The sequence below is a fragment of the Panthera tigris genome, chromosome B2, assembly GCF_018350195.1.
Source record: "Panthera tigris isolate Pti1 chromosome B2, P.tigris_Pti1_mat1.1, whole genome shotgun sequence".
Lineage (NCBI taxonomy): Eukaryota > Metazoa > Chordata > Mammalia > Carnivora > Felidae > Panthera > Panthera tigris.
In genome coordinates, this window is record NC_056664.1 from 30,779,486 (window position 1) to 31,008,584 (window position 229,099).

General features: G+C 50.6%; 14 protein-coding genes and 2 long non-coding RNA genes across 37 annotated transcripts; 7 read left to right on the forward strand and 9 right to left on the reverse strand.

Annotated features, from left to right (window-relative positions):
• The first annotated feature begins 2,071 nt into the window (after positions 1-2,071).
• On the forward strand, positions 2,072-5,207 carry LOC102966729 (steroid 21-hydroxylase). Of its 2 annotated transcripts, none has more exons than XM_007098743.3 (10): positions 2,072-2,356; positions 2,441-2,530; positions 2,634-2,788; positions 2,878-2,973; positions 3,090-3,191; positions 3,290-3,376; positions 3,533-3,733; positions 3,949-4,127; positions 4,205-4,308; positions 4,399-5,207. In XM_007098743.3, exons 1-10 carry the CDS (start codon positions 2,158-2,160, stop codon positions 4,662-4,664), a joined length of 1,479 nt encoding a protein of 492 aa, XP_007098805.2. In that variant the 5' UTR covers positions 2,072-2,157; the 3' UTR covers positions 4,665-5,207. The 2 variants fall into 2 exon arrangements, with proteins under 2 accessions (XP_007098805.2, XP_042841978.1); XM_042986044.1 differs by having other exon boundaries at positions 2,265-2,356; positions 2,611-2,788.
• Positions 4,883-65,448, reverse strand: TNXB (tenascin XB). The gene is made up of 44 exons (XM_042986035.1): positions 63,233-65,448; positions 62,305-62,504; positions 52,150-52,560; positions 49,942-51,780; positions 49,340-49,455; positions 44,682-44,838; positions 44,240-44,500; positions 42,646-43,272; positions 41,107-41,475; positions 39,729-40,022; positions 37,661-37,951; positions 37,001-37,306; positions 34,808-35,167; positions 31,478-31,780; positions 29,698-29,997; positions 27,960-28,247; positions 27,393-27,701; positions 26,552-26,860; positions 26,131-26,433; positions 25,386-25,736; positions 23,533-23,856; positions 22,788-23,138; positions 20,883-21,179; positions 18,763-19,113; positions 18,019-18,369; positions 15,651-15,983; positions 13,798-14,121; positions 13,053-13,403; positions 12,170-12,457; positions 11,507-11,782; positions 9,723-10,010; positions 8,601-8,924; positions 7,965-8,300; positions 7,554-7,676; positions 7,292-7,435; positions 7,032-7,151; positions 6,785-6,928; positions 6,557-6,687; positions 6,292-6,424; positions 6,044-6,195; positions 5,847-5,943; positions 5,595-5,756; positions 5,352-5,515; positions 4,883-4,987 (listed from the first exon to the last, which is right to left on the reverse strand). The coding sequence occupies exons 3-44, from the start codon at positions 52,547-52,549 to the stop codon at positions 4,883-4,885; spliced, it is 12,852 nt and encodes a 4,283-aa protein (XP_042841969.1). The 5' UTR covers positions 52,550-52,560; positions 62,305-62,504; positions 63,233-65,448.
• A 2,485-nt stretch (positions 65,449-67,933) lies between these two features.
• Positions 67,934-77,177, reverse strand: ATF6B (activating transcription factor 6 beta). Of its 8 annotated transcripts, none has more exons than XM_042986037.1 (19): positions 77,063-77,177; positions 76,615-76,694; positions 76,403-76,481; positions 76,061-76,152; positions 75,396-75,531; positions 73,704-73,796; positions 72,942-73,027; positions 72,664-72,799; positions 72,444-72,575; positions 72,165-72,298; positions 71,309-71,494; positions 71,127-71,218; positions 70,529-70,708; positions 70,251-70,361; positions 69,987-70,068; positions 69,709-69,778; positions 69,374-69,485; positions 69,149-69,233; positions 68,532-68,620 (listed from the first exon to the last, which is right to left on the reverse strand). In XM_042986037.1, the coding sequence occupies exons 1-18, from the start codon at positions 77,175-77,177 to the stop codon at positions 69,170-69,172; spliced, it is 1,980 nt and encodes a 659-aa protein (XP_042841971.1). In that variant the 3' UTR covers positions 68,532-68,620; positions 69,149-69,169. The 8 variants fall into 8 exon arrangements, with proteins under 8 accessions (XP_042841977.1, XP_042841976.1, XP_042841971.1 ...); XM_042986038.1 differs by having other exon boundaries at positions 75,396-75,561; positions 77,072-77,154; XM_042986036.1 differs by having other exon boundaries at positions 75,396-75,561; positions 77,063-77,153.
• On the forward strand, positions 70,783-76,065 carry LOC122238592. The gene is made up of 3 exons (XR_006217570.1): positions 70,783-71,028; positions 72,227-72,324; positions 75,894-76,065. It is a non-coding gene; the product is annotated as an uncharacterized LOC122238592 (long non-coding RNA).
• Positions 77,178-77,686: 509 nt separating the features above from the next.
• On the reverse strand, positions 77,687-79,296 carry FKBPL (FKBP prolyl isomerase like). Its single transcript, XM_007093279.3, has 2 exons — positions 79,108-79,296; positions 77,687-78,849 (listed from the first exon to the last, which is right to left on the reverse strand). Exon 2 carries the CDS (start codon positions 78,758-78,760, stop codon positions 77,711-77,713), a length of 1,050 nt encoding a protein of 349 aa, XP_007093341.2. The 5' UTR covers positions 78,761-78,849; positions 79,108-79,296; the 3' UTR covers positions 77,687-77,710.
• A 13,874-nt stretch (positions 79,297-93,170) lies between these two features.
• Positions 93,171-96,749, reverse strand: PRRT1 (proline rich transmembrane protein 1). Its single transcript, XM_042985271.1, has 4 exons — positions 96,640-96,749; positions 95,199-95,737; positions 94,388-94,573; positions 93,171-94,245 (listed from the first exon to the last, which is right to left on the reverse strand). Exons 1-4 carry the CDS (start codon positions 96,656-96,658, stop codon positions 94,069-94,071), a joined length of 921 nt encoding a protein of 306 aa, XP_042841205.1. The 5' UTR covers positions 96,659-96,749; the 3' UTR covers positions 93,171-94,068.
• A 1,539-nt stretch (positions 96,750-98,288) lies between these two features.
• Positions 98,289-105,782, forward strand: PPT2 (palmitoyl-protein thioesterase 2). Its single transcript, XM_042986052.1, has 9 exons — positions 98,289-98,357; positions 99,288-99,481; positions 99,734-99,887; positions 100,349-100,444; positions 100,533-100,640; positions 101,400-101,483; positions 101,603-101,687; positions 104,753-104,807; positions 104,981-105,782. The coding sequence occupies exons 1-9, from the start codon at positions 98,348-98,350 to the stop codon at positions 105,122-105,124; spliced, it is 930 nt and encodes a 309-aa protein (XP_042841986.1). The 5' UTR covers positions 98,289-98,347; the 3' UTR covers positions 105,125-105,782.
• Positions 101,671-109,480, forward strand: EGFL8 (EGF like domain multiple 8). Of its 4 annotated transcripts, XM_042986053.1 has the most exons (10): positions 101,671-101,687; positions 104,753-104,807; positions 107,287-107,413; positions 107,625-107,747; positions 107,850-107,959; positions 108,058-108,153; positions 108,261-108,431; positions 108,505-108,584; positions 108,667-108,820; positions 109,088-109,480. In XM_042986053.1, exons 3-10 carry the CDS (start codon positions 107,313-107,315, stop codon positions 109,171-109,173), a joined length of 921 nt encoding a protein of 306 aa, XP_042841987.1. In that variant the 5' UTR covers positions 101,671-101,687; positions 104,753-104,807; positions 107,287-107,312; the 3' UTR covers positions 109,174-109,480. The 4 variants fall into 4 exon arrangements, with proteins under 4 accessions (XP_042841987.1, XP_007093337.1, XP_015398004.1 ...); XM_007093275.3 differs by lacking the exons at positions 101,671-101,687; positions 104,753-104,807 and adding an exon at positions 105,872-106,838; XM_015542518.2 differs by lacking the exons at positions 101,671-101,687; positions 104,753-104,807 and adding an exon at positions 105,872-106,832.
• AGPAT1 (1-acylglycerol-3-phosphate O-acyltransferase 1) lies at positions 109,402-118,603 on the reverse strand. Of its 2 annotated transcripts, none has more exons than XM_042986054.1 (7): positions 118,274-118,603; positions 112,407-112,615; positions 112,056-112,189; positions 111,587-111,762; positions 111,355-111,450; positions 111,157-111,229; positions 109,402-110,642 (listed from the first exon to the last, which is right to left on the reverse strand). In XM_042986054.1, exons 2-7 carry the CDS (start codon positions 112,604-112,606, stop codon positions 110,458-110,460), a joined length of 864 nt encoding a protein of 287 aa, XP_042841988.1. In that variant the 5' UTR covers positions 112,607-112,615; positions 118,274-118,603; the 3' UTR covers positions 109,402-110,457. The 2 variants fall into 2 exon arrangements, with proteins under 2 accessions (XP_042841988.1, XP_007093338.1); XM_007093276.2 differs by lacking the exon at positions 118,274-118,603 and adding an exon at positions 116,457-116,759.
• Positions 118,604-119,128: 525 nt separating this feature from the next.
• On the forward strand, positions 119,129-121,552 carry RNF5 (ring finger protein 5). Its single transcript, XM_007093273.3, has 6 exons — positions 119,129-119,376; positions 120,319-120,337; positions 120,433-120,545; positions 120,653-120,707; positions 120,783-120,900; positions 121,007-121,552. The coding sequence occupies exons 1-6, from the start codon at positions 119,237-119,239 to the stop codon at positions 121,102-121,104; spliced, it is 543 nt and encodes a 180-aa protein (XP_007093335.1). The 5' UTR covers positions 119,129-119,236; the 3' UTR covers positions 121,105-121,552.
• Positions 121,553-121,732: 180 nt separating this feature from the next.
• On the reverse strand, positions 121,733-125,207 carry AGER (advanced glycosylation end-product specific receptor). Of its 4 annotated transcripts, XM_042986049.1 has the most exons (11): positions 124,614-124,897; positions 124,332-124,438; positions 124,008-124,200; positions 123,762-123,826; positions 123,531-123,618; positions 123,248-123,430; positions 123,005-123,132; positions 122,666-122,807; positions 122,372-122,395; positions 122,132-122,258; positions 121,733-122,008 (listed from the first exon to the last, which is right to left on the reverse strand). In XM_042986049.1, exons 1-11 carry the CDS (start codon positions 124,663-124,665, stop codon positions 121,909-121,911), a joined length of 1,209 nt encoding a protein of 402 aa, XP_042841983.1. In that variant the 5' UTR covers positions 124,666-124,897; the 3' UTR covers positions 121,733-121,908. The 4 variants fall into 4 exon arrangements, with proteins under 4 accessions (XP_042841983.1, XP_007093333.2, XP_042841984.1 ...); XM_007093271.3 differs by lacking the exon at positions 124,614-124,897 and adding an exon at positions 124,905-125,207 and having other exon boundaries at positions 124,008-124,438; XM_042986050.1 differs by lacking the exons at positions 124,008-124,200; positions 124,614-124,897 and adding an exon at positions 124,905-125,200.
• Positions 125,208-126,296: 1,089 nt separating this feature from the next.
• Positions 126,297-130,360, reverse strand: PBX2 (PBX homeobox 2). The gene is made up of 9 exons (XM_007093270.2): positions 130,125-130,360; positions 129,114-129,187; positions 128,629-128,876; positions 128,340-128,530; positions 128,022-128,157; positions 127,753-127,906; positions 127,258-127,346; positions 127,065-127,151; positions 126,297-126,938 (listed from the first exon to the last, which is right to left on the reverse strand). Exons 1-9 carry the CDS (start codon positions 130,343-130,345, stop codon positions 126,846-126,848), a joined length of 1,293 nt encoding a protein of 430 aa, XP_007093332.2. The 5' UTR covers positions 130,346-130,360; the 3' UTR covers positions 126,297-126,845.
• An 891-nt stretch (positions 130,361-131,251) lies between these two features.
• On the reverse strand, positions 131,252-133,031 carry GPSM3 (G protein signaling modulator 3). The gene is made up of 4 exons (XM_015542514.2): positions 132,946-133,031; positions 132,628-132,730; positions 132,232-132,431; positions 131,252-132,006 (listed from the first exon to the last, which is right to left on the reverse strand). The coding sequence occupies exons 1-4, from the start codon at positions 132,985-132,987 to the stop codon at positions 131,869-131,871; spliced, it is 483 nt and encodes a 160-aa protein (XP_015398000.1). The 5' UTR covers positions 132,988-133,031; the 3' UTR covers positions 131,252-131,868.
• Positions 133,032-134,628: 1,597 nt separating this feature from the next.
• On the reverse strand, positions 134,629-156,971 carry NOTCH4 (notch receptor 4). Of its 2 annotated transcripts, none has more exons than XM_042986046.1 (30): positions 156,910-156,971; positions 156,029-156,110; positions 155,544-155,836; positions 153,681-154,028; positions 153,481-153,603; positions 153,126-153,362; positions 152,856-153,011; positions 152,351-152,545; positions 150,838-150,951; positions 149,490-149,603; positions 149,280-149,402; positions 148,369-148,528; positions 146,960-147,105; positions 146,526-146,678; positions 146,193-146,310; positions 145,888-145,975; positions 145,384-145,537; positions 144,400-144,584; positions 142,194-142,446; positions 141,853-141,965; positions 140,497-141,020; positions 139,555-139,938; positions 139,274-139,449; positions 138,516-138,735; positions 138,290-138,362; positions 138,048-138,186; positions 137,223-137,518; positions 136,846-136,993; positions 136,222-136,319; positions 134,629-135,869 (listed from the first exon to the last, which is right to left on the reverse strand). In XM_042986046.1, exons 1-30 carry the CDS (start codon positions 156,965-156,967, stop codon positions 135,165-135,167), a joined length of 5,976 nt encoding a protein of 1,991 aa, XP_042841980.1. In that variant the 5' UTR covers positions 156,968-156,971; the 3' UTR covers positions 134,629-135,164. The 2 variants fall into 2 exon arrangements, with proteins under 2 accessions (XP_042841980.1, XP_042841979.1); XM_042986045.1 differs by having other exon boundaries at positions 138,281-138,362.
• Positions 138,131-194,957, forward strand: LOC102962187 (butyrophilin-like protein 1). 6 transcript variants are annotated; one of them, XM_042986047.1, is made up of 14 exons: positions 138,131-138,693; positions 142,989-143,181; positions 149,965-150,061; positions 158,706-158,897; positions 180,238-180,396; positions 181,249-181,377; positions 183,763-184,110; positions 188,466-188,747; positions 188,863-189,063; positions 189,304-189,324; positions 189,417-189,443; positions 190,463-190,489; positions 192,995-193,021; positions 193,442-194,957. In XM_042986047.1, exons 6-14 carry the CDS (start codon positions 181,293-181,295, stop codon positions 194,101-194,103), a joined length of 1,680 nt encoding a protein of 559 aa, XP_042841981.1. In that variant the 5' UTR covers positions 138,131-138,693; positions 142,989-143,181; positions 149,965-150,061; positions 158,706-158,897; positions 180,238-180,396; positions 181,249-181,292; the 3' UTR covers positions 194,104-194,957. The 6 variants fall into 6 exon arrangements, 3 of the variants coding, with proteins under 3 accessions (XP_042841981.1, XP_007093329.2, XP_042841982.1); XM_007093267.3 differs by lacking the exons at positions 142,989-143,181; positions 149,965-150,061; XM_042986048.1 differs by lacking the exons at positions 138,131-138,693; positions 142,989-143,181; positions 149,965-150,061; positions 158,706-158,897 and having other exon boundaries at positions 180,385-180,396; positions 181,212-181,377.
• Positions 194,958-200,374: 5,417 nt separating this feature from the next.
• Positions 200,375-209,685, forward strand: LOC102962001. The gene is made up of 8 exons (XR_446417.3): positions 200,375-200,564; positions 202,963-203,276; positions 204,964-205,085; positions 205,964-206,079; positions 207,030-207,232; positions 207,838-207,898; positions 208,811-209,004; positions 209,261-209,685. It is a non-coding gene; the product is annotated as an uncharacterized LOC102962001 (long non-coding RNA).
• Positions 209,686-229,099: the final 19,414 nt, after the last annotated feature.

Below are 229,099 nucleotides of genomic sequence, written 5' to 3' on the forward strand. Positions count from 1 at the left end.
TTGTGCCAGGTCCCCATCCCCTGTGAAGTGTGTGATACCCAGGAGCTGAATGGTCCCAAGTGGCACACAGTTGGGGCATCTGACCCTATCTGGGAGAAGTGAAGAGGGACAGGCTTCCCAGAGGAAGTGACATGTAAGTTGGGTTCCGAAGGCTGAGGAGTCAGGCAGAGAGACTGGGGTGCACGAGGGGCATTTGAGGCAGACGGAGGAGAATATAAAAGGCCCAGAGGCCAGGGGCAGGACTGGGCACATCTGGGGGCACTGCATGTAATCCATTATGTCTGAAGCTTGGATTTGGAGGTGGGGGCTGGTGGAGGGATGGGGCTGGCAACAATGCCATTGGTAACAAGATCAAGCATCAACAGGCTTTCAAGATACCAGATCTCAAGTCAGTTTATGAAGGTTTGTTCACAATCATGCCAGCTTTCCAGGTCACTGTTCTTTTGAATGGAGTCCCCTCCTATTCCATGCAACTTTGAGATGTTCCGGCCTTCCTTAGGATTTCAGAGGCTTCCTAGGGCTCATCTCCATGGCCCTGTACTTGCCCATCAGATCTTTCTTCCCAAACTAGTCAGCATGGGTGGCATAAACCCACTTATGAGAGCCAGGGATTCAGCTGCAGTTGTGGCAAGATGCAGCCTGGGTCCAGGAGGTCGACTAGGAGGAAGGGAGCAGCTATTACTGCCTGCCCAACCCTAGGAATCCCACCCCTGCCTTCTGCCTCCCGGTCCTGCGCATGGGTCCAGGCTGAGCCTGAGCCTCTTCCACCAGGACTTCCTGCAGTTATCTCTTTAAGCTGGCGGGTGGCACAGCCAGTGTCTCTACTCAGGGTCTCCAGCCACATAGCCTGTGCTCTGAGTAAAGCTCGAGGGGAGAAGGTCTAATGAGTCCTGGGTGCTGGGATCAGTTTACAGAGCCAGGGATGGGGAGTTGTGGATGGTCTGGGCCTTAGGTCACCTCCCACCCCCCAGGCAGCCCTGACGTCTCGGCACTGTCACCCCTTCGATATGCTCTCTCCCCCAAGCCCCTCCTTTGAGCTCCTCAACTGCCTCCTCACTCAAAGAAAGTGGTTCCTGATTGCTCTGCCAGGTCCCCACCCCCTATGGCAACAGCTTCCAGGAGAGGGCTGGACCCACGATCCCAGCTGTGGCTATCTGGTTCCTTCCTGGGGACTTTGGCATCTATGGGGGGCACGTTCAGTCATACCGGGAACCCTCCCTTGCCCTGGGGCTGGACCTATAACCTGTGGCCTCTGACCCTGAAGGCAGCCCCATTCTGCCTGTACCTGGGGTCACACGCAGCTGGACCACAGAGAGAGACCAGAGGGTGGGCGGCAGACAAGGAGGAGGGAGGAGCGACAAGTGAGGAGCTGGCCCCTCTCTTCAGCTTTTCCTTCCCCTGTCCCTGTCCTTCCAAGGCCAGTGAGGTCCCCTCTCCTGCTCTTCATTCAGTTCTCTGAGATACCACTGTGTTTGGAGAATAATTCTTATTTTTGGCTCAAGCCAGCTCTAGTTGGTCTCTTTTCCTTGCGACCAAAGAGTATATCAAGTACATAGCAAGAGCTCCAAATTGGGAGACCACATAATTCTTCATCTTCTTCAACTTTTGAGGCTGAAATACGGCACAGTGAATAATTACACTGGGACGACCCAGGCAAAGCAGGCCGCGTGGCCACCCCATCTGTAAGTTAAAAACACGCAGACCACTTTCAACTCATTTTGTTCCTCAGGCGATCCTGGACAGCATATAGGTAGGGACGGCCATTGTCTCCCCGAGACAAAGTCCGTGGCAGTAACATGGTCCAGGGTGGGGTGGTGGTGGGCTCAGGCCAGACGAGAGGGCTCAGGCCAGAGAGTGACTACGTGTTTCTGCCTGGTTGACCTGCAGCCAGAAAACTGATTCCAGCTGTGGGAGAAAAGGTCAGGTTTGCATTTCCCTTCCTTTCTTCTTGATGGATGAGAAGCTTGCTCTTTAAAATGTGGACTCTCCAAGGCCAGGTGGACTGGTGTCTTGCCAAGACTGTGTGGGCGGGACAGTGGGCAGGGACCTGAGGGAAGGAGACCAAGGAGGCCCCAGAAGAGCCCGAGCAGCGAGGTGGATGAAGGGCCTCAAAAGCTATAAGTGGCCGCACCAGGGCCTGTGCCTGGGTCTCTGGCCATGCTACTCCTTGGGCTGCTACTGCTGACCGCACTGGCCGGCGCCCGCCTGCTGTGGAACAAGTGGAAGTACAGGAGCCTCCACCTCCCACCTCTTGCCCCCGGCTTCCTACACCTGCTGCAGCCCGACCTTCCCATCTATCTGCTTGGTCTGACTCAGAAACTGGGCCCTGTCTATAGGCTCCGCCTCGGGCTGCAAGGTGAGTCTGCTTCCTCCCTGGCCCCACCACGGTGGGGAGGTAGGGGCCTCTCCCTGCTGACATCTTGCTTTGGCTGTCCCCCAGATGTGGTGGTGCTGAACTCTAAGAGGACCATTGAGGAGGCCCTGATCAGGAGATGGGTGGACTTTGCTGGCAGACCTCAGATGCCCTCCTGTAAGCATCGGGGCATTTCTTGAGGGAAGTACCAGGCTGGGGGAGGCAGGAAAGGTCAGGCCTGTGGCTTCCTTGGTCAGTTCGACCCCTCCCCTACTCGCAGATAAGCTGGTATCTCAGCCCTACCAGGACCTCTCACTAGGGGACTATTCCCTGCTCTGGAAGGCTCACAAGAAACTCACCCGCTCGGCCCTGCTGCTGGGCATCCGCAACTCCATGGAGCCACTGGTGGAGCAGCTGACCCAGGAGTTCTGTGAGGTGAGGCTGGACTCCTACAGGCACCCCGGGTCAGCTTCACTTCTCCCTGCAGCTCCGTGGCCCGTTTAGTTCCCGCTCCTTCTCCACAGCGCATGAGAGCCCAGGCCGGCACCCCTGTGGCCATCCAGAAGGAGTTCTCTTTCCTCACCTGCAGCATCATCTGTTGCCTCACCTTTGGAGACAAGGTAAAGGCTCTCTTGCTCTCACCTATGTGCCTGGGCCCTTCCTTAGCCCCTCCCTGGTCCTCTCTGGTCCTGAACTGAAAGGATTGCCCCCGCCCCCCCCCCTTTTTTTTTGGCAGGAGGACACCTTAGTACATGCCTTTCATGACTGTGTCCAAGATTTGATGAAAAGCTGGGAGCACTGGTTCATCCAAGTTTTGGACATAGTTCCCTTTCTCAGGGTGAGGAGGTGGAGCCCAGACTCCCTGGGTCCTGGGAGGAAGGGGTGGGAGAGCAGGCTTCCTTGCCAGCAGCTCCACTCTCTTGCTCCCTGCCCCAGTTCTTCCCCAACCCGGGCCTCCGGAGGCTGAAGCAGGCCTTGGAGAACAGGGACCGCATTGTAGAGAAGCAGCTGAGGCAGCACAAGGTGGGAACGCTGTGTGGACCCGGCTGCCCCCTAGCCCGCAGCCAGGGATACCACTGCCCCAGAGCGAGGCGTCCCACCAGTCCTGGACCCGTTGCCCCCCCTGAGACTCCTCTCCCCAAGCCAGGCACTCAGGCTGGTTTGCCTTCCCCCCCACAGGACAGCATGGTGGCAGGCCAGTGGAGGGACATGACTGACTACATGCTCCAAGGGATGGGGAAGCCAAGAGCGGAAAAGGGCCATGGACGGCTCCTTGAAGGACACGTGCATATGTCTGTGGTGGACCTTTTCATTGGTGGCACCGAGACCACGGCGACCACCCTCTCCTGGGCTGTGGCGTTCTTGCTTCACCACCCTGAGGTGCACCCTGGGGGCAGCCTGGCCGGGGCCACAGGAACTCAGCCCCCGGGGCGCCCACGCAGACTCTGTTCACCCAGGGGGCGGTTTCTCCTAGCTGGCAGGAAGGTTCCGCTGGGTTGCTTCAGGGAGCGGCCGGAGCCTGGGAGGCTGGGCGGCTATGGGTCAGCTAGCACAGGGTTCTGGCCCCAGACACCAGGCTTGCTCCCATTTCCCAGATTCAGCAGCGACTGCAGGAGGAGCTGGACTGTGAACTGGGCCCTGGGGCTTCAGGCTCCCGAGTCCCGCTCAAAGACCCTGCACGGTTGCCCTTGCTCACCGCCACCATCGCTGAAGTGCTGCGCCTGCGGCCTGTTGTGCCCCTGGCCCTGCCTCACCGCACCACGCGGCATAGCAGGTGACTTCCGAGAGCTGAGGATGCATGGGATGGAAAGGGGGAATCGTGGCGGGTCTCTAACTCCACCCTCTCCTCAGCATCTTAGGCTACGACATCCCTGAGGGCACGGTTGTCATCCCCAACCTGCAAGGCGCCCACTTGGACGACACAGTCTGGGAGCAGCCACATGAGTTCCGGCCGGGTGTGTGGCAGGGAGGTCACCCATGGCGTGGGGGTGGCAGAGGCTAGTCCCGGCGGCTACCGAACCCTGGGTCTGTCTTTCTGCCCACAGATCGTTTCCTGGTCCCAGGCACCAGACCGAGAGTGCTGGCCTTTGGCTGCGGAGCGCGAGTGTGCCTGGGCGAGCCGCTGGCACGCCTTGAGCTCTTTGTGGTGCTGGCGCGGCTGCTCCACGCCTTCACGCTGCTGCCCCCCACGGGCCCGCTGCCCTCTCTGCGACCCAGGTCCCACTGTGGCATCAACCTCACAATGCAGCCTTTCCAGGTGCGGCTGCAGCCCCGGGGAGCAGTGGCCCCGGGGCTGAGCCAGCACCAGTGACAGGGCAGGATGCACGCCGGACACATGCCTCAGTTTCTCCTTTTATTACTCCCGTACAAACCCCTTCCCTCCCCCCCTGTAAACATGGTGCTGTGAGATCGCTGACGGAGAAGGCTCCCTCCGGTGGCTGGAGAGTGAAGGTGGCCCCTGGCTCTTCTCTCAGCGCGACCCCTCAGTGCTCGGCAGTCATACTGGGGCGCCGGAGAGGTGAGCAGTGGTCAGCCTTCCCGGGCCGCTGGGGGCCGGTAGCTTCTTGGTCTCAGCTTCATTTCCGTGAAGGGTACAGAGAACTCGAAGCCTTTCCAGTAGTACCAGCTCACCCCCTGGGCGAGGAGTTGTTGAGACGGAGTCAAAGGCAGACATCCCATTGGCTGCCACCACCCCCTTCTCCCCCCCCCCCCGCCCCTCCGGGGAGATGGTTCCCAGAAGTCAATCGCCCTTCCTCTCCCCCACCCGCTTCAATGATCCTCAACCGCAAAGACTGAGGCTTAATCTGGGCTGGCCCTTCACACCCAATAAAGCGTGCTCATTTCCCCCTTCAGATAACTTGGTGAGATTGGCATCATTCTTCCATTTCACAGATGAGGGCCCTGAGGCGCCAAGCGGCTCGGTAACTTGTCCTGCCACACCCCAGCAGGTTGGGCCCCAACCCACTCCCCGCTCTGGGCTGCCTCCCAGGCCCCTCACCTGGTGGTCCACTGTGCTCCCATAGAGCCCGTTGAGGTTGGCATAGTGGCAGTTCCTGTACCACCAGGCGCCGCGGTACGAGACGGCGCAGGAGATGAGCAAGTTGTTGGGGTCTCGATCACGGGCAGAAAAGACACTGCCGCTGTGGTAGCTCATGGAGTCCCCTGCACAGGTGTAGAAGGAGCAGTGAGGGCCTCCCCTCCCCCTGCCCCACCTTCCGCGGCCCCCAGGCCCACCCCTCACCTGCTGTGCCATGGTAGCCCTCCAGATGGAGGCGGTAGTACTCGGGAGCAGAGTCTACTCGGAAAGAGTCGTACTGCGCAAACACGGCCTCGTCCCCAGCCCGCAGGTCCACGCGCATGGAGTAGTCGCCGGCTTTTGTCAGGCTGTGCAGGGCCTCGTTGCCTGGGGGTAGGGAGAGTGCTCTCATCAGGGTTCTGGTGCCCACAGGGCCTCCACCCCTTCCCCGGTCCCCAATCCCTGTGAGGCACTGACCCAGCCAGAACTCCCCAGAGATGTTCCCAAAGCCATGGGCATAGTCCTCCCAGTCCCTCCAGAAGTCGGTCTGTCCGTCCATGCGGCGCTGGAACACCTGGGAAGCAGGGAAGCAGGTGGAGGCACCGTCAGCTGAAGGCTCCTGACTCAGCAGCCCCCGCCCCATGCAGAGCCTCAGGGGCCCGTCTGCCACCCACCAGCCAGCCGCCCCCGTCGGTCTCCATGTCACAAAACACATTCAGGGGCCGCTCGCGGTTGCCATTGAGGAAGATGGTGGTGGCCCTTGAGGTGCTGGCTCCGTTCTGCATCTCTTCCCCACAGTCCCGAGGGAAGGGAATCCGGAGTCCACCTGAGAAGAGGAGAATGAGGGGCCGAGTCCTCTTCCCAAACCCTAGACCCCTGCTGCCTGCTCAGCCCCTGACCTTAGGTCCCAGTGCCCAAATACCGGTGGTGAAGGAGGTGGACACAGGCGGTGTGAGGCTCTCGCCCCACATAGCTCGGAGCCACACGCTGTACGGGGTGGAGGGAAAGAGGCCCAGGAGCTGGTGAGAGGTGACCCCTCCTGGGAGCAGGATCTCCTGTGGGACACACAGGGAGCAGGTCAGGGGAGAGGGAGGTGGAGCCCCACTGGGAGAAGCAGAGGAGGGGGCAGTACCTCCTGGAGGGGGGCCCGGGAGGGGAGTCGGCCAGTGAGGGGCGGATGGGGGCACCTGGGTCTGTCCACCAGGGGTGTTGAAACTGAGCAGGTAGCTAGTCGGCGGGACTTGGGGCTCAGTCCAAGTGAGCAGGGCCGTGCGGGGGGTCACTTCCTTGGCCTCCAAGTCTTGGGGGGCCTCCAACCCTGGGAGGGGAAGGTGGGAACAGAAGATGGAGACAAGGCCCATCCTAGCTCCCCTGGACCTTCCCTCCCCCTGTCGCGCACACCTCACAGGCCGTACCTGTGGTGAAGGTGATGCTGGCCGGGGAGGTGAAGTTGGGGCCCCGAAGACCCCGTACCGTCGCCGTGTAGTTGGTGTGGAGCACAAGGCCACCCAGAGGGTAGTCCACAGCACTGCCAGGGGTTGAGCCCTGCAGTGGGGGGGCTGGGAGTGGGGGTGAGCATCAGCATCTGTCCCCTTCGTGCCCTGCCAGAGCCCCTCTCCCCACCCTCAGCGAGTCTTCTCCAGAGGCCTCAGCCTCGCTCACCCCCTGGGGCTGTGACACGGACGTCATATGTGTCCACAGGGGTCTGGGGGGGCTGCCAGTGCAGCAGAGCAGATCCCTCCGTCAAGTTCAGCGCACGAAGCTGGGTGGGGCCGTCAGGAACTGGGAGAAGGGAGGGGGCTCAGAGCTGTCCCCTGCTCCTCTCCCCACCCCTCACCTTCCCAAGCCCTGCTGGCCTCACCCCCTTTTCCCTCCCCCTTCATTCTCCCCCTACCTCCCGCCCGGGTCCCAGTCCATCCTACCTGTGGTGAGGAAGCCTGTGAGTGGCTCGCTCTCCTCAAAGCCACGGACGGAGACCACCGTCACCTCGTAGTGAGAGCCTGGGATCAGCCCCTTGAGTTTCTGGGTCCGGGCTCGGCCATCCACCTGCACGCTCTGTGGCTCCCCTGCAAACATGTCGGGCTTGGGAGTTTGCCCAGGGAATCAAGGAAGGGCTGCAGGGTTGTTAGAGTGCAGGGAGCAGGAGAAATGAGGGCAGGTGAGGACATGGCAAAAGGGTGTCACCTCCGTCTGCCAGCTGGTAGGAAACTTTGAAACTGTCCACTCTGGATGGTGGAGGCGTCCAGCTGACCAGGGCCGAAGTTTCCCTGATTTCGCTGAATTGAAGGTCACGGGGGCTTTCCAGAACTGAGGGGGGTGGGTGCCAAGGAGTGGCGGTGAGGGCACGGGGCAGGGGGCCTCTGGCCCCAGGATCCGCACCCCTTCTTCCAAGGCCCCAGTGGCTCCAGACTTGCTCACCACCACCCCTTTCCTCTCGATCTAGAAGAGGAAGTCTCTGTAGATTCCTCCAAGCCTTCCACCACTCACTGACCTTCCCTCTGGCTGAGGCACTAGGTCCCACCCTACAAAGTACAAAGACCCCCCCACCCCACACTTTGGGGCAGCACGCGAACGTGCCCAACGTGGGGGCCTTACCTGGGCTGAGGGTGCGGGCCGTGCCCTGGATGCTGTCGGCCTTGTGGGGCCCACGCAGCCCATACAACGTAAGGGTGTATAGGGTCCCTGGACGCAGGTCCCGTAGCACCGCTGAGCGCCGTGTCCCTGGTACCATCAGCTCCCTCTGCAGCAGGGGACGCAGGTGGGGCTCCAGAGTGCTTGGTGATGGGACCCCAAAGCGGAGCAGGAAGGAGTCAAAGGCCCCAGATGGGGCCTCCCAGTTGAGCCGCAGCGAACTGGTGGTCACATCAGTCACCGACAGCTGGGACAGGCGGGGCCCTGGCTCCCCTGGGGTCTGGCCGGCAGGAGCAGACCCTGCACAGAGTGGGTGGGAGACAGAAGCACACCACCTCGGTGGCCTGGGGCAGGTCTCTTCTACCACCCCACCACAGCCTCCCACTTCCCATCTGCGAAATGGAGCTAATGCGGGGCTGGCACTGACAGGTGGGACCCACAGTGAGCACGCGTGTATAGAGCCAAGGACTGCTAGTGCACGCCTTCCTCCCTCTATAGTACCCTGCTTACGTGTCACCACCTCTGGGCACCCCCTTTAGCCCTTTCAGTCCCAGACTAGAGGTGGGGAGGCCTAGATACAGGGCCCTCAACCTCCAGTACCTGTGGTGCCCTCAGCTGAGATGGGCCCCAGGCGCTTCCCTTCATGGAGGCCATAGAGGAAGAACCTGTAGGAGGTGCTGGGCTCCAGGCCCGACACTAGGACCTTGTTCTGGTTGCCATCCACGAGCAAGGCCTGGGGCTGCCCATCCGTGTCCTGATACTGGACCACGAAGGAGTCAAAGGGGCCCTGAGCCACACTCCACGAGAGGTGCAGGGAGTCTGGGGTTATGTCGCTCACTGCCAGTGTCCTTAGCTGGGGCCCTTCAGGGTGCTCGGGGGCCTCTGTGGCTGGGCGCCAGGGGGCTGGCGTGTCCTCTTCTGGGGCTGTGTGGAAGAAGGCGAGGGGAGATGCTGAGCAGGGGTGACTGAGGCTCTTCTGGCATCTTCCTTCTCTTGACTCTGTCATTTCCCTGCCACCCCTGGGCCTCTCTGAGTCAGCACTGTGGCCCCATTGCCCTCTGTTGGCTCCCTTGCTGTGTCTGAATCAGGGGCTTGCTTCCCCTTTTCTACCTTTGTGTCTTCTTATGCCTCAAGATATCTGCACAGCCTGCTCCCTCCCCACCCTCCCTGGGTGCCTAGGCTGATGGTCTGCGGTGGGAATAGCTGCTCACTCCCCGAGCTCGGGGCACATGGTCCTCCTGAGAAAAGCTGAGGAAGGAGCTGGCTGGTGAGCCAGAAAGGCAAATCACGCCCTCCAGGTTGGGCCCAAGCGCCCGTCCCGCTGACCTGAGCTGGGTGTTAGTAACTCCCGAGGAGGAGCCTGCTCCATCATGGCAGCCGCTTCTACGGGTTGCTATGCCCCTTGCCTACTTTCCGTTCCAGTTATTTTCCATTTGACAAAAAGTGCTCCTGACTCACCCACAGGAGGGGTCTGCCCCTATCTGGCAAGGCCACCCTGTGGGGAGGAAAGAGCTGCCTCAATAGAGTGATGGGGCACAGCTGGCGGCGCTGAGCAGGGTGGGGGCCTGGACGCTGGGGACCGCTGCCAGGGCCTTTCCTCACGCCTGCCCTGGTTCCAGCTTTTGATGGGCTCCTTGGTTACCATCAGAGCTGGCCCCACTGCATTTCCGTTCCTCCAGAACCCTTGGCAGGCCTCCTTATGCCCCAGGTCCTCCTGCTCACCTGTCACTCCCAGGACGGAGATGGGGCCCAGGCGCTGTCCTCCGTGGATCCCATAGAGCAGAAACTTGTATTTCCTGCCAGGCTCCAGGCCCTCTATGGTGACTTCCCGCTGGTCTTCGGCCACAGGCACTGCCCGGGGCTGCCCAGCTGTGTCCCTGTACTGGACCACAAAGGAATCAAAGAGGCCCTGGGCCACTGTCCATGAGAGGCGCAGGGAGTCTGGGGTCTCATCTGTCACTGTCAGCTCCCCCAGGCGGGGCGGGCGCTGCTGCTCCTTCTGCAGGGGAGCTGTGGAGAGTGGGAGGAGAAACTCTTGGTCAAGAGCTGCCTTTACCCCAGCCCTGGAAACTTCGGGGGCGCATGAGGGTCTAGGAAAGGGTCCCTGCAGTGTGGCTGCAGTCTGCCCAAAGGAAGGAGAGCGAGCAGCTCGATCTCTCCTCTGGAGGCCACTGAGCAAACTCCTTCCTGCGCCCACTCCCTCCTCGGCGTGATCAGGGTGCTGTAAATGCATAAAAGATCACCTTGTGAGGTAGCGTGCCTGGGGGTGTAGAGAAGGGCCTCAGTTTCCCCCTGGCTCCTAACCCCTTCAGCAGGGATGTGGCTGGAGCTGACAAAGGCTCCCAGAGGGTATCTGGGTTGTCAGGGAGACACCCCTAAATACTAAGGGCTGGGCTGGGCTGGGCAGCCAGAGCTTGGCCAGGACGTCCCCCTCTCTTGCAAGCAGCCTGGGCCGTCCTTCTACCCACTTCCCCAGCCCTGCACTAACACCACTGGACCAGGGCAGCCGGGTGGGGCAACACTGGGAGAACAAAGGGCAGAGCAGAACACAGAAGAGACCTGCCCAGGTGGGGATGGGTATTGGATGACGGGGTCAGAGGAGAAGACTGTAGTCACTCCCCATAGTGAGGGTTTGGGGAAGAGAATTATGCAGTCTGATTGTCCCAGGCCCCAAGTGACCATGTGCCCCATCCCTGTCTGGCCAGGGTGACTCATGGTCCTGGGAGTGGGGTAAGGGTCAGTGACCCACCTCCACCCTTCCTCAGGGGGCTGAGTAATGGGCACAATGACAGCAGATTTTTTCCATAGTCTTTTTGCAGCCAAATCCTTCCATATTTTCCACTTCTTGCTTCCGTTGGGACACAGGGAGGAGGATGTGATCATTTATTAAGTGTCAATAGGTATTATTATTCATAAGTATTATGCAGGTGCAGAAACTCAGGTTCAAGGGAAAGGAGTGGCTTGCCAATGACCACAAAGCTGGCAGTTGGAATTTGAACACAGGTCTGCTTGGCTCCAAAGACTGGATTTTCTTTATTACATCAGCGGTCGGTGAATGAAGGAAATAATGCATATAAAATACTCAGAATAGTGTTGGGGCGCCTGGGTGGCGCAGTCGGTTAAGCGTCCGACTTCAGCCAGGTCACGATCTCGCGGTCCGTGAGTTCGAGCCCCGCGTCAGGCTCTGGGCTGATGGCTCGGAGCCTGGAGCCTGTTTCCGATTCTGTGTCTCCCTCTCTCTCTGCCCCTCCCCCGTTCATGCTCTGTCTCTCTCTGTCCCAAAAATAAATTAAAAACGTTGAAAAAAAAATAAAAAAAAAAAATAAATAAAATACTCAGAATAGTGTCTAGCATGTGACAGGGACTCAGTAAATGTTTGCTTTTGGTGTTATAAAGGCTGAAGGCAGGAGAATTAAACTGCATGGAGAGGCAGGGGTTCGGGGCAGCTCTGGGGGCTTGGATAGGAGGCAGCTCTAGAAAAGGTGGGGTACAGGGCTGGGACTCACCTGTGGTGCCATCAGCAGAGATGGGGCCCAGCCGCTTCCTACCGGCCAGCCCATAGAGCAGGAACTTGTATTTCCTACTGGGCTCCAGGCCCGAGATGGTGACCTCGCGCTGGTCTGAGGCCACAGGCACCACCTGGGGCTGCCCGTCCCTGTCCTTGTACTGGACCACGAAGGAGTCAAATTCACCCTCAGGGACTGTCCATGAGAGGCTCACAGAGTCCGGGGTCAGGTCTGTCACTGTCAGCTCCCCCAGGCGGGGAGGTTTTGTGTCTGGGGCTGGAAAAGAGAGAGAGGTGTATGGGAGAGTGACAGAAATGGTGACAGAGCAGACAGAGCTTCCTCAGGGTGCTAGGGCTGTGGGAGCTGGTTCCAGGAGCTAGAGGGAATGGCTAGGCCACATGTTAGGAAGTGGGGCGGCAGAGGAGTAGGAATAAAAGATGAGCCGAGGAAGAAAGCAGTGTCCCTCGGGATGTAGGAAAAGTAGGGAGAAGGATGAGAATGAAGGCTAAGCGGGGAGCCCTGGACCTGGATTTCACTGGACTCAGTAAATAAATAGGTCTGGAGCGCGGAGCACGGAAACAAGGAACTCTAACGGTCGCCACAAGGGGGCGAAGGACACTGGGAAGGCTCCAGTGCTGAAGGTGGCCTCCAGCCTTCACTTACGGGTCTTTGCATCTGCAGCTATCGGGCCACGCCGCTTCTCATCCTGGAGTCCAAAGAGTAGGAACTTGTACTTCCGGCCGGGGGCCAGACCCGGAATGGTGATCTCACGCAGGTGTCCACCCACAGGCACTGCCTGGGGCCGCCCCTGCACATCCTTGTACTGGACCAGGAAGGAGTCGAAGATGCCCTGGGCCACGGTCCATGAGAGGTGCACTGTGTCAGAGGTCACGGCTACCACGGCCAGCTCCCCTAGGCGGGGTGCCACAGGGGGCTCTGTGGGCTGGGAGGCTGGAACAGAGCAGAGGAGGCTGAGGGGTCACTGGCAGGACCCTTCAAAAGAGAGAGAGGGACTGCCTTGCTCAGGCTATGAAATGAATGTTTTGTAGCGGGTACTTCTAGAGTGCTTAATGTGTCCCAGGCATTGCTATTAGCAGCTCACAGAGTAGCCTCACACAACGTGGGTGCCAATATCATTATCATGCCAATTTTGTGTGGCTCTGCAGCACAGAGGAGTTAAGAAATGTTTGTGAATTCACACAATTAATACGTTCAGAGTGGGATTCAAACCCAGAGACCCTGGTTCTGCAGCCACATTCTGAGTCACTAAAACACGCAGCCAGGGAGCTTGAGGAAGCCATACAGGAAAAACTAAGCAAGTCTGAGGTTCCCTATCAGGGAACTTAGAGGTAAAACTTATAAGGCACAGGGTACATGCCTACTGACTCTAAACACAGTCTCTATCATCCTCATTCAATGAAAGCATGAGGCAGGATCACCAGCACCATATGAGGAAAGAGAGGGGCCTAAAGGACCATTTGTGAGGCGTGCTGATCTCTAAAGGGAGAAATCAAGAGAGCAAAGAAAGGCCCCAGCTCTCACTCACCAGTCACACCCACGGTGGACACGGGGCCCCAGCGCTGCCCCCTGTGCAGGCCATACAGGTGCATCTTGTACTTGCGCCCCGGCTCCAGGCCCCCGACGGTGACCTCACTCTCCTCACCCCCGACACGCACCACCTGGGGCCGCCCGTCCCCGTCCTTGTACTGGACAGTGAAGGAGTCGAAGTGGCCCTGGGGGACGGTCCACGAGAGGCTCAGCGAGTCTGGGGACGATCCTGTCACTGTCAGCTCCCCCAGCAGGGGCTCCTCGGGGGACTCTGGGGCCTCCGTGCTGGGCTCTGTGGGGCTGGGGGTCTCCTCCACCTCAGTAGACGTTGGGGTCTCTTCCTCTGCAGCTGAAAAGGAGACACACAGAAAGGATGAGGCAGGATCCCCAGGATATGTCCTTGGATCTTAGGAGAATGGAGAGCTGTGACCATGTCTGGGGGCCCCAAATTCAGTTCAGAGAAGCCCATGCTTGGGGCTGGCTGGGCTTGCTCAGCTGACATCTCAAAAACATGCTTGGGGGCTTCCAGGGTCAGTAGTGGGGAACTCTGAACAGACACCAGCATAGCTCATGGAGGCCCTTCTCTGCCCAGGAGGACCCCTTGGTCCCCAAGGGGAGGCACAAAGGGCACCATGGCTCAGCCTCCAGCTAAGGGACCTCCTGCACCCCACTCACCCATCACCTGAGAGAGGTGACCCCCCTCTCTGGCTGACCCCACCCTGGGGCTTCCACCGTCCACTCACCCGTCACCCCAAACGCAGAGACGGGGCCCGTGCGCTGGCCACCGTGGAAGCCATACAGGTTCATCTTGTACTTGTGGTCTGGCTCCAGGCCTGAGATGGTGACCTGGTCCTCATTCCCTGGCACCCTCACCGCCTTGGGCTGCCCATCCCCGTTCTTGTACTGGACCAGGAAGTGGTCAAACTGGCCCTCGGGGACAGTCCAGGAGAGGTGCAGGGAGTCGGGGGTGGCGTCTGTCACTGCCAGCTGCCCCAGCCGTGGCTTCGTGGGAGGCTCAAGGGCCATGGTGGACGGGGCTTGGGTGGTCATGGCTTCATATTCTGGAGCTGCACAGAGACACACAGGGACAGGTGAGGACAGGCAGGCAGGTCAGAGTATAAGCAGGTGTATTACAAACATAAGATAATGAGGAACACAGCATCGCTGGCCACAGTGGCTCTAACTCATCTACTCTTCCCAGTCCCTCAATGTTGGCCTTCTCTGCCCCTTACTCTCATCTCGCCCTGCCCTCACCCACCCCTACCCACACCCCGCCACCTCTCCCAGTTTTTCCTGCACCCACCTCCCTTGCACACTGTGCCCTGGGCCTCCCTCCACTGGGGTCTCCTTGGCACCTCACTCCCTTTAGCTCATGTTGAGTGCTCCCAAACAGCTCAGAACCCCCTTCCTCAACTGGAAGCCTGGAATCTTCCTGGATCTGTTCCTGTCCCCAGCTGCCATGAGACTCAACAGTGTGCAACTCACTCTCAAGTTCCTCCTGGGTCTCCTCACTCCCCACACCTGCAGCCCCACCAGCCTGGCTTGCCTCACCTGCACTCCCCCAACACCGTTGCCTCTCACCTGAATCTCCACGTCCCTACTGGGCTCCCTGCCTCCCTGTCCCACCCGTTCCTCACAGGGGGCCAGGATGAGCCTTTCAGTGCACATTTGATGGTGTCAGCCTTAGCTTAACTATGCAACAACACTCTCTATCCCCGGGAGAAATCCCTGGCTTCTGAGCTGTCCCTACAGCCCACCCCTACTCAAGACTCTCTCCCCAACTCAGAGGATCTCACACAAAACCCTCTTGGTCTCTCTCATGGGCCACTAGTTTCCAGTCCTTGGCACCAGTTGTGACGTGGATCTGACTCCAACACTGTCACCAAGCTAACTTCTGCCCAACTTCGGTTCTCAGCTGTCCCGTGGACACCCGCAGGCAGGCTGGCTTAGGCATGCTCCCCAGTCTGGCCTGGCCCTGGGGCTTCCTGTCATACAAATATCCCCTGTTACCTGACTGCTGGCTCACAGCCTGTCTCCCTGTGCTTGGGAGCCCCATCACCATAAGAACTTGTCTCTCTGCCATGATCAGGCTTACCCCAGGGAACTCCCACAGTGCTTGGCTCAGGGCATCCAGTCTTGTTGGCCCTTGGGAATCCTAAGTCTGGTAATACCCCAACCATGGGGCCCGGAGGTGCTTCCATCAGCATGCTGCATCCTGAACACCCTCTGTCTCCCCCTCCCCCCAGCCGCCAGTGAACTACAGAGAGGCTGAGCCTCTGGGAGAAATCAGGGATGCAAGTACAATTCTGTCCAAAAAATTCTAGGAAAGCATCCAATTGCTTTGTTGTGAGTGAGGAGTTTTGCTACTCAAAGTGTGGTCCTGCGACCAGCAGCATCCTCATCACATTAGAATGAGAATCTCTGGCCCCAGCCCAAACCTGCGCCATCTGAGCGTGCCCTTTACCAAGATCCTCGGGCCATCTGATGTGCAGAAGAAGATGTGTTGTGTCGAGTATTTGTTTTCACGCAGGTGGTAATAATGGGAAAGTGTTGTAGGGCCTTCTTCCCCACCAGCCCAGCTCTCACCCTCACTCACCAGTCACGCCCACAGTGGACACGGGGCCCCAGCGCTGCCCCCTGTGCAGGCCATACAGGTGCATCTTGTACTTGCGCCCCGGCTCCAGGCCCCCGACGGTGACCTCACTCTCCTCACCCCCGACACGCACCACCTGGGGCCGCCCGTCCCTGTCCTTGTACTGGACAGTGAAGGAGTCGAAGTGGCCCTGGGGGACGGTCCACGAGAGGCTCAGCGAGTCTGGAGACGATCCTGTCACTGTCAGCTCCCCCAGCAAGGGTTCCTCGGGGGACTCTGGGGCCTCCGTGCTGGGCTCTGTGGGGCTGGGGGTCTCCTCCACAACCTCCTGGGGGGCTGAGAGAAGACAGGGGAATGGGGCTTAGTTGTCAGCTTCTCTGCTGCTGATGCCAATTAGGACAACAAAATGCATCCAGTGATAACTCCTCCAGCCGTGGAGTAGAGGCTGGAGAGCCTTTGGATTAGCCAGCTAGTAACTCGTTGATGGAGAGTGCTGAGAAGGGCTCCCAATTCCCGTCACACACGGACTGGCAGGCACCATAAACATTCAGAAGGTCATTCAGACATGTGCCAGGAACCAAAATAATTCTCATTTACTTTGACCCAATAATCCCATTTCTGGGCAGCGATCCTAAGAAAATTATGAAAAAGCAGGAAAAAGTTGTGTCATGGGGGTCCATTACGGGATTATTCATAACAACAAGATGTGTCAGGTACCCAAATGGCCCACAGATGATTAACTTTGTTGTGGCGCTTTTACCATGAAGCATCAAATAACCATTAAAATGATGATTAATTCAGGTTGTGCAGCCGCAAAATAATGCTCACGATATAACCGATGTACAAAAACAAAGGATGAGCCAAGAATCTTATGACCACTCTGTAATGTGAAAACATGCGCTGTATGGGAAATGCAGAGAGAGGACGTGTTATTGATATTGTTATTAATGGCAATTATTGGGTCAAAAGCTGTTCTCATGAGAGAGTTTTTTCCCTATTTTTCCCTATTCCATACCAACATATTCTATAATGTTGATATTATTTCACCAGAATAATGTAGACTTAGAAAGAAACCCTGGACTATAAAAATTCATCATCGGATAGTGGGTGTGGGGGGTGGGCCGTGGGTCCCTTACACTGTCCTCCTTACTTTGTGTATGCTTGTGATTTTCTGTGACAGAGGGCAACCTAATTGACCAGTGGATCAAAAGTAACACATTCCTTCAGGGCGGGAGCTGTTATCATGTCCACTTTCTGATCATTCCCGTTCTCCCCGTCCTGCTACACTCCTAAGAAGGCACATAGAGAAAGAGGCCTATCCCCCAGGAGTCAGAGAGGCTGTGTGAAATCGCTCCTTTGTCTGGAGTATGTTCAGGAGAGGATAGTGAACCTCCCAGAGCCGCTCACTGGGTGTCATAAAGGTGGTGAGCCCCACGCCCACGGAGAGGCCTTCACATGACGGCCTCTGGCGCAGGCAGATGATCTCTGTGAAGGGCTCTCACCAGGCATCAGCATTGGGCTAACACTGATTTAGAAAAGCCACCCTGACTGCCCTTTTAGAATTTAATTCACCTTGTGATTTGCCCCCCAAGTTTCTTACATTAGAAATAACTTTTTCAAAATTAGGAATGAAAGAACTGTGAGAGTGATGGGGAAGAGACGGAAAGAGCACAAGGAAGGAGAAGATATTATGTTTAAAGGAAATATTCTCTGACTATAAAAGAAATACTCATTATTTAACAAAATTGGGCAACACAGAATAGAATAAAGCAAGAAAAGGGCTGGAACATTCTATCCTGCCCCACAAAACATGCATCTTGTGAGACGTGTTTCTTTCCAGTTTTCTTGCCATGCCATGTTATTTTCCAGTGGCTGTGATTAGCATCCTTACAAAACCTGGGGGCTCCTTTTTCAATGTAATATTATCAAGTAACTGTCTTATGTCAAAACATTTCAGTGATGGCATAAAAGCTCATCTTCTAGATGTTGCCTAATTACTTAATTGTCCCAATGTGATTGGATGCTGTCGTGTTTCTTTCTTTCTTGTGTGTGTGTGCATGCTTGCGTGTGTGCATGTGCAAATGCACCTGTACACGCATGTGTGTACGCGTGCTTGGCCTGTGCCTGACACACTTCTTAGCAGCCCAGGGGCTGACCATCAGAAGGAGGTCATGCTGGTGTGTACGATGAAGCTTCATGTCAGCAAATGCCACGCTACTAACCACAGGCCACAGACCATGGAGGAAAGGCATGAATGGGGGCCAAGGCCTGGATCCTTAAGGACTAGCAAAAGAGCAGAAGACTCATCCAGGTTACTGATGAGAAAAGGTAGCTCTCCCTGAAAACCTCTGATCCCTGCCCCATCACTCACCGGTCAGGCCCACAGTGGACACGGGGCCCCAGCGCTGCCCCCTGTGTAGGCCATACAGGTGCATCTTGTACTTGCGCCCCGGCTCCAGGCCCCCGACGGTGACCTCACTCTCCTCACCCCCGACACGCACCACCTGGGGCCGCCCGTCCCCGTCCTTGTACTGGACAGTGAAGGAGTCGAAGTGGCCCTGGGGGACGGTCCACGAGAGGATCAGCGAGTCTGGGGATGATCCTGTCACTGTCAGCTCCCCCAGCAGGGGCTCCTCGGGGGACTCTGGGGTCTCCGTGCTGGGCTCTGTGGGGCTGGGGGTCTCCTCCACCTCAGCAGAGGTTGGGGTCTCTTCCTCTGCAGCTGAAAAGGAGACACACAGAGAGGATGAGGCAGGATCCCCAAGAGATGTCCTTGGATCTTAGGAGAATGGAGAGCTGTGACCATGTCTGGGGGCCCCAAATTCAGTTCAGAGAAGCCCATGCTTGGGGCTGGCTGGGCTTGCTCAGCTGACATCTTACAAACATGCCAGGGAGTCTCCAGGATCAGCTGTGGGGAAACCTGGAGAGCCACCAGCACAGCTCATGGAGGCCCTTTCTGCCCAGGAGGACCCCTTGGTCCCCAAGGGGAGGCACAAAGGGCACCATGGCTCAGCCTCCAGCTAAGGGACCTCCTGCACCCCACTCACCCATCATCTGAGAGAGGTGACCCCCCTCTCTGGCTGACCCCACCCTGGGGCTTCCACCGTCCACTCACCCGTCACCCCAAACGCAGAGACGGGGCCCGTGCGCTGGCCACCGTGGAAGCCATACAGGTTCATCTTGTACTTGTGGTCTGGCTCCAGGCCTGAGATGGTGACCTGGTCCTCATTCCCTGGCACCCTCACCGCCTTGGGCTGCCCATCCCCGTTCTTGTACTGGACCAGGAAGTGGTCAAACTGGCCCTCGGGGACAGTCCAGGAGAGGTGCAGGGAGTCGGGGGTGGCGTCTGTCACTGCCAGCTGCCCCAGCCGTGGCTTGATGGGAGGCTTGGGAGTCATGGTGGGTGAGTCTGTTGGCGCTGGCATTTCTTGGTCCTTTCCTGGGGCTGGATCAGGAGATAAAGAGACTGTGTGGAAATACCTTGTGGGTTCCCTTCTCATAAAAGATATTGGATTTCTCCCAGGCACACCAAGGCCCTGTAGCCTAGATGCTATCTCCCCAGAGTTAAGACATCATTTCCCTGGTTTGAATGTTCAGTAACCAACAGACAGAGCATACTCTTGTGGTGACACCATGGTGGTAGGCTGGGACTGCCATGATACTCAACACGTGCATGCATTGAACCCTTGGGAGCTGCAGAGCAAATCTGTGCATAGGGACAGAACTAAGGCTTTATAATACCACCAAGCATAGCAGATAAGTCACATCAGAAGGTACATCTACTCAGGTTTGGAAATTCTACTTTGTGAGTATTTTCCTTTAATACCTCCTTTGATTTAGAAGGCTTCTGAGCATTTTAATTTTTTTTAACATTTACTCATTTTTGAGAGAGAGAGAGAGAGACAGAGCATGAGTGGGGGAGGGGCAGAGAGAGAGAGGGAGACACAGAATCCGAAGCAGGCTCCAGGCTCTGAGCTGTCAGCACAGAGCCTGACACGGGGCTTGAACCCATGGACCGAGAGATCATGACCTCAGCTGAAGCCGGATGCTTAATTGACTGAGCCACCCAGGTGCCCCTACTGAGCATTTTTAGAGATGAATTTAGATTTCACAGTTGAGGCCAAAGAGATGAGACCACATGTGATCATCTTTGCAATTGGGTTGTTTTGGACCTTGTATTAGCTCTCTCAGTAATTTATGGTACAGATGACCCATCACGCCTTCAGATTTTTCGTCTTTTCTGTTCTGCATAGGGTTTCATTCTTCCTCTTTTTAAAAATTTTTTTTTAATGTTTATTTATTTTTGAGAGAGAGAGAGAGACAGAGACAGAGACAGAGCACGAGCAGGGGAGGAGCAGAGAGAGAGGGAGACACAGAATCTGAAACAGGCTCCAGGCTCTGAGCTATCAGCACAGAGCCCGACGCAGGGCTCGAACTCAAAAACTATGAGATCATGACCTGAGCCAAAGCTGGACGCTCAACCGACTGAGCCACCCAGGTGCCCCTTCATTCTTCCTTAATCGTTGAATTGCAAAAGCATCTTGTTTCCTATCTGTTCTGTTTGGAAACTGGGTCTTAAGCATTGAAGGGTAATAGCTCCAAAGGACCTTAACAAAAGCAACGCACAGCCCTGTTAGTGAGTAATGAAGGAAGCGAAGTGCCTTGTGAAGTTGCACATTTGACTAATACTCACCATTGAAGTAATAGCATCCATGCTGGCAGGATTCTCATAATTATGAGAGTTCATTCTAAGAATTTTCAGAGACTAATTTTCTTCCTCTTCTTTCATTACAGATGAAGAAAAGGAGGCACTGAGACATTCAGTGACTCTCTTGGGATCACACAGCTCAAATAGGCTGAGGCTTCAAACCCAGGTCTGCCTGAGTCTATGTTATTTCCCTGATGTCTTGCCTCTTCAAGGACCAAAAAGCCTGTACGTAGGGGTGCCTGGCTGGCTCAGTCAGTAGAGTGAGCAGCTTGTGATCGTGGGGCTATGAGTTTGAGTCACATGTTGAGTATAGAGTTCACTTAAAAAAAAAAAAAAAAAGCCTGTGTGTAAAGGCTGAGATGTTTGGGTAACACCAAAGACTTGGAGTAGAGACACTAGCAGAACCACTCTCAGGAGCTTGGGAGGCTCGGTCTCAGGGACAGTGGGACAAAAATACCTGAATACTAACAGTGAAAGAGAAACTGAGTCCAGCTAGGGCAGGGCCCAGTGTCCTGTTGCACACTCACCAGTTAAGCCGACAGTGGAGACGGGGCCCACACGCTGGCCACCATGGAAGCCATACAGGTTCATCTTGTACTTGTGGTCTGGCTCCAGGCCTGAGATGGTGACCTGGTCCTCATTCCCTGGCACCCTCACTGCCTTGGGCTGCCCATCCCCGTTCTTGTACTGGACCAGGAAGTGGTCAAACTGGCCCTCGGGGACAGTCCAGGAGAGGTGCAGGGAGTCGGGGGTGGCGTCCGTCACTGCTAGCTCTCCCAAGTGTGGCTTCAGAAGGGTGTTGGCAGGGGGCTCCCCTTCAGGATCTGGGAATAGATGCAAACAGAAGCTTTCCTATTGCTAGAAGAAGTAGTTGAGGCCCCGGCTCTCCTGGATTCAGACCAGAAGGTGGGCCAGCTCTGTAAGCCTAACTTGAGACCCATTTCTGCTTATCATCAAACTTCTTGTGGTCTCCTTATGGTCTGTCAAACTTGGTAGGCAGCCTCTTAGCTCAGGGCCTTTGTAGTGACTATCCCCTTTGCATGAATGTTCTGACCCCAGATGCTTGCGTGGTTCATGTCCACACTTCCTTTAACTCTTTGTTCAAATGTCACCTCTTCAGGGACAATCCTGATCACCCTATATAAAATTCCAATTCTCCCAATTGCAATGTATCCTCCCGTTTTTGGACCTGATCCCAGCAACAAATTGCAAAACAACACTTATGAGACAATCAGGAAACTAACACTACCTACATACATAATGATATTAACGAATGTTCATTTTTAAAGAAAAAATAATAGTGTGGCTATTTTTAGTCTTTAAGCATTTTTTTAAATTTTAGTCTTTAAAAAAATTTTTAATGTTTATTTATTTTTGAGAGAGAGAGAGCATGAGCAGGGGAGGGGCAGAGAGAGAGGGAAACACAGAATCCAAAGCAGGCTCCAGGCTCTGAGATGTCAGCATAGAGCCTCACACGGGGCTCAAACCCACAGACTGCGAGATCATGAGCTGAGCCGAGGTTGGAGGCTCAACCAACTGAACCACCCAGGTGCCTCTATTTTTAGTCTTTTTGAAAAGAGTAATACACTTAAATATGAAGCAATGAAGTATAGAGTGTCTGGGATGAGCTTACAACAGTATATCCATACACTGGAATACTATTTGGACAAAAGGAATGATGTACACCTACAGGTTACAACATGGAACCTCAAAAACACGTTCAGTGAAAGAGGCCGGACACAGAAGAACACATATTGGGTGATACCACGTGTCTAAGTTCAGAAAAGGCAAATCTACAGAGATAGAAAGTAAATTAATGGTGGCCTGGATCTGCACATCTGCACACCAGTTTTCTTCATGGGCCGATGGAAAGTTCTAAAATTAGATAGGGCTGATGGTTGCACAACTCTGTAAATATACTAGAAATCATGAAACTGTATACTTAAAACAGGCGAATTTTATGGCATGTAAATTATATCTCAATTAAGCTGTTAATAAAGAACATATTCTGGTGGGAGGAGGGCAGAAAGAGAGTGGGATGAGCCAGGCTGGCCAGGAGGTAACATTAGGATGGCAATGGACACATAGGATTTCGTTTGCTATTTTTTTCTCTTTTGTGTGTAAATTCGAGTCGTGTATAGTAAATATTTGCTGAATGAATTAGTATTTCATGGAATTTGTTTCAACCACACACGCAAAAAAGATCTTTCCAGTGTACCCAGGCAGAGCAGAAAGCCACAAATGGGTCAAGGTGTCACTGCCTCAAAGGCTTCCACTCCAGACACCACATCACACTTTCCTGAGATGTTACTAGACAAAGGGTGGGTTACATGGGGTTTGAGGATCCTGGCTCTCCAGTGTAGGACACCCCGGAGCTCTACCAATGTAACCTTACCTGACGCAACCCAGGAGGCTCTTTAACCCTCACTCACCAGTCACGCCCACAGTGGACACAGGGCCCCAGCGCTGCCCCCTGTGCAGGCCATACAGGTGCATCTTGTACTTGCGCCCCGGCTCCAGGCCCCTGACGGTGACCTCACTCTCCTCACCCCCGACACGCACCACCTGGGGCCGCCCGTCCCCGTCCTTGTACTGGACAGTGAAGGAGTCGAAGTGGCCCTGGGGGACGGTCCACGAGAGGCTCAGCGAGTCTGGGGACGATCCTGTCACTGTCAGCTCCCCCAGCAGGGGCTCCTCGGGGGACTCTGGGGCCTCCGTGCTGGGCTCTGTGGGGCTGGGGGTCTCCTCCACCTCAGTAGACGTTGGGGTCTCTTCCTCTGCAGCTGAAAAGGAGACACACAGAAAGGATGAGGCAGGATCCCCAGGATATGTCCTTGGATCTTAGGAGAATGGAGAGCTGTGACCATGTCTGGGGGCCCCAAATTCAGTTCAGAGAAGCCCATGCTTGGGGCTGGCTGGGCTTGCTCAGCTGACATCTCAAAAACATGCAGGAGAGTCTCCAGGATCAGCTGTGGGGAACCCTAGAGAGCCACCAGCACAGCTCATGGAGGCCCTTCTCTGCCCGGGAGGACCCCTTGGTCCCCAAGGGGAGGCACAAAGGGCACCATGGCTCAGCCTCCAGCTAAGGGACCTCCTGCACCCCACTCACCCATCACCCGAGAGAGGTGACCCCCCTCTCTGGCTGACCCCACCCTGGGGCTTCCACCGTCCACTCACCCGTCACCCCAAAGGCAGAGACGGGGCCCGTGCGCTGGCCACCGTGGAAGCCATACAGGTTCATCTTGTACTTGTGGTCTGGCTCCAGGCCTGAGATGGTGACCTGGTCCTCATTCCCTGGCACCCTCACCGCCTTGGGCTGCCCATCCCCGTTCTTGTACTGGACCAGGAAGTGGTCAAACTGGCCCTCGGGGACAGTCCAGGAGAGGTGCAGGGAGTCGGGGGTGGCGTCTGTCACTGCCAGCTGCCCCAGCCGTGGCTTCGTGGGAGGCTCAAGGGCCATGGTGGACGGGGCTTGGGTGGTCATGGCTTCATATTCTGGAGCTGCACAGAGACACACAGGGACAGGTGAGGACAGGCAGGCAGGTCAGAGTATAAGCAGGTGTATTACAAACATAAGATAATGAGGAACACAGCATCGCTGGCCACAGTGGCTCTAACTCATCTACTCTTCCCAGTCCCTCAATGTTGGCCTTCTCTGCCCCTTACTCTCATCTCGCCCTGCCCTCACCCACCCCTACCCACACCCCGCCACCTCTCCCAGTTTTTCCTGCACCCACCTCCCTTGCACACTGTGCCCTGGGCCTCCCTCCACTGGGGTCTCCTTGGCACCTCACTCCCTTTAGCTCATGTTGAGTGCTCCCAAACAGCTCAGAACCCCCTTCCTCAACTGGAAGCCTGGAATCTTCCTGGATCTGTTCCTGTCCCCAGCTGCCATGAGACTCAACAGTGTGCAACTCACTCTCAAGTTCCTCCTGGGTCTCCTCACTCCCCACACCTGCAGCCCCACCAGCCTGGCTTGCCTCACCTGCACTCCCCCAACACCGTTGCCTCTCACCTGAATCTCCACGTCCCTACTGGGCTCCCTGCCTCCCTGTCCCACCCGTTCCTCACAGGGGGCCAGGATGAGCCTTTCAGTGCACATTTGATGGTGTCAGCCTTAGCTTAACTATGCAACAACACTCTCTATCCCCGGGAGAAATCCCTGGCTTCTGAGCTGTCCCTACAGCCCACCCCTACTCAAGACTCTCTCCCCAACTCAGAGGATCTCACACAAAACCCTCTTGGTCTCTCTCATGGGCCACTAGTTTCCAGTCCTTGGCACCAGTTGTGACGTGGATCTGACTCCAACACTGTCACCAAGCTAACTTCTGCCCAACTTCGGTTCTCAGCTGTCCCGTGGACACCCGCAGGCAGGCTGGCTTAGGCATGCTCCCCAGTCTGGCCTGGCCCTGGGGCTTCCTGTCATACAAATATCCCCTGTTACCTGACTGCTGGCTCACAGCCTGTCTCCCTGTGCTTGGGAGCCCCATCACCATAAGAACTTGTCTCTCTGCCATGATCAGGCTTACCCCAGGGAACTCCCACAGTGCTTGGCTCAGGGCATCCAGTCTTGTTGGCCCTTGGGAATCCTAAGTCTGGTAATACCCCAACCATGGGGCCCGGAGGTGCTTCCATCAGCATGCTGCATCCTGAACACCCTCTGTCTCCCCCTCCCCCCAGCCGCCAGTGAACTACAGAGAGGCTGAGCCTCTGGGAGAAATCAGGGATGCAAGTACAATTCTGTCCAAAAAATTCTAGGAAAGCATCCAATTGCTTTGTTGTGAGTGAGGAGTTTTGCTACTCAAAGTGTGGTCCTGCGACCAGCAGCATCCTCATCACATTAGAATGAGAATCTCTGGCCCCAGCCCAAACCTGCGCCATCTGAGCGTGCCCTTTACCAAGATCCTCGGGCCATCTGATGTGCAGAAGAAGATGTGTTGTGTCGAGTATTTGTTTTCACGCAGGTGGTAATAATGGGAAAGTGTTGTAGGGCCTTCTTCCCCACCAGCCCAGCTCTCACCCTCACTCACCAGTCACGCCCACAGTGGACACGGGGCCCCAGCGCTGCCCCCTGTGCAGGCCATACAGGTGCATCTTGTACTTGCGCCCCGGCTCCAGGCCCCCGACGGTGACCTCACTCTCCTCACCCCCGACACGCACCACCTGGGGCCGCCCGTCCCTGTCCTTGTACTGGACAGTGAAGGAGTCGAAGTGGCCCTGGGGGACGGTCCACGAGAGGCTCAGCGAGTCTGGAGACGATCCTGTCACTGTCAGCTCCCCCAGCAGGGGCTCCTCGGGGGACTCTGGGGCCTCCGTGCTGGGCTCTGTGGGGCTGGGGGTCTCCTCCACCTCAGTAGACGTTGGGGTCTCTTCCTCTGCAGCTGAAAAGGAGACACACAGAAAGGATGAGGCAGGATCCCCAAGAGATGTCCTTGGATCTTAGGAGAATGGAGAGCTGTGACCATGTCTGGGGGCCCCAAATTCAGTTCAGAGAAGCCCATGCTTGGGGCTGGCTGGGCTTGCTCAGCTGACATCTCAAAAACATGCAGGAGAGTCTCCAGGATCAGCTGTGGGGAACCCTAGAGAGCCACCAGCACAGCTCATGGAGGCCCTTCTCTGCCCAGGAGGACCCCTTGGTCCCCAAGGGGAGGCACAAAGGGCACCATGGCTCAGCCTCCAGCTAAGGGACCTCCTGCACCCCACTCACCCATCACCCGAGAGAGGTGACCCCCCTCCCTGGCTGACCCCACCCTGGGGCTTCCACCGTCCACTCACCCGTCACCCCAAAGGCAGAGATGGGGCCCATGCGCTGGCCACCGTGGAAGCCATACAGGTTCATCTTGTACTTGTGGTCTGGCTCCAGGCCTGAGATGGTGACCTGGTCCTCATTCCCTGGCACCCTCACCGCCTTGGGCTGCCCATCCCCGTTCTTGTACTGGACCAGGAAGTGGTCAAACTGGCCCTCGGGGACAGTCCAGGAGAGGTGCAGGGAGTCGGGGGTGGCGTCTGTCACTGCCAGCTGCCCCAGCTGTGGCTTGATGGGAGGTTCTGAAGGTTCATCCTCCTCTTCCCTTGGGACTGAACAGAGACAGGAGAGAGAGAGACAGAGAAGGGGGGGGCAGGATGACCATGGGGACACTGCTCTCCACTGTGCTCTCACAGCCATTTGGAAGGTAGCAGAGCTCTCCTTGCTCACCTGTGAGGGCCTCAATGTGGGCAGGACCCACACGCTGCTGGCCATGAAAACCATACAGGGTCACCAGGTATCTGTGGTCAGATTCCAGGCCAGTAAGGATGATGTCATTCCGGTCACCATCTACTTTGACTACTTGGAGTTGCCCATCTTTGTCTGTGTACTGGACCTCAAAGGAGTCAAAATCTCCCTCCATCACTGTCCAGGAGAGATGCAAGGTGTCTGGCGTGGCTTCCTCCACAGTCACCTCCCCTAGGTGGGGCTCAGGCCCTGGAGGACCTAGGGCCTCGGTTTCGATATCTTCTCTGGAGGCTGGTTCAGAGAGACAGGGAGAGATGGGTGACCGGTCTGTCATTGCAAGACTCTCCAAGAAGAGAGAACGAGGGAAAGAGTGAAGGACGTGATGGCAAGAGTTCAGCAATAAAAAGGACCAACTATGATACAGGGGGATGAATTTCCAAGGGATTGGAAACCAAGCACAAAATATGTATTGTACGTTCTGTTAAAAGAGATGCTTACAAAGGCAAAACTGTAAGGAGAGAAAACAGTTAGTGGCTGCCAGAGGCTGGGTTCGGGAAAACTGATTGCAAAGGGGCATGGGGAAATGGGTTTCTTGGGTCAATGGAAATGTTTTATATCTCAGTTGTTGCAATGGTTTCATGATTTAGACATTTACCAACACTCATTGTTCACACAGAATTGTATGTAAATTATGCCTCGATAAACCTCATCCCTTCCCCTAAAAGAAGGGAAATGGGAAGCTCAGAAATCCCCTGGCTGGGTCAGGCCAGGCGAGCTGAAGCCAGAAGGAGGGATGGCATACTCTGGCCACAGCCTCACTCACCAGTCATGGCGATGGCAGAGATGGGACCCACACGTTTGCCCTGGTGCAGTCCGTACAGCAGGAGCTTATACCTGCGGTTTGGGTCCAGGCCCGGGATGCGGACCTCCCTGAGGCTGCCCTCCACAGGCACCACCTGCGGCTGCCCATCTCTGTCCTTGTACTGGACCACAAAGGAGTCAAACTGGCCCTCAGGGACTGTCCACGAGAGGCTCACAGAGTCTGGGGTCACGCTGGTCACCTGTAGCTCCTCCCCAAGATGGGGCTTTAGGGGATGCTTTGCTTTAGCATCATCCACAGCACTCCGGATCTCTGAGATGGAGAAAGGAAAGAGCTGCGTGTTTCTGGTGGCCTGGGTGAACTCAAAGGGCAGGACTGAGAGGTCTGCAGACAGGGCTTTGCCACAGCTGAGTCCTATAGGGCCAGTGCTATGGGATTGTGCAAGGAGAATAACAACTGTGATGGCAGCCACCACAAGTGGCCACCTGCTTCCCTGGCCTGGCAGGTTGCTGATGCCTTCCCTGGGGGAGTCCCAGGAGCAGAGCCTGGCCCTGCAGGGCATGTTCTCACCTGTGGTGCCTTCGGCAGTGAGGGGGCCATGGCGCCTCTTGCCCAGGAGCCCATAAAGGAGGAATCTGTACTTGCGGCCAGTGTCCAGAGGGGTGATGGTGACTGAGCGCTCATAGCCCTCCACAGGCACCACTTGGGGCCCGTCCCTGTTCTTGAACTGGACAACAAAGGAGTCAAAGTGGCCCTCGGGGACTGTCCAGGAGAGGCGCAGTGAGTCCAGGGTGGGATCTGTCACCCACAGCTCCCCAAGGCGGGGCGGGGCCCCAAGGCTGGCGTCACCTTGGGCAGCTAAAAGAGAGGAAAGATTCTTATGTTTATTTTTTTCCAGGATGACTCTTTGACTACTTCCCGCTAGAGCTGGAAAAACCCAGGACTGCCCAAATGATCAGTGCTTCCCCAAAATATTTCCATCACCCTCCCATCTCTGCTACCGTCCCCAACTGGCTCATGCCTCCCTCCACTTAGCCAGTGTGACATCTCCGGGAAAAAAGAATCCCTAGCTTCCTGCTTATCTTATTCCTCCAACTTTCCAGACTCTTCCCGCCTACTAAAGACTATTTTCCTAGTAGGGTGCATCTTGGTTTACTTATTTTCTTTTACCAAGAAGTCTACCCTTTGTGATTTGACTGGCCCCTGGGGAAATTCTGAGGGTCCTGGGGACATCAGAGGGGGCACAGAATCCCCAATGAGTGCAGACAGCAGGTGGGAAAGCAGGATGTTATGATGGAGGTGGCCCTCACAGGACCTGGGAAAGTAGTGGGGGCTGCCAACTTGGGGTCAGGGGAGGAGAAGGGGAGCTCACATGGAGAAAGGATCTGGTGTCTGTCCCAAAGCCATCCTGAGGCCTGAGAAGGAGCTGGCCCACTGCCTTCTTGGCCAGAGAGGACGCTGACAGCATTGTTATTGCTAGAGTTTTCTGGCATCAGGGAGCCCCCAGGGGCAGGGGAGGGCCTGGACTGAAACCCAGGAAAGGGGCACAGCTGGGCTGGAATTGACTGAGACTGGCTGGGCAGCCAGCCCTGGGCTCCTCTGGTTCCCAGTTTCTGAGGCTCCAGGAAGAGGCCACAGGAGGGAAAGGGTCCTCTGGGGGCTGCAGATAGGGGATGCAATGAGCATAAGCCAGTAGCATAAGAAAACTGGGTGATGGCAAAACTCTCAGGAGGTGACAGCTGCACAAGGTTGATGGCGGCAAGACCCAGGCAGGCAGAAAGGGCTCCTGGCTCCCTTCACCCCTCCCCCAGCACCCCCAGTCTGTCCTACCTTCCAGGAAGTGTTCTGAAGGGGCTTCCCCCATTCAACAGAAATGGAAATTATGAAAAGAGAGAAAAAATCAACCGGCAGAGCAGACCCAGGAACTGGGCTCGTTTTCCTTGAACTGGGGCAGGCAGTGTGGCTTTTCTTTTCTTTTCTTTTTTAAGTATTTATTTATTATTTTGAGAGAGAGACAGAGCGTGAGGAGGGGAGAAGCAGAGAGAGAGGGAGACACAGAATCTGAAGCAGGCTGCAGGCTCTGAGCTGTCAGTCAGCACTGAGCCCGATACGGGGCTCGAACTCACAGACTTCGAGATCATGACCTGAGCCAAAGTCAGACTCTCAACCGACTGAGTCACCCAGGGGTCCCACTGTGGCTTTTCAAATGAATCAAAAGAGATGGACAGAGGGCAGACCAGCAGAAGGAAAGAGATAAGGCAGTGTGAAAAATGGTGGGAAGGCCGCTGGGGGGCTGGAGGGCTCTCACCTGTCTTTGCCTCCACAGAGACTGGGCTGCGTCTTTTCCCATCCTGAATCCCAAAGAGCAGGAACTTATATTTCCTACTGGGCTCCAGGCCAGGGATGGTGACCTTGCGCTGGTCTGCGGCCACAGGCACCACCTGGGGCTGCCCATCCCTGTCTTTGTACTGGACCACAAAGGAGTCGAATTCACCCTCAGGGACCGTCCACGAGAGGCTCACAGAGTCCTGGGTCAGGTCTGTCACTGTCAGCTCCCCAAGGCGTGGCTCCTGGGGGGACTCTGTGGTTGGGGCTGGAGGGAGGGGAGCTAGGATCCAGGAAAACAAAGAACATGGCTGAGGTCTTGGGCAGGAGAACTTCCCCCTTGAACTTCTGGCCTCCCAGGGCCTCAAGGGATCCTTAAACTAAGATGAGAAACAGTTACATCCATATTTTCCCTGACCTGTAACTGAAATGTAGCATTTCCTTCAATGATGAATATAGGTGACAAACCACTGAGGTACCAGCAGTACCTGTGACTTTGTTCTATTAGGAATCAACAGATGTTTTCCCATCACCTTAGAATTACTACAGAAATTTCAAAATACCATTTACTCTCATGACCAACTACTTCTAAACATGGGTATGTTATTATACAATCCTCTAACTCTTATTATTTAATGAATAAAGAAGTTCCTGTATTACTAAATCATAAATTTGAATTTAAAATATTTTGATAATTGAATATCAATTGGCTTCCTCTGTAATCCTATGCCTTTATTTTATAGATTTTAAAACACTGCTCTGAGGGGTGCCTGGGTGGCTCAGTCAGTTGAGAGTCTGACTTCAGCTCAGGTCATGACCTTGAGATTACGGGTTCGAGCCTCATGTCAGGCTCTCCGCTGTCTACATGGAGCCTGCTTTGGATCGTCTGTCCCCCCTCTCTCTCTGCCCCACGCCCCACTCACTCTCTCTGTCTCTCTCAAATAAACTTAAGAAAATAAACTTGGGGCGCCTGGGTGGCTTGGTCGGTTAAGCGTCCGACTTCGGCTCAGGTCATGATCTCACGGTCCGTGGGTTCGAGCCCCACGTCGGGCTCTGTGCTGACAGCTCAGAGCCTGGAGCCTGTTTCAGATTCTGTGTCTCCCTCTCTCTCTGCCCCTCCCCTGTTCATGCTCTGTCTCTCTCTGTCTCAAAAATAAACAAACGTTAAAAAAATTTTTTTTAAATAAAAAAAAATAATAAACTTAATTTTAAAAAGATAATAAAACACTGCTCTGAGAGGGGTCCATGGGTTTCACCAGACACTGGCAGAAGAAACGGCGGCAACCTGTGCCCAGGAAGCTAAGAGCAAGGGCCACTTCTGGGAGGAAGGCAGGCTATAGCACCCAGGGTGCTAAGGGCCTCTGAGGAGAGATTCAAGGGATGCGTGCCATTTAAGCTCAACTAGAAAAAAAGGGCATCAGGGGAAGGTGGCAGCTGTGTCCAGGTCACAGCAGGGTTGTAAAGAGAAAGGAAGGAAACAGCTGTGGGCAATCAGGGGAGACAAACAGTCTGCAACTGGATTTAGATCAAATGGAAGCAAGACATTCCTGCCTGGGGGAAAGGGCAGAATGGAGATGGGGACTGGGAGGGCAGGGAAGATTCTAGCTGGGGAAGACGCCAAGGGGCCAGGGAACAGAGTAAGGTGCCTGTGACCTCAGGAAGGACCTGTGGAAGCCACTGAGGCAGGATCTCAGAGAGAGTTGTGGGGTGGGGAGGATTCTGGGTAACCAGGGATGGGGACTGCCTCATCCCTGCTCACTCACCGGTCACAGCTACCACAGAGAGGGGGCCCACACGCTGGCCACCATGTAGCCCATAGAAGTTCATCTTGTATTTGCGTGCAGGCTCCAGGCCGGGGATGGTGACCTCACGCTGGTCTGAGGCCACAGGCACCACCTGGGGCTGCCCGTCCCTGTCCTTGTACTGGACCATGAAGGAGTCAAACTGGCCCTCTGGGACTGTCCATGCGAGGCCCACGGAGTTGGGGGCCACATCTGTCACTGTCAGCTCTCCCAGGTGTGGCTCCAGGGGGGGCTCCGTGGCTGGAGTCTCTTCCGGTTGTGGAGCTGATAGAGACGGTGGGAGACCGTTAGGAAAAGCCCCTCTTTCCCTTGTTAGTAGTTATGTCTGTTGTTTTTGTGGTGCCCACGAGGTGGTTCTGATTAAAACTACACTAATTTGGCAACATCTGTCCGGCCACAACCCCTCACTCAGTCCCTGCCAGGATCTGGGGCTGTGCTGGGGCTGGGGAGGGGTGTGCACCGTCACTGAGACCCTGGTAAAGTGGTTGAACTTCCCTTGTGCGTCAGTGCTCCAAGTCCCCTCTCCCGGGACCCGCAGACTCAGTGTTTGCCTGGCATCTTCGTTGGGTGCCTGGTCTGTGTCTCAAACTCATTAAGTCCAAAACCGGGCTCAGAGACTCCCCACCCGCCACACCTGCTCAGTCCACAGCCTCCCCACATTGGCAAAGCCACAACTTCATTCTGGGCATTGTCCGAGTCCTCTCACACCCCACATCTAGCCTGTGAGGAAATTCTGTTGTCCCCTTCAGCAGCTGATGCCCCCTCACTAACTCTGCCCCGCTGCCTCCATCCCCAAGCACCAAGTGCCACCGGCTCTTACTGGGCTACCAGGGTCTCCTAAATCACCTCCCTCCTCCACCCTCATCCTGCCTCCGATCAATGTTAGTCAGAGCCTGTTCCCAAAATGACTTCCATGTCACTCAGGGCAAAAGCCTCTGAGGTCCCAAGTGATTGATCATCTCTCACATATCCCCCTCCCCCCATTCCAAACATTCCTGGCTTGCCCACAAATGGTCAGGGCACTTTCCCTCTGCCCTGGATCTTCTTCCCAAAGGCCTGCGTGCCTTGTCCTCTCCCTCCTTCCCTTAGAGAGGCCATTTCCTACCCCCTTTCTACCGATTCACCATCTCGCCTGCTAGACTTGGCTTTTCTCTCCAGGGCTAATCACTGTCACGTTCAGTAGCGCTGACAGATTTGTGCAGTTTGGTGTCTGTTTCCCTCTGCTAGAATGTGACCTCCATGGACAGGGGCTTAGCCTTGCTCACGGCTGTGTCCCCAGCACCTGGCACACTGTGGGTGCTCCACAAATGCTTGTTAAATTACTGAGTGGTCTGCACGACTCTGCTGGGAAAGGCTGAGCTCAGAACCTGTTGGTCCCCACTGCCCCAGAATCAGCTGAGTGTGGGTGGCATTCCTCAATAGTGACCAAATCTGGAAGGTGGTCCCAAGAAGTAAAACAGTGGAGGAGGCTGCTGGGTGTGGTTCCCAAGAGCTGTTTTCTCTGGCGTCTGCAGGAGGATAAGACTAAGCTCCAGACAGATAAAACCTGCTTTAAAAATGGGTCGTTGGTGAGGCCTCAGAAAGAAATGATTCTGAGCGGGGAGGGCAGGGCTGAAGGCAGCTTAAGGTGGGTGGGAGTGGCTGCATCTACTCAGTACCAGGTATGAGAGCTGGTATTGTATTTCATGTTCCTTCTACCTCTGATAGGTCCTGTAGCATCCATTGCCTGCTCATTTGTGCCCTGTCTGTACTTCTTTCTGTAAGGAAGAGAAACTGTCCCTCACTGTCAAATAAGCCTTACTGTTGTGGCTTGGCTTACCTGGAAAAGGTAGAACTACAACTACCCATGGGCATGCCAGTACCATGTTGCATTTGACATAATCTTTTTCTAATTTAGAAATGTTTCTTTTCTTCCTTCCTTTCTTCCTTCCTTCTTTCTCTTTTCTTCCTTCCTTCCTCCTTCCCTCTCTCTCTGTCTCTCCTTTCTGTCCTTCCTTCCTTCTTTCCTTCCTTCCTTCCTCCCTCCCTTCCTCCCTCCCTTCCTCTTTCTTTCCTTTCTTTTTCTTTCTTCCTCCCTCCCTCCCTTTTTCTTTTTTCTTTCTCTTTCTTTCCTTCCTTCCTTCCTTCCTTCCTTCCTTCCTTCCTTTCAGTAGGCCTCATGCCCAGCACAGAGCTCAATGCAGGGCTCAAATTCATGACCCTGAGATCAAGACCTGAGCTGAGATCAAGAGTCACACACTTAACTGACTGAGCCACCCAGAGGCCCCTAGAAATGTTTCTAATAGGCTATGTACATATTTTCTCCTGGCAGTGGTACAGCATGTGCTTTATGTCAGGCACAGCCCCTTGGTCAGCTCAGCAGGCTCCAGCTACCCATCACTTTTCCTACTCTGATAATGGAGCTAACTGAAGAACAAAAAGAAATTAGGAGTAGAAGGTTCTGTAAACTAAGCCAGCCAAGTCACTGTAAGGTTGGGCTTTGTGGGAGTACAGAAACCATGCTCTGAAAACTTGTTTTTCTGCTTTTAAGTGTTTAATCTTCCTCCTTATACTAAAAGTTGTTTTGAAAAAGGTGTGTCTGTTTCAGTGAGCAAAGGGAAAAGAGAGGCCCCTTCCTGTGACCGAGGTGGGCAAGTCAGCAGGAGAATAGCCAAGTCCCAGAGGTCTGCCTTGGTTCTGGTCCCCAGCTGCTGAGACCCTGGAGGGATTCCCCAGGCTGCTTCCTCTGTGGTGCCCAGGTGGCCCCAACCTGGGCCCGAGGCAGGGAGTGGAACGGATGTCCCTCTTTGCTTCAAAGTCACTCACTGGATGAGTGGTAAAGAAAGTTTCCAGCTACTGATGGAGAGGCCCAATGCCTCATGCACATCCGACCACCTAAGCAGCTAAACCAGCCAAAGAGGACAGAGCAAACCCCAGACTCAGGATAATTATAATCATCTTTGTGGCAACACTGGCAGCATGTGTACTCTGTGCCTGCCCTTTCTTAGTGCTTCATGTCTGTTAACTCATTTAATCCTCACTACAATTCTGTGGGCGGCTGTTACTGTCCTCATTTTACACATGAGGAAACAGGCACAGAAAATTTAAAATTGTTAAAGGTCACAAAGCTGGTTATATCCCAGTCCCTGGCAAACTGCTCTTTTTAGGTCCTCCCTCGGTAAGGGGCAGGGTAGGAGGAGGTGGTGGGGGCAAGGGGTCATACTACCACTGCAGCAAGGGAGAGCAAGGGCCACAGGAAGGCTGGGGGCCACTGGTGGGAGGAAAAGGAAGCAGGCCCTAGCTCTCACTCACCAGTCACGCCCACGGTGGACACGGGGCCCCAGCGCTGCCCCCTGTGCAGGCCATACAGGTGCATCTTGTACTTGCGCCCCGGCTCCAGGCCCCCGACGGTGACCTCACTCTCCTCACCCCCGACACGCACCACCTGGGGCCGCCCGTCCCTGTCCTTGTACTGGACAGTGAAGGAGTCGAAGTGGCCCTGGGGGACGGTCCACGAGAGGCTCAGCGAGTCTGGGGACGATCCTGTCACTGTCAGCTCCCCCAGCAGGGGCTCCTCGGGGGACTCTGGGGCCTCCGTGCTGGACTCTGTGGGGCCGGGGGTCTCCTCCACCTCGGTGGGGCTGGGTGTCTCCTCCACAACCTCCTGGGGGGCTGAGAGAAGAGATGAGGATACAGACTTACAGCCTAACTTGCTTTGTTGGCGAATTATGACAATCAAGTATATCCAGCAAATAAAGTCCTCAAGCCATAGGCTTTGGGGTTCGGGTAGCATTTGTATCAGCCATTCAGTAACTCATTGGAGAGAGTTGAGACAGGCCCCTGAACCCTGTAGATACTGTTGGCAGGAATTGTACTGGTGGATTCTGTGGGGGTGACCGCAGTCTGAGAAAAGAGCTGAGATGGGAAGAAAGGAAATTCTGGGGAACTTTCTCCCATGTCCTCTGACAGTGCTGAAATCGAGGGGGCAGTAAGGAGTCTTCGCATTTGCCTTCTTCCCTTTCAGCTCCACACCTCCCTAGGGCTTTCCAGCTGCCCCACCCCACTTACCAAGACACCAGACAGAATCTACCTTGGCTAGGGCCTCCCTGGACAGTCCTGTCCCTCCTTCTACTTCAGACAAGAGTGGGAGAAAGATTTGGGGTAGAAGGCTAGGGAGGGCCATGCTCTTCCCTAGTGGGGTCTAGAATCACAGCCCTGAGGGTACCTATCCACTGTCTGGCAACTAGGTCTCTGCTGAGGCTCCATGGAGACGGGAGACTGGCTTCTGTAACCCACTCCCTGGTCCACAGGGTATTACTCAGGGGACAGGAGATTGAAGAGGGAGGAGGCAACAATGGGGAAGTTAGGGAGATAAAGGAGACAAAAAAGGATACTGGGAAGGGAGAGAATCAGGGAGAAATAGCAGCTCATTCTTTTTTTTTTTTAATTTTTAAATGTTTATTTATTTTGAGAGAGAGAGAGAGAGAGCGAGAGCGGGAGAGGAGCAGAGAGAGAGGGGAAGACAGAATCTGAAGCAGGCTGCAAGCTCTGAGCTGTCAGCACAGAGCCTGACACAGGGCTCGAACCCACAGACCATGAGATGATGACCCAAGCCGAAGTTGGATGTTTGACTGAGCCACCCAGGCACGCCCCTAGCAGCTCATTCTTATAAGTTTCGATGTGCCAGGCACTGTTCTAAGTATGTATGTTTGTACGTTAACTGATTTAATTCTAATGACTCTGTGAAGCAGTAGTGACCGTTATTATCCTCATTTGACAGATGAGAAAGCTGAGGTACAGAGAGATTTAGTAATTTGTGCAAGGTCCATAGGGAATAAACTGTAGAGCTAGGATTAAAATCCAGGCAGTTGGATCCAGAGCCCATGCTCCCACCCATGATGCTGCAAAACCACAGAAATGGTGCTGACCCAGGGCGGTGGGCGGGGGGGCTGGACAGGTGGGAGAATGAGGGGAAGTAGGGGGACTGAGAGGGAGCCCTTTGCCCTGCTCCCAGGTGGCTGGGAACCAGGGATGTGGGGGCCTGGGAAGAGGCCTTTTCATGCCAGAAACATGGGAAACACGGGACTCTTGTTCCTTGGATCTGCCAGCTCTGAACAGGGCAAGCAATGGCGGGAAGGTGCAGGGAGCCCGCAACAGAAGCTCAGAAATGACAGCACCCCAAGCCAGGCCATGATAGGGGAAGCAACACAGTGGCTGAGGATATCTGTGGAGAGGACAGCCTGGGGCGGAGGGATGATTCCGGGCATTCGGAATGGGAAAAATGAGGCCGGTTCTTGGAGATGGAGGAGCACAGCTGAGGAGAAGGTCAGGGGCTGCTGGCTGGGTGAGAAGTCCTGGGATGTGGGGAAGTCCAGGGTAGAGGCTTGGCAGAACTGGAGCCCAGAAAGAGAAGGTGGAGAGAAGTACGAAGGAGTCCCGGGGCCAGGTCCTGCCCAGAGGACCGGGGGCTGGCAGTGGAGGGAGGCCTGTGTGGCCCTGACTCACCTGTGACAGCCACCACAGACACAGGCCCCACACGCTGCCTGCCATGAAGCCCATAGAGGTTCATCTTATACTTCCGGTGCGACTCCAGGCCAGGAATGGTGACCTCGTTCTCATCACCCCTGACGGGCACTGCCTGGGACTGCCCCTGCGCGTCCTTGTACTGGACCATGAAGGAGTCGAAGGAACCCTGGGTCACTGTCCAGGACAGGTGCAGGGAGTCTGGGGTCACACGAGTCACCATCAGTTCCCCCAGCAGGGGCCGCTCTGGGGACTCTGGGTGGAGGAGCTCCTCTCTCTTCTCTGAGGCTGTAAATAAGAGGATCCACTGAGGGCTATACTGGCAGCCCCAGATTGGTGTTTGGGGTTCGGAGGGGTTGTCATACCTGGCGGGTGGGTCACTAATCAATCAGCATGAGTGCTGAACTCCTGGGAAGTCTGGCAGAGCCAGGGTATGATACATCTTCTGGGCCTCGGGGAACAGCTGAATGGGATGGAAGGGACCCAGCAGTACAGGGGAGGCTGGCTATCCCTCAGCCTGGGAGTGGGGCCAGGATTCAGAGTCCGCCATCTCACTGGGAGGCTCCAGCTGGTTCCTGGCTGAGGGCAAGGGTGTGGAAGGCTGGGAGGGGTCATGGGGGAGCTTAGGTAGTTGCCCCTCACCTGTGGTGCCATCAGCTGTGAGGGGGCCGTGCCGCTTCTTGTTGGCAATCCCAAACAGAGTGAATCTGTACTTGTGGTCAGGGTCCAGGGAGGAGACAATGACCGAGCGCTCAGGCCCTTCCACGGGCACCAGCTGGGGCTGTCCGTTCCTGTCCCTGTATTGGACTACGAAGGAGTCAAACTGGCCCTCAGGGACAGTCCAAGAGAGGTGCAGTGAATCTGGGGTGGGATCTGTCACCCACAGCTTTCCCAGGCGGGGTGGAGTCACTGAGCTGGGATCACTCTGAGGCACTGAGAGGAAGGGTAGAGAAAAGGAGGAACACAGGTCAAAGGAGAAGGGAGATCCATCTCCCACATTGGGATGCTGGATGAGGTTGTGCAGGCTGTTCCCTGCACAAAGGCGCATGGCTGAGGGAGGACCAAGAGACTAAAATTCAGCCAGCCTCTCCTTGCCAAGCTGTGTGCCCTGGCATGGGGCTACGCTCACCTAGAGAAGGGGTGCCTTCTTCTAAATGGCACAGAAGCACCTTATGGACTAGTGCGGCCCTGAATCTATCCGCAGCCTAGTGACGGACTTCAGAGAGAAGGGAGCCCAGCCATCCCTTTCTGTGTCTCCGTAGCCAGGGAAGCCTTCCAGGACAATCTCTACTGCTTCCAGGCTTAACTACTAGCTGCTCTCTCCTCCAAGAGAGCGAAGTGTGATCTTTGGAGCGTTTTACTATGGGAGAGTCTTCCACACCTGTGCTCTGGGCCCCACTTCCTCCTTTCTCACACCGCACCACCAACCCCTCACTCCCTGCCACTGTGCCCTCAGCATTGATAGGAGCTCCTCCTCTCAGTTGCTAGCTCTCTCCAGCTTCCACCCTCCTTCCTTGCTCTCTCTTCCTTGCCCAGATTCCAGAAAGAGACGTCTATACTGGTTGTAGCCATGTCCGCACCTCCATCACCCTCTCAATCCGGCTCCACCTTCCACTGGCAGCTCTCCCGGGGTCAGTGGTGGCCTCGCCATTGCTAAGTCCTGCGGACGCTCTGTAGCCCTGAATCACTCTTATGGAATCTGACATGTCTGGCCACACCCTTAATTTTGGCATCCAGGACACCACTCTCTCTGGCCGTGCCCCTCTCCCCAGATCACCTCCTTGGGCTACCTTGCACCTCCTCTTTCTCTGCTCGGGCCCTGAGTGCTGTCCATCTCCAGGGTTCCAGCCGCCCCGTCTCTTCTCCCCCTACAACCTCACTCTGGCTCCTGCCCATTGGCACCGAGGACACCCAAGCACCCTCTTCAGGCCTTCTCTCTGCCCTCCAGACCTGTGAGGGCAGCAGAGATAACCCCTCAGCCCACCACTTTCTGCTTGAGTGCCCTCTCCCTCTCAGTGCCTTGACTCTCCTCATCCATAAATGGGTATGTCTCATGGGGCTGCTGTAGGCAGTAAGTGTGATGACGCACTTAGAACATCTTAAACACATTTGACAGTTAAATGCTCACGCTGTGCTGTTCCTCACCTCTGCTGTCCCTTGCCTCAGGGAATGGAACTGTTTGATCTAGAACATGGGAGTTCCTGGGCCTCCTCATCATCCTTCACCTCCCACACCCAGCCTCACTGCCACCCTTCCAGCCAGGCCAGCATCATTTCCTGCTGGCTCTTAACTCACTTCTCCAGCTATTCTCTGCAGCAGCCTCAGTGTTATTTGTAAGATAAGCATGAAATCATGTCACTCCCACTTAAAACCCTTCAGAGGCCCCCTGGGGCCCTCAAATAAGTGCCAAGCTCCTCAGTCAGACACACAAGACCAGTCCCTTCAGCTCTCCAGGTACCCTGCTCTCCATCCAGAGGAAACAGATTGTACAGGGCCACACTCACTGTCACCTCATTCTCCATGGCTCCCTCTGTGTGCACTGCCCTCCTCAACCTCTCTGCCTGACCTGCCACTATTTTCCCTTCGGGATTCACCTCAGGCACCACTGCCTCCAGGAAGCCTTCCTGGAGTTCCCAAAGCACTGGGAAGACCTCCTTCAAGACTTTGCACGGGGGCAGAGATAGGAGTGTGTGTGAAGGCTCTCACTCACAGATCTTGGCTTCAGCCACCAGGGGGCCATGCCTCTTCTTGCCCAGGAGCCCATATAGCACAAATTTGTACTTGCGGCCAAGGTCCAGGTTGGTGATGAGGGCCGAGCGCTGGGACCCCTCCACAGGGACAACCTGGGGCCCGTCCCTGTCCTTGTACTGGATCACGAAGGAGTCGAACTCGCCCTCAGGGACCGTCCATTGCAGGAGCAGGGAGTTGGAGGCCATGCCAGTCACTGTCAGCTCACCCAGATGTGGCGGGGCCAAGGGCTTCCCAGGCTTTGCCCCATCCCTGTCTGGAATGTGGGGAACAAAAGTAAAGCAGTTGGATTCAACCCCTGCCTTGTCCCTGGTCTCCTTCCCTTTCCTCAGCCCATTAGGTCCCTCCTTCCTGGACAGCTCCCTCCCTCAAAGCTTCCGTTTTCCTACCCTCAGCCCTCTGTGAGTAGCCAGCCATCTCTGTCTGGAATGAGAACTTTAGCCCTTCCCTTGTGCTAGCCTCCCCGCCCCTCACAAAGGTCCCAGTCTCTCTCCATACCAAGACCTTTGAGGGAGTTTCAGGTCCCCCCTGGTTCTTCCTGAGTCAAAACCTCCTCATTGCTGTTTTGGAGCAGCTGAAGACTCCTCCACCCACTTGGACTTTTCTCTCCCTCACCACCCTCTCTCCTAGTGCTGAGCTTGATCTGGAGTGGCAGAGAGCGACTTACCCTAGTCCCGTAAAGAGGGACCAGGAGGGAACACGAGAGTCGGGAAGCCCAGGCCCTATCCCTCACTGTTTCCACAAACCTCACCCATCTCTGATGCCCTGCTGGCTGTGGAGTCCCCCACGCTAAAGAACTTCCATCCCCGGGAGAAACTGGCTGATGGGACCATGGAGCACTGCCCACTGCAGGCCAGGCTCCCAGGGTGGTGGGCTACCATCCCAGTGAAGGGATGGCGGGGGCTGTGGGGAAGAGAAGGGGAAGAGGGGGCTAAGGGTCAGTATCCTCAGGGCTAGAAGCCTTCCCACACCTACCCACAGAGATCTGTGGGGTGGGAGGGACAGAGGGGTGACCAGGAATTGGGGAGGACACAGGCAAAGAAAGCTGCAGGTGGAGAGCCAGAAGCCTACAGCCTCTCTCCTTGACTCCCTGTCGTACCCTCTGACCTTCCTCCCATCTGCTATTCCCCTTCCCTACCCACCTTGCCATTGTTCTAAGACCCCCTCCATTCCTCTTTCCTCTGAACCCTCAACTGCAACCTTTTCTCTTCTTGTTTGCTTTTACCACTCCAACCCAAACACCAGCACTGCCCTTCAATCCTCTCCCACCTCAGAAGCCCTGATGGCCCAGCCCCTCCCCCGCCCTCAGGACACTAATCTGAACAGAGTTTAGGATATACCCATAATGCCTTGGTAGATAAGAGGGGCAGAGGACTCGCCCTCCGGGGGGACCCCACGAAGCGACAGCTCATAGGGGACGCCGGGAGGTGGTGAGGGCACCAGAGCCTGGCGGACGTCCCCTGGCAGTAGTTCCTCATGTGCCCCTGGCCCCTCGGGCACCCGGAGGCGCAGCTGGAAGTGGGCAAACGTGTCAGGCTGAGCAGTCCAAGCGACGCGGAGGTGCCCCGTCTTGTCTTTGCCCAGCACCCTCAACTCTCCTAGTTCCTGGGGGCGCTGCTGTAGTTCAGGGGCCCGGGCCCCTTGAGTGGTTGAAGGGCCTGAGGGAGGAGGCTCATCCGTGGCCGCCAAGAGGCCTGAGGGAGAGGACCCTGGGAAGGGGCAGGGAGAGAAAACAAGAGAGTCGAGAATGAGAGCCAGAAGGGAAATCCCAGCCCCCAGGTTCTGCCTTCTAGCCTCTCAGAGCCTATAGACCCTCCCTCTTCTGCTTCTGAGTCCACTCGCTGGACCACCTCATCCTTCCAAGGGTCTGCCCCATCCTCCCAACACCCCTGTCCACCCCATTCTTAAACAGACAAACCTGCAGGCAATAAATAAAAGAACTAAATCTGGCCATCCCTCCCCTCACAAGGCTCCTATGACCCCCAGCCCCACAGATTTCCATGTCCTTCCCTAAGTACATCCCCTTCCCTACTGGGTGGTGGTCGTGGCTTCCATTAGTGCTGCAGTGAGAAGCCTGTAAGTAAGGAGGAGATGTGGTGTTAGGGAAGGCGGATGCAAGTAGAGAGTGGGTAGTGAGGAGAGAGGGAAAAGAGGGTGTGTATGGGGGGTACATCCAGCTCAGGTGGCATCTGGGCCCTAGGGGGGAAGAACAGGTCCACAACCCTCCCCAGGGCAGCCAGAGAGCACCCCTCCCCTGAGCCCGGCATCGTTCCTGTGGAAGAGACAAGCATGAAGTGAGCCAGGAGGTCTGGAAAGACAGCTCAAGAAGCAGTGGTTTCACCTCTCACAGACACAAGCTGCCTGTTGTTTTCAAGACCATCCCCACGCCGCAGTCCCCATGTGTCCCTTTGAGGTCAAGGCCAAATTGTGGAAAATAGTAACCGCTGACCACAGCCTTCTGCCACCCTCACTACAGTGAGTCAGAGTTGAGGAGTGCTGGTTTCACTCCGGTGACCACCCCAACTGCTCCAGTGAGTTTTTGCAGACCCTCCCATCCCCCTAAATGCCCCTTCCCTTGCCCAGGATGGCAATCCTGACAAAGTGTCTGGGGAACCTTAAAGACCAGGTCTCCCTGGCCCCGGGTATGCCCGAGGGCCCTGGGGTGGAGATGGCTTTCTAGGAACACAGAAGGGCATGCTTTGTTGTGGAGTCCCCTGGAGCCTGGACCGGAAAGGGCTTGAAGGCCGAGGAGTGTGGTGGGTGGGGGTGGGGTGGCAGTCTGAGCAGTGAGGCAGTGGGAGGAACTCTTGGATGCAGACTCCAAAGGCAGGTGAGGCTGGGCAGGGAATGGGTGGTCCCGCGGCCCCAGCCCATGCTACCTGTGGTGGTGATGAAGGCGTAGGACTTGGAGGTCTGCCCTGCCCGCACCCCGTGGACCTCCACGTGGTAGGTGGTGCCGGGCCTGAGGTCGGGTAGGCTGACGGTGCGCGTGGTGCCCGGCACGGTCAGCTCCCCGCCGGGGCCCTCTGCCGGCGGCTGGGGCCGCCAACGCAGCACCACGCGCTCGAAGTGGCCGCGAAGCCCGTCAAGGGATACGAGTAGTGCGCCGTCCGCGGAACTGCCCAGGACCTCGGGCTTGGGGTGGCGGGGCGCAGCCACCCGATCGACGCCTTCGGGCGAGAGGCCGTAGATGCCCTGGTTGGAGTCCCGCTTCCAGGTGCCGGGGTCGGGGCTGGCGGTGGGGCGGGGGCGACGGGGATGGGGGGCCGGGGAGCCGACGGGGGCGGCAGCCGCCCGACGCCGCTGCAAGTATTCGTGGATGTGGCGCGCCACCGACGCGTAGGTCTGGTTGGCCCGCAGTGGGTAGCCATGAGCCCGCAGGTGGCGCTCCAGGTCTTGCACGGTGCCGCGGAAGCGGCCCAGCTCGGCGGTCAGGTTGCCCCACGCCCGCCGGGGGGGCTGCGGCAGGCTAGGCCCAGGCCGAGGCTCCTCCTCCCCATCCTCCGCGGGCCGCGAGGGCCTAGCGGGACGTGAGGGCCGAGGGGGCCGCGGGGCCGGAGCAGGCCGGGGGCGGGGCTTGGGGGGCGGGGCTGGGGGGCGAACCTCCGGGTAACTGTAGTGGCCGGGTGCTGCCGGGGGCAAAAAAGGGGGAAGGGGAGAGCAGGTCAGTGGCAGCCCCCCCTCCCCACCGCCCCTGCGCTCCTCCCCACGGCAGCCCCGCACTCCCTCCCCCCCGCCCCGCCCCCAACCGGAGCCAGAGGCCTCTTGCTCGTGCCCCAGCCCCACCTGGAAAGAGAACCAGAGAAAGGAGTCAGTGTCCCAGGAGCCCCTCCCCGCTCGCCCTCCAAGCCCGCCATTGTTGGTGCCCTAGAAAGAAGAGAGAAGCCAGCAGGTGGGGCCCTGTGTCTGAAGGAGAGAAAGGGGAGTGGGAGGAGAGAATGTGAGCTACAGCGAGGTGGGCGTCCCTCTGTCACAGGAAAAGAAATTAAATATCCATCTGTTAAGAGACCTTGAGGATTAGTGGAAAATTACTGCTCTGAGACCAAATTCCCCCCAGCCCCAATCCTAAAGTCAACAGGAATGCGGGTCTCTGATCTGCCCAATTCCAATCCCTACAAGGTCTGACCACCAACTGTGAGCACAGGCCTGCGTCTAAATTTCAAGCAAAATCTACCCCATCTGCGTGAGTCAGACATCATCTTCTATTTACTGCTTCTCTCCATGGGGCAGGTTCCTCCCCTCCCTCCCCCCATACTCCAACCTGCAGCCTTCCTACAGGCCTCCAAGCACCCTAGGGCTTTGTCTTCCCGTGGCCCAGTTACAGAGCAAGTCCCCAGCAGGTGATTTGTGACTACCCCTGCCCTGCCCAGGTGCATTCAGAGGAGCCTGTGAACCCTAGATATGGGCTCCCAAAGAAGGGGCTGCTCCACAAAGAAACTGGGTCCTTCCTTAACCCCTGGCCAGGCATACCTGTGTTGGCCCTGACAGAAGCCGGGTAGCTTACTGCCCGGCCCCGCTCTGCAGTGACAGTCACTACATATTCCACGCCTGGCATCAGGTCGGTCAGCAGTGTTCCATCTGCCTCAGGGGGTACCTCCAGCCGCACCCTCTGGTTGCCGGCACTGACATAGGACACCACGAATCGGTCCACCTCAGCCTGGGGTCGCAGCCAGCTGAGCTCCAGTGTGGTTGGTGTCACAGCCACCACTCGGAGGTCCTGGGGGCCGTCGATCACTAGCCAGGTTAGAGAGAAGAGGGATCAGGTGGGAGTCTAGTTCTTCAGTCACCAGCTTTCACTCTAAGAGCTCTGTCACCATCCAGTTCCTCCCTTCTGCTTTCCTGGGGGCAGATTCCCAGCCACCCCTCTCAAATCCAAATCTCCAACCAGGACCCTTCCCTCAGCCCCAGCTCTCACTGGTGGTGATGGTCTTGGAAGCAGGAGGGCCCCAGTTAGTCCCTCGAAGGGCACGGACAGTGACCTGGTACTCCTGGCCAGGAGCCAGTCCTCTCTGGTCATAGGCTGAGGCAGAGCTGGGTACTCGTGCTGTGAATGGGGGGCTCACCCCCTCTGTCTGCAAGAAAGAGAGCACCAGGTGGTTTAAGGCTGATGGTCTCACCCCTGCTGCCCAATCTTCCTTATCTCTTCTTTCTCCAAACTCCAGTTGCTGTCAACACGGAATTGTGTAGAACTTGGTCCTGTGCAGCTGGGGAGCGTGGTGGTAGCAGCAAACACATCTAAAATGCTTAGTCCCAGGGCACCTGGTGGCTCAGTCATTAAGTATCTGACTTCAGCTCAGGTCATGATCTCAGGTTCATGAGATGGAGCCCCGCGTTGGGTGAGCTCAAGCCCTGCTTCTCTCTCTCTTTTTCTCTCTAACCCTCGCTCACTTGCACCCTTTCTCTCTCTCTCAAAAAATGAAATGAAATGAAATGAAATAAAATGAAATAAAATAAAATAAAATAAAATAAAATAAAATAAAATAATATATAAAATGCTTAGCCCGTACCAGGTGCTATTCAAGGCAACTTGTGTATATCAACTCACTTAATCCTCATAAGAACCGTATGAGGTAGATCATGTTATTCCCATTGGACAGATGAAGAAACCAAGGTACAAAAGGATTAAGTATCTTGCCCAACATTTGCCCCAGCCTCAGCCTCCCCACAGACACCCACCCCTGGCTGGGTATTGTGGGTGTGACCCTTGTCATGACGCATTAGGCACTTCTCTGGTCTCCTGAGCAGGGTTGGAGGCCACTCAAAAACAAAGTCCACCTGCCCTAAATTCTTTACAAACGTTTCCCAATTTTGTGCCTGGCATCGTGCTGGGCATGATGAAAGACATGTCCCCCGTCCTCAGCTCATGTTAAAGCTGATTAGATCTCTACCCAGATCTCTGTGGCATACAGGCCTGTGAGTGAACCACTGCTCCAAGTGCACACATAAGGTATTATGATTACCTGTGGTGACCCCACAGGAGATATACCAGCTCCAGAAGGGTCTCCTGGAGTGCCAGCCACTGGGGAAACAGGAGGAATGGACATCTGTGAGCAGTCTAACTGCCCCGAATTTCACTGGGCTGTCTAGCTAGGACAGCTAATAAGGACGCTCTGTTCTGCTTAGCTATGTTGGCCATGATGAGGGCACCTCCATCCAGCCAAGTAGGATTGGAAATTTCAAAAGGTACTCTCCTAAACCAAGAAAATTGTGGGGAAACCAACACAGTAAATAGCAAAGTACAAAACCAGATGAGAGGCCACGTAGAGATTTCTGGGTTGAGGATGAAAGAAAGCTTTGTCAGAGTTTTGTTGGTTGAAAATTTTTCCGGGCACACAGGACCCCTGCTCCTCTCCTACTCACCCTGCCCTAGGATACCCCAGTCTGGGAGGCCTTTGGATGGGCTTCACCTAAAGACCCATGAAGTCCTCATCCTTCCTAGAACTCTCTCTCTCTCTTTCTTTCTCCCCTTATTCCCCCAACCCAACAACACACACACACACACACACACACACGGCCCTTGGGTGCTCCCTGATGATGTCTGGTCCTTCCAGCAAGACAAGCCATCTTGTTCTTCAGACCACCTTCTCCCTTCAGACTGCCTACGTGAACCTTTTAGACACCTCTTAGTCCCTGCTAAGATCAATTTGGGAATCGTCCCCTGAAAGTGCCACTGTCAGTCTAATCGACCTCTCTCATTTGCCTGGTCTGAGACAGGCTCTCTACCAGATGCTGGCGTCCCTTGCTGCTTCACTGTCCTTGGTGAGTTTCTAACCTTATTTCTGATACCAACTTCATGGTTCCAGGTGGGGATGCCACCCTGCTTGGGCGCTGGAGTTTCCCCCACCATCTTCCACCTTTCAGACCAGACCTCAAACACAAACTTTTCTAAGGCCATGAGGTCTTGTGTCCCAATGAAAGCGTGGCGTAGTCCAGTTTCTAGGCTGCAGAATACAGCCAAATCAAGAATGCTGGACCCTCCTCTTCAAGGGCTCACCGTCCTGAGTTTCCTCATGCTTCCTCTCACATTCAGAGAGGAACCAGCCTTTTGCAAAATAGCAACATTCCTTGAGTTAGTGGTCCTCCCTCAGGCTTGGGGTGTATCAGAATCCCCCGGAGGGCTTGTTACAGTGCAGGTTACTGGGCTCCAGGCCCAGAGCTCCTAATTCAGTAGCTCTGGAGCTGGAGTCTGCCCATTGGCATGTGTAACAAGCTCCCTCCTGGGTGATGCTAATGCTTCAGGTCCCGGGAATATGCCTTGAGAACCACTGAGTCAGAGTAGCAATGCCACGTATGCATGGAGAAGGAGAAATGTTTCTTCTTCCGCGTTCTGAAAACCATTCCAGTGACTAGGAGTGTCCCTTTGCCAGCAACAGCAGAGGCTGGGCTTTGCGATGGAGTGCTTCTGGAAAAGGGAGTGGATAAGGTAGAGATAGGCTTCTAAGAAGATAGCAGTGCCTGAGGACAGCCAGCTACCAATACTCTGTGCCAACAGAAATGGGCAGAGAGCGCTGGCCAAGGCAAGAGGCAGGATTCCAGAGGCCAGCCACAGAAAGCTTAGAAAGCAGTCTGAAGGACAGTAGCACAGGCTAATGTGGAGTCCAAGAGAGGTGTTGGGGACCAACTTTACAGGAGCATTTTCCACACCCGGGCTCAAAGGGAACCCAGAATGTGACAGAGGTTCATACCCAGAGATGGGTTGAGCCGGACCCAGGCCAGCTCGACCTCACCTGGCCCCATGGTGAGGGAGGAAGCCTAGAGCTTTGGCTGGGAAACTTCTTGGAAACACTTCTTGAAAACACCCGAGGATGGGTTTGTATTTACTAAGAGCAGAGGACAAAGCTTTCCTGCAAGTCCCTTCTATCTCAAGTGTTTAATTCTTTCCCTGCAGTTGCTTAAGAAAGTTGTTCCTTTTAAAAGTCCTATCCTCTCAAGATCAGAGCTATGTAAATAATATGCACACAGAAGAGAGTGGGAGCAACACTTAAAAATGTTAACAGTGCTTGTTTTAGTGTGAAGCAGCCAAGAATTATTTGCTTTTTCCTCTAGTTGCCAAATTCTTGTCTTGTGATTATATTATTTTTATAACCAAAAACAACAACAAAAACACTTCACAGAAGAAAAAATCTAAGCTTTACTGGTTGCACTGCAAAGCTGGGATTTCTGCCTCTGTTTCTACCAGACAGTAAGGAGAGACAGAGCATGGCAGGGGTCTGGTCTTGTGGCTATAACAAAAGGACTTAGAATGAACAGCCTCTCCCCCTCCCCTGCCAAAAAAAAAAAAAAAAAAAAAAGAATGATCAGGTCAATTAGGGTGGGGTTGACAGCCAGCACCTCTGAACTGTCCCTTCTGTCCTTGACCCTTCCTAGGGTTTAGGCCCTGGGAGTTATTCATTCTTCCAGAGTTCTGGCCAGGCAGAGATTAGGAAAATGGCCTACTCACCCATGGCATTTGTGGGAAGATGCAGGAAAACATGAGCTAGACAGTAGAGATGTCAAATGATTTGGAGCTGGGAGGCCAAACATATCATAAAAGCCCAATCTGCATAAAAGGAGGTCTCTAATGAGAGGCCATGAGGCTTTGACCTTAGGGTGCCCCCAAATATTTTAAGAGCGAGTTGGAAGGAGACAGAGAAAGAATGCTTTGCAGTGCACTGATGACACGGAGGCGGGAGAAGCAGTTCACAGACTCAAATTATTGCAACAGCCTAGACAGCTTGGCCCAAACCAGAAAAGATAACACTGAACAGAGCCACATGCAGAGGCCTATATTTAGGCTGAGAAAGTGTATATAGTTGAATGTCATCTTTTTATCTTTTTTTTCTTTTCTTCTTTCTTTTTTTCCATGTTTATCTACATTTTCTAAAGTTTCTACACTGAGCCTACATGACCTTTATAATAAAAGTCACTTAAAAACGGTTTTGATTGAAAACAGCTGACAGTTTTTGTGACCACAAGTTAATACACACCGACTCTGAAAAAAAGTGCCCGTGTCTCCAGAGTTAGCCAGGAGGACTACTGGACTCCTCCTTGCCCCCACATTTTGGGGGCAAATGCAAAAAGTACGAGGCACTAGAGGAGGGAACCCAGGAATTGTGGGATTCGGGAAACAAAGCCTTAGGGAAAAGGGGTGAAGAGACCAGTGGGTCTGGCCTGGAGAGAATGAAGAGTGTGGTGATCACTGATGTTTCCAAATACCTGAAAGCCTGTGGTAGAGGACGTGGGGAAAGCAATGGCAACATTCTGATGCTGGTGGAGGCCCAACTAGGGCCAATGGATGGATGTCAGAATGGGGCAGATTTAGATTCAGCAACAACAGAAAGAACTACCAGTAATGACCAACAACGGACTGGACAGCCTCTGGAAGTACTGAGCTCACTGTCACCAGAGGTATTCCAGCAGCAGTGAACTGATGCTGCAGAGGCCTTCTGGACCCAGTGTGGGGTAGGACGAGAAGGCCTTCCATAGGAGCTTCAGGAACCTATCCACCTGACTACCTAGAACTTCCTGCTTGAGGTGAGAACTCCCTCCCCCGAGGCCTGCCCACTCAACCTCCTCCTGCAGCTGGGCTCTCACCGTGGGAATGAACTGAATTTCATAGGCATCCACAGTGCCAGGAGCCCGGGTCCACTCTGTCCGAACCGTCGTCTCCTCCAAGAGGTGCATCCTCATGCCCTCGATGGCTGGCACCTCTGCCCAGGAAAATGAGATACGGGAAGGTGGTTAGCCTAAGGCAGCCCCTCACCCCCTACCCCTATCCCCCCCCCTCCCCCCCACTCAGGGTCACACCAAAAGATGGATCCCAGTTCCTGCTCCTCTCTGGAGGTGGGGCAAAGCTGGCAGAGGCCTCAACAGGCCCTGGGGTCTCCTTCACCTCCCCCCCCCCCCATCTCCCGGAACACAGAATCTCTCTAAAAGCAACTAAAGGAGCTCCAACCTGCCCATTAGAGATTTGAAAGCAGGTCCTGCCTGCAGGACCCCCCCCCCCCATGGTTCTGCTGCTCCTGGTGGACACTGGCTCTCTGTCTTCTATGACTGCCCCCCACCCCAAACCCCAATAACTGACCTCCTTCACACTTTCTCCAGTCCCTGGGTTCCTAGGCCTCAGGCTCAGGCCTTCCCACGGGCTCTGGATCCCAGTTCCTGACCCATCCTATTGGGGAAGGCTACCTGCTCACCTTCCCCGCAGTCCTCCCCTGCATAGCCATCTTGACAGATGCAGCTGCCCTCACGACACTCTCCCCTGCCGCGGCAGTCCCCGGGGCACGTCTGAATGGCACAGTCCGGTCCTCGGAAGCCCTCGACGCATACACACTGGCCCGCACGGCACAGTTCCCGGGGCCCACAGCCCCCAGGGCAGGCGCTGGCGGGAGGCTCCTCCTGCCCACAGTCCTCCCCGCTATAGCCCACGTGGCACACGCACGCTCCCTGCACACAGCGCCCACGGCCCCGGCAGTCTGCCGGGCAGGTGCGGGTGGCACAGGAGGGCCCAGTGTAGCCCGAGTCGCACACGCAGCGCCCGTCCTCACAGCGGCCGCGCTGGTGGCAGTTGGAAGGGCAGGTACGAAGGCCACAGTCCTCGCCTGCGTAGCCCTCCCAACAGGTGCACACACCGTCCTGGCACAGGCCGTGCTGGCTGCAGTCGCGCGGGCACCGCCTTACGCTGCAGTCCTCGCCTGAGTAGCCATCGTCGCACACGCAGCGCCCGTCCAGGCACTGGCCGCGACCGTGGCAACCTCCTGGGCAGCTGCGCACGCCACAGTCCTCTCCCTCGTAGCCCGCGTTGCACACACACACGCCGTCCTCACAGCGGCCGCGACCGCGGCAGTCCCCAGGGCACCGACGGCTCCCGCAGTCCTCGCCCGCGAAGCCCGGGTTGCACACGCAGCGGCCGTCCACGCAGCGGCCGCGCCCACGACAGTCGCCGGGGCAGGCGCGCGTGCCGCAGTCTCGGCCTGTATACCCGGGCCAACACACGCAGCGGCCACTCTCGCAACGGCCCCGGCCGCGACAGTCCCCGGGACAGCTGCGCACCCCGCAGTCCTCGCCGCTGAAGCCCGCGTTGCACACGCACACGCCGTTCTCGCAGCGCCCGCGGCCCCGACAGTCGCGGGGGCAGGCGCGTGAGCCACAGTCAGGCCCCGTGTACCCCGGCCAGCACACGCAGCGGCCGTCCTCGCAGCGGCCCCTTTGGTTGCAGTCGGCCGGGCAGCTGCGCACTCCGCAGTCGTCCCCGCTGTAGCCTACGTCGCAGATGCATTCGCCGTCCTCGCAGCGCCCGCGGCCCCGGCAGTCTCGCGGGCACGTCCGGGTGCCGCAGTCCTCGCCCGCGTACCCAGGCCAGCACACACAGCGGCCGTCCACGCAGCGCCCGCCCTCGCCACAGTCCCACGGGCAGCTCCGCGAGCCGCAGTCGTCGCCGGTGTAGCCGGGGTCGCACACGCAGCGCCCGTCCTCGCAGCGACCTCTCTGGCTGCAGCCCCGGGGGCAGCTCCTCACCGCACAGTCCTCGCCGGTGTAGCCGTGGTCGCACACGCAGCGTCCGTTCTCGCAGCGCCCCCTCTGGCTGCAACCTCTAGGGCAGCTCCTCTTCCCACAGTCGTCGCCAGTGTAGCCGGGGTCGCACACGCAGCGCCCGTCCTCGCAGCGCCCCCTCTGGCTGCAGCCCCGGGGGCACGAGCGCAGGCTGCAGTCGTCTCCAGAGAAGCCAGCCCGGCACACGCACACGCCCTGCACACAGCGCCCGCGGCCGTTGCAGTCCCCGGGACAGGAGGGCCAGCCGCAGCTGGGGCCGCTGTAGCCAGGGAAGCACACGCAGCGCCCGCGGACACAGCGACCCTGATCGTTGCAGTCATCTGGGCAGGATCCGGAGCCTGAGGGTGGGGAGGATGGGGACACCCCAGCGCCTGTAGGGTCTGAGCAGGTGGGCCCACCCCAGCCTGGTTCACAGGAGCAGGCACAGCGGCTCAGGTCAAACACGCCATGGAGACTACAGAGGCTACGAACGTCTGTCTGGCCTGGAGGAAGAGGGAGAGGCAGGCCTCAGTCTCTCTGGGGAGAGAGATGGAGCCCATGCAGTGCCAGTGCTCCCCTGGCCAGGAGGGCCAGGCTCGTTTCATAAGGTCATCTTTGTGTCCAGGTACTCCTAGTCAATATATGTGGCCTCTGGAGGCCCCAGCATATGCTTGGGGACAGGAGAGGGAGGTGCTGACATCAAGCCTGGTGGCTTCTCTCTCCGACTTGTGCCCCGAGCTGCACTCATCACCCCCAAGGGGGAAGATGGGATGCCTTTTTCTAATTCATACCAAGGTCCTTTAGGGACTAGTGATGCCACACTTGCCCACCTTCCTCTTTTTTTGTGCCCCCTCGCATGATCATCTGCTCACCTGTGCCAGCCTGGGCAGCGGCAGGACAACATGTCCCAGTGCACTGTTCCTTGAGGCCTTTCACCAGCTCCTCCAGGATCTCTAACCGGACCTTCAGGGCCTGCACCTCTGAAGCAGGGACTGGGGGCTCTGTGCCGGGGGGACAACCACAGCCAGATGAAGGGGGCAGGTTGATGCGGTGGGTAAACACCACCTGCTTCTCCCCTCCTTCCACATTGTGCTCATAAAGCCGAGAAGAGGGGCTTCCCCCTATTGGCTCCACTGTGCGGCCTCCTGGCTGGGGAGGGGGGCGTGGGGCTGGGAGTGTCACATTGGACCGTGGAGAGAAAGGGCCTGCTCTGACTGTGCCCAGAAGTACCAGGAAGGCCAGTCTGGAGATTAGGAACCATTGGGCTGGCATCACTCAGGAGGCTGTGAGGAGAGAGGACACATGTGAGCAGTTCTCAGAGAAGGAGACAAGATGGCTCCCCACCTCCCTCAATATACACATCCACAGTCCCACCACCCACAACCAATCTACCCAACTCACATGCATGTAAAACTCCACATTCAACCCAACCTAAGGGATACCCTCCTTGGGCAGAGGGCATCCTTTTTTTTTTTTTTTTTTTTTTTTTTACCGTTCCATCCACACTGGTCTTTTGTTTGTGCCACAGATACTACAAGCTTACATTAGCCCAAGGACCTTTTGGCTGTACGTTCTCTGCATCTGGGATGCTCTTCAAGACTGGCTCCTTCTTGCTCAAATCTTAACTCACATGTCTTTGATCCCAGAGACCTTCCCTGCGGCCCAGGAGGAATGTTTTCCATTACTCTCTATCACAGTATCCTGCCTATGTTCTTCATGGCATTTACTGCTGCCTGAATCACCCGTTCGTTTAGGTACTTGCCTGTTATCTTTCTCCCACCACTGAAGTGGGAACTCCATCAGAACAGGGACCTCGTCTGTCCTGGCACTGCTGTATACCTGTGCCTGACACCCAGGGGCTACCCAACACATTTATGTCGAACAGATCAGCAGATGAGTGTATGAGGCCAATCCTTCCACAAGCATCTGGCTCTCAGCGTCCACTGTCTTCTTAGGTGAAGATTACCCTCTCTTTCCCTTTTATTCAATCCCTCACTCTCCACTAAATCCTTCCCATCAACTTTCATAGGAGCTTGGGGCGCCTGGGTGGCTTAGTTGGTTGGGTGACTTCAGCTCGGGTCATGATCTCACGGTTTGTGGGTTCAAGCCCTGCATCGGCCTTTGTTCTGACAGCTCGGAGTCTGGAGCCTGCTTCAGATTCTGTGTCTCCCTCTCTCTCCCTCCACCTCCCCTCACGCTCAGTCTCTCTCTTTCCCTCTCTCTCTGTCTCAAAAATAAATGAATATTAAAAAAATTTAACTTTCACAGGAGCTCAAATATCTCCCATTGTTTAAAAGAATCCTTCTACCTGAATGTGAGACAGGAAACCATCAAAATCCTAGTGGAGAAAGCAGGAAAAACCTCTCTGACCTCAGCCGCAGCAATTTCTTACTTGACACATCTCCAAAGGCAAGGGAATTAACAGCAAAAATGAACGATTGGGACCTCATGAAGATAAAAAGCTTCTGCACTGCAAAGGAAACAATCAACAAAACTAAAAGGCAACCGACGGAATGGGAAAAGATATTCGCAAATGACATATTGAACAAAGGGCTAGTATCCAAAATCTATAAAGAACTCACCAAACTCCACACCCAAAAAACAAATAATCCAGTGAAGAAATGGGCAGAAAACATGAGTAGACACTTCTCTAAAGAAGACATCCAGATGGCCAACAGGCACATGAAAAGATGCTCAACATCGCTCCTCATCAGGGAAATACAAATCAAAACCACACTCAGATACCACCTCACACCAGTCAGAGTGGCTAAAATGAACAAATCAGGAGATGCTGGCGAGGATGTGGAGAAACGGGAACCCTCTTGCACTGTTGGTGGGAATGCAAACTGGTGCAGCCACTCTGGAAAACAGTGTGGAGGTTCCTCAAAAAATTAAAAATAGACCTACCCTATGACCCAGGAATAGCACTGCTAGGAATTTACCCAAAGGATACAGGAGTGCTGATGCATAGGGGCACTTGTACCCCAATGTTTATAGCAGCACTTTCAACAATAGCCAAATTATGGAAAGAGCCTAAATGTCCATCAACTGATAAATGGATAAAGAAATTATGGTTTATATACACAATGGAATACTACGTGGCAATGAGAAAGAATGAAATATGGCCTTTTGTAGCAATGTGGATGGAACTGGAGAGTGTTATGCTAAGCGAAATAAGTCATACAGAGAAAGACAGATACCATACGTTTTCACTCTTCTGTGGATCCTGAGAAACTTAACAGAAGACCATGGGGGAGGGGAAGAAAAAAAAAGTTAGAGAGGGAGGGAGGCAAACCATAAGAGACTCTTAAAAACTGAGAATAAACTGAGGGTTGATGGGGGGTGGGAGGGAGGGGAAAGTGGGTGATGGGCATTGAGGAGGGCACCTGTTGGGATGAGCACCGGGTGTTGTATGGAAACCAATCTGACAATAAATTTCATGTAAAAAAATAAAAATAAAAGAATCCTTCTTCCTCAGTTCATACATTACCAAAAACCTTGCAATTAGAAATGTGCAAGGAAGGATAGAACAGAATAGTGTCCAGATACAGACCCACATGCATGTGGTCGGTCACCTGACAAAGGTGACACTGTGATTAAAAACAGACGCTCTTTCTGATAAATGAGAAAAGATCCAACTGGAAAAAAAAATCTGTCTCTACCTTATGTCCACCAACAGAAATTAATTTGAAGTGAATCTCAGGGACCTAATTATGAAAGGTAAAGCAATACCTTTCAGAACAGTATCATATAGAAGAAAAATAGGAGAAAATTTTTGACAAGCTTAGAGTAAGCAAAGATTTTTTAAAACCTGACCACACAAGATATAACCATAAAAGATTTCACACAAAACCTAACCATAAAGAAGAGACAGATACCTTAGGACTCATGAAGTTGATCACTTCTGGCCATCCAGGGACACCATTTAGAGAATAAGAACACAAGCCATAGACTGAAATAAAATACATGAGAAACGCAGAGAGGTAGCGAGGGAGGGAGAGAGGTAGAGATGGATATTGAACAAGAGTGAGAGAGATGATTAAAATCTGAGATACAAAAAAAATCTGCAAAACAAAAAATAACAAACAAAAAGACAGGCAACCCAGTCTTTCAAATTGACAAAAGCCTTAAATAGATACTCTAGAAAGGAATATATCCAAAGGGCCAATAAACATATGGAAAATAAACATATATATGTGCATAACAAAACTAGCAAACAGGGAAATGCAAATTAAAACCACAATGAGCTGCCATTATTTTGCCGTCAGAATGGCTAAATTAAAGGGCTTGTTGTTGCTTGATATTGGCAAGAATGTAAAGCAAATGGAACTCTCATCTATTGCCAGCAGGAGCAAAAATTAGTGCAACCACTTTGGAAAACTGTTAGGCAGTATCTGCTAAGACACATAGCCTATAACCCAGCAATTCCACTTCGGTAAATATCCAACAGAAATGACTGCATGTATCCTCCAAAAGGCATGTACAAGAATGTTCATGAAAATTTTTTCATATTAGCCAAGTGAAACAACTTAAGTGTCCATTAATAGTACAATGGATAAACAAATTGTGGCACAATCATACAATGGACTATTACAGTGATGAAAACACCCTCTTGCTACATGTAACAACATAAACAATTTCACACACATAAAGCTGGCAGAAGAAACCAGACATAAAAAAAGAACATTGTAAATGATGTTGTTTACATGAGGTTCCAAAACAGGCAGAGTTAATCTTTACTAGAAGACAGGATAGGATTACTGAAAATATTTTGTACTTTGATCTGGGTGGTGGTTAAACGGATGTATACATATTCAAAGATTAATTGAGCTATACACTTTAGATTTGTGCGTTTCACAATATGAAAGGTATATCTTTTTTTTTTTTTTGAGAGAGAGAGAGAGAGAAAGAGAATGAGTGGGAGAAGGGCATAGGGAGAGAGAATCCTAAACTGGCTCCACGCCCAGAGTGGAACCTGACACGGGGCTCAAACTTATGGCCATGAGATAATGACATGAACAGAAATTAAGAGTCAGACATTCAACTGACTGAGCCACCCAAGAGACCCTGAAAGTTATGTCTTAAAACAACAACAACAACAACAACAACAACAACAACAACAACAATCTCATCTCCCTCAATCTCATACTTCTTCCAGGCAGCACATATTTCGCTCCCCAACTTCATGGCCTCAGTTGTCAAAAGATTTACCTGTACTAGGAATGCAAGCTGGTGCAGCCACTCTGGAAAAAAGTTTGGAGGTTCCTCAAAAAGCAAAAAATAGAACTACCCTACGGCCCAGCAATTGCACTACTAGGCATTTATCCAAGGGATACAGGTGTGCTGTTTCAAAGGGACACATGCACCCCCATGTTTATAGCAGCATTATCAACAGTAGCCAAAGTATGGAAAGAGCCCAAATGTCCATCAATGGGTGAATGGATAAAGAAGATGTGGTGTGTATATATATATATATATATATATATATATATACACACACACACACACACACACACACACACACACACACAATGGAGTATTACTCAGCAATCAAAAAGAATGAAATCTTGCCATTTGCAACTACGTGGATGGAACTGGAGGGTATTATGCTAAGTGAAATTAGTCAGTCAGAGAAAGACAAAAATCATATGACTTCACTGATATGAGGACTTTAAGAGACAAAACAGATGAACGGAAGGGAAGGGAAACAAAAATAATATAAAAACAGGGAGGGGGACAAAACAGAAGAGACTCATAAATATGGAGAACAAACTGAGGGTTACTGGAGGGGTTGTGGGAAGGGGGATGGGCTAAATGGGTAAGGGACACTAAGGAATCTACTCCTGAAATCATTGTTGCACTATATGCTAACTAATTTGGATGTAGATTTAAAAAAATAAAACATTAAATTAAAATTAAAGAAAGAAGATTTACCTGTACTTGCTGTTTCCATTTCTCCAAATCCCATGAATGCCCCTCTGCACTCCCCTCTGGCTTCCCTACCTCCTTTCAACCTATCAAACAGCCCTCCCTAAGATCTCCCAAAGATCTCAATGTCACAGAATCTGAGAAACATTTGTCTTCATCTTACTTGACCTGTCTTAAAAATCACTGGACATAGTTCACCACATCTTCCATTTTAAAACATTCTGTATCTGTGCTGTTAATATGGTAGCTAGGAGAGCTATGTGGCTCTTGAATACTTGAAATGTGCCTAGAGTAACTGAAAAACTGATTTTACTCAGTATTTAAATTTTTTTTTAATGTTTAGTTTTGAAAAAGAGAGACATAGTGCAAACAGGGGATGGGGCAGAGAGAGAGAGAGAGAGAGAGAACCCAAAGTAGAGTCCAGGCTCCGAGCTGTCAGCACAGAGCCCAATGCGGGACTCAAACCCACAAACCACGGGATCATGACCTGAGCCGAAGTCAGACACTCAACCGACTGAGCCACCCAGGTGCCCCTATTCAGTATTTTTAAAAAGCTTCCCAGGTGATTGTAATGTGCAACCAGAGTGGAGACCTACTTCTCTAGTCACTCACCCAGTACTTTCACCCAGACCCATGATTTTAATTTCCAAATTATACCCCAATTTATAAATTAGCCCATTCCTCTTCTCTTAACTCCAAGTAATATATCTAATTGCCTACTTGCTTGGCATCTCTTCTTGAGCACCTCATATTCAACATCTCCAAAACTGGACTATGGTCACCCTTCCTGTGCCCCATCCCTTCTCCACTGTGTTCTCCACCACAACTCACAGTGCCACCTTCCATCCAGTTTTACAACTAGAAACCTAACCCCCATCAACACCACCATATGTTGACATATTTGCCCTTTTTTTTAATGCTTATTTGTTTATTTTGAGAGAGAGACAGAGAGAGAGAGAGAGAGAGCTGGGGAGGGAGAGAGCGAGAAAGAGACAGAATCTCAAGCAGGTTCCACACTGTCAGTTCAGAGCCTGATGCAGGGCTCAAACTCATGAATGAACGGTGAGATCACGACCTGAGCCAAAATCAAGAGTCGGATACTCAACTGACTGTGCCACCCAGGCGTCCCTCTCATTAATATCTCTTTAATTTGCTCACTTCTCTCCCTCTTGACATTGTTAGAATTCAAGCCATCACCTGCCCTTTGCTTGACAACTGTATTCACCTCCTAGCTGGTCCCTCTGCTCCCTTGTCACCCCATACAATCTCACAAAGACAACTAGGATGTCCCACTCCCCCTAAATACTCTCCAGTGTCTCTCTTCTGAATTCCTTTCAAAGGCTGACAAACAGCCCTGCCTCATCTGGCCCCTGTTGACCTCTCCCACCTCATCACCCATAACACTTCCCTCCCTCTCTCCATTCCAGTCCCACTGACCTTACATCCCTCACCCTCTTCCCAGACTTTTGTATATGTGAAACCCTCTTCCCTTCCCTCGTGGCCTCCTTATCCCTTATGTCTCAACTTCATGTTGCTTCCTCAGGGAACCTTTCCTGCCCAGGTCAGGTTCCCCCTCACATCAAAGCACCATGTAACTCCCATTTGTACCATGTATAACAATTTATAATCATATATTTATTGGTGGGATTATTTTAATACTTTTTTGTCTACACTCAATCTTACCTACTAGATTATAAGGTCCATGAGGGCAGGCATGGCCCTGATTTTTTTCTTGGCTGTTGTATCCTTGCATCTAGACATATTAGGTGCTCGATAAATATTGACCATATGAGTGAATGAAAAGTTCAGTTTAAGCTGAGGACTAGCATCAGGGCTAGAACCAAGAACAGGACCAAGGTCAGGGCTAGGACCACGGACAGTGTCTGGGACACGAAGTTGGATAGAAACCACAGCACAGGCAGAAACTGGCTAGAGAGGCCAGGTGTGGATTCTGGCAGGGCTGGATAGTACAAGCACTTTAGAAAACCATTTTGCAGAATCTATGAAATCTACCAGAGCTCTATGCGAACCCTATGATCCGCCAATTCCACCCCCAGGAATATACCCATCAGAGCAGTACTACTCATAATAGCCCAAACCGGGAACTACCCAAATATCTCACCTCAGTAGAATGGATTAAATAAAGCATGGTTTATTCATACTGCAATTATATGTAGTAACATGGATGGATCTCACCAATATGCGGTTGAGCAAAAGAAGCCAGACACAAGAGAGAACATGCTGTAAAATTGTATTTATATGAAGTCTGAGGAGGGACAATGTTAATCGGTAGTGTTACAGGTCAGAGGTGTGGTGCTCTTGGGGGAGTAGCGACCAGAAGGGCATAGTGGGGAAATTCTGAGGTGCCAAGAATATCCTGTGTCTTGATCTAGGTGCTGGTATCCAGCTGTTTGTGGAATCCACTGAAGCAAGGATTGGGCCGCACAGAAAGAAAAGAGGTGTTCAGGATGAGCCAGGGCAGGGGGCTGCGGCAAAGGGACACGGAGGGTTCAGTCCAGGTGAAGGGTTAAGGAGAGGTGTAGGCAGGCGCCCAGCTCTTCTGGACCAGAGACTGGAGAGAGGAGGGCAGGGTGAGTGTGGAAACGCTGACCGGCGAGGAGGGAAGGGACGGTGACCAACACACACACATTTCCTGGCTTCCTACCCATAAACTTCTTGAGTCTGAGAAAAGGGAGTTTTCAGGGCTCCCCGCCACCAGCCCAGGAGAGACGGAAGGAAAGCTGGACAACAGTGAAAGAGCATTTCCACACTAAGAGGCACCATGCCGGAGAAGGTCCAGGCAGAGAGGCCTGGCCTGCAGACAGTTGCCCTTCCCTGGGCCCCTCAGCCCTTCTGTCAGCTTGGAGTGTAGCCTTGGGTACAAGGTGGGCTCTGACCCACCCTCAAATCCTGTCACTCTGTGTCTAAGGCCATGCAAACCAAGGGGTGCATGCACACATAAACACATGTACACATCCAAATATACCTGAGTGTGCACTCATCCACAAATACAAGCATGAACACACTTATACACAAATAAACCTGCAACTTTGCAGGCACGCATGTGTGAGTGTGTGCACAGGTGTGTGTGCGCACAATCTCCTCTTCGCGGCTCCTCCACACGTATTCATTGGGTGATGCCTAAGAAAGCTGATTTCTCGCTGGCTCAGGGGGCAGCTGTGTGAGGCAAAGAACATAGTTGGAACCAGATGGGAGGCCCTGCTCTAAAGGGAAGCAGCAGATACCTGGTGCCCCACACCCCTGGGGGCCTTTGTCAGTTGTCCAGTCCCCCTCCCCACCACTGGATCCTGCATCTTTCCCAACTCGGTGGTGGGGTGGGGGAGGGGGACAGGCTCCCTGCTGCAGGAAGGAGAGAAGCTGGAAGGTAGCAAGGCAGGCCTGAGAGGATAGGGGTAGCCTCCCCAGTTCACAGCCTGGAGCCTCCTTCCCCACCCCCACTCCTGCCCTGTCACCACCTCTCCACCTCCCCACCTCCAACTCTGGGAAGAATTCTGCTCTTCTCTCAGCACTAGGAAAGCAAAGAACTTGGGTGTTTCTTGTGTTTCCCCCTCATCATCCCCCCCTACTGCTGTGTCTGGGGCGCCTTTCTGCAGTGGGGAGGGGGGACACGGCTTCCCCCTTTCGGCATCCTCCTCACAGTTGGAGGGCTGGCAGAGATGGGGGCATCCTCCCAAGCTGTGACTCAGCTTGCCTGGTATTCATGTTGTGGCCAACTTTGACACTTTGCTCATCAGGGACTGTTGGTCCCAAGAGGTGTGAAGAAGGGCCGGCTTCCATGAGGGATGTTCCAGAGTTGGGCGATTTGGGCCCCACCCCCCTGCCTCCCTCTGCCCTTCATGCCACCTGAGTGGTGAAAGTAGAAGGATTCCAGGAGTGTGAGAGGAAGGAGGGCGATGGGGGGTGGGTGGTTCCAGATATTGGGTTGAAGCCAGAAGGTAAGGAGGTGCCAGGGAGGGGGAATTTGGGGGGATCCAGATGCCCTTTATTCTGGGGAGCTATGGGCCAGAGGAATGGAAAAAGTAAGAGGATTTCTGGGCTCCCAGTGGGAAAGAGTCAGGGGGCAATGAGAGACAGGAAGGTGGGTTCAGGTCCTGCACTGAGTGACCAGGACTCAGGGGGAAGGAAGTCTGAAGAACTAAGGTGCCGTGTCTCCAAGGGAGTGGAAACAGGGGAGAGAAAGAGGGGAGGCAGCGGGATGCGGGAAGCGGGTGGGGACTGGAAGCGGACAGCCGGCAGCTGCGGTGTTTCCGACTTGCTTCCCAGTAGTTCCTCCGGGTTCCATTTCCAGTTGTTTCCAAGCCATTAAATTCTTTCCAGGCGAGATAAGGGGCCCGCCCGCCCCACCCAGGGCGTGTCACGTGTAGGGGGCAGGGGGAGGTTTAGACGGACAGAAGCAAGGAGAGCCTGGAAGGGGGACGGAAGGAAGACGGAGCTCCTGTGCCCCTGGAGGCATCTCTTAGTCAGCCCGGCCCCGCTGAACCGTGAGTCATGGGTGCAGAGCTCTCAGCCAAGAACAAGTTTTAGGATCCTTTCCGCAAGCTCTGTGCCCTTCCCAGACCTGGGAATCCTGACTTTGCTTCATTTCAGAGTTTCTTAAAGGCTCAAGACCCCCAGACCTCCCTCCCAGATCCTATAACCCACATGCTGAGAGGCTCCCTCTGGCACCTTCCCGGAGGTCTAGCCTCGGCTGCTCCAACCAGAGCACTTGGGGTCCCAACCAGAGCACTTTACTCCTGAGATCCAGCTGGCCACTGGTTCAGCCTCCAGCCCCTTGTTTCCCCCAGTCAGGGCACCTCCGAGTCCTACCTCATCGATAACCACCTCCACCCTGGTGCCACCACCTGATCCCATCCAAACGCTGCGCGCGCGCACACACACACACACACACACACACACCCTCCATAGGGAGTCTAGTCCCCAGTGCAACGTCCCTTTTCCTCTGTCCCAACAAAAGTCTCTGCTCTGCGAGGCTCTCCTGAGAGCTCTCCCGTCACACCTTCGCCTGGGGTGTAGGGGTAGGACAGAGCCCCCACCGCTCCCAGCTCTTCCCTTGTTCTCCCCAGAGCTCTGCTGCTTACCTGGGCAACAAGCGGCTGCAGTGCCTCTGCACCTGCTCTGTCCCTGACCTTGTGAGGGGAGTTCTCAAGACAGGGCAGAGCTACCGTGTCTTGGCAGCCCTGAGCTCCTTGGAGGTCCCCTTGCTTGCTCCCTGCAGCAGGGGCTCACGGAGCTGCGACCCGACCGTCGATCTCGGCAGCGACAGCAAGAAGGAGGGAGCCTGCAGTGAGCAGGGGGAGGAGAAGGGGAGGACCAGCATGAGGTCAGGGAGGGGAGCGGAGATAGGGCAGGTCCTCCCACCCCTCCAGTCCCTGCCAGGCCTTCCCAACGTCATCGAATGCCACCCCTCCTCCCCTCCCTGTCTGGGATCACCGAGTCTCACAATACCGTCTTGCCTCCTGCATCCCTGGTCCTACCTCCCACACCCTTTCCCTGTCCCATTTTTACTCTTCCTCCCCACCCTAGTTTTTGCCCAACCTGACATCCCCAATCCCTTATGCCATTTCTCCTTTCCCCCCACCATTTCCCCACCTGTTGCTCCTGCTCTCTCACTGGGTTCTCCTCTCTACCAGCACCCTTCCTCTTGGCCAGCCCCTCTTCCTCCTCCCTCCCTGGCACCTCCTCTCCCACCTCTGCCCTGCTCCCACTTTGCTCCAGCTTGGATCCTGTCCCTCTTGCCTGTTGCCCAGCACCGGTTCTTTCTCTGCTCCCCACTCCCCCTTCCCCACCCCAGCCACTGCCATTCTTTCCTGGGAGTGTGGGGCAGGGGCAGAGGTGAAGGAAGCCCCCCTCGACCCTTTCCTGCCTGGTCCCTTTGCTTCCACCTGCACCTGTCTCTTCCTCTCCTATCTTTTCTGCTGGCCCTGTCCTTACACTGCCTCTCCCATCCGTTCTGGTCAGTCCACCTGTTCTCAGCTTGGGATCATTGCCCCCTTTTCATTCGCCTACCTCAGCAAATTCTAGAGAAATGGCAGATGAGGCTTGAGTGCTTGGCTGAGCACCAAGATATATGACTTGGGAAGGAAGTTGGGGTTCAGGAGAGACAGGGAAGAGAAGCTGGAAATTTAGGAGGGAGGCTTAGGGAGGGAGACAGAGCTAGAGGCGGGAGGCAGATATGGGGGGGGGGTAATGAATGGGAGGGTGTAGTCAGCAGAAAGCCGAAAGGAGCTGATGTTGTTCGGGTGCTACAGGGGAGCAAGAGCAGAGGTAGGAAGAGTTGGGGGCTCAGGAAAGAAAGCACTTTGACCTCAGGCAGAGACAGGAAGACTGATACCAGAGGACAGGGCAGCAGACACTCCCACATAAGGATGGCTCTTTCTCTGGCTCCATATCCCTTTGTGCTCCCTACCCTTACGATGGGCTGAAAAGAAGACTTTTGTCACAGAAGTATCCAGGGTGAGGCAACCCCACCAGGTTTCACAGGGATTGAGTTCTTGCTACCTCGCTACCAACCTCATCATCAGGGAGTAGCTTGGCCTAGTCACAGGTGATGGGTGAAAGGGACCTGGAGGAGCCTGTATGTGCCCATCTGCCACTTAGGTTGGGGCACGGGTGTCTGCACCCCAGACTGGATCCCCCTGGTTACAGGTGTGTGTTGTTCCTGCATCAGGGCACACTGGCACAGTGTATGGCTGCCACATGGCCAGTTAGCTCCCTGTGGCCGAGGGCAAAGGCTTGCATGGACCCTCGCGTGGGTGTCCCCGTGTGTGTCTGGGTGTGTGTGTGGCTGTTTTTTTCCTGGCTTTGATGGGGAGGATGAAGTCAGCATCTTGGACGGAACTGGGCTCAGCTTCCTTCCTCTGCCTTGGCCCAAAGCCCCCAGAGCCTGGAGTGGGTAATAGCTTCCCTCTGATTGGGAGGGCTGGGGGGAAGCACATGAAAGAGTGGGGAGGGAGAGTCTGAAACAGCATTATTTGGGGAGAACAGACTGCACAGAGGATGAATTTTCTCTCACATTCCCAGATTTTGGTAATTCCGTCTCATGGTTATAGCCATTGTTCTTCCTATGTCTTATTCTTGGTTTTATGATTTACTAAGTACGGCTACCATAAGTATACTTGTCCCACAGAGTGGCCAGGAGCCCCTGGAGATGTGAGAACTCGAAGGATGGCTGTGGGGTGTTCTGGAAGTCCACGACTAGGAACAGATGGGATACGAATCTCAGAGAACAGAATGGGATTGCAAACATTTACAAGGTTACAAGGCATTTGGAGAAGCCACTGTAGGCTTAACAGACATAATTCCAGTTTCTGAGATCATCATTGTCTAAAATTTGATTCACCCCCTGGATTTCCAGCTCTTGGAGGAGCTCCCGTCTTACATGTTTGCATTTCATCAGTAAAGCACAGACATTGCATCGCACAGGTGCCTAATGAATTCTTGTCACTGTTGAGTTATGAAAAGACTGGGTGAGAAGGATGGGGAAAGGGAGTCTGGCAGGAGCCCCAGACCTAATGGTCAGAGCCCGTTGCCTTCACTGAGGTGTTTCAGGTGACGGTAGAAAGATCGGTGTTGCTGACAACTGTCCACATGCTCTGGCTTGTGGTCTCAGAATCCTCAGTCCAGGTGTCTTCAGCTCTGGGCGCTCATCCTTGAAAGAACCTCCATGTCCCTGTCCTGACCTCAGGAGGATATGGGAGAAAAGATACAGACAGGAAGGAAAGGAAAGACCAGGAGAAGGGAGGGAAGAAAAAGAATGAGGGCAATTAAGGGCAAGGACCTGAAGGAGAAGAGAAGGAATGAAGAGAGGCCAGGGGCTGTGATCCAAGGGAGCAGTCCCAGAGAGGGGGAAGAGAGAAAAACAGTTGTACTGGGCTTCCGTTGACAAAACACTTTCCAACACAGTGCAGGCATTTGATCAATCCCACTTTGTGGCTGAGGAAATGGAGGGTCACAGACATTAGGTGACTTGTCCAAGGGACTTTGCTAGTGGTGATAAAGGTGAGCCTCAACCCAGATTTTCTGATTCCAAAGCATGTATTCTCTCCCCTTCCCCAGGAACAGCCTTGGAAAGATGCAAGGCTTAGGGCAGAAACAAATGAAGGGGCTTCTGGAAGAACTTGTTTGAGAAGGAAGGGTAGAAGATCTGGATTTCTAGAACTTTTTTTCCGCATTCAGTTGCGATGCAGATTTGGTAAGAAACCACCAAGTTTAAGATAGGGGACTCAACATTCCACTACTGAGGGGTGGGACTGGGAGATGGTGAGGAAGGGAAGCTCAGAGAGAGGAGACAGCCTGACATGAGATGGAAGAGAACCACGAGGCTGGGGCTGAAAAGGGGGCCACAGAGCCACAGAAGGAAGGATTTGGACCCATAAAACTTCCTTTGCCTGGAGACACGGGTGTGGGGAGAAGGGAGGGGGGAGGACATTTCTATCTCGTGACAAAAGAAAGTCACACAATTGTTTTGTTCTCTGCTCTGGGGCGGGTGGGCGCCTGTATTTACCAGAGGGACCGAGGTCGCTGTGGCAACCACACATCTGGGCCCCCGAATCCAGATGTGCTGTATCCAGAAGCCATAGCAGAACGATGAGGCAAGCATTAGGCTCTCTAGTCCTGGCCCCCACAGCTGGGAAGAGGACGGGGGATTGCAGTGGTGAAGGGGGAGGAAGGGGGAGAGGGCTGAAGCGGGGGAGAGGAGAGGAAGTCGCCCCACAGGACAAGGAATGTGGACAGAGGAACAGGACCGGGGAGGGGGTGGCATGAAAAGGGAGGAGTTGAGCACAGGGTCAGCAGCAGGAGGAGGTGAGAAGAACAAGTAAAAAGAAAGGGAAGAGAGAGTGGAACAGGAGGGAGGAAGGGCAAAACACAAAAGGGACAAGAAACAACAAGATGAACATAGACCGAAGAGTCCAAAAGAGAAGGTGAGGGCTCCCAGTGGGACAGAGGGCAAAGAGAGGCGGGAAAGGAAAGGAATTTGGTGCAAAGAGGCAGAGGGAATGGGTCAGGGAGGATAAGAGGAACAAAAGGCCGGATCCCGAGAAAGGAAAGCGGCCCAACAGAAAGACAAAGTGGGCCTGGGACAGGAGGGGCCAACAGGAGGTGCAGGAGTGACAGTGGCCATACACTGAGGTGGCCTGGGATAAGGCTGTGGCTGCAGAGCCACATGGGCCTGGAGGGCGGCAGCCAGAGACTGACCTGCCTTCACCTTCCTGCCTTGCACACCCCTGCTCCATGCCTCTCCTGATCCTTTCCACCACTCCACTCACTGGGCCAATAGTGTCGACTGCCAGTTCACATCAAGGTGCCAGCTGTCCCCTGCCACTCAGCCAGATGCGTTGCAGGCCCCACCTCAGGGCCCCAAGTCTGAGATGCCAACACTCAAGCACTTTCCTGAGCTGGGGTCAGTACAGAGAGAGATGGGACAATGAAACAGTGATGAACCTAGTTGGGATTAAGAGTGGAATAGAGGAGAAAAGGACAGTGTAAATGCAAAGAGAAAGGTGTAAGGAACAAGGGACAGGTGCACCTTCCAGGGACCAGGCACGTGAATATCTTTTACCCTTACACCAACCCTGAGAAGTAGGTAGGAGTATTCTGCTTTACAGATGAGGAAACTAAGGCCCCAAGTGTTTAAGTTACATATCAAGGGCATCCACTAATGAAAGGTAAAGCAGGGAATCCAACTCAGGTGATCTGTCTCCCAAATCCTTGCTCTTGCACTGGGCCTGGATAAGCCTCGAGGGATGTGGGGACAGGGAAGCCGAAAAGCTAGGGCTGTGCTCCGGAGGGAGGAGAGGCCTAGTTCCTGGGAGCCCTGGTTCCAGGTTGCCATAGTTACTCAGTCTGTTTTCACCCCAAACACAGTAATGGGGAGTGGGGGAGCCTGGCTAGACACGTGAGGTTCTCCCCTCCTCCTTCAGGCCTGGGCTTGTGGCCCGGGCGGCCCCTGTCCAGTCATCTGGGCGTTGAGCCCAGGCCCAGCCCACACCCTCTAGCTGACCCAGGACACTCCTGCAGGGCCAGGCCTGAGGCGCTGCTGGACAAGAGCCTCCGATGGGATCCCCCCAGGTTGAGTGAGATTTGGCCCCTCACCCTGTCCTTTTCCCCTTCCTCCTAATTAGAAGCACAGCCTTTCCTGCCAGGTCCGTTCTCATCCTTTTCTTTCACCTGGACTCACAAGTCTCAGTCTCCCCAAGTTTAGGGCTAAGAAGATGCTCTTGAACATCTCCCCTTCCCTCCAAACACTGCCCCCTTCTCCACTGTGGCCCCTCCTTTCTGGCTCACAGCCTTCTGGCCCCAGCTCTGCTGTTTGTTCAAGTTGCTCGTCCTGGAAATCAAGGGAGGGGAGGGAGAACCTGCTAGAATGCAGGAGACCCAGGGACGCTGCTTACCCCAAAGGGCGTGGGGCCCCCTGTCCTTCCTGTTTACTCAGACACATTCCAGGGATCTGTATCCTCAGGGCTGTCATGCCAGGAGACATCCCACCCTCATCACCCCCCCGCCCCCCGCCGCCCCCACCGCTAGACACAGACATGCCCCAGTGTTGTAGGGGCGGGGACAAGGGAATGACATGAGGTCTGGGATCCCACACCCATCCCACCCCAGAGCCAGCTATGTCTTCAGTGCTTGGTTGTCTGATATACTGTCAGTACAGAAGCCACTTTCCCCCAATTCCCCGTCCTGAGCCAGGAAGGCAGTCACCGTTCCTTCAACTCCCTCCAAGTTGTTTATTTAATAATAAAAAAGAAGATATACATATACATAAACCTGATCTCCCACCACCATCCCTCCTTTACTCCCAGTAACTAGCTCCAAAATGTAAAAATGTCCCTTGTCCCTCCCGGGGACCAAATTCCCACCTCCACCCCCTAAACAGAGAAACAAAAGAATAAAGAGTGTGCAGGAGTCCACCTACCCCAAAACTTAATCTCGAAAGAAGCAGGAATTAGGGGTTCAGAGAAATGAGAGGAGCCCTATATTCCAAAAAGGGGTGAGAAGAGAGGTAAACCCCCTCACCCCCAAATAAGGGCTTAACCCCACACCCTGTCTTTCCTTTACCAATTGCCCCAAGCCCAGGGATCAGAGAACTTAGAAAAGCCCCACTTGGTCACCCCCCACCTCCCGTCCCCCACCACCAGCTCTAAGTCAGTGTGAGTTGCACAGGTCAGGGGTGATTGAGGTAGAGGGGCTGGTGGGAGGCCTGGCGTGCCTGGCCGGCTGCAGAAGCTGGCAAGGGGCCACCTGTGGCATTGCCTGGGGTCGAGGATGGCTGTTTTCGGAGCGAGGGAGGCACCGTGGAGGTCTTGATGTGAATCACCCGGGTGTCCATGACCTCACACTCGATCTGCATCATCTCCTCATAGTCTCCTGGAGCCCCCCGGCCTGACAGGGTCTCTGTGAGAAGGAGAGAGTTAAGAAAGAGGAGAAGCGCAGGCAAACAGAGAGGAAAAAAGTAGAGGTGGGCAGGGAGGGAGGGGCAATGGTGAGGAGACGGTCCATAGCAGGAGTTGAATGAGAGGGTAGGGATGGGGTTGGTACAGGGAGAGGAAAGGGGCAGGAAAAGCAAATGACATCGATGAGTCACAGAGGACACATATGATTGAGGTCACAGAGGAAAGGACAGGAAGAGAACACAGAAGGTGAGAATCTGGCCATTCCCAGCCCACCCCCTCTGCCCATACCTCCTTGAGCACCATCACCAAGGGATGGCCTGCACCCTCGTCTTCCTCCCACGTCTCCTGCATTCGGTTTTTCTCTCCATCCATTTCCTGCATCTTCTCAGCCAGGAGTCTAGCCTCTCTCTGGAATGGCCCACTCCTCTCTCCACTTCCCCCTCAGCTCCTCATGCTGGATCTCCCTATCAGAACCTCCCCATTGCTCGATTTCAGGACCCCTCCCCAGATCTGGCAGGGAGAGAATTACCATTGGGGGCCATGGCAGGCATCACCAGGGACATCTTGGGCCGAGAGGTCTTGTTGTGGCTGATGGCAGGGAGCAGCAAGTGGTCCTGGGAAACAAAGGGGCCGGGCCAGAGGGCTGGAGGAAAAGATGTGGACAGGCTCTCCCCACCTCTACTCTATAGCCTCAGCCTGAAGACAGATTGCTGGAGAGCGCAGGGTGACAGGGATGGGGCAGGGAAGGACTCACCCTTCGGAAGGACACAACATAAAATGTGTCTTCTCGTCGGTCAATTGCATCCAGGAACTCTGGCTGCGAACGGTCTGGGTGGCGATATAGCTGCAGTTGGCCCACAGAATCCCTAGCCAGGAGGGGAAACAGGATTTGGGAGAAACTAAGCCCCATGCCCAGTCCCCACCGGGGAAGATGGGAGAGGGTAAGAGAAAAAGACACGAGACCCCAGTGGATGAGGGAGGCATAACGCCATTGGTGGCAATGATGACAGACACAGGATAGCTTCTGGGGGTGTAGCTCTTTAGAGTGAAACCTCCCTTAGTAACAGATAAGCACCCTCATAGACTCACCTTTCTGGGGCCCAGGGGGTTGGGTGGGAACTGCCTTAACTGGAGGCGACTTCTTCCAGAGCTGAGACTTCTGGAAGGAGAAGTATCTAAGGATTTGAAGAGGGTAAAGGGAAAAGGGAAAGAGACAGACGGCCCCTGGAAGCTGATGCCACCTCACACCCACCCCTCCACTTCCCCCAAATGATCCCTCAAACCTCCACAATGAGATGCTCCCTCAAAATCCCCAGGACATTTAGTCTTCCAGTGGCCTTCCTTGAACCAGCCCTAGCCCCTCCTACCTGTCTCTCCTGGGCCCTCTGGGGGATCTTCCGCCGGCCTCTCTGGTGACGCTGGACCCAGCCGCTCAGCTCGTCCGCAAGCCTAGGGAAACAGAGGGGTAACACCTCTGTAAGGAGCCAGAGCTCCCATTTTCCTTGCCCGAGCACAGGACAGGGAAGAGAGGGCAGGGAGAACTGGTGCTTCAGTACACAGGGATAGCCAGGCCGCCTGTGGAGGGGGCCTCAGAGGACAGGGAAGATGCCCCAGCTGGGGATCCCCCACACCTCAGGGACTCGGTTCGGTTGAAGTGCCGGCAATCAGAGGAGAGGAAGAGCTGGTCCAGGTCTCTCAGCAGCAGCTCCTTGGCACTGCCCCCCGGGAAGGCTGTCAGGTTCCTGGAGTGAGGAAGGGAGGAGGCAATGATTAGAGGCTGCCCCACGCCCTTCCCCCAACAGAACAGGCAACGATGGCAGGAGAACTCTGGTTCCCCTAGGAAGAAAAAGTAAGTTTTGGAGAGGAGATACACTCAGCATCCCCAAAAGAGAGAGGGCCCTCTCCTTACCTGAAACTTGGCCGGCCTGGGGGGCTGGGCTGGGGCTCCTCAGGGCCCAGGGAGGAACCCTGGAGGGGTTCAACTCCATGAACCGGCTCTTGCGCTGAGAACTCCAGCAAGTGTCTCCGGGGTCGAGGCTCCTCTCCGCTCATCCGAGGAGAGATGGGAGCTGGAGGAGGGTCACTGATGCTGAGGATGAGGAAGGATCGAGTAAGGAATTCCAGCCTGGTCCAGGGGCTGGTTAAGATCATGGGCTCTGCAGAAAGCCTGCCTGGCTTCCAATCTATCCTGCAGAGCGAATCCCTTCATGTGTACGACAGGAATGAGAACCATCGCTACCTAATAAAGCCAGGAAGCACGAGGAGCTCAGCAAGCACTTAAAAGTCACTATCTTTACCATTGTTATTACCACCATCTGCTCCAGGACACACCATTTGAGAGAAATGATGGAAGGAGAAGGGACTGGCTGGATGCCCCGTGGGTGCTGAGGACAGCTGTGCTGCCTGCGTGTAAGTGGAATGAAAGGGCTTGTGCCAAGGCAGGCAGGCAGGCAGCTGTGAGGGTGGGCTCCACCCAGAAACTTTGGGGGAGGCAGGGAAGGTCTCACCTGACAGGTCCAAAGTTGAAGGCAATGAAAAGAAGGAACACCATGATGCAGACCACCTTCCTGTTTCCAGACCCTAACTTGAGCTCGCTGTTCTAAGGTGAGAGAGAGAGATGAGAGAGGGGGTGAGTCATCCCCAAGGAGCCTGCCTGTATTCCCAGGGGCCTGGGACCGACCCGTCTTACTTCGGCCAGCAGGGCCTCCAGCCGCCGCCGGAGGGCAGCATTCTCCCTGCGGAGCTGCTGGTTGTCGGCCAGCACAGCCTGCAGCCGAGCCTCCAGCCCCTGCAGATACTCCTTCTTCTTCCTCCTGGACTGGCAGGCCGACTCCCGGTTCTTGATCATTCGCTGCTGCCGCTTCAGCAGCTTTGCCTAGGGTACCGGGAGGATCAGAAAAGGAATGACAGAGGGGTGGGAGAGGGGAACTATGCCTCCCAACTTCAGGAACTGATTACCCAATGCTCACACTGGCCACTCTATCCCCTTCCTGACCTCTACCGACACAGCCAGAGACGGGTTATTCCTCTCTGCTAAAGCTTTCCACAGAAGGAGCCCTTCTCTCAACCACTCCCTGCTCCTGTCCTCAGAGCTGAGAGAAGTCAGACTGTAGGAAGGACTTCCTCCATCCTGGTTCCTGGTGCAAACTCAGTTCCTTTCCTTGCTGGGTGGGGTCTTCCTTCCTCTCAATTCTTTTTAGGGCCCACACTTTAACTTTGCCATAATTAAAGAACACTTTACCTGGTTTTCCCCTAGGAAACAGCCTCCTTCTTCCAACTACTGCCACAACCATAACACAGTATGGGTCCCCTGCCTTAGATTTACTGACACCAATGCCATTTCTTCATCTTCAGTGATAGCAAAACTAAGGATCCTAAAATTACAGAGTTGATACTCATATATAAACAGGGACCCACTCTGACCTTCAGGATCATCTATGGCTTTGCTTCCTCACTTTTCGATCCCTCCTCATTCCACAATTCTCTCTTCCATGGCAGACTTCCTCCCCATTACTAGTCTTACTCCTCTCCTCCCCAGTACTTACATCCACTTCAGGTGGGCAGGAGTTCCCAGGCATAGGAGCTGGAACAATGCTCTTCCTTTCAGGCCTTGGAGCAGGGGGGGCCGGCCCCTCAGGCTGGACCCGAATAGCACCTTGGATGAGGACAACTGGTGACACTGGGGCAAGTGAGCAGGAGAAGGAGGTGAGAGCTGTTCTTGTGTCCATACCCGTACCTGAACACCCAAGGGCTGGGAGCCTCAATGGCTGTGAGCTCCCCGAGAAAGTCAATCCAGTCCGGCTCCTTCTCTCCTATTTTAGTACCTGGGGGTGGTTGGACAAGAGGCTGCAAAAGGATGGTGGTGCTGGGAGGCACAGCTCTGGGTGGCATTGGGACAGTGGTTATCACCACAGGTTTGGGCTGCAGCGGTGGCTTTCGGGTGGGCAGGGCTTTGCCTGAAGGAAGGGAAAAGGAAGAAAGGAAGGAATGTCAGGACTAGAGGCCTCTTGCCGGGGATCCCAATGTATCAGCTTGCCCCATTACCTAAGGAGCCATCGGAGGATGGGCCCATGCTGATCTGGACACCTCCAAGTGGGGGGCCTAGGACATCCCGCAGGAGACACCCTTGAGGGGATGGTGACTCTGTCTTCACTTCCAGTACCTCCTCTCCTATAAAACCCTGTGTTGGGCATTCCAAAAGATATGTGAGTCAGGAGGGATATCAAGGAGAAGGAGCTGAAGAAGAGAATGCTTTCATACCTCTGAGAGGCAGAAGGAGCTCACTGGAATGTCTGGAGAGAGTAAGAAAGGTTGATGCTCACCTGGTTGGGGGACTCTGCTGAGAGCAGGGAAGCCTCAGAGTTGATGGAGGAAGATGGAGAGACAGGCTCTAGCTTGGTCTGGACATCTGTGGGGTGTCAGGATAATATAAAATGCTGGGTATCAGATAAACACTGAAGGAGAAGAGGATTAAGATAGGGGATGGAAGACATGGTCCTTCCCCCTTGTACCAAAAACTAAGACTATTCTGGCCCTAGGCATGCAATCCAGAAGGCAGAGAACTATGGGGTTGCTGACCTGCTGGCTCTCTTCCTACCTCTTTGCCCAGAACTTTCCTTTCTCCTTCACTGGCTCCTGAAGCTGTCTCTATGCTGACAGCAGCCAAGTCTGAATTTCTACCCTTGACTGCTCCCCTGTGTCCCAATGCTGACTCCCAAGGTGCCTGCTGGTCATTCCTTTCTTGTGCCCCACCACCCACCCAAATTCAAGCTGGCCTTAAATGGGGCTCACAGCTTGTCCCTTCACACAAATTCCCTTTTTACTCCGTCAGGCTCCCAGGCACCAAATCACAAAGCCTCAGTCACCTCTGAGCCTTCCTGGCCTCTGTTAAATCCATCTGTGAGACTTGCTGGTCACCCCATGTGGGTGAAATAAAAGTCATCTGAGGGCCAGATTCAACCCCAAGGTCAACAGTCTGCCACTACCTTTGGTCCATACAACTCTTTTAGGTACTTAATTATAGAACTGCCAATATTGCTATTTAAAAATTTCAACTTATGTTTATGAATAGGTAATATACTCACAAAACTCCAAAGGACCAAAAGGTAATTCAGTGAAGTGGATCTCCTTCCCTTTCTTGTCTACCAGCCACCTGGATCCCTCCTCAGAGATGATCACTATTTGATTATTAACCACGTGTTATGACACTCATGAGACTCTCCAAAAGCAAAGATTATGTTTTATGCTTCCTGTCTATCAAACTGATGGGTAAAGCACAGGCCCTCAGAAGATAACCTAAATACAAGGGGACAATCGACTCCTTTGCAAAGTCCTCAACAGTCAAGGTTTATATCCTTATCTTGTTTGCGAATGTGATCTGTTTCTCTCTCCAAACCCATTTTCTATACTAACCTGCCCCGCCCTGAGGCTGGGGAGGAAAACAGAATGGACTGCATCACTGGGCTCCCTTGCCAAAGACAGGCAGTGCCAGGAAATCCTGAAGGCGCTTTGTAATCCACAACAGTGAATTCAGCACATTCCCTGGCCTGGGGGCTCGTGCTCTTGCAATACCTATCTGCCCTAGCATGAAACTCTGGCATCAAATCCTACGCAGGAAGTCACTGCAATTCTTCCATTCTATGTCATTCTTTCTGCCTCTTTTCAGAATCCAAATATCTTTCTTGAGGAACTGTATCCAGTCCTGCCTCTCCATGATCCATTCTCTCTACTCTGTCACCAGAGTCAGCTTCCTAATCACACTGTTCTCCTGCTCAATTCTTCAGTCTCCCAACTGCGCATAGGATAAAAGCTAAGAGTCCCTTAGCACCGTTCGCACTTGGCCTGCAGCCTCTGCAACTTTCTTTCCATTTCCCACTCCCTCCTCACATCCACTCTGAGGAGATACAAGCTCCCTAGATACACACACACACACACACACACACACACACACACACACACGTGTGCGCACATGCCACAGTCCCCACATTCATCTTGTGCCTAATTTCTATGTGTCCTTCAAACTCAGTTCAGGAAATGCTTCCTCCAGGAGCACATCACTGATCCAGCCCCAATAGGGTGAGCTGCCCCTCTTATGAGTTTTCATGGCACCTTGCAATGTCTATCCTGGAGTTCCCACACCTGCAGCAACTGGTATCTGTCTTTCCCCTCCCTCCACACTACAGGATTCTTGGGTCAGCATGATGCTCACATCTTCTTCATCTTGCATTCCCAGCACCCCGTCCAGTATGTGGCATGGAGTAGGTGCTCTATAAATGTTTACTGTGTAAACACCTAAGAGTAAATAAACTTAGTAACACTTAGTGAAATAGTGCAAGTAATGTTAACTGTAGGATCTAGGAGTTGGGTATATGGAATTTCAACTTTTCTGTATGTTTGAAAAATTTTTATAATAAAACTTCAGGGGTGGGAAATAAATAAATATGCCCTAAAATACTGTCCATAAGTTTTTTAAAAATGCAAAGCAACGGGGCCGGGGCAGGGGGGACAGGTGCCTGGGTGACTTAGTCAGTTAAACGTCTGACATCAGCCAGGTCATGATCTCAGGGTCCCTGAGTTTGAGCCCCACATGGCATCAGGCTCTTCCGGCTCTCCTCTATCAGCACAGAGTCTGATTCAGATCCTCTGTCCCCACTTTCTCTGTCCCTCCCCTGCTTACTTTCTCTCTCTCTCTCTCTCTCTCCTGCTGCCTTGGTAAAGCCCCTCTCCCATCTACCCTGCCTTGGTAAAGCCTGGGGGTGGTAGCAGGCTGTTATTACCTGAGGGGTCATCAGAGGTGGGACCCACATTGATCTGGACCGTTTCAAATGGGGATGTTGGATCATCTCCTAGGAGGCAGAGTGGGGGTGCCAAGGACTCTGTCTTCACAACCAGCACCTCCCCTACAGCAGGGACCTGGGTGAGAGTGGGGTGAAGTGGTGGGGGCTCAGAAAAAATAAAACAAGGAAGGAAGGTGTTGAGAGCAAGAGTAAGAACAAAAGTTTTTACTAATTTTTAACTAGCTTTTACTGATTACTAATTATTTGACATTCTGGTTTTACTGAGTATCTCCTTAAGCTGTCTCTGGCCCCTCGTTTTCTCTATATTATTCCTGGGAGGGTTGATGAAGTCTCATCATTTCAAATATTGCCTTAGAATGGACAACTGGGGCAAGAGCAATTTCAGAATTCTCAGCAGTTAACAACTCTCTTCTTCCTGGCCTCACCATGGCTGCCACATATCTCTATTTATTAAAATGACTCCATCTTCACTTACAGACAACCACAGAGGAGACATGGAAAATGAGGATATTAAAGAAATCCAAAGGCACCACCACTACTCCATGACCCATAGCACACAAAACATTTTCTCAGCACCTATGCATGAAGGGACTGGAACACCATCCCTGCCACAAACAGCAGAAGGAAGGAGATGGTTCTCTCACCTGGCTAGAGGGCTCTGTGGAAAGACGCGATGATTCAGAGCTGAGGGAGGAAGAGGAGCAGGGGGAGGATGGCTCAGACTTCACCTGAAGGTCTGGAAGAAAGGGGTTGGGGAATAACCGGGAAGCAGAGCCTGAAGAGTCCAAAACGTGCCCAAAGGCTTGGAAGTGAGGATCCCCTCACCTGGGGCAAAGGGGAAGGAACACATAAGGGGCTGAAGGAAAGAGGAGTGCACAGGCACTTATGAAGAGGAGGTGTGAGGATACAGGGGAGTGTGTAGTTCCTGGAAAACAGTGGAAAGAGAGGGTTTTGTAAGGATGCAGGAATCACAAGGGATATCTTACCTGGAAAGATAGGCAGGGGGTCCCAGGGTGGCTCAGGAGGGCTGACATCCATCCCCACATCCAGGGAACTGCTGCCAAACTGAATAAAGAAGGACATTAGATGGCAAGAATGTGAAGACAACGGCTTCATGAGCTCTGGCTTGGGGCTGAGTCCTTGTTCCGGGGCAACTCCCGACCCCCAAAGGTTAGAGACAAGGCTAGAGAAGCAGTACCGGGACATCCTGCTCTGGGCAACGGAAGAGCTGCGTCTGCTCCTCCGCGACATCATCTAAGCCAGTATACAAGGTGCTGTCTGCAAGAGATGAAGAGCGTCAGGGGGTCGTCCGGTGGCCCAGCCTACAGATCTACACACAGCCCTGGGCCCATCCCTCATTGGCTCGGCTCGGCCAGACCTACCGCCCGCCCACTTGAAACGTGATACAGCCAAAGAACTTCAGCTCCTCCTTCCCCCACCCCGGAACAACTCGATGTTTTTGCTGGGAGCAGAGGTCTTTCCCAACTCCCGCATCCCCCCGAATGCACAACGAGCCCCCCTGCTCCGCCCTCTTTCGGGTGATGGATTCCGTATGTGCCCAGCCTTCCTCTATGGACCTCCGCTTCCTCCCTGCGTGCCTCAAAAGCATAGTATGCCACAGCCCTCCTCCCTCCCCCAGGCCTCACTCCGCAGACCCCAGTCCTCCGGGCTCAGCAAGTTATCGGTGAAAAAACGTGTTGGGTCCGCAATCTCGCTGAGCAGCATCAGTTCCGCCATCTTTCCCTCCCGCCCCCCAGCCATGAGACGGTCCCCCAAGACCCGCCTCTCCCCATCATCAACTAATCAGTTGACTCTTAAAAAAAGGGGGCGGTGTCCCGGAAGCTCTACCGACCAGTAAGAGACCTGGGTGCTGAATACTTGAGATGGCTGGATAGGGCGGGCCAATGGGAGCACGGCAGAAGGACAGCACTCCCGCCGAACCGGGCTGTATAGTTTGCGCATGCGCCGGGCGGGACCCAACGAGAAAGCCTGGGAGATGTAGTTCCCGGGATTTAAAGGCCCGCCATCTCCCCCAGTCCTAAATTCAGAAGTTTATGTATCGTCCATTTATCCTCGGATATGAATAAGCCCCCCAAAATGTAGCACAGGTGATCATATGGCTTTTAATGGTAAAAGAGGGAAAGAGGCGCACAGTCCACTGTTACCTCCCCTAAGAAAGCAAAAGCTAGGAATGAATGGGACATGGCTGAAACCCTCCCTCTTGGTCCCCTCAAAATCTCACGGCATAAACCACAATTCACAGGTTCCTGTCTCTTTTAAGATTTAACTTTTAATCAGTCAAACATCTTGCGCAGACCCTGAGCCAGCCCTGCATCTTGTTTCTTCCCCTGAATGATCACCTTTCCCAGCTCTTCCTGGGCTGCCCGGTTTTTGGGGTCTACCGCCAGCACCTTCCTGAGGTCAGCAGTTGCTTTTTCAAGGTTCCCAAGGGCAGCCTGGGCAACCCCCCTTCGGTACAAGGCCTTTAAATGGCCAGGTTCCCGCTCCAGCACTCGGTCACAGCTCTGGGCTGCCAACTGAGGCTGCCCTAACAGCAACTGACAGGCAGCCAGATTGGCATGAAGAACAGTTCGTTCTGGAGGGCCGGGTGGGGGTAAAGTCAGCAGCAGCCGAAGAGCCCGTCCATAGCATCTGGCAGCCCCTTCAGGGTTCCCAGCTCGAAATAATTCTGTGCCCCTTGCACGTTCTTCCCTGGCCAAGGCCTCCTTCTCACTGGCCTCCAGCTCCCAGGAGTCCCTGCCCTGAGTGAAGGAGGCCAGTGTGAGCCTGAAAGGAGGTCCAGAGTGTTCAGAGAGCTGAAGCTCTGCCTCCTCACCTTGACACATGGACTCCAAGCATTTCTCTATGAGTTCCCCCCAAGTCCCCTCCCTCCATGGGCCTAACCCCATAGTTAGCTCTGTCCATCCCTCTGGCAGGCCTGACCCAAAAGGAAACCCAAACGCCAGTACCCGGCAGCAGGAGCCCAGCTTGGGTTTGTCCAAGCCATGGCCACGGATTATGATCTTCTTAACAAAGCTCCCATCCGGACAGTACCAGAGATCAGAAGCTTGAAGGGGCTCTGGCATCTCATTGGTTGATCCACGAGACTTGGCAGAGTTTCCTTGAAGTCCAGCGGCCAGTTTTTCAGTTCCTTGAGAATTCTCTAGAATTTGGCTGGCTTGATTTGGGCTCACTCTCAGCTCAAGGATTTCAGTAGGAGGGTCTGGGGACTGCTGCTTGATCTGGGTAGTTGAATCAAGGTTCTCCTGGGGGTTCTTTTCCCATTGTTGTTGCGGTTGAGAGGTGTCCTTCTCTCCCACTGGATTGACTGGTGGCATCTCCATTTGGCTGCCTGGTCCCTTCCACCGTGGGTGAATCCACCGTGGGTGAACAGTTTTGGTCAGAAAGGGGTGGATCAGTTTCAGGTCAGCACCTAAAAAGAACACCAAAACAATGCTAATGGCAGAATTCTTATTTAGACATCCTTTTTGTCCTCCCCTGTCCTGGGACCCAGGCCCCCAGTCCTCAAAGTCTTTTTTTTTTTTTTTTTTCCTCCAAAAATCCCTGCCGGACTAGAGCCTCCGGCCCACCCAAAACTAATCCAGAACTAATGCAGAACTATAAATTCCACAAATCCCTGCGGTTCGGGTAGCCGCCCCAACTACGGACACCCGATCGAGTCAAAAAGTACCTGGGCAGCCGAAACGCCTAGCCTGGTGGCAATATCCGGACCATTCGGATCACCTCTCCTTCCGAAGCTAAGTGCTTCCTGAGTACTGTCCTCAGAGTCTTGCTCCACGGGGAGAAGACGGCCGTGGGCCAGGGGCATCTGGGGACAATAACAGCTAACCCTGAGCCCGCGAGGCTGCGAATCTAATAAAATTCCTGGCAACCAATCCGGCGGAGGGAGAGACCTGGTGAGCCCGCCTTTTGGACGTGACATCATTCCCCCCCCCCCCCCCCCCCCGCAACCGGGAAGCTGTAGGCCTTAGCAACCGAACCTGGCCGAATCAAACCGAGCTAGCGAGGTCCGACTGGTCAGGTCATTGAGACTAAAAGTCTGGAGAAGTCCTGAAATGGGAGACTGGGGTTCAGGAGGGAGAGCGGGGGAATGAAGGAGCTGGCGGTGACTGATGGCGGTAGCAATCTTTTTAGGTGAAGACCCCAGGCCCACCCGTGCCCTGTGTTCAGGGCTCCCAGCCAGAGCCATCCAACCTACTCCTTAACCCATTCAGTCCAGGGTGCTGCAAGAGAAACCCCCAGGCCTCTTTTTCCTCATTTGCCCCTATGTCCTGGGATAGGGATTCCCTGGGATCACCTGAAGCTTCTTACCTGTTCCCTCATACTCATCACTGCCTTTCAAGTCTTCTTCCTGAAGAAATCTTAGTCCTTTTCAAACTTTGATGTGCATACATATCATTTGGGGAAACTTAAATCTCAGGTTTGGATTTAGGAAGTCTGGGTTGGGCCCTACATTCTGCATTTTTCTTTTTTGTTTTTAATTTTTTTTTTAACGTTTATTTATTTTTGAGACAGAGACAGAGCATGAATGGGGGAGGGGCAGAGAGAGAGGGAGACACAGAATCGGAAGTAGGCTCCAGGCTCCGAGCCATCAGCCCAGAGCCCGATGCGGGGCTCGAACTCACGGACCGTGAGATCGTGACCTGAGTTGAAGTCGGACGCTTAACCGACTGAGCCACCCAGGCGCCCCTCTTTTTCTTTTTTTAAATTTACATCCAAGTTAGTTAGCATATTGTACAATAATGGTTTCAGGAGTAGATTCCAGTGATTCATCCCTTATGTATAACACCCAGTGCTCATCCCAACAAGGGTCTTCTTTAATGCCCCTTACCCGTTTAGCCCATCACCTCACCCACAACTCCTCCAGCAACCCTCAGTTTGTTCTCTATATTTAAGAGTCTCTTATGTTTGGGGTGCCTGGGTGGCTCAGTCAGTTAAGCATCTGACTTTGGCTTAGGTCATGATCTCATGGTTTGTGAGTTCGAGCCCCGTGTCAGGCTCTGTGCTGACAGCCCAGAGCTTGGAACCTGCTTTGGATTCTGTGTCTCCCTCTATCTCTGTCCCTCTGCTGCTTGCACTCTGTCTTGCTGTCTCTCAAAAATAAATAAAAACATTAAAAAAATTTTTTTAAGTCTCTTATGTTTTGTCCCCCTCCCTGTTTTTATATTATTTTTGCTTCCCTTCCCTTATGTTCATCTGTTTTGTATCTTAAAGTCCTCATATGAGTGAAGTCATATATTTGTCTTTCTCTGACTAATTTCGCTTAGCATTATACCCTCAAGTTCCATCCACATTGTTGCAAATGGCAAGATTTCATCCTTTTTTGATTGCCGAGTAATACTCCATTGTATATGTATACCACATCTTCTTTATCCCTTCATCTGTCCATGGACATTTGGGCTCTTTCCATACTTTGGCTATTGTCAGTAGTGCTGCTATAAACATTGGGGTGCATGTGCCCCTTTGAAACAGCACATCTGTGTCCCTTGGATAAATACCTAGTAGTGCAATTGCTGGGTTGTAAGGTAGTTCTATTTTTAATTTTTTGAGGAACCTCCATACTGTTTTCCAGAGTGGATGCACCAGTTTGCACCAGCAGTGCAAAAAAAGATCCTCTTTCTCTGCATCCTCACCAATATCTGTTGTTGCTTGAGTTAATTTTAGCTATTCTGACTGGTGTGAGGTGGTATCTCATTGTGGTTTTGATTTGTATTTCCCTGATGATGAGTGATGTTGAACATTTTTTCACGTGTCTGTTTAGCCCTTTGGATGTCTTCTTTGGAAAAGTGTCTATTCATGTCTTTTGCCCATTTCTTCACTGGGTTATTTGTTTTTTGGGTGTTCAGTCTGATAAGTTCTTTATAGATTTTGGATACTAACCCTTTATTTGATAAGTCATTTGCAAATATCTTCTCCCCTTCTGCCGGTTGCCTTTTAGTTTTGCTGATTGTTTCCTTCACTGTGCAGAAGATTTTTATGTTGATGAGGTCCCAATAGTTCATTTTTGCTTTTGTTTCCCTTGCCTCCAGAGACATGTCAAGTAAGAAGTTGCTGTGGCTGAGGTCAAAGAGGTTTCTGCCTGCTTTCTCCTCTAGGATTTTGATGGCTTCCTGTCTTAACGTTTAGTTCTTTCATCCATTTTGAGCTTATTTTTGTGTATGGTGTAAGAAGGTGGTCCAGGTTCATTTTTCCGCATGTTGCTGTCCAGTTTTCCCAACATCATTTGCTGAAGAAACTGTCTTTATTCCACTGGATATTCTTTCCTGCTTTGTCAAAGATTAGTTGGTCATATGTTTATTGGTCCATTTCTGGGTTCTCTATTCTGTTCCATTGATCTAAGTGTCTGTTTTTGTGCCAGTCTTGATGTTTACATACTGTCTTGATGATTACAGCTGTTTAATACATCTTGAAGCCCAGGATTGTGATGCCTTCTGCTTTGGTTTTCTTTTTCAGGATGGCTTTGGCTATTTGGGGTCTTTTCTGGTGCCATACAAATTTTAGGATTGTTCTGTGAACAATCCTGTTCTAGTTCTGTGAAGAGTGATGATGTTATTTTGATAGGGTTTTTAATTTTTTTTAAATGTTTATTTATTTTTGAGAGAGACAGAGACAGAGCATGAGCAGGGAAGGACAACGAGAGAGGGAGACAGAATCTGAAGCAGGCTTCAGGATCTGAGCTGTCAGCACAGAGCCCGACGCAGGCCTGAACCCACGACCTGAGCCGAAGTCGGTCACTTAACCAACTGAGCCACCCAGGCACCCCTACATTCTGCATTTCTAACAAGCTCTTGAATGGTGATGCTGCTGGTCCATGAACCACACTTTGAATGATATGATTCAAGAATAACCTCATCCCATTCTCTTCACCCTTGCTCTGTGCCCCTTCAGTTGGTCCTGTATTTTGTATATATAACTGGCATAACCTGTTCCATTGGGCATGTCACTGGATGGAAAACTGGTCCTCTTCCTCCTCCTAATAAAAGAAGTAGGTCCCACACAAAAGTGTGATTCAGCCTTGCTTGACCAGCTCCCAGCACTGGCTGGGCCACCACAGCTCTTCAGGGAAGGAGAATCCCATTCTCAGTACTTCACTTTGGCTCCTTCTTCACTACAAAAACCATGCCAGGACAGCCAGGAGGGGAGGTAGTTTCCTCATTAGGCACAGAATTGTGTCAGAACAGTCTCTCCATTTTGTGTTGAGACTCAAGTCATTAACCTAGACTTTTTCCCAAGTTTTACTTCTGGGTTCTGGGTCAGAATAACCTTAGTCCACTGCTATCTTTTCCCCTATGGCTAAATAGTCTGATTCTTGTAATCCCAGGCTCCCTTGTAAGCCCAGGCTCCTATTGAAAATTAATCCACATTTTCTCCCTCTCTCCTTCCCCCTTTCCATTTCTAGCGTTTTTTGAAAAGGCAGGAAGTCTAGAATGAGTCGCAAAAGTTTGATTACACCCTAATCCATGGACAAAGTTTGCTAATTTGTGTTGTATGCCTTAACTGAGAGGGCCACTCTGATGACCCTTCAAAGATCAGCTTCTCTCAGTGAAAAGAAACTGTATTCTGCTACAAATGTATTGCTTTGTAATGTTCTCTTATTGTTTTGTGTGTATGTGTTTCAGTTCCAACAGACTCGAGAGGGCAGAGGCTTTGTCTCTATATTTTTGTGTTTCTCCTTCCTTCCTTCCTTCCTTCCTTCCTTCCTTCCTTCCTTCCTTCCTTCCTCCTTCAACAAATGCTTATTGAGCACATGCTATGTTCCAGGCAGCATGCTAGGAATTGAGGGTACATAGATGAATGAGATAGACACAGTCTCTGCTCTCATGGAACTTCTAGTCCGTCAAGAAAATAGTAATTACAGTAGCACGGAGAAGTGTGAGATGCTATGAGAGTGGATGAAGGATTAGGAGATATTCCTTAGGGATGAGACATTCTTACTGCCATTCAAAGAATGAGTTAGAACTACATCTCAGTTCTATAGAACCCATATTGAAAACCACTGAATTAAGTGGTCGACTTTGTCTCTTCAGGTGATCCCTTGTCACCATTGTGACTATAAAAACAAATACAAGCATAGGCACATAAACTCCTAAAGAAAGTAATCCAAATCATCCAAAATGAAAATATTTTTGTATATTTTTAAATTTTTATTTATTTTTTATTAAATTTTTTTTAATGTTTATTTTTTGAGAGAGAGAGACAGAGGGTGAGCAGGGGAAGGGCAGAGAGAGAGGGAGACACAGAATCCAAAGCAGGAGCTGTCAGCACAGAGCCAGACATGGGGCTCAAACCTACAAACTGTGAGATCATGACCTGAGCCAAAGTGGGACATTTAACTGACTGAGCCACCCAGGTGCCCCAAAAATATTTTTTTAAATAAATAAAATTTTAATTTCATCAAAATGAAAGCACATTTAAATTTTATGTAAGAAGACTCGGAATTCTCAGAGGAGGAACCCATGGATCTTTAGGTTCCCCCGGTCTCAGCTTGAGAAACAGAGGAGTAGGAAGGGACAAAGATGTGAAGACTCAGAAATGGGGAAAAGCATAGGTTCTTCCCCAAAGTGTTGCTGCATGAATGTTAACTGCCTCACTGCTTGCTCTCTCCTGGTTCCCTGCCCCTTGAGCCTCATCATGCGGGGGCTCCGCTCTCTAGGGATAGTCACTAAGGAATTGGGAAGAAGTGGGGAAACACGCTAGGAGGATTATATCCCCAGGCCTGACTAGAGAACATGGGATCTGAGTCTGAGGAGGACACAAAGAGGATGACAAGTGAAAATTTGCTTACCTGTTGGGGTAGAGGCTTGGACTGAAGAGTGAGGAAGGAACACTGTTTCTCATCTTTCTCTTTCCCCTAAAGATTTGAGAATGAACTGGAAGAAGAGCAGCCTTGAGGGAAAGAGATGAAAAGGAACTTTCTTCTCCAAGTGACTAGATTCAATCCCAACCTCCCACTACAAGTGTCTCCTGCTCTCCCTCTTCTTTTGGTGTTTCAGGGACTAACCTCACAGCACCAAATTGTATGGGTGCTTTGGAACATGACTTACCTTGTGTCTAAGACATTTCTCCTGTCTCAGGTGAAAGGGATGGGAGGGAGTAGCACACAGGAACCTCTGGAAAGGAAATGAGATCATAGGAGACTCTGTGTTAAGAAAGTCAGAGAGACATCTTGGGAGAATGGAAGGACTTGGGGTGGAGGTGGGGTCACTGCTTTTGCAATCTGTGATTATAGACAATAGACCCTATTCTGGAATAATTCTTCCTTCATCCAAGTCATTATAAAGGACATTTAATGCCTTGTTGAAGATCATTCTGAGGGAAATCTCCACATATGACAAGTTTGTGAGGATTTACCTGTAAATAATTGTTTTTAAACCCCACCTGGTGTCATTTCTGTCCTGTCTTTCTTCTTTCTTCTTTCTTTTTTCTGAGTCATATCTTTTCAAGGTAACTCAGAGTATCTGGCCATATTCTGGTGCTCTTCTTGCCCTATCCTATATGGGCATTGTATGTGTGTGTGTGTGTGTGTGTGTGTGTGTGTTAATGGAAGGATAGTTGACACACAATGTTACATTAGTTTCAGGTGGACAATGTAATGACAGGACAAGTCTATATGTTATGCCACGCTCAACCACAAGTGTAGAGCCCGTTTGTCACTATACAGTATTATCATAATAGCATTGACCGTATTCCCTATGTTGAACTTTTAATCCCTGTGACTTATTCATTCCACAACTAGGAGCCTGTATTCCCTGTTCTTCATACACTTTGCCCATCTCCTTGCCTTCCTCCCCTCTGGCAGCCATCAGTTTGTCCTCTGTATTTATGGGTCTGTTTCTGCTCCACGGGGGCGTTGTTTTGCCGTCATCAAAGATCTAACCTGATGGCAGAAGCTGAGAGAAGAGGTTCAGGAACTGGTGCAAGATAATTTGTGAGCTGGTGGTTGTTCCTTGTTGTCTCCATACACACAAAGCATATGGCACCTTCCCTCTAAATGGGTGAAGTAAGATTCTTATTCATTCAATAATCTTTACTGAGTACTCAGAACTTGTCAATGGAACACAGAGAGAAATATAGAGAGATCCCCACCAGCAGTCTAATAGGGTAAGGTCATAGTTAACAAAAGCTCCAGAGGCAAGCATACAACTGATAAGTGGCAGGGAGGTTATTTCCAACTGGGGGGTGATCTGAAAAGGAGTCCAGAGGGTTGAGTCTTGGAGGATGGACATGATTTTGACCTGCAGAGATTGCAGGAGTTTGTTTATTGCAGGTGAAGGAAGCAATACAAGTCAGGAGAGATAAGGAAATGAAAGCCACTTTACATCCAGTATTATTCATCTCTGGCTTGTCAGTCTCAGCTTTCTCAGAGATCTCAATATCCCATGCGGGCTGCCCTGTCACCAGGCATCAAGATGGTTGGAATTTTTTATACCCTCACATTCCTCTGCATTCCATACTCACCACATGGCACCATATGCTGCAGTTACTCTCTGCGATTTATCATCAGCACGAGAGACAAAAATTCTAGCTTTCCAAAGGCTAAATAAATTTCCCCTTCTGTTTAGCTTTGGTGGTTTCTGTGGTTTTAGTTCTGCTGGGATTTATGTCAAAATTGTTCCTCCCTCCTCTGCTCCCAAAGCATTTTAGGGTTGTATTATAGGCAGGGTTTTCAGGCAGGATGAAGCAGTGAAAGGCAGACTTTTCCACAGAGAAATGTTTAATGATAAGAGCTGCTCTTTACCAAATCTTGGCCATGCATTATGACCACAATACCAGGCACAGGGCTGTTTTTTATTTATTTTTTAATGTTTATTTTTGAGAGAGAGAGAGAGAGAGAGAGCATGGGAGGGGCAGAGAGAGAGAGAGGGGGAGAGAAGAATCTGAAGCAGGCTCCTTGCTGACAATGGTGAGTCCATTATGGAGCTCGAACTTATAAACCATGAGATCATGACCTGAGCTGAAGTAGGACACTTAATCGACTGAGGCCCCTTGTGCTGTTTTTAATCATGATGAGGAGAAGCTTCCTTGTAGAGGTGATATTTGTGCAAAGACATGAATGAGCAAGGGAGCAGGCGTGCAGATAACTGGAGGAAGAGTGTCCAGGAAGACAAAAACAGGAGTGCAAAGGCCCTAGGCGGAAAGGAATTGGATTTTTATGTTAAATTCCTAGCGGCTCAGAGACCAGCAAGGAGGCCAGAGTGGGTGAAGCAGAGTAAACAAGGCAAAGGGTGGGAGGGGATGAAGTCAAGGAGGTGGGGAAGAAACAAGGTCTGGTAGGCTTCATAGGCCAACGTATTTTGGACCTTATTCTAAGTGTATATATGGTAGCCACCAGAAGGTTTGAGCAAGGTGAGTGATAGCATCTGGTAATTTACAAGATCACTCTGGTGCTCGCTTGGGCAGGATGTATAATAAAAGATCACTTTGATTTCTTTTTTTTTTAATTTTTTCTTTTTTAACATTTATTTATTTTTGAGACAGAGAGAGGCAGAGCATGAACAGGGGAGGGGCAGAGAGAGAGGGAGACACAGAATCTGAAACAGGCTCCAGGCTCTGAGCTGTCAGCACAGAGCCCGACGCGGGGCTCGAACTCACGGTCCGTGAGATCATGACCTGAGCCGAAGTCGAACCTTAACCGACCGAGCCACCCAGGCGCCCCAAGATCACTTTGATTTCTGCATGGAGAATGGACTGTATCAGTCAAAAATGGAAGCAGAAAATCCAGTTAAGGGGTTAGTTCAAGGGACAATGGTAGCTGTGGGAGCTTGGATTAGGCAGAGGATCAAGGGAAGGGTCCTGAAGCCCTCTAATATGTAGGTGTCTGGAAGAGAAGTAGGAGCTGTCAATGAAGACAAAAAGAGCAGCAAATAAGGAATTAGGGAATACAATACTTTTTTTAGTTGGATCCAGAAAGAGTATTAAAGTGAAGAAAGCATTTCAAGGAGGAAGAAGCGTTTGACTGTGTCACATGTTGCTGATGGTCTAGTTCAGCATTTCTCAATCTTGACACAGGTATATTACAAAGTAATTTAATGAACATCATGCAGCTTAAGAAATAAAATCTCCCTGGGGCACCTGGGTGGCTCAGTTGGTTGAGAGTCCAACTTCGGCTCAGGTCATGATCTCATGGTCTGTGAGTTCGAGTCCCGCGTTGAGCCCCAGCAGGCCTGGAGCCTGCTTCAGATTCTGTGTCTCCCTCTCTCTCTGTCCCTCCCCTGCTCATGCTCTGTCTCTCTCTGTCTCAAAAATAAATAAAAACATTAAAAAAGATTTTGAGAAATAAAATCTCCCTGCCATTGTTAAAGTTCCCTGTGTGTCCCTCTCCAATTGGATTTCCTCTCCTGCCAAGGGGTATCTACTATTCTGAATGTTGTGCTTTCACTGCATAGGTAAATAGAAAATGAGAGGTTTATTTTTCCTTCTCAAACGTGAGCTGTATTATTACAGCATCTTTGTATGATGATGGGAATGTTTCAGTAAAGAGGGGGAAACTGATTATGTAAGAGAGGTAGGAGATAATTTTAAGAGTCTCATTTCTGAAAGGTGGGAAGGGACAGGACCCCAATGTACAGATGGGGTGGCAACTGGGAGCAGGTCAGCTTCTATGCAGTAACAAGAAGGCAATAAATACAGCTGAAAACCAAATGAACTAGTAGATTTGAGGGTGGAACCAGGGGGAAGTTCTCTTCTGAAATTTTCTGTTTTCTCACTGAATAGGAAGGAAGGTTGCCATCTTGTGAAATTGCAGTCTCAGACTTGGGGGATGTGAACAGCTTGGGGCAATGTGAGCTTGCAGGCCATACTGAGGGCTGATAGGAAGTGAGACCAGTCAATATGACTGTGTATTTTCCCCCAGACATATTCAGCTGTTGGGGGCAGGTGCGGAGCAGACAGAATTGGATTTAACCAGGACTAAAATGTGTCTGAATGAGAGGGGCCAGGAATAAAAGGGCAAGGGCTGAGAGGTGATGACAGTATTGAACCGTGAGATCTATACTGGGTAATAAGGGAAGTGAAAAATTGAGGGGAACAAATATGAAAGAAGAGTGAGAGAGTCGATGGATGGAAGGTCTGGGTGGGATTGAAGAACTTTTGGAATGAGGTACTGAATGGAAGAAGGGGTGACATGCAAAGACTGAACAGATTTGGGAGGGGTGGCAGTTATTGATGGTAACCCAGCTGGAGGTAGGACACAGAGAAGAGTGGCTAAGGAGTGGGGGAAAACCTTGGTGGAAGTGATGAAGGCCAGGAATTGATCAGGGTGCTGGATGGTTATTTACAGGGCTATTCAAGCCCCCCCCCCCCCAAAGTAATGAAATGACAGACGTGGTGGTAAAGAGGAAGGAAGGCAGTAACCTATGTACTGAATCTTCAATGAAAGAGGGGGAATGATGACCCAGAATCAAACGATTGGGGGTATCAGACCTCTCAAGTAGATGTTAGAAGGGTCCAGAGCCTCTCCTAGAGGATGGGATCTCTGTCTGTAGTGGTGCAAGAATCAAGAGCACCACACAGGGAAGGAATTCAGGTAAACTGGGAGGGAAATCAAATTGGAATACACTTCTTAAGGGAGGAATCTGGGTGAAGAGATCTGGAGGAAGCCATTGTCATTCATTTCTTCCTCTGCCTAATTCTTTTCCATTCAATTGAGTTCAAAGAGTGGTACAAGAGGTTCTATCTGAGGAGGATCTGAAAACCAGAGCTAAACCAAATTTGGCTCCTGCCTTCTAGTAGCTCACAAAGTGAGATGTTTACATCAAGACCTCAGGTGGGGGGGTGCCTGGGTGGCTCAGTGGGTTAAGCCTCTGGCTCTTGGGTTCAGCTCAGGTCATGATCTCACAGTTCTGGGGTTCGAGCCCCATGTTGTACTAGCACCTGCACAGCCTGCTTGGAATTCTCTCTTCCTGCCCCCCCCCCCCATAAGTAAATAAACTTTCATTTATTTTTGTAAGGATTTTTAAAAGGTTTATGTATTTATTTTGAGAGAGAGCGTGCGCGCATGAGCAGGGGAGGAGCAGAGAGAGAGGAGGACAGAAGATCTGAAATGGGCTCTGCACTGACAGCAGTGAGCCTGATGTGGGGCTCCAACTCACAAACTATGAGATCATGACCTGGGTCGAAGTCAGATGCTTAACTGACTGAACCACCCAGGTGCCCCTAAGTAAATAAACGTTAAAAAAAAACACAAAACCCAAAAACAGAAACAAACAAAAACAACAACATCTCAGGTGGGAAGACATGGGAAAATGCAGATAAAGTGAACAATGTGTAGGTTTTAGATCTGCATACCTTTCTCTTAAAGAAAGTTGCTCTAGTTGAAGCCATAGGCTCCCCCCTCCTCCTCCCTTTGTGGTCCCTAAACTTCCTCTAAGCCTATGGTTTGCAATCTTGGCTGCCCTTTGGAATTACCTGGGGATGTCTAAAAAAATATTGATGCCTGAGTCTCACCCTTAGAGACTGTGATTTAATTGGTTCAGGATGTGACCTGGGCTTTGGGATTTTTAAAAGCTCCCAGATGACTCTAATGTATAGCCAGGGGTGAGAATCATTGCTCCAAGGAATGCCTGGAGCTCTGTTTAGAAGTGATTGCTTTAGTCAAATCCATAGGAGAGAAATTCCTTCCTGCTTGAGTTGGGGTGAATTGATCTGAGCCCTAAAGGATAGGTAAATTTTGGCCAAGTGGAGACGCAAATGTGAAGGGAGAACATCGTGAGCTCAAGCTTAGATGTGGTCCGAAACACATGACAAGCAGCAAACAATTTGGTTTGTAAGAGACAGAATTTAGAGAAAGAGGTCTGAGATTTGAGAACAGCTGGGCAAAAACCTGGGGGTGGAATGATGAGTAATGCAGTTTGGTCGGAGATTAGGATGAAGAGAGAAAGCTGGATGGTTTTAAATTATGGAAGGGAGTGAAGGCCAGATTACAATTTTATAAATAATTGAGTAAGCTATAGGGAATCTTGAAGGAGTTTTGAGAAGTGAAGTTATAAAAAAAAAGCATGTTTAGGGAGGGTAACCTGACAGCAGTGTTGAGGGAGACTTGGAGCTGCGAGAGGTAAGAGAGGTAGGAAGTAGGGAGATCGTTTAGAGGAGCTGTTGCAGCAATCCCAGATGAGGTCATTATTCAGACAAGCGCTGGGGAAAAGTTACAGATTCAAAAGATATTGTGATGATAAAATTGATTTAGCTTGACAGCACACGAAAAAGTAAAGGCAGGAGAAAGATGGAGGGAACATCAAGTTTTCAGATAAGGGTGATGGGGGAAATGGTGCCATTAAGAGAGACAGGGAAGCAGGTTTTCAGTAGCATCTCATCATTTTGGTTTGGAACATGCTGAGTTTAGAGGACAAGCAGTATGGTCCATGTGGCCGTATTCCACAGGCACTGGAAGAATGCCTGCATATACATATATAGGTTGGAGAATGTCTCTGACAACTCAGACTGCTGTAACAAAATACCACAAACTGTGAATGGCTTATAAACAACAGGAGTTATTTCTCACAGTTCTGGAGGCCGGGAAGTTTAACATCCAGGTGGTGGCAGATTTGGTGTAAGGTGCGAGCCCCCTCTGGTACATGGAATGCTGTCCTCTCACTGTGTCCTCATGTGGTGGAAGGGACAAGGGAGCTCTCTGGGGTCTCTTTTTATAAGGGCACTAATCTTTTTTTTTTTTTAACATTTATTTTTGAGAGAGAGAGAGAGAGAGAGAGAGTGTGAGTGGGGGAGGGGCAGAGAGAGAGGGAGACACAGAATCTGAAGCAGGCTCCAGGCTCCAAGCTGTCAGCACAGAGCCCGATGTGGGGCTTGAACTCATGAACCATGAAATCATGACCTGAGCTGAAGTCGGATGCTCAACCGACTGAGCCACCCAGGCGTCCCAAGGGCACTAATCTTATTCATGAAGGTCTGTCCTCATGACTAATCACTTCCCAAAGGCCCCACCAACACGCTTAGGATTAGATTTCAACTGATCTAATTAATTTGAGGAGAACACGAACATTTGGTCCATGGCAGAAAAACATTTAGTTAGAAATGATCTCTGAATTTGGAGTGGATGGGAAAGTCTCTGAAAAGGGTAAAATCTAGAGATAGACACTTAGGGGAAGGGAGGGAAAAAAAAGAGGGGGGCATTATTTGAAGTATGTACAGAGGTGGGGGGGAGATAACATGTCTGTGAACTAGGTGAGTGGAGAATCTAGGGACAAGGGACAAACATGGGAGGATTCAGAAAGGCACTGCATATATACTGTGCAAATGCCATTGATTTTGGTTCCTAGTAATTTCTGGTAACTTTGGTTCTTGGTAACTTCTGGTATTTGAGAGAGCAGTTTCAGTAGAGGAGGGAGTGGAAATATGTTTTAAAGGGTTAAGAAATAGTGGGTATGAAAAAAAGAGAGACACAGACACATCTCTGACAATACTTATATAAGGGAGGGGGGAATGAGTAGGTGGTGAGGAAGTGGAAGCTGCAAATGTGAATTATTTTTTCAAGATCTTTGGTGAACAGAACACATTAAATCTGAAACGTCCAAAGGGGAACCCATGATTTCCATAGTCCATCTCATCCTTCTCCCATGTCTCCTATCTCGGTGCATGGTTTTCCTTCAGATTCTCAACTCCATGAGGTCGGTGTTCACATCTATTGTCTGGGCAGATGTCTTGCCAGCATCCTGCATGGCGCCTGCATGTTGTATGAATGCGCAAATTCAGCATAGAACCCTGTCCTGCAGGTGTACAGATGGATACCAAGTCCACTGCTTGTGCACCCCTACACCAGAGGCCTCCTGGTTGACCTCAGGGTACCAGTGGGCAACTAGCCCTAGCTGGACTTGAGAGCCTAGTGACCTCTTCTCTGGGGCTCTGCTGTGGTCTGAATATTTGTGCTCCCCACCAAATTCATACGTTGAAATCCTAATGCACAATTTGATGGTATTAGGAGGTGGGGGTCTTTGGGAGGTGCTTAAGGTCATGAAGGTGGAACTCTCATGAATGGGATTAGTGCTTTTGTAAAAAAGACCCTATAGAGCTCCCTTGCCCCTGCCACCATGTAAGGATACAATGAGAGGTCTGTAACTCAGAAGAGGGCCCTCACCCAACTATACTGGCAGCCTGCTGTCAGACTTCCAGCCTTCAGAACTGTGAGAAATAAATTTCTGTTACTTATAAGTCACCGAGTCAATAGCATTTTTGTTCTAGCAGCCTGTGTGGACGGCGATGGCCTCCCATAGCACTCTGCTCCCTTTGCCTTCCCCATGCAGGTACAACATACCATGCAGGGCTCTAATCCAAGTTGTTTACCACCCTCCAGCCTGAAGGCAGGAACAGCTGTAAGCAGTTGGCATCTTTTCCCTGTCACCCTATTAGAATAGTCTGTCCTTTTCTCCCGATTTCCTGGAGTTCTGGGATAGATACTTGGGTCTACTTGTAAATTCCCTCTCTTCAAAGCCCTAAGCCCAGTCTAATAGAAGGTGAAAAATGTGTGCTGGGGGAAAGAAATCCCCACCAAGAATGGACCCCATACCAGATTTCCCTGGTAGGATTCCTAAGGAGTCTCCCCTCCCCCCTCCCATGGTTGTGTCTGTCTCTGTGGTGTCTTGGGAATCTGTCTCCTCCCACTTTTGTCTCTGTCAGTTTTCTTTTATCTTTCTTTCCCTCGGAAGGGAAGCTAAGAGGAGGTAAAAGAGGGAACCAAAGGAGGAGGGTCTTTGTAAGGCGGCAGTCTTCGGAATTGCGGGTGATAAATCCACTTAGTCTCTTTAATATTCTTTCAGAAATTCACACACACACTCACGCACAAATCAGAACAAGGTAGGGACTGGCGAGGGGAGCGGGGAACGGGGCTGGCTCCTCCTGACGTTGGGAGGTCCTACCCTGGGTTACCTTCTGCCCGGCTGCCCACTGATTGGAATAGGTGGAAGGGAATATTTACAGACAACGGGGACGTTCGTCATCCCGGGGTGAAAGGTCCTAAACTGGGAACCTCCGAAATCTCATTCCAAAATTACCAAAAGTAGAGGTTCTGGGATTAGCAAGAAAATAGTAAGAGACCTGGGTGGAGAAGACAAAACTGTACCATCAAAAATGAGAGAGCGTGGGGGCGTAACTACCTCGGGGCTAGGTCCCCGCGCCAGGAGAAGGGGAGGAGTGTGTCAGTCTGGGGGCGAGGCCTAGCGCCACAACCCAATCACCGGACGCAATCACCTCGCGGGGAAGGAAAGGAAGGCGGAGCCTGCCGCCCTGGAGGCGGGGTTTTGACAGAGCCAGGGCGGAGCCTATAGAGGAGGCGGGGCTTTGGGGACCGGTCTCCCAGCGGCGAGTGGAGACCCAAGGAGCTCCGCTGGGGTCGCTGCATTTAGAGGCGGCGGGGTACTGGAGTGACTGAGGGCCCGGCATTTGGCGGGGATCCCGGAAAGTGGCATCCCTGGGGGGGGGTGGGTTTTTTCGGGGTTCCTGAGGAACTGGATTCGGAGCGTGCCCGCAAGGCGAGAGGTTCCGTGGAGGCAGAGTTTAGGATGTATCGAAATTCGGTGGCCCCAGAGGCAGGTGTGCGGGGCACCCACTGGATCCGCTGCGTGGCTGCAGAACGCGCTTGGGAGGTTGAGGGGCGCGGGGCGGGGCCAGGCCGGGTGCGTCCTTACGGATCCCAGTAGTTCTCATGGTGCTGAGCGGCAATGATGATGACTACGGTGAGGATGGTACAGAGCACCATGGCTGCGATGCCCACCGCTAGGGAGATGAAGGAGAAGTTCCGGGCCTCGCGGGAAGCGATCTCGGCAGACACCATGTCTCCGCGGGCCAAGGCCGTGCGCACCTGCGGGAGACGGGCGGAAGAAAGCTGATCAGAGCTGCTGCTCCCTCTGAGATGCTTCCCAGAACATTCGGCACTCCCTTGGAATAAGAAAAACCGGGTGAGGGCTCCCTTCCCAGATGCCCGCCCTCTCCCCCACTTCCACCTGCACTGCCTTGAAGATGGCGATGATGCCCGTAGGCCAGAAGCAACAGATGGTGGTCAGCACCGCGATGGGCATGTAGTCGTGCGGCGGGCGCCTCGGCTCTAGCAGGGCCAGCCCTGGGGCCTGGGGCGGCGGGGGGAGCGTGGAGGCTACTCCCGTCCCCCCCGGAGTCCCGCCTGTATAGGGCTGTGTAGAGAAGGTTGCGGGGAGAGAATGTCATTCCCATCGTCTCTGAGCCCACCAACATTCTGTGTCTGGCACAATGGTTTTTAAAGCACAATTCTTGCACGTTGCTTCTCAGAGAAACTTATCATCCACGACCCTTCCAGGACACCCATAAATTCCACTAGGTTCTTCTCTCTTCACTGCTGTCATTAACCCTATATTCTTGGTGATCTCCACACTCCCTCTCCCAAGGTATGGCCGCACCAGGGCTGCCCTGGCCTCACTTCAGACCTCGTTTCTTCTCTCCAAATATCTGCCTGGCCTTCCCTATTCAGTCAGTTCCAGGTTTACTCTCCCTTATCCTCCTCCATGGTTCCCAGGTTTCGTTTCTTCTCCCCCTCTCTCCAGGCTGTTTCCTTCTTTCAAACCTCCTCTGGACTTCTAGGCTCCGTTCCCCTTCTCTGACCCCAAATGACTACCAGACCCTCCAACCCCCCAACCCCCATTCCCAAGCCTTTCCTAGTCCCTCCTCTCTCTAGGCCTTGTCCTAGGAACGCCGCCTGGTCCCAGGCCCTGTTTCTCTGTCTCACTAGCCCCCTGTGTGTCCCCACCCCTTCCTCCCAAGCCCCATCCGCCCTGTACTCACCGTGCCCACTGGGTAGACCGGCACGTAGGCAGTGCAAGGCTGCAGCTGTAAGGGGTAGCCGGGGGCTACATAGCCCCCCAGTGGCAGCGTGCCTACCGCCCCCGTGTGCGTGGGCACTACGAAGCCCGGAGCCTGGGCCGTATGGGAGGGCGCCGGCGGGGGTGGGGCGGCGGCGGCCGGCGGCGGCGGGGGCAGTGGGCCCTCGAAGCGAGTCTCCTGCAGGTAAGGGTCGGGTGGCATGCGGGGCAAGGTAGCGCAGCCGGGTGGGGGCGCCCCGGCGGCCGGGCCAGGTGGAGCGTGGTGTGGCGGTCGCGGCAGGGTGGCGGAGGATGAGGGACCGCGCTGACCAGTGGCCACGGAAGAAGCCAGGCCGCCTGCCCCCAAGCGCGGGAGGGTGGCGGTCCCGGACTGGTGGTAGTGGTGGTGGTGGTGATGGTGAGAGGAAGGGGCTGCCTGTGGGGGTGGGGCAGGGGGTTCGGCCGGGGGCTGGGGGGCATTATAGGGTGGTGGAGAGGTGTGAGGGACTGAGTCTGAGAGGCCTGGGGGCAGTGAGCACAGGAGAGGGTATGGGGAGAGAGGCAAGACAGGCAGAGAAGAGATAAGGGGGTAGGGGGAGATACAGGGCCAGGGATGGAGAAAGATAATGGGAGAGACAGAGGAGATGGGTGAGAAGCCATCTCTTGGTCTTAGGGGCAGGAAAGGGGTTGTATCTAAGCCATCTGCCCACCCGCCTTGTTTCTTTCAATCTAGTTTTGAAGTGGAAACCCTCCTCTGCTCATCTCCCCCTTCAGCAACAGTGCCCACAGCTTCCACCTGCACACCCAAGCTATGGCTGCCTTGGGCTTGCCCATCTGAGCTAGTCCTGTGTGTGCACGTGTGTAGACATGCAACACTGTGTTAACATGTGCTCAATTCAACAGTTGTATAAACACATGAAGGATGACATATTCCACTCTGTCTTCTTGCACTGGGGATGGGTGCCCTAGCCTCTCTGGGAATCTCAGCACCTCATTTAGGGCAGATAAACAAGGGTCTTCTGGATTCTACTCCCCTGACAACCTCCATCTCATCATGTTTTTATTATTTCCCCACTGAATGTCTCCATGTGAGCCAGTGTCATCTGTCCATCTGTCACTCCCAATGATGCTATCCCTGCAGCACCTGGCTGATGCTAAGCCACTCTTGTACTTCCTTCACCCTTTCAACCTGTCCCCTTTCCATGTTGTTGGCAAGGGGACAAGGCTGAGATTGGAAGGAGAGGAAGGAGGGGAATACAGAAAGAGAAGGGGATGGGGGGGGGGTTGAGAGCTGGACCGAAATGAAATGAAATAGAATTGCCCCCCCCCCCCAACGGAGGGGTGAGGGAGGGGGTTGGGGCCAAGGATGGGGGGAGAGTCTGGAGATGGTGGAAAGGGCAGGAGGTTTTGTTGTTGTTTTTTACCTGACTTTTCCGATGACATGCCTGTGGTGTCGCTGGGACAGGGTGTCTGCAGCGGGAGTCGGGGTCCCTGGCTGGCGTCGGAGTCTTGGTGTGCGGATTGCGCAGCCGGCGGTGGCGGCAGCACAGAGATGGAGAGATGAAGACAGCGGCGGGGGGCGGAGGGAGAGCAGGGAAGGGGGGGGGAGCTTAAAGGGGCCGAGGAGAGGGAGGGGGAGAGTTTCCGAGGTACCCTCACTAGGTCTCTCCTCCTCTCACCCCGGCATTCAGGCCCCCAGTTTGGGCTCCCTTGGAGTTGTCATGGAAACAGGGAGGCGAGCAAGACCAGGCAAGGCGGGTGGGACTAAGGGAAGGAAGGAGTGGGGGGGGGGGAGGGGGGAGAACTCTCTAGAGTCTTCCCCTCCAAGACTGGCTACAGTGATTATACTGTGGGAGGAAGTGAGCAGGTGCTTGGTGGATTCAATACCCCAGTCCCCACCGGATCTGGTTCACCTTAGTCAGATGTCCCCCTCCTCAGCTTCCCTCAGAGTCCCTGCAAGTTCTCAGGACCTTCTCCCAAATGCTTGGCCTTAGCTGCCCCCGCTTTAAGAAAGATAACTGCGTGAGAGAGAACTGCAGAGTTGAGACCTGCGATGACCTGAAAGAGTTCCCAGGGTTATGGTCTGGGTAAATTGCAGGTAAAGTGGGGGGCTTGGGTCTAGAGTATTTCCAGGGGAGTTGGACCTGCGGTTAGGGGGGGTGGGGGTGGGAGAAGGACAGAGAGTAAGTTTGGGGGATAATATATGCTCTTTCCCCACTTGATTATCGGGCTTCTTAGAGTTCCTGGGTCCCTCAACGTTCAGATCCATTTTTTAAAATCCCACCCATCCACCCACCACCTCTGCCAAGACGCAACAGGAGTGCGAGGTTCAGGGCACAGCAGTAATTGCAGTCTTTTATTTGTTCATTGTATCTTGGGGGCACGTGTATGGGGAGGGGAGGTGAAGACAGGCCGTCTCCCGAGACTTACAGGAGTTGGGCTTTTTGCGAAAAGGCAGTCGGGGACCCTCCCCTACCTCCACCTTCAGATTAGTACTGCCCAACCCCCACCCGAGGCAGTCGCCTTCCCGGGCTGTGTCCTCGCCCTCGCGTCCAAGTGGAGCCTACAGAGCTCCAGACATTTAGGTCACGGCCCCAAGCTGGTTGTTCCAGTTTCCAAGGCGTTTGCCTGAGCCCCCGACCCCCCATTGCCACCCCATCCTCACACTACAGACTCGGGGCACAGATTGGTTTTATTGAGAGACTTTAGACCGGCAAAGACCTTGTGAACAGGAGGGATTCAGACAAGCTTCGAAATCCTTTTCTCAACGGAAGCGTCTTTAAATGCTAAGCAAAAGCCCACCTAGGTATCGGGTAGGGATCAAGGCGGAGTTGCGGGACGTCTGGAGCTCGGAAGTCTGGAAGGGGTTCGAAGGTCTGCGTCGGGAGCCGCACACAGGAACTCCCGGCTAAAGGCCGATTGTGGGGGGTCTCTCAAGTTGAAAGACTGGTGCAAACCACGCACGCGTGAGTCAGCGCTGCCCCAGGGGCCCTCCGCCCCCTGGAGGTGGGTCATGTACCAGGAGTGGAGTAGAGTAGGCCAGGAGAAACTGGGCCAGGCTGCACTTTTAGCTCGAGGGGCCTCGAGGACTCTTCGCGTCTCTGGAGACAAGGGCACTACACGCACTTCATAATGAAGAGTTGTAAGACGCTGACCTGGGGCCTGCCGGCGGGCGGGTGGGGATGGGGAGGGGTCCGCTTGGGCTGGCTTCAGCCCTGATCCGGTGGCATGAGACAAAATGCGGAGGACTGCCTTTCCGCAGCGCCCTCCCACCTCCCGCGGGGGCAGGGGAACTTCACGTTCCGCAGCGGAGCCGGACGCCTGAATTGGGAAGTGGGGCGAATCGAGACCAGGAATTCGGACCCTGGTGTCGCAGGTGCCTGGCAGGGCCAGAACTGGCCTTCTCACGATTCCCAGGATTTGTTTGATGCTTCTTCCTCTCCCCACCAGTCTAAAATGGATCGCTCTGTCTTTTTCCTCCCCCGCTCGCGGAGTGCAGTGGAATGTTCCATTGCCCCTCCAGTCCTGGGCCTGCGTTACAGGGGACGCGGGCACGGTTGCCAGGGAAAGCCCCGGACGTGACGGCGAAGCGCGACCCCTAGCAGCCTCCCCTCTCCCATCCGTCATTCCCCTGCGCGAGCTCTCTTCACACCCTTCCCCTCCCCCCACCTTGCGGGTTCCAGTCTAGGGAGAAGTAAACAGCTGGCGGAGCCAGGCTCACGGACCTAGGCCAGGTGGGAGCTTGCATTCTCCAGAAGCCTGCGCTGCTGCTCGGGGGTCTTTCTTGCAAAACCCAGGGTCGTGCATGGCTGGGATGATGCATTAAGAAGATCCTCGGCCTAGGGACCGAGTCCCCGTAGAGTTGGGGGCGGGGCTTCGGGTGCGCGTCCGTGCGTCAATGTGTAGGGGTGTGTGTTTCCCCACAACCTTGAAGTAAGTTAAAAGTAGGCTGTTTTGTGACCTGAACCTAGTGTGAGCACCGGCGGGGAGGGGGCTCTTGATGCCAGGCGTCTGCTTCGAGGGGAGGGTGTGTTGTCATCTCTCTCACAGGCCCTCATCGCCCCCTTCTCAGGCGGGAGCATGCTGGGGCTCAGGGGGCTGCGGCTGCCCCCGGCGGGCATCCTGCTCCTATTGCCGTTCCTGCCGCTGCTGCTGCTGCCGGCAGCCCCCGCGCCCCATCGCGCTCCCTACAAGCCGGTCATCGTGGTGCACGGGCTCTTTGACAGCTCGTACAGCTTCCGCCACCTGCTGGAATATATCAACGAGGTCTGGTAGGGGACACCCTGTTGTGGGGCGTTGGAGGCGTCTGTAGTGGCTGGGGAAAGAGAATGGGGAACCGAAAGTTGCCATTCTGGGCCTGCTCAGTTCCTGGAGGAGCTGGTGCTGGCGTTGGGAGATCGGGGGATGAGATCCCTGGTTCTAGCAGGGCACAATTAGGCATGTGGACACTGCCCAGGGGGGCGGTGTGGAGGGGCTCCACAGTCCATCCCCTGTTGCAGCATTGCCCCCTTCCCACAGACACACCCCGGGACTGTGGTGACAGTGCTCGATCTCTTCGATGGGAGAGAGAGCTTGCGACCCTTGTGGGAACAGGTGCAAGGGTTCGGAGAGGCTGTGGCCCCCATCATGGCAAAGGCCCCTCAAGGGGTGCATCTCATCTGCTACTCGCAGGGTAGGCGCCCTCCCCCTCCCAACTCCTAAGCCCTCTCTGAGGCTTGATCTTTATCTGAGGGACACATTCTAGTGTCCCCTTTTCTGAACCACATTCTTTCAGCCCTGGTACCTGAGCCCTACTTTTCTGACTTCCTTCAGCACTTGGGTCTTATCTCTGTGTCCTGAGTGGGAGGGAGGCTCCCTGCACTGCTGTCCCCTTTTGCCATTACCCATGGTTCTTGGAAATAAGGGATAATGGGGAAGTAAAAAACACTCTACAGTTAGAGTCAGAAGACCCAGAATCTAATCTGGCTCTGTCACTTACATGATGTATATAGCCTTTTGCCACAGGGTGTGCCTGTTTTCTCTGGGCCTCAGTCTCCTTATGTATATTGTGGTGGGTGGAGGGGGGTGCCTAGTGGAGAGGCTGTTGGCCTGGCTGTCCCTGAGTCCCTGTCCAATGTGGTGTTCTGCCTTCAGGGGGCCTGGTGTGCCGGGCGCTGCTCTCTGTCATGGATGAGCACAATGTGGATTCTTTCATCTCTCTCTCCTCTCCACAAATGGGACAGTATGGAGGTGAGCGGATATCGTGAGGTCAAAGGGGGCCCCGAGTTTTGAGGACACAAAGGTTTGGGGCCACTTGATACTGCTGTTCTCTTGCCAGATACAGACTATTTGAAGTGGCTCTTCCCTACCTCTATGAGGTCTAACCTCTATCGGATCTGCTATAGCCCCTGGGGCCAGGAATTCTCCATCTGCAACTACTGGCACGGTGAGTAGGGGATGCCAAACGGGACTCCATGAGAGGGCGCCCTGGAGGGTAGGGCCGGCTGCTCCCACCCGTACCATAACCAACAGCAGTGATGATGAAGATAACTTCATGTAATGAGCACTTACTGTGTGAACAGTCGCTGTTCAGAATGCTTTGTGTGTGTTACCTTATCACCTCAGAGTATAGTCTGGTGCAGAGATCACAAGCCAGATAGTACATATTTTTGGTTTTGCAGGCCATATGGTCTCTGTCGCAAATACAATTCTGCCACAGTAGTTTGAAAGCAACCATACACCATATGTAAATGCATGTATCTGTGTTCCAAAAAACTTTATTTATACAGGTAAGCAGTGGGCTGGGTTTGGCCCATGGTCCATAGTTTGCAAACACCTAGTGTAGTTTTTAAGACCATGGATGCTGGGTCCAGACTACTTGTGTTTGAAGCTTGACCCTGTCGGGTGACTGTGGACAAGTTACTTAACCTTACTGTGGCTGTTTTCCTTATCTGTAAAATAATAATCTAGTATCTACCCAATAGGTGCTTGTGAAGATTGAATAAATTAACAAATGTAATGTACTTTGAACAGTATCTGACATAGTAAGTGCTGGACAAAGGTGTTTGGTATCGTGTTTACAATTATTATTATTGTTGATACTATTCACGTTACCTGCTATTGTAGTCTCCTGGTTGTTTTTTCAGACTCTGGTCTTGTTTCTTTTCCCTGCTTCTCTATCTTTCTAACTGCTGTTTGTACCTAGACCCCCACCACGATGACTTGTACCTCAACGCCAGCAGCTTTCTGGCCCTGATCAATGGGGAAAGAGATCATCCCAATGCCACTGGTGAGACTCCAGGCTCCTGTCTGGGTCCCGTTTTCTGCTTCTCCAACCCCCTGTGTTTCCCTCTCCAACCTGGCCTGACCCCTGTGACTGACTCAGGCTCTTTTCTTCCCACCCTTTAGCATGGAGGAAGAACTTTCTTCGTGTGGGCCGCCTGGTGCTGATTGGGGGCCCTGATGATGGTGTTATTACCCCCTGGCAGTCCAGGTAATATGGGACTGTGTGGCCCAAAGATTGGCTAAGGATACCCCTTAGCCCCCAACAATTAATCTCCTGCCTGAAACTGGCCTGTACCTCCCACTGGTCAGCTAATGCTCCCATCCTCCATATATCCTGTCACTCAACAACAAAACCTGGGAGTCATTCCTCAATGCCTTGTATCTAGCCCGTCAGACTCTACTTCCTCTCCATCCCTAAACCCCTGCTTTGTAAAAACTTTTTTTTTTTAAATTTTTTTTTAACGTTTATTTATTTTTGAGACAGAGTGAGACAGAGCATGAACGGGGGAGGGGCAGAGAGAGAGGGAGACACAGAATCAGAAGCAGGCTCCAGGCTCTGAGCCATCAGCCCAGAGCCCGACGCGGGGCTCGAACTCACGGACCGTGAGATCGTGACCTGGGCCGAAGTCGGACATCTAACCGACTGAGCCACCCAGGCGCCCCTGTAAAAACTTTTAACTTTGAAATAATTACAGATTCATAGGAAGTTGCAAAGATAGTTTAGAGAGGTCCTACATAGGTATCTTTTGCCCGGTTCCCCCAGTGATTGCATCCTATGTAACTACAGCACAGTATCAAAACCAGGAAATCGCCATTGGTAGGATGTGTGTGTATAATTCCATGCCACGTTTCCTTCTACCTCTTTTATATACCTGGACTTTTGTAATAGCCTCCAGCCTTATCTCCTCCATCCGATTTCTCAGGAAAATCTATGGCTCCATTGTGCTATGTGTGGGCCTCTGCTGCAATTCATCATGAGTGATCTGAAGTGTCACCTAAGCTCCTTTAGTCATTCAACAAATATTTATTGAGCACTGTATATATGCCCAGGCCCTGTTCTGGGCCATTGGGATGCAGCGGTAAATGAAAGAGAAGTCCCCACTCTCACGTAGTTTAATTTCTAGTGTGGGAGACAGAAAAATAGATGCAAATATGTATGTCAGGTGGTGATGAGACAGGCAGGGGAAGGGATTAGAGGGTGACTGGACCCTATGTCAGATAGTGGCCAGATAAGTCCTGGAAGACTTGTCATGGGAGTAGAAACTTAAGGAAGTGAGGGAAGGAGCTGTGCAACAATCTGGGGGTGGGGGGGGAAACGACTCAGGGAAAAGGAGTGGCACCTACAGAGGTCCTGGGGCTGGTGTGAGGAATAGGGTCGCCAGTGTGGCTAGAGCCCAGGAAGCTGGGAAGAGGGTGGGAGAGGAGATGAAAGAGGTAGCAGGGAGCCAGTAATATTGACCCTTTGTAGGGCAAAGTAAGGCCCTTGTTTTTTATTTTTGTTTTTTCCTAAAATATACAGAACATAAAATTTACCATTTTCAGTGTGCAGTGCAGCGGCAATGAAGCACATTGGCATTCTTGTGTAACCATCACCACCATCCATATTCAGAACTTTTTTTTCTTCCCAAACTGAAACTCCATAGCCATTAAACAAGAACTCCCCATCCCTGCCTCCCCCCAGCTCCTGGCAACCATGGCCCTTGATTTTTTAATCTGAGTGAGATGAAAAAGGCATTGGAGGGTTTTAAGTGAAGGAGTCATGTTCCTTATAATAGCAAGGGTTGGGATTTATTCTATCTCATTTTACATCTATGACCCTCTGAAGATTGTAATAGCTCACAGTTATATAGCACCTTTTATGTCCCAAGGCACAATTCTAAGTACTTTTCAAATAAATCTCCTTTAATCCTCCTTTGACATATAAAGAGACAGGGTTCATGGTAATTACTATTATCCTTGTTTAACATGTAAGGAAACTTAGGTGCAAGGAGCTTAAATAACTTGTCTCCATTCATAGAGTTAGTAACTGGTGAAGTCAGGCTATCTAACTTAACCAGGGTGTTTCACTTCCTCTCTGAAAAGGAAGTATTCTTAAATAGGACAAAGAGGATAAGTGATATGCTCAACCACATACATTTGGGAGTGTGTGGCAGAGCTGGAGTTCACATCCAGGTCTGTGTGCCCCTACTGCTCTCCTATACCTGATGAAATCCAGCCCCTCCATGTGGCCTTCAGGCCTCCAACCCAGCTCCCCCATGTGCCCAACTGGGCCTCACCTCTGTACCTTTGCTCCTGCTCTTCCGTTTGCTGGGGGATCAGCCTTCCCTAGTGGAGAGTACCTCACTGGGAAGGCTTTGTTGGTGCTCTAAAACCAGCGGGGTGGTCTTTTTTTGTTCCCATTGTCCCTTGGACTTAGCACTATTAACGTTTGTTGTTCATGGTCAGTGCCCACTCACTGCCCATGCCAATTAAATATTACTTTTCAAAATTTTAAGACCTTTTTATTTTGAAATAACTTCATACTTAATGAGTTGCTTAAGTATTACAAAACAATTGTGTGTACTCTTCACCTAGATTTTCTAAAGGTTACCATTTTGCCATGTTTATGTCCTCATTCTTTCTTCCCTCTAAATATGTATATGGGGGTATAGGTGTGTTTGTGAACCATTTGAGAGTAGGTTGTAGACATGATGTCTCTTTACTCCTAAAACTTCAGTGTGTCAGTATCTGTTTTGTGTATACAGGACTTGTCTTTACATATCCACAATATAATTATCAAAGTCAGGAAGTTAACATCAATAAGATACTCTATAGACTTTATTCAAATATTTTCCAGTTGTCCTCATAGGGGGAAAAAAAAATGTAGTCCAAGATCTAACCTGGGATCATGTGTTGCATTTACTTGCCCGTGTCTCTTTAGTCTCTCTCTCTCTCTCTTTTTTTTTTTTTTTTCTGGGGTATTTCCTCTGTCTTCGTCCATTACATTGATATTTTTGAACTATTTTGTAGAATGTCCCTTAGTTTGGGTTTGTTGGCTGTTTCCTCATGATTAGATTCAGGTTTGCATTTTTGATGGGACTCTGTAGAAGCAATGCTGTAGCCTCTGTGTCACCTTGTGAGGTACATGATATCCACTTGAATATTTTGGGTGTCTTCCTTGCTGCCTATCTCCCAATAGGCCATGAGTTCCTGAGGTCCCTCCCCTAGCCTACCTTGATTTTCTCCCGCTCTCCTGATAACCTCCTCCCCTGCCCACCCTCAATCTCTTTGTAGCTTCTTTGGTTTCTATGATGCAAATGAGACGGTCTTGGAGATGGAGGAGCAACTGGTGAGCCCCCTGGGATGACTTCCCCTTTCTTCTGGCACAGCCCCACCTCAGTCTGTAGCCCTCCCTGCCACTGACCCCTTGAGCTGAAGGGTTCACCCTGTGGGGAGGGGACCTGGGACACCAGGAGGAGCTCACTTTGTTTCTCCTTTTATGACTCTTTGCCCACCTTGAAGGTTTATCTGCGGGATTCTTTTGGGTTGAAGACTCTCTTGGCTCGGGGAGCCATAGTGAGGTGTCCGATGGCTGGGATCTCCCATACGGCCTGGCACTCCAACCGTACCCTTTATGAGACCTGCATTGAACCTTGGCTCTCCTGAGGATGTCCTCAGGGATCCCTCAGGAACTTCCCAGCCCAGAGACCAAGCGGTGGCCTTGGAAAGCAGATGTGAGCTCCGGTGTGCCTGCAACCACCCCATTGCTCCCACACTGCCCCCACCAACCAGGGCTCCCAGGACTCCTTTCCTGTGCTCCTCTGTAGATGACAAATCCTGGTCTTCCCCAACCTCATGTTTGGGGTTTGCTCCACGCTCTCTCACTCTCCCAAGGCCGGGAAGAGAGAAACCAGGTTTTTATCTCGTGGCTGCTCCTGCTGCTGTGGCTGCTCTGTCTCTGGCTGTATAGGAGAACCCAGCCCCTGCCCACTACAGGGGTCTCCTTCTAGGCCACTCAGGACATTTTTAGCTCCTGTTCTCCCCATGTTCCCTTTTTCTCAGCCCTCCCAACTCCCAGGAAGGACTACCCATGAGAGTGGGGTTCTGAGGCTCCCCTATGGGGACAGTTCCGTTCTTGAAATGTCAGTGTTGGGGAATATCTATGGCCTGTGAGGCCCATCTCAGGTTTGGGGATCCCCCAGTCCCTCTGTTCAGTGTTGGGGTACCCCCTGGGAGCCTAGTGTCTTTGAGGCCCCAGCCCCTTTTAGCTACCATTGAATGGGTGTTAACCCTGTATTTATGGAAATAAAAGTCCATTTCCTCAGTGTGGTTTGGCTCCTTTCCAGGTGAGGGGGACCTGGCTCCCCAAGGAGGGTGGGGATGGAGAGCCTGAGGTCTGGGTGCCCGGATGCCTGGTGTGGGGTGGGACCCCCTTGGCGTTTCCGCTCTCTAAATGCCCATTCTGTGTGGGTTCCTGATTCTCTGTGGGTTCTTTCCTGCAGAGGACAATTCTCTTCCTGTTCCAGCCTAAGCCTGGGGGGCTGAGCCCAGGGCTTCAGTGGTTTGTGCCCTAGCCTCATGGGTGGAATGCGTCTGCCACCCCCAGGCTAGACGAGGGGGCTAAGGGTCAGGGTGGGCATTTGTTGCACCCCTTTTCGACCTTTGTAGGCCTGAGTTGGGTGAGGGGCTGGACAATGAGCCTCCTCTTCCTTAAAAGAAGGAATTTTGGTGGAGACAATAGGGCCCTGTCTGCTCTGGCATGGGGGGCGGTGGCTGACTCAACTCTGCCCCCCACCCCCAGGCCCTAACAAATGTCATCATCAAATGGGGGCAATTTCCCCTTAGTGCCATGGGCTTCCCACCCCCCCCCCTTGTCCCTTTGTGACGATTTGCCCTCCTTTCTTTCCTCATTGAATCTTGCCTCTTCTCCCATGACCTGACCCTGCTTTTCTCTGCCAGCTCTCTCTCCCTGTTCCTCAGTTCTCCCCGAGTCTGTGTTGGGTTGAGGGGTGTGTCAAGAGCCAGGGGTACTGGTGGTGTTACAGAGCTGGTAGCCTCTGCTGATCTGGGGAGTCCAGAAATAAGGGGGTTCGTAGAGTTTGGAATTTACTTCTAGGGGGCCCTTTGCTGGGGTGGTGGTGAAGGTAGTGGGACTTAGACCCATGGAGCTGATCAAGCAGGAGCTGTGAAGGAGGCTTGTGGGAGGGGGCAGGGATGGGAGGATTCTGTCTGGCCCAGCCCCTCCTCTCCTTTCCAGCCTGCCCAACCCGCCCACCAGTCTGAGCTGCTGTTGCTGAGGCTGGTCTGCTGGAAGTCTCCGGGAGAGAGGGAAAGACAGGTGGGGAGACAGTGTCAACGGGGAATGAGCCTTAGTGTGAGTGTGAGTTGGGGAGTGTGGTAGGAGTGAGGGTGTGGGTATGTGGGGTAGTAGGAATGTGTTTAAGGTGCAGTTTCCAGGTGCATGGGTTTGTGTGCAGGGTGTGAGGGGGTGTAATGGTGAATATCTGAGACTTTGAAGGTAGAAAAATTAAGATAGAAGAGGGTTTGTTACAGATAGGAAGGTTATGGGCAGAGTGTGTGTGTAGAGAAGATGGAGGGAGTGTGTTGGGGTGTGCAATTGCATGCATGCTTGGACCATGCTGTGCTGGATGAAGGGGTCGTGTTAAATGTACACGCAGGTGTAGACAATCCTGGTGGCTAGTGCAAATGTGTACAAGTGAACGTACTAACTCCCTTAGAGGGCACTAGCAGACTGCTTTTGGAGGGGCTGGAGCTGGAAAAGTTATGGGAGACGGGAATGGCCTCCATTAACCTCTTCTTGCCTGCAGCCTGCAGTTTGGAGTCAAGGAGAATCATGGGGTCCAGGGATGAACCGTGCAGTCTCTTAGGCGGACTCTCCTTCCTCCTGCTACTGATGTCAGTCCAGGGGGCCAAGGGTGGATCCCTCAAAGAGAGGTGATGACAGGGGGGCAGGTCCAGGGGTGAGGTCTTCAGAAAACCTGCTGGGGGTGGGGCGTCAACAGGTGGCAAAACCATGAAGTTTAGAATGGGGGTGAGGTGGTCACCTCCAGGGAGGGCAGGGCCTCAATGGAGACTTAAGGGAAATGGGACTCCTGACTGCTCCCAGGTCACTGAATGTGTCTTACCTTCTCTGGCATGGGTGCAGCCAGGGGGTCTGCTCCAAGCAGATGCTCGTGGTCCCCCTCCATTACAACGAGTCCTACAGCCAACCAGTGTATAAGCCCTACCTGACCATGTGTGATGGAAGACGCATCTGCAGCACCTACAGGTGAGGGATAGGGAGGCTGGACTCTGGAGTCTTTCAAGAAGAAATTCAAGAACCCAGACCAAAACCCATAAACCAATGTTCAGAGCCGGGTCTATGTTCCAGGACCACATACCGTGTGGCGTGGAGGGAGGTGAGGAGGGAGGTGCCGCAGACCCACGTCGTGTGCTGCCAGGGCTGGAAGAAGCGGCATCCAGGGGCCCTCACCTGTGATGGTGAGACTGGGTCTTCCCAGGCCTGGGGTCAGGGTGCCCCACAGGGCTGGGGAGGCAGGCAGTGGGTCTGGTTTTGAACCACCCTTCTGTGCCCACAGCCATTTGTGCCAAGCCGTGTCAGAACCGAGGCGTCTGCGTTAGGCCAGAGCAGTGCGAGTGCGCCCCAGGCTGGGGTGGGAAGCACTGTCATGTGGGTGAGTCACCTCGCCCTGCACCCCCATACAGTGGCACCAGGACCTCATACCTTTGGGGTGCCAGCTCGCCCCCACCCTTCAGCCCCCATCTTCTCTCCCATAACTAGACGTGGATGAATGTAGGACTGGTGTTGCCCTCTGCTCGCACCGTTGCCTCAATACCGCAGGCAGCTTCACTTGTGGCTGTCCTCAAGGCCTGGTGCTGGGTCTGGACAGGCGCACCTGCACAGAGGGCGCCCCGGAGCCCCCAACTGGTGCCAACATCCTCAGTGTGGCAGGTGAGTGGGAGCATGGGTGGCAATGAGGGCCTGCACTCAACTGGGCAGTGGGTCATGCCCTCTTTTGTCCCAGTTCGGGAAGCAGAACAAGATGAGCGTGCCCTGAGACAGGAGATTTGGGAGCTTCAAGGGCGCCTGGAGCGGCTGGAGCAGGTGAATGTTGGTGCCTGGGTCCAACCCCTCTTGGCAGGGTGTGCTCCACCCCCAACACTCTGAAGCGTCCCTTCCTTTGTAGTGGGCAGGTCAGGCCGGGGCCTGGGTCCGAGCCATGCTGCCCATGCCACCTGAAGAGCTACAGCCGGAACAGGTGGCAGAGCTATGGGGCCGTGGCGACAGGATCGAGTCTCTCAGCGACCAAGTGCTGCTGCTGGAGGAGAGGCTAGGTGCCTGTAAGTCCTCATGCCCTTCTCTGCTTGAATCCCCATCCCCAATAGCTGCCCCCAGCTCTCCTGGACACCCTTCCCTGGTTCACTTTTCTCTTTTCCCCAAACCCTTCCCCAACACTCAGTCTCCGCATACTCCTCAGATACCCATATTTCACCCCTTCTTCTGGTACCCTGTCCCCAGTCCACTTATTGTTGGGTGAGAGTGTCTCCAGTGCCCTGGCAGCCCCAGAAGTCCACAGCCAATGTGTCTGCCTCCTTGTCATTCACCAGGCTCCTGTGAGGACAACAGCCTGGGCCCGGGCCTCAATCTCAATCGGCGGCCAGTAAGGAACCCCTCCAGAGCCCCTGCCCCCTAATTTATACAGAAACTGGCCCCACTAATCCTCTGGGATTGGCCAGCTGGGGAAGCGAAGATAAGGTTATCTGCCACTAAGGAGCAATGAGTGATGGAAACTTACGAGAGCTGAAGGAAGGGGAAAAGATGGGTGCCTTGGGCCCACCCCTGAGTCTTCTGGCTGGGGGAGGTGGCCTAGGCGAGAACCACTTCAATGCCTTAACAAATGCAGCCAGAAAGTGCCCAGATCTCTCTCTCTCTCTCTCAATCTTTATTCTCGGGTTTCTTGCTGTTATCCAGATAATTAATAAAAACCACACAAAACTGGGTCCCACCCTCTCTTTTTGCTCCCAGCCCACCTTCCCAGTTGTGGGCACAGGTCTGGGGTGGGAGGCAGGAGTGGCTAATGCCACAGGGAGGAAATGAAAACTGGCTCAGAGAGGGGAAGCCTCAAAAGAAAGAGAAATAAATTAAAAGCCCTCCCATCCCCTCCAGCCAGGGTTCAGTTCCTTTCCCCAACTTCCCAGGGAGCAGAAGTGAGTGCAGCACCTAATGTCTGCCTCTTCCCCTTGTGTCTGGTTAGAATGGTACAGCCGGGCTGCAGGGGACTGGGTTGGGGCCAGGACCACTGAAGAACTGTACCACAGGGATGGGGGGAAGCAGAAATGTGGAGACCAAACTGGCATCTAGGAGTATGCTCACCCCTGGGCACCTGGGTATGGGCAGGATGAAACCTCTGAGTGAGAAGAGTCCAGCCTCCACTGATAGGAGGCTCCATGGGAGGGAGGGTGAGGGTGCTGAGGAGTGTTCCCAGGATAAGCCAGGAATGTTCCAGGCATTGCTTCCAGCCACAGTGTGAGGAGTCCTCACAAACGGATAAGTCCACTGAATCCATGGACTTGTGGTAGGGTATTGTTCCATAGAATGGATGAGTCCACTGGCCAATGTGGGGTGGAGAGGGAGAGAAGATCACAAAAGAAGAGGGTCCCCTGGGGAAAGGATGGTGTGCTCCCACCCTTGTGTAGGTGAGCCACTGGAGATGAGGGGGAGGCAACTGTCCCAAAGACAAGATGGCACAGGAGGTGGGTGGGGGTCAGAGTGGAGACTGCACCGAGGCAAGAGAGTCCATGGGGGGAACTGGGAAGGGGCAAGGAGTGGTGCTATATCCACATTCACTTCAGAAATTGAAGATTCCAAAGAGGAGAACAGTGGGGAGAGGAGAAACAAGGAAGTGGGCTTGGCCCTGCTTCAGGGCCCACTGGGTTGGTAGGTGTGGGAGGAACATGGGGGTAGATGGGAAGGGAGCTCAGAGCCGGGCGTCGCCCACCCCTCCAGGCTTCTTCAGACAGTCACCACCGCCCCGGCCATCAGTGGAGATTTCCCGGAAAACGGTGAGCATGGAGTGCCGGACTCTGTCAGCCAGAGCTGGGACGTCATCTGGTGTCAGCCCTTCTGTGGGCACTGGGGGCAGCACCCGTACCTGACATCGCCCTGGGAGGGGGTGAGCACCATCATGGGCTGTCTACCTAGGCCTTTGCTCACAGGCAGGGCCCAGTTCCTGAGCTCTCCCACTACTCCCTCCCCAACCTTTCAGTTCTCTTCCCCCTACCCTGGACAATTGCCCCTCTGCTTGCCAGCTGCTATCTGTTTTAAGGCCCTCTTGCACAAAGCCTTCCCAGTCCGGACACCTCCTTAGCACCCTTCCAGCCCCCATCATCTAGGATTAGCTTTCACTGCCAAGTGTTACTACAGCTTTGCACACACAGGTCTTATCTTTCCCTCTGGGCAGTAATGGCCCCTGCTGGAGGGATCAAGTGTTACCCATGTAGCAGGGTATGGTGGGCGCTTAATAAATATTTATTAGTTGATGTGGGGTCACTGGATGATCCTTTGGACATCTCAGTTCGGACACTGACCAATCCTCCTGTCTCATGGGGATGTCTACCCTCTCTCTCCCATGGCCTTTCTAGCCACCCCCAGCCCCAGATCTACTCAGAGCCCTCACCCGAAGTGAAGCGACGCTCCTTCTTGCAATAGAAGTCTTGATAGGAGGACATGACTATGGGGACAATGGGAACCTGGGGAAAGGGAAAAGCAAACAGCCCACAGTTCCCTTCCAAGGCCCCCATGACAAACATCTGCCAAGAAAGAAAAGAATGGTGGAAGCTGGGGGCTCAGTAGCAGAGGGGGAAATAGTAATTACCTGGGCCTGTACTGCAAGGTGGAAGGCGCCACGTTTGAAGGGCAGCATGGAGCCATTGTGGTTTCTCGTGCCCTCTGGAAAAACCCAGACCCGCACCTGGGGAAGACAGAGGTCAAGAAGACATACACAGAGGGGTCCGAAAACGGTCATGAGGCTGTAATGGACCTTTGAGGGCCGCTGGCCCTGCTCTACTCCCCAGTGTTGCCACCCCCCTTTGCCACAGGGGACTCACGTCCTGGGTGAGCAGGGTCTGGGCAACTTCAGACATGACACTGATGGCATCCCCAGTGCGCTTCCGGTCGATGAAGATGACTCCTGCCAGCCAGCAGGCCAGTCCAGCAGAGCCAGCCCACAGCAGCTCACGCTTGGCAATGGGCACACAGCGGCCTGGCAGTACCTCCATCATCCCTAAGGCAAAGGTCGGGGGTGGGAGTGAAGATCAGGGTAGAGGTAAAGTGTCATGGGAAACAGGCCATCTCCCACATTCTTAAGGACGGAGATAGGGGAGAGGGGGCGGGAAGCCCTGAGGAGGATGGGGTGATTAAGTACATATTAGCCTACTTATGAGGGTAAGAAGGACTGGGGGAAAGGGAAAGGGAGCAATGTCCAGACGAAGGGGAGTTGCGGACCCCTAGCGGAAGAGATTCTGGGGAAGGGGGAAGGGCATAACTGGGGGAGGTATGCCCTACGAGGGGTCTCACCAAGCAGGTCGAGTGAGCTCTGGTGGTTGGAGACCACGACGTAGGGCTGTGAGGGAGGGAAGTGGTGGGCCCCACGCACCTCCACTCGGATCCCATACAGGTATTTGATGTGGAGCAGCATCAGACGCAAGATCCTGTGGGGTCACGGCAAGGGGTTCCAGCAGGACCCACTGATGTCCATCAGCACACCTCACCCACCCCCCGCCACTGCCTTTCTGGGCATCTGCAGTTCTCTCTCCTTCCTTGTCCCTGGGCTCTCTCCATCTTCCTTACACATCCCACAACCTCCCCACCCACTGCTCACTTGGGACTCTTAGGTTCTCTCATCACCCAAAACCCCTTGGCCCTCACTTCATGTTCTCAACGTTGCGTCCTCGCACAGCACACACAGGGATGGCGAGCACCGCCAGGAAGAGGATCCAGCCATTGTAGAAGGCCATCTTGAAGAAGTATTTGGCACTGGGGCTGCAGAACCACAGGGTGGGCAGCAGGAAGAGCAGCAGCAGGAAGAGCAGCAGCAGCACAGGCCATACCCCCGGCCACAACTCCATTCTGGCCACCTGCAGGGGACCGGCAAGAGACAGTGGGCCTCGTTCCTGGAGGGGAGTGGGACGGGCAAGGCACAGAAGGCACGGTTTGGGGAGCTAGGAGGACAAGGGCCAGAGACACAGGACGGGGTCAGGGCTCCCGTCAAAACCTGCCCAGACAGCCTCTCTAGGATGGGGGCGGTGGGAACAGGAGCTCGGGACTGCTCACCCAGCCCTCTCTCAGAAGCCTCCAGAAATATTCACAAAGACAAGAGACATGACACATGAACACCCACAACTCACAGACGTGTGATAATAGGACAACAATAACAATAACAAACACTTGTAGCTGGTAAGGGTCTTAGGATGGTCTATACCTGTTTAATACAGTAGCCACCAGCCACATATGGCTACCGAGCACTGGAAATGTGGCCTAGTTTGAACTGAATTGTGCTGGAAGTGTAAAATATGTATCAGATTTCAGACTTTGAATGAAAAACAGAATGTAAAATATCCCATTAATAATCTTTTGTATTGATTACATTTTGAAATCAACCTTTCTGGATACTGAATTCAATAGAATATATTATTAAAATTAATTCCACCTTGTTACTTTTTACGTTTTGATGTATCTTCCAGAAAATTAAAAATTACACCGTGGCTTTTATTATATATCTGTTGGATTAGGGTTGATCTATAGACTATGTTAAACCTTAAATATGAACCACATAATTTACATTTTTCGGAGATAGGCCCAGAGAGGTTAAAGAACTTACCTGTGGTGATATGGCTCCTAAGAGGCACTTCCTAGTTGAAACCTAAGTGGCTTGTGTTCCTAACCACAGTTATGCTGCGGCCAGTATGTATGCACACAGGTGGACACACAGCAGACAGCAAATACAGTGAAAGGCACAAAACACCCACAGACATTCTCAAGGGCAGACTGGCAAGAATAAAGGCTCTGTCACTAACAAAAACACAAACACACAGTCATACGAAGACTGACCCACTGACACACACATGCAAACTTACAATCACACCCAGTAACAGATAAAGGAAAGTAAATGCATAACTAGAAAAATCCCTCTCCACCAAGGTGTCCAACCTCCCTCCCCTTCCTGTTTCCAGATAAACCCATGGACATACCAGGAGTTGCTGCCTCTATCAATCCTGCCTCCGCAGGCAGGCAAACAAACCCTTACTCCTCCTTCTTTCCCTTCCAGCGACACCGGAGGCGACCTGGTCAGGCAGGTATATAATATGTTAAGGCCTGACCAAATGAAAGAAAGAGGGGAGAGAGTAAAAGCGACTCACACCATCTGCCCTGGGAGAGGAAAGAGTTGAGGAGGAAGAGGTGCAGGCACACAGAACCTGCCTTTTAGGTTCTTCCTCCTTCCTCCACTCTGTCCTACTGCTGGGGGCAGGGTCACAAGTCACAAAAAGGTGTTCAGGCAAATACCTGTCACTTTCAGCAAGGCTACAGTCACTGTCTTCTAATGACAGGAAGGACTGTGTTCAAAGGTAAAGGCCATTGCCAACCAGTGAAGGTTCAGAAGCAATAGAGGAAACAGGAGACTCTGCCAACTCTAAAGCTATAGGCTTGATTTGCTCTATCCCACTGCCCTTGTAAGTCTGGACCAGCATTTCTCTCCCCTGGACTATTTGCGACAGGTTCCTAACTCTGCTCCTCCAATTCGTCATCCACATGGCAACCACAGAGATTTTTCTGTAACACAAATCTGAGCATTTCTCCGTCTTCTAAAAGGCCCTTTCGACAAGTTGACTTCTGCTTACATCTTTGGCCACATGCCCACAAGAGTCCTTTTTGCTCCAAATTGATTTACTTCAGTTCTTCAGACACACCATGATCTTTCATGCTTCTGTGCTGTGAACAGGCTGGTCCCTTTGGCTGGAATGCCCTTCTGTCTTTCACTTGCCTGACCCAGCTCAGCGTCACACTTTGGAAGTCTTCTTGAACCCCTCCTGGCCTGAGTTTTCATTACACTTTTATCTTGATCACTGGTTCTCAAAGTGTAGAAATACATATTCTTGGACCTCACCCCAGATCTCCTGAATCAAATTCTGGGCCTTAGGCCCAAGAATAGGTATTTTAACTCCCCCAAGTGAGGGACAGCCCTCCAAGTGAGTCTGATGTGCACAGCAGTTTGAGAACCACTGATCTTGACACCACAGTGTAAGTAACTGCTCATTTTTGTTTCCTTCCCCAGTCTGTAAGCAGCCTGAGGGCAGGAACTCTGTCATTTCCCCAATACCCAGGACAGAAGGAGGAGATAGTGCTCAATAAACATGCTGAACAGATTATAAGGCTGTATACACAGCCTGTCATAGTTAATGACAGAGCCAATCATGAATCAGATAGCTACACTCTTGAGGACTATTAACTATGAAAAGAAAAGTCATCAAGAAAGCAATGAACACAACAAAAAGCCTAACGGTAACCTACTCTGAATATACACATACACTATATGGTCACACTGAGGGAGGAACAACAATCAAGATGGTACATCCCATCTCACACAAAAGAGAAACATACAGAATGGGGATTAACATGCCACCAGGGAAAGATGCTGCTGTCATCAAATACATGCCAACAGTGCAAAAAGAGTGAGGGACAGATAATGTGCACAGCAGGGTTGACCTGAGGCATGCACTGAGCTCCATGAACACAGACTGTACACAGCCACGAGAGAGATAATGTATGTGAAAAGACATAGACCAGGAAGGTCAGCAAGGTAAGGCATATGGGAATGGTTCTCTGGGGACATGGAGGCCCAGTTACCTTTCTCTCTAGTACGTGACATTAAGTGACCCTCTTCGGAGCAGAAATGTCGAAAGATTTATAAGCACTGTGAAGTGCCATATGGGTTAATGGGCATATGACTCACAAAATATACTGTCAATAAAATTATTAAATAAATAGAATGTGTAACCAGAAGCACACATGCTGCGGTCATGTCACATCAGCATATCATGCGAAGGAGCATGCGTATGTGCGGTGTAAACCGTGACTGGGAAAACATGCAGCAAACAGGCCAATCCGATCACATCATGAGTGTGCACTAGTGAACTAAACCACAGGATACCACACATGAAGACTTGCATACGACAGGATCATGGACATAACATACGAACCAAAACAAGGAAGGTATAACCTTTACACGCAAAAAGTAAACACGCAAAAGCATAAAATGTGCAAGAAACATGAAACCACATAATAGATGCAATATATAAAAACTCACACATTTGAACAATGTCAAGACTGGACATGAGATATGGACATAAGATATGAGAATGGGCAATTCTGATGGAAAATAACACATCATCTCTCCACAGTCCATGGATAGCATAGGGAGAAGCTAGCCGCACATAAGCCATTAAACATGTCAAAGGCACACAGATTCAGTGTAGAAAACATGGCCCCCCACAAAGCATCTGTGTGTCAGTAAGGATCTAGCCCCGTGTGGATGGCCACTGAGAAAGGTCCTGTGCCTAGATGGAAACAGAGGTGTCTGAGGGCATTCCTAGGAAGCAAATTCTGCTGGGGGAAGGAGGGCAATAAACCGCCTTCTCCCGGCCACAACCCCCCAAGAGTCATGTGGGGCCAAAGGGCAGGAAAAGGAATTGGGGAAGGTGTCGGGAATTCCCTCTTCAGGGCCCTGTCCACACCCCCATCCCAAATTCGCAGGGTCTCCGCCGTGTCTCTTCCATCCTTCCTCCCTCTCAGGGCCCCTCTCCTTTCCCCAGCAACCCTCTCCCCAGTCCGCCTCCCAGACCCAATCTCTCCCCCATCCCCTCCTCCAAGTCCCTCTCGGCACCCTCCTCCCGCCTCCTCCCATCCCATTCCCGCCCCCACCTCAGTGGGGTGGGGGGCCCGGGGGGCTGGCCCCCTCCCCAGCCAGGCTGCGGCAGCGGTGGTGGCGGGTGGCTGTCTCTGCCTCGGTCGGGGTGTCGGTGCCAAGGGGGCGACAGGATTTGGGGGTGTCCTAGCCCCGGCCGATGGAGGGGAGGTGAGAGTGGGAGGCTGGGCCCATTGCGGTAGGAATGGTGGGGGGGTTGTCCCCCCAGCTCCCTCCCTCCCTCCCTTCCTGCTGTCTCTCTGAGGGCTGGGGCTGCTGTTGCCGCTATCCCCCCCTACCCCTCCCCAACGCCTGCCGGTTTCCGGGGCTGGCCAGGAAGTAGAGGGCGGTGATGGGCGGCCTGTTTTGCCAATCGACTCCCAGGGACCCACGCATCTTTTCGCCGCATCGACCAGTGGGCTCTCGGTAGCTCCGCCCCGCGAGCGCTCCGCTGGGCTCTGCCTCCGCCTCTGGCCTTCTCTGGCTCCAGCTGCATCCTTTTTTCCTCCAATTCCCTTTCAGCACACACGGCTTGTGTGTCCCTTGGTGCTGTATTCCTTCCTTTGCCCATTCCTTCTTCATCAGGTCTCCTCTTCCTGGAAATTTCACTGGGTTTCTTCCTTTCTCCTTAACTCCCTTATCCGCTGTTTATTCCCTCCAACTCTTCTCCAAAAACCTCTTTCCTGTCCCCCGTTCATTTCCAGGTAGTTTCAAGCACCTACTAAATGCCAAGCACTGAGTTCTTCACCTGTCTTCTCTCAAGGGCCCCATCTCACCTCACCTGGCCCTCCAGCTCTCTACCGGTTCTCTTTGACCTTTGCTCTCCCCACCCCTTCCCGCATTAGCTCCCAGCATCCCGGCTCCCTCTTCCAGACGCCTCTCTGGTCTTTAAAGAGAAGGGATACTTACTTTCAGGCCCTCTCCCTGCCCCTGTCCTCCCATGCTCTTTATTTAACCTCAGTACTTTTTCTTTTCTAGTTCCTTCCTATCAGTCTCCCTAGTCACTGAGGCGGTGTGAGACAGCCTCCCTCCCCAACACAGAGTCTGGGTGCATCTTTTCTTCCAATGAAAACTGGGCATTAGGGTTGCTTTTTGAAAAAAAATGAGAATGCTAGATTACTCTGGGATGAGCATGCCTCCTTAATTTTGTAGCCATGTATCTGTTCCCTCTCCAGCCCTCGATCTCCTCTTTCCCATACTTCCACATTCCTTTACCAGGATCATCCATCACTCCTCTCTTTGTTTCCACCTCTCAGTAACTTTTTTCCTGAACCTTGACAGGCCTCCGGTACTTTAACCTCCCCCGCCCTCCTCTAGGGAACTCCCAACTTCTCACCATGCCTCACTTGAGTCACGTGGGACCTTTTATCTGGGTGTTGCTGTACTGCCCTCAGCCTGTGTCTGTCCCCGCTGCCAGACACACCTTCGCCCTGCTTGAATTTACTCTCCCTGAGGTAGAGGATGCAAAGAACACTGGGAGTGGGAAGGCTGTTACCTAGTTCTGCTCCTTGGGCCACAGTGAGGGTCACTGACTGTAGAAAAGACCCAAACTCGTACAATATGCCCAAGCTCTGAAGCACCTTGCCCAAGTCCCAGGGGTCCAACCCTGGAGGAAGACCCCAGTTCTGCGGGATACATTATAGGACGGAAGGGGCAGGCCTAACCTCTTTCCGCCTCGGGTCGCCCGAAAAGGGGCGTGCCTTGCCCCCTCGGTACCCACTCACAAAGAGGGTTTAAAACCTGCTTTTAAGGTTTAAAACGGAGTCGAGGTTAACTCTGTCATACTGTGTCACATTAAAAAGGTGTGGGCCTTTAGTTCTGTTCTGCAAATCACCTAAGGAGGAGCGGGCTGAGTCCTCCAGCCGAGGGAGATGGGTTAACACCAGCTCCGCAGATATGTGTTCGCACAATCCAAACGTCGAGCTGATCCCAGTTCTGCTCCCTTCTTCACTAAAAGGGAGGGGCGAAGCCAAGTTCTGCTCTCTACGTCACCGAAGGAGGCCGGAGCCATTTTGAACCCTGAGACCCTAGTACTTGCTCTCTTGCCGAGCTCTTCGCCGTCTTTTCCGATCTCGGCCAATCAGAGGTGAAAGAAACGGCCCAATCAGCCTGGAGAGACCACAGCCGGAGGCCCCGGATGAGGCCGAGCCAAAGTCTTTGAACCTCAAACCCCGCCAATCGTAGTGCAGTCACCATGGCGACAAGATAGAGGTGAAGGGGTGGGACCAGAGAAGGCTTAACCTTCACAGGATTGGCCCACCTCTTCCCGCCGCCTGCAGCTCATGCGCACTTTCCTTAACCACCATTTTCTATCGAGTTCCAGCCAATCAAGGGCTTTGGAGCCCTAAGCTCCAAAGCCCAATAGGAATCCGGACATTCTCTGAAAGGGGAAGTGAAGGAAAGAAAGGGGACTTGTAGTAGGCGAGGCCTGTGTAGTCCCGAACCAATTGCTTATGGCCTTTGGTTATGATTGGCAGTTACTCAGACGAATAAAGCTCCCCCGGGTCGGGCGACCGGACGTATCGAGTTGTTACCAATCCCGTCGCATTGCATACTGACTGAGACTGTATCAGCCAATAATCATTGTGCAAGGGCGGGACTGCGCAAACCTCACCCCTACCCTTTGGACCAATCCTTTCTTTTGAATTGTGTGATTGGCGGGCACTCAGGCCAATAGTGCCTAGAAAACTTTGAAGCCCTCCCAAAGATCGTGGGCCGGAGGCGGTTTCTTGTTGGGGCGTGTGTATGTGTGTTTTTGAGGGGATTAAGGGTACGTGAAGGCGAAACAGAACAGTCCATGGCGGCAGCGGAGGAGGAGGACGGGGGCCCCGAAGGGCCAAACCGCGAGCGGGGCGGGGCGGGCGCGACCTTCGAATGTAATATATGTCTGGAGACTGCTCGCGAAGCTGTGGTCAGTGTGTGTGGCCACCTGTATTGGTGAGAATCCGGGAGTGGGAGAAAAGTGGGGCTCACCTCCATACTAGGGAGGCTGGGGGCAGGGTGGCATACAATCATACAAGATAATGGAGGTCACGTCCCCGTAGGTGAGGCCCGAGAAGGGGACTTAATGTCTCTTTGAGTATGTGTGGGCAAGAGAGTCACGTCTGTACAGAGGAGACCCATAGAACGGAGAGTCATTGGAACTAGGAGGTGAGAGGTATGGTGTGTTAAGAAGTGGGGCCGGACCGGGGGTAGGGCGGGAACAGCACATCTGTACAGGCGAGACCCGAGCTACCTTACCCCGGAAAGTGAGGGGTCTTAGCTGTACAGGTTAGACTCAAAGGTTAGGGGTGGCACACGTTGCTTGAGTAGGTTGAGACCTAGGGATGTGGAATCCCATTCAGATGAGATATTGGTAAGCAGTGGTATGACAACCTGAGGAGAAGGGCACTGAAGGAGCAACCCTGAGAAGTTAAAGGTTTGTGGAAATAGGGACTTTATTGAGCCTAGAAGAGAGGAAAAGGAGTAGTGGGAGAAGGTGCTAGTAAAAGGGGGTCTGGTTTGGGAGTGATAAGGCCAAGGACAGGGCTGGGACTGAAAGAGGAGATCTGGAAAGCTGTGGTTGAAAAGAACTGGAAACTAAGTCGAAAGGCAGAGAAGGGAGGAGATGGGTGTGTGTGTGTGTGTGTGTGTGTGTGTGTGTGTGTGTCTTTGTGTGTTTGGGGAGAGGAAAAGGTTGACCATGTTGAGGATGGATATAGCTTTAGATGCTGTAAGATCAGAGAAGAAGGAAGGCCAGATTGGCATGGTAGAGGTTGCAGAAAATGGGAAAAGAAGCAGGTAGTACCTGGGAGAGGGGGTGAGATGGGACTCTATGAGGTTGGGTCCGTGTCTCTTTTCTGTAGCTGGTTTGACCTTCTTTTTTTCGCCCCCATCCAGTTGGCCCTGTCTTCATCAGGTGCGTACTCAGAGGAGATGAAGAGGGAAATGGGGAGGTCTGAGGAGTTCAAAGACCCTGCTGTGTACTGGAAACCACTTCATTTTCTCCCCCAGTGGCTGGAGACACGGCCAGAGCGGCAAGAATGCCCAGTGTGTAAAGCTGGGATCAGCAGAGAAAAGGTTGTCCCTCTTTATGGTCGAGGGAGCCAGAAGCCCCAGGACCCCAGGTGAGAGAGAGGGGCTGGTGCTGAGGGAAGATGGAAGGCTTCTGCCCTGGCAGTGGGGTGTAGAAGGGGAGAGAACACTTCTTGCTAGTCTCTCTCCTATTCCTCAGATTGAAAACTCCACCCCGCCCCCAGGGCCAGCGACCAGCTCCAGAGAGCAGAGGGGTGAGTCTTGTCTGATTGTGTTTTTTCCTTGCAAAGACCTGCCCTGTTCCCCTCTGACTTTCTCCACCTTCCTAGGGATTCCAGTCATTTGGTGATACCGGGGGCTTTCACTTCTCATTTGGTGTTGGTGCTTTTCCCTTTGGCTTTTTCACCACCGTCTTCAACACCCATGACCCATTGCGTCGGGGTACAGGTAAGAGCCTTCCCTCAGCTCCTAGCAGGGAGCCCTCTGAACCCCCTCAGTCCCCTTCCCAATGTAGGAGTGGATGCTTCTTCCACAGCTTTCCTCTCTCCTACAGGTGTGGATCTGGGACAGGGTCACTCGGCCTCCAGCTGGCAGGACTCCCTGTTCCTGTTTCTCGCCATCTTCTTCTTTTTCTGGCTGCTCAGTATTTGAGCTTTGTCTCCTTCCTACCCACCTCCGGCCAGAGGAGAATCAGTATTGGGGGTCCTTGCTGACCCTTCCTGACTCCTGGCCCCTCCTCCCCAACCACTCCATTTATACTGGCTGAGGCCAACCCTGGCCACTTTCTAGGAGGGTGCGGGGAGGAGGAGTGACAGAATATGGAAGAACCTTCTGCTTTGAACTCACTGAGTAGCATCATAACTCCCAGCTCTGGGATGGGAGGACAGACAGAAGAGAATGTCTGTTTCTTCTCTCTACTGATCCTTTCTTGATTTGGTGTTGAAAGATGGGCAAGTCTCCCTCTGATTCTCCCCTACTTTCCCCTTGTTGATTTAACTTAATTTTTCTCTCCCCAGTGTCTATTATGGGTTCTGACTTAAGTGCTTCCTTCCCCTCACTACCTCCTTTATTATAAATTGAATAAACAAGGTGAGATGTATTGATGGAAGCTCTGCCCACCTTTGTCCTTACCTCCTTCCTTCCAGAACAGGAGCAGCTTCTCTCTAACTTGAGTAAATATCTGCGTGGTGTGGGGAAGCATGAGGGTGAGCCTCTCTCCTTCAAGGCTTTCAAGGGTTCAGGGGTGAGGGCATCTTACACATACACATACACACACACATACATGAGCAAATAGGGCAAGGTGTTTACTTCTCACTGTTGGGAGGCTCTGGTTGTGGAAGCACGTTTGGTGAGGTGGGTACAGTTACACAGGAAAGAACTAGTGTGGGGCCAGAACAGAGCAGGGGTGAGGGGAAAGAAAATGGAGGTGATGGATGGAGTCTGGCTGTGCATCCCTCAAGGCCCTGCTGCACTGCCCTCAGCTGCCTCAGGCTCCTCTGACTGATTCAGCTCTTCGCGCTCCTCCTCCTCCTCCTCCTGGTTTTCTGGGGTCTTCCTGAGGAGGAAGATGGGGGAGAATACTGCACATGGTTCCCGGCACTCCATCATTGCTCCCCCTTACCTCCCTTCTTGCTGCCTGGAAGTCTCAAGTCTGAGGTCTCTGGCTTTCTCCACTTACCTCTCCTCTCCTTGGCGTCGCTGTCTTTGCCATATGATGGCCCCAATGAGCAGGGCAGCCATCCCCAGGCCTCCCAGGATCCCCAGGGCTAGGGCTACAGTTCCCAGCCCCTGCCCTTCCAAAGAACCTGTAGAGAGATGCAGAGAAGTGAGGGCCTGGCCCCTCCCACTCACCATTCCTTTCTGGTCAACCATCCCCCAGACCATCCCCCAGTCACTTTGGCCGTTGGGAAAGCCTCACCTGCAGTTGGCCCCTCCTCTGTTTCTGAAAGACAAAGTCAGAGCAAGTTAGAAGGGAAGGTCTCAATGTGAGAGAAAGTAGGCTATTTAGTGGGAGCCCCAGTGGAGTCTTTCCCTTTCTTCAGTTCAGAGGAGAGAGGGGACAGGCTGTCTTGGTATGGCTTGGGTGGGGCAGAGGAGGCCTGGGTGTGGGTACATGGAGGGGACAGTGCCAGGATGGAGTAGGGAATTCGAGTCTGCACCATCCCTTAGCCCAGCCCCAGGGTTCCTGGCATTTGGAGAGAGGTCTCCTCACCGATGATGTGGACACTGACAGCACGGCTTTCCTGGGGCCCATGGCTGGGATGGGTGGCTACACAGCTGTAGGTTCCCTGGTCCTGAGGTCTTACCTCAGAGAGGAGCAGCACAGGGTTGGGGGTAAGGGGCAGGGGCACGCCCTGTGGGGAGAAGGGGGATAGGAGACTATTACAACGTGTAATATGTTTCCACACGTCCCATACTCCTATCTTTGTCTCCATATCTTCTGATATTCTGTCGTCTTCCCCAGGTCCTTGCCTGCCTCTCTATGAGCCTCCTGTCCTAGTTGCCAGTGATGTGTCTGTCTACTTCCCAGCCCCCTCTCCAGGTCACTCACGTCCTTGATCCAGTGGATTTGAAGGGAGGACTGGGCAGGGGTTTCACAGGTCAGGGTCACGGTACCACCAGGAGCTACTGTTCCACCTTCTGGCTCTACCACCAATTGGACCTCCAGAGGCACAGGCTCTGGGGGTGGGGGCATGAGGTTGAGAGTTATACCTGTGTGTGGTCCCTGTGGCCATGGGCTTCACTTTTCCCTCCTTGAGGGCCAAACTTTCAGGCCCTCCCCACCTCCACTCACCCCAGACGCTGAGCTGGATGGGGGTCGTGTGTAGGGCTTGGCGCCGGGGAAGGCCAGGACTGAAGCTACAGGAGAAAGTGGGATGGGGAGCTCCTCCCCGGGCTGGGGTCACCATCAGTTCTGACTGGAGTGTGAAAAGCCCTGTTTCAGGGTGTCTCCTGGTCTCTTCCTGCACGGACACTCCTATGGCGGGGAGGAGAAGGAAGGACAAGGCAAGACCTCCCAGGGTGGATATGGGAGGGGTCAGAAAGAAGGCAGCAGGAGGGGGAACTTTGGGACTTACCTTTGCCATCAGGTATGAGGGGTTTCCCATCCAAGTGCCAGTTAAGAGTTCCGGCAGGGTAGCCCCCCTTGGACAAACATGTCCCCACCTGGGGAAAGAGTAACCATCATCTTTGAAAATAAGAGACTACACACACACGCGCACACAAACGCATACACCTACACGGACACGGCTTACACCCCCTTCCTCTTCTCAGAACTGCTTTCTACTTCTCCCCTTTTCTTCCACTACCTTATTGGGGACACCAGCCATGAGTTCAGAGGCAGGATCCACAATTTCTGGCTTCCCAGGAATCTCTGAAGGAGGGAAAATTTCAATCAGAGGCTGCAGCTCTGAAGACTCTCACAACCCAGGTGTGGGAACTGGGGCATCTGAAGTCACAGGTTCTCACACACCAGGGCCAAGGAGTCGAGGGCTGGGGTTGAAGACTTTTCCTTAGATGAAAGGTGGGCCATGGAGAAGGCCCTGAACTCTTACGGTAGACTCGGACTTGGTAGGTTGACCTCGTCTCCTTTCCATTCCTGCTTTTTGCCTGGCACCGGAAAGTCCCCTCATCCTGGATCCCTACTGCCGGCAGGAGGAGGGAGCCATTGGGGAGCACTCGAGCTACACTATCCCAGGGACCTCCCTGGGGAGACAGGACCTTCCAAGCTTCTGTTCGGCCTGTGTTCTGGGGACAGAGGAGAGGGGCCTGAGCAGGGCAGGTCCTTTGGGAAAGGACTCCTGAGGCAGGGAGGTGGGGATACAAATCATCGCTGGTCTCTCTGGAAGTGGGGAAGCTGTGACAGGAGCCCTGCTTACCAGTTTCCATTCCAACTGCTGGGGTGGTTTCTTGGGGGCCCCCCTACAGTTCAGCACCAGTGGCTTCCCAATCCGGGCTGTGACGTTTCGGTCGCCTACTACTGCCCCTGGGAGACAGTACAATGGTGGAAGGGTAGGAGGGAAATGGGGGCTAATAAAACTAGGACAAGGTGGGTGAGGGAGCTTGAAGAGCAGTGCCCAGGTTCCAGGAAAGTTCTGGGCAGATTTGGGGAGGACAGAGTGCTTTCTGCAGGGAGGATTGGTGTGAGGGGAGTGGCTCACCCCACAGACTGAAGACCAGCACCCAGGCTCCAGCCGCTGCCCCTGCTGCCATCCTGCTTCCTTCCCAGGCTCCTTGCTCTGTCTGCCCCTCACTGCTGTGGCCACCGCCCTAGGTGGGGCTTGCACCTTCTCCCCTACCCCCATCTTCCCGTCCTGTCCCGTCACAGGGAATGCTAGGAATTCATGCTTCTTGGACAAGAGTACTTCAGATACTAGGAGAAAGTTATCACCCCACCCTTAGGCACTGCCAGTCTCTGGGCCCAGCCATATCCATGGGGGTGGGGAGTGTACCTCCTAGGGTCTCTTCTCACTCAGGACCCCCAACCCATCCCATCAGTCCACGGAGGGCTTGCCTGGTAGACAACTGGAGACCACTGAGGGCTTGCCTGGTAAGACAATGGGAGCCCCATATGGCTTAGGCAAGGTTGCTAGGCAACAGGGTTCAGGCCAGGCTTTTTCCCTTGAGGAGGGGGTGAGGGTGAACCATGGGGCCTGGGTGGTGAGGGCAAGGCTGGGGGAACTTGGGGAAAACACCTGTTTGGGGCTTTATGAGAAAAAAGATTTTTTTTTCTGGGGTTTTTCATGTTTTTGAAAATAATTCTCAACTAAACCCAGGGAAAAAAGAAAATTCTTTATTTAAAACTGTGTGTGTGTGTGTGTGTGTATGTGTGTATGTGTTTTCTTTTTTCCTGTGAAACTACAAGTTTACAAGTGAGGAGAGAACTGCCCCCAGCCCGTGCCTCCCACCCACCACCCATCACACATCTAACCTGCTCCCCTTCAGTCCTGCCTGGATCTTTGACAGAAGAGGTTCCCCACTAGGACAGTCTCGTAAAATCCTGAGGATGTTTGAGGGGTTCAGATGGTAAGAGTTCTGGCCAAGGATGGGACATTGGTGATTTTACTTTCCCACATACCTGGCTTTTTGCAACCTCCCTCCTCTCTCTCCCCACCCTCCTGATTTTGAACTGAGAATAAAAGATGCCTCATTTCTGGGGAAATGGAGGGAGATAACATAACACAAGCACCCAACCCACATTAACATATTTGGCAATAAGCCCCTCCCCATTCTTTCCCCTCCAATCTGCAAATAGTAGTTAAAAAAAAAAAAAAAAAAGATTTAAAGACGTGTCACTCACAGGGAAAGGTGGCATTTCCTCAAAGTTACCGAGTCCAGCCCTGCCCAAGGATTGAGGGAAGTGAGGGGTGGGGACAGGTCAGCAGAGCAAGCCCCTATCTCCACAGCAAATGCAGCAAAGAGCTGCCTGCATAAGCAAAGAACATCCAACTAAGTGATTTTAGGGGTGCAGGCTTGGTGCCCTGCTAAATGTACTTTCTGGTGTACAGGACTGGAGCCAGCTGGGCCTCTTTGCAAGTTCTGTTTGTTCCCCTTTCTTTTATCATGACCCCTTTGGCTATCACCCCTAACATGGGAAAGCAAGAAACTAAAAAAAAAAAAGTCAATATATTTATAAAAACATCTACTTCCCCAAACTAAAAATTAAGAACCAATAACAGCAACAAAAATTTTTCAAAATACAGATGGATCCCAGGGTTTTGTTTCTTTCCTTAACAAAACAAAACAAAACAACAACAAAAATTCAACCCCAAAGCCCAGTCAACAATTCCCTAAAGTAGCAGAAACTCCCTCCGAGGTAGATATCTGAGTCAGACACTCTAGTCCACCGAGCGATTCTATTGGTTTAAGATGAGCTGCGTATGAGGTAATAAAGCCATCTGGAGGGGCAGGGGGTGGGGAGGCACAGGGTTCATGGCCCATGTCCTCTGTCCAGAAGGTGTGTCCCCAGTTTTGGCATCTCTGGTTGGGCAGGGCTGGCTTCTCCACAGATCCCAGAGCAGATAAGTGGGGTGGGGGAGCCCAGAGAAAAGAGAAATGGAATATAGTACGGGGTGGAGGGGGATGGAAAGACAGCAGAGGGAAAGGGATCTGAACAATAGGAATCTGGGTTTTGTGACAGAAAGGAAGAGAAAGACTGAAAAAAAAGTTAAAAAGAGGGAGACAGACCCCACTCTCCCCTTAGGGGAGCCCATTCTCCCTGCCACGTAGTCAGCACCCACAGCACTGAGAGAGTCTGGTTGGGGAAGGGATGACCCCATTTGCCCTTCTCTGTCTTGTGCTTCTCCTGTGTCTGGGGTTTGTCCTCTGGATGCCTGTGTCCTCTTCAAGAGTCGCCTTGTGAGCCCCCACCCCTGTGGCCCTGAGGGGCAAGATCAGTTGGAAGTGTCAGAGTGAACGCTCCCTGGTCCCTCTGTCGGGGACGTCACTGAGGATGGGGTTACAGCCTCCTGCCAGCCACCGTTTGCCTGGAAAAAGAGAGAGACGGTTGGGGCAGGGCTCTGGGAAGTCTAGTGTGGGGATAACACTGCCAGCGAAAAGGCCCTCTTGTCCTGGTGAAAGTTGGACAAAGAGAGCTTCATGTATCCACTCACCCTCATTTCCCGAGGGCTGTACATCTGGCCTCCCCCAAGGTTATCCCCGTAGCCCCCTGGCCCCATTGAGTGTCGGAGTGATTCCACCTGCAGGCAGCAAAGAAGGGTATGACACAGTGATGAGTCTTATACCTTGAAGAGAGGGAAACCGAGTTTGGGAAAGCCCTACGCAAGGGGAGATGGGCCACCTGACCTGGGAAGCAGAGTAGGAATCTCCGTTGAGCCCGGGCATCCCCAGAAACATGTCTCCGGATCCTGAGAGATTGAAAGAGCCGCCAGAGCCTTGGTGGAGGGGGAGGGGGAGGGGGAGTAGAGAAGGGATTAGAGAAGAGTATAACACAGCCTTTGATGGCAGACAGGATTCTCACCACAGCTCTGGTTTCCGAAAAGCCCTATGAACTAGTTCTGGGGGTGCACCACTATATGCAAATTATCTGTAAGACAACACTGCAACACTCAGAAGGAGCAGGCAGTTTCTGAGCCTCCCCACTCCGTCCCTGGCCACTTGCTGGAAGATAGAAGTAACTTCACTGGAGTGGCCTCTGTCCCCTGACATCTCCATCCCATCTCAGCTAGGTCCTTCTCACCCCCAAAGGCCCCCTCTCAGCTGTGATCCTGCCTAGATAGGAAGTGGGAACAAAAGCAGGAAGCGTGCAAGACAGCCAGCCAGGATGGCAGTGGGGTCCACCTGCAGACGAAGGGGGTGTCGGGGAGCTGGTGCGGCTGTGGCCCCCCTGGGTGACTGACACGGCGGTCTTGACAGCATAGATGTTTGCTTCCTCTTGGAACTTTCCAATATTTTTCTTATACCGAATCCGCTTGTTGCCAAACCAGTTGGAGACCTGTGGGGTGTTGAGCAGAAAGCAGAGTGAGGTAGAGAACTTTATGTTAAGTCCCTCAGTCAGTAGAATCAGAGAGCTTTTGACCTGAAAACTCCTCCCCAAGCCTCCCTAATACCTGAGAGACAGTGATTCCGCACTTCTTGGCAAGCTCCTCCTTAGCCTCCTCACTAGGATATGGGTTACTCAGATGCGAGTAGAAATACTCATTGAGGACCTCAGTGGCCTGTTTGCTGAAGTTGCGGCGTTTTCGTCTACAGAAGAGGGAGAAAGGTGGTGAGGAGGCCGGCTGTTCGGGCAAGGCCTCCATCTTGCCTAACTCTGGAGAATGCCACTGCTATAGGGTACCATGTTGTGTTGCACGGTGGCCCAGGGGCTTGGAGAAGAATGGGAAGGAGCCCAGGGTTGGGGGCTGGCCTGGGCCTCTGAGCCCCACCTGGCATCCAAGAAGCGGGAACGCAGGATCATGACAGCCTCACAGGTGCTCTGCTTGAGCTGCATCTGGATGGCGCTGAACTTCCGATGGATGATGCTCACCATGCGCTCCATCTCCTTGGGTGCCACAGGCCGTGTGCGGCTCTGTTCCCTCAGCAGGTTCATGACGTGGGTTGTGAACTCGTTACACGCCTATAGTGGGAGCCAGTGGGTTGTGAGGAGGGGCCCTTTGGCCCTGGGATTCCCCTCAGGAGCCTCTCCTTTCACCCACTCCAGCCTTGTCTCCTCACCTGCTCATATTTCTCCAGCTCCGAGTGGTAGATGTGGCGGATCTGAGCAAGTTTGCTGCGATAGTCCGAGTGTTCGATGGAGTTGTCAGGGGACACGCCGCCCCCGGAGGCTGCTGCGGCCGCAGCTGCTGCTGCTGAGCCCCCTCCTTTCTCAGGCCCAGCCACACCCTCTGCCAGAAGCATGTTGTCCAGGCGCATCAGCTGTGGGTCCACCGGCTCCTCCTCTTGGGAGCTTCGAATGCTAAGGCCTAGCATACAGGCCAATGAACTTAGGGACCCAGGGAACCCACAGCCAGCTCTCAGCCCTCCTAGTGTCTTCCTGGAGACCCAAGTTTCCAGGTTTTGGTTCCCTCCCTAGTTCCCCTTAGCAACTTCCCTAACCCCTACTGTTCTCAGGGCCCCAGGGTATCAAACTCTGAGCCTGAGTCCTATAAAGAACAGGATTCTGTCCCCAGAAGGGAGAAATCAGAGGGGGTCCCACATACCGGTTTTCTCCTTGATTTCACACAGGACACTAAAGAGAGCAGGCTTCATGCGGTGGCAGTTGAGGGCGTGTTTCCTTGGGAGGAAGGGGAGAGAAGAGTTGAGGAGCTATAGAAACAGAGGAGGGATCGAGTGAGGGAGACCATGAGGGTGAGAGGGGCGCCTCTGAACCAGCAGGGAGGTACAAAATGGGGGTGGGGGCAGAATGGAGTTGGGGGGTTCTTGGGAAGAGATCAGCTCCCTGAGTGTGGAAATGTGGAGAAGCTGCTTGGCTTAAGGAAGATGGAGGGAAGATGCAGGCAGCAAGATAAAAGCACTGTGGGCATGTACGGGGGCTGTGGGAAATGGGTCTACAGGGGTAGAGAAGGAGAGTTTGGGGGTGACTGCTGACATGAGGGTGACTAGGTAGACTGCAGAGGAAAAGAGATGCAGACTGCAAGAAGAGTCAGAGTTTGAGGTGCCAGAGAGGGGTTGGAGGAGTTGAATATAGATGTGTGTGGAGGGTCCTGGGACTGAACAAGGCAGGAGGCTCTGATGCTCCTAGTGTCCTGCTGAACAGGGGCCAAGGGTGGGGGAGGACCCTTGAAGGCTGGGCCATGGTGGAGAGGAGCAGTAGGAGCTTTGGGAAGGGCTGTGGAGGTCCCCAGGCCTGGAGAGTATGGGGGTGGGCTGGGAGGAGAGTTAAGACAGCATAGCAGTTTTTTAGTCTGAGGGCCAGAACAGGGCTCTGGAGATGGAACATGTTCGAGGGAGTATGGCAGTCAGTGGGGAGTTTGGGGGGGGGGGTGAGGCCACCCTGGGTTCCCCTCTTTGAAGGTTTCAGGGCCTGGGGGTGAGGGGAGGTTCGTGAAGGAGGGCTTATCTTGGAGCTCCCAGGAGTAAGGAGAGAAGAGAGCTTTAGGATCCTGGAGCCGATCCTGGAGTAGGGGGTGGGGGTGACTCCCAGAAGATTCAGAGCTTGTGAATGGGGTTTCTGCTGGGTCTGTGTGGGGTCCCGGGGTGGGGGCACTCACTTGGCCTGGGCCTCGTCCAGGCTCTGGTCGGTGATGGTCATTATCTGCTGCAGAATGTCCCCGATGTCTTGCTTCCCTCGGCCTCCCGGGACCCCCCCGCTACCCCCACCGGGGTCTCCGCCACCGGGAGGCTCGCCAGGGCCCCCAGGCTCCCCACCCACCAATCCCAGGCCCCCCCGGCCCCCACCTGGAGGGGGCGGCCCCAGCAGCCGCTCGTCCATAGTTGGGGGGGGGCCCTGAGGCCCCCTCCCTGCTCCGCCCCTCCCCCCGCCTGGTTACTTCCCCCCCCACAAACTCAGTGGGGCCGCTGCTCCCTCCGCCCCAACCCCCGCCCGTCTCCCCCCTCCCGGCTTTCCCGGAGGTTCACCCCGGCCCTGAAGGGAGACCTGGGGTACCGGCTGGGCCCCCCACAGGAGACCCCGGCCCCCGGCGGCGGAGAAAATGGAGCCGGAGAGAGAGAGGAGGCCCAAGCGGGGGTGTGTGTGAGAGAGAGAGAGAGAGAGGGAGGAGGGAGAAGGGGGGAGCGAGGGAGGGAGGCGGGGGGGGGGGCGGGGAGGGGAGCCGGAGAGGAAGAGGAGGGGAGAAGAGAGGAGGAACAGGGAGGAGCTGGGGGCGGAGAAAGACACATAGAAACAGAGGAACTAGCATCGAGTGGAGGAGGGGAGAGGGAAGAGGGGACGAGGGGAGGAGACTAGACCTTGTGGGGGGGTGGGATATGCTTAGGCCCGGGGGCTGGACTTCGGTGGCCTCGGAAGGGCGGGGTGGGGGGGGGGGAGGCGTATTGGGGCTCAGGGGCCGCAACTTGGGTTCTGAATTAGGGAATCTAGGTGTTGTGGACTCCGGCCCCTAGAATCCCTGGGTTCACAGACAGCTCAGTTCATATTTCTTCTCCTAATGACTCCCCTCCCTGTTCTACTTAATTAAAACCAGGAGAGGGGGGGCTGGGGGGGTATAATTAGGGAGGTCTCCAACCGCTGCTTAATAAGCCAGTAATTAACCAGCCAGGGAGGGGAGCTGGCCTCTCGCCAAAGTAGGGAAAGAGGCGGCCTCTTGGCCTCACCTTCCTATCCCCCCCTCGCCCCCCCCCCCCCCCCCCCCCCGCAGCCCCAAACACCAGTCTTCGTCAGTCCAGAGGAGAATTACATTTATTCATACAACCAAAACATCGGACTCGGAGCAGCAGTGGGGAGGGAGGGTGGGCAGTGCTAAGTGTCCATTCACAGCCTGTAGGCCCCTCAGTCCTGGGGTGGCAGTGCTGGTGGTGGGGTGGGCGAATGGTCTTACCTTTTTCAATGCCCTCTCTCCCTTTCTTCTTACTGGGAAGGAGGGTGGAACTGTCTCTCAGGTCCTAACTTTGGGAGATTTGCCTTCTCTTGGGAGATGGAGGCCTGAGCCCTCAGATCCTGCCTAGTGGCTAGACTACTGGGGGTATCCCCACAGCTCAGGACCAAGACTTCCAGCCACTCCTTGGGATCAGGGGAGGGGGTGGGGTGTTTCCCAGTGGCTGGGATCTTCTCACTGCTTCAAGCTCCCATGTACTGGGGGAGGGAGTTAAATGACCATCCTACCCTATTCCCAGGACTTTCACCTCCTCTGTTCCTCGGGAAGGTGGATGAAGATGATGGATATTGAGATTTCTCCTGGGTCTTCCAGTCTCTGGTGCCCCTGCCAAGCAGGGGTTGAGGGCATGCTGCCCAGGTTTGAGCCCCAGGAGTGTGGAGGGGCTGGTGGAGGGGCTCACGTCTCAGCAGGTATGTGTGGGGGGCCGGGACCTTTGCTCCTCCATTCGACCTCCACCCTGAACTCTCAGCAGCAACTCCAGGAGCTCCTGTCCCCCTGGGGGTAGGGGAGGCTCTGACCGCTGGGCTTCCATCCGCTGGCACTAGAGGAGTGGAGGGAAGGGAGGGTGTTGCTGAGATTTTAAGAGGGGCAGGCCTTGCAAGGAGCCAAGGCTGGCGAGAGGGGTATGTAGGATACATGTGATGGGGATGGAGGGACCGGGGCCTGGCCAGGGGGTAGATGGTGGGGAGGAGGGGTAGGGCCCAAAAGAGAACAAGGGCCAAGAAACCAGAAAGCCTGGGTCTTGCCTTCTGGGGAGGTGTCTCACCTGGTGACTGAGGATAGTGCTGTAGAGCTGTTCTCTGTCCTCAAGAGGCCGAAGTGGGGCTGGGGCTATGCTTGGGGGGTTCTGGGGGATGTGGAAGGTGGCTCTTTGCTCCTCTAGGCGGCGGGACTGGGCCTCAGCCACCAAATCCAGAAGGAGCTCAGTCTGCAGGGAGAGCAGGGAGGCCGAGCAGGGCCCCAGGGCTGGGGAGAGGAGGGGTAGGGCTCAGAGACCCAGAGAAGTTGGCAGACAGGAGGGGTGGTGGTGCTAGATGACTTGGAGTGAGAGCTGAGGGGGTGCAATGGGGAATCAGGAGGAGGTGGGGAGAGGGCCTTGGTAATGGGATCAGGAAGGATGTGGGCACCAAGGTGAGGGAGCTCCCTGAGCCAGTGAGGGTACCTGTGTGGCGGGTCCCTGGAGGAGGAGGGGACGGAGGAGCAGATCGCCAAGGCCGAGTGGTGGTGTTCACAGGGGGCCAGCCACGCTCATCCTGATGGGGGCCCTGATGCTGGGAGACATCCGGTCCAATCAAGTGGGGGTGTGGTGGGCAGGGGGCTAGGCTGACAGCCCATTTCCTCTTTCTGTGTCTCTGTTCCTGCCTCAGTTTGCCCAAGCCCTTCCAAGTCCCCGGAGTCCCCTTTCACTGCGTCCCTGCCCCACATCCTCTTACCTCCCTCTCTCCCAGTGTCAGCCTCCCCAGCCCAGTGCGCAGCTCACCTGGTCACCATTCTCTTCTTCCTGGGGTCTCTCGGCCTCCATCCCCTGGAGGGGAGAAATTGATGGGGGTGGGGTAGCTGGGATTTGGGAGGAGGGCTGGAACCCTAGGTTCCTGAGGGGAGTGGGGGCTGGAAGGGGTGGGGGTGAGCCAGGGGCTGGATGCCTGGGTACTGAGCAGGAAGCTGGGTTCCTGGTCAGCCCCCCCACGGGCCCCGCCCATCCCTGTCAACTTCCTCTAGTTCTCTTTTCCCACCCAAACTACTTGCTCGACCTCTCTTGCCCCAGGGGAGCACAGAGACTGGGAAAAGCGTCTCCAGCTGCAGTAGTGGAGGGGGTTTATCATAGAGAATGACTCTTGGTCTTCACATCTCCAGAGTTTCAGTAGTCCCTCAACCCTAGGCTCTGTTCTTTCCACTCCCCTCCTCCCCTTCAGCTCTTTCTGTCAACACAGGAACTAGCTACACAGGAAGTGGTTTTACTCCTCAGAACCCCCCCCCCCCACCCACTCCCCCAGGTCCCCTTCCTAAGAGGACCCTGATGTAGGCTTTGTCCCTCTTCTGTGTCCCAGCTTCCCACAGACTATGGGGACTGGGAGGGGCATGGTTCCAATGGGAAGCAAAGTACTCAGACCCAGGGATGTTGGGCCCTCAAACATGTACATATACCCCTAGCAGTGGCTCTAACACACAGTAAGTATTCAATAAATATGTGTTGGATAGTTATCCCTGCCTTCTAGGTGCTTATAGTCTATTCAGGGGACAAGATATGTACCAAATATGAGACAAGGGGCAGGGGAAACTTTCCTCTGGTTATGAATGAAGGGTATAGAAATGGAAAAGGGAGATGACCTTCTCCCTGGCTTGGTCTCAATACTGGTCAGGCGAGCTGGCACCAGGGTGGGAACAGGATAGAGATATTTGGGACCTCTAAATGGCAACCTGCCATATTATGAAGTTTACAGCTGAGTGACTTGGAGCATGAAGTCAACTCTAGTGATCAAGAGATCTAGTTCTACCACTTAATGCCTTGCAATCTTGGGCAAATAAAATCTCTGTGCCTCAGTTTCTCAAAGAGTAAAATGGAGCTTTAATAGCACCTACCTTATAGAATTGATGTGAGGATTAAGTGCGATAATTTGGCATATAGTGAATGCTCAATAAATGGTAGTTACTATTAGCTTTCAAAATGCCTCATGCCTCCATGTCTCAGGCCCATCACCATTAAAGAGGTGTAACCATGTTTCTGAAAGGTGTATGTTTGAGATGCTCTCTCCATCTGCCTTAACTTGAGGCCTTAGGAATCTCCTAAGTGCTCATAACTAAATGCCCTTTATACATAGTTATGTGTGGTTTCTCCCTGGGCTACTAGAGACTCTTACTTTCAGGTGATACTCTAAAATAACAATAGTATCCCGGAAATCTACTTATTCTCGCTCTTGAACTGTACTCAAAGCCTCCATCCAAAGAGGACTTTTTTTTTTTTTTTCCTACGTAGGCTTCACACCCAGCGCAGGGCTCTGAACTCATGACCCTGAGATCGAGTCAGACGCTTAATCAACTGAACCACCCAGGTGGCCCCTAAAGGGATGCCTTTGTTCTTAGAGCACAAAATTCTGAAGACTCTTTGCAGCCATTCCCATGAGTGGAATTTTTTCCCATTCCACTCAACTCTTCCAAAAAAAGGTTAACACTTCAAATAAGCTTTATTATGGGATGACAGATTTGAGGTTCTTAAATAGATAGTGGTGGCGAGAAGAATGACGCTTCGTCCCTGGGATGGTTTGTTGAGGAGGGAAGTGGGTAAAGTGCAAGGAGTCATCAGCTGGAGTGGCCCTTGGCTCACACACTTCAGCACCTACACAGTGCCTGGCACATAGTAGGTACTCTGTAAATATTTGTCAGCTATTTGTGGATGACAGAGGTTTCCTTTGGATACCGTATACAGGAAAGAACTTACATCCTTTACGTTTGTAGTAATTAGTTCCACTCCACCCTTCTGTAGCTCCTCACCCTTATTTTCTGGGAGAAGGGCTGGGCCCTCTTCATTCAGGGCTGCAGCTTCTCCACGTGTAAGATGAGGAGGAGAGGGCATAGTCATTTTGGGAGGGACACAATACTCTTGACTCCTCACTTTTGGGGATCCAGGATCTTAAAATCTGGAGTGTTTCCAGGCTGTCCTATAATGGGTGCTCATTTTTAGAATCCCTGTCATGTAGCGTCCTATTTTTGACCCTCGCCTCCCGCGTTTAAAGGTGTTACTTGGTGGGTTGGAGAATCCCAGGCGACTTGAGGGGATCCCCGCTCCGGGGACGGCGTAAGGCAAGGAGGCGGGATTGGAGTGTTGGAGCCGCAGGCTCTCAGGGTCACCCAATCGCAGGGCCAATCGTCGGCTGAGGCCCCACCCCCGCCCCCGGAAGCGGCCCCGGATCTTCCTGGCACTACAGCAGGGTTGGGCCGAGGCCCGCGCATGCCTGGAGAAAACCTACGGCCTCCGGGGGACAGGCCGCCTCCTGCTCCTTTCGATGGGCTCCGGCAATGCGAATAGGCTCCACCCCCACGCGCAGCCCATTCTAATGACAAAGTCTGGGTTTGCGGACATGCTCCGCCCCCACGCGGACCAGCCCCAGCTGACAGCGTCCGGTTGCGCGACAGAGCCCCGCCCCGACGCGGGGGCAAGCTTCCCGACGCGGTACGCGAGCGCGGGAAGGCTCCCGCCCCGCGGCCGGGCGTGGCTTTGTGACGCGCTTCCAGTGACCCCGCCCCCTCCAGTAGCGTCAGCAGATCCCAGTGGTTACGCTGGCGAGCGATGTCTCCGGGCGCTAACCCGGCGTGGTCCCGCAGTCCTCGGGCCGCTCCTAATCCCAGCAGCAGTTGAGCTACTTCCACCGCCCCTTCTCGGGCCGCCAGGAACAGCGGCGTCTGCTCCTGTACCGGAAGAAACAGCCAGAGGGCGAGATCAGGGAGGGCCACGCCCACAGGGCTGGCCCTTCCGGACTCCACTCTCTTGACGACTGGCCCCTCCCCATTCAGGTTGCGTGGCATTCCCGCTCTTTCTGCCTCTCCCACGCTCGTTTTCTTTTTTTCTCTTTCTTTCTTAATTTCTTTGTTTCTTTTTCTTTCTTTCTTTCTTTCTTTCTTTCTTTCTTTCTTTCTTTCTTTCTTTCTTTCTTTCTTTCTTTCTTTCTTTCTTTCTTTCTCTCTTTCCTGTCTCTTCCTTTTTCTTTCTTTTCTTTTCTTTTTCTTTTTTTTTTTGTAGGGAGCCCACTCTCGGTCTAACCCTGCCGTCCTGGGCATCTTTATCGGCTCCGGCCTGGAGAAGGGAGCGGGCGGCCCGGGCGTTGTTCACGGCGGCGGCCCAGTGCAGCGCGGTTTTTCCTAGGGGACGACATGGGAGGTTGTTACCCAGAGGCTGGGGACCAGACGCCTGGGTTCCTGTTTCCCACGGATTCTGGTTTAGAGGGAAGGACTTATTCGGGCTGGCTGGGTTACTTCAAAGGCGGAAGTGTTGCCTGGGTGACCGCCGGTTGGCCGGAAGCCTTGCTTCTAGTAACGTCACCGGCGCGCGGGAGGGACAATGGGGCATTGTTCTGGGCACGGTGGGACCGGGAGACCTCCCCCCACGAGACCCTTCCCCCTTCTCACAGACACTTCTTCCCCAGCCTATTTTCCAGTGGACTAGGGCTGTGTGTGTATGTTGTTCAGGATGAAAGGGGAAGACAACGTTTTATACTGTCACCACACCGCAGGTTTACCACCCTGACAGCTAGGTGGGATGGAATACCCCAGCCTCCAGTTGGTCCTTCAGCTGCTTCCTTTTTTTTTTTTTTTTTTTTTGCCTCTTACTCACACCCCATCTGTGCAATTTCTCCATAGCACAACTCCAACCTCTCCGGATTCATACCCCATTTATCTCTGGCCCCCACATCTGCTTGGGCTGCAATCAGTTCTTCAACCAGGTCCTCCACCGCCAGCCTAGCGGCCAGCATCAGGGCTGTGGTCCCGTCCTCTGTCCGTGCATCCACTGCAGTCTGTCTGCTGCGGAGCAGGAGCTGGGGGGTCAAAGGGGGGCAGTGATCCCTGGTATGTTCTGGACTGCTAGCTCAGGTCCCTCACACTCTTAACCACCCCCAAACCCATATTCAGTTATCTGTTGTTTTTCCTTTCAGATCCCCAATCTCATATCACCTTCCTCTCTGCCAAACCCTAGGGGATGCTTTTGCCCAGGTTTACTTATGAGTTTGCCCCCTGTTCCCTTTAGCGATCCCAGTGTGCACTGACCTGGCAAACCTCCCGAGCGTCAGCAGCCACAGCGGTGTGAAGTGGGGTGCGCCCTGCTCTGTCTGGCTGGTTGGGGTTGGCTCCAGCCTCAAGGAGACGGCGGGCAGCAGTTGGCCGGGAGAATCGGGCAGCCAGGTGCAGGGGTGTCTCCCCAGTACCCACAGTGTGAGCCTGGGGACAGGCCCCTCCACCCAACAGAGGTTCCCAGGGTTCAGGGCTTCCCAACCATGACCCCTGGAAGGTCCTGGACTCCACTCCCCCACAGCAAACTGCTGACATCAGGGCTGTCACCCCATCTGTGGGTGAGAGACATGAGGGATGGGAGACAAGTCAATCAAAAGGACATAACTGGGGTAGGAGGAGAACTTGGAGGTTAATGGAGAATCATAGCCTCAAGTGTCAGGAAGCCCAGCTCTGGCTCTTGATTTTATGTGGCTTTAGTCAAATGACTTTTCTACTTTTCTCTGTGCTTCAGTTTCCTCATCTGTAAAAGGAGCAAGTAGGCATAATTCTTTAACATTCTAGGGCAGTGGTTCTCAAACTTGAGTCTGGATCAGACTTACCTGGAGGGCTGGTTAAAACACAGATTTCCCAATATCTTGAATTTCTGAGTCAATAGCTCTGGAGTGGAGCCTGAGAATTTGTATTTCTAACAATTTCCCTGGTGAAACTGATTCTTCTGTCTGGGGACCACACTTTGAGAACCACAATTCTAAGGCACTAACTCTAAGGTTAGTTTTTTTCAGTTCGAATATCAAAAGGCTTTCTGATTCTAGAAGAGTCCAAGGGAGTTTTCCTTTTCTTGATCTGGGTTGTCTTACATACCAGGTCCGCGGGTATCCACGTCAGGGACATCCATCTCAGATTCCTGGGGAGGAGTCAGCATGGCTGCCTGGGGAAGCTCCTGACAGTCACCCCTCAGAGGACAGAGCTGGCACTTGGAGGGTGAGGCCACTTCCTCAGCCTTGGGGATCAGAGCAAGGATCAGTGAAGGAAAGTTGACTTGCCCCTTTAACTCCACCATCACCTCAGGACCATTTCTGTCCCTGTGGTTTCACCTGGCCCACCTCTTCGCCTTCTTTGGTGCCTGAGCACATCACAACTCCATCCTCATCAACTTCTGCCTCTGGCTTCAGTGCCCTGGAAGGGGGTGTGTGGGTAGGGGACCTTCAGGGTCCCCAGGATTTCCAGCAGCCTTCTTTCCCCCCTCCCCTTCCTCTGTCATCAACTTCTGATCATCAATCTCCACAAGAAAGAGTCTTTCCCAGAGCCTGGGTTCATCCTCACTCTTACTTGAGGCCAATGCTATCTTCACCCAGGGGAGGCCGGCGTCTGCGGGGAGTGGGCTGAGTTCGAGGCCTTCGAATGAACCCAGGGGGCAGCCAGAGGGCCCCATGCTCACGGCGCCGCCGCCGGATGAGCTGAAGGACGAGAAGAGCCCCAAGGGCCAGGAGGAGCACCCCAGCCACTGGTGAGCACAGCACAGGCCAGGGAAGCTGGTTGGTTGGTGGTGCTGGTGGGAGAGACACAGTCACAAAAAGAGACCATTTCTGGTGAGGCTGAGTACTACTGTGAGACCTTCGGGCAAGTGCAGTAACTTCTTTTTGTTTCAGTTTCCCCATCTGTAAAGTGGGAACAATAATTGTACCTGCCTCGTGGCATTGTTGGAAGGATTAAATGAGTTAATGTTATAAAGCGCTTAGAGCAAGGTCTGGCACCTCATAAGTGCTATAGGAGTTCTTTCATGTACTGTGAGCTGTTTGGCAGAGGGATGATTGGACTTAGTAGACAGGATAGACCAGAACCCAAGGTTTGTGGGAAGTCTATGGTAAAGGTTAGGATAAAGTACTTCGGGAAATAAGGGAGGAGACTGGAGAGCAAATGGGTCATGAGGAGAGCCAATTAGAGAATGAGAGGTTCACGAGGGTAAAGTCTCCACACAGAACATTTGGGGTCCCTGCAATCCCATGTCATTTGGCCTCCATTGCTCGTTGCTGGCATGAAAGGGGGTCTGGGAGCAAAGTCAGCGGAAATGACAGGGGGTCACCTACCAGTGCCAGCACGAGGATGGGCAGCCAGCAGCGGTCCTGGCAGTAGGTGCTCCAGGGCCCCCACTGCAGCCATTGCAGCAAGGAAGCGGAGCAGGAGCCCAGGGTCCCAGGGACAGCGGGATGCAGGGTGGTCAGGGCCACAGCGGGACAAATCCACACCCATCACTACCACAAACCTGTGGGGGAGGCGCCTTAGAGTCCTGTGTGTTGCTTGCTGGCTCCCTTCCCTCCACCCATTAAAAAACTAGTGTCTGCCCCATCCTCCTGCCCGGCCTTCTTACCCAGTGCTGAGAGAGTCTGTCTCCTTGCCTCCAGGCTGTGTTTGAGGGGCTGCTCTCTCCTGATGAGAGGGATCCAGGGTTCCTCCTAGCTCCTCTTCGGCCTGGGTCCCAGGATAGGGGTACACCATATCCTTGCCATCACTGTCCTTCCTTACCCAGAGCCCCACTCTCAGAGTCAGGGATAGCACCCGGGCCAGGGCAAGCAGCTGCTGGTCCAGGGCTGGGGGGCTCAGCACCACCAGCAGGGCCAGGGAGGGCCCCCATTCCGAATCTCCATCTTTGGGCCTGCAGTCACCCCCATCCCAGCCACATTCTGCAGTGTTGCAGCCTTTCTCGCAGTGCTCATTGTGGAAGTGATCACGGCAGTACTGGTCATAGGCTGGACTGTGGGGTGAGGAGAGAGGGACTCAGGATCCCCAAAGAAACTTGACCCCCTTCTTCGTTCCAGAGAGATGCCTGATATTCCACTGCCTCTAGGGCACAGGTTGCTAAGTGGGTACAGCTCCAGAGCAATGGGCTTAGTCAGGCCCTGGGTGGTAGGTAGTTGAGACACTCTAATGTCTATGACACCCTTGTTTCCTAAGACTGTCCCTTCTCCCTACCCTCCCAAGCTCTCCTGTCTCCCTGAAGGAGAGTCCAAAGACCATTTCCCTCAGGAGTGCTGGTTGTTAGGGGAGACACTCCATGGCAACAGGTCTTAGAGAGGCTTGAGGCCAGAGCTCTCACAACTCTTAGGAGCCCAGACAGAGGCAGTGCCCTCCTTCCTGGTCCCCATGTTAAATATTGATGCTGCCCTATTCCCCTGGGCTGGAGCCTAGTGTCTTCCACCCCTACTTGGCAATGGTTATCAAGGGTGGCAACTGCCTGGAGCCTGAGGCTGTGGTCACACTGTAACTTAGAGGCCTCCCCACCCCCAACCTGAAGTCAGGGTTTTAGGCTCACGTGCAGGCTGGAGGAGTCTCACAGTCGTAGCCATCAAACAGACACTCTGCAGAGTCACACTGTGGGTGGCACTGCCCATCCCGGAAGAGAAGCCAACACCGGGAGTGGGAAGGGCAGCCCTTCCAGGGGTCCGGGACCCCCAGGGAGCAGTCTCCCCCATCCCAATTTCCTCCAGGGCCACTGCAGCCAGCATCACAGGCCCCATCTCCACCTCTGCCCTCACATCCCTTTGCTCCAGGCCTCTGACACCGGGGCCCTGGAGAGCTGGGAGGGCAGGAGCATCGGAAGGCTGGGGACCCCAGCCCAGGGATCTCTGAGCAACTGCCATTGTGTAGGCATGGAGAAGGAGGGCCACAGCCATGAGGAGCAGGTGGGGTCAGGCAGTCAGGGCCCCCGTAGCCATTGAGGCAGGCACAGCGGGGTGGGAAGCCAGGCTTGGGGGAGGGCAGACACAGGCCACCGTGGTGGCAGTGGTGGTGGCCACAGGAGGGGGCTTTGTGGTTGCAGGTGGGGCCCTCAAAACCCTGTGGAGAGGAGAGAGATGTTGGGGAAAGCCCTTGTATTATTCTTCCCACTCTCCGCCCCCCCCCCCCCAAGCAAACTCTCGGGTTAAGATAACTCAGATGGTCCTAGAATCTCATATCTGGAAGGGGCCTCAGAGAACATCAAGTTTATATCAAATCATTTTATAGATGTTGAAACCATGGTCCATGGTTTTTTCACATAATGACATATTACACAGTGAAAACGGACGAACCACCGCTGTGTGCAACAACCTGGAAGACTAAACACTTAATAGAGTGGTATTAAATGAATATTATCTTAATCCTTGGACATAGGGTGATAAACTCTCTTTCTCTGGAAGGGGAAGAGGATAGAGGAAGACATAAGTACATGTGAGTCATCGTTACTGTTGTAATTCTTAGGTTAGGTTCCTGGGTATTATGTTGTAAGAATAATAAAAAGAAGGCCATGCACAAACCAATGATGATAGTGTATCATGAACAAAGGCTTATGATTAACCTGATTTCATGCATCTGAGGTCCACGCGCGCGCGCACACACACACACACACACACACACGTAAAAGAACTTACTCAAGGTCGCCCAGCTTGACTCTGGGGCCTTACCTTAGGCAGTGCCAATGATTTCTGAAAATCCATTCATGCTAACACCTGATCCTGCCTGCCCCCTTGAACTGCTTCTGAGAGCCACTCATCGCCATTAACATGGGCTGGTTCTAATCAATAATTCCCACTCCAGTGCTCCCTAGATTCCCCTCTAGGATCCCACTCAGGCATTCTCACCTGGTACCAGTGTTGGGGGAAACAGAGAAGACTGGTTTGTGGTTACTTACCTGGAGGCAGTGGCAGGTGAAACCCAGGGGTGGTCCTGCTGTTGTCTCACAAGACCCTCCGTTGGAGCAGGGCTGGCTCTGGCAAGGGTCTGTCTCCACTTCACACCACTGGCCTGTGGTGGGGTGGGGTTAGATGTCATACACTACTTCAGTCATTGCCCCCTTCCTAGCTCATTACTGGGAATTGACCCAGTACTACCTGCACAGGAAGGGATCCTGGGGCATATTTCCTGGGGTGGGGAGGCAGGGGGATGGACATGATGACTAGGCTGCCTTGTGAGTGGGGGTTGTCAACTCAGCTGTGCCACAGACATGCCTACACACACCCTTCCAGGCCTCACCTGTGTAGCCAGGCAGACATTGGCAGTAGAAGGCATTGGCCAGAGAGTGGCAGGCTGCAGTGCCTGGGGGGTGGCAGGGCTGGTCCAGACACTCATCTACGTCCCCTTCACAGCGCAGCCCCACAAAACCTGGAGGGCAGGTGCAGTAGAAGCCTCCAGGTTTGGGGGTGCAGGTCCCATGGTTGTGACAGGGCTGGGATTGACAAGCATTGGATTCCTTTGAGCAGTTCTGTCCATTGTAGCCTGGGGCACACTGCGGGCAAAGAGGGTCAGACAGGGAACCAATAATCCAGCCCATCTCAACAGTACAGGGGAGCCAGCTCAAGACAGTCTGCCCAATCCCTTCCCTACCTTCCAGTTCAGAGTATCACTCAACTGATCATCCATCACAGCCCTGCGTAGCTTCACCCTTGTATCTCAACTCCATGCTATACCCTTGTTCAATAGTGGGCAATTTAACCGCTCCAGCAGTCCCAAACCATCTTATGATACAATGCTATTAAACATAGTTCTGTGTTTGGTAAGACCTCCCTCCCCCAATCACACGCCTCACCCCCAGGCTCTGTCATGCTTTCGTAATTAATTTGTAAGTGTTTATTGAATGCCTACTTCGTGCCAGGCACTATTGTAGGCACTAGGAACATGAAGAAAATTAGAACTCATCCCTGCTTCCATGACGTTCTCAGTAAACCAGAGAGACAGCTAGCATTTATTGCGTGATTTCTATACATAAGTTCATAAAACCCTCCCAACAAACTTGTATGTGAATTATCTCATTTGATTCTCACTTTGCAGAAAAGGCAAATGATTCCTGGAAAGACTGCATGACTCGGCTAGCAGGTGGCAGAGCTGGGATTCAGTGCAAGTCTGTGACTTCATAACCAGTACCCTTAGCCATTTTCCAATTGTTTACCTTTCTGCTAGTGGGAGAAGGTCATCGATGAGGTCTGTACCATGTGCTGAGTTCTTGCAAGAGGAAGGAGAGCATGTAAGAATGCAGTACCAGGCTTCAGAAAGGTGGAGCAAAAGGGAATTACAGAGAGTGTGAGGAGTGGCTGGAGGGCTGGGAGAAGCAGGTGACGGGGTATCTTGGAGATATCAGAGGGAAGGAGTCTCAGGAAAGGGGAGGTAAAGCTGAGTGTTGAGTGAAGGGGTGTTTGCTACTAATTAGTACACTGCTTTTGTGTATGTTTGAAAATGGTCATAATAAAAAGTTAAAGAATAAAATTAAAAAGTTAAAGAGGGTGGTTGGGGGATTTGCATCACACCTTTTATCCAAAGTCAGCCTTCTGAGTACAGGCATCAGGCTGCTTGGACTTGAATCCCAGCTTTGCCTCTTCTGCTGAGTGACCTGAACCACGAGGGAGAGGCCCAAACCCAGTCTGGAGAGAAGTTAGGGACATTTCCCTGAGGAAGGCACCTCTTGAGCACTGTCCAGTGGAAGTGGGTGGGGAAGGACACTGGAGAGCCAGTATAAGGGGTGTGTAGGGAAGCCAACAGCAGCTAGAGCAGAGAGTAGGAGGGCGGGGATGTGGGGACATGAGACCTAAGAGGCAGGCAAGGCTGGGTCACGCTGGCCTTAGATTTCACTATCAGAGAGCCACAATGGGGTGCCTGGGTGGCTCAGTCATTTGGGCGTCTGACTTAGGGTCAGGTCATGATCTCGCGGTCTGTGAGTTCTAGCCCCGTGTCAGGCTCTGTGCTGACAGCTCAGAGCCTGGAGCCTGCTTTGGATTCTGTGTCTCCCTCGCTCTCTGCCCCTCCCCCGCTCATGCTCTGTCTCTCTCTGTCAAAAATAAATAAACATTAAAAAAAATTTTTTTTTTTAAAAAGAGGTGGGCAGCCACTGAAGGGTTTTAAGCAGGGGAGTGACAGGTCAGCTTAACGTTTTCAACAGAACACCCTGGTAGTGGAGTAAAGGTTGAGCCTATAGGTGGACAAGTGGGGAGGCAGGGACAATAGGAGGGTGCTCCATGTGTCCGGGTGGAAGGCAGCAAAGGCCTAGACTGAGGCAGTGGGACAAAGGGTGAAGGAGGAAGGACAGAACTGAGAAAGATTTAGGAGGCAAAATGGCATGACTTGCTGGTTGGTTGGGTATGTGGGTAAAGGAAAGGGAAATGAATACATCACTACACGCCCCCTCAACTACTTTTCCCACATCCACCCACGCTTGTCTCCCCTACTGCTCTCCTCTAGACCGGCTTACCTGGCAGAGATACCCAGTGGGCTGGGCCATGCACGTGGCCCCATGTTGGCAGGGCCTGGACTCACATGGGTTCACCCTGTCCTGACATACGCTGCCTTGGAATCCAGGGGGGCAGTGGCAGAAATAGGAGGAGCCACTGTCGATGCAGACACCTCCATTCTGGCACAGGGAAGAAACTTCTGTGCCTGAGAAGAAAGGCAAACAGGGATAGACAAAGCTAAGTTAGGTTCTCAGGGGTCCCAGACACAGAGCAGAGAGGCTCATGGGGATCACTGACATTCCTGGGGTGGGTGGAGGCCACTTGGAGCCTGAGGAGTCAATAAATTCTGGTGCTGAAGAGATTAAGACATCAAGATCTCCCTCCTGCCTGTTCTGCCAGAATGGAGAGAGATACCTCTTGTTAAACTTATTAGAGCATTATAAGCAATTGTATTCTTGGCTTAAAAGTCTCAAGGAAGAAAGAACTCAGTGGAAACTTTAGGTGCCTAAGTCTGTCCCCTGAATTGGCATCCTGTGATGTTTTCTCACTGTGATTCCCAACCCCTAACCCCACAGTAGTCTCTTTCCTGAGTTCTGCTCATATTAAACCTCATTTGAATGAGGGGGGGTATTCTTTCACAAGGGGGTTGGCATAACATGAAAATGATTGGGAGCAGCAGTTGAGTGAAGTTGGGTTAAGTGTGATCCATTCTAGCTGAGTTATGATGATAGTGACAGAGTTGAGTTGCTTCACATGGAGTTATGTCTCAGTGGTTGTGATAAACTGGAGTCTTGTTGTCTGGGTTGGTTGGTGTTGCTTGAGTTGCTTTGAGCATGGTGATAGGAGGGCTGAGCTATAGAATCAGCAGTAGTGGTTGGTCTGTGTTACTTTGACTCTTAGTTGGTTGTTTTGGTCAAAGGTTGTATGTGGATGCCCTTAGGGATCGGGTAGAGGGACACCCTTTCTCTCTTCATCTGTTCCCCAGTTGGTCCTTGGGTTAGTACCTTGGCTCAAAGCGGCCTTCTGGCAGGAGGACAGCGGAAGGTTGCAGAGAGGCCCGGTCCATCCCTGGAGGCACAGGCACTGGAAGGAGGGCCCAGTCTGGAGGCAGTAGGAATTGTGTGGACAGGGCTTCTGGGCACAGATGTCCACCAGAGTCTGAGGTTTAGGAGAGAGCATGGGGCAAGACTGAGTGTCATATGTTCAGGCCCAGAGATGGTCTTCTGCCAGCTGCTCAAAATCCTTACCTCTCAAGCTCTCTCCTGAATGGTCTGGGGCCAGGTGATAGCCTCCCTCCCCCACCCCTCCACATCCCAGAACAGTTCCTGGGATCAGAAATCCTTTCATTACTTCTACTCCATGCAAACCTCAAGCTAGAGCTCAACTCCCAGATTCCACTTTCATGTGGTTACCTTCCCAAGCTCCCTGCTCTTCTAGTCCCTGAGACCCTCCCACTAGAGCCCTTCAGCCACCGCCCTCCTCAGCACACTTGGCTCAGCACCCCTCACCTGGCAGCTGTCTCCTGTGTAGCCAGGGGGGCAGAGGCAGTGGGGACCCTGAGGGCCATCTTGGCAGGTTGCCCTGTTCCTACAGGGGCTGGACAGGACAGAGACAAGGTATGGTGGGAGGCAGTCCCGGCAACCAAAGGGGAGGGCGTATGTGACGCGGTGATGAGATAGGAAACCAGAAAGGGAGTCATAGTGAAAGGATGTGGGATGTGGAATTCAAGGCAGCCTGGAGCCCCAGAGGAGATGGACAAGAAGGGTGGGAAGGCTGAGGGGCCCCTTCCCTTCCTCTAGGGGTCTTTGCTCACTTGTCTGCACAGCTAGGACGGGTCCTTCCCTCACAGCGTGGGCCTTGGAAGCCCGCAGCACAGAGGCAGGAGGAGGTGCCAGGCCTGTTCACACAGGTACCCCCATTGAGGCACGGGGCTGGAGAGAGGAGGCTGTGAGGGGTTGGGTTCCTTACCCATACCTGGCCTGTGACCTTAGTCACACCCCGCACAGGACATACACGCACTCCCTGCTGCCCCCATCAAAACTGCAGCTCGTGGTGGCCAGTTGATTTTTATCAGACGGCACCAACACACCCTGACCAGTTCCTCCATCCACCTGTGGCCCAGCCCCAGAACATGGTAGGTACTCACCAGAGGCACAGTGGTCAGTGCTTGTCTGGCAGCGGGGCCCAGTGTGGCTCCGAGGGCAGGTGCAGGAATAGCCCCCAGGGCTGGGGCTACAGGAGCCACCGTTGAGACAGGGCCCTGAGTGACAAGCTGTTAGCTCCTCGCTGCAGGTGGGGCCTGAGGGAAATGAGTGGGGTCTGAGAAAGGGCATCCTCTTCTCTCTGTCTTCCTCTACTTATCTCCCCTTCCTTTTCCTCATCCCCATCCCTTTTGTCTTCCATCCAACCTCTTTTCTTTTCTTACCACCTCCTGCATATCGCCTGTGGTCCCTGCAGCACATGCCCAGTTCTCCTTGGTGGTGACCAAGACCCAGAGGCCTTGGACACATGCCTCTACTGGTCTTGCTCTTGATTAGAGGTGGCCAGCCCAGAATGTCTGTGGTTTGGGAAGGGCCTCACCTGTGTAGCCTGTGGGGCAGGTACAGTTGTAGCCCGAGGGCTGGGGGTGGCAGGTGCCCCCATGCGCACAGGGCGTGGAGATGCAGCCCCCTAGCTCTGCTTCGCATTCTGGTCCTGTCCATCCCACATCACACACACATGAGGATCTGGTCATAACGAGAAAAAGAAGGGTGTTTTTCTTCTTCTGGTGATTTTTTCTTCTCCCCTCCCCACTCCCCATCATTGGTTAGACCCCTATAAATTTCTTTTTTTTTTCTTTTTGATTATTATTTTTGAGAGAGAGAGATTGAGGAGAGAGAGATTGAGAGAGAGAGAGAGAGAGAGAGAGAGAGAGAGAGAGAGAGACAGGGTGTGAGTGGGGGAGGGGCAGAGAGAGAGGAAGACACAGAATTTGAGGCAGGCTCCAGGCTCTGAGCTGTCAGCCGCGAGATCACAACTTGAGCCGAAGTCAGATGCTTAACTGACTGAGCCATCCAGGCACCTCTTCTGTTTTTAAGTAGGCTTCACGCCCATTCTGGAGTCCAATCCAGTCTGGAGCCCAACGTGGGACCTGAACTCACCACCCTGAGATCACATCCCGAGCTGAGGTCAAGAGTTGGACTTTGAACCAACTGAGCCACCCAGCCCCCTGATCTCTTCTTTTTTTTGGCCCTGAGAGTCTGGTCCCCTTCTTCAGTGGCTCTGTTCTCAGCATTTTCCCCCTTCCATACTTGCCTCCTGCTTGTTTTCTCCGACTATATGTATGAATATGTATATACATTTCTTCTATAATTTGTTTATTATCTGTCTTTCCTCATTAGAATGAGAGCTCCATGAGAACAGACACTTTGTCTCTTTTGTTCTGTGCTATTCCTCCAGTGCCTGGAAAAGGATACACCCATAGTAGATGTTCAATATTTGTCTAATGTATGATTTTTTTTTCAAATTTCTCAATTTTTTATTTTTGAGAGAGAGAGAGAGAGAGAGAGAGAGAGACAGAGTAAGAGTGGGAGAAGGGCAGAGAGAGAGAGGGAGACACAGAATCTGAAGCAGGCTCCAGGCTCCGAGCTGTCACAGCACAGCTTGGACGCGGGGCTTGAACTCATGAACTGTGAGATCATGACCTGAGCCAAAGTCGGACGCTCAACCGACTGAACCACCCAGGTACCCCTCTAATGTATGATTAATTGGTCCTGGGATTTCATGTTTTTCTTCCTGTTCTGACCCTCTAGCCCTCCGTTTCTCCTGTTATTTATGAACTCTCCCCTCACAGGATAGCACTCACTAGTGGATCCCTCACCTTGGCTTTGACCTCAGAACTTCGCCATTTCCTTCTTCTTCCCTATTGGTCATTTCTTGCAGACTCACCCCTCACCGGTTGTCTCTCCCTGGCCTAGCTGAGGAGGACCCAGAGGACAGTGGAAGGTTACCTCTGGCAGTGTCCGTGGTGGCAGGTGCAGTTGTCCTCAACGGGGGCACAGCCAGGGCTTCCATCAGGGCAGAGGCAGTGGGCCTTGTCTTCCTGATCTTGGCATTTTTGCTTGGGCTGGCACAGGTTGGGGGCACACAGGGGAACCTCACAGAGATGACCTGGGGTGGGGAGATGGGTCAGAGGGAAAACAGAGTCCCTCTATGTCCTTGATGGGGCCAAAGCCACTTTTTACATATGACTTGCTCACTCCCCACGAACCTGTCCTTCAGTGGCTCCCTGTTGCCTCAGGATACTGTCTAACTTCCTCAGAATGGCACACAGGCTCCTGCATGGCATCATTTTGCAATGCAGTTACCTGCAGCTAAAACATGTAATCATTCTGTCTTGACAAACTCCTACTCATTCTTCCAGACTCAGCTCAGCCATTACCTCCTCATGAAGCCTTCTCATCTCTAGTCTGGTTGGCTGGTCCTTTGTGCTCTTATAGAATCCTGTGCAGTCCTCTCTCAGAGCACCTGTGGCTATAACCAACAGGAGACTTCTTGGTCTCTCTGCACTAGATTTAAAGCCACTTGAGGAGAGCAGGTCTCTTATCAACTTGTGTCTGTGTCTGGCTGTGCATAGTAGGCACTTAATACATTCTAAATAAGCAAATGAATGGCTTCCTCTTGAACCCCATCCTGTTTCTGAACCCTAATCACACCATTCATGTTGGGCCCAGTGTGGGCCCTGTAAATAACACCTGCTGTCAGCCTCAGGTTGTGCAGGTTTTGCATTGAATAATTTGAAGGGGTTCCATTCTCATTCTCTTTTTACATTCCAACCCTTGAATATCCAGCAATGACCTCTGCTCCACCCCTAATGGACTCAACTATCCTGCCAGTCCTTTCTAACACCTCCCCTGCTTACCTGTGAAGCCAGAGGGGCAGAGGCAAAAGAAGGCTCCTGGGAGATCCAGGCAGCTTGCTCCAGTGGGGCATGGGCCACTCAGACACTCATCCACCTCGGTCTGACAGTGAGGGCCTTCAAAGCCTATGGCACAGCAGGAGGGTCAGGGACCTGCAGGGGAGTCTGCACTTGGCCCCCACTCTTCCCTCCAGTGTTTGAGCACTGGTCTACCTGGAGGACACTCGCAATGGAATGATCCAGGCTGGTCCTGGCACTGCCCACCGTTGGCACAGGGAGAGCTTCCACACTCATCGATGTCCTCCTCACACCGGGAGCCAGTGAATCCTGAGGGGCAGGGAGTAAGTGGGGAGAGATGGTAAAGGTTATCTTTCCTTTCCTTTCCTTTCCTTTCCTTTCCTTTCCTTTCCTTTCCTTTCCTTTCCTTTCCTTTCCTTTCCTTTCCTTTCCTTTCCTTTTTCCCTTCCTCTCCTCCTCTCCTCTCCTCTCCTCTCCTCTCCTCTCCTCTCCTCTCCTCTCCTCTCCTCTCCTCTCCTCTCCTCTCCTTTCCTTCTTTTTCTTTCTTTCCTGACTTTGGATTCATTAGGGGTTTGTTACAAATATTTGTGACTGAGATGTACAGGTATGATTTCATGGATTCAAACAAGAAATTTGGAGTTAATACCGATATTTAACCTTCTATTTACAGAGACAGAAATAACATTGCTGTGAATTGCAGTGAAGAGAATCTTGTTTCAAATGGCTTGGTTTGGAGGTTCATCTGCATGTATCATTATATAATGAAGGTACCAATCTGGGGGCTTCTCAAATAGTGATTTGAATTTCAGAACATAACAGCATGTCTTAGTAACTTCATTCTTTATATAAAGAAGGTATAACTGGCTGTGTGTGTGAATGGTGAAAATACTATGTATCAAAAGCATAAATGCAAGTCGTGGCCCCTCCCCTCACCAGAAAAAGTGAACCTGGGGGGCTTCCCAGAGAAGACACCTGGGGCAGGTGGAGGTGACAGGAGGATGATGTTCAGCACCTGCCAGTTGTGTGACTTTGGGCAAGTTACTCAAGCTCTCTAGGCTGCAGTGTCCTCTTCTGTAAAAGGGGAATAATAGAACCTACCTTATGGTGTCATTGAAAGGATTAAATGAGGTAATGCCTGAAAAGTACACAGCCAAGTGCCTGGCCTGGAGCAAATATTCAAGAAACATCTGTTATCATCACATCAGGGAACAGAGGGATCGATAATGGTGGAGAAGGAAGGCCGGGGGCAGTTTTCCCTGCATCCAGGGTGAGCAGTGCCAAGACCAGCCTGGGATCCCCACGAGCGGACTCTGGAGGGCCAGAAAGGACGATTTGGGTAATTTGGCAGGACAGAGATAAAGGTGGATGAGTACGCAAGGAAGGTTTGGGATGTAACAGAAGAGAGTTGGGGGAGCAGAGGAGTTGGGAGAAATGGGAGCCTCGTTGGCCAAGCCAGGGTGAACTTCAAAAGGTTTGGGATTGCCGGGCCTGCACTGTGGTTCAGGGGGCTGGGCTGAAGGGCTGGAGTGGAATCTGTACTCACCAGGCAGGCAGACACACAGGAAGCCGTTGAGGAGGTCCTGGCAGTCAGCCTGGTTCAGGCAAGGAGCAGAGGCACACTCGTCTGTCTCCACCTCACAGAGCTGCCCTTCTAAGCCTGGGACATGGAGATGTGGTGCAGGCTGAGCCCTGCCCGGGCTGCTCACCCCTTCTGCCCAGGACGACCAGGGTTCTAGAACCCTCCCAGGGTGCTGTCTGCCTGAAGGTTGGGGCGACGAGCCTGCGGTCCTGCTGCTCTGCTATGTGTGGCTCTGCCCCCTTTAAATGTGAAAGCTCAGGGAGCAGGGCACCTGCTGGGACCCGAGGGGGCAGCAAGGAAGTACCTTTGGGGGCCATTCTCTGTGCCCAGACGGCAGGCTCACTGGGCCGGGCTAATGAGCCCGGAGGTCCTCAAGGTCAAATGAAACAAATGGGCATCTGCTTGGAGGTGAGTCATGCCTCTTGTTCTACCCCAGCAGGCTTCTGTGCCAGGGAGACCAGGAGTCCCCAAGGGGGTGTATTTGAAGGACATTTGGGTAGCTTGTTGGTCACATATTTGTCCTGTATCTTTGGGCTTGTCCTGGTATCTGCAGTCCCACCCTGAACTGAAGCTGGATCAGCCTCTAGACCTCGGCTGCCTCTCACTTCTTGCCTGGGGATTCTGCTTCTGAAGTTCCTTGGTATCTATGACCTTGTCCCTTGGATGACTGCATGGTTTTCTCAGCTTTTTTCCTTGGATGCTGCTCAGTTTAGGAAGGCTGTTTGGTGTAGTGGTTAAATCTACTGAAGCCCTGGGTTTGAATCCCGGCCATGCCACTTACTAGCTGGACAACTCACTTAATCTCTCTGTGTCTGTTTCTTGTAAAATGGGCACAGTAACAATACTGACCTTAGAGGGTTATTGCCAAGATGACAAAATGCATGTAAGATGTTCAGGTGGTACTTGGCATAAAGTAAGCCATTACTTTTTTGGTTTCATTCAGCTTACTGATATCGGGTTGGTCACTATACCCTTGGGGAGACTTGTCTCCCTTAAAACTAACTTGGAGGTAGGTGCAGCCTTGTGGCACTTTTTTTTTTCTATTGTACCAAATTCAAGCATACAGGCCCTTTGGGGTTTTAAGGATTTACTCAATCTCTACAGGGGAGAGTTTCTGTGATTAGGAGGAACATTCTGAGTTGGCATGAGCCGAGGCTGCTGTTGTTCTGCTCTTCCTTGATGGGCCTCTGTGTACAGTGGACCAGGCTGCGCACTTTACAATGACTATGAAGTGAATGCTTTCCTCTCACCCCCAGAGTTGAGCAGTGTACAACCTCAGTACCATCTGTGGCTGCCCTTCTCCTAGAGGCCATGGGTTTCCCAGAGTTTTCATCTTGGGTGGGGAGATGAGAAAGAGGTATTCTTTGATAGCTGATCCCAACTGGCCTGGGGCTATCTATGTTCTGGAGGGGTCATGCCTAGTGGGTTCAGGATTAGTCCCCTGTGTCCTCTACTCAGGGCCCCATCCATCTAGTACCTGGTGGGCAGAGGCAGTGGAAGGTGGCAAGCAGGTCCAGGCAGGTGCTGCCTAGATGGCAGGGCTGGGACAGGCACTCATTGTGATCAGCCTCGCAGCGGGAGCCCGTGTAGCCAGGGGGACAGAGGCAGTCAAAGGAGCCGGGGGTGTTGAGGCAAGAGCCGCCATGTTCACAGGGACTGGGGCCTTGCTGGGCTAGGAGGAGAGGAGTCAGAAGTTCACAGGGGCCCAGGGCAGAAGGGCAAGGGGGCCAGAAAGGCCAGGGAGGGCATGAGGGCCTGCTTGTGGCAGAGTGAACAAATCGGAGAAAGGGCTGGTGTCTTTAACACAGACAAGGACTAAGTGGAGCCCGGAGGGCTAAGCACTGGTGAGAAGACCGTGTAGGGAAGAATTGCCAAATCTGGACAAAATTGGGAAAAAAAGAGATGATTGTATTTTTAATTTGAAAAACAATTTGCAGAGGCTGTTTGGGACTCAGAGAGGATCTGATGTGGGGGTGCCTTACCCATCTGACACTCGTCCAGGTCCTGGTGGCAGGTGGGCCCCGAGTAGCCAGGCTGACACAGGCAGAGTGGAGAGCCTGTCAGGGGATTGGTGCTGCACTGGGCTTCCCCGTGGCATGGCTGGCTCAGGCACATGTCCTCCATGTGGCACAGGAGTCCTGGAGGGCAGGATGGGCATGAGGCTCTTGGGCCGCTTGAGGATCCCAGCTGTCCCGCTTATGCTTCTGTCACTTGCCATCCCCACGGCCACCTCCCCGAGCCCTCTGTCACACCTGTGCGGCCAGGTGGGCAAAGGCAGGAGAAGGAGCCCACACGATCAATGCAGGTGGATCCCGGGGCACAGGTGGCAGCAACACAGTCGTCTAGGTTCTCTTCACAGCCTGTGCCTCCCCAGCCGCTCACACACACACAATGGAAGCTGCCAGCTGAGTTCTGGCAGGTACCCCCATTTTGGCAGCGAGGGGGACCCTGAGCCTCACATTCATCCACATCTTCGGAGCAATCCCAGCCTGTGGGGGATGGGATGGGAAGGGGACAAAGGCTGGAGTTGGGAGCCCTGTGAGGAGGGGAGGCTAGGGGCTGATCATATGGGCCACGGGTGCCATGGACTTGGCTTAAACGACTCACCTGTCCAGGCCTCTGGGCAGAGGCACGTGTAGGTGCTCAGCCCATCCAGGCAAGTGCCCCCGTTCTGACACTGGTGCCCAGCACAGTCATCTGGATTCACCTCACAGCTCGGGCCTCTGAAACCTGACAGGGTCATGGGATTAGCAAAGGGAAGGGGACCTCCCTGCCCAGAGAGAGGGGTGGCAGATGTGAGGACGCACCTTGGGGGCAGAGGCAGAGGTGGAGGGTGGAGTCTCTCCCTGGAACCAGCTGACAGGTGCCCCCATTGGGACAGCCTGTAGGGGGGCAGGGTCCTGGCTGGAGCTCACAGCGTGGACCCTCCTGCCCAGTGGGGCAGTGACACCAAAAAGATCCCAAGGTGTTATGGCAGGAAGTGCCTTTGGGGCAGGGCCCTGGGTCCAGGAAACACTCATTGATATCATGTTCGCAGGCATGACCCTCGAAGCCAGGTGGGCAGCGGCACTGGATCTGGGGGTATGTGGCCAGACACACCCCTCCATTGACGCAGGGATTGGCTGAGCAGAAGTCCCGAAGCTGGCACTGCTCACCTGAGGCAGAGGACAGAGGGTGCTGTTCAATCCCCCCCCACCGCTCAGCTGGGAGAATCCAGCTCTCACTCTGGATTATTTGTGTCTGATTTTCATGTTTCCTTCTCTTTGTTCCCATACGCTTTTTGCCCTGCTCCACCACCCCTTGCCTCAGTTTTGGCATTCTGGAAAATGGGACCTGTCATTGTTGGTGGGAGTATTGCAGGCTGGCCCTGCTGAGCAGACCTGAGACACAGTGTCCTTCCTTTGGTGGCCTTTCCTTGGTGGGGAGGAGAAAAGCAGCTGGCCTCCAGACTTGGCACCTTGCTGTGCCACCACCGCTGTGTGCCCTCAGGTGTGTCTGGCCTCTCTTGTCTGGATTTCCCAATCTTTAGGTGGGTACAGTGTTCCAGATAATGATAAGGAGACAGACGTCTCATCTGTTCCCCCCAGTGGCAACGGCGGTGGTGGTGGCTGGCACTGGGCTAAGTGACCACCTCCTGAACATCACTCCCTTTCCTCCTCTCGACAATGTTATGAAGTGTGGACATCAGCTGGCAACTGAGGATGCAGAGAGCTTAACTATCTGATGCAAGGGCGCGCGTCTCATCGGTGGCAGAGCTGGCACTGGACACGTGGGCCCCTGCTCTGAAGCACAAGGCCTGGCAAGTTGCCATTGACAGTCCTCCTTGTCACACCACGAGAGGCTGGTCTCCCACCCCCAAATCCTCAGAATTACCCAGGCACTCAAAATATCTCCATGCCTGGGCTCACCCCAGACCCACTAAAGCAGCCTTTCTGGGACGTGGGCACCAGTATGTTGCAGGCTTTCCAGGTGATTGCTGTGCCTTGCCACGATTGAGAAGCCTTGCTCTTCTAGTCCACCCCTCACAGATCACTTTCCTCCCCGTGTGGTCTTCACTGCCCTGTCCAGTCCCCTCCCTCCTGGTAGATCAGAGGAGCCTTCCTCTCCAGGGGCTCTCACCTCTGTCCCATACGCCTGACTGCTTCCCCAGGCTAGGACACCCTGCCCACCAGGGGTCCCACACCCTCGCCCCAGGGTTGCACCCCTCTTCCTTGCCTTGATACCCGTTTCTCTCTCTGGGTCAGATCCCTTCCACCCCCATTACACCTCCCACCACCACAGTCTTTCCAGGTGCTGTTATGGGCTCCTACTTGGAAGAATAAAGGCCAGAAACCCATTATGCAGGATCTAGGAGGTTCCCCTCTCCCTGCCTTGTGCTAGGCATTAACACTCTAGCTACTGGGTCGAGGGGCCAGGCTGGGGCACTGAAGGGGCTATGGCAGTAGCCATTTACTAACGGGTTTGAAAACACTTCAACGTTTTGACCATTGGTACAGCCATGCTGGTGAATGTGTCTCGGGTCAATGGTCAGCAAGAGGGCTTGTTGATTCTCACAGCCTCTGTCCTCAAAGGGGCTGGTTGTTTTGCAGACTCCAGTTCCATCTTTCCCACCCCACTTCCCAGTCCAGTGTTCCTGCTTGTCCTCTCCTCCCCACCACTGCAGTGCTCACCTGTCCATCCAGGCAGACAGGAACATCGTGGGCGGCCTGAGGCCTGGATATGGCAGCGGCCCATTTTGGAACAGAAGGAAGAACAGGGGTCCTTGAGTTGGGCCTGGCACCTCTGGCCAGTGAAGCCAGAGGGGCAGGTGCAGGAGAAGCTGGGGGCCAAGGGAGAGGGAAGGCTGGGGGAGCCTGGGAGGGCGGGAAGCAGAGCTTGGCAGCTGCCCCCATTCTGGCAGAGCTGGCCATCCTGGCAGGGGTCAGGAAACTGGCATGTCTCACCCAGGAAGCCAGGGGCACACCTGAGCAGGGGAGGAGAGTGGAAAACTGAAGTCACTGGGTCCTCTTTGCCTTCTCTCCCACCTCCCTTCCTTTGCCTTCATTTGTTTCCCTTTAGTGCCTTTACCTCCTCCCTTTCTCCTTCCTTCCCAGTCCCTCCTCCTCCCCAGCTCTCCCTCCCCATTTCTGGTCTCCCAGTCCCAGGAGACACTCACTGGCAGCTCCCTTGTCCCTGAGATAGGCTCAGGCAGGTGCCTCCGTTGGCACAGGGTTCTGGGAAGTCCCCACACCGAAGCACTAGGGATGGAGATGAGGAAGGCATAGGAGTGGGGAGCGCTGTGCTCCCAGATTTCTCTGGGTGCTTTGCTGCCTGCAGCAGCCCCACACGTGCTCTCAGCCACCACCACTTCTGCACTTGCCTGATCCCTACCCGAGTGGTGCTCTTGCCCTAGCATCGCCCCGCCCCCATCCCAGGCCTGGGGATCCTCTCAGCTCCTAATCCCCACCCCCTTTCCTGTTTATTATCCAGCCTTCCAAGTCCAGCCTCAGGCTCCATCCCTTGGAATGGAGACAACAGGGCTCAGGAGGGGGGCCCAGGGGACTCCTGGAAGGTGAATGGCTGAGACATTGAAGGGATTTCCTCCCGGAAGGGCCCAGCATTGAGCCATCCGGGGGGTGGGGACAGCTGGACCGGGAAAGGGACTTGGTCAGCCCTTGACCTTCCCATGTCTCCATCTCCTGCTTTTTTCTCATCGCCTTCCCTAGCAGGTGGCCAGTCTTTTTCCCTCTTTACCTCCTAAATGTGATTGCAAGAGCCTGCTGTCCCCCAGCACTAAGGCCAACTGGATTCTCCCTGAGGCGGGCACCCTCCCACCCATTCCCCAGACAGTCACCGCCCCTGGCACAGGCCCCAAAGCCTTGGTTTGTGCAGCTGCGGCAGCAGAGTCTTCTCTCCCTGCATTTGGGGGGTGATGGTGGTGAGATTCTCTTCCACCCGGTGTCCTCTCAAAGCATGGGGCTTGGCCCTCCGCCCCCAACCCATCAACACCCTCTTAAGGAAGATGGGTCCCCTCACCTCTCCTACCCCATGCCTCACCTCTGGTCTTGACGACTGAGTGACACAGCAGCAGCAGCAGCAGTGAAGGGGGCTGCATTCCAGAGCACCGCCCCACACCCAGATCCTCTGCCTCCTCAGGCAAGGACCCTCAGAGCCCTCACCGAGGCAGGAGCCACCTCCTCTGCTCCCACGGCCCCTTCCTCCTCCTCTGCCCACTGCAAGCCTCACGTCTGAGCTGTTTCCTGAGTCACACAATGTCCTGGACACCCTAGTGATGGGAGGGGGAGGAGTGGAACAACATTGAGGGGGATGAGGGAGGGGCCTTCTGTCCCTGACAACCCCTGGGGAGAGGGGGAGTGGGATGGTGTGGCAGGTGAACAGGATGGGAACACCGGGTTGGGGGGGGGGTTCTGGGTTCAGTCCCAGCCCTTCTGTTGTTTTGTGGTCTCCCCTTTCTACAGATGAGAATGACAAGGTGTCTTACCCTTGCCCTGGGAGGGTCAGGGCCTGGAACAGAGGTGTGGGGTGCTGAGGCATCTTCTATTCCAGGTTAGTATCCGTGCTTCTTGGACACTCTGCAACTTTCTATAAGTCGAAACCACTAACCTTGGCAGTGGGAATGCAGGGCACTCCTAGCCATTACCTTGGCCCTTGCTGGGGACTTAGTTTTCTCCTTTGGGGGAATGGGCAAGTTACTGGGCTGGTTCTGGGGGAAATCTTGGCCTTCCTTTGTTGGGAAACGTATAAAACCAATATCAATGATAAATGAATGTTGTCGGTACTGAAATGTGCAGTCTGGATTATCCAGCGCAAACTGTATATTTAGGTAGGTTCCCTTCCCTGTCTCTACCACAGAGATCTCTGAGATGTACGGAATGTCAGTTTCTGAGTTCAGAATTGGAGTAAATAGAACGACAAAAGAGAATTCATTTCCCTGACTCATCCTACCTTTTTTGAGTCAACCCAGGACAGCTCCAGGGTCAGTCACACACTGAGTTTCCTTAGTAGCACAGAGAGCTGAGAGTCTGGGGTGGCTGGAGGTGTTATCAATAGCCATGCACAGCCCCAGCACTGTGCTACCCAAAGCTGCAGCCTGGTGTGCCCGGAGTACCTTCCCTTTTTAAAACTCTTTTTTATTAGCATAAGAGACTCTTAAAAACTGAGAACAAACTGAGGGTTGATGGAAGGGTGGGAGGGAGGGAAGGGTAGGTGATGGGCATTGAAGAGGGCATCTTTTGGGATGAGCACTGGGTGTTGTATGGAAACCAACTTGACAAGAAATTTCATATATTAAAAAAAATAAAACTCCTTTTTATTTGGAAATAATTTAAAGCTCACAGCAAAGGGGCAAGAATATAATTCCAGGATACTCTTCACTCAGATTCACCAATTGGCATCATGACCACATCTGCTTTATCACTATTTCTCTAAATACACAGTATTTTTTTCTGAACCACTTGAGAGTAAGTTGTACACAAGATATTCCTTTACTTATAAAAACACGGGTATGAATGTCTTAAGAACAAGAACATGTTTTATGTAACTACAGTACAACTATCAAAATTGGGAAACTTAAGTTGATACAATAGTATTACCTAATCTACTGTCCATGTTCCAAATCTGCCAATTGCCCCATGATGTCCTTCATACTGAATTTTTTTTCTTGGTCCCAGATCATGCCTTGCACTTAATCATCATGTCTTTTCAGTATCCTTTAATATGGATACAATTCCTTAGACGAACTTTGCCTTTTATTATATTAACAGGTTTGAAGAATACAGGTCAGCTATTTTGTAGGTTGTTTCTAAATTTAGGTATGTCTGATGTTTCTTCAGTTTACTCATTTTGGGCCAGGAATACCACCAACGTGAGGCTATAGCCTTCTCAACGCAGCACACCAGAAGACACATGGGCTAACATCATTCTTAATGGTTGGCAAGTATCCCACTGCTTGATGAACCCTCGTTCATTGAATCCAGTTTCCCATTGTGGGGGCATTTAGTTGGATCTCAATCCTTAAAATTACGGTAAGGCATGCTGCAGTAAATATTCTTGAACGTACATATTCGCATGGTTGCCTAAGTGATTCCATAGGCCGAATTCCTAGAAGTGAAACCACTGAGTCAAAGCGTCAAAGGATAGGCTTATTTTGAAAGCTTTTGGTATCTAAGTGTTGCCGAGTCATTCTCCAGAAAGCAGCACAGGACCGCACCTGGGCCGTGGTGTCTGTGCATGCCCTTATTCTCGCCGACCCTGCTGATCAGAATCAGAATACCTGCCACTTTGACAGGTGAAATGGTGTCTCATTGTTTTCAGTTGTGCTTGTTGGAGAGCTGACATTATTTTTATCTATTTAGTGGCTATTCTTGTTTCTTCTTCGTGAGTTTCCTGTGTGTGTTTCTGTCCCGTTGTCCTGTTTGTGTCATTGCCACTTTCCCATCATCTTTGTTAGTTGGTGGCAGCTCTGAGGATGGAGTCTTGGGCAGAAGAAACCTAGTGTGAAAAGTCTCTCCTTTTGCTACCTTCTGGCTTGTTGACTGGTGGACGGGGTGGGATTTGATGTTTGTGAGAAGGGAAAGGAAAATAAGAAGGGACACTACGCTTCTCACGGAACTATGAAGACCTGAGTGGAAAAAATGAAACTCTCCATTTCTTCCATATTCTTGACCCCACATTTTTGTGTGTGTGTGTGTGTGTGTGTGTGTGGAAAAGGAGGCTAGTGCACTAGGCCGCAGCTTGAGAGAATGAAAGGATAACAGAGACAGAAAGGGAGTGGTTGGGTAGAAGGGGGACCTGGGATGTGATAAGGCAGAAGCTGAGTTTAAAGACAGTGTCAGTGGGGTGTATGGGTGGCTCAGTTAGTTAAGTGTCCAAATCTTGATTTCAGCTCAGGTCATGATCTCGTGGTTCATGAGCCCAAGTACTGTGTCGGGCTCTGCACTGGTGGCTCGAAGCCTGCTTGGGATTCTCTGTCTCCTTCTCTCTCTGTCCCTCCCCTGCTCTCTCTCTCTCTCTCTCTCACACACACACAAAAATAAGTAAAAATAAAAAAAAAAGATGGGGCACCTGTGTGGCTCAGTCAGTTGAGCACCCGACTTCGGCTCAGGTCATGATCTTGTGGTTTGTGAGGTCGAGCCCTGAGTCGGGCTCTGTGCTTACAGCTCGGAGCCTGGAACCTTCTTCGGGTTCTGTGTCTCCCGCTCTCTCTGCCTCTCCCCCACTTGCACTCTGTCTGTCATTCTCTCTCAAAAATAAATAAACATTAAAAAAGAAGACATTGTCAAGAAAGTGCACAGCCCACTTCTTGCCTTATCCCTGCCTAAGGAAGACAGCATGCACCTGTTCAGGTGTTATGAGCTGTGCTTGGGTCACAGATACTCTCCCTGGCCTTTAGGATCTTACTGTCCAAAAGAGTATTGATGCTTTCCTAAGAGCTTGTTTCTCTGTCCCAGGAGACACAGAAAATTCTTTCTGGTGTAAAGTGACCTCATTCCTTACAACATCCCATCAAATAGAGGTTTGTTGTACTCAACTGACTCTTCTTATATTGTATATCCCCTGAGGAGAATAAACTTGTCAATCATTCACACTTTAGTCCTGGGGACTTTTGACTTTAAGATAGGATCCATCTCTGAGCTGGGCCTTGCTAATGTGACCAAACACAGAGAAGATGCTCACGGTAGATGTAGAAATGCACAACAGTTGGCCCACCCTGAGAGATTACTTGTGATTATATAGTTCGGGAGACTTGGAGCCTCTCGTGTTCCCTCAGACCTCCCTTCCCTGCTGGTGACTTCTGGTCTCCTCAACTTTGTACCACTGTAGTGTCCATGATGCAATCTCTGGGCCTCTTCTATTTTTCATCTGTCCCTGAGTGATCCCATCCAGTCTCATGTCTTTGCCAGATTTAAATATCACCTAGGAAGACTACCTTTGTGTTGATGACTCCCAAATTAGTGTTTCTAGATCAGACTACTCTCTTAAACTCTTAATGTATACTTCCAGGGTCTCATGAGTACTTCAGACTGGTCATGTCCAGAACTGATGCGATCTTCCTCTCCAAACCTTCTCCTTCCTCTCAATGGACTTGGCCTTTGCCATCCTATTCTTTTAGTCGTTCAGGCCCAGATCCTTGGAGACATTGCTGACTCCTCTCTCTCATACTGTATATCCAATCTGTCTTAAATCCTACTGGCCGACATTCATAATCTTTCCAGAATCTGACCACTTCTCATCTCTTCTCATCCCCACTGGTAACACCCTAGTCCAAACCACCATCATCTCTCGCATCTCCTAACTTGCCTCCTTGCTGTTGTCATTGCTCCCTTGGCTATTTGTCTATACAGTAGTCACAGTGAATCTGTTAAAATATGAGTCAGACCATGTCGCTCCTATGCCCAAAACTCTCCCATCACTTCTGCATTCACTCATAGTAAAGCCAAATTTCTTAAAGGGTGGGCAAGGCCCTACATATTGGCTCCTTACCTCTCCTGCCTTGTTTACCTCTCTGACCTCATCTCCTATTACTCCACCCCTCCACTGTGACACACTGGCCTCCTAACTGTTCTGTAAACAGGCACATTCACACCTTAGGACCTTTGTACTTGTTCTTCCCACTCCCTGGACTGCTTTTTTCCCCCAGCTACCCGTATGGCTTGTTCCCTCAACTCAAAAACTTTCATAAAATTCATAGGAAATATGAAGGACTCAGAATAGCCAAAACAATAGATTTATATTTCTCAGTTTCAAAAGTTACGACAAAGCTATGGTAATCAAGGCAGTGTGGTATGGACATAAGTTTAGACATTAAGCTCAATGCGATAGAATTGATTTATGGTCAATTGATTTTCAACAAAGGTGCCGAGACAATTCAGAGTGAGGAAGAAAAGTGTTTTCAACAAATGGTAGTGGGGGGCACCTGGGTGGCTTGGTCAGTTAAGCACCGGACTCTTGATTTTGGCTCAGGTCATGATCTCATGGTTATGAGATCAAGTCCTGCATCGAGCGCTGAACGTGGAGCCTGCTTGGAATTCTCTCTGTCTCTGTCTCTCTCTGCCCCTCTGTCCTACTCACTCTCTGTCTTAAAATAAATATGTTAACATTAAAAAAACCCACAATCAAATAGGGGCGCCTGGGTGGCTCAGTCAATTAAGCGTCCGACTTCGGCTCAGGTCATAATCCTGCACTTCGTGAGTTCAAGCCCCACATCAGGCTCTGTGCTTATAGCTCAGAGCCTGGGGCCTGCTTCAGATTCTGTGTCCCTTCTCTCTCTGCCCCTCCCCCACTCATGCTCTGTCTTTCTCTCTCTCTCTCAAAAATAAATAAACATTTAAAAAATTTAAAAACAAACAAACAAACAAACAAACACCAAATAGTACTGGGACAATTGGTTCTCTACATACAAAGAATGAGTTTGGACACTTACCTCACAAAATACACAAAATTTAACTCAAAATCAATCATAGACCTAAACATAATAGCTAAAGTATAAAAATGTTAAAAGACACCCTAAGAGTGAATATCATGATTTTGGATTGGACAATGGTTTTAATATGTGATACCGATGCATAAGCAACAAAATAAAATTTTGATAAATTGGACTTTATCAAAATTACAAATTTTTGTGCTCTGAAAGGCGCCTTAAGAAAATGAAAAGACAAGCAACAGAATGAGAGCAAATATTTGCAAATCGTATATCAGATAGGGGACTTGTATCCAGAATATATGAAAAATTCATAACTCAATCATGAGACTCAGAAATGGGCAAAATATTTGAACAGCTTTTCCCCCAAGAAGATGTACCAATGGCTAATAAACACATGGAAATATGCTCTTTGGGATTCACTCAGCTTCTTCTTCTTTTTTTTTTTTCCTTTTTCTCCCCCAGGTAAAAATTGAGACATTTATTTATTTATTTATTTATTTATTTATTTATTTATTTAATATTTATTGCTTTTTATTTATTTTTATTTATTTTATTTTATTTTATTTTTAACGTTTATTTATTTTTGAGACAGAGAGAGACAGAGCATGAACAGGGGAGGGGCAGAGAGAGAAGGAGACACAGAATCTGAAATGGGCTCCAGGCTCTGAGCTGTCAGCACAGAGCCCTATGCGGGGCTCGAACTCACAGATTGAGAGATCATGACCTGAGCCGAAGTCGGACACTTAACCGACTGAGCCACCCAGGCGCTCCGATTTTTTATTTTTTAAAATTTACATCCAAATTAGTTGGCATATAGTGCCACAATGAGTTCAGGAGTGGATTCCTTAGTGCCCCTTACCCATTTAGTCCATCTCCCCTCCCACCGCCCCTCCTGTAACCCTCAGTTGGTTCTCCATAGAGTCTCTTCTGTTTTGTCCCCCTCCCTGTTTTTATATTATTTTTGTTTCCCTTCCCTTATGTTCATCTGTTTTGTCTCTTAAAGTCCTCATATGAGTGAAGTTATATGTTTTTGTCTTCTCTGACTGACTAATGTCACTTAGTGTAATACCCTCCAGTTCCATCCATGTAGTTGCACATGGCAAGATTTCATTGTTTTTGATTGCCGAGTAATACTCTATTGTATATATATATCACATCTTCTTTATCCATTCTTCCATTGATTGCTTCGGCTATTCAGGGTCTTTTCTGGTTCCATACAAATTTCAGGATTATTTGTTCTAGTTCCGTGAAGAATGCTGTCGTTACTTTGCGTTGAATATGTAGATTGCTTTGGGTAGTATTGACATTTTAACAATATTTGTTCTTCCTATCCAGGAGCTTGGAATCTTTTTCCATTTTTTTGTGTCTTCTTCAATTTCTTTCATCAGCTTTCTATAGTTTTCAGTGTATAGATTTTTCACCTCTTTGGCTCGATTTATTCATAGGTATTTTATGATTTTTTGTGCAACTGTAAATGGGATCAAGTCCTTGATTTCTCTTTCTGTCACTTCATTGTTGGTGTAGAGGAATGCAACCGATTTCTGTGCATTGATTTTATATCCTGTAACTTTGCTGAATTCATGAATAAATTCTAGCAGTGATTTGATGGGATCTTTTGGGTTTTCCATATAGAGTATCAAGTCATCTGCGAAGAGTGGAAGTTTGACCTCCTCCTGGCCAATCTGGATGCCTTTTACTTCTTTGTGTTTTCTGATTGCAGAGGCTAAGACTTCCAATACTATGTTGAGTATCAGTGGTGAGAGTGGACATCTCTGTCTTGTTCCTGACCTTAGGGGGAAAGCTCTCAGTTTTTCCCCATTGAGGATAATATTAGCGTTGGGTTGTTCCTATATGGCCTGTATGATCTCAAGGTATGCTCCTTCTATCCCTACTTTCTTGAGGGTTTTTATCAAGAAAGGATGGTGTATCTTGTCAAATGCTTTCTCTGCATCTATTGAGAGCATCATATGATTCTTGTCCTTTCTTTTATTGATGTGATGAATCACTTGTTTGTGGATATCGAACCAGCCCTGCATCCCAGGTATAAATCCCTCTTGGTCGTGGTGAATAATTTTTTTAATGTATTGTTGGATCTGGTTGGCTAATATCTTGTTGAGGATTTTTGCATCCATGTTCATCAGGGAAACTGGTGTATAGCTCTCCTTTTTAGTGGGGTCTCTTCTGGTTTTGGAATCAAGGTAATGCTGGCTTCATAGAAAGAGTTTGGAAGTTTTCATTCCATTTCTATTTTTTGGAACAGTTTTAAGAGAATAGGTGTTCACTCTCCCTTAAATGTTTGGTAGAAGTCCCCTGAAAAGCCATCTGGCCCTGGACTCTTGTTTTTTGACAGACTTTGATTACTAATTCGATTTCCTTACTGGTTATGGGTCTGTTCAAATTTTCTATTTCTTCCTGTTTCAGTTTTGGTAGTGTATATGTTTCTAGGAATATGTCCATTTCTTCCAGATTGCCCATTTTATTGGCATATAATTTCTCATAATATTCTCTTATTATTGTTTTTATTTCTTCTGTGTTGGTTGTGATCTCTCCTCTTTCAGTCTTGATTTTATTTATTTGGTTCCTTTCCTTTTTGTTTTTGATCAAACTGGCTAGTGGTTTATCGATTTTGTTAACTCTTTCAAAGAACCTGCTTCTGGTTTCATTGATCTGTTCTACTGTTTTTTTTTGGTTTTGATAGCATTAATTTCTGCTCTAATCTTTATTAGTTCCTGTCTTCTGCTGTTTTGGGGTTTTCTTTGCTGTTCTTTTTCCAGCTGTTTATGTTGTAAGGCTAGGTTGTGTATCTGAGATCTCTCTTCCTAATTTAGGAAGGCTTGGATTGCTATATACTTTCCTCTTATAATTGCCTTTGCTGCATCCCAGAGGTTTTGGTTGTGGTGTTCTCATTTTCATTGGCTTCCATGTACTTTTTAATGTCCTCTTTAACTGTTTGGTTAGCCCATTCATTCTTTAGTAGGATGTTTTTCAGTCTCCAAGTATCTGTTACCTTTCCAAACTTTTTCTTGTGGTTGATTTTGAGTTTCATAGTGTTGTGGTCTGAAAATATGCACGGTATGATCTCGATCTTTTTGTACTTACTTAGGGCTGATTTGTGTTCCAGTATATGGTCTATTGTGGAGAACGTTCCATGTGCACTGGAGGAGAATGTATATTCTGCTGCTTTAGGATGAAATGTTCTGAAGTTATCTGTTAAGTCCATCTGGTCCAGTGTGTCCTTCAAAGCCATGGTTTCCTTGTTGATTTTCTGATTAGATGCTCTGCCCATTGCTGTAAGTAGGGTGTTGAAGTCCCCTACTATTATGGTATTGTTATTAATGAGTTTCTTTATGTTTGTGATTGGTTGATTTATATATTTGGGTGCTGCCACATTTGGAGCATAATGGAGCATAAATGTTTATCATTGTTAGGTCTTCGTGGTGGATAGACCCCTTAATTATGATATAATGCCCTTCTTCATCTCTTGTTACAGTCTTTATTTTGAAGTCTAGATTGTCTGAGATAAGTATGGTTACTCCAGCTTTCTTCTGTCGACCATTAGCATGATAGATGGTTCTCCGTCCCCTCACTTTCAATCTGAAGGTGTCTTTTGGTCTAAAGTGGGTCTCTTGTAAGCAGCATATAGATGGATCTTGTTTTCTTACCCATTCTGTTACCCAATGTCTTTTGATTGGAGCTTTGAGTCCATTGACATTTAGAGTGAGTACTGAAAGATATGAATTTATTGCCATTATGTTTCTTGTAGAGTTGGAGTTTCTGGTGGTGTTCTCTGGTCTTTTCTAGTCTTTGTTGCTTTTTGTCTTTTTTTTTTTTGACTTTTCTCCCTTACAGAGTCCCCCTTAAAATTTCTTGCAGGACGGGTTTAGTGGCACGAACTCCTTTAATTTTTGTTTGTCTGAGGAACTTTTTATCTCTCCTTGTATTTTGAATGACAGCCTTGCTGGATAAAGAATTCTTGGCTGCATATTTTTCTGATTCAGCACACTGAATATATCCTGCCACTCCTTTCTGGCCTGCCAAGTTTCTGTGGATAGGTCTGCTGCACACCTGATCTGTCTTCCCTTGTAGGTTGAAGACTGTTTTTTCCCTCGCTGCTTTCATGATTCTCTCCTTGCCTGAGTATTTTGTGAGTTTGACTATGATATGCCTTGTTGATGGTTGGTTTCTGGTGAATCTAATGGGAGTCCTCTGTGCTTCCTGGATTTTGATGTCTGTGTCTCCCCCCAGGTTAGGAAAGTTTTCCGCTATGATTTGCTGACATAACCCTTCTACCCCTATTTCTCTCTCTTCCTCTTCTGGGACCCCTATGATTCTGATGTTGTTCCTTTTTAATGAGTCACTGATTTCTCTAATTCTTAAATTGTGCTCTTTTGTCTCAGTCTCCCTCTTTTTTTCTGCTTCATTATTCTCTATAAGTTTGTCCTCTATATCACTGATTCTCTGCTCTGCCTCATCCATCCTTGCCGCTGAATATCCTTTTGAGATTGCAGTTCAATGATAGCATTTTTTATTTCATTCTGACTAGCTTTTACTTCTTTTATCTCTGCAGAAAAGGATTCTAATCTATTTTCGACCCTAGCTAGTATTCTTATTATCATGATTCTAAATTCTGGTTCCGACATCTTGTTTGTATCTGTGTTAGTTAAGTCCCTGGCTGTTTTTACTTCCTGTTCTTTCTTTTTGTGTGAATTCCTTCATTTCATCATCTTGAAGGGAGAAAAGGAATTAATGAGGGAAAAAAATTTTTTTAATTAAAATTAAAAAAACTTAAAATTAAGGAACTAAAAACAGCACGCACACACACAAAGTCACATAAATGATGCTATATCTAAGCTGTGTTTTGGTCTGGGTGTTGAAAGGGGCATGATAGATTAGAGAAAAAAGGGAAAGAAAAAAAAAGAAATCATTTGAAAATTTGAAAACATGAATACACTGAAATAGAATAAAATGAAATGATGGAGGTAAAATAGAATTAGAAAAAATTTACACAAAGGAAAAAATATAGTAGAAAAAAATTAAAAATATTTTTAATAAAAATTGAAAATAAAAATAAATTTTTTCTCTTTGTGCATTGAAGAAAAAGAAAAGAAACGAAAAGAGTAAAAATAAAAAGAAAAAAGAAAGAAAATTGAATAGATGGACCAGCGAACAGACTGAAATATGATTGAAATTAGTTCACTTTCCCCTCGAAGTCAAACTATGAAGTGCTTTATAGTCTGTAAACTAAGCAGGCAGAGAGACTTGTGTTCCTGAAGAGTGAAGTTGGCCCAGTTGGGTGGGGCTTAATGTAATGGCCTTTTCTCCACTAGATGGCGCTGCTTCGCTTCCTGGGGTGGATTGTTGTGGCGCTTGTAGGGGTGTATGTGGATGCGCCACAGTGGTGAAAGTGGTGTCACCCAGCTACCCAGTCTCTAGTATCGGAACCCTGTTTTCCCCTATCAGCAATCACTCACCCATCCTTTGTCTTTGGCTTCTGTCCACTCCCCAGTTTTACACTGTCCATGATCAAGGCCCAGGCAGCACCTCCCTCCTGAGTTTCATCTCAGATGCAACTGTGTTTCCTGACCCCTTAATTCTGAGGGCCTGTTTCTTTGACCCATTCTGTCCCTCTGTGGGAGGGTCTCACAGAGCAAAGGACAGGTGCCGGCTGCACCCAGAAACGTTTGTGGGACTGTGCTGCTGCCAATGCCCAGAGACTATGGCTGGGTGCCAGCCTGCTCCAGAAAGAGTTCACACGATTTTGTAGTAGCACTGTGTCAGGGATTATGGCAACTCACAACATGCATCTGGCACCAGGCTTCACCCCCAACAACCTTGTTCCAGCACCAGTAAATATGATTGTTCTCCCTTATCCACTGGGGCCTTTGCCTTGGGGGGGGGGCACACAGCTTCTACCAGATGTCCTCCTAGCAGGGGAACCTCCTCTCCCCATGTGGCCTGAAGATCCCTGGACTTCACTCTGCTCCTGGGGATTCACCCTGCCCACCAGAGCACCACCAGGTATCGGGCTGTGGAGTTTCAGACTCTGTGCTCCCCCTGTTTATAGAGTTTTAATGGAATTTAAACCCTCTCCTTTCTCCTTTCTCCCTTTTTAGTTTAATCCCTGTGACTGTTTCCACTTTTCCCCTTTCTCTCCAGCTGGTTTGGGGGGGGTGCTTTTCCCATATTCTCCCCTGCCCCCCTGTCTCCATCCTTTCCCTGCACGCAAAAAGAGCTCCTTGCCCTCCATGGCTTCTGTCTCCCCCAGTTCACCTCTCCGTGCCATGTACCTGCTGAATTTTGTGGTTCAGGTTATGCAGATTGTTGTGTTAATCCTCAGATCAGTTTTCTAGGTATGCAGGATGGTTTAGTGTTGATCTGGATGTATTTCATGGACGCAAGACACAAAAAAACCTTCCATGCTGTTCTGCCATCTTGGCTCCCTGCCATTTGCTTTTTAAGATAGGAAGTATACCATGTTTGTTTTCTTGTGGGTGTGATTTTCAGAGGGAAAGACAGCATTGCAGAAGAGGGAGTGTTGCAGGAGGAATGTCCTTGAATAGGTGGGAGGGGCTGGGGTTCAGTGACCAAGTGGAGGAGTTGGTTATCAGTTGAAAGTGGAGGGGAGGGAGGGTGTGTAATTAAGGAGAAAATGTGAAATAATTGCCTTGAAAGTTTGTGAGGGAGTAAACGGGAAAATTCTGTGTCCTTTTATCGACGAGCTTGAAGTTTGTGATTATAAATATTCCATAGGCATGTTTGAGTATTTTTATCCAATCACTTAGCTGCTTGGATTTAGACATGGAGTAGGTGGGAAGTTGGATTTAGGCGAAGCTGGATTTTTCCAGGGTGGTATGATGGAGAGAATGAGGAAAATGGGAGTTGAGTGTGCAAGGTAATTATAACAATGGGTCTGGAAATCTAAGTGGGATATTGTTAAAATCGGGCAGAAGCGGTTGGAAGTCTGGGAAGAGGACAAATTATGGGGGTGGGGGAGAAGAGTGACTTGCAAAAACAGGAGGTGTTGAGCACAGTGTGGGATACTTAAAATTTTTCAGTATTTCCTAAATGACCTCCTTCCAGCTTCAGAGAAGCTTTTCCATTTCCTGGATCCTGGGATCTTGTGAATCAGGCTAATTGCCTTTCTTATAGGGACTGCTCTCCCCACATGCATCTCTCAGCTGCCCTGGCCCTCTCCCCACGGATGACCATTATGCGGTTCTTGGTTCTTGGATATTCTGGAGAATTTATTACATCGAGTGACTGCTCTGTGCTCATGGAAGGTATAGATAGGGCCCTTGGGGCTTCTGGACAGTGGCTCTGAAGGTGACCCTGAAGATGCTGACATCCTTTCATGATGTGAGAGCCCAGAGTAGTACTTTCTGGAAAATCTGACCTGGGAGGAGGGGTGGGCTGGGGAAATGGTTGCCTCTCTAGGTCTGGGATCCAGAAGGGGCTGAAAGCGGCTCCTGACATAGCACAAAGTGTGTTCTTCCTAAGTCAGTGAATTGTGCCTGTCCCTTTTCCTCAGCACACTACTGGCCCTGGGCACTCAGACCTTGGCCGGGGAGGTTGGGGCTAGTGTGGGTCAGTCAGTAGGTGCTGGATTAGGAGCATGGGAGGTGCACAGGGTTGTACATGGGTACTTGACCAGTCAGATACTGTCCTAGAAGACCCTAAACTGGAGCTGCTGGGTGGTGCAACATTATGGATTATCCCTTTGCCAGAAAGATTGGCAATTAAACCCGTAAAATAGACTAACATTTTTACTGGACACACATGATCATAGACTGATTCAGAAAATTCTCCATTTTAAAATTACAAACTATTGCATAAGCAGACAAAAGTTAAAGATAGCACAACAACTTATTTATTCTTTTCCTGAAGAGAAGCAGTCTTGTACTGGGGCCTAGTATGAGGAGCAAATTTATTTAAATATTAAGGAAATTTAAGTCCCCAAGTTGCTAAGTATTAAAACAATTGGCAGGATAAGTAAGAGAAGCAAAACTACTACTTGACCTCTAGTAAATGTCTCTACGTCCTAAGCCCCAGGGACCCAAAGGGTTTGTGAATCTGTGTGTTTTCTCCTTTTTTTTTCTACCTCTTTTGCCAAAGTTTACTGAATTCTTGGTGAAGAGAGAGGACTGTTGGATGTGTTTTCAGTGGAAGGGTAGTGTTTTCTCAGTGGTAGGAGGAAGAAGCCCTTAGGCAGTGGCTGGGAGTGGGGTGGTGGAGGGTCTGGAGTGGGCAGGGGACGTGGCTGGGGTGGGGGTGGGGTGGGAGAGTTGAGGTTAGGATGGGGAGAGGTGGAGATGGGGAGGTAATGGGGGTGGAGTGTGACTGGGGTGGGGGCAGCAGGCTGGGGCTTTAGGACTTGTCCTGTGGCGAACTGTTTAGAGGGAAGACTCAGTGAGGATGCAGAGGGTCCCAAGATGCGTGATGTGGGGGCAGAGAGGTCATCGTGCAGCGAAGGCAGCCAGAGGTGTTGAGATTGGCAGCTAGCTACCTGCATGGGCTGCTCTGGTCTACTCACAACCCACCCTCCCTGGGTGTTTGGGACAAGAGGTAAAGTCTCTGGTCCATGGCCTATCTTGATGGAAAGGCTGGGAATGGCTCTCCTGGGTCCTGGGCCCCAGCCTGGCACAGTCACGGGGCAAGAGCTGCCCAGCATGGTACCTTCCTCATGGGTTCTCTGGGCCTGACCCAGCTTTAGGTGTTGGGAGGATCTGTCTGTGCTAAAGGATCTTTGACCTTCCACTGCCCTCCAGAGGTTCCCAAACTATGTGGGAGACCTGGACAGCTATAATAAGTAAAACTGTGGATGTGAAGGGAGGTGGTATGAACATCCCCTGTGGAAGCTCAGAGAGAAGCCAGCTGTTCTCCATCCCCACAGCTCTGACCACCATCAAATGGTCCTGTAGCCACACAAAGGATGTTTCCAGCCCAGAACTTTTCTTTTTTTAAATAATGCTTATTTATTTTTTTTTGAGAGAGAGAGAGAGAGAGAGAGAGAGAGAGAGAGAGAGAGAGAGAGAGAGAATGAGCAGGGGATGGGCAGAGAGAGAGGGAGACACAGAATCAAAGCAGGCTCCAGGCTCTGAGCTGTCAGCACAGAGCCCGATGCAGGCTTTGAATTCACAAACTGCAAGATCATGACCTCAGTCCAAGTCGGATGCTCAACTGACTGAGCCACCCAGGCGCTCTAGAACTTTTCTTGGGCTTAAGACCTACATGTTCAACTGTGTCTTCCACTCCCCACCAAGATGTCTAACAAAAAGTCAACAGAAACACATCTAACCCCAAACTCTTGATTCCCTTTCCTGAAAGGGAGAGCTCTGGGCTGGATGTGGGCAGAGGCACTGTGGACTCTGCCCCTCTGGGCACAGGAGCTCCTTGGGTGCAGTTGAGGCTTGAAGACTCTCCCCTTCTGTGACCTCTGGGACTTGGGAAAAGGGGAGGCCCTTAGGAAGCTTCTGGAAGACTTTTCACCCCCATACCCCCAAAGCATATCCTTTGGTGAATGTGACCTGTCGCCTGCTCCCTGGGGGGAAGGCCTCCTTGAAGTGTGGGTGCTGGGCTTCTGCCCACTGAGGGTGTCCAACTCTTGGCTGTGGAAAGGGGGAGGAGCAGGCTGATCTCTTGTCTCCCAGCAGGTGCAGGTGTGGCCTGTGCCCTGCAGACCTCTTCAGAAGCCAGTGGCCAGGCTTGGCACTCTGGAAGACGGGCAGTGTACATGTGCTGGGTGCAGGTCTAGGGCATGACAGGACTCTTATCCTGCAATGGGGGAAGGCCCATGGCCAGGGAAGGCCAGGTTGCCTCAGGGAGAGGCAGCCAGCTACAATCATTGGGAGGCACTCCCTCTGCCCATCTGCATTTTTAGCCAAGGAGAGGGTATCACTTTAGAGGTAGAGAAGATAGAGTGGGAAATGGTGAGCAAGGTCAGTGGATAACTTGAACCCAAGGGTTTGAACTAGAAGTTTCCAGGGCTCCTTTGGGTCTCCTATCTGACACCTGATGGCAGTGAGTAATTTGAGGAGGGACTGAGAAGAACTGAGTGGCAGGGAAGACGTGGAGGGGCCGGTCAAAGGAAATTGAGGATGGTTGTTGCCCACAGAAGCTAGTCTGTGTGGGTGAGGGTGGTGCACGAGAATAGGGCTGGTGAGTGCAGGAAGGCAAGGTGGGAGAGGGGGAGCTGGGATCATGGGGTTAAGGCACTGGGCTTCCCAGAGCAGACAGGTGTGACAGGAGAGTCCTGAGGGGATGGAGAGACATCTGCAGAGTAAATCTGGGGCATGGGGAACAGCCTCAGAGCTCAATGGGGTGAGAGACTTGGGGAGAGGAGGTGGTTCTGGAATAGCCTGAGGCTGGTCCCACTCAGCTACCGTGCTTGGCCCCCTGGCCAGCTGTCATTGTATAGGCCCCTGAGAGCCTTGTATGTTGACAATCCTTCTTTTCTGTGTCCTTATGTTTCCTTTTGCATTTCCTATGCAAAGTTCTCTAAAAATGAATCTCTACCTTTTGAGTGTGAACTAAAAGGATGCAGGGGGTGATTCTTCCTGGCCTCTGTGGTGGTGATGGTGGCAGAAGTGGATGGGGGCTGTCCCTGGGGAAGGCTCCTGGGGGTAAACCTACATAGAACCTAGTCCTCAGGTCTTTTTAAATACCTGCTGGGAGGCTCCCCATCGTTCCTAGTCTGGGGTATGACTTTGGGCCTGGAGACATCAAAAATTGTGTTTTGTCCACTCTAGAGCTGCCTGGCAGGCCTCTCTACCTCTCCCACCTCTATATGCACCCAGATTCCCCACTCACTGGGCTTGTCACTGGTGTCCTTATCTTTGTTGGGGGGAGGGTTGTCATCTGGCAGAAGCAGTAGTTGGATCACTTGGGAAGGTGCTTGTGGCAGAGATGGATCAGGTGGGGGTTCTCATGTTAGCCTCTTCCCCTGGGTCCCTTTGTCCTTTGTTGTGTTACTCCCTGTCTGCCCCCTCTTCCTTGTCTTTTCTCACCTTTCCCTGCCTCACTCTGTAACTGGGGACACTGACTCCCTGGATTGATCACAGGGAGCGAGGGCTTAGGGACTTGCTGGTGGCTTCTCACCGGGTACAGCCAATGGGAGGCACTAGAGGGAGGCTCTGGTGGAGGGAGAGTAGGTGGGGTATTCTCCCTCCCTCCCTGCCAGTATCTGGGCTCCTTTTCCCTGTCCCTTTAAGGCTGGGAGGGGGAATAAAGGCTCTCAGGTGCCTCAGAAGCCCCTGCTGTTCCCTTGTCCCACCCATCCCCAGATAAATTACTTCTTTACAACTTTGTAATTGAACCATCTTAATGGAATTCTGCTTCCTTCTGGAGCCCTCCACCTCTCTTCTCTCACACTCTGGCCTCAGGTGGGCTGGCTAAGAACTGAGTTTCCATGTGGGGGGAGACACGCTCTCCTCACTCAGTGCTGTGCTTTTTCTCACCACAAACTGTAAGGCAGAATCTTCAGCTTCCTTTCCATCGCTCACCCTCTTGGGATTCAGTCTTTAACTCCCTCCCTCTACCTTGAATCTCTGGTTCCAACTCTGAGTCAGTGTCTCCTCAGCAAGGAAGCTGTCTTCTCAGAGGTGTCACACTTGGACTAGCCACTTCCAGCTTTGTTCCAGGGAATTTGGAGTTTCTCAAGGGGAGTCAACATTGCAAACCTAGGGCACTTCTCCAGCAAGTCTGCCCAGGGCCTCCCTTAGGTGTATCGTATCTTTAGCCTATCTGAGGGTCCACGCTTCTTGCTCACATTGCCTTGCGGTTTCTCTGCTTTGCCATGTGTCATGTTAAGTGGCCAGGTTGTGAGAATGTCTGGGGCAAGAGACTTTCTTTGTCTCCCCCAGATGCTTGAAGCCAGCTGTCAATAGATGCCCGCTGAACAAGTGAGTGTAGAGATTGTGTCCTATGACCTTTCACTAGGGGCACAGTGAGGGGTGAAAGGGGATGGGGCAGGTGGAGAAGATAGCTTCTGGTTTGGGGAAATGGCAGAACCAAGGCCTGGCAGTGTGGACCTTTTGCAAAGACAGGATGCAGTGATGTGTGTGTGTGTGTGTGTGTGTGTGTGTGTGTGTGTGTATGTATGGGGGTGTCTGTGAAGGGGGATCCTCACCCTACCAGGCTTTAGAGGAACAGTGAGAATGGGGAGCCAAACCAATGTGTGGAGACTTGGTTGGACAGAGATGCTGACATCTGTCCCAGCACTTTCCTGTGGGAACTCAGTTTTGTTCTTTAAAAATGAATAATATTTAATTACAATAAATACATAAAATAAAAATAATAAATAAAATGAATAAGCTAACTTCACTAAATCGATAAGTATGAATTAAGCCCCACCACCCCAGGATAGCTATGTGGTGTCCTTTCCTGTCCTAACTACCCCTCAGTGCCACGGAACTCCTCATCGGCCTTCTGCCACCGCGGATCCGTTTTGCCTTCCGTTTTGCCTGTTCTCTAATTTCATCTATCAGGAGTCCTGTAGCCTGCGGTCTTTTGTGCTTGGTTTCCTATGTTCCCATCCACATTTATAAGATTGTATCTGTCTCTGTCCCTCTGTCCTCCCGCAGGGAAGCGCTCCTTCGGTGCTGTGCATGCTGGCCACAAGGGGGCAGCAGAGCCTGATGGAATCTGGGAGACTTGGTAGGGTCTCCAGGGTTGCTCTCCCCTCACAGCACCCTCTGTCTGGTTGCCTCCCAGGCAGCTGCTGCAGCATAGTCCTCCTGCTTCCGTCTCTGAGACCTGCTACTTTAGAGAGGATTTCTGGGCCCAGGGCCTCCAATCTGGTGCCCTCTGTTTAGGGCTCACCTGAGTTTTGGGGTGGACCTGCCTCAAGTAGGGTTTGGCCCTGGGCAGGTCCCCGTGTCCCCGTGTATTCTTCAGCTTCTGTCTCTCAGCTTTAAAGTGAGGAAAGACTCTCCTCCGAGGATTAGAGTAAGTCATTTATTGAAACAAAGTACATAATGACCAGAGTGAAATAGCACTAGATAAATGGTGGGCCTGAGTATTTGGTGAAAGTCAGTAGTGAGCTGGGGCCTGGCCTCAGGGCTTCAGCCTACAGCTCAGCCTGTGGAGGCAAGTCTCCCTGACATGGAGGAACAGGGTGTTGGGCATGCTGGGGACTGTTAGAATCAGCCTCTCAAGCTTGGCCAGGGCCCCTCCTGACTTTTCTGCCTCGGGCCTCTCTCCTCTGATTCTTTCAAGGTCAGAGGCTAAAGTAGCAGATCTCCAGGCCCTTTTCCCATAACTTTGCACTCACCCTCCTACAAGGACTTAACTGTTTCAGCCTTGACTGTGGATGGGCCTGATCTACATGGGATTGGGAGAGTGAGTAAATGCTTCCCAGGTTATGACTGGGTCACCTATATGTGGGCGGTACTTGTATTCACTCACTGCAAAACATTCACTGACATCTCAGTGACTAGTGAATGTACTTGAGACACTGTGGGCATACCTGTGTCCCATTCAGGTGTCTTGTCCCCAGATATATCAGGGCTGAATGCAAGGTGGGGCTTGCACCTTCTCTTTTCCCTTTCCTTTCCTCCCTGCTTGCCCTTCCCTCCCTCCGTCATTCTGTTCTCCCTTTTCCTCTCCCTCCTTCACTTCTTTCTTCTTGCTCTTTCCATTCTTTTTTTCCCCTGTTCTTTCCATTCTTACACCATTTTTCTCTTGGCTTTCTTTCAACTTCTTATTTATCTTTTGCTAATTGATGGCGTAATAAAATTTATTAAAATTTCTATAAGAATGTCTCTCTCCCTGGTCTCAGTCCTTTGCCTTTATATAGCTCAGACGGGTGGGAGTGATGCCTCTTCATGTCCCCAGGAATCTCAGACTTTGGAAGCAAAGGGACTTGCCCATTCAGAGGGTGCCGGGACAGGTGCCCTGGCCAGTTGGGCTTTGCCATCGACCTCTGAGAGGCCTGGGCAGGCCCCACTCCTGGGAATGAGTAAGGGTCTAAGGAATTTTCTGAGGCATCTTTGGTTGGATAGTTCAGATATGGGAAGACAGCCTCCATTAGGAAGGGCTGTGCTCATCAGAGGGGCAGGTGTGCAGACTCAGGGGATACTGATCATCCCCACTGAGCCCTTGGTCTTGTCCTCAGCAGACTCCCAGGGCAGAGCTCAGCCCACCAGCAGGGTCATGCTGGTTAGAAAAGGAAGGAACATTTTGAAGTCTACACGGAAACTATCGCCTTATGTGTGTGTACGCACATGTGTGTATGTGTGTGTTTCCTGTTATTTTTCAGTTTTTCCAGATACCAAACAAGCAGGAAACACTTGTATAAACTTTTTTCCTGCAGTGGAAGATAACCCAGTGAACCTTCACCTTCACAGCGTCAAAATAAATTCAGATTCACCAGATTGCAGATTTTTAAAGATGAGGTTTAATCCTTTCCACCAAATGTCACATTTTAAAATTACACTTCTTTTTTTTTTTAACGTTTATTTATTTTTGAGATAGAGAGAGACAGAGCATGAATGGGGGAGGGTCAGAGAGAGGGAAACACAGAATCCAAACAGGCTCCAGGCTCTGAGCGGTCAGCACAGAGCCCAATGCGGGGCTCGAACTCACAGACCGCGAGATCATGACCTGAGCCGAAGTCGGCCACCCAAATGAGTGAGCCACCCAGGCGCCCCTACACTTCTTTTTATATTAGCCATTGATTTATGGCTTCAGTATTTATCTGAAAAGTGTTTCAAAAGTACTTGAAACAACTAAAGATAAGAGGCATTACATGGCTGTTAAAGGAGAAAGTATAATATTAACACACTAGCATCGGGATCACTTATATTGAGCAAGAAAAATCATTCATGGCCAGTGGACAGTATTTGTTGACGAACAGCTGGAACATGAGTCTGAGAGCTGGGGGAGGACGGTGAAGTTTGCTGTGTGGTGTCCTTCCTGCAGTGTCCCCAGGTGTCCTTCCAGTGTCCTTCAGGAACATCTTCCCTGTGCTTTGTCATTCCTTCCTCTCCCCTTCCTCCCATCCTGGGATTGAAGGACTGGCCTTCAAGGGAGATAAGCTTTCTGGCCATATCATACTGGTCCGTTGCTGAGTTCAAGGTCCTCTTCCTGCTCCTCTTTCACCTAGAGCTGTGTGGAGCTAGGGGCTGGGCTGGGCTCGTGGACTGGGTCATGTGGGGCAGTAAGGAGGGGTGCATCTTGCAGGTCCAGCCTTCCCTCCTCTAGGAAGTTCCTGGATTAAAGGTTAATAGAGGGCAGGGCTCATGTCTTCCTTCATCTCTGTGTGCATGTGTGAAAATGAAGTGTCATAAATACAACTTGTGTAGCCCAGTTCCTGGCACTTAGAAGGAACTCAGTCAAATTCTTCCCACAGTCTCTTCATCAAACTCCCCTAATGTCTCTTAGGCCTTGAGGAGTCTCCCTGTTGGGCAGGGATTGGTGGTGGCATGGGTGGGGGGTGGACCTGGAAGCTGATATTGGTCCTTATCTCATTTGTTATTTTTCTTTCTTTTTTTAAAAAAATATTGACTTTTTAAAAAGTTTATTTTTGAGAGAGAGTGAGTGTGTGCACCCACGTGAGTGGGCGAAGGACAAAAAGAGAGGGAGAGAAAGAATCCCAAGCAGGCTCCTCTCTCAGCACAGAGCCGACAAGGGACTTGATCCCACAAACTGTGAGATCGTGACCTGAGCCAAAATCAAGAGTCAAATGCTTAATGGACTGAGTCACCCAGCCTCCCCTCAGTTGTTATTTTTCAGTTAAGATACATTTTCCCAATAGTCCCAAGTCTAAGTGGATATTGGCAGAATAGACCTTTGCGGATGACAACCTGGGATGTGTTCAGATATACCCAGAGGTCTTGGATTTGTGCAGAGTTTTAATATCTCAGATCAGACATCTAGGCAGAAAACTATCAAGCCCATGCACCATGAGCCAGTCAGGCCTTGTTTCATGAAAACAAATCCAGTGAATTATTCAGAACAATCAAGAGTGAATGCAGGCTGGGTGAGGCTTTGCTGGGTGTGTGGTTGCAAAACTCTGAGAGATTTGGTTTCCTCCCCTGTAGAATGAAGATAAATGACAACAACCTGGCAGAAATGTGACCAGGGAAGGTGTAGCCCAAGCTAGTGTCTTAACACCAGTCACTTAACTCATGAACACCCGAGCACTGGGCAGGCTTGAGGGAGTAAGCAAAGGTGGTTGAATCTGAGTTTCTAGCCTGGGGATGTTTTGGTGAAGCATATATACTTGGGGCAGGAAGAAACAAGGAGCAGGAAAGATGGTGGGGTCCTACCACCGAGGGGCTGGGCTGACTTGTTTAGGTCAGAGTTAACCGTCTTTGTGTTTCTCAGTGGAATGAAATGTTTTCCAAATTTGGACAAGGCTGAGTAGCCAATGGGCTGCTGCAGTGAGTCCTCTGCAAATGAGCTCAAGCAAAGTTTATTGTTTACTCTGTCCTGGGCACGTGAGGAGGGCACACAGTGCCTCCCTTTGTGGATGCCACAGACATTCCACAGAGGAACCAATGTCAGAGCTGTGCTGGAGGACAGGGTGCCAGTAAAACTCCAACAAGTACGTATATGGGGCACGTATGGGGATGAGCAGGTGGGCGAGGGTTCCTCTGAGGAAGGTCACATTAGGCAAGACTGAGACGTTAAGGAGTTTGGGGGATGAGAGAGAGAGAGAGAGAGAGAGAGAGAGAGAGAGAGAGAGAGAATGAGAGAGCAAGATGATACAATGACTTGTTAGAAGGCCCGAGGCTTCGGAACGGAGGAACTCACTGGAAGAACTCACTCAGGCCAGTGAGGGACAACTGGCAGAGTGATGGAAAGAGGTCAGAGAGGAAGCTGTGCCCTGGGAATCACAGACAAGAGGTTTATAGGGGGATCCCTTGAACAGATAAGGCAGATCTGACTTGAGAGGATCATGACCTTGGAAGGAAAATGAACTTGAGGAGGTCAGGCTGGAGGTGGGCAGGGGACACTCATGGGGAAGAAGGGACACCCTGCTTGGGCCAGGGGAGAAATAGGGGTTGCCAGGAACTAGGTACTGGCCACGGATATGGATTTGAGAAAAGTCTTGAATATCTCTGGTGCATTGGAGGTAGACTGGATGGGAACATGGACTGTGTAGTGGAATGACCCTCCAGTTTCTGGCAGATGTAACTGAGTGAACCAAGGTGTCCTGCTGAGATGGGAACATACAGGTAGGGAGGGGCTGGAGGAAGCCCCAGTGCTCCAGGGTTTTCCTTCAGAGACCATAACATCCATCTTTCCTAGAGCACACTGCAGCCTGGCAGGGAGGGGACTGAATGGTGTATCCAGGCCATGCATACTTGTAATATACTAACAAGCCACAGGGTGCTGTCCATTCAGCTTGGGCAGGGCCAGAGTCCTGGAACTGGTCCTGGAAGCTCCTGATGCCCAGTAGTAACCTCTCTGTTGCCACACCTATGTGGTCTCCGGGTGAAGAAAAGCAAAGCAGCTACACCAGGGGCTTTTCAAAGACTCTTGCCTGATGGTATTCACCAACTGTCATGAGTAGTCTCAGTAGTGAACAGCCATGCATAGGGCTAGGTATTAGTCTTGGCTGTGCCATGCACACTCTCTGCTTATGGTTTAGAAGTTAGCCAACCTGGAGAGTAGCAGTTGTTCATCAAACTATTGCTGAGTCTGTACCTCTGTGTGACTCCCTGCAGGGTGGGTCAGTGTACCTGTACTGCCCTGTTTCTGTGGCTCTGATCACGTTGCTTCCTTACTGATAACTGGGGTGCACCATCCAGAGGACAGGGCAGAGTCTGCTGGGATTGTTTTTTGTAAGCTTTCACTTTCAAACGGTGCAGGAGTCAGAGAAGGGTGGATTCTCCTGTTTGGGAGTGCTTAGTGGGGGCCCCGGACCCTGTTTTGGCTCAGACTCCTGTAACCTGTTCAGGTTCTGCTTCCCACTCATCTGGGAACCACCTGCCTCTCAGGCAAGAAGACCCTATGGCATCCAACGTTGGAATTGGAAGCAGGGTTTGGGGCTCAGAGCAGCTAACTGCAAGTGCAATCTCTGAGAGCAGATTTGGGGTCTGCTGAGATCTCACACTACTGAGTTAGAGACATTCCAGAAGTCTCAGCTTTCTAAGCAGGTAAGTTGGGTCTGAGGATGCTTTTGGCCAATAAAAGGAAAGGTGGGAGCAGTTGGCTTTGAGGAAGTGGCTGAGATTGTGGTGAGGGTGGTGGTGCTGGATAATAATGAGGCTCTGAGAAGACCCAGGACAAATACAGTGATGCCTGCACTTCATTCATTTATTGACATTTGTGTAGCACTACATCCTTGCATGTTGGGGTGAGATCCCGTTACTATCCACACTTGACATTGAGGAAACTGGGGCAGAACAGGTCAAGAAACTAGCCTAAGGTGGTTGCCTAGAGAGTGGCTGAATCTGGCCACTAGAGAAGTCAGCAGTCACCTCCAGGATCTGTTCTTCTCAGTACTATTTGCTGCTGGACCCCCACTCCACCCAGCAGTAGGTGGTTTGAAACCTTTTTTGTCTGACCAGGACGCATTTTATCGTTTCTGTGCTCTCTCTCTCCTGGGATCCTCTTATTTTTTTTTTTAAGTAGGCTTCGCGCGCCGTGCCAACGTGGGGCTTGAACTCATGACTTGAGATCAAGACCTGAGCTGGAATTAAGGGTCAGCTATTTAACCGACTAAGCTACCCAGGCAGCCCCCTCCTGGATTCCTTTGTCCTGAGGCAGAAACTCCTCAGAGATATAGAGGATGAGGATCAACTTTTCATGGGGAATTGATGGAGCCCTCTGTTGGGAGTAAGGCCAGTTCCTTTGTCCTGAGCACCCTTTGTCCTGGGACCCCCAGCCCCATCAGCATAATGACTAGTAGCAAAAATTCTTCTTATTCTGGGGATTATTATCAGCCCTGACCCCTTCTGTCTGTTCTGAGGCCCAGAGCTGTGGGCTGGCCCTCCTCATTTCTGTAGGTGTTCTCCTGCCTCCTGCCCTGTGTCTCCCCAGCCCTGAGGAAATGGAGGATTGCCACAGAGGCTCTTTGCTCTCCCGTCTCGCCTCCCTGCTTCTCTTCTTCCAGTTGCCTGCTGGGGGGTCTGCAGGTAAGTGTGTCCCCATCCCCCTTCCTGCATCTCCCTTGGGTGGGCGAGAGCCTCTGGGAGCCCTGCTGTGTCTCCATCAGGACAGATGGTTATTGGTGGAGGCCCTAGCTGTAGGAAAGGTCTGGTGATCCCCCAACAACTAGGTATAATTAAATATTTAAGAAGATTCCCAGCACCAAATGCAACATGGTGCATCCACTCTAGAAGACAGTATGGAGGTTCCTCAAAATATTAACAATAAAACCACCCTGCAACTCAGCAATTGCACTACTAGGTATTTATCCAAAGGAAACCAATGTACTGATTAAAAGTGGCGCATGCACCCCAATGTTTATAATAGCACTATCAACAATAGCCAAAGTATTAGAAAGAGCCCAAATGTCCATTGACTACTTAATAGATAAATAAGAAACAGTATAGATGTACAATGGAATACTACTTGGTGAGCAAAAAGAATGAAATCTTACCATTTGCAACAATGTGGATGGAACTTGAGGGTGTTATGCTAAGCGAGATGAGTCAGAGAGAGACAAATACCATATGATTTCACTCATATGTAGAATTTAAGAAACAAAACAGCAGAGGGGAAGGAAAAGTAAGATAAAAACAGAGAGGGAGGCAAACCATTAGAGACTCTTAAATATAGAGAACAAACTGAGGACTGCTAGAGGAGAGGTGGGTAGGGGATGGGCTAAATGTGTGATGGGCATTAAGGAGGGCACTTGTTGGGATGAGCACTGGGTGTCATATGCAAGTGATGAATCACTGGGTCCTACTCTTGAAACCAATACTACACTGTATGTTAACTAATTTGAATGTAAATAAATAAATTAAAAAAAAAGGAAGAGTCCCAGGACCATAAAATAAGGGAAGGGGATCAAGACAGTTGTCCAATGAGGAGTTTATGTCTTACAAAGTAAAAAAAATGTGAATTTCACTATGAAAAGTGTGAAAATAAATTTCCTTTTATTTTTTGTTTGCTGGCTCTATTGGTATCTAAGTAGTTATTTGGTTATTAATTCATTACATTCCATAAATATTTACAGGGTATGAAGTTTGTGTAAGGTGCTGATCTATGTACAAACCAGAGTCCCTGTCTCCACAGAGCTTACATTCTGGCAGGAGACAGCGAGTACTAACTACCTCAACTCCATGGAATCTATGTCTGTTAGAGGAGTGGACAGTATGGGAGAAGGAAGTAGAACAGGGTGGGCAGTCAGCGGTGTAGGAGGGTGTGTGGGCGGGCAGCAGTGCTCCATAAGGTGGTCGGTGTAGGCAGTGAGATGGGAATGAAGATGTGGAGTACCATCCTGTCCGGATCCCCATGGAAAGAGGGTTTCCAGAGTGGGGAGCAGCCAGAGCAAAGCAGGCAGTGTGCCTGGGTGTTGAAGGAGCAGAGGAGGCATGTGTTGGGTGGAACAGAGTGAGCAAGAAAGAGAAACAAGAGTTGGATGTCAGAGAGCACTGAGCGATCATCCTTATTGGGCTTGCAGGTCACTTTGGGAACCAGAGAGGCATTGGGGGGCTTGGATAGAGAGGGGACATGGTTTTACTTGCAGGTTAAAAGGGTCACACAAATGGGGTCGGGAAGAAGATAGTCCCAGGGAGACTAGTCACTGTCATTCCTCAGGTGAGACAGATAGTGACTCAGCCAAAGTGGAGTAGCACAGGAGATGAGAAGTCACTCTTTGGAGATCCAACAGGGTTCTTTCTGCAGAAGTGTCATGTCGTGACATGTCCACCATGTCTCAGAAGACCAAGGCCTGTGAAAAGTCGTGGTGATTTGGGTGCTTGTGTGATGGAGTGAGGGCAGGTTTTAATGGAAATAACTGTGGGCTCTAGTTTTTAATGCACATGTAATTCAGCAGAGGAGAAACACATGGGCAGAAATAATAAACTTCAGTCAGTTTTCAGTCCTGTTTTAAGAGGAGCCAAACTGGAGCTGTGATCTCAGAGTATGGTCCCTGGAACATCAGTCTCAGCATCCCTGGGAACCCCTTAGAAATGTGCATCGTTGGATCCACCCCAGATGTACTGAGCCAGAAGCTCTGGGGGTGGAGCCCAGTGTCAGTGTTTTACAAGCATTCCTGGTGATTGTAATGCTTGTGGAAGGTTAGAACCCCTGAGTTAGAGAGTCCTTCATGGAGGGCTGGAAACCAGGAACACAGGCTGCTGAGGGAGTCTCTTTGATATCATTTCCGGGTTTCAAAGGTGTGGTAAGATGATCTTGTCCCAATTCAGAGTGGTCACAGCTCAGTCTGTGAGGTCAGAGCCTCCCACCTGCTACTCACCCCTGCCTGCCTGGGTCCCCCACCTGACAGTATGTGTTCCATGCCTCCCTACCTGTGTCTCTCCACTTTCTCACTCCTGTGTCTGTGTCCACAGAGGAGTTTGTGGTGATTGGCCCCTCGGACCCCATTGTGGCAGTGATGGGTGGGAACGTCACGCTGCCCTGTCATGTGTCCCCAGCCATGGATGTGGAAAACATGGAGCTGCGGTGGTTCCGCTCCAAGTTCTCAGAAGCAGTGTTCATCTATGAAAACCAGCAGGAACAGAAAGAAGAGCAGCTGGCTCAGTACACAGGGCGGACCTCGCTGGTGAAGGACTTCCTCAGCCAGGGGGAGGCCACTGTGCGTATCCACAAGGTCCAAGCTTCCGACAACGGGCTGTATACCTGCTTCTTCAGAAAGGGAAATTTCTATGAAGAGGCCAGTTTGGAGCTGAAGGTGGCAGGTGAGTGGCTCATCTATATTTAGTGTCCTGAGTGTTGGAGTTGGGAGCGACATCAGGGGCCAAGTGAATCAGTCCCCTCATTTTAGAGATGAGGAAAGGAGTGATTTTCACTTATTGCTTAGTTCAATAGGAATCCTTATAATTCTTTTTTTTATTTTTTAATGTTTATTTATTTATTTATTATATAATTTATTGTCTAATTGATTTCCATACAACACCCAGTGCTCATCCCAACAGGTGCCCTCCTCAATGCCCATCACTCACTTAATTCTTTTTTTTGTTGTTAGAAAAATCATCAGTTTATTTCTTTTTTTAAATGTTTATTTATTTTTGAGAGAGACAGAGACAGAATGCGAGTGGGTTGGGGCAGAGAGAGAGGGAGACACAGAATCTGAAGCAGGCTCCAGGCTCTGAGCTGTCAGCAAAGAGCCCGACACGGGGCTCGAACTCACAAGCTGCGAGATCATGACGTGAGCTGAAGTCAGACGCTCAACCAACTAAGCCACCCAGGTGCCCCAATCATCAGTTTATTTTTAAGTTTTCTTTCCTAAAAGAAAGTATTACGACTCGAGTATAAAATCACATTTTTGTTAAATTGATGAAAAGTAAATCAGAAATATTTCTTTTGATTTACAACTCTGTCATCAATGCATGCAAGTTCATGAGTACATTGTTTTAAAATTTTTCCTCTAAGGACTGGCTAATTATCTGTTACTCAACACCCCTTGCCCCCATTTTTGCATTAATTTGTCTGTCCTAACAATATACCAGTATCTTTTTTTTCCCACACTGAACTTTATTTATTTATTTATTTATTTATTTATTTATTTATTTAATTTTTTAAAATTTACATCCAAATTAGTTAGCATATAGTACAACAATGATTTCAGGAGTAGATTCTTTAGTGCCCCTTACCCATTTAGCCCATCCCCCTCCCTCAACCCTTCCAGTAACCCTCAGTTTGTTCTCCATATTTATGAGTCTCTTCTGTTTTGTCCCCCTCCCTGTTTTTATATTATTTTTGTTTCCCTTCCTTTATGTTCATCTGTTTTGTCTCTTAAAATCCTTATATGAGTGAAGTCATATGATTTTTGTCTTTCTCTGACTGACTAATTTCACTTAGCATAATACCCTCTAGTTCCATCCACGTACTTGCAGATGGCAAGATTTCATTCTTTTTGATTGCCGAGTAATACTCTATTGTATATATATACCACCTCTTCTTTATCCATTCATCCATCGCTGGACAGTTGGGCTCTTTCCATACTTTGGCTATTGTTGATAGTGCTGCTATAAACATGGGGGTGCATGTGTCCCTTTGAAACAGCACAACTGTATCCCTTAGATAAATGCCTAGTAGTTCAATTGCTGGGTCATAGGGTAGTTCTATTTGTAGTTTTTTTGAGGAACCTTCATAGTATTTTCCAGAGTGGCTGCACCAGCTTGCATTCCCAACCCACTTAATTCTTTATACCCTTTTAAGATATATAGAATCCCTACTAAGTGCCAGGTCCCCTCTGGGCACCTGAATACATCAGTGAACCAAATAGAGATCCCTGTCCTGCAGAGTTTATGTTAAAGACAGTAAATAGACAGACAGATGGGTTATAGAGGATGTTAGATGGTGGTGAGTAGAGACTTAGCTAAGTGGGTATCTGGGGGTGAGAGTTCCAAGCAGAGGAATACTCATGTGAAACAACCAAGGTTGGAGTGTGGCTGGTGTGTCTGGGCAGACAAGGAAGCCATGTGGTTGGTGAGACAGGTGGATGGGAGGTTGCTGAGAAGTGACAATCCTGGTCCACGGGCAGAGAGAAGGGATTGATCTTGAACAGTGCATGAGGAGTACACACTTGAGCAGGTACTTGAGTGAATCTAGAAAGTGTTCCAAAGAGCCCTGGTGGATGATGAAGGGCACAGAGAGCATGGTGATTGTGGTTATGAGCAGTTCAACAGTTAACCAAATAGGCCTGGGGCTGGAGTGGCCCGGGTGGGAGAACTTGGGAAGAAGTGGTGAGGGGTTTTGAGGTTAGGGGCGATGCCAGACCATAGAAGGCTTTGTGTGGTGTATTACGGAGTTGGGAGGAAGAGCTGAGGAAATTTTAAACAGAGCAGTGAAGGGAGGTGTTTTTGGGAGGAGGTTTGCTTTGACAGCTGTAAGAGAGGGTACATAGAAGGTGAGCAAGACTGGAGAAAGACATGTAGTTACAGGGTGGGGAGGATGGTTCCCTGAATTGATGTCAGAGCAGTGGGGTGGGAGAAGAGAAGGGGTTCCAGTGTCAGAGATGTTTGGAAAACAGACCCAACTGAGTGGGTGGATTTGGGGACACAAAGAATTTGGGGGTTGGAGAGAAGGGATTGGAGACTCCCAAGGTTTTTTTTTGTTTGTTTGTTTTAATTGTTGTTTGCGTGTTTTTTGGCAATTTGTTGTTTAGTAGTAGTATTTAGAAGTATTGCTATTTTGTGTTAGTTGTTGATTGCTGTCATAATGCTGTGCAACATAGACAGAAATCTCAGTTGCGCATAGTAACAACCATTTATTTACTGTTGAGCATTAGGGGAGTTCAGCTCACCTGAGCTGTGTTTGACAAATCTTAATGGTGCTTACTCATACATCTTAAGTGTAGGGGAAATATAATTAAAGACAAAGTCTCCGAATCCAGAAATCCTCTTCACAAAGGTAGTGGGGAGAGAAAACATTTTTATTATGGCATTAGCATTAACCAGTAAGTGATGTGCACCCCAGAGAATCTACCAAGGGATTGCAAAGACAGAAGAAATGTTACCTTTTTACATAGCCATGCAGACGCAACTTGTTACATACATGTTCTGGATAAACAGTTACTAGCCCTCAAGCGGACTTGACGGTATCATTTGTCATGGGCAGCGCACCCTAAATGTACTTGGTAATTGGGGTGACCATCTATGTTAGCTGATTGGCTTTATCCCAAGGAAAACAAATTCTCCAATCTTAAAAGTTAAAAAAAAAGCTTTTTAAATTCCAGTGTAGTTAACATGTAGTTTTATATAGTGGTTCAATATAGTGCAATATAGTGGTTCAACACTTCCTCCTTTTACTCAGTAGAGATTTCAACAGAAACTTGTCAGGCCAGGAAGGAGTGGCACGATATATTCAGAGTACTGAAAGGAAAAAACCTGCAGGAAGGCTGTCATTCAGAATGGAAGGAAAGATGAAGAGTTTTCCAGACAAATAAACGTTAAAATAGTTTGTTTTTACAACTTCTCCATCTTTATGACAGGAAGTGGTTTTGCACTTGGGCCCTGGTCCCCAATGAGGTTAGGCTCCTACACTCCCCCAGTAACTGGGAGAGAGGGGTGCTGTCCACCTTGGTGTTAACAGTTCAGAAAGAGGGCTCCCAAGGTCTTGAGAAACACATTCCTGGATCACAACCCCGACAAAAGGCCTATGTAGTTTTCACAAAGGACTTATATACATTTCAAAGAGGGGAGAAAGCCCCCACAATCACAAATTTCCTCAAGTAAATGGCATAAGAAAAAGGATGGGAAGGGACCTTACTTTCAACAGGGACAAGAAGCCTCTGCCTTTTAATATATTTTGTCCTGACAGTCGACCTTGGCTAGGTTTACTCACATGGGTGAAGTTCATTGGGCTGTTGGCTGATCTAGGACACTTTGGCTGGAAGGACTGCTCTAGCCCAAGCATGTCCTTCCTGTGGCAGAGGGCAAGGCAATGGCACAAGTACTTTCCAACTCTGCTGGAGTCACATTCCCTGAACTCTCAGTGGCCCAGATAAGTCCCATGATGGAACCCGGAAGCAGAGTGTGAAGGCATTAAAAATATGTGGCAGAAGGTGAGCTGGATGTGAAACAGGCTTAAGGATTGGGAATATTTTCATCATCAGCCTATCACAGAGAAGCCAAATATGAATCAGTTCAGGGTTTGAGTCTGAAGCATCTGTGAGGAATCCTGGCAAAGCTAACATGTGGATATTAGCGGGAGGAGCTCAGGAAGTAGGTAGGGTTGTCAAGGATGGAAATGATTTACCACAGGGCAGTGAGTGTGCTAGTGGATGCCCTGGAGAGTGTGTGAGGTGAGAAGAGCAGAGAAGGATAGAACTTGGGACGAAATTCCTTTGTGTTACTCTGGGTGATGGACTTCCCAGCTTCATGGATGGGAGAAGAGCCCTGCCCTCTGCAGGTCCCCATGCTCCTTCCTTCTGTTCCCTGTGGCAGGACCCCTGCTCTAATCCTTGCAGGGACCACTCCCCAGGGAGCCCTGGAATGCAATGCTACACCAGAGTTGTGCAGAGGAAGGCTCTGCTGGCATCCCTGGATTCTGGAAGGCCTCCTTGTGCTCTCCAGCTTCTCTCTCACAGGTGTGGGCTCTGTCCCTCAAGTGCACATCACAGGGCCAGAGGAGGACGGGGTCCGAGTGGTGTGCACGGCCTCGGGATGGTTCCCAAAGCCCCAGATACAGTGGAGAGCTGCTAATGGGGAAAAGTTCCTGACATTCTCTGAGACCCATGCCCAAGACACTGAAGGGCTGTTCAGCGTGGAGTCTGCTCTGGTGGTGAGGGACAGCTCTTCAGGGAACATGACCTGCTCAGTCCTCAACCCCGTCCTGGACCAGAAGAAGGCGATGGCCATTTTCATCCCAGGTCAGCACTACTTCCCATTCCCAGCAGGGCCAGAGGGAGTGGCCTAGGGCTTCTGTGAATGTTGGGCTTGGCTGCCCTGGTCTGTGCCGCTGATGGGGTCTCTGGCTGGCCACAGAGCCCTTCTTCCCCCAGGCCTCTCCGTGGAAGCCAGCTTTCATAGTGAGCCTTGTGGTGCTGATGCTCTCACTCCTTGGAGCTGCCTATTACATCAAGACAGAACATACTGTAAAGAGGCAGGAGATGCAGGAATGGGAGAGACTGCACAGGGACAAGGAGGAGGCCCGGCGGACAAAGGAGGAGGCGTTGAAGGCCAGAGGTAAGGCAGCTCAGGAGCCAAGGCAGGCAAGTGTGGAAAGTGGTGCAGAGGACAAGCTGACAGCAAGGGGCTTGGCTGGAAGCAGGTGGCTGGACAGGTCCAGAGAGGACAGCTGGAGCTGTGGAGGCGGGTCTGGAGTTAGATCTTCAGGATACCGAGAAGTCCTTTTATGGGTTCTCTAGGTGCAGTCTTTCCTTTCTTAAGGATGGGAGTTCAGACTTATTTTTCACTCTCTTTCAGATGAACTCCAAGAAGATCTCGGTAAATTCTGTTCTTTCCCCAGAAGTTTCTGAGTCCCCTGTGTAGGAGACACTCTGGTTATTAGCTCACCAGTTTCCTGTGTTGTCTTTCAGGCAGGAGGAAATCCATTTACCTGGGTGGTGAGTGACTCTCCAGTTGTCTTTGGGTCTCCTGTCCTACCTAAGCTAAGGTTCCCTTCTCCTTGTTTCAGGCACAGACATATGGACCCTTCCCTGAGGCAGAAGTGGAAGCTGGTGGGGGGCAGGACCCTGCTCCATGGACTTTCCCTATCTGGGGTGCTGTTTCCCACCCAGTGCTTGGGAACCTGGGGTGATGGTGGTCCTTGGAGTCTGTCACGCATCTTGTCTTTTTGTCACTGTTTATTCCAGTGGTAATCTGCCCACCATCTTCCTAACTTTTTAGCCTTCAGTGCAACTAGTTCTCATTCAAACTGGATGCTCTGAGATTTGGTAAAGACGCTATGTAAATAAATGGGGTCATTAAGTTTAGGAGTGTGTCCCCTCCATGTAACACCATCCAGGGAGAGTCTTTTCTCTCCAGTTCCTGGAGGTGCTGGTCACAAAGTGATGGGTAGAGGACTGGGCAGACCACGGGTGGGAATGTGGTGGGGTCAGGTGTCAATGCTCCAGAACAGTGATGTGTTTTCTGAGAAAGTTTGGCCCTTTTTACCCCAGATCCCACCTAACGTCCCTGTCCTTAATTCATGTCCCCTTTTGTGTTCTTTCCCAAATATCTCTTTGCTGGAAAACATTGGATGTAATAATGATTTCTGTTTATAATTATGGAATAATTTATATTTTATTCCCTAAAATATTTTCATAGAAGCAAAACTGAATGGAGATAGAATAAGAATATTTGAGGTTTTTAAGGCACAGGATACTAAATGGCTTTGCAAAAGGTCACAGAGCTGCAGCAGGCTGGGGTGGAACTCAGCCTGCAATTCAGGCTTTCTGACCTGTGATCCAGGGAATTTCCCCCAATACTCTGTTGTCTGCACATCGCAGGAAGATATCTCCTCTCCAGCCTCCCTACTCTGTTAGGAGTGTCACCTGTAGTACAGAGAGGAGGGAAGGCCAGTAGATCAATGCTAAGCATACTTGTTCTGGCTCATATTTCACTAGAGTGTGTCCCTTTTCAGGCTGGAGGAAGGCGCAGTTGTATGCAGGTGAGTAACTCAGTTTTCTGTGCCCTTACCCCTTCAGCCTCAACTCTTCCCCCTTCTCTGTCAGTGGACCTCATACCAGGACAGGGTGGGTGTCCCTGTTCTCCTTGTCATGTTTGTCGTTTCCTTGTGAAGACTTCAGGGACTCTTCTGGGAAACACAGATCTGCCTCTATTCTGACCAGTCCTCTACTGTAGGTCACTATTAGGATTAGCAACTTCATCTGAACACACCTTGTTCAACTGATGCTTTTGCTGGAGCAGTGACGAAAGAGTGCTCATTTATAAGGACAGTTGGAACACAGTAATGGCTTTGTAGACCAGAAATTGCTGTCTCTAGAAGATTTCAGATATCATTCTTGCTTGTTTATGATTCAGGTATTCCTAAGGGGATCCTTGGTTCTAAATCCATTTTACCCTGAAATTCCTACATCTTGCGGATCTACTTTTGATTTTCCTGTTTTTTGTCTTGGTCCCCTGGAATGGTGGTCATCATTTGTTTCCTCATGCTCCTTGTCCAAGTTGGGTTTCTTCCTCTAAACTTCCCTGCTTGCTGTGAAAGTAATTGCTTTAAACTGCCTGTTCTGAATCTGAGATCCAGAGCTTCCAGGATATTTATGGACTCCTGGTGGTGGGTCTGAGAGCTACCTGCAATTATATACAAAATCTTATGTGTATGTTTGTGTAACAGAGGAAGAACTTAAAAAAAAATTTTTTTGAAAGAACTGTAACTTATAATTGTTCACAACCATTATCTCCATTTTAGGAGAATTGCATGTTTACCTGATGGGCTTGTTACTGGTTTGATTTATCAGGGCAATGTGTGAAGATACGACAGGAGAAAGTTAGAGGAGTGACAATTGTTTACCAGAGAAAAGTTGGGAACAAATCAGGGAAAGAAAAGCAGTGAGGAAGAGAGGAGATGAGAAGGAGGTAGAAATCCTGTGATTCCTCTTGGAGAGATTTTGGGTAGCTCAGAGTGGTGGAAGAGAGACCACAAATCATAATCACGGTGGTTTGAATGTAAAGTACACAGAGGGTGTGCAAAGTTTTTGGGTGCACAAGAAGTAATAAACTCCCTGATACCTCTTTGAGAGATTTCTGAAAAGACTTACAGTATTTTGAGCAGTTTTGAAGTACTTTTCTGACTGAGTTTGCTTCATGAGACCATCTCAACCTTCCAGTAGCAGTTGGGGCAAGAGTGTGGTGAGGGGGATCCTAAAGCAGTGAAAGGTTATCCAGAACACCACTTAGCACCGGCATGAGTTAAGAATCTGGGTCCTTTGAACCTGTGTGGGGTGTGTATGTGTGTGTGTGCACGCGCGGGTGTTTGTCCCAGGTGTTTTGTTCATGATCATGGACATGGACTATGAGAGCAGAGAAGGGGGAGCCAGGGATGCAGGAGACTTGGGGCTAGATGTGTGAGGAAACCCCCTTAGAGAGTCTCACTGATTCTTGGGATTTATTTATTAAAAATAAGGATCAAATAGTCTTCTTTTAGCAGTCCTCCTTCTCTGATGGATTGAAGTGCATGTGTTTTAATGTATACTTTGTATACCTTTTTATTTTGTAAGGACAGATACCATTACAGTAGAATCAATATTTGCATATTGATCGGCTCATAGCGTGAGGTGAACTAATGTCTGATCTCATCATATTTAAAAATTGAAAAATAATTTTTCAATGTCATGAATAAGGGGGCCTAGGACATGGCCATATTTGGGTACCTACCACGTGGGGTTTTTCCTGGTGATTTCGATCTCTCTGAGCAGTTAAGGGGGGAAGCAGATGACTAGACCCACTATTTTTGATTTCCCCTTACATATAGGGATATTTTTCCTCCCAATAACCCACGAAAAGGGGAAACAAGTTCATAGTGTCTGTCCTTTCACTGGATGTATGTCTTTCCTGCTTGAACTTCTGTCTCTCCCTTCCTTGAAACCTCTCCATTGCCTTCTGACTAGGGAAAATTTCTCTGATTCTGTGTCCTGAATTCTCCTCGCCCAGGGCTTGTAGTTGTCTTCCAAGTTCAGCTCTGCTAGGTTGTATGGTCTCTACCATGGCTTAGAGTCAACCTCCAAGTTCAGTTTAATCAATTCTTTAGAACTAAATGGAGGCCTCAGAATTTTTTATCTCCCCAATTCTTCTCAAGAAAACCTAGGTTTCAGGATAAATGTGTGGCTAAGGATTCTTGAGAAAGCATAATATGATGGTGAAATCTGGGTCTAGCTTTCTTTTCAGGTTGTTATCCAGCCTCTCAGTGGTATTAAGTTTTATAGCTTGGCTTTCATGGGAAGGCTGTAGCATGATGGCTCTGTGTGTGTGTGTGTGTGTGTGTGTGTGTGTGTGTGTGTGTATGTGTGTGTGTGTGTGTGTGTGTGTAAAAGAAATAAATGCTTCAGTTGAATGTTTCCAAACGATTTTTTCCAAAAGATATCAACACTGATATGTACAGTCTCCTCAAATCTCTGATTTGTTGTTACATTTGTGAAATATGGTTCTCTTGTAGACTGGCGGAAGGAGAAGTTCCAGGCCTGTGAGTTACTTCTCATTCTTTCTGGGTACTCCTACTGCTGCCCCATGGCCTCTGATGTCTCCTTTAGCTTGCTGTGGTGATACAAGTGCTGGCACCATCAATGGTTGTGCAGTGGATGGGGCAGTGAAAGTCACATAGCTGAGCTTAGTGGATGTGACTGATGTTGGATTCTAAATAGATATCTTTCAGTCCTTGAGTCCAGACTAGTCCTCAAGTTCCCTGTGACCCATCTAACCCTCAGATCAGTCTTATGCTTACTTCTCCTGCTTGGAGAGCTGTGTACTTGAGTCACAAGACTCTCATCTCAGGAGGCTTAGCCCTTCCCATATGCAACTAGGTGTCTGAGGGTGGTGGTGGTGGTTGTGTGCCCTTGTTATGGGTCAGGGGAAGGTCTTGCATGATTGGCAACTCTCTCTGCAGTGTCCTTCACTCTGGATCCAGCGTCTGCACATCTGCACCTTGCTGTCTCTGGTGGACAGACTAGTGTGACCTTGGAGGACACAACTGAGGACCCAGGAGTACCCTGTAGCATCTTGGGCCAGGAGGCCATCACATCAGGGCGCTGTTACTGGGAGGTGGAGATCAGGAATGGAAACAGAAGCGAGTGGGGTCTGGGGGTCTGTAGGGGAGATGTGGAGAGGAAAGGCTGGTACAGAGAGGGGCCAGAATTGGGGTTCTGGGTTCTGGGGTGGTACGGAGGTAAATTCTGTGCCCTTCTCTCTGAATGTCAGGAAATCTGTGATGAAGTTCCCCACAGGGTGGGTGTTTTCTTGGACCTCAAAGAAGGGGATGTCTCCTTCTATAACATGACTGATGGATCTCACCTTTTTTCCTTCTCTCTAACTTCCTCCACTGGGACTCTGTTTCCATACTTCACGATTAAGTCAGGGGATGTGTCCCTGACCATCTGCTCTGTGGTGGGTGTGCCTACAGAGACCCCTGTGCCCCTTAACAATCCTTCTTCTTCTTTGGAGGAACCTGTAAGCCTCTCAGGGGATGAGTTCAGCTCAGGTTGTGCTGTTGATGGTGCTCTCCCAGAGGCCGGCTCTCCATTACTCCCCTATGGCCCTGAGGCTATGTGACCATAGGACCCCAACACTGTCCCGGACTCCTTATGATGGCTCTTTCTGGAGCTTCACATTCCTTGAAACAAAAGCCTCTGAGGTCAGTCCTGGATGACTTGGTGTCTTGCACTCTTGCTTTGGATGCAGTCTCCTGGGGTATGGCTATGAGAACAGTCAGTTCATGCCTTATACTCAGGCAGCAGAAGATAATATTGACTGAGCTTGTTTGGGGTAGGCTGAATTTAGCTATTGGAAGTAATGCTTCTTTTGGTAATGAAAATTATTTCATACAGTCTTTATTCTGCTTGGATATGAAGGAGATGAGGGCTGAATGACTCTGCAGAATTAAATGGTGTATATTTTATCCAACTTGAGTTGTGCAGATGAACCCAGAGGCTATGGGTAGGTCACCAGTTCTATTTTGGGAAATGTGGACTCTGACCAGAGACATTGGCCATCCAAAAATTTCTGGAGAAATGAGTGGCTGATTGATGTTCAAGAGGAAAGCAGTCTAATATTCTACTGTATATACCTCCTATTCTGGGATGGTGGAAGCACACTTATCTTACCAACCTTAGTAAATGTCTGTTATTCATGAAATACCAGTGCTGTGTTAATTCAGGAATTAAGAAGAAGGATCTGGTTCTTCTTGTGTGTCAACTCCAGTTGGAAAGAAGAGAACTTCTACCAGAATAAAGATACGAATGAGGAAGAGGATTTTCAGATGCTGGGTGAATTTCAGAAAGCTTTGACTATGAGCATGGTTTCCAGAATCTGTGTAGTGCCTGTCATTACTTCCAAGTCCAAAGGTGGAGTGCTTGAGTGGCTCAGTGGGTTAAGCGTCCAACTTCAGCTCAGGTCATGATCTCACAGTTCGTGGGTTCAAGCCACACATCAGGCTCTGTGCTGACAGCTCAGAGCCTGGAGCCTGCTTCGGATTCTGTGTCTCCCTCTCTCTGCCCCTCCCTGCTCACGCTCTGTCTCTTTCTCTCTCAAATGTAAATAAACATTAAAAAAATGGGGGAGGGGAAGAGGACCTAATAGATATTTTTCCAAAGAAGACACACAGATCACCAATAGACACATGAAAAGATGCTCGACCTCACTCATCATCAGGGAAATGCAAATCAAAACCACAATGAGATATTACTTGACACCTGTCAGAATGGCTAAAATCAAAAAGACAAGAAATAAGAAGTTGGTGAGGATGTGGAGAAAGGGGAACCTTCTTGCACTGCTGGTGGGAATGCAACCTGTTGCAGCCACTGTGGAAAACAGTATAGAGTTTCCTCAAAAAATTAAAAATAGTATTGCAAAATAGTAATAGTAATAAATGAATGATTGATTAATATCACTATTAGGTATTTACACAAAGAAAATGAAAACACTAATTTGAAGTGATGTATGCATCCCTATGTTTGTTGTAGCATTATTTACAAAAGCCAAGTATGGAAGCAACTTCAGAGTTCACTGATTGAGGAATGGATAAGGAAAAGTTGGTTTATATACATAATCGAATATTACCCAGACATAAAAAAGGATGAGATTGTGCTATTTGTGACAATATGAATGGACCTAGAGGGTATTATGCTAAGTGAAATAAGTCAGACTGAGAAAGACAAATGCCATATGAATTAACTCCTATGTGGAATCTAAAAAAAAAAAAAAAAGAGAGAGAAATGAATAAACAAGCAAGCAAAAAAGCAGAATCAGACCTGTAAACACAGAGCACAACTAGCATAATGTTTAAACTTGTTGAGTCACTAGGTTGTACATCTGAAACTCATGTAACATAGTGTGTCTACTATACTCAAATTAAAAAAAATAATAAAAATTGAAAATAACATAAGTTAAGCTTTCCTTTATTACGGGTTTTTAAAAAGCGTGTTTAATCGTTTCCACCAACTGGCACATTATAAAAACACAATTCATTTTACCTTAGCCCTTCTTTCATGGCTTAGGTATTTCTCTGAAACTGTTTGAAACACACATGAAGAAAGATAAGAGATATTATATGGCTGCTAAAGAAGAAAGTATAATATTAACCCCATTAGCATCAGAATAATTTATATTCTGAGCAAGAAAAATCATTAATGGCCAGTGAGCAGTAGTTGCTGATAAAGCAGCTGAGACATGAGCCTGATGAGCTGGGGGAGAGCAGGGAAGTTTGCTGTTTGGTGTCCTTCCTGCAGTACCTCCAGGTGTCCTTCCAGGATCCTTAGGGAACATCTTCCCTGTGCTTTGTCATTCCTTCGTGTTTCTCCCTCCCAACATGGGATCCAAGGACTGGAATTCAGAGGAGATAAGCTTTCTGGCCATGTCATTCTGAGCCATTGCTGAGTCCAAGGTCCTCTTCCTGCTCCTTTTTCACCTAGAACTGTGTAGAGCTGGGGGCTGGGCTGGGCTTGAGGACTGGGAGGAGGGTGTGGGGAGTGTCCTTGCAGGTCCAGCCTTCCCTCCTCTAGGAAGTTCCTGGATTAAAGGTTAATAGATGGCAGGGCTCATGTCTTCCTTCATCTCTGTGTGCATGTGTGAAAATGAAGTGTCATAAATACAACTTGTGTAGCCCCATTCCTGGCACTTAGTACGAGTGCAAATTTGTTTTCCTTCCCTCAGTCTTTTCATCAAACTCCCCTAATGTCTCTTAGGTCTTGAGGAGTCTCCTCAAGGAGACCTGAGGGCAGGGATTGGTGGGGGCCATGGTGGATGGATCTGGAGGCTAATATAGGTCCTTATCTCATTAGTTTACTTTGCATTAAGTTGCATTTTGCCAGCATTCACAAGTCTAAGTGGATATTGGAAGAAATGGACGTTTGGGGATAAAAAAATCAGATGTTTCAGGTCTCTCCAGATGTCCTAGGTTTGCTTAGAGTTTAAGTATCTCAGACCAGACCTCTGAGCAGAAGCCAATCACTCTCATGTATCAGTGGATCAGGCACTCCTTGTTTCATGAAAACAAATATAGCAGATCATTCAGAACAATCAAGAGTGAACACAGGATGAGAGTCTTTGCCAAGTATGTGGTTGTCAAACTCAGACAGATTTGGTTTCCTCACATGCAGAATGAAGACAGTAATGACAACAACATGGCAGAAGTGTGACCAGGGAGGCTCTAGGCCAAGCTATTGTCTTAACACCAATCACTTAACATGTGAACACCTGAGAACTGGGCAGGCTTAAGTGAGCAAACAAAGGTGTTTGGTTGTTGAATCTGACGATTCTATCCTGGGGACATTTCAGTGATGAACTAACTTATGTTTGGGGTAAGAAGAAAAGTGGGAAAGATGGTGGAGTTGTTGTATCCACCAAGGGGCTAACTTGTTTAGGTCAGAATTTTAACACTCTTCATGTTTCTCAATGGCCTGAAATGTTTGCCCAATTTAGATAAGGCTGAGTAGCCAATGGGCTGCTGCAGTGAGTCTTCTGCAAATGAGCTCAACAAAGTTTATTGAGTATTTACTATGTGCTGGACACTTGAGCAGGGCACACAGTGCCTCTCTTTGTGAATGTCACAGACATGCCCCAGAAGAATGCTTGTCAGGGCTATTGTGAAAAGCAGGGTGTCATTAAACTCCAACAAGCGTGTGTATGGGGCATGTATGGGGATGAATAGGTTGGCGAGGGCCCCTCTGAGGAAGGTCACTTTAGGTGAGACTGGAATGTTGAGGGGTTTGGGGGACAAGAGAGCAAGCAGGATCAACCAGTGGCTTGTGAGAAGGCCTGAGGATGGCAAAGCTCCATGAACTGGAAGGAGTCACCCAAGCCAGTGAGGGAGCAACTGGGAGAGTGTGGAAAGAGGTCAGAGAGGAAGCCTGGGATTGGGGGTCACAGACAAGAGGTTGATAGGGGGATTCCTTGAACAGATGAGGCAGATCTGACACAAGCTGATTTGAAAGGATCATGACCTTGGAAGGAAAATGAACTTGAGGAGGTCAGGCTGGAGGTGAGCAGGGGACACTCATGGGAAAGCAGGAACACCCTTCTTGGGCCAGGGGGGGATGAGGGTAGTCAGGAGCCAGGTAATGGCCATGGATACGGATTTGAGAAAAGTCTTGAACATTCTGGTACATTGGAGGTAGACTGGGTGGGAAAATGGAGTGTGTAGTGGAATGTCCCTCCAGTTTCTGGCAGAGATAACTGGGTTCACCCAGTTATCCTTTACCAAGATGGGAACCTGCAGGTAGGGAGGGGCTGGTGAGGAAGCCCCAGGAAGGGGCTGGTGAGGAAGCTCCCTGGTTTTCTTTCGGAGACCATAGAATCTGCCTTTCTTTGTGCACACTGTGGTCTGGCAGGGAGAGGGCTGAATTATATCGTAGCCATGTGTGAGAACAAAATACTAACAAGCGATAGGTCAATGTCCATTCATTTGGTCAGAGCCAGGGTCCTGGAGTTGATTCTGGAAGCTCCTGTTGCTCAGTCTTAACCTCTCTGCTGCCAAGTTGTGGAGAGCACCTTGGTGGTCTCCTGGTGAAAAAAAACACATAGCAACTACACTGGGACTCCTCAATGGCTCTGGCCACATGTGATTCACAAATAGACATGTAATCAGCTGGGTAATGAAGAGCCAGTACAGAGAGCCCCATGCACAGGGATAGGTATTAATCTTGGCTCTGCCACACACACTCCCTGCTTTTGGTCTAGAAGTTAGCCAAAGTGGAGAGTAGCAGTGCTTCAACAAAGAATTGCTGAATCTGGGTCTCTGTCCCCATGCAGGGTGGGTTTGTCCTGTATTTCTGGTTCTGGTCATGCTGTTTCATTCCTGATAGTGGGGGTGCATATCCAGAAGATAGGGCAGAGTCTGCTGGGATTGTTTTTTGTAAGCTTTCACTTTCAAATGGTGCAGGAGTCAGAGAAGGGTGGGTTCTCCTGTCTGGGAGTGCTTAGTGGAGGCCCCGGACCCTGTTTTGGCTCAGACTCCTGTAATCTGTTCAGGTTCTGCTTCCCACTCATCTGGAAACCACCTGCCTCTCAGGCAAGAAGACCCTATGGCACCCAACGTTGGAATTGGAAGCAGGGTTTGGGGCTCAGAGCAGCTAACTGCAAGTGCAATCTTTGAGAGCGGATTTGGGGTCTGCTGAGATCTCACACTACTGAGTTAGAGACATTCCAGAAGTCTCAGCTTTCTAAGCAGGTAAGTTGGTTCTGAAGATGCTTTTGGCCAATAAAAGGAAAGGTGGGAGCAGCTGGCTTTGAGGAAGTGGCTGAAATTGTCGCGAGGCTGGTGGTGCTGGGTAATAATGAGGCTCTGAGAAGACCCAGGAGAAATACAGTGATGCCTGCACTTCATTCATTTATTGACATTTGTGTAGCACTATATCCTTGCATGTTGGGGTGAGATCCCGTTACTATCCCCACTTGACATTGAGGAAACTGAGGCAGAACAGGTCAAGAAACTAGCCTAAGGTGGTTGCCTAGAGAGTGGCTGAATCTGGAGAAGTCAGCAGTCACCTCCAGAATCTGTTCTTCTCAGTACTATTTGCTGCCGGACCCCCACTCCACCCAGCAGTAGGTGGTTTGAAACCTTTTTTGTCTGACCAGGACACATTTTATCGTTTCTGTGCTCTCTCTCTCCTGGGATCCTCTTTTTTTTTTTTTTTTTTTTTTTTTTTTTTTTTAAGTAGGCTTCACAAGCTGTGCCAACGTGGGGCTTGAATTCATGACTTGAGGTCAAGACCTGAGCTGGAATTAAGGGTCAGATATTTAAACGACTAAGCTACTTAGGCAGCCCCCTCATGGATTCCTTTGTCCTGAGGCAGAAACTCCTCAGAGATTTAGAGGATGAGGATCAACTTTTCATGGGGAATAGATGGAGCCCTCTGTTGGGAGTAAGGCCAGGTCCTTAGTCCTGAGTAGCAACAGCTGGGGGAGGTGGGAGCTGAAATTTGGGTGAACTCAATAAGCAAAGGGCCTCAAGACAGCATGCATGTGGTGGGAACCACAATGTCCTTGAGGAGGATGTCGTCTGACTCTCATGCTTCTCAGTGGTTCCATGGTCATTATTAGGGGGCAGCAGAAGAACAGCACACAGGATCTGGCGGGTCCTTCATGGGCAGGGGCCTGAGTTTGGGCCTGTGTCCCTGGGCATCTCTGGTGGTCTGTGACTCATACAGACTTGGGGGAGGCCCTGTGCTAAGGCAGGAGGGTTCTGGTCCTATAGGCAGAGCAGTCTGCGAAAGCTTTCCAAGGGACTGGGAGGACTTTCTCCGTACCAGGGTTGTGGGGGCCCCCAGCCCCATCAGCATAATGACTAGTAACAAAAAATCTTCTTGTTCTGGGGATTATTATCAGCCCTGAGCCCTTCTGTCTGTTCTGAGGCCCAGAACTGTGGGCTGGCCCTCCTCATCTCTGTAGGTATTCTCCTGCCACCTGCCCTGTGTCTCCCCAGCCCTGAGGAAATGGAAGATTCCTGCAGGGGCTATTTGCTCTCCTGTCTCACCTCCCTGCTTCTCCCCTTCCAGCTGCCTGCTGGGGGTCTGCAGGTAAGTGTGTCCCCATCCCCCTTCCTGCAACTCCCTTGGGTGGGCGAGAGCCTCCGGGAGCCCTGCTGTGTCTCCATCGGGACAGACGGTTATTGGTGGAGGCCCTGGCTGTAGGAAAGGTCTGGTGATCTCCCAACTGCTAGTTGTAACTAAATATTAAAGAAGACGGTTTGAGAGGCCAATGCCAGACCTCCCAAGGCTTTGTGTTCTGTCTCATGGAGTTTGGATGCAGAGCTGAGGAAATTTTCAACAGAACAGTGGAAGGAGGTGTTTTGGGTAGGAGTTTTGCTTTGACTGCTCTAAGGGAGGGTATATGTAAAGTGAGAAAACTTGGAACAAACATGTAGTTACGGGGTGGGGAGGTGTCTGAATTCACGTAGGGGCAATGAGATAGAAGAGGGGTTTCCAGCGTCAGAGAAGTTGGGAAAGTAGACCCAACTGAATGAGTAGCTTTGGAGACAGGAGTTTGGAGGGGGAAGAGGGGACTGCAGAGACTCCCAAGGTTTCTCTTTGGCAGTTTGTTGTTTAGCAGTAGAAATATTGATAACTATGTGTTAGTTGCCTATTGTGACAACAATGCTGTGGTGTCTCAGAAAGCTGACGCAGAAAGCTCAGGGGCATATAGCAACAACCATTTAATTAATCTGTGCATTAAAGCAGTTCACCTCATCTGGGCTGTGTTTGGCTGATCTTTTTTTGTTTTTATTTTTTTTTTAACATTTATTTATTTTTGAGAGACAGAGAGAGACAGAGCATGAGCAGTGGAGGGGGAAGGGGTGAGAGAGAGATACAGAAGCTGAAGCAGCCTCCAGGCTCTGAGCTGTTTGTTAACACAGAGCCCCGTTGGGCTTGAACTCACAAACTGCAAGACCATGACCTGAGCTGAAGTCAGACGCACAACCGACTGAGCCACCGCGGTGCCCCTGTGTTTGGCTAATCTTAACTGGGCTTACTCATACATCTTCGGTCATGTAGGGGAAATATGATTAAACACAAAATCTCTCAACCTGGAAATCCTTTTCAGAAAGATAGTAGGGAAAAAAAAACATTTTTATCATTGCATTAGCATTAACCAGATTGTGTTGTGCATCACAGAGAATCTACTAAGGGATTGCAAAGACAGAAGAAATCTCACCCTTTTACATAGCCATGCAGACACAACTCATTACACACATGTTCTCTGGATAAACAGGTATTAACCCTCAAGTAAGTGGATGTGACAGCAATATTTGTCACAGTTCATTCCTAGTTTGCTTGGTAATTGGGGTGACCAACTCTTGGCTTCATCCAGAACCCCCCCCCCCAAGTTTCCTATCTTAATGACAGGAGATAGTGTTACACTGGAATCATGGTACCCACTGAGATTTGGGTCACAGGAATGGGGACAGAGGGGTGCTGTCCTTCTTGATGTTAACAGTTCAGAGAGAGGGCTCCCTGGTTCTTAAGAAAGACATTCTTGGACCTCAAAGCTGGCAAAAGACCTATATAGTTTTCACAAAGGACTTACATACATTTCAAAGAGGGGAGAAAGCCTCTAAAATCACAAATTTCCTAAAGTAAATGCTGTAAGTAAAAGGATAGGAAGGGATTTCTTCCTCTATTTTCAACAGGGACAATAAACTTCTTACCTTTTTTTTTGTCCTTACAGTGGACTTTGGTTGTGTTTGCTCCCATGGGTGTTGTTCAGCTGGCTGTTGGCTGATTGATCTAGGAGAGTTTTAGCTGGAAAGGCTTTGCTAGACTGAGCATGTCCTTCCTGTGTCAGAGGCCAAGGCAAAGGCACAAGCAGTTTCTAGCCTCTGCTAGAGTCACATTCCCTGAACTCTCAGTGGCTGAGTCAAGGTGCATGATGGAACCCAGAGGCAGACTGTGAAGGCACTAAAAATATGTGGCAGAAGCTTAGATGTAAAGGAGGCTGAAGGATTAGGGATATGTTCATCGTCAGACTATCACAGATGGGGCCAAATATGAATTAGTTCAGGATTTGAGTTTGAAACATCTGTGAGGAATTCTGGCAGAGCTAACCCCCAGGGACGTGGATATTAGGGAGATAGCTCAGGAAGGAAGTAGGTAGGGTTTTCGATGGTGGAAGCAGATGCCCCGGAGCGTGTGTGAGGTGAGAAGAGCAGAGAAGGATGTAACCTGGGACCAAATTCCTCTCTCTGTCACTGGGGGTAATGGACATGCCACTCTCATGGTTGGAGAGAAGAGCCCTGCCCTCTGTGCCCAATGCAGGACCCCATGCTCCTTCCTTCTGTTCCCTATGGCAGGGCCACTGCTTTGCTCCCCAGGGAGCCCCCAGAATGCATGCTGCCCCTGGAGTTATGCACAGGAAGACTCTGATGGCATCCCCGGGTTCTGGAAGGCCTCTCTGTGCTCTCCACCTTCTCTCTTGCAGGCATGGGCTCTGTCCCCAAAGTACACGTCACCGGGCCAGAGAGGGACAGGGTTTCAGTGCACAGCCTTGGAGTGGCTCCCAAAGCCCCACGTGCAGTGGAGGTCCCTCAGTAGGGAGAAGTTCCTGGCATTCTCAGAGACCCATGCCCAAGATGCTAAAGGGCTGTTCAGTGTGGAGGCTGCTTGGTGGTGAGTGACAGGTCTCCAGGCAATATGACCTCCTCAGTGCTTAGCGTCATCTGACCTGCCCACCATATTTCCAGCTGTTTTGCCTTCAATGCAACTAGTTCTCAGCACCTGGAAGCCACAAACCAGGTATACTTATGTTGAAACCTTGCCGTTGTACTTCACCATTCTGCTCTTTGCGGCTTCATTCCCCCTTTCTGCTTTTTGTTTTAATTATTTTTAGTTATGCCATTTTCTCCTCTGTTGGCTTTAATAATATCTAGATCATGTTTCTTGATTTCTCTATTAATTATAGTATTTTTATTATTTGTTGACTACCCTTGAGATTCAGCTTTATTTCTTTCCTTTTTTTTCTTTTTCTTTTTCTTTTCTTTCTTTCTTTTTTTTTTTTGTAAATTAAACTGGGTCCCGAGCTCCACCAGGTGAGGGTCCAATGAGGTTGTGCTGAGCTGACATTAATATTTTCGTCAGCAGGACAGGAAGGAGTCAGTCCTGCACAAATCTGAGCATATGCAGTCTGGCAAAGGGCACAGGAGTGCCTGCTGGGAGGCAGAAGTTGGTGTTGTCAGAGTGGAGGTTAGAAAGGAGGATAGGAAGGCTAGAGAGAGTTGGGGAGGAGAGCAGAGAGGGAGAAGGAGGAGGGCCAGGGCCTGGGGCAGGATGACATTTTCAGCACTCTGCTACTAGTGCTGTATGACCGTATTTCCCCACACTTAGTGGCTTGACCCACAAACACTTACTGTCTCACGGTCCCAGGGAACCGGGAATCCAGCAGCACTCAGCTGGGGGGGCTCCTACCAGAGTCTCACAGGAGTTTGGGGCTGTTGTCAGCACCGAGGCAGGACTTGCTTCACTCAGAACCTGAGCTCACTTAGGGGTGTTAGCAGGGTTCAGTCCACATCAAAGGCCTGAGTTCTTCTCTTCTGTTGTTGTCTCTCAGTGCTAGACCACATGCATGTGTCTGTGTCATGACTCAACATAGAGGCCTGTTCCCCAGTGTGAGGATCTGAGAGAGAACACAGGTCAGAGTGAGCACGTGGCTGGGCACTGAGATTTTATAAGCAAACCTTGGAAGGGGCTTTGGGTCCTGTTGCCATCTTCTGTAGAATAGAAGTGAATCACTAAGTCTAGGCCACACTCCAGAGGAGGGAGTTACACAAGGACATGTATACAGGAGGTGGGGATCTCAAGGAGCCACTGAGGGGAAAAGATGAGGACTCTGACAGGGTCAGTGCCTTTTCCAGAATCACAGGGACAGGTCAAAAGGCAGAACCAAGTATTAATCTAGCTCCATGTCCTTAAAGTTGGGGTCATGGCTGCACCCAGGCTTTCTGAGGGGGCTCTGGAAAAGGCTGTGTTATTGTACCTGTGCAGACATGGAGATGGTGTGGGGGTGAGGGTGAACAGGAGGGTGACAGGAGGCATTCCAGCACATTCTTGTCTGAGGAGGACCCAAGGTCAGGGCAACCCACTGAGTGCACCCCTGTCCACATTGCACCCAGTGGAGAGTGAGAGAATGGCAGAGTCTAGAGGTAAGGGTGGGTTCTGACCTTCTAGGCCAAGGCTCAAATCCATTCTGTCTGGTTTGCTTTGGAAATTAGCCTAAGATCTTGGGAAGCTTTTGCCCATCCTTCCCATCTTCTGGGCCTCTAGAATGTGAACACTGGTACACACACACACACACACACACACACACACACCAGTAAGGACGGTGGGGGGGGATCTGAGGAGCTGCAGGTTCAGAGGTGGTGAAGAGACGACGAAAATACGGTTGGAAGCATTTCCTATGTGTGACACTACTCCTCCAATTTCATAGGTATCATCCCAAATATGCCTGAGGACATCCCGAGGAAGTACATGCTAGAATAATCTCTATTGCATAGGAAGGGCACAGACCATCCCTGAGAGGCACAATGGCTTATCCAGGGTCAAAATCAGGTAAGAATGAAGACTTGTGTCTGAACCTAGATGTGTCTCAAAGGTGGGACCTGGATGCACCCAGACCTTCCCAGGGGACTGTAGAGAGTAGTGTATTGGTGTAACTGTGTACAGATGAGACATTTCATGGAGAAAGGGGGTGAGAAGCCAGCAGCCCAGGGCTCTATTTGCATAGGTGTTATCCCTGGAGGGGACTTGGGTAGGTGATCCTAGGCAGTGAAGTTACTGCCTTGACAACAGACCCCAAGAGAACTTGGAATCCCCATAACCAGGCACCCATATTCTAGTATAGTCCCACACCAGGCTCACTTGGCTGGAGACACTTGATAGTAAAAAATGTTTTCTTGCTGTTCTTTCTTTCTGGAGCTCTGGCTTCCAGAGACCCCAGTGGGGAAGATGTTTCAGATGCTGTGGATGTTGGCTCAACCCTCACTCCCAATGCCTCAGGCTGTTTTTCTGAAGGCCCCGTAAAGTAACACAGAGCAGCCTAGGGAAGGCCAGTTCAGTTCAGGCCACCTCTTCGAGCCATCCCTGGGCAGCCCCACTCCCTCCTCCTCAGTTTCAGGGAAAGAGGGACATGTGAGGAGGTCCTGCCCGGGGCTAGAGAAGGTTGGAGGGCAGTGGATAACCTGGTGGCCCCATCATGTCCACACCAATGTCATGGTGGGTAGGGTGGAAAAGGGATGCCTGAGGTGCTTCTTTCCTGTGCAAGGGTTAATCCAAGGTCCTTGTGCATGTATCTTTTTCCTCCTTGGTGGAAGTCTGTGCACACTGTGGTGTAGTGTGTCTGGAATGGAGTCACATGGGTCTGAGGGCCAGTAAAGGCAGCCAGTCAGGACTCTGAGGCCTCCTGCCTATCTGCTGCACTGCCTTTACAGAACTGCACACCAGAGATGGGGCAGGAGTTGAGTGATGAGATCCTCTGCTCAACTTCCGTGAAGGACAGGAATATGCCCCACACCACCAACAGGATGCAGGACTGAAGCGGCTCAGGGTGAGTGCAGGTACCAGGGAGACCCAACACCCAGGGCCCAGATGTAGCAAAAAGATCCCAGGGCCCAGAAGCCACACTGCTACTCCCCTGAGCCCCCTTGTAGACTTCTGCTCCCAGATGAATCTGGATCCCCAAATCCTCCTCAAATTTGCCTTCACGGCCCAGCCCCTGCCATGGCCAGATGCAAAGTCACTGTCCACTTATTTGTAGGAATATCAGAAAAGAGACCTGAAGTCATTTCACATCCCATCTGGTCTAGAGTATTTTTTCACTGTTGTATGTATTTTCCTAACTCCTGTTCTCAGGTGTCCCTGTTGGCCTGACCATCCTTGCACACCTTCTCCAAATCTGGCACATGATCATCATGAGTAGGGAGATTTTTGCCAGAAGGGACATGGGGCTCATGGTATTTTGTCTGCTGCTCTGCAGTTTGGTTGCCAAGGAACATATCCCTGAGGCTCCTCCAGGTCAGGAGTAGGGGCCTCTCTGGGCTATACAACATTCCAGAAGGGAGATGGGTTACCACACCCATTTAGCTCTTCACTGATGTGGGACTTTGACATGATTCCCTTTTGTTGCCATGTTACAGTGCTCACTGGACATCCTACATGACCTATTACCCTAATCCCTCTAACCCCAGGAAATGCCTCTGCCTTCTCATCTCTAGAATGGGCTGTGTTGTCAGAAATCACACGGATGATGCTGTTAATGCAGGGAGGGGCTGTCAATACTCAGCTAACAATCTGACCTGAAATACTCACATGTTCAGTCACTATCCACCTCAAATTCTAGTTTTAACGCCAAAATCCTTTTTCCTACTGTTGGTACCTATGTTTCAGTCTTGCCACAAGCCACTGAAGGCTTGGGGATTTGTTCTGCATTCTGTCCCCTAACCCTCCTGGTGGCCAGTGTGCTGCCTGACTCTGTGTCCCTCCTCTGTTCCACCTCAGGGTAAAAATGCCTCAACCGTGAATAAGAATGAGACCAGCGTGGTGTGGACCATCTAGGCAGGCTTCCTGGATAAGCAAGTGTAGCATCCAGTGCCTGTCTTCCTGGGCAGAGACCGCTGCCCTCCGCCCCCATGTCTCCATGTTCCTGGACATGTACAGAACTTTTCCACTACTGGAAAGGTGCTGGATCTGTTGAGTCCAAGGTGAGCACCCTGCCTCTCCACAGCCCCACTGAATTTGGCCACTTACAGGCTTTGAGTCTTGGGAATGTCACCAAACCTCCCCAAGTCTCAGTCTGTTCCTCAGATGGGGGCAGAGTTATTACAGGGACCCAGTGGGGCCCTGCAGGGAAAGTGCACCTGGCATTGTGGAACGGTCTGCTGGCAGGGCTGTGGCTGTGCTGGATTATTACTGTCCTCTTCCCCATGATGAAGTTTCTGCCTCATCTCTCACTGTCACCAGGTCTTGAGCTGGGCCATTTTCCCATTTGAAAAGGAGATTTGAGGCTCCATCTGGGGGTCTGAATCCTGGCTGAGACCAGAGCAGGGATCCCTGGGGGTGAGCAGGTGGCCCCAGGCCCACTCAGATATCTGTGATGGTGCTAGTTGAGGCCCATTCATTCATCAAACATACAGGAAGCTCCACCAGATGCAGGCACTTCTTTAGGAGCTGACTGTCATCCAAGGCACAGAGCAGACAACACCCTGCCCTCTAGGGCTCCATTCTACACAGGGGTCAGTGACACTAGGTATGACAAGAGGTAGCATACACAGGACAGGTGATATGATGCCCTCCTGGCCTCCTCTAGGTATGGATGCATCCTTCCTGAAATGGGATGAAGATGACAGACCCCTGGAGCAGCAGAAAATGTGAGTGGGCTTTAGACAGTGCAGGAGGGTCTTCCCCCTCCAAGAGGGCAGCGGGGGTGGGGGGCGGTGAGTTGGAAGGGCTCTGGACCCTGCATCCCACACATCTGCGATTCCTTTGAGCGGGCAAAGGTCTGAGTGCTTCTCCTGGAAGAGGAGAAAGGGGTTCTAGAGAGCCGTAGATGAGGTGTGGGCACAGTGGGACAGCAGAGGGGGCCAGAGGACAGAGTCACCTCCTAAGAGAATCCAACCCCATCCCTTCCCACTCCCAGTCCTGCCTCCACCCCCATCCTGGGACCCAGAACAAAGGGTGTGGGGAGCATCACACTCACCAATCTGGTGGCACTTCAATGGTGGGTGCTCAGCAAGTGCTTCGGAGACCCAGTGAGGGCTCAGGGACCAGATGTCCCCCACCTTGTGGGAGATTAGGGTAGGTGGGGGGACACCCACATGGATGCGAAGTGAATAAAGCAACATGTAGGCGGAGGAGGTAAAGTTTGAGGTATTAGGAGGGTCCTGAGAAGCCCTGCTGAGAGACGGGTTCCTTTGTTTCCTATTTGTTCCGATATTCATGGAGCACTGGTGTATGCAGTGAGGACAATGAAGCGACCAGACACCACCCCTCCCTGCCCACATGGAGTTGAATTCCAGCAGGAAGTAGGCAGGGAGACAGAGCAAAGAGTCCTTCTCCAAGAAGGACAGAGATGGCCCCATCATTGGTTAAGGGCTCCCATTCAAAATGGCTTTTTGCCAGACTCTCCTCAGTGACCAGGACTATCTTAGCAGGAGTGCCAAATCAGAGGTGGACAAGGAGTAGGACCAGCCTCTGGACAGCTGGAGGCATAGGAGCCCAGGTTCCCACTGGGTGCCCTGAGACATCAGTCTTGATTCTTCTGCCCACTTCTGTATCTCCAGGGCCATCTTCTCCATTCTGGGCACCTGGATGGACCACTCCCCTGAGGATTTTTTCCAACCTGCAGAATTTCCCTGCCTGAAGATGCTGCTGGCATATGTGGGGCTTAACATGCTGGGCTCACACCTGGAGCACCATATCTCTGTTTTCCTCTCATAGCTGGGACACATGGAGCCCAATGAGCCAGAGGTTGAGGGTGAGGAGAACTCAGGGTGGGCGATGTGAGCATGTGGAGGGGACAGGGTAGGCCACACAGAACAAGTGTCCTTAAGCTGTGTTTGGATCAGGAGCCGTGAGTAGTCTCAGATAACTGTCCCCATGGTCTGCCATCTGGGGAGACTTCCTGGAGGGGGTTCTTGGACTCAGAAGACATTGACTGGTGGGAGAGGTTTCCTTTATTTGGAAGAGACATGGAAAGGCAATCGTGATGATGATACTTTCTCTTCTTGAAGCTATAGCACCCGTTCCGGAGCAGGATCCAGAACCAACTCAAGAACTAGCCCCAGCTCCCACTGTGTTGCCTGCTGCAGCTTCAGAGCCCGAGGTGGCTGAAGCCATCACTCCTGCTGGAGCTCAGCAATTAGGAAAAGCAGTGACCCTCCCTACAGTTTCAGAGCCAGTGTAGGTGGTAGTTATAGCTCTGATTCACTGTCAGGAGCTGGATGAACCACCTGCACCTTTGGCAGCCCCGGAGCATGAGCAGGCTCCAGCCCCAGCTACTGGGGTTACGGAAGGACTAGAACAACCACTTGCTACAGCTGAACAACCAGCCTCAGCTCCCAAGCAGTGGCTCATTTCGGCTCATCCCTAAAGGATGGCTTCCCCTCCCCTGTCGTTGCTTTTTTTTGAAATTTTTGTGTTTTTTATTTGGATATGGAATGGCTTAGTGTATTTTGTTTTATAAGTAAAGTATAAATTGACTTCAAGTAAAGTTTGACTCTGATCCTTTTAAATTGGATGTTGAAGTGTCATTAGGTACTTTGACAATGTTATACAACCATGACCACTAGGTACTGCTAGAACACTTCCATCACAGAGACACCTGTGCTACTGATCGGTCACTGCTCATTCCCTCACCCCAATCCCTGGAACCACTGGTCTCTCTGTTTCTGTTGCTTTACCTCTTCTGGGATTTTCATGTGCGTGGAATCATTCAACATGGCCTTTTGTGTCTGGCTACATAACATGACGGTGATTAATAATTCTTGAAATTTTTAATGAAAATAACATTTTTGTTACAAAGGAACATCCCCCAAAGAACATAGATTATGTGAAGCCTCAAAATGAACTATCTTCATTATGTGGGATAGGGACACCTTTTGTAAGTAAGTTTGACTCGAGAGCCACAAACTACAAGAGAAATGTCTGGACCAGTAAAATACCTGTAAAATCTTTTATTTTCCCGGACAGGCCATGTTTAAATTAGGCTAATGGGCATAGTATAAAAATACCACAATAAAATATTAAATCTTCCCATTTATTACCGATATTTTAGGTAATAAAGTATATTATTGAAGGTTTTAGATGAGTTGTTTATTTAGTAAAATAATAATTTAAGTAATGAAGATAGGTGCAGGGTGACTCAGCTGAGCGTCCAATTCTCGATTTCGGCTCAGGTCATGATCTCACAGTTTGTGGGACTGAGCCCCTAGTCAGGGTCTGTGCTGACAGTTTGGAGCCCTGCACAGGATTCTCTCTAACTCTTTCTGCCCTTTCCCCACCGGTGTTTACTCTTTTTCTTTCTCTCTTTCTCTCTCTCAAACATTAAAAAATAACAAATAAATGAATATGAAGAAAAAAGATACACTCCTAACAACAAATAATTGCCCATAACAAATGGTTTCCCTGTTTCCAGTCCTTTCTCTTTGTAGCATGTGTGTGTGTGTGTGTGTGTGTGTGTGTCTGTGAGTGTGTGTTGGGTTGGGGCATGGAGGGTTCCAGGACTATGCTCTTATACTACCTAATGTCTCCACAGTGGACGGGCACAGCCACTCCTGTCCCCTTGTGTATTCTCAGTGGCCACACATCATCATTTATTCAGTGTCTCCAGCTGTGGAATAATGGGGGCAATTCCAATTTTTTGACTCGCATAGTTGTAGTGAACGGTATATCTGTGCCATAAATCTCTCTTTCTTTAGGACTGATCCCTATAAGCACAATCCTGGAATATAAATTATATACTTTCTTGAGGTATTGGTTACAGTTTCCGATAGTTACAGTCTCTCTCTTTTTTTTGTTTTCAATACATGAAGTTTATTGTCAAATTGGTTTCCATACAACACCCAGTGCTCATTCCAAAAGGTGCCCTCCTCAATACCCATCGCCCACCCCCCCTCCCTCCCACCCACCCCCCATTAACCCTCAGTTTGTTCTCAGTTTTTTTAAATGTTTTATTTATTTTTGAGACAGAGAGAGACAGAGAGAGACAGAGCATGAACGGGGGAGGGGCAGAGAGAGAGGGAGACACAGAATTGGAAGCAGGCTCCAGGGTCTGAGCCATCAGCCCAGAACCTGATGCGGGGCTTGAACTCACGGACTGCGAGATCCTGACCTGAGCTGAAGTCGGCCGCTTAACCGACTGAGCCACCCAGGCGCCCCTGTTCTCAGTTTTTATGAGTCTCCTATGCTTTGGCTCTCTTCCACTCTAACCTCTTTTTTTTTTTCCTTCCCCTCCCCCATGGGTTTCTGTTAAGTTTCTCAGGATCCACATAAGAGTGAAACTATATGGTATCTGTCTTTCTCTGTATGGCTTATTTCACTTCGCATAACACTCTCCAGTTCCATCCATGTTGCTACAAAGGGCCATATTTCATTCTTTCTCATTGCCACGTAGTATTCCATTGTACAGTCTCTTTATTAAGTTGGGGCCTTATTTGGGAAAGGAGGGACCCCAGAGACTGAGTGGATACCTGAAGAATTAGGAGGACAAGCCAGGATTGAGCCCATGAGAGTACCTAGGAGTGACCCATAGAGCGGGGAAGAGCCCAAATCCCCCTCATATGACCACCCTGACAGCATCCCTATCCTATGTCCTGGAACACACCTCATCTAGGCCCCGTTCTGTGATGCACCCCAGCCACTTCTTCCCTCCTGTTCCATAACTCAGCTTCTAAGTAGAGCAGCTGGGCCCTGCTTTCAGGCTAGTGGAATATGCAGCCTGGGCCACTGCTGTCTGTTTGCTGGCCCTCCACCCTGGCTGGGCCTGTTCCTCTCAGGAAAGAACCTGTAAGTGCAGGTCAGGTCAATGAGTTATAGACCATCAGTAGGAAATGTATTTGAATGTATTCATCCAGATGTAGTTTTATTGGCAACAGCAAGAACCACTTGAACTTCTGTGAGCAAGGGAGACCTTTACAAATCACATTAAGTGCTCATGGAAGCTGCAGGATAGATAGAGCCTCAGCCAGGGGTTTTGGCACTGGGAATACCCCTCAACACCCCTCAGGTTCCTCCGGCAGTGACCCCCTGCACCTGCTAGCCCCAACCTTGGTATCCCTCAAGTTCAATTTTTGTGAGAGAAGGGGCTGTTCTTCCTGTTCAAGATACCATGTGAGGAGAAGGGGGGGTTCCTCTCCTCCCATAAAGTCAATTCAGGGAGAGTCCACTTGATCTGAAGCAGTAAGAGAGGCCATGGTCAGCAACCTATGTCTTCTCTGCCACAAGATGGGGCTCCCCAGACAGAGAAGATAGATCCTCAGAAGGAGGAAACTTGGGGCTCTCCCTGCAGGAAGAGAGAGAAACACCATTGAATGGGGAGCAGGTAAGAGAGGAGAGTTGTGAGGACTAAGGGGGAAAGGCTGCCGTGAGCTGAGTTACTGCCATATTGGTCAGGGGCACAGGCTCTGTGTTGGTTTGTTGGAAGTGGCCAGGCTTCATCCTACTGATGTTTCCATGAAAACCCAAATTCACCTCCAGAAAATATTTTCAATACTAAGCACCAAAAGGCACTGTGATTCTGGCATCCAATGAGGCCCAAGATGCTGTGCACCACTGATTGCACAGAAGGGGTGGGGAAGGCAGGTGCCATGGGGCTGAGGGCAGCTCGCTTTGGCTGCTTTGGAGGGAAAGAGCTCCTTCAGTGAGCACTACAACATTTGGCCCAAGGAAGAGCTGACAGTTTAGGGAACTCCAGAGCACAGATCTCAACACTTGGGACTGTCTATGTCCAGAGACACAAGCTGTGGGTGATGTCCAGTCCTAGGGCTGGCCTGGGTGTGATGGGTGAGCAACAGTGCTGTGGGAGCCCAACTGAGGGACACTCCACCCACACTGGAGGTGAATAAAGGCTTTCTGGAGGGACAGTTGAGTCAGAGGGAGCAGGGCGTGCCAGGCAGAGGGGACAGAGAATGCAGAGGCTGAGTCCATGGCAGCAGTGGGCTCACAGTGGAGTAACATGTACAGGTACAGCTAAGGATTACTGAGTGTCTTTTTGGGACATGAAACATGTCACTAAATCACCACAACAATTCCATGAGGAAGGTAGAAATGCTGTCCCTCTTTGACTGAGGGAACTCTTCCCTTCTATGCCCCACAGAGAGGCGGAGGTAGGGTTCGAATTCAGTGCTTGTCACCCCTGTGGGGCCTACCTGACAAGAAGGCTGCAATCAGATGCTGCAGAAGAGACATCTCAGCCCTGAAGCTACATGAACCTTTGTTCCTGGTGCCCAGGGAGAAACCTCCTCTTTCTCAGATAAAGGCTGGCTGCCATTCCTGGCCAACAAGCCAAGCCCTAGTCATAAGGGCAGGCAACACTGCCCCCTCAGTTCAGTGAGGTCTTCAGGCCTAGAGATTCGATATGGAAGATTTGCAGTCCTCTGGGCTCCTGGGTGGAGCAGTGTGGATGGAGCACAAGGTCCAAAGGCAGAGAGACAGCAGTTCTAGCCCCTGCTCAGCCTCTTTGTAGTTGAGTGACCCCAGGGGTTCCTATGAGCCTCATGACCCCATCTCTGAAATGGAGAAAGAACTGATGTTGCTAAGTGGGTTGTCAGACGAATCACTTGAGAAATGATTTGTACGATTCCTGCCTGGTGCCTGGAGCACATGAAGAGTCAAGTGGAAAGGCAATCATGTTGGTGACCATTTATCCACATATGTGTTTTTCCTCTTGTTGATTTTGGTATCATCCTTAAGAAACAGATGCCAAAATAAGGTCAGGAAGACTTGTTCTTATGCTTTCTTCTCAGAGTTTTAGTTTTATCTCTTAAAATTAGGTCTTTGATCACTGTGGGTTCATTTTCTATATTATGTTAGGTGAACGTCCACCTTCATTCAGTCATTCATAATTTTATGTGTCTGTATGTGTAAGAAGGGACATCTTCTAGTCAGCGTATTACTTTAAGTTGTTACTTGCATAGCATTTTCAATAGATCCCAAGGAAACTAGAGCATAAAAGCGAATAAGTAGTCCTTAAAGCAACTGGCGAAGACTGTGAACTAAGTCCTGAAGGAGATTAATTTGGATCTTCTGTTGAAGTGGAGCAGTGTCCTTGTCAAGAGCAGCCAAACACCTCCCTCTGGTGGTCACAAGAGACATTGCAGGAATACTGCTGGGCTCTCTGATCTGTCTGCAAAGGAAGCCACATGCAAAATTAAGACATCCTCACAGGATTCCAGGTAGATCAGAAACACTTCTGTAAAATTGAGTGTTTTTTTGGGGGGGGGGGGTGCCTTGCAGGAAACCTATGAAAAAATAAGCCTCTTTCCAAGTGCATTATTTCGAGAAGTATTCATTGAAGAGTTGAGTCAGGCACTGGATTCCAGGACAGAAAAAAGAGACAGGGTGGCTATCTCTCAAGACGCACAGAGTGTGGGGTGGGAAAGTGTTGGGAAGAACCGGTCTATGTCACAGCTGTATATGTCTGGTTTAAAGAAAACAGTATATCAAAAACAAACCATATTTATGGACTCGTTTGATTATATTAACAACAAAACATTTTAGAAAATTTGAAAACTATCACTCCATATGTCTGCATACTCTCATCCAAGTTAGATGACATCATCCTATATTCCCAGTTACCTTTTCACTTATTAGGAGTGCATGATATGCCACATAGAAACCTAAATAACCCCACAAAAATGCTCTTAGAACTAGTAAATGAATTCAGCAAAGTTTAAGAATAGATATTCAATACATAAAAATGTGTTGAATTTCTATACATGAATAACAAACTAGCAGAGAGAGAAATCAAGAAAATAATTTGCAGTCTCTCAAAAAGAATAAAATACTTAGGAATAAATTTAAACAAGAAGATGAAAGACCTGTATACCGAAAACCATAACTCATTGGTGAACGAATTACAAGCAGCAGAAATAAGTGGAAAGACGTTCCATGCTAATGGATCCCAAGAGTTAATATTGTCAAAATGCCTACAGTGATTAAATCAGTCTGTACATTCAGTGCAATCCCTATCAAAATTTAAGAACATGTCCAAAAATAGAATGTGAAAAGAATATTCCTTAAATGTGAATAGAACCACAAATGGCCCCGAATAGCCAAAGCCATCTTGAGAAGGAAGAACAAAGCTGGAGGCATCATGTTTTCTGCTTTCAAACTCTATCACAAAGCTATAGTAATCAAAACAGTATGGCATTGGTATAAAAGTAGACACATAGATCAATGGAACAGAAACAGAAAGCCCAAAAAGAAACCCACACATATGTAGCCAGTTAATTTACAACAAAAGAGCCAAGGATGTAACATGGGGAAAAAGCAGTCTCCTCAATAGGTGGTGTTGGAAACACTGGGCAGCCACAAGCAAAGGAATGCAACTGGACACCTATCTAACACCATACACAAAAACTAAGTCAAGATGTATTCCAGACTTAAACATAAGAGCTAAAACCATAAAACTCCTGGGTGAAACTGGGGGCAGAACGTTTTTGATCTCAGTCTTGACACTGAGTTTTTGGATTTGACACCAGAAGTAAAAGCTACAAAGCAAAAACAAACAAGTGGGGCTACATCAAACCAAAAAGCTTCTGCACAACAAAGGAAATCATCAACAGAATGCAAAGGCAACATACTGAATGGGAGAAAACATCTGCAAGCTACATATCTGGTGAGGGGTTAATATCCAAAATATATAAAGAACTCATACAACTCAATAACACAAAAGCAAATAGCAATTACAAAATGGGCAGAGTTCTGAATAGATATTTTTCCAAAGGAGATATACAGATGGCCAAGAAATACAGGAAGAGATGTTCAAGATCACTCATCGTTAGAGAAATGCAAATCAAAACCCAAAGAGATATCACTTATCACCTGTCAGAATGGCAGTAATAAAAAAGACAAGAAATAACAAGGGTTGGCAAAAATGGGGAGGAAAGGGCAACAATGTGCTCTGTTGGTGTGATTGTAAATTGGTGCAGTGACTATGGAAAACAATATAAAGGTTTCTCAAAAAATTCAAATAGAGCAACCATTATCACCCAGCAATTCCCCTCCTATTAATCAAAGAAAATGGAATTACTAAACTCGTAAAGATACCTGCACACCTGTATTATTGCCACATTATTTATAATAGCCAGGAGGGCATTATGCTGAGGGAAATAAATCAGAAAGAGAAAGACATATACCAAATTATCTCACGTATATGTGGAATCTGAAACAAAAAACAAGAAAACAAAATACCCCCCCCCCCAACATAATAACCCAAACTCATAAATACAGAGAAGATATAGATGATTGCCAAGGTGAGGGGCAAGAAGTAGGCAAAGTAGGTAAAAGGGGTCAAAAGATATAAAATAATAATAATACTATTTTTTATTGTTTTAAATTTACATCCAATTTAGTTAGCATATAGTGCAACAGTGATTTCAGAAGTAGATTCCTTAATGCCCCTTACCCATTTAGCCCATCCCCCTCCCACAGCCCCTCCAGCAACCCTCTGTTTGATCTCTATATTTAAGATTCTCTTATGTTTTGTCCCTCTCCCTGTTTTTCTATTATTTTTTGCTTCTCTTCCCTTATGTTCATCTGTTTTGTCTCTTAAAGTCCTCATATGAGTGAAGTCATATGATTTTTGTCTTTCTCTAATTTCACTTAGCATAATACCCTCCAGTTCCATCCACAGAGTTGCAAGTGGCAAGATTTCATTCGTTTTTGATTGCCAAGTTATACTCCATTGTATATATATACAACATCTTCTTTACCCATTCTTCCATTGATGGAAATTTGGGCTCTTCCATATTTTGGCTATTGTTCATAGAGCTGCTATAAACATTGGCGTGCATGTGTCCCTTCAAAACAGCACACATTTATCCCTTGGATACATGCCTAGTAGTGCAATTGCTGGGTCGTAGCATAGTTCTATTTTTAGTTTTTTGAGGAACCTCCAAGCTGGTGAGTGGCTGCACCAGCTTGCATTGCCACCAACAATGCAAAAGAGATCCTCTTTCTCTGCATCCTCGCCAACATCTGTTGTTGCCTGAGTTGTTAATGTGAGCCATTCTGACAGGTGTCAGGTGGTATCTTATGGTGGTTTTGATTTCTATTTCCCTGATGATGAGTGATGTTGAGCATTTTTTCATGCATCGGTTGGCCATCTGGATGTCTTCTTTGGAGAAGTGTCTATTCATATCTTTTGTCCATTTCTTCACTGGATGATTTGTTTTTTGGGTGTTGAGTTTGATAAGTTCTTTGTAGATTTTAAATGCTAACCCTTTATCTGATCAGTCATTTGCAAATATCTTTTCCCATTCTGTCAGTTGCCTTTTAGTTTTGCTGATTGTTTCCTTTGCTGTGCAGAAGCTTTTATTTTGAAGAGGTCCCAGTAGTTCATTTTTGCTTTTGTTTCCCTTGCCTCCAGAGACGTATTGGGTAAGAATTGGCTGTGGCCAAGATCAAAGAGGTTTTTGCCTGCTTTCTCCTCGAGGATTTTGATGGTTTCCTGTCTTACATTGAGGTCTTTCACCCATTTTGAGTTTATTTTTGTGTATGGTGTAAGAAAGTGGTCCAGGTTCATTCTTCTGCATGTCGCTGTCCAGTTTCCCCAGCACCACTTGGTGAAGAGACTGTCTTTATTCCATGGGATATTCTTTCCTGCTTTGTCAAAGATTAGTTGGCCATACGTTTGTGGGTGCATTTCTGGGTTCTCTATTCTGTTCCATTGATATGGGTGTCTGTTCTTGTGCCAGTACCATACTGTCTTAATGATTACAGCTTTGTAGTATAGCCTGAAGTCTGTGATTGTGATGCCTCCTGCTTTGGTTTTCTTTTTCAAGATTGCTTCGGCTATTCGGGGTCTTTTCTGGTTCCATACAAATTTTAGGATTATTTGTTCTAGCTCTGTGAAGAATGCTGGTGTTACTTTGATAGGGATTGCATTGAATATGTAGATTGCTTTGGGTGGTATCGACATTTTAACAATATTTGTTCTTCCTACCCAGGAACATGGAATTTTTTTCCATTTTTTTTGTGTCTTCTTCAATTTCTTTCATAAGCTTTCTATAGTTTGGGGCATAAATGTTTACAATTGTTAGGTCTTCTCAGTGGATAGACCCCTTGATTATGATATAATGCCCTTCTCCATCTCTTGATACAGACATTATTTTAAAGTCTAGATTGTCTGATTAAGTATGGCTACTCCGGCTTTCTGTTGTTGACCATTAGCATGATAGATGGTTCTCCACCCCCTTATTTTCAATCTGAAGGTGTCTTTATGTCTAAAGTGGGTCTCTTGTAAACAGCATATCAATGGATCTTGTTTTCTTATCCATTCTGTTACCCTATATCTTTTGTTTGGAGCATTGAGTCCATTGACGTTTAGAGTGAGTACTGAAAGACATGAATTTATTGCCATTATGATGCTTGTAGAGTTGGACTTTCTGGTGGTGTTCTCTGGTCCTTTCTAATCTTTGTTGCTTTTGGTATTTGTATACACACACACACACACACACACACGCATACACATATATGTGTATATATATATATATATTTTTTTTTTTCAACTTTTCTCCCCTCAAAATTTCTTGCAGGGCTGGTTGAGTGGTCACAAACTCATCTAATATTTGTTTGTCTGAGAAACTTTTTATCTCTCCTTCTATTTTGAATGACAGCCTTGCTGGATAAAGAATTCTTGGCTGCATATTTTTCTGATTCAGCACACTGAATATATCCTGCCACTCCTTTCTGGCCTGCCAAGTTTCTGTGGATAGATCCACTGCAAACCTGATCTGTCTTCCCTTGTAGGCTCGGGACTTTTTTCCCTTGCCGCTTTCATGATTCTCTCCTTGCCTGAGTATTTTGTGAATTTGACTATGATATGCCTTGTTGATGGTCGGTTTTTGTTGAATCTAATGGGGGTCATCTGTGCTTCCTGGATTTTGATGTCTGCGTCTTTCCCCAAGTTAGGAAAGTTTTCCACTATGATTTGCTCACATAACACTTCTATCCCTATTTCTCTCTCTTCCTCTTCTGGGACCCCTTTGATTCTGATGTTGTTCCTTTTTAATGAGTCACTGATTTCTCTAAATCTTAAATTGTGCTCTTTTGCCTTCACCTCCCTTTTTTTTTCTGCTTCATTATTCTCTATAAGTTTGTCCTCTATATCGCTGATTCTCTGTTCTGTCTCATCCATCCTTGCCGCCACGGCATCCATCCATGATTGCAGCTCAGTTATAGCATTTTAAATTTCATTCTGGCTATTTTTTACTTCTTTTATCTCTGCAGAAAGGGATTTTAATCTATTTTTGACTCCCACTAGTATTCTTATTGTCATGATTCTAAATTCTGGTTCAGACATCTTGCTTGTATCTGTGTTGGTTAAATCCCTGGCTGTCATTTCTTCGTGTTCTTTCTTTTGGGGTGAATTCCTTCATTTTGTCATTTTGAAGGGAGGAAAGGAATTAATGAGGTAGAAAAATTAATATTAAAAAAATTAAAACTAAAAAATTAAAGACACACACACACACAAAAATCGAATAAATGATGCTAGGTTAGGTGTGTTTTGGTCTGGGTGTTGAAAGTGGTTTGACAGATTAGAGAAAAAAAGGGGGGAAAAAAGGAAATCGTTTGAGAATTTGAAAAAATTCAGTGAATTCAGACAATTCAGTGAATACACTGAAGTAGACTAAAATGACATGATGGGAGTAAAATAGAATTTGAAAAAATTTACACAAAAGTTAAGAATATAGTAGAAAAAAATTAAAGAAAAATGTTTTTAATAAAAATTAAAAATAAAAATGAACTTTTTCTCTTTCTGTATTCAAGAGAAAGAAAAGAAATGAAGAGAAAAAAGGGAAAAAAAGGGAGATATTTTGAAAATTTGAAAAAGTGAATACATTGTAGTAGACTAAAATAAAATGATGGAAGTAAAATAGAATTTGAAAAAATTTACACACAAGTAAAAAATACAGTAAAAAAATTAAAGACAAATATTTTTAATAGAAATTGAAAGTAAAAATGAATTTTTTCTCTTTCTGTATTCAAGAAAAAGAAAAGAAGTGAAAAAGAGAAAAAAAAATAAAATTGAATAGACAGACCTGCTAATAGATTGAAATAGGACTGAAATTACTTCAGTTTCCCCTAGAAGTCAGACTCTGAAGCACTTTATAGTCCATAAACTAAGTAGGCAGTGAGACTTGTGTTCTTGAAGAGGGAGGTTGTCTCAGTTGGGTGGGGCTCAGTGTAATGGCTCCCTTCTCCACTAGATGGCGCTGCTAGGCTACTGAGGTGGATTGTTGCCAAGCTTGTAGGTGCTATGCGCATGTGTGGGAGCAGTGACAATGGTGCCACTCAGCTACCCAGTCTGTTCTCCCAAATCAGCAATCACACACCCGTCCTCCGTCTTCAGTTTTTGTCCACTCCCCGCTTTTTCACCCTCTGTGACCAGGCCCCAGGCAGTACCTCTCTCCCAAGTTTTGTCTCATATGTGGCTGTTTTCCCTGGCCCCTTACTTCTGAAGGACTGCAGCTTTGACCCGTTCCGCCCCTCTGTGGGACAGTCTCACCGAGCAATGGCTGAATAAGCAATGGCCGAATATTGGCTGCACCCAGGAATGCTTGCTGGATCCTGCTACTGCCAGTGCCCTGAGACTACAGCCAGATGCCAGCCCGACCCAGAAAGAGTTCATGAGATAGTGTAGCAGCAGCGTTTCAGGGATTATGGAAAATCACAACACACATCTGGCACCAGGCTTCACCCTTAACGACCTTGTTCCAGCACCAGCAAGTGTGGCCGTTTTCTGGGGTCTGCTGGGACCAGGTGGCTTCAACAGTCTCTACCAAATGTCCTTCCAGCAGTGGAAATGCTTTTCCCCGTGTGGCCTGAGACCCTCCCGGACCCCACTCTGTTCCTGGGGATTTGCCCTTCTCACCAGAGCACCTCCAGGTATTGAGCTGCGGAGTTGCAGACTTTGTGCTCCCTTTGTTTACAGGCTTAATGGAATTTAAACCCTCTCCTTTCTCCCTTTTTAGTTTAGTCCCTGTGTTTGTTTCCAATTTTCCATTTTCTCTCCAGCTGCTTTTGGGGAGGGGTGCTTTTCATGTATTCTCCCCCCACTCCTGCCCCATCTTCGTCCTCTCTGCCTGCAAAAGCACCTCCCTTCTTGCTCTCCAAGTTCACCTCTCCGCACTGCATACCTGCTGAATTCTGTGGTTCAGATTGTGCAGATTGTTGTGTTAATCCTCCAATCAGTTTTCTAGGTGTGCAGGATGGTTTAGTGTTGGTCTGGCTGTATTTCATGGACTCGAGACACACAAAAACTTCCATGCTATTCTGCCATCCTGGCTCCTCTCAGGAGATTTTTAATTACTGGTTCAATTTCTTTGCTGGCTATGGATCTGTTCAAATTTTTATATTTCTTCCTGTATCAGTTTTGGTAGTTTATATGTTTCTAGGAATTTATCCATTTCTTCCAGATTGCCCAATTTGTTGGCATATAATTTTTCATAATATTATCATATAATTGTTTGTATTTCTGTGGTGTTGGTTGTGATTTTTCCTCTTTCATTCATGATTTTATTTACTTGGATCCTTTCTTTTCTTTTTGATAAGTCTGACTAGGGGTTTATTGCTAATTCTTTCAAAGAACCAGCTGTTAGTTTCGTTGATCTGTTCTACTGGTTTTTTTCCCCCTATATAATTTGTTTCTGCTCTAATATTTATTATTTCCCTTCTTCTGCTGTTTTGGGGCTTTATTTGTTGTTCCTTTCCAGGTCCTTTAGCTGTAAGATTAGGTGATGTATTTGAGAGCTTCTTGGTTCTTGAAGAAGGCCTGTATTTCTATATGCTACCTTCTTATGACCATGTTTGCTGCATTCCAAAGGTTTTGGGGTGTCATGTTTTCATTTTCATTGGCTTCCATGCATTTTTTAAATTTTGTCTTTAATAACTTGGTTAACCCATTCATTCTTTAGTAGGATATTCTTCAACCTCTGTATTTCTGATCTTTCCAAATTTTTTCTTGTGATTGACTTCAAGTTTCATAGCATTGTGGTCTGAAAATATGCATGGTATAACGTCAATCTTTTTGTATTTGTTTCATGCTGATATGTGATCCAGTATGTGATCTATGCTGAAGAATGTTCTGTGTGCACTCAGAATATGTATTCTGTTGCTTAGGATGGAATGTTTTGAATATATCCGGTAAGTCCATCTGGTCCAATGAGTCATTCAAAGCCAGTTTCCTTGTTGATCTTTTGCTTAAATAATCTGTCCATTGTTGTAAGAAGTGTGTTAAGGTCTCCTACTATTATTGTATTATCATCAATGAGTTGTGTTAAGCTAGCTATTCATTGACATATATTTGGGTATTGCACGGGCATAAATATTTACAATTGTTAGATCTTCTTGTTGGATAGACCTCCTTATTATGATATAGTGCCCTTCCTTTCTTATTACAGTCTTTGATTTAAAATCTAGTTTGTCTAATATAAATATGGCTAATCCAGCTTTCTTTTAATATCCATTAGCATTATAGATGAGTCTCCACCCCCTCACTTTCAATCTGGAAGTTTCTTTGGATATAAGATGAATCTCTTGTAAGCAGCATATGGATGGATCTTGTTGTTTTTTTACTCCATCTGATACCCTGTTGTCTTTTGACTGGAGCATTTAGTCCACTTTCATTCACAGTGATTATCAATAGATATGAATTTAGTGTCATTGTAATATCTGTACAGTCACTGTTTCTATAGATTGTCTCTGCTCCTTTGTAGTTCTTTGTTGCTTTTGGTTTCTTTTTCCTGCTAAAAGGGTCCCCTATAATAATTCTTGCAGAGCTGTTTTAGTGGTCATGAACTCCTATAGTTTTTGCTTGTATTGGAAGCTCTTTATCTCTCCTGTTCTGAATGTCAGCCTTCCTGGGTAAAGTATTCTTGGCTGTATATTTTTCACATTTAGCACATTGAATATATCATGCTACTCCCTTCTTGCCTGTCATGTTTCTATGGACAGGTCTGCTGATATTTTTATGTATCTATCTTTACATACGTGTAGGTTAAGGACCTTTTGTCCCTAGTCACTTTTGCAATTCTCTCTTTATCTTTGCATTTTGCAAGTTTCACTATGGTATATCTTGGTGTTGACTTTTTTTTTGAGGGGGTTTCTCTGTGCCTCTTGGACTTGAATGCCTGTTTCCTTCCATAGATTAGGGAAGTTTTTAGCTACAATTTGTTTAAATAAGGCTTCTGCCTCTTTTTCCCACTCTTCTTCTGGGACTCCTAAGATAGGGATATTATTGCACTTCATGGATTTGCTGACTCTCCTAAGTGTATATTCATGATCTAATAGTTTTCTTTCCTTCTTCTTTTAGCTTCATTGTTTTCTATAATTTTGTCTTTTAATCACCTATTCATTCATCTGCTTCTTCCACCCCCATTACAATTACATCCAGTTGGTTTTGCATCTCAGTTATAACATTTTTTATTTCAGTCTGGCTAGTTTTTAGGTCTTTATCTTGGCAGCAAGGGTTTCTCTGGTGTCTTCTATGCTTTTTTTCAGGCCCAGATAGTATTCTTATGACTGTTGTTCTTAATTCTTGTTCAGGTATATTACTTTTATCCTTTTTGAGCAAATCCCTGACTGTGGTTTCTTCTCAATATTTCTTTTGGGGAGAAGTCCTCTATCTTTTCATTTTGTCTAGGTTCATGTCTTTTGTGTGTTATGAAAGCTTGTTATGTTTCCTGCTCCTGGGAGTAATGCTATATTAAGAAGGGGTCATACACTGTCCAGGGCCTGGCACTGCAGGAAGTATTTCTGGTGTATGCTGTGTGCACTCTGCTGTTGTGATTTGACTGCTCTTTCTCCCAGGAAGTTCTCTGCAGAGCTCCTCCTTGCTTACATTGGGGAGTGTGTGGACTTTTAAGTAGGTGTGCTTTGACTTGTTTGTTAAAATAAGCCTGATTTAAAAAAAAGCCTGATCTAAAAAAAATATAAAAGGAAAAGTAACAAGACAAACAAACAGACAAACAACTATAAGCCTGATTCCTAAGGGAAAGAAAAAAAGAGAGAGAGAGAGAAAGAAAAAAAAAAGAAGAAACCTGGTCCAAAAATGGAAAAGGAAATGAAACAAAACAAACAAACAAGCAAAATGGGCAACAACAAAAAATATATGAGTGATTCAAAAAGCAAAAAAAAAAAAAAAAAAAAAAAAAAAAAAAAAAAAAGAAAAAGAAAAAGAAAAAGAAAAGAAAAGAAATCTTAGTCCTGTTTCCACCAGAACTGAAGGTGATGTTTTGGAGCACTCTATGATCAGTAGACTTGGTGCATGTGGGGTGTCTGTTTTGGTCCTCTGGGGAGAGGCCCCCTGTGCTGACTTAAAGTCAGACCTGCTTTGATACAGACACCCCTGCAGGGTGCAGGGGAGTGGGGTTTGGTGTAAGCTGTTCCAGCCTTCACTAGAGGCACTGTGTTGCTCACTGAAGTCTAACCCAGCTATGGGAGAAGATGGTGTTGCCCCACTCTCTAATACCTGGTAGGGGAGCTCGCACCCACCACTGTTCAGGAAATCCTCACTCATTAGCAAGCAAATAATCTCCCCTCCTGTGTCCCTAGATTCTGTCAGATTCCTGTCCTCAACTTGTCTATGCCTGGGCCATCAACATGCCAGATGCCACACTCTCCTGTGTTTTATCTCTGGAATGCAGCCAGGATTCAAAACTCCTATTCTTAAAAGACCTGGCAAGACACGGACCCATTGCCATCCTCTGGAGAAGAGCTGCACCGGTGCTGCACCTGGTGCCATTCTGTCCCAGAAAAGCAGTCACTTGGCCACACAGGTGCTTGGAATTTATGGTGAAGCACAGTATAAAGCTGTGACATGGTTATCTGCCCTCTGTGTGTACCTGTGTCCCCTGCTGTTGAACAGCTGTTCAGAGGCACCAGCAGGTCTTTTGTCCTTGGAGAGGCAACACACCCTCTTCCAAATGCGCTCCAGGAAGGGGAATGTTCTCTCCCAGTATGACCCAGGGGATCCCCACACCACTTTCTCAGCTGTCTGTTCCCAGGCCTCTGTCCTCCTTCTCCTCTGGAGTACCACTGTCCACCCAGATCAACCCTGGTGAATGGTGTTAACTTCCAAAACATCAAAATTTGAGCTCCATTGTTTGCAAAATCTTGTGATAGTCAGTTCCTCCTGATTTCCCAGTAAATGGTTTTGGGGGAGTGCTTTTTTTGCATGAATGCAATGCACTGCTCTTTTTCCTCCTATCGCCTTCTCCTTTCCATGAAAAGGGCTCCCTACCCTCCATGGCACTGCAGATTTTCTCTCCCCCAGTTCACATCTCTGCAACTCCTACCTGCCATGTTCCCTCCCTCAAATTATTCAGATTGTTCTCCTGATCTTCAGATCTATTTCCTAGATGTTCAAAATGATGTGGTGTTAAACTAGCTGTGTTTGAGGGACAAGGCAAGCCCAGAGTCTCCCTACTACCCTGCCATCTTAACTCCTACCCCTAGGCATGTACTTTAAAACTTTCTAAGGTTTTTGACAAACTTCCCTAAGATTTAAAATTATAGATGAAGTCTTTTGACTAATTAGGCTTATTTATTTGGTATATTATGTTCTGATATAAGGTCATCACATGATATTCTAATTATGAAAGTGTTATGTGTCACAGAAATAGCTGAATTTCCTCTCAATTGCATTATAGTCTTTTGTCATTTGTGAAATGTGTTTTATCTTCAGGGAGACTCATAAAAAGTGCTTTTGAAAAATACAGATATTTTTGAAAAATATTGAAAAATACAGATCCTTAAGATCAAAACTGAAATGGGTAAGAATTTCTGGAACAAACTAAAAAGCTGCATTCAAACAAAACAAGAATTAGTAACATGGGACTAAATAAATTAAGAAAGCTGATTATAGTTTTTGTGACTCTTGTTTGAAACATTTATGGTTCTCTAATGTTTCCTCCTCCAGATTAAGGAAGCCTTCTCTTAAGGTATCCATGATTATACAGATATATTATAAAATATTCCTTTGTGAAAAAATTGAAGCATTTAACTTTTCTCTCTACCTGAACCTTCCAGAAGTCAGAAATTTTCAGTGAATGTTCTTTATTTCATGGCAATTACAGCTATTTGCATAAGTTCAATAAGAATCTATTCTCCTTGTAACAGGACACCATTGGAAACATTGGTTATTTTTTAAATGTTTTTTTAATTTACTTTGAGAGAGATTATGTGAGCAGGGGTGGAAGAGAGAGAGAGAGAGAGAGAGAGAGAGAGAGAGAATCCCAAGCAGGCTCTGTGCTGCCAGAACCATGAGATCATGACCTGAGCTGAAATCAAGAGTTGGGTGCTCAACCAACTGAGCCACCCAGACACCCAACGTTAGTTATTTTACCAAAGCTTTCACTGGAATGTCACTTTGAGAGAGATATGTATAGACTTGGATATGACTAGACAGCTTTAAAGAACTAAGCAAGGTGGATTTCATGAGGCCCATCAAATCCCTTGGAAGTGTTGGCCTGATACCTTGCTTCCAGAGTTCCCAGCAGCCTTACCAGGTGAATTAAAGATGTCACTTATTGGCAGGTGCAGGAACCTCAGGATATGTTGGGGATCTCAATAAGAGATCCCAACCTACAAGTTTTGCAGACAAGTGTGATGCAAACATTTGGCGCGGCTTCTGGCCTCAAGAGGCTACTAAAAGTTAACCTAGAGATTCTTTATAAAAAGTTCCAGAAAAGCAGATTTTAAAAGACATATATGGCCAATCACTATTCTTGCTGAGCTTATGTAAATTAGACTAAGTTTGTTAAAATTTGACTTGTTTTTCAAATGAATTAGTTTGATTTGACTATTTTTTTAAAATATATGAAATTTATTGTCAAATTGGTTTCCATACAACACCCAGTGCTCATCCCAAAAGGTGCCCTCCTCAATACCCATCACCCACCCTCCCCTCCCTCCCACCCCCCATCAACCCTCAGTTTGTTCTCAGTTTTTAACAGTCTCTTATGCTTTGGCTCTCTCCCACTCTAACCTCTTTTTTTTTTTTTCCTTCCCCTCCCCCATGGGTTTCTGTTACGTTTCTCAGGATCCACATAAGAGTGAAACCATATGGTATCTGTCTTTCTCTGTATGGCTTATTTCACTTAGCATCACACTCTCCAGTTCCATCCACGTTGCTACAAAAGGCCATATTTCATTCTTTCTCATTGCCACGTAGTATTCCATTGTGTGTATAAACCACAATTTCTTTATCCATTCATCAGTTGATGGACATTTAGGCTCTTTCCATAATTTGGCTATTGTTGACAGTGCTGCTATAAACATTGGGGTACAAGTGCCCCTATGCATCAGTACTCCTGTATCCCTTGGGTAAATTCCTAGCAGTGCTATTGCTGGGTCATAGGGTAGGTCTATTTTTAATTTTCTGAGGAACCTCCACACTGCTTTCCAGAGCGGCTGCACCAATTTGCATTCCCACCAACAGTGCAAGAGGGTTCCCGTTTCTCCACATCCTCTCCAGCATCTATAGTCTCCTGATTTGTTCATTTTGGCCACTCTGACTGGCGTGAGGTGATATCTGAGTGTGGTTTTGATTTGTATTTCCCTGATGAGGAGCGATGTTGAACATCTTTTCATGTGCCTGTTGGCCATCCAGATGTCTTCTTTAGAGAAGTTGATTTGACTATTTTTGATAAAAGTGAGGGTGATTATATAGAGAAAATATATTTCAATAACACATCTTTGTAGATATTAGATTTTAATATTATTTATTATAAACTATACTAGATCCTAATTTCTCCTGGTTTCCTCAAATATCTGGCTATGTCTTCAAACTAAGGTTTCCAATCTCCTTCCATTGTCTTAACTTAAAGTCATTAAAAATGAAAACTGCCCTTTTTCCTAAAGCCCTGAAAGCTGATGCTGGACAACTTGAGGTCAGCTTCAGAAAAATTGCCACAAAACTCATGTATAGACAGTTTCTGTGCCTGTTGCTCTATGGGCTATTCCAAAGGATCACCAGAGAGATTTGAATTGCAAACCAGGAAAACCCATCTGATTTCTGTTGACTTTTCCTACTCCATCTAAGGATATGTCAAGCCTGACATCTAAAAATCTACTCACTGGGAGCTCTTGAGACTCAGACAATAGGTTTGTAATTTGCTCCAACCATTATCCTATATTTTCCTTTTGTTTCCATATTAATTACCTGATTGCTTGCTAAACAAAACAATCTATATGATGGCGAATACCACCTGCTACACAATTAAGACCTTAAATGATTCTCAACATGACATTACATTTTTGTTATAAAAAGTACATGGTACATGTGCTATTAAAATGGAATGTTGTGGGGCGCCTGGGTGGCGCAGTCGGTTAAGCGTCCGACTTCAGCCAGGTTACGATCTTGCGGTCCGTGAGTTCGAGCCCCGCGTCAGGCTCTGGGCTGATGGCTCGGAGCCTGGAGCCTGTTTCCGATTCTGTGTCTCCCTCTCTCTCTGCCCCTCCCCCGTTCATGCTCTGTCTCTCTCTGTCCCAAAAATAAATTAAAAAAAAAAAAAAAAGGAATGTTGTGTATATATTCCAGATTATCACAAAAATGTAACAGGATTGCTAAAAGATAAGAATACTGAAATTGGTGCTTAATATGATCCCTCCCTCTCCTTTAATGATTGGTTAAACTCATGGACTGGAAGAAGATTTTGGTCAACTGTCAAAGGCTTTTTATTGGGCTTCTTTTTCCTCATAATAATATTAACCTTATTTTGTTGTCTTTTCCAGTGTCTCTGCCTGGTGCTAAGACTTCTTCACTGCCATAACTTCAAGCTGATAGATGATCCTTTCCAATCAAGGAGGTTCATATATGTTGTCTACCTTGAATTCAATTGCCTCTG

Bases quoted from the DNA above. Each gene is read 5' to 3' on its own strand.
- LOC102966729 (XM_007098743.3), top strand. From the start codon at position 2,158: ATGCTACTCCTTGGGCTGCTACTGCTGACCGCACTGGCCGGCGCCCGC. The intron at 3,734-3,948 runs GTGCACCCTGGG...CCCATTTCCCAG, and splicing joins TCTTGCTTCACCACCCTGAG to ATTCAGCAGCGACTGCAGGA. The intron at 4,128-4,204 runs GTGACTTCCGAG...CCCTCTCCTCAG, and splicing joins CGCACCACGCGGCATAGCAG to CATCTTAGGCTACGACATCC.
- TNXB (XM_042986035.1), bottom strand. From the start codon at position 52,549: ATGCCAGCCCAATGGTTCCTAATCTCCAGACTGGCCTTCCTGGTACTT. The intron at 40,023-41,106 runs GTATATCCTAAA...CCCACATTCCAG, and splicing joins TATCTACCAAGGCATTATGG to ACAGGGATGGGGCAAAGCCT. The intron at 7,152-7,291 runs GTAGGATGGACT...CCCTTCTCCCAG, and splicing joins CACAGGCTTCCTCACCACAG to TTCCTGACGGCCCCACCCAG.
- ATF6B (XM_042986042.1), bottom strand. From the start codon at position 77,153: ATGGCGGAACTGATGCTGCTCAGCGAGATTGCGGACCCAACACGTTTT. The intron at 76,695-77,062 runs GTGAGGCCTGGG...CATCTCTTGCAG, and splicing joins GGAGGACTGGGGTCTGCGGA to ACAGCACCTTGTATACTGGC. The intron at 69,234-69,373 runs GTGAGTCCTTCC...TTTGTTTCCCAG, and splicing joins ATGTTGTGTCCTTCCGAAGG to GACCACTTGCTGCTCCCTGC.
- FKBPL (XM_007093279.3), bottom strand. From the start codon at position 78,760: ATGGAGATGCCACCAGTCAATCCAGTGGGAGAGAAGGACACCTCTCAA.
- PRRT1 (XM_042985271.1), bottom strand. The intron at 94,574-95,198 runs GTGAGTACAGGG...TTCTCTACACAG, and splicing joins CGGTCTACCCAGTGGGCACG to CCCTATACAGGCGGGACTCC. The intron at 94,246-94,387 runs GTGGAAGTGGGG...CGTCTCCCGCAG, and splicing joins CCATCTTCAAGGCAGTGCAG to GTGCGCACGGCCTTGGCCCG.
- PPT2 (XM_042986052.1), top strand. The intron at 99,888-100,348 runs GTAGGCGCCCTC...TTCTGCCTTCAG, and splicing joins TCTCATCTGCTACTCGCAGG to GGGGCCTGGTGTGCCGGGCG. The intron at 101,484-101,602 runs GTGAGACTCCAG...CCCACCCTTTAG, and splicing joins AGATCATCCCAATGCCACTG to CATGGAGGAAGAACTTTCTT.
- EGFL8 (XM_042986053.1), top strand. From the start codon at position 107,313: ATGGGGTCCAGGGATGAACCGTGCAGTCTCTTAGGCGGACTCTCCTTC. The intron at 107,748-107,849 runs GTGAGGGATAGG...TCTATGTTCCAG, and splicing joins CGCATCTGCAGCACCTACAG to GACCACATACCGTGTGGCGT. The intron at 108,821-109,087 runs GTAAGTCCTCAT...GTCATTCACCAG, and splicing joins GGAGGAGAGGCTAGGTGCCT to GCTCCTGTGAGGACAACAGC.
- AGPAT1 (XM_042986054.1), bottom strand. From the start codon at position 112,606: ATGGAGTTGTGGCCGGGGGTATGGCCTGTGCTGCTGCTGCTCTTCCTG. The intron at 111,451-111,586 runs GTGAGTCCCCTG...TGTCTTCCCCAG, and splicing joins AGACCCTGCTCACCCAGGAC to GTGCGGGTCTGGGTTTTTCC. The intron at 110,643-111,156 runs GTGAGGGCTCTG...ACCCCCTCCCAG, and splicing joins GGAGCGTCGCTTCACTTCGG to GGCGATGTCAGGTACGGGTG.
- RNF5 (XM_007093273.3), top strand. From the start codon at position 119,237: ATGGCGGCAGCGGAGGAGGAGGACGGGGGCCCCGAAGGGCCAAACCGC. The intron at 120,546-120,652 runs GTGAGAGAGAGG...CCTATTCCTCAG, and splicing joins CAGAAGCCCCAGGACCCCAG to ATTGAAAACTCCACCCCGCC. The intron at 120,901-121,006 runs GTAAGAGCCTTC...TCTCTCCTACAG, and splicing joins CCCATTGCGTCGGGGTACAG to GTGTGGATCTGGGACAGGGT.
- AGER (XM_042986049.1), bottom strand. From the start codon at position 124,665: ATGGCAGCAGGGGCAGCGGCTGGAGCCTGGGTGCTGGTCTTCAGTCTG. The intron at 123,133-123,247 runs GTGAGTGGAGGT...CCCCACCCCCAG, and splicing joins CATCCAGCTCAGCGTCTGGG to AGCCTGTGCCTCTGGAGGTC. The intron at 122,396-122,665 runs GTGAGGAGACCT...TTTGTCTTTCAG, and splicing joins TGTCAGTGTCCACATCATCG to AAACAGAGGAGGGGCCAACT.
- PBX2 (XM_007093270.2), bottom strand. From the start codon at position 130,345: ATGGACGAGCGGCTGCTGGGGCCGCCCCCTCCAGGTGGGGGCCGGGGG. The intron at 127,347-127,752 runs GTGGACCCCACT...CCCTCCACCAAG, and splicing joins GACACCCCCTTCGTCTGCAG to GCTCTGGCGGCTCTTTCAAT. The intron at 127,152-127,257 runs GTCAGGTGGCCC...TGCTGCCTGCAG, and splicing joins ATTCCTACTCTGCTTCCCAG to GTGGAATCACTCCGACACTC.
- GPSM3 (XM_015542514.2), bottom strand. From the start codon at position 132,987: ATGGAGGCCGAGAGACCCCAGGAAGAAGAGAATGGTGACCAG. The intron at 132,731-132,945 runs GTGAGCTGCGCA...TCCCAGCATCAG, and splicing joins AAGAAGAGAATGGTGACCAG to GGCCCCCATCAGGATGAGCG. The intron at 132,432-132,627 runs GTACCCTCACTG...TCCTCTCCCCAG, and splicing joins TCCAGGGACCCGCCACACAG to CCCTGGGGCCCTGCTCGGCC.
- NOTCH4 (XM_042986045.1), bottom strand. From the start codon at position 156,967: ATGCAGCCCCCTTCACTGCTGCTGCTGCTGCTGTGTCACTCAGTCGTC. The intron at 144,585-145,383 runs GTACTAACCCAA...CTTTCTTCTCAG, and splicing joins GAAGGCCGCTTTGAGCCAAG to GCACAGAAGTTTCTTCCCTG. The intron at 136,320-136,845 runs GTATGAATCCGG...GTCGTCCCCTAG, and splicing joins GGGGGCCAGAGATAAATGGG to GAAAAACCGCGCTGCACTGG.
- LOC102962187 (XM_042986047.1), top strand. From the start codon at position 181,293: ATGGAGGATTGCCACAGAGGCTCTTTGCTCTCCCGTCTCGCCTCCCTG. The intron at 189,444-190,462 runs GTGAGTGACTCT...GTCCCTTTTCAG, and splicing joins GAAATCCATTTACCTGGGTG to GCTGGAGGAAGGCGCAGTTG. The intron at 193,022-193,441 runs GTGAGTTACTTC...CTCTCTCTGCAG, and splicing joins GAAGGAGAAGTTCCAGGCCT to TGTCCTTCACTCTGGATCCA.